At 44.3% G+C, this 228,082-nt stretch overlaps 2 protein-coding genes, 2 long non-coding RNA genes and 1 other non-coding gene across 10 annotated transcripts; 4 read left to right on the top strand and 1 right to left on the bottom strand.

Annotated features, from left to right (window-relative positions):
- The first annotated feature begins 22,293 nt into the window (after nt 1–22,293).
- Nucleotides 22,294–29,254, top strand: LOC137320998 (uncharacterized). The gene is made up of 3 exons (XR_010962691.1): nt 22,294–22,342; nt 22,558–22,796; nt 24,803–29,254. It is a non-coding gene; the product is annotated as an uncharacterized lncRNA (long non-coding RNA).
- A 54,526-nt stretch (nt 29,255–83,780) lies between these two features.
- Nucleotides 83,781–146,107, bottom strand: st8sia5 (ST8 alpha-N-acetyl-neuraminide alpha-2,8-sialyltransferase 5). Of its 3 annotated transcripts, XM_067983093.1 has the most exons (8): nt 145,097–146,107; nt 126,966–127,073; nt 113,049–113,141; nt 108,962–109,048; nt 104,466–104,610; nt 95,467–95,579; nt 90,179–90,271; nt 83,781–84,311 (listed from the first exon to the last, which is right to left on the bottom strand). In XM_067983093.1, the coding sequence occupies exons 1-8, from the start codon at nt 145,219–145,221 to the stop codon at nt 83,849–83,851; spliced, it is 1,227 nt and encodes a 408-aa protein (XP_067839194.1). In that variant the 5' UTR covers nt 145,222–146,107; the 3' UTR covers nt 83,781–83,848. The 3 variants fall into 3 exon arrangements, with proteins under 3 accessions (XP_067839194.1, XP_067839202.1, XP_067839212.1); XM_067983101.1 differs by lacking the exon at nt 126,966–127,073; XM_067983111.1 differs by lacking the exons at nt 113,049–113,141; nt 126,966–127,073.
- LOC137321016 (uncharacterized) lies at nt 145,779–166,337 on the top strand. Its single transcript, XR_010962696.1, has 3 exons — nt 145,779–145,824; nt 159,869–159,921; nt 166,004–166,337. It is a non-coding gene; the product is annotated as an uncharacterized lncRNA (long non-coding RNA).
- A 2,030-nt stretch (nt 166,338–168,367) lies between these two features.
- On the top strand, nt 168,368–211,895 carry LOC137321031 (elongation factor 2-like). 4 transcript variants are annotated; one of them, XM_067983165.1, is made up of 16 exons: nt 168,368–168,472; nt 178,348–178,562; nt 179,583–179,764; nt 181,532–181,743; nt 182,312–182,490; nt 183,211–183,316; nt 188,111–188,224; nt 189,919–190,057; nt 195,038–195,233; nt 197,160–197,418; nt 198,823–198,930; nt 202,226–202,579; nt 203,801–203,983; nt 206,699–206,831; nt 208,355–208,559; nt 211,460–211,562. In XM_067983165.1, the coding sequence occupies exons 1-16, from the start codon at nt 168,470–168,472 to the stop codon at nt 211,470–211,472; spliced, it is 2,601 nt and encodes an 866-aa protein (XP_067839266.1). In that variant the 5' UTR covers nt 168,368–168,469; the 3' UTR covers nt 211,473–211,562. The 4 variants fall into 4 exon arrangements, with proteins under 4 accessions (XP_067839266.1, XP_067839276.1, XP_067839282.1 ...); XM_067983175.1 differs by having other exon boundaries at nt 208,355–208,577; nt 211,460–211,549; XM_067983191.1 differs by lacking the exon at nt 168,368–168,472 and adding an exon at nt 179,229–179,475 and having other exon boundaries at nt 178,503–178,562.
- LOC137331401 (small nucleolar RNA SNORA5) lies at nt 202,718–202,853 on the top strand. Its single transcript, XR_010965463.1, has one exon. It is a non-coding gene; the product is annotated as a small nucleolar RNA SNORA5 (small nucleolar RNA).
- Nucleotides 211,896–228,082: the final 16,187 nt, after the last annotated feature.

Genomic DNA, 228,082 nt, shown 5'->3' on the forward strand with positions numbered 1-228,082 from the left:
ATTGATAGTTCCCCCATGGCATTGCTCGTAGGTAGTCAAAGAAAGTCAGCATGGATTAGTGAAGGTTCAATCTAATAAAACATTTTGAGGAGGTCACTAACACGGCGTCAGGGAGTGTCTATGGCTGTTGTCCATATGGACTTTCAGAAGACATTTGATGAGATTCCACACAGGAGATCATCAGCAAAAATGCATGGAATTGGAGGTAACCTTCTGATATGGGTTGGTAATTGGTTGGGAGATAGGAGTCAGAAATTAGGGATAAAGGGTATATTCTCTGATTGGTGGATGTGTTGAGTGTTGTTCCGTACTGGGGCCTCAGCTTTTCACTATATTTTTCAATGACTTTAATGAAGGAATAGAGAGCCATAAATCCAAGTTTGCTCACAATACTAAGTTAGGTGTCATAGTAAGTGATATAGATGGGAGCGGAAAGTTGCAAAGGGACATTGATAGATTAAGTGAGTGGGCAAAACTGTTAGATGGAGTTCAATGTGAGGAAATGCAAAGTCATCCACTTAAGACCTGAGAAAGATAGATCAGAATATTTTCTAAATGGTGAGAAACCAGGTACTGGTGGACAGGTCTAAAAAATAATTTAAAAAGCTAATGGAATGTTAGCCTTTATCTCAAGGAGGTTGGAAGTTATACGACAGTTGCATCGAGCTCTGGTTAGACCGCATCTGGAGTATTATGTTCATCCCGGGCAGCACACCTCAGGAGGGATATATTGGTCTTGGAAGGGGTGCAGAGCAGATTTGCCAGAATGATACCAGGGCTAAAAGGGTTAAATTCTGAGCACATGTTGCATAGACTAGTATTATGTTCCCTTGAGTATAGAAGATTAAGGGGTGATCTAATTGAGGTGTTCATGATTAAAGGATATGATAGAGTGGATAGAAACAATTTCCTCTGGTGAGGGTGTCTGGTTATTGAGGGATATGGTGGCTAGATGGAGTTAAGATACAGATCAGCCATCATCTAATTAAATGGTGGAACGGGCAGAATGCCCTGCTCCTGTTGCTGCAAATGTATACAACTATTTAACATCATTGATAGAAGGCAATCAATCCCATCACTGCCCATCACCTGCGCACTCTGTTCTCTAGGTCGTAACCACATGGAAATCTGTTATTGCATTCTAGCACATCAAGTCATTGTAACCTAAATGAAGCCCAAGGGTTTGCCAAACACTGTTTCATCAAGGTGAGGCCCTTTTAACTGGATGGGTCAAACCGTGACATCACAGGGCAAGTTTCACCCTCACACTGCGCATCACAGTGAGATCAGACATCACAATAGGTTTGTAAACTGGGTAAATTTGAGGCAGGAGGCTGCACAACCAGTTTAAGTGAAGGAAAGGGAGCTGCACTGACTGTAACTAACTGGCTGAATTATTGAGGAGTGAATGAAGTCAGGTGGAAGATCTGAATATGTTTACTTTGTGAAAGGAACACAATCGATGAAAACATGAACCAACAGATTAGGCAGAAGGTTGCGGATATTGTAAGGTTTGTCTTTACCTGTTTATCTTGTATCATAATTTGTGATAGTTATTACAAGCAATATGAACAGTTTAATAGACCCAGTAATAGTGATGCACAGTCGGGTGGAATAGATGGATTTGTTGTCACTAGTAGATCTTCCATGGCATTTCTCATGGGTTTTCTGGAGCCTCGTTACTGATGGTTACTCAGCTCCACTCTCAGGACACTCCCTGTTGTCCCTCACTGACCAGCTGCTGCCAAACCTTGAGTTTGGTGCTCATTTCCTGTCAACGGTTATAAATGTTTACTGGGCCTCACTCTAAAGGCAGACATTTACCCCGTGTTACTTGCAGGTACATAATATAGCTTAACGGAACTGGTTCATCTCCCGTGGTCTTTCTCTCAGACAAGGACTTGTTGAAAAGCCTCAACTCCAACAATATGTATGGCCCAGCAGGAATTAGGTTCAGCTCCATCTCAGGTCCCCCCCAGCATCAGTCAGTCCTGGTCAATGGTATCCGGCACCACCGATGACCTGGAACGCCCAACCCTACTGCATTCCAAACCCAAGAAACACAAATGCTGTTTCAGAAGGACATTGGAGCATTGAAATCATCCTTCACCAAGAGAAGGGAGCACGGAGAAGGCAAACAATCCCATCACTGCCCATCGCCCGCGCACCCTATTCTCTAGATCGTAACCACATGGAAATCTGTTATTGCATTCTAGCGCATCAGGTCATTGTAACCTAAATGAAGCCCAAGGGTCTGCCAAACACTGTTTATCAAGGTGAGGTGCTCCTTTAACTGGATGGGGCAAACCGCGACATCACAGGGCAAGTTTCACCCTCATACTGCGCATCACAGTGAGATCAGACATCACAATAGGTTTGTAAACTGGAGTTGATGCCATGGAAGATCTACTAGTGACAACAAATCCATCTATTCCACCCGACTGTGCATCACTATTACTGGGTCTGGGATTGGCTGAACAACCAGTTTAAGTGAAGGAAAGGGAGCTGCACTGATTGTAAATAACTGGCTGATCTATCCAGGAGTGAATGTGGTTGGGTAATGTCACTCGGCTATCTGAACCATTTACAGGCAGAAGCATGCAGAACCAGTTAACTTTGTGCACTCCTAACTGTTGAGTTCATTTAAAACAAATAATCTCATATGAAAGTTTTCCCCCACATGTTTACTTTGTGAAGGGAACACAATTGATGATAACATGAACCAACAGATTAGACAGAAGATTGCAGACATTGAAAGGTTTGTCTTTACCTGTTTATCTTGGATCATAATTTGTGAAAGTCATAACGAGCAATTTGAACAGTTTAACACACCCAATAATATTGATACGCAGTCGGGTGGAATAGTTCATTTTGTTGACACGAGGTAGTCTGGGGCCTGGACCCTGGTTACTGATGGTTACTGAGTCCAATCTCAGGTTCCTCACTGTTGTCCCTTACTGATCAACTGCATGCTAGTCCTTAAGTTTGGTGTTCACTCGCTGTTGCTGTAAATGTATAGAACTACTTAACATCATTGATAGTTCTCCCATGGCATTGCTCGTAGGTAGTCAAAGAAAGTCAGCATGGATTAGTGAAGGTTTAATCTAATAAAACATTTTGAGGAGGTCACTAACACGGCGGACAGGGAGTGTCTATGGCTGTTGTCCATATGGACTTCCAGAAGGCATTTGATGAGGTTCCACACAGGAGATCATTAGCAAAAATGCATGGAATTGGAGGTAACCTTCTGATATGGGTTGGTAATTGGTTGGGAGATAGGAGACAGAAAGTAGGGATAAAGGGAATATTCTCTGATTGGTGGATGTGTTGAGTGTTGTTCCGTACTGGGGCCTCAGGTTTTTACTATATTTTTCAATGACTTAGATTAAGGAATAGAGAGCCATAAATCCAAGTTTGCTCACAATACTAAGTTAGGTGTCATAGTAAGTGATATAGATGGGAGCGGAAAGTTGCAAAGGGACATTGATAGATTAAGTGAGTGGGCAAAACTGTTAGATGGAGTTCAATGTGAGGAAATGCAAAGTCATCCACTTAAGACCTGAGAAAGATAGATAAGAATATTTTCCAAATGGTGAGAAACCAGGTACTGGTGGACAGGTCTAAAAAATAATTTAAAAAGCTAATGGAATGTTAGCCTTTATCTCAAGGAGGTTGGAAGTTATACTACAGTTGTCTCGAGCTCTGGTTAGACCGCATCTGGAGTATTATGTTCATCCCGGGCAGCACACCTCAGGAGGGATATATTGGTCTTAGAGGGGGTGCAGAGCAGATAGAAACAATTTCCTCTGGTGAGGATGTCCAGTTATTAAGGGATATGGTGGGTAGATGGAGTTAAGATACAGATCAGCCATCATCTAATCAAATGGTGGAACGGGCAGAATGCCCTACTACTGTTGCTGCAAATGTATACAACTACTTAACATCATTGATAGAAGGCAAACAATCACATCACTGCCCATCGCCTGCGCACTCGAGCCCATTGCCTGCGCACCCTGTTCTCTAGGTCGTAACCACATGGAAATCTGTTATTGCATTCTAGCACATCAAATCTTTGTAACCTAAATGAAGCCCAAGGCTTTGCCAAACACTGTTTCATCAAGGTGAGGCCCTTTTAAATGGACGGGTCAAACCGTGACATCACAGGGCAAGTTTCACCCTCACACTGCGCATCACAGTGAGATCAGACATCACAATAGGTTTGTAAACTGGGTAAATTTGAGGCAGGAGGCTGCACAACCTGTTTAAGTGAGGGAAAGGGAGCTGCACTGACTATAACTAACTGGCTTATCTATTGAGGAGTGAATGAAGTCGGGTTATAAATGTTTACTGGACGTCACTCTAAAGGCAAACATTTACCCCCTGCTACCTGCAGGTACATAATAGCCAGCTCCGCCGCTCCACTGGCAACAACCCAGCATCAGTCAGTCCTGGTCAATGGTATCCGGCACCACCGATGACCTGGAGCGCCCAGCCCTACTGCATTCCAAACCCAAGAAACACAAATGCTGTTTCAGATGGACATTGGAGCATTGATATCGATGAAAACATGAACCAACAGATTAGGCAGAAGGTTGCGGATATTGAAAGGTTTGTCTTTACCTGTTTATCTTGTATCATAATTTGTGATAGTTATTACAAGCAATATGAACAGTTTAATAGACCCAGTAATAGTGATGCATAGTCGGGTGGAATAGTTGGATTTGTTGTCACTAGTAGATCTTCCATGGCATTTCTCATGGGTTTTCTGGAGCCTCGTTACTGATGGTTACTCAGCTCCACTCTCAGGACACTCCCTGTTGTCCCTCACTGACCAGCTGCTGCCAGACCTTGAGTTGGGTGCTCATTTCCTGTCCCGTAAATGTATACAACTACTTAACATCATTGGTAGATCTCCCATGGCTATGCTCAGGATAGTCAGTTGGAGGGCCAGGGTTATAAATGTTCACTGGACCACGGTTATAAATGTTTACTGGACGTCACTCTAAAGGCAAACATTTACCCCCTGCTACCTGCAGGTACATAATAGTCAGCTCCGCCGCTCCACTGGCAACAACCCAGCATCAGTCAGTCCTGGTCAATGGTATCCTGGAGCGCCCAGCCCTACTGCATTCCAAACCCAAGAAACACAAATGCTGTTTCAGAAGGACATTGGAGCGTTGAAATCATCCTTCACCAAGAGAAGGGAGCACGGAGAAGGCAAACAATCCCATCACTGCCCATCGCCCGCGCACCCTGTCCTCGAGATCGTAACCACATGGAAATCTGTTATTGCATTCTTGCACATCAAGTCATTGTAACCTAAATGAAGCCCAAGGGTTTGCCAAACACTGTTTATCAAGATGAGGCGCCCCTTTAACTGGATGAGGCAAACCGTGACATCACAGGGAAGCCTCAACCTCACAACAGGCATCACAGTGAGATCAGACATCACAATAGGTTTGTAAACTGGATACCAGTTTCAGTGAAGGAAAGGGAGCTTCACTGACCTTAACTAACTGGCTGATCTATTTAGGAGTGAATGTGGTCGGGTGGAAGATCTGAACATGTTCTACAATCGATGAAAACATGAACCAACAGATTAGACAGAAGATTGCAGACATTGAAAGGTTTGTCTTTACCTGTTTATCTTGTATCATAATTTGTGAAAGTCATAACGAGCAATTTGAACAGTTTAACACACCCAATAATATTGAGACGCAGTCGGGTGGAATAGTTCATTTTGTTGACACTAGGTAGTCTGGTGCCTGGACTCTGGTTACTGATGGTTACTGAGTCCAATCTCACGTTCCTCACTGTTGTCCCTTACTGATCAACTGCATGCTAGTCCTTAAGTTTGGTGTTCACTCGCTGTTGCTGTAAATGTATAGAACTACTTAACATCATTGATAGTTCTCCCATGGCATTGCTCGTAGGTAGTCAAAGAAAGTCAGCATGGATTAGTGAAGGTTTAATCTAATAAAACATTTTGAGGAGGTCACTAACACGGCGGACAGGGAGTGTCTATGGCTGTTGTCCATATGGACTTCCAGAAGGCATTTGATGAGGTTCCACACAGGAGATCATTAGCAAAAATGCATGGAATTGGAGGTAAACTTCTGATATGGGTTGGTAATTGGTTGGGAGATAGGAGACAGAAAGTAGGGATAAAGGGAATGTTCTCTGATTGGTGGATGTGACGAGTGGTGTTCTGTACTGGGGCCTCAGGTTTTCACTATATTTTTCAATGACTTAGATGAAGGAATAGAGAGCCATAAATCCAAGTTTGCTCACAATACTAAGTTAGGTGTCATAGTTGGTGTAGATGGGAGCTGAAAGTTGCAAAGGGACATTGATAGATTAAGTGAGTGGGCAAAACTGTGGCAGATGGAGTTCAATGTGAGGAAATGCAAAGTGATCCACTTTAGACCTGAGAAAGATAGATAAGAATATTTTCTAAATGGTGAGAAACCAGGTACTGGTGGACAGGTTTAAAAAATAATTTAAAAAGCTAATGGAATGTTAGCCTTTAACTCAAGGAGGTTGAAAGTTATACTACAGTTGTATCGAGCTCTGGTTGGACCGCATCTGGAGTATTACGTTCAGTCCTGAGCAGCACATCTCAGGAGGGATATATTGGTCTTGGAGGGGGTGCAGAGCAGATTTGCCAGAATGATACCAGGGCTAAAAGGGTTAATTTCTGAGCACATGTTGCATAGACTAGTATTGTGTTCCCTTGAGTATAGAAGATTAAGGGGTGATCTAATTGAGGTGTTTATGATTAAAGGATATGATAGAGTGGATAGAAATAATTTCCTCTGGTGAGGGTGTCCGGTTATTAAGGGATATGGTGGGTAGATGGAGTTAAGATACAGATCAGCCATCATCTAATTAAATGGTGGAACGGGCAGAATGCCCTACTCCTGTTGCTGCAAATGTATACAACTACTTAACATCATTGATAGAAGGCAAACAATCCCATCACTGCCCATCGCCTGCGCACCCTGTTCTCTAGGTCGCAACCACATGGAAATCTGTTATTGCATTCGAGCACATCAAGTCATTGTAACCTAAATGAAGCCCATGGGTTTGCCAAACACTATTTATCAAGATGAGGCGCCCCTTTAACTCATTTACCTGAGGAAGGAGAGAATCTCCGAAAGCTTGTGAATTTAAAATAAAATTGCTGGACTATAACTTGGTGTTGTAAAATTGTTTACAATTGTCAACCCCAGTCCATCACCGGCATCTCCACATCTTAACTGGATGAGGCAAACTGTGACATCACAGGGAAGCCTCAACCTCACAACAGGCATCACAGTGAGATCAGACATCACAATAGGTTTGTAAACTGGATACCAGTTTAAGTGAAGGAAAGGGAGCTTCACTGACCTTAACTAACTGGCTGATCTATCTAGGAATGAATGTGGTCGGGTAGAAGATCTGAACATGTTCTACAATCGATGAAAACATGAACCAACAGATTAGACAGAAGATTGCAGACATTGAAAGGTTTGTCTTTACCTGTTTATCTTGTATCATAATTTGTGAAAGTCATAACGAGCAATTTGAACAGTTTAACACACCCAATAATATTGAGACGCAGTTGGGTGGAATAGTTCATTTTGTTGACACTAGGTAGTCTGGTGCCTGGACCCTGGTTACTGATGGTTACTGAGTCCAATCTCAGGTTCCTCACTGTTGTCCCTTACTGATCAACTGCATGCTAGTCCTTAAGTTTGGTGTTCACTCGCTGTTGCTTTAAATGTATAGAACTACTTAACATCATTGATAGTTCTCCCATGGCATTGCTCGTAGGTATTCAAAGAAAGTCAGCATGGATTAGTGAAGGTTTAATCTAATAAAACATTTTGAGGAGGTCACTAACACGGCGGACAGGGAGTGTCTATGGCTGTTGTCCATATGGACTTCCAGAAGGCATTTAATGAGGTTCCACACAGGAGATCATTAGCAAAAATGCTTGGAATTGGAGGTAAACATTTGATATGGGTTGGTAATTGGTTGGGAGATAGGAGACAGAGAGTAGGGATAAAGGGAATGTTCTCTGATTGGTGGATGTGACGAGTGGTGTTCTGTACTGAGGCCTCAGCTTTTCACTATATTTTTCAATGACTTAGATGAAGGAATAGAGAGCCATAAATCCAAGTTTGCTCACAATACTAAGTTAGGTGTCATAGTTGGTGTAGATGGGAGCTCAAAGTTACAAAGGGACATTGATAGATTAAGTGAGTGGGCAAAACTGTGGCAGATGGAGTTCAATGTGAGGAAATGCAAAGTCATCCACTTAAGACCTGAGAAAGATAGATAAGAATATTTTCTAAATGGTGAGAAACCAGGTACTGGTGGACAGGTCTAAAAAATAATTTAAAAAGCTAATGGAATGTTAGCCTTTATCTCAAGGAGGTTGAAAGTTATACTACAGTTGTATCGAGCTCTGGTTAGACCGCATCTGGAGTATTACGTTCATCCTGGGCAGCACACCTCAGGAGGGATATATTGGTCTTGGAGGGGGTGCAGAGCAGATTTGCCAGAATGATACCAGGGCTAAAAGGGTTAAGTTATGAGGACATGTTGTATGGACTAGTATTATGTTCCCTTGAGTATAGAAGATTAAGGGGTGATCTAATTGAGGTGTTTATGGTGATTAAAGGATATGATAGAGTAGATAGAAACAATTTTCTCTGATGAGGGAGTCCAGAACAAGGGGTCGAACCTTAAAGATAGAGCTCGGCGGTCCAGGGCTGATGTCAGGAAGTACTTCTTTACACAAAGGGTAGTGGAATGTTAGGAACTCCCTCATCCAAAAAGCTGTTGAGGCTAGGTCAATCAAAAATTTCAAATATTAGAGTGAAAGACTTATGTTAGATAGGTTATTAAGGGATATGTTGGGTAGATGGAGTTAAGATAGAGATCCTCTACTCCAGTTGCTATGTTCCTAAGTTTATCAAGGGATATGGATCAAAGGCAGGTAAATGGAGTTGAGATACAGATCAGCAATCATCTAATTAAATGGTGGATTAAATTAATATAGGCAAACAATCCCATCACTGCCCATCGCCCGTGCACCCTGTTCTCTAGATCGTAACCACATGGAAATTTGTTATTGCATTCCAGCACATCAAGTCATTGTAACCTAAATGAAGCCCAAGGGTTTTCCAAACACTGTTTATCAAGGTGAGGTGCCCCTTTAACTGGATGGGGCAAACCGTGACATCACAGGGAAGCCTCACCCTCACACCACGCATCACAGTGAGATCAGACATCACAATCGGTTTGTAAACTGGGTAAATTTGAGGCGGGAGGCTGCACAACCAGTTTAAGTGAAGGAAAGGGAGCTGCACTGACTGTAACTAACTGGCTGATCTATCTAGGAGTGAATGTGGTCGGGTAGAAGATCTGAACACGTTTACTTTGTGAAGGGAACACAAACAATGAAAACATGAACCAACAGATTAGACTGAAGATTGCAGACATTGAAATATCATAATTTGTGAAAGTCATAACGAGCAATTTGAACAGTTTAACACACCCAATAATATTGATACGCATTCGGCTGGAATAGTTCATTTTGTTGACACTAGGTAGTCTGGGGCCTGGACCCTGGTTACTGATGGTTACTGAGTCCAATCTCAGGTTCCTCACTGTTGTCCCTTACTGATCAACTGCTGTTAGTCCTTAAGTTTAAGTAAATGTATACAACTACTTAACATCATTGATAGTTCTCTCATGGTATTGCTTCGGTCGTCAAATAAAGTCAGCATGGCTTTGTGAAGGGTAGGGTCATGTCTGACTAATCTAGTAAAACATCTTGAGGAGATCACCATCATGATGGATGTTGTCTATATGGACTTCCAGTAGGCACTTTATAAAATTCACACAGGAGATATTAGTAAAATCGAGAGTGCATGGAATTGGAGGTAACCTTGTGACATGGATTTGTAATTGTTTGGGAGATAGGAGACATAGAATATTGATAAAGTGAATGTTCTTGGATGGGCAGGATGTGATAAGTGGTGTTCATACAATCGTAGAATTGCAGAATGATATAGCACAGAAGGAGGCCATTCGGCCCATTGTGCCTATGCCGGCTCTTTGAAAGAGCTAACCAATTAGTCCCATTCCCCATGGCCCTGCAAATTTTTCCCCTTCAAGTAATTATCCAATTACCATTCTAGTAAATCTCCTCTGCACCCTTTCTAAGGCATTGACATCCTTCCCAAAGTGTGGTGCCCAGAATTGGACACAATACTTCAGCTGGGGCCTGACCAGTAATTTTAACCCCCAAGATGGGTGGGGTGGGTAGTAGAAATTGTTGAATTCTTCAGTGTGACTCCATCCCGGCTTCAATGCGCCCAGTTTCGGGTTTAACCCAGGCACATTCGGATGCGCACGTGCAACAGAAACACAAAAGTCCCATCTCCACTTCAAGCCGGCGGGCCGATACTTAAAGGGGCCTTGTACCTCATAGCGATAGTTGAGGCACTTAATTTTTTGAATATTAGAAATGTAAAACAAATTGGGTATATCGGACATAATTTCAAAATTTGCAGATGACATGAAACTTGGAAATCAGAGAGGAGGGAGGGTGGGAGAGAGTGATCACGGGCCATGGAAGAAATTGGGGGAACTTGGAAATGTAGTAATCAGTGATGGTGGACCCCCACGCCCCTGATGGTGGACCCCCCCCACCCCCCGATCTTCTCCAAGGTCCACCCGATGATGTCCATGTCCCCCCAACTCCCTCCCCCCGATTTCTTCCATGGCCCGTGATCACTCTCTCCCACCCTCCCTCCTCTCTGATTTGCGGCACAAATAATTACCTTCAGTTGAGTTACGATCACACAATGTGACGCACTCATTTGACTTTGGGTTCCCCACGCGATTATCTATGCAAGGGCTGGGTTGCCGGCTCCATGCTAAAATCCTGCCCTAAGTCTGTTTATAAAGCCCCAAGATCCCATATGCTTTTTTAACAGCCTTCTCAACTTGTCCTGCCACCTTCAAAGATTTGCGTACATACACCCCCAGGTCTCTCTGTTCCTGCACCCCCTTTAAAATGGCACTATTTAGTTTATATTTTCTCTCCTCATTCTCCCCAACAAAATGCATCACTTCAAATTTCTTACGTTAAATTGCATCTGCCATGGGACTTCCCATTTCACCAGTCTGTCTATGGCCTCCTGAAGTCTGTTACTATCTTTCTCGCTGTTTACTACACTTTCAAATTTTGTGACATCAGCAAATTTTGAAATTATGCCCTATACACCTAAGTCCAGGTCATTAATATATATTAATTTCCCCAGTACTGGGGCCTCAGCTTTTCACTATATTTATCAATGACAACCGTATATCCAAGTTTGCTGACGACACTAAGTTAGGTGGCAGAGTAAGTAGTGTCGATGGGAGCAGAAAGGTACTGCCATCTAATGCACTCTGATAGTGCCAGTGATCCTGGTTCACCTCATGGCATTGCAGCCATTCTGGACCTTCTCCCTGATTCTGAAGAAGGTGTCAATTGTCCAACTCCAGGTGGCACCAGACTGTGTGGCCAGTAACGTTACAAGAAAAGAAACAAGTCGATAAGATTTTCACCCAGTATATTTACAGGTTAAATGGTTTACTATATGGGGGGAGCTATAAAATGGCTGTAGTTGTCCTTGTTACAATCCAGTATTTTTGTGTGTAATTTCTTGTTCTGCTACAGGTACATGGTTGGTGTAATTTCTTCTTCTGCCACAGGTACATGGTTGGTATCAGGATGAGCGAGAGAAAATGGGGGGTTTTAGCAAGTGGATCTAAAACAAGAGAGAACACATCCTGAACTAAGTGCAACTAAAATTCTCCATATGTGTCCCATCCATTTCTCAGTGCCAACTCTACATCTTTTAATTTGTTTTTTAATTGATGGCCAGGCACCGACTCTACTCCAACTCCAGGCTCAGTTCGGATTGGCCTCGTTAGGGCCCAGTCCATCTCCGACCGATGTTGGTGAGAGGTCCATCTTGGGACTGAACAGGAAAGTCTCAAGGGGGGACGCTCTGGTTGTTGCCTCGATGGTTTAGAATGGGACGGGTTAGTTCAGGCCACTCGCCAAACAGACCCTGCCATCCCAATCCATACCATCAGGTAAAGCCCCAGTACCAACTTGTACTGAAGCCTCCCAGGACAAAGAGGAAGAGTCCTCTGCTGGAACCAACTGCTGTGAGAAGTCCATGCCAGAGCCAACCCAGCCCTGGAAGATTTGTCTCCGGTTGGCACCAGCTTATTTGGGGGCACCACCCTCAGAGGACTCGACCCCACTCAGGGTCACGTATGCTGCAGGTGAGTTCCACTTTGGTAAGGGCAATCGCAGATCTCCATTCACATTTTATAGATCTGTGTCTGTCCCCCGCCACTGTGGATCCACCTCCAGCTGCTCAGGAGTGTGATGGAATATTCTTCACTTGCCTGGATGAGTGCAGCTCCAACAACACTCAAGAAGCTCAACACCATCCAGGACAAAGCAGCCCGCTTGATTGGCACCCCATCCACTCCCTTCACCACCAGCGCACTGCGGCTGCAGTGTGTACCATCCACAGGATGCACTGCAGCAACTCGCCAAGGCTTCTTCAACAGCACCTCCCAAACCCGCGACCTCTACCACCTGGAAGGACAACGGCAGCAGGCACATGGGAACAACACCACCTGCACGTTCCCCTCCAAGTCACACACCATCCCGACTTGGAAATATATCGCCGTTCCTTCATCGTCCTGGGTCAAAATCCTGGAACTCCCTTCCTAACAGCACTGTGGGAGAACCTTCACCACACGGACTGCAGCGGTTCAAGAAGGTGGCTCACCACCACCTTCTCAAGGGCAATTAGGGATGGGCAATAAATGCTGGCCTTGCCAGCGACACTCATATCCCATGAACGAATTTAAAAAAAAGTCCCCGTTCATTTTTTACAGGTCTGTGACTGCCCCCCGTCACTGTGGATCCAGCTCCAGCTGCTCCCTTCAACTACCGAGGGGCGTCCAGACATCAGCCCCTGTCACTTGGGGGAGCTGTCACTGGGGCTCACGCTCGCGGGTTTGACTCGACCAACAGTTGTAGTCATGAGCTTCAGTCGTGAAAGCATCAGAAGGAAGGTTATCACCCAGGAAACTAGTGCTGTTCCACCCACCAGAATCTAAATGGTGGGTCATGTAGGATCTGGCGGACCTTCCTCTGTTCGGTGGGAACCATCCCAACTGGATTTCCCATCTTCAGAACCCCAGTTGGGAGCCTGAGTCAGACGGCGACCAAAAGTCGCTGAGGCTTTTTCATGTATTCAACACAAGGGTGACCTAGAGTCTGAAACTGTCAGTTTCGGAAGTCCCTGCACCTGAAGGGTTGAGTCTTTACTTGGGGTCTTGCAGAAGCCTCAGGCACCCACCTTTGAAGGATTCATCCTACCAATCTCCATGCAGTTTGGGCGGTCTTGATCAGTACCTTCTGTTGTGGCAAATGTAGTCAGCATCCAGAATGGCATCACCACCCTGCTTTCACACCTTTCAGTTCGCAGATCCAGCTGGCGAACTTCAGTTGTGAAAGCATCAGAAGGAAAGTTACTGCCCAGAAAACTAGTCCTGTTCCACCCAGCAGAACCCATGTAACATGTGGGATCTGGTGGACATTCCTGCAGGGTTTGGTGCACATCCGTATTCCCTGCAGCCAAATCCAATGGATCGCCAGCTTTTCTTATCAGCAGGCTAATGCCTCGCAGGTGAGTTGAGGGAACAATCCCTGCCACAGAATGAGGACCACCTTCAGAGACCATCACTGCAGCAGTAGGCTGTGTGGGTGTCCTCAATGTGGGAGCAGGGTCTATCATCCAGTGGATCTGGCATCACCACTTAACTTGGCTGCGCACCTTAGGGTGTTTTCAGGAACTGCAGCAGCACTAGAGCAGATATCATTTTGTGCTGAGGAATTCTTTGGCGAGCAAGTGGTGAGCAACTGCAGGGCTATAAGCATGTCCAGCAGAACCTTTAGGCATTCCCAGATTGGCACCCAAGGGAACACTGTCTCAGTTTTTAGCTTACCCCACCAGCGACAGCAGCCATTTCAAGGCTTTAGCTGGACTGCAATGCCCTTGTACCATGCCAGCCTGTCATCACAGATTAGGACCTGGATTACAGGGAGCTTGCAACAAGTAACCTTTGACAACTTGTCTAGCTCCACCTCCTTAAGCAATGATCCGGCCTTGATAGCCTACCACAGAACTGGATGGGTGCGTCATTCCCAATACTTCCATGTGGAAGTGGATCACTCTGGACTCTTGGGCCCAGGATACCAGAAGTAGTGAGTATCCAATGCATTTGCAGATTGAGCCTCTGTGTATTCACAACCTGGTTTGGTTTGACCATCAGAGGACCCATCAACTAGTGGGCATACTGGCAGGATCGGAATCCCAGTTGGGAGCCTAAGACAGATGGCGACCAAAAGTCGCTGAGGCCTTTTCATGTATTCACCACAAGGGAGACCTAGATTCTGAAACTGTCAGTTCCGGAAGACCCTGCACCTTAAGGGTTGAGTCTTTACTTGGGTTCTGACAGAGGCCTCAGGTACCAACCATTGCAGGATTCAACCTACCAATCTCCATGCAGTTTGGGCGGTCTTGATAAGTACCTTTGTTATGGCAAACGCAAACAGCATCCAGAAGGGCACCACTGCCCTGCTTCACACCTTTCAGTTCACAGATCCAGCTGGCGAACTTCAGTCGTGAAAGCGTCAGAAGGAAGGTTACCGCCCAGGAAACCAGTCCTGTCCCACTCAGCAGAACCCATGTGACGTGGGATCTGGCGGACATTCCTGCAGGTTATGGCGCACATCTGTATTCCCAGCCACCAAATCCACTGGGTGGCCAGCTTTTCTTATCAGCAGGACCACCTTCAGAGCCATTTCAAGGCTTTAGGCGGTCTGTAATCTCCTTGCAACATGCCAGCCTGTCATTGCAGATTAGGACCTGGATTGCAGGGTGCTCGCAACAAGTAACCTTCGACACCCTGTGCAGCTCCACCTTCTCAAGCATTGATCCTGCCTTGATAGCCTACTATAGAACTGAATGGGTGGGCCATTTCCAGTACTTCCATATGGAAGTGGATCACTCTGGACTCTTGGGCCCAGGAGACCAGAAGTAGTGAGTATCCTCTGCATTTGTAGATTGAGCCTCCACATTTTCACAATGTGGTTTAGTTTGACCATCAGAGGAACCATCAACTAGTGGGCAGACTGGTAGGTGACATCCGTGTCTTTTACCATTCACACTGAGAGCGAGTGAGTTATTCTCACAGTCAGCTTCGCCCTCCAGAAGGCTCAACTGTTGGGGATATTTCTCCAGTTGAGCCTTGTTCCAACGGTAATGTTTCCACAGGCCTCCTTTGTCACAGCTTCTGAACTACTTAGTTAGTCCTGGGAGCACAGTGTTCTCCAGGGGTTGATGTTACAGCCACAAGGCTCTTCTACTAATGCTTTGACATATGGGTGTGGGGGCCCACAGTCAGGATGAATGGGCTTCTAGGCCAGTGGACATGGATGACGTCACTTGGTATTTCAACAGGCTTGAGGTGTGAACGGTACAATAGGACATTATCCACTTTCAGACTTGGTGCGGGCTAAGTAAGTGTGTCTCCAGATAGACAACATGCCAGTATGTCTACAAACATGATGGGACCCACTCCCGGGTCCCTCTGTCAAGATGACACGTTGCTTTCCATTGGTGCTTGAATGACGGAGTGACACTCTTGTTGCCACATTTGGCCGGAGTGGACCACACAACAGTCGGCACACTCAGCTGCTCTGTAGTCCACCCTGATGAGTGGATGATCCACACTGAGGTAGTCCAAAATATCCTCAGGACTTGGCGGGGAGGGTGGGGGGGCGGTGTGGTTACCAAATTGATCGACTTGCTTGCATCAGCGAATAATGACTAATCTGTTCGAGTACCTCAGGCAGTCAGGGTGGAGGCTGAGACAGTTTTTCATTCTTTTGTTTCTAGATCCTGTTGCTCGGGTTTGCCTGATCTCCAGGATGCTACAGAAACTTGCAGCAGAAGATGGTTCTGGTTAACCTTTACTAGCCTCACGAACCGTGCTTCTCAGAAACCCCAGTGTTGAATTCTACCAATCTGACTTCAGGAGCCCACGGGAGAACACCAAGTCATTTGAAGAGTAAAGACCACCCTATTCTTTTTAGGGAATCTTTATTTTTCGACTTCCTCCACACACTGCTCGATACTGTCCAACTGGTACTCAGGGTGAGAAGGGAACAAATTCCGCCTCACAGGACAAACAGGACAAAGTGAGTGTTATTTACGGGCGCTAGATCCAAACAGTAAGCTGAACCATCAGGATCTGGATTTGGATCCTGCCAGCTTCTGCTTGATGGCCTGGCTGTTGAGGTGGAATCCCTACTAGATTAGGATATACCAGCAGTGTGATGCCAACTGTGGTAGACATATTACTTGTGTCACAAAAACATCTTCAACATGGAGTCACCCTCATATCTCCACCAGACATCACTGTTCAGATTGGCATGCATGGGTAATGCTCACTTTATCATGTCTGTCCTGGTCATTTAAGTCTCAGTTCCCATACAAGTACCTCCATCCTCCTTGTCCTCAGTACTACTTAGTTAGCCCCCAGCAGTGTGAGCAGAATGTCTGAAGATCAGACTCCTTGTAAGCTACTCCTATGTATGCTCCTCTTCATTCTTCAAGTAACATGGCATTTTCCACCCACCTGGTTGACTCTTGGACCTTATGGGGGACTGTTTGCTATGTTTCTTTTCTTCGATCTGGGTTGCCTTTGGGTGTCAACATACTGAGTTCTGGAATGTGCTAAAAGTTAACACTGTACAGAAGCCAGGCAGGTTGGGGAAAAACATGTGGGCGTGCCCTCCAAAATTAGGACATCTAAAAAAAAATGTCTTTAAAAGGAGGTCATGCCTTAAGAGATTTTCCCCAGATAAATTGTACCCGATGCTTCCCGATGATTAGGTCCAAATTCTGCCCCATTCTGCCCATCAATGTTTCATCCAATCACTGCTGGCTCAGTAACTCAGTACCAGTGATTTTTTTTATTCGTTCATGGAATGTGGGCATCGCTGCAAGGCCAGCATTTATTGCCCATCCCTAATTGCCCTTGAGAAGGTGATGATAAGTCACCTTGAACCGCTGCAGTTCGTGTGGTGAAGGTTCTCCAACAGTGCTGTTAGGTAGGGAGTTCCAGGATTTAGACCCAGCGATGATGAAGGAACGGCGATATACCTCCAAGTCGGGATGGTGTGTGACTTGGACGGGAACGTGCAGGTGGTGTTGTTCCCATGTGCCTGCTTCCCTTGTCCTTCTAGGTGGTCGAGCTCGCGGGTTTGGGAGGTGCTCTCGAAGAAGCCATGGCGACTTGCTGCAGTGCATCCTGTGGATGGTACATACTGTAGCCACAGTGTGCCGGTGGTGAAGGGGGTGAATGTTTAGGGTGGTAGATGGGGTACCAATCAAACGGGCTGCTTTGTCCTGGATGGTGTCAAGCTTCTTGAGTGTTGTTGGAGCTGCACTCATCCAGGCAAGTGGAGAGTATTCCATCACACCCCTGACTTGTGCCTTGTAGATGGTGGAAAGGCTTTGGGGAGTCAGGAGATGAGTCACATGCCGCAGAATACCCAGCCTCTGACCTGCTCTTGTAACCACAGTGTTTATGTGGCTGGTCCAGTTAAGTTTCTGGTCAATGGTGACCCCCAGGATGTTGGTGGTGGGGGATTCGGCGATGGTAATGCCGTTGAATGTCAAGGGGAGGTAGTTAGACTCTCTCTTGTTGGAGATGGTAATTGTCTGGCACTTGACTGGCACGAATGTTACTTGCCACTTATCAGCCCAAGCCTGGATGTTGTCCGGGTCTTGCTGCATGCAGGCTTGGACTGCTTCATTATCTGAGGGGTTGCAAATGGAACTGAACACTGTGCAATCATCAGTGAACATCCCCATTTCTGACCTTATGATGGAGGGAAGGTCAATGATGAAGCAGCTGAAGATGGTTGGGCCTAGGACACTGCCCTGAGGAACTCCTGCAGCATTGTCCTGGGGCTGAGATGATTGGTTGCCAACAACCACTACCATCTTCTTTGTGCCAGGTGTGAATCCAGCCACTGGAGAGTTTTCCCCCTGATTCCCATTGACTTCAATTTTACTAGGACTCCTTGATGCCACATTTGGTCAAATGCTGCCTTGATGTCAAAGGCAGTCACTCTCACCTCACCTCTGCAATTCAGCTCTTTTGTCCATGTTTGGACCAAGGCTGTAATGAGGTCTGGAGCCGAGTGGTCCTGGCAGAACCCAAACTGAGCATTGGTGAGCAGGTTATTGGTGAGTAAGTGCCACTTGATGGCACTGTCAATGACACCTTCCAAAATTTTGCTGATGATTGAGAATAGACCGATAGGGCGGTAATTGATCTGGGCAATTTTCCACATTGTCGGGTAGATGCCAGTGTTGTAGCTGTACTGGAACAGTTTGGCTAGAGGCGCGGCCAGCTCTGGAGCACAAGTCTTCAGCACTACAGCTGGGATGTTGTCGGGGCCCATAGACTTTGTTGTATCCAGTGCACTCAGCTGTTTCTTGATATCACGTGGAGTGAATCAAATTGGCTGAAGAGTGGCTTCTGTGATGGTGGGGATATCGGGAGGAGGCCGAGATGGATCATCTACTCAGCACTTCTGGCTGAAAATGGTTCCAAACACTTCAGCCTTGTCTTTTGCACTCACGTGCTGGACTCTGCTATCATTGAGTTTGGGGATGTTCAGAGAGCCTACTCCTCCCGTTAGTTGTTTCATTGTCCACCACCATTCATGACTGGATGTGGCAGGACTGCAGAGCTTTGATCTGATCCGTTGGTTGTGGAATCGCTTTGCTCTCTGTAGCATGTTGCTTCCACTGTTTAGCATGCATGTAGTCCTGAGTTGTAGCTTCACCAGGTTGACACCTCATTTTTAGGTATGCCCGGTGCTGCTCCTGGCATGCTCTTCTACACTCCTCATTGAACCAGGGTTGATCCCCTGGCTTGTTGGTAATGGTAGAGTGAGGAATATGCCGGGCCATGAGGTTACAGATTGTGCTGGAATACAATTCTGCTGCTGCTGATGGCCCACAGCGCCTCATGGATGCCCAGTTTTGAGCTGCTAGATCTGTTCTGAATCTATCCCATTTAGCACGGTGGTAGTGCCACACAACACGTTGGACGGTATCCTCAGTGCGAAGATGGGATTTTGTCTCCACGAGGACTGTGCGGTGGTCACTCCTACCAATACTGTCATGGACAGATGCATCTGCGACAGGTAGATTGGTGAGGACGAGGTCAAGGAGGTTTTTCCCTCATGTTGGTTCGCTCACCACCCGCCACAGGCCCAGTCTGGCAGCTATGTCCTTCAGGATTCAGCCAGCTAAGTTAATAGTGGTGCTACCAAGCCACTCTTGGTAATGGACATTGAAGTCCCCCACCCAGAGTACATTTTGTGCCCTTGCTACTCTTAGTGCTTCCTCCAAGTGGTGCTCAACATGGAGGAGGACTGATTCATCAGCTGAGGTAGGGCGGTAGGTGGTAATCAGCAGAAGGCTTGGGATTAGATTGCAGTGAATTAAAGAAATGGGATCAGATCCCAGTGAATTAAAGGATGTTTCAGTTGGCACTTTTTTTTTAAAAAAAAGATTGGGACAGTTTTTGTTCAGCAGTACAGCACAGAAGTGGGAACTCTGGACAACCCACCAACCGGTTTCAAGTCATCGCCGAATGTCCGGGTAGTAGCTGCTGGTACCGAGCTTGAGACCAGGCTGCAAGGCCATGTGTTCAGATGGTGTCTGCAGAGTGGGGGTGGAAAAGCAATCGCACTGTATTCCAACGACTTAAATGTGAGAAGTTTAACATCTGGAAATAAACATGGAGGGAAAATTGACTAACTGTGTTTTCTGATTTGTGCATAGATCATAGTAAGGAACAGAAAGGGGACGAGATGTGTCCTCCGATGGGGATTACAGAATGGAGATTGTCCCTGGACTCAGCTACTGACTGGGTGAACTCTCTGAGTCACACACCAGGGAGGGCCCAGAGACAATCCCCAGTCTGCACATACAAACGTACAAAAAGAAAGGCATGTAAAGACTATCAGGCCCATCCACCTCATCCCCTGCAATAGGCAGTACGATCCTGCATGCTGCCATCCCACCTCCTAGTAATGCTTTCTCTTAGAGCAGACAAAGAAATGTAGCCAATTCAGGAAAAACTCTGAGCAATTCCTCTCCCACTCCCTGAGGCTCCAGGAGAGACACATCACAATCTAAACTAATCACTAACTCCCTACAACTATCAATGTTCTCTCAGGAACTTGTCAAGTTCCCTTTTAACAGACTGCAGTGAATCCACATTCACCACAGGTTGCATACGTTTGTTCCAGAGGGTGAAGACTCTGTGACAAGTCATACTATCAGGTATCCATAGACACAGCCTCCTGTCCTACCATCCCTTCCATTTCAAATAACCACATTGCATCCAATACCTTCATCATTTTAAAGACATCCATCATATCCCCTCTCAGCCTGCACTTCACCAAAATAAATAACCCCAACTCTCACAGCCTGTCCACATAATTGAGAGCTCGAAGATTTGGGATCATCCTGTTACTCCTTCTGCATTCTCTCCAATGCCTCAATTTCCCTCGTGCTGGGTCCAAAACTAGTCACAATACTCCGAGTGTGGATTTCCCAAAGCCTTATGTAGCTTAAAAATTGTATTCATCATTTGCCCTCAGTGATCATACCAATACAACAACAACCTGCATTTATGTAACACTTTTCACGTAGTAAGAAGGATTTTTCCTTTCTGCCTCTTTTTTCTCTCTCTCTTAATCCAATCTTTCTTTCCCTCACTTTATTTCTCTTTCTGTACCTGACTTGACATTGAATTCACCCACTATAATGTACACTTCCATTTAAGTCTTTGTGCTGTTAATTTCACAATTGTTTGAGGAGATGAACAGTTGCTTGCCCTGTTCACCCAGATGCCCTGTTTCCCTCGCTGCGACATTACCAGCTCACACTTTCAGCAACTTGCCACGCAAAAAAATAAAAACCTAAACGTGCAAAGGCAAGTCTAACTAATGGCAGATTCCGTTAGATTCATCCATACAGCAAAAGCAGGCCCCGCTATATAAATGCAACTTCTTGTTGTTTCTTCTCTCTCCTCTTATGTTGTCTGCATGGCTGTCATAAGTGTTTTTTTTTTACTGGTGTACACAGTATGGAGAATTTTCTGCATCTCTGCTAGTGGCACAGAATCTTAGTAGGCAGAATTCAAGAAGTCAGGCCCAATTACAAGATTACAGAGCAGATGCAGCAATGTGGATAAACACCTTTAAAAGTAAGATCTAGATGGACTCTCCCAATGACCTTGTGGCTAAAGATATTACATAGGATTCTCAAAAAACACTTTTATGCTGCCAATTGTTTAGTTTGGAGTCCAGTTGATCAGTGTCTGGAGCCAGCTTTCTGCATTCTGCTCGCCTTATCACAGTGATTGAAGAATTGTTTATAGGTCTAAGTTCTGGTATCAGATTAAAAGAGCCACTGGCATACTGTGTCAGCAACGTGTACTATCTCCAGGATGCACTGGAGCTACTCACCAGGGTTTCTTCAGCAGTATGACCCATGACCTCTACCACTGAGAAGGACAAAGCTAGCAGACCCATGCAAACACCTGTGGAAAACTATAAGCTTTGCCTTACTAAATTGACTTTCTAATACACTTAAACCATAAAGCTGACCATATTAATGTAGAAATATTGAACCATTATAGAAGCAAAGCATGATGGAATAAGTTGACCATGTTAGCTAACCAGCTGAATTTAATGAGAAGCTTGGAGTGTACACTTTCCCAGCAAAGACACTTTCCCAGCAAAGACACACAGAAGGGCTATTGTCTTTGCTTATGAGATAACTGTCTAACTAACAGAAATTAATGACCACATAACCTTGAGACCAAGACAGTCTCTACTGATAAGGGAGCTGTGTTGCTAAAGCAACGTACCTTTCCCAGATCCTGTGAGAGGCCACCGAGGGGGATGGGGGCCTGGGGGTTGGGTCCCTATGTTTGATTGACTAAAACACTTGAACCAATGAGATTGTACATGCACGCCTATATTCAATGATAGACAAACATTACTAAAGTAAGTGTATAAAAAGAAAGCTAAATCCTATGTCTTTCGAAGTCGTAGCCTCAACCTTTGATTTGAGGTGGACTTCCCTTGTATACAAGCTTCTTGGTAATAAATTCTTACTTGTCTGAAAATAAGTGTTTTGGAGTTAATGCATTGTGTATAATAGGTAATTACGTTTTCGACAGTTTCTTGGAGGTTCCACCGAGATCGCTTGTGATCTCCGGTCAGTACGGACACAGTTGTCTGTGCAAGCCCAGACACACAGCGATTGAAAGGTGTATGCATTAACTGACGTGACTAATTCTTCTTTTTGCCTTTAGGAATTGGAAGGCGATCATAGGAGAAATGTGTTTCGTATAGACAAGGAAAGAAAAAGGGGACAGAGTGTGACGCGCGACAGATTACTCAATATTGTCAGCTGCGGTGTCGTAGTAACGGGCTGAGAGAGAGCAATAACGGAGTAGATCTGTGAATACCGGTGATACTAGGAGTGAAGTTGAGGTTGCTGTATGGGACCGATAGACTGTCACCTCCTAGTGGAGAGGCGCCAGGAAAAGAGGTAACCAGTTACAGACTTTTAAAAAAATTTTTAGTGTAAAGTTATAATTTGGATAAGCGCAAACTAGATGTTGCGTAATTCGGAAAAGTGCGAAATTTGCACGTCTGTAGTGGCGACAAACGCAGACTGGTGTGGATGTCGTGGATTCGGAAAAAGTGCAAAATTCTGGTTTACCTGAATTAAGTGTTTAGGTGAAGGAGCACTTTTAAAAAAAAATCTTGCGTAAGTCAGCTGATTCAACTAAGTGCAGACGTTTCTCTCACGCACCTAGTCTGAGCTGGTTAAGGTGGATGTAGAGAACACATGACGTCTTGTCCAATCAGCTGAATTATCAAGTATAGAATTGTGATAGTTAAGATAGGCCTTGATTGTTGTGTAATTACAATGTGGAGGATTGTATAAACTATAAGCAGAATCCCTCCAAAGGGAACACCTGCTGCTTACATGTACAGAAACTTTGGAAAAGAAACAACTGACGAGTTGATAGTTTGGTCCAAATGGACCAGAACTAAGAAATATCCCTTTCCCAAAGACGGTACATTTAATATGGATAGAATTAAGTGACTAGAAAAAATGTTTAAAAGACTAAGTCAGCTGGAACAGCTCGGAAAGTTGGTCACAATCATACCCACTAAAAGTATGTAAAAAAAATGAATTGGAAAGCTATAGTTGTGTATGACGAGCAAATTATAAAACTTACGAAGACTAACTATAAACTAAAATGTACGATGGGAGATGTTGTTTCCCGGTATGAATTTTTAAAAAAAATTTTATGTGAAAATTACATTGACGTAAAAGCTGAGAACGCTGCGTGAATCTGATATCCGACTCCGTCAGTTTGTTAGAAAAGTTTAACCTTTCCAAGGACACCGACATCTGTTTTCAATTCACCAAGACAAAATGAGGTTTAATTGTAAAGAAAGATAAAGTGCAGATTTAAAGAATTACAAGTTACAATTGCAGGATCTCTAGTTATAAATTAAACTGATCTTCGAAGCATTTTGTGCTATTGTGATTGATTAAACACTATGATTAAAATAAATCTCAAAAATAGTGTGAAAAAGATAAAGTGAAAGCAATCCACAAATGTGAGAAGTGAAAAAAAATTCAGTCAAAGCTGTGTGAAAGTTAATGTTAACCCCTTCCATCCCAAGAAGCCAGACTGTCATGCCAAGCAGTTCTAACAGATAGAAATGACCCAGTCGGTTGAGAACTGTCTGAGGCTTGCCCAGAACACAGGTTGAATATGAGGTAACAATTGGTATACTATAAAACCACAAAGCCTGGACATAATATGTTTCTGAAATTAAAGTTGACCCAATTACTCGGAAATGCCAAAGGCACCCAGACAATGCTACAGTGAAAAAAAAATTGATAAGAAAGGAATGTAAAACAAATCGTATCAAAAGAAAGCATAGGTTAGACAATTGGAAGTCCATTACTTGAGCTATGTACTGACACAGGGTACTAAACGCCTATCAGTTTTACCCCGCCACAGTATGATAAGGAACTTCGACAAGTTCGGGGGCTATTCACGAATAATAGATACAATACAAATCTGACCAACGAGGGGAGACCTTCCCTGACAAATTATATAACTCGCATTGAGTATGCTAAGAAAGTTCAACAATTATATCAACACCTCCTAACTCAAGTGTTAAAACAAAGCGAGACATGGAATGGAGGTGGACATCGTAAAAGAGATAGATTTGTACATCTTGAAAACACAGAGATTAGGACTTGGAGTTAGAAATTCCAGTCTGCAGTCCTACGTACATCTGTATGTGGGAGAGACAGTGTTTATTTCAGACAGGCTGCGTGCTCCAGAGAGAATGAGAGAGAGAGGGACTAGGCAAATTCTCTCTCCTGTTTTATTTTCTGGATTTTGTTTCGGGTAAAAGGATTATTCCTTTGGATAAATAAATAATAAATGATGATTTGACAAATTAACCCCTTGGGCTCTCAAGAAGAGCCGCAATGAATTTTCTGTGTTTCTTTTAAAACAGGTGACCCTGGTTTTTGGGACCACGTGAGTGTTGATGGTGCAGGATTACCAAGAGTAGTTCTTTGACATAAAATGGCTTTACAAAGTTACGGTGCAACCTTTGTTGGAGAAATTTGGTGCAGGAAACGATCCAGTGGTGTTAAAAATTTAAGACTTTAGCTGCAGACATCAGCAGATACCAAATGTCACAGCGTGGTGATATCAACCTAATTCTCTTCTTTTGAAAACATTTTGATTTGTTTTGTTTTAACCCATTTATTGTCTTCCGAGACAGAGTGCTCGAGGTGGGAAGATATGGGAGTTACATCCAAAAGTAATTACAAGTACTTCTGTCTCTACTATAAAACCACAAAGCCTGGACATAATATGTTTCTGAAATTGGAATTGATAAGAAAAATTTATATGAGTTGCTATTCAAGCACTCGAGGAAAAAAATTTACTTGTAATTTAAGGGGATGATCAAATTATATTTTAAAATAAAAGAAGTCCAGTCTAAATGGTTCCTATTGAATGCTGTGTATCAAGAATTATTTTCGGGAGGGAAGAAAATTTTACATTGACAAGTCCTGTCAGTCCAACAATACTGCTCTCAAGTTGGGATAATTGTGAAATGATAGAAGTGACTTGGGCACAATGTAGTGGGATATTTTGGGAAATGAAAAGCGGTTCAAGAAGAAATTACGTAAAATAAACACATTTTGGGATATTGGAGTTGACTGTAAATATTGTATCGGACAGTAACATTGATTTGGCAACATTAGATCAAAAGGTCAGAGATTTAGGGTCTTGCATTAAAGATATATTTAAAAATAAATGAAAACACAGATAAGGAATTGTCTGAGGATCAAATGCTGACCATACATTTGCAAAGGATAGCTACAGTGCTAGAAACAAATGCCCAAACCATTAATAAATTAATAAAAGAGGAATATAACGTATCTTAGCAGGCGGCTGCTAATGACATCTGCAGTACATATGGTAACTGGATTGTGGAACAGACACGAGAGAACCTAGCCCAGATACAGGCAGGGGAAGTACCCTTATGAATAACGAATCAACAAACTGAGGGTGAACCTGACCTGTGGGCATGATGGAGGTGGTACCTCCAACCGGCTGTTACCAAACAAGAACATCACCCCTTGCCAATTCAGGGCAATGGTGCGCGTGTACCCCACTCAAGTGGAGTGTAAACCTGACGGAGGAGGGCTCCTAGGGTTGGTACTAGTAATACTAGTGATAGCACCCGAAACCCAGGGACGAGAGGTGTAACAAGTACAGAATATTGGGGTAATGAAGGATGGAATGCACATATCCCATCACAATATGTTACCATATGCTGGAAAACAAAAAAATTTTAAAGGGAATTTGGCTGAAACAAAATTAAAGGGATGTGTTACTAGACATGCTGTCATTGTATGTCCACATAGTGTTGGACACAGCCCAGAACACAGTGTGGGTTTAACAATACCGGTACCATGGAAGCCCTAAAGGCGGATCTAAAACCCACTCAAGTGGCATATGCCGGAGAGGGCGAATATTGTGTTACAACTAATTTGAAAACGTTTAAATATGCCAATCTAACTTGTGATATTTTAAGTCCAGAATTCTACTCCATTCCTGAAGTCCCGGTTTGGATTGGACCCGAGGAACTGGTAGAGATACACCGGCATAACCTCACCACCTTACAAGTTTCTGAGGATGTCAAAAAAGGACTTAAAAGAATATCAGGACACATTTGGGTATCTGACACTCCTGTTGCCTAAATACTTGAAAGCATTGCGAATGGAGATACGCCTCTCCCAGAAGGTTTATTATAACCTACAACAGGACAATAAAAACATTAAGCAGGACATTGACCAAATTAAAGTCACCACTTGGTGGGATGACCTCTGGAATTTGGGACTGAATATACAGATCCATCCTTGGATTAGATTAATGTCACATGTATTAGTCGTAGTGCAGTTTGTTGTAATGTCCTTCTTGATTTTCATTGCATGTAATAAATGTAAGCAGAGGATGAAGGGTTTGGCAAAGATAGTAAAACAGAGCCTGGGTGAGAATGTCCCCATTGTCTCTGTGATTTCAACTAAGAAAACATCTTAATGGTATCGGGAGTAGCACCCGCTGGGGTAAGGTGCATGTAAAAGGGGAGACAATCATAGTTTGATAGGATTATCAGATGGTCTGCCTCTCTTCCACCCGGACTGGTGGCCAACACGAAGGGAACCTGGTTAAGATGAGGTACAGCATCTAACGGGATATTGTAGGGATAAAATTTGGAATAAGGGATATAAAGGGGTGGGTCCCAATCTCGAGTTCAAAGGTCAGGCCTAGTAGTTGATCAATTAACCCATAAATCCCCATACAAGGACCCTGGCGGTGGCGTACCAGAAAAAAAAAACTGACTGATTAATTAAACTGTTATAAGAGACTGTTGCAGCATGGCATGTCCTAAACTTTTAAATCATATGAGAATAATTGGCTCGGCATGCCTGATCGTGTGGGTGGAAACTGGCATAAAACCTGCTACAACCCCTGCTGCAAGCAGACTCAATCGTGTTTCAAGGGAACTGCATGTCAATACTTTTTTATACATGTCATATATGTATGCAAAGCGTCAAGGTATCTCTGGTTGCTAGGTGTGCTCACATATCCCAATTCAATCCAAGGGAGGCATTCCACTCAGACCAGTCCCCCTAACTTCCCAAGAAATAGCAGAGTGGGTAATAAATCAAATTGAAATTAATGGGAACAGAATGCGAGATAGTGGCTGGATGAGTGCGAGAACAAATAAGACAATGTTTGTGAGAAAGCAATGGAAGGAGTACACAGTCACAACAAAATGTGAAACCAGATTTCGGGGGTGGTACCAACCTAATTACGATCAGACCCATAAACCTCCTTTTTTAATCCTTACAAGTACACCAAGAACTAATGGAGCAATATGTTTGAATAAGAATTCAGTAGGGGGTGATGTAATGGGATGGAGTAATTGCACTCAGTATATAAATATGACAGTAACCAGCATCAGTAGTACCATCAGATGGAAGCCTTGCACAGGTGGCCAAATTTACATAGATAGAATAAACATAAAGAATTCCCCTGCAGTTACTGCATATAATGAAACCTACTTTATTTGTGGCCACAAGGCATACCCATGGTTGCCTCAAAGATGGACCGGATCATGTTACTTGGGATATGTGATCCCATATGTCCAACACTCATCATCCCTGCCTCAATATCCTGCTGGGCAACGAGTAAAGAGGGTAATTACTGAGGCTGACCGATTCTGGGCCATTGCTTTCCCTAGGTGGGGAGTGAGCATGGCCACCAGAGAAATTATTAAATTAGCCAATATCTGGGAAATAGTTGCTAATGATACGGCAGAAGCCTTAAAGGAAATAAGCGCAGAAATGATAGCCATTCGTACGGTCACCTTACAAAACCGTATGGCCCTTGATTACCTATTGGCAGAGAAAGGAGGAACATGCGCACTAATTGGATCTGAATGTTGTACCTACATACCTGATAGTTCAGAGAATATTACTAATTTGGCCAATCACATCCAAAGGGAAGTTGAGAAATTCAAGCAGCCCCCTTCATTCACTCTTTGGGGCTGGGCAACAGGATGGCTGGGTTCTATTGGGACTTCTCTAGTTCAGGGACTAGTCATATTTGTTGTTATAATTCTTATAGCCTGTTGCTTTGTCAAATGCTGCTGTGTTATGATGTCCAATCTGGGTACACATAAAGCGCCCACAAATTTGATGGTACAAGTAGGGGTGACACAGGATGAGGCGACACAGGAGGAGTTTGAACGTCTGGGTGGAATAATGCCTTATTAAAATGTTGTCCTTTTATATATATATATATATATATATATATATATAGGACAACAGGTGGGAATGTGGAAAACTATAAGCTTTGCCTTACTAAATTGACTTTCTAATACACTTAAACCATAAAGCTGACCATATTAATGTAGAAATATTGAACCATTATAGAAGCAAAGCATGATGGAATAAGTTGACCATGTTAGCTAACCAGCTGAATTTAATGAGAAGCTTGGAGTGTACACTTTCCCAGCAAAGACACTTTCCCAGCAAAGACACACAGAAGGGCTATTGTCTTTGCTTATGAGATAACTGTCTAACTAACAGAAATTAATGACCACATAACCTTGAGACCAAGACAGTCTCTACTGATAAGGGAGCTGTGTTGCTAAAGCAACGTAGCTTTCCCAGATCCTGTGAGAGGCCACCGAGGGGGATGGGGGCCTGGGGGTTGGGTCCCTATTTTTGATTGACTAAAACACTTGAACCAATGAGATTGTACATGTACGCCTATATTCAATGATAGACAAACATTACTAAAGTAAGTGTATAAAAAGAAAGCTAAATCCTTTGTCTTTCGAAGTCGTAGCCTCAACCTTTGATTTGAGGTGGACTTGTATACAAGCTTCTTGGTAATAAATTCTTACTTGTCTGAAAATAAGTGTTTTGGAGTTAATGCATTGTGTATAATAGGTAATTAAGTTTTCGACACACCACCAACTCCAAGTTGCCCTCCAAGTCACACACCATCCTGATATAGATATATAACACCATTCTTTCATCATGGCAGGGCCAAAATCCTCGAACTCCTTACCTAGCAGCATTGTGGGAGCACCTTCACCACACGGACTGCAGCAACTCAAGAAGAAGACCCACTACCACCTTCTCAGGGCCAACTAGGAATGAGTAATAAATGCTGGCCTTTCCAGCACCGCCCACATCCCAAGAATGAATTAAAAAAAGATACCGGGAGTTGGCTCACAGATGCTAGTGTTACAATATAAAGTGGCATAAGCAGTGCACACTACAAGATCCTGAGTTTGCTTCCACAGCAAGAGAAGCAACAAGAATGATCCTAACATCAATTTGCATTTATATAACATTTATATAACGCAGCAAAATGTCCCAGGGTACTTCGGAGAAGTATAAGCAAAAATAGCACCGAGCCAAAGAAGGAGCTATTAGGATGGGTGACCAAGATTTTGGTCAAAGAGGAGACTTTTAAGGAGGGTCTTAAAGGAGGCAAGGGAGGTGGAGGGTTTTGGGGAGGGAATTCCTGAAAGTTGTACCTTAGTGGTTGAGGCATAGCTGCCAAAGATGGGGCAAAGGCAATAGGGTTGAACAGGAAACCAAAGTCAGAAGAATGTAAGGTTGGGTGGGAGGGTGTGGGGGGCTGGGGGGGTCGTAGGGCTGCATGAAGTTATAAAGATAGGAGATGGAGTAGATCAGGGAGGGATTTAAACATAAGGATGAGAATTTTAAATTTGAGAACTTGGAGGACCAGGAGCCAATGCATAATGAGGATAAATGGGCTCTTGATCAGCCGAGCATACAATATTTATGCACGTGAAGTTAATGGAACATCAACATATACCATTCTAATTACTTTGAAAAGAACACATCAGCAGTTATCCTTTGATGCATTATATGTTATTCTCCTACCATTTTCTTTGCCTGCCAATCTCCTCTCCTGTCCTAAAAGCATGGTGGAGTACAGCTTTACCGATGACAGCTCTCCTCCGGTACATTGCCTTTTATGATATGTTTAATATCCTTTTGTAATTCAGCAGCAGAATGAAATGGAAGAGTCAGCAAAAAGTTAGAAGGAATTATAAATAAGTGCTGAATTGAATTTAAAACAACAAATTAGCCATTTGGGGTTATTCACAAATAGCTACATTTGCACAATGTGGAGCACTTCATGTGGAAATGCATCTGAATTCATTTTTTTTTTACAAGTTCCAGAGACAGACCTGAAAACTATTGGTCAATAAATATAACATCTTACAGGGAAAAATATGGCTGAGAAATCTTGAAATGACTCTATGTGAATCTGAACAGAATAATCTCAAGGCCCAAGCATTAATAAAAGCATAACGTATTAAACAGCAGTCAAGAGTGAACTCATGAAAGGGAGGTGAAGTTTAACTAAACCACAGAAGATTGTTGACATGATGGACATACGGAATGCAGCTGATACATACTTGGATTTTCAGAGAGCATTTAACAAGGTTTCACATTGTTATATTTAGGATGTATTAAAAATCTTATGTTTGTGCACATTTCCTGTCTATGAAACTTTAATTCCTGTGTGAACTTTTTACCATCATAAATTCCTATGTCCACATTGCCGATGTACCACTTGCCATGCTGTAATTATATCCTCTCACCAGTGGTAGTACTGTAGCACTTTGGATTTACATCAGCAAGCTCCTCCTGTACTGCAGAGAAATATCTTATTATAAATCTCAGGTCTGCATGCTCATGTCCAATTATCCCTTTCTAAATCCACTTTACCTGAAGACTACACTTGATCTTGACTCCCCCTTTGTAACATCATGGGATAGTGATTCTTCAAGTTGTTGTTGTTCTATGTTATAATCTTTGTATCTGAAACCTCGTGTTCCAGCTTTTTGATTAACACTTAAGCAATCAGAAACTAAAGCAATCAATTAAATACTTAGAAATCAAAAATCAACCTCCTTTCACTCAATCTAACAGTTCTTTGCTTACAGAGCAGCAAAAGAGGCAAGTCAAAGTCCTAATGTAACTCATAGCTAACCTGAGACATCTTTTCTTTGCAACTTTTATACCTTCCTGACCTACTGATCTCTTGGGTTTGTCTTACATCCCTTGCACCTTCCTGACTTTCTGGTCCCTCTTCTCAATTCTTATTAGCAATCTCACTTCCTTTATCCTAAAATAAGGAAATAAGGTCCAGCCAGTTTTGGCAATTGGATGGTTTTGCCAGGTGTGCACCAGCATGAAGTAAGGGGAGGATCAAACGATAGAAAAGAGTTGAGATCTTTCACACAGTGGGAAGCTTACAAGCAATCTAGTCTTCCCCATCCTAAAATATCCTTAAAGGGGCAATAGGGAGGGGGCCGAGCAGTAGCCATCAACGGTCTTCAGAGTTGCAGGGGAGCTGGGAGAAACATTCCAGCAGCTCCCGACTCCACATTCAGGTAAGTATATTTTACAAAACTTAGCTCTTTGGTGGCGTCCTCCAGCAGTCCCTATAAGTACTGTTGGTTATGCCACATGTAGACTACGTTTCACTGAATGCAGCGGCTGCATTCAGAGTAAACCAATTTGGTAAAGGCGTTAGGCTCCTTATTTACAAATGCAAAGGGCTTATCGCCTGTTTCAGGCAAGCACCCTGGATGCCTTTTTTGATGCTTATATCAATATGGCGGGCACACACTTCCCAGCTCCCCTGCAACTCCTACCATATTGATCGCCCTGCACAACTATGCCACAGCAGAAGGTCTGGACCCTGACATACCGGAGGGGGAGCCAATTGAAACAGAAGATCCTGGACTGCGGGACCCGGAGCCATGGGACGTGACACATCTGCAGGAGGGTCAGGGTGGTCAGAGCACGGTTTGGGCTGCACGCTTTACCCAATGATCATTCCCACAGATTCGCAACAAGAAGGAGGGTCAGACACGGCTCTCTTTAACTTCAAAGACTTTCCATTACAAAAAAATGTCTCATATGTTTAGTAAACATTAACTAGAAATTTTAACAACTAACTGCAAATGTATCCTGAAAATGTTTAACTATATTTAGACATTTAAACAAATTATTCCAGGAATTCCAATAAACCTCAAACAGACCCTGAGAAAAATAGTTTAATTACAAAGAGCTTTATAGCAATGTTAAACTCTTTGAACTACTTTAAAATTTGACCTACTATTTACAATGATAAACCTTTAATGAACATAATTCAACATTAGGAACTGTTGGAAACCTGAAACTTATGTAAACTTTAACAATTGTTTCAACTTTGCCAAACTTGAAATTTAAATAAAGATTTAACCTCTTTGTATCAAAAAGGTTTTACGTAGGAGCTATAACAGTTATAAATCTAAGTAGTCATCGAACATGACATGACAGTGACATTCACAATCTTCCAGCCAGACAGCTTCCTCCGAAAACACCCCACAGAAAAAATAGGAAAAAGAGGAGGTCGTAGAGACAGGAATTATATTTCCCTTTACTCCCTCCAGGCACCGCGCTTGGCCCCAGTGCTTAGTCGAGCCCTCCGGCCGACTGCTCCCCTGCACCATGTCCCAGTAAACTCAGTGTTAACTGTATCCCCTTAATAAATCCTGATGTTTCTCATCAGTGTGTTAGGCAAGTATTAATGGCATCAGGCGATAAGTATAAAAGAGAGAACAAAACAAATTGTCTTAAAGTTACATAGACAATTTGCCCACCCTGCTTGTCAGCGTTTAAAGATCCTGCTTAAAAGATGCAGGTGTAGTTCATGAGGAATATACGAGGCTCATAGAAGAGATTAGTGAGAACTGTGAATAAAGGCTTGGAAGCAACTGAAGACCAGGCTGCAGTATTCTAGCTTCCACCACCTGGCTATCCAATTTATTACGCTCAGGACCAGAGGCCTGGGGCGTAATGGGAGGATGCCAGGCCGTGGGTCTGTGTTCAGTCCATGCTGATGACCCAATGCTCCTGGACCAGGGCTGCTACTTGCTGCGTCCCAGGAGGGAGATCCTGAGCTGCCTTGTGCAGCCTGTCGTGTACAGTTGGCTCCATGCCTGCTGTTGGGAGGCCAGAACCCCGTGGTAACCTTCTAGTCGGTGGCATCCTCCAGTTTCAGAAAGTCTCTCTGGTCCCTAAAACTGGTGCTGGAGAGGTGACATAGTCTTGAGGTGCTCGCTTGCCCTGGTGGAATGTGTCCACGCTGGTATCCGATGAGAAGAGCCGAGTGACACCGACTCTGTTTGAGGGTGGCCTGAAGGTGGGGAAGAGGGTGGACTCCCAGGCAAGAAGGTAGGTGTGAGGCTCCGGCTTTCCTTTGCCCACTCATGTGCCAGTTCAATGAGAACAAGTTGCACGACAAAGCCAGGACCCACATTCTCCAGCTCCTCTGGAAGCTGCTCCCCTGCCCTCTCCCCCATCCTTGACCCCTCCTTCACCTCCCCCTTGTGCCCATCCTCCTGGACAGCAACTGCCGTTTGGCACCTTGAATGACCTGTAGGAAGAAAAAAAGAGGGTTAGAGTAATTGCCTTTGCCACTTCCGAGATGCCCCATGGGGTGGATGGGGAGAGGGAGACTGGGCCCCTGTACTGGAGCATTGAGAGATAGAAAGCAGACAGGTGACAGGTGCTCATCTGGCTCTGGACTCTCCCACCCCCCACCTTGGCCCCCACCGTGGCCACAATGGTGAGACAACACACTAGCTCCACCATCTTCTCCACATGGGGGTTCCGATAGCACAGGTTTGGACCCACCACCTGTCCTTGACCTCTCCCAGGTATTTTGCACCATCTTGCCCTGCAAAGATAAAAAGAGAGAAACATTAGGCTTGCAGTCATTTGAATATGTGGAACAAGTGAAGGTGTAACTGATCTGCAACTTTCTCGGGACTTCTGCCTCATGGACTTGAGTGTGGTGCCCACGGTGGCTGAGGAAGAAAGGGAGAGCACGGTGAGTGTCTTACCTTCCCTGCTCTGCTCAGGTCATTGAGTTTCTTATGACACTGCTCCACCATCCTGGGGACTATGGATGTGACACTCAGTGCCTCTGCCACTTCAGTCCACGGCCGCCTCCTGGCCACATGTGAGGGCTGGGATGTGGGGGAGCTGAGGAGCCAATCCAGCCTTTCTGGCAGCCTTTTCTTAGGATTCAGCAACACTCATCTGTGAGAAGGGAAAGAGTGAGACAATGGAGACTCTCTAATGAGCAATTTAAATGAACTCATGAAAAATCTTTAAGACAGAGAACTGTCTACAAATTACCTTGCATTTCCCAGCCTCACTCTGAAGAATTTCCCCCCACCCCCAACTTTTAGGGTGCTCCAACTTAACACTTTGAGGCCCCATTGGTTATGTTCAAATTATATTCAAATCACACTAGCCATTTACACTGATTTACATTCACTTTTATGTACTGGCATATGCTAATGAGATTGGCAGGAAATTTTGGCGTAACTTGGGCAGAATGGGTGCAGGAATGGCTACAGTTTCGAGTGCAGCTTCAGGGTTATGATCCCACAGGAAATTCCAGGCCGATTTTTAAAAATGCATCTCACTCCTCACTACCACCTCCAGAGTCCTGTTCCAAAGGTCAATCACCCATCACCATCTTAGAAAAATAAAACTTCTAAACATCCAATCTCACTTCCTGCTTTCTCAATTTAAATAGATGGCTCCTAGTTCTACCCGGCCCCATCACCTAAAACAATCTATCTCATCATTGTCTGTGTGCTGGTTTGGTTGTGTTTCTGGAGTTTTGTTTTTATTCATTCTCGGAATGTGGGCATCGCTGGCAAGGCTGGTATTTATTGCCTATCCATAGTTGCCCTGAGAAAGTGGAGGTGGGCCTCCTTTATGAACTGCCACAGTCTGTATTCTTTGATACAACTGAGTGGCTTGCTAGGCCACTTCAGAGGGCAGTTAAGAGTCAACCACATGGTGTGACACTGGAGTCATATATAGGCCAGATCAGGTAAGGATGGCAGGTTTCCCTCCCTGAAAGCCATTAATGAACCAGTTGGATTATTACCATAATCTGGCAGCTTCATGGTCACTTTTACTGGCACCAGCTTTTTACTTCCAGACTTTTATAAACTGAATTCAAATTCCCAAAATATCGTGGTGGGATTTGTACTGCACATTCTCTGGATTGTTAGCCCAGTAACATAACCACTACACTACCACATACAACATACCATAAGTACCCTGGGGTAGTGATATCAGCCATGTCAATTCTGATCACATGGTACAACATCTAGTACTCAGAAATAGTTTCTTGCAAAATATCACCCTGATGCTGTCAAACTACTCTGGAGTCAGTTGTTTCATATCAATTTATTTTAATGCATTTCGTCTGGATTCGCAAGTCAAAGTTCAACTGATTTTTGCAACTAAACCAGAAATGTGATTTTTTTAATGTATGTTTGTGACTGTGATGAATTGATATTAACCATTAATTCAGTTTAATTTCCAGTCAAAGACTTTTTAATATTTTATATATAATATTAACACTGAAATTTACACTATAGAAAGAGAAATCCAGAAGTTAAATCTCAATTGCACCTCTATTACTGCAGAAGGACATAACTCCTGGTTTATGATTGTTAAGTTCAGGTGGACAAAGGGCCAAGCTTTGTTCCACAAATGTAAAATTTGCACGAACAGAAGCCACTTTGAACAAATATCAAGAGCGAAACTGCAAGACCTACGAGACTGAAGCATATACCTCTGCTAAAAAGGTGTATGATTTGGGAACCAAGTGATCAGATGAGTAGGTATCTTAGCAACAAATCAGGAAGCAACCATGAATAATAATCAATTATGTTGGAAAGTTAACTTGTCAAGAAAGATCTTCAATTGATGTTAAAACCATGCAGGAGTATCCCATGCCCAAGGATACCTGAACATAAATTGTGACCGGCCAGTGATAAAGCAATGTTCCTCAGGTAGTGTTAATATAAACAGAGCTTTCAAATAAAACTTTTATAACAGTTATGAGTTTTGCTCCAGCCTAGCCCAACAACATTAAGCTTGCATGCCAAAGATGCCTGTTGGGGTTATGAGTAATAGAACAAGTGCACAGCAGAACATTTCAGAACTTCATATTTGATCAACACATCACAGCATAGTTAGCACATCAGAGGGAAATGAGCAGTAATAATTGAGATCTAAGGATGCAACAAGAATATGATACATAAATGTCAAGGCTTTCTATTTGATTAGCATACCACTCATCCAGCTGCCTGGTGATTAATGCCACAGCTTTGTGATGTCTTTCAACCAATTTATTTTAGCACACTGTTCTTGGTTTGCTTTTGTACTATGAAAAGGGTGCCACTACTAATTGTTGGTAGAGAGAGAATTGAAGGCCTAACCTCCATCTCACGGCCTGATGAAGGGTCCCAGTCTACGTGGCCTGAAATCTTTTAAAATACGCCACTGTCTAATCATCAGCTGAATAAAAGCTGACAAGAATTTTTAAAAATTAACTATTCTTAAAGATGTTTTTATTATGTTACCATACAGAGCGCTGAGAACAGCTGAGAGGAGCCGAGCCGAGCGGAGGGAGCGTCCGATAAAAGGCGGGATTTCAGAGCGCTGAGAACAGCTGAGAGGAGCCGAGCCGAGCCGAGCGCAGCTGCGACCGAGTTCGAAGTGACGTCAGGAATCAGATCGGGACGCGACACAGGGGAGGCACCTGATTGGTGAGTAGGTTCAGGTGAGTATTTCTACTTATCTACAGTAACTAAAGTAAAAAGAAAGGGAAGGTCTGCAGGTCTTATAGGAAGTAGCGTTTATTTTTTAGTGAATCAAGGTCCCTAGTGTAGTTAACATTCTCTAAATTGAGAACAATTTAAAGGAGTAAACACCTTAAAGGGAGTGGTAAGTAGTTTTTCTTTCCTTTTTTTTCTCTTGACATTGTAGTTGTTGTTAAGCTAACTTAAGGGTTAAGTCATGGCAGGAGATCCCACAGCCGTGTCATGTTCCTCTTGTGGGATGTGGGAATTCAGGGATCCTTCCTGTATCCCTGATTCCTTCACCTGCGGGAAGTGTGTCCAGCTGCAGCTACTGTTTGACCGCTTGATGGCTCTGGAGCTGCGGATGGACTCACTTTGGAGCATCCGCGATGCTGAGAAAGTCGTGGATAGCACGTTCAGTGAGTTGGTCACACCGCAGATAAAAATTACTGAGGGAGATAGTGAATGGGTGACCAACAGACAGAGGAAGAGTAGGAAGGCAGTGCAGGGGTCCCCTGCGGTCATCTCCCTCCAAAACAGGTATACCGTTTTGGATACTGTTGGGGGAGATGGCTCACCAGGGGAAGGTGGCAGTGGCCAGGTTCATGGCACCGTGGCTGGCTCTGCTGCACAGGAGGGCAGGAAAAAGAGTGGCAGAGCTATAGTGATAGGGGACACAATTGTAAGGGGAATAGACAGGCGATTCTGCGGACGCAACCGAGACTCCAGGATGGTATGTTGCCTCCCTGGTGCAAGGGTCAAGGATGTCTCGGAGCGGCTGCAGGACATTCTGGAGGGGGAGGGTGAACAGCCAGTTGTCGTGGTGCATATAGGCACCAACGATATAGGTAAAAAACAGGATGAGGTCCTACAAGCTGAATTTAGGGAGTTAGGAGTTAAAGTAAAGAGTAGGACCTCAAGGGTAGTAATCTCAGGATTGCTACCAGTGCCACGGGCTAGTCAGAGTAGAAATGACAGGATAGCTAGGATGAATACGTGGCTTGAGAGATGGTGCAAGAGGGAGGGATTCAAATTCCTGGGACATTGGAACCGGTTCTGGGGGAGGTGGGACCAGTACAAATTGGACGGTCTGCATCTGGGCAGGACTGGAACCAATGTCCTAGGGGGAGTGTTTGCTAGTGCTGTTGGGGAGGGTTTAAACTAATACGGCAGGGGGATGGGAACCGATGCAGGAAGTCAGTGGGAAATAAAGTGGTGACAGAAACAAAAGGCAGTAAGGGAGAGTGTACAGAACATGACCGGACAGATGGTCTGAGAAAGCAGGGCAAAGACCAAGGGAAGTCTAGATTAAACTGCATTTATTTCAATGCAAGAAGTCTGATGGGCAAGGCAGATGAACTCAGGGCATGGATGGGTACATGGGACTGGGATGTTATAGCTATTACTGAAACATGGATAAGGGAGGGGCAGGACTGGCAGGGTACAGATGCTATAGGAAAGATAGAGCAGGAGGTAAGAGAGGAGGGGGAGTTGCGTTCTTGATTAGGGAGAACATCACGGCAGTAGTGAGAGGGGATATATCCGAGGGTTCGCCCACTGAGTCTATATGGGTAGAACTGAAAAATAAGAAGGGAGAGATCACTTTGATAGGATTGTACTACAGACCCCCAAATAGTCAACGGGAAATTGAGGAGCAAATATGTAAGGAGATTACAGACAGCTGCAAGAAAAATAGGGTGGTAATAGTAGGGGACTTTAACTTTCCCAACATTGACTGGGACAGCCATAGCATTAGGGGCTTGGATGGAGAGAAATTTGTTGAGTGTATTCAGGAGGAATTTCTCATTCAGTATGTGGATGGCCTGACTAGAGAGGGGGCAAAACTTGACCTCCTCTTGGGAAATAAGGAAGGGCAGGTGACAGAAGTGTTGGTGAGGGATCACTTTGGGACAAGTGATCATAATTCCATTAGTTTTAAGATAGCTATGGAGAAGGATAGGTCTGGCCCAAAAGTTAAAATTCTAAATTGGGGAAAGGCCAATTTTGATGGTATTAGACAGGAACTTTCAGAAGTTGATTGGGAGAGTCTGTTGGCAGGCAAAGGGACGTCTGGTAAGTGGGAGGCTTTCAAAAGTGTGTTAACCAGGGTTCAGGGTAAGCACATTCCTTATAAAGTGAAGGGCAAGGCTGGTAGAAGTAGGGAACCTTGGATGACTTGGGAGATTGAGGCCCTAGTCAAAAAGAAGAAGGAGGCATATGACATGCATAGACAGCTGGGATCAAGTGGATCCCTTGAAGAGTATAGAGATTGCCGGAGTAGAGTTAAGAGGGAAATCAGGAGGGCAAAGAGGGGACATGAGATTGCTTTGGCAGATAAGGCAAAGGAGAATCCAAAGAGCTTCTACAAATACATAAAGGGCAAAAGAGTAACTAGGGAGAGAGTAGGGCCTCTTAAGGATCAACAAGGTCATCTATGTGCGGAACCACAAGAGATGGGTGAGATCCTGAATGAATATTTCACATTGGTATTTACGGTTGAGAAAGGCATGGATGTTAGGGAACTTGGGGAAATAAATAGTGATGTCTTGAGGAGTGTACATATTACAGAGAGGGAGGTGCTGGAATTTCTTAACGCGCATCAAGGTAGATAAATCTCCGGGACCTGATGAAATGTATCCCAGGACGTTATGGGAGGTTAGGGAGGAAATTGCGGGTCCCCTAGCAGAGATATTTGAATCATCCACCGCTGCAGGTGAGGTGCCTGAAGATTGGAGGGTAGCAAATGTTGTGCCTTTGTTTAAGAAGGGCGGCAGGGAAAAGCCTGGGAACTACAGACCGGTGAGCCTGACATCTGTAGTGGGTAAGTTGTTAGAGGGTATTCTGAGGGACTGGATCTACAGGCATTTGGAGAGGCAGGGACTAATTAGGAACAGTCAGCATGGTTTTGTGAGAGGAAAATCATGTCTCACGAATTTGATTGAATTTTTTGAAGGGGTAACCAAGAAGATAGATGAGGGCTGTGCAGTAGACATGGTCTACATGGACTTCAGCAAAGCCTTTGACAAGGTACCGCATGGTAGGTTGTTACATAAGGTTAAATCTCATGGGATCCAAGGTGAGGTAGCCAATTGGATACAAAATTGGCTTGACGACAGAAGACAGAGGGTGGTTGTAGAGGGTTGTTTTTCAAACTGGATGCCTGTGTCCAGCGGTGTGCCTCAGGGATCGGTGCTGGGTCCGCTGTTATTTGTTATTTATATTAATGATTTGGATGAGAATTTAGGAGGCATGGTTAGTAAGTTTGCAGTTGACACCAAGATTGGTGGCATTGTGGACAGTGAAGAAGGTTATCTCGGATTGCAACGGGATCTTGATAAATTGGGCCAGTGAGCCGATGAATGGCAGATGGAGTTTAATTTAGATAAATGTGAGGTGATGCATTTTGGTAGATCGAATCGGGCCAGGACCTACTCCGTTAATGGTAGGGCGTTGGGGAGAGTTATAGAACAAAGAGATCTAGGAGTACAGGTTCATAGCTCCTTGAAAGTGGAGTCACAGGTGGATAGGGTGGTGAACAAGGCATTCGGCATGCTTGGTTTCATTGATCAGAACATTGAATGCTTGAGTTCTGATGTCTTGTAGAAGTTGTACAGGGCATTGGTGAGGCCACACTTGGAGTACTGTGTACAGTTCTGGTCACCCTATTATAGAAAGGATATTATTAAACTAGAAAGAGTGCAGAAAAGATTTACTAGGATGCTACCGGGACTTGATGGTTTGACTTATAGGGAGAGGTTAGACAGACTGGGACTTTTTTCCCTGGAGAGTAGGAGGTTAAGGGGTGATCTTATAGAAGTCTATAAAATAATGAGGGGCATAGATAAGGTCGATAGTCAAAATCTTTTCCCAAAGGTAGGGGAGTCTATAACGAGGGGGCATAGATTTAAGGTGAGAGGGGAGAGATACAAATGGGTTCAGAGGGGCAATTTTTTCACTCAAAGGGTGGTGAGTGTCTGGAACGAGCTGCCAGAGGCAGTAGTAGAGGCGGGTACAATTTTGTCTTTTAAAAAGCATTTGGACAGTTACATGGGTAAGATGGGTATAGAGTGATATGGGTCAAGTGCAGGCAATTGGGACTAGCTTAGTGGTATAAACTGGGCGACATGGACATGTTGGGCCGAAGGGCCTGTTTCCATGTTGTAACTTCTATGATTCTATGTGGATTCTATGATTCAAATCTGACCCTGCTTGGACCAGTATTGGATCAACAATGAGCACATCTGACATTGTTCAGCTTTATGGGAATGTACAAGTCAGCTGAAAAGAGCAGAAAACAATAAAGCTCAAGCTCATAAAAACATAGGAACAGGAGTAGGCCATTCATCCCCTCAAACCTACTCCACCATTCAATTAGATCATGGCTGATCTGTACCTCAAGTCCATTTACCTGCCTTAGCTCCATATCCCTTGATACCCTTACCTAACAAAAATCTATCGATCTCAGTCTTGAAAGCTCCAATTGCCCCAGCATCCATAGCCTTTTGGCGCAGAGAATTCCAGATTACTACTGCCCTTTGTGTGAAAAAGTATTTCCTGATTTTGCTCCTAAATGGCCTAGCTGTAATTTTAAGATTACATCCTCTCGTTCTTGATTTCCCTCATCAGTTTCTCAGTATATTAGCAACAAGTTACAAACCTTAAATTTATCCCAATTATTTAACTTGCTTTTCAAGTTTCACTTATATTGTGCCTGTGGTAAATGGATAGCTGTTTCTATTGATAGTTTAGTGCACACAAAGACATATTACAGTTCTACTCTGATTTAAAATAATCCCATCCTCAACAACTGATGGTTTCTGTGCTGACTAAATGCTGACTCTGTCGGTCAAGGTGCTTTATCAAAGTGCAAGTGATTTTATGGTCTAGGACATTGTTGCCAAACTGTAATCATCCCCATTATACTTCATCACACTCCAGTAGCATGTAAAGTGTGGAAATACTTTACACATCATAGTAATTACTGCTTAAAATTTCTACTTAAAGCTGACTACTCATCATATTATTATGAGCCTGCTACTCAATGTCAGATTCGATCTGGCCTAAAAATTGCAATTGGTGCACGATTCAAGAGTCGAGTGTCGGTTACTACAAGTCTCTGAGGAATTTTCTCTTGCTGGCTTAACCATGAACGTCCTCGGACTTTCAGCTGCTGCGCCACCGCAACTTTGTCGGGAGTGTGTCGGAAACCCCTTTTACAACAATGTTACTGTGGCCAATATTGCTGTTTTCAGTCTCTGGACAAAACTGTGGAAATTCTCTTCCAGAGTAGGCCAGCCAATGAGAAGGGAGCAGCAATAAATCAACTCTGAGCTGCAATTAAGATGATGCTCTCTAGATATCTCACCCCTGTGTCAATCACAGTATTGCCCATGCTCATGAACAACACACAGAGAACCAATTCTAATTCTACTCATGAGCTGACCTAGCAGAATTGGGTAAAGTCAGCTAGCTACTCTTGCTCTTTGAAGTGCTGCAAGAGTGCATTAATCCCAGTTCCATTTTAACTGGGATCATTGATTTGGCCGCAAAATATTTCAGAACTTGTTTTGAAAGTTTCGTGCTGATGAAGGAGAGGATGCTGTCCCTGGCATCATTCCCATTTTGGGCTCACAATGTTAGCGTTAGTCACTCCTAGGTCACATTTAACATGGATTAAGTGCAGAGAGATCTTTCTACTCTCCCTTAGCAAAGTGCTTTAACCCCACCCTATCAAGTGGATTTCTTACACTACTTGCACAAATGTGACACTTTCGAACACTAGCCTTTCTCATGGTGTCTCTCAATAAAGCCACTGTTTTAATGGTGCAAATGTGACAGACGGCTAGCAACCGTGAGCTGGCTCCAAGCCTTCAAGATACTAAATCTGGCTGTTTTATCCCAACAGCTGACTCATAGATGCAATCTTCTTTAAATCCATTAGTTTTCTCCAACAATTGAGAGAGCCCCATTTTATACTGCAAATGCCGAGAACTGGCTCACAGTCATTGATCTCCTGGAAACTAAACTAAAACAGCGTCAATATAGAATCACAGAAAATTTACAGCACAGACAGAGGCCATTCGGCCCATTGTGTCTATGTCGGCTGCAAAAGAGCTATCCAGCCTAATCCAACTTTCCAGCTCTTGGTCCATAGCCTTGTAGGTCACGGCACTTTAGGTGCACATCCAGGTACTTTTTAAATGAGTTGAGGGTTTCTGCCTCTACCATCCTTTCAGGCAGTGAGTTCCAGTCCCCTACCACCCTCTGGGTGAAAAAGATTTTCCTCAGCTCCCCTATAATCCTTTAATTCTATGCCCCCTGGTTATTGACCTCTCTGCTAAGGGAAGTAGGTCCTTTCTATCAAGTCTATCCAGGCCCCTTATAATTTTGTACATCTCAATTAAATCACCCCTCAGCCTCCTCTGTTCCAAAGAGAACAACTCCAGCCTATCCAATCTTTCCTCACAGCTAAAATTCTCCAGTCCTGGCAACATCCTCGTAAATCTCCTCTGTATGCTCTCTAGTGCAATTGCATCCTTCCTGTAATGTGGTGACCAGAAGTGTACACAGTACTCAAGCTGTGGCCCAACTAGTGTTTTATACAGTTCCAGCATAACCTCCCTGCTCTTATATTCTATGCCTTGGCTAATAAAGGAAAGTTTTCCATATGCCTTCTTAACCACCTTATCTACCTGTCCTGCTACCTTCAGGGATCCGTGGACATGCACTCTAAGGTCCCTCACTTCCTCTACACCTCTCAGTATCCTCCCATTTATTGTGTAATCCCTTGCCTTGTTTTCCCTCCCCAAATGTATTATCTCACACTTCTCCGGATTGAATTCCATTTGCCATTTTTCTGCCCACCTGACCAGTCCATTGATATCTTCCAGCAGTCTACAGTTTTCCTCCTCACCATCAGCCACATGGCCAATTTTTGTATCATCTGCAAACTTCTTAATCATGCCCCTTACATTCAAGCCCAAATCATTAATATATATCTCAAAAAGTAAGGGACCTAGTACTGAGCCCTGCGCAACCCCACTGGAAACAGCCTTCCAGTCACAAAAACACGTGTCAACCATTACACTTTGCTTCCTACCACTGAGCCAATTTTGGATCCAACTTGCCACTCTTCCTTGGATCCCACGTACATTTTTGACCAGTCTGCCAGGTGGGACCTTGTCAAAAGCCTTGCTAAAATCCACGTAGACTACATCAAATGCACTATCCTCATCAACCCTCCTTGTTACCTCCTCAAAAAATTCAATCAAGTTAGACACGACCTTCCCTTAACAAATCGATGCTGACTGTCCTTGATTACTCTGTGCCTTTCTAAGTGACGGTTTATCTTGTCCCTCAGAATTGATTCTAATAATTTGCCCACCCCAAGGTTAGACTGACTGGCCTGTAATTACTTGGTCTATTCCTCGCTCCCTTTTTAAACAACGGTACAATGGTAGCAGTCATCCAATCCTTCGGCACCACGGCTGTATCCGGGGAGGATTGGAAAATGATGGTCAGAGCCTCGGCTATTTCCTCCCTTGCTTCTTTTAACAGCCTGGGATACATTTCATCCAGCCCTGGTGATTTATCTACTTTCGAAGATGCTAACCTCTTTAATACTTCCTCTCTCACTAAGTTTATCCCATCCAATATTTCACACTCCTCCTCCTTAACTACAATGTCTGCATCGTCCCTCTCTTTTGTGAAGACCGACGCAAAGTATTCATTAAGAACCATACCAACATCTTCCGCCTCCACACATAGTTTACCTTTTTGGTCTCTAATAGATCCTGCTCTTTCCTTGGTTATCCTCTTGCTCTTAATGTATTTATAAAACATCTTTAGCATTTTCCTTGATTTTGCTTGCCAATATTTTTTCATGCCCTCTCTTTGCTTTCCTAATTTCCTTTCTAATTTCATCTCTGCACTTTTTATCCACCTCTAGGCTTTCTGTAGTATTGACTTCTCGGTGTCTGACATAAGCTTTCCTTTTCTGCCTTATCTTACCCTGATGTGGAGATGCCGGTGATGGACTGGGGTTGACAATTGTAAACAATTTTACAACACCAAGTTATAGTCCAGCAATTTTATTTTAAATTCACAAGCTTTCGGAGGCTTCCTCCTTCCTCAGGAACATTTACCTGAGGAAGGAGGAAGCCTCCGAAAGCTTGTGAATTTAAAATAAAATTGCTGGACTATAACTTGGTGTTGTAAAATTGTTTACAATTGTCAACCCCAGTCCATCACCGGCATCTCCACATTATGCTAAAACTAACTGAATTATGATCACTACCACCAAAATGCTCTCCCACTGATACGCCTTCCAATTGCCCAGCTTCATTTCCTAAAACTAAATCCAGAACTGCCCCCTCTCTTGTTGGGCTTGCTACGTACTGGCTAAAAAAGTTCTCCTGAATGCAATTTAAGAATTTTGCGCAAAAACAAAATACTACAGATGCTGGAAAGGTAATTGAATTGAAACATTGACATCGATATTAACACCCTTACGATGGGAAGGAGAGGGTCATGGGGGTGAGGGTTAAAGAGTTAAAAACAGGGAATGCGTCCCATCCCGCCGCGCATGCGTCCACCACCTTTTTTACAGTGGTGGATATCGCAGCGTCAGAGTGGCTCTCCCCCATCTCACCCAATCGCCGACCTCTCACCCCCCTCCCAATCGCTTGCCGACCTATCTCCCCGCTCCTGATTGCGGCCTCTCTCCCTCCTTCCTCCCCCAAGGGTCCCCGGCTACGGCCTCCTGCCGCTGGTGTTTGCTCCCAGCCACCAGCCAGGCTATACATTTGGCCGGCGGCTGGGCGGGAAAGGGAACTTAAAGATGTTAATAAGGTCCTGCCATTGGGTTCGGCAGGTCCTCCGTGTCCCCGAACTTGCCGGGTTCTTCAGCCGTTTTTAGCCTCCCCTGCACCCTCCCCGTCTCCCAGTAAATGACCTGCTGAGTTTTTTCAGCATTTTCTGTTTTTATTTCAATATAAAAGCAACTTGATATTGTCAAATCGGTACCAAATTAGAGGCAGCTTCACGTTGTAGTGGCTGAAGACTGTGCAAACTCGCAGAATCCTCATAGTCAGCAGAAAGAAAAGATTTTTACCTCATTAGTCAGGGCTGGCTTTGAACGTAGGTCCTATAGATTATCAAACAGCAAGGTAGCCCATTGAAGCACCTCGTCTTTCAGAACATTACTCTCTATAAATTGTATTCATCCTTATCTGCTAATTGCAGATTCCTACTGCCTATTTTAACATGTTTCAGTATATTGACTTAGAAAATCAGGCAAAGCAATTTTGAAGAATATATCAGATATAAATTGCATTTAATTATCACATTGCTGCTAACTACACCGAAAGGCATAATTATTGGGTGGTGTGAAAATAAAAGAGAGAAGATCCATGGTCATGAATGAAAATCAAGTGACTTCTAATCACAATTGATCCCAAGTTGTCTATTAATCGCACAGATTTGATTCCCACTGTGTTGGTGACTATGGTGATGTGTCTTTTCATAAATTAATAATAGGGCCAAATGCAAATCATTTGAATAGCTTTGTTGTAAATCTGAATTGGTGGATGAAGTGGGTGGTCTTCATCTGTCTTTGTGTTGCACGATTTGGAAGAAAACAAGTCTGTCTTGTTTACTTTTGCTTCAGTCAAGAACAGGCTTCTGCTACATAGGAACATAGGAACAGGAGTAGGCCATTCAGCCCCTCGTGCCTGCTCTGCCATTTGATAAGATCATGGCTGATCTGTGATCTAACTCCATATACCCGCCTTTGGCCCATATCCCTTAATACCTTTGGTTGCCAAAAAGCTATCTATCTCAGATTTAAATTTAGCAATTGAGCTAGTATCAATTGCCGTTTGTGGAAGAGAGTTCCAAACTTCTACCACCCTTTGTGTGTAGAAATGTTTTCTAATCTCACTCCTGAAAGGTCTGGCTCTAATTTTTAGACTGTGCCCCCTACTCCTAGAATCCCCAGCTACAGCTCCCTGAAGTGTAAAGTCAATGGCCTAGGATTTCCTGAAAACTTGCACCGAAACAGCGGTGTAAGTATGCTGTAATGCCGATTTTTAGCATGAAAGATCAAGGAAATTCGGCATGAATCACTTAGGCCAGAGTTTCCTCAATTGTTTGCGCCGATTCAGTGAAACCTCTGCTGAAACCCTCTGCCGCTTGTTAACATAGCTCAGCCCCCCATGCAAAAGAGCAGAGAACTCATGTTTCCTGCATTTATGTCCGTTCTGAACAGGTGTAAATTTATGTCTAAAATCCAAGCAGTGACAGAACGGAGCATTGAAGGGAAAGCCCGGAAAGACCATTTAAAACAGCACTGGGGGAATCTGAATGGTGACATTATGGGACAGGCCCGACGAGAGCAATTAAACACAGCGCAAGGGGATTTTGAGCGGTGACAGAGCGAACAATCATGGGAAAGGCCTGGAGGGAGCATTTAAAACAGCATGGAGAGCATCCGACTGGTAACAGAGAGGAGAATCATGGGAAATGCCCGGAGGGAGCATTTACAACAGCACAGAGAGAATCTGAGTGTTGACAGAGTGGAGAATCATGGGAAAGGCCCAGCGGGAGTATTTAAAACAGTGCAGGGGGAATCCGAGTGGTGACAGAGAGGAGAATCATGGGAAAGGCAAAGAGAGACAATTTAAACACAGCACAGGGGGAATCCAAGTGATGTCAGAACGGAAACAAACGGGGCGAAGTATTTGAGAAAGGGACATCATAGTTAACACAGAGGGAGGAGCAGCAGAGCCCGAGGAATAAAAGCTTAATATTGAATTATTTATTCACACTTTAATATTTAACTATATAGTAGATTAAGGAGCTACTTAACTTAAAATAAATAATACATAAGGGTCAAGGGCAAAAACCAAACTATCAGCTTTAAGTAAATAGGCGGCATAGGCTAAATATACTAAACTGAGCAGTAGAAGTAACTAATAGAAATCAAATTAAATCCATCTAATAATCATTATTTAGTGCTAAAGGCAAATGTGCAATAAATAACTGCGGTACAATGAATATGGCATATGGGCAGGGTGGGGGCAGCTACCTAAATAAGAGTTATGTACACAAATGCACATAGCATAAGAAATAAAACAAATGAGTTTGAAGCACAAATTCAGCTTAAAGGATATGATGTAGTAGATATTACAGAGATCTGGCTACAAGCTGGGCATGATTGGGAGCCAAATATTCCAGGCTATAGGATCGTCAGAAAGGACAGGGAAATTGGGCGAGGAGGATTAGCAATATTGATAAAAGACACAACTACAGCAGTGGAAAGTAAGGATTTCGGTAAGGATGAACAGGAACATAGGAACATAGGTACAGGAGTAGGCCACTTAGCCCCTTGAGCTTGTTCCACCATTCAGTGAGATCATGGCTGATCTGTGACCTAATTCCACATACCCGCCTTAGCCCCATATCCCTTAATACCTTTGGTTAACAAAAATCTATCAATATCAGATTTAAAATTAACAATTGAGCTAGCATCAACAGTCATTTGCGGAAGAGAGTTCCAAACTTCTACCACCCTTTGCTTTTCCTAATTTCACGTCAGGAAGTCCTGGCTCTGATTTTTAGGCTATGTCCCCGAGTCCTAGACTCCCCAACCAGCGGAAATAGTTTCTCTCTATCTACCCTATCAGTTTCCCTTAATATCTTGAAAACTTCGATCAAATCACCCCTTAATCTTCTAAATTCCAGGGAATACAACCCTCATTTGTGTAATCTCACCTCATAATTTAATCCTTGGAGTCCAGGTATCATTCTAGTAAATCTACGCTGCACTGCCTCCAAGACCAATATATCCAGAGGGTGGTTGGAGTCTGGAACTCACTGCCTGAAAGGGTTGTGGAGGCAGGAACCCTCACAACATTCAAGAAGCATTTGGATGAGCACTTGAAATGCCATAGCATACAAGGCTACGGACCAAATGCTGGAATATGGGATTAGAGTAGACAGGGCTTGATGGCCGGCGCGGACACGATGGGCCGAGGGGCCTCTATCCGTGCTGTATAACTCTCTGACTCTATCCTTCCTAAGGTGCGTTGCCCAGAACTGAACACAGTAGGTGTGGTCTACCTAACAAAGGCTTTGTACAGCTGTAGCATAACTTCTACCCCCTTGTATTCTAGTCCTCTAGATTTAAAGGCCAGCATTCCATTAGCCTTTTTGATTATTTTCTGTACCTGTCCATGACATTTTAATGATCTATGTACATGGACCCCTAAGTCTCTTTGGACCTCCACTCTTTCAAGCTTTTCACCATTTAGAAAGTACTCTGATCTATCCTTTTTGGGTCCAATGTGGATGACCTCACACTTGTCTACATTGAAATCCATTTGCCACAGTTTCGTCCATTCACTTGTTAGCGTGGATTTTGGACTGTTATTTAAGCCTTTAATTAAGGTTAGTCTAATCTACACAAAGCGCATTTCAGTGTGGTTTTAGGGTAAATACCACTGTCATGTACCCATTAGTCACTTCATCGTTGCCTTTAATTCAACAGTCCAAAATCCACGCTAACACACTTAATCTATTAATGTCTCTCTGTAATTTTATGCTTCCATCTACACTGCTTACAATGCTGGCTATCTTTGTATCATCGGCAAACTTGGATATGTAGCTCTCTATCCTGTCATCTAAGTCATTAATAAATACAGTGAATAGTTGAGGCCCCAACACAGATCCCTGTGGGGCACCACTAGTCACATCCTGCCAGTTTGAGCACCTGCCCATTATCCCTACTCTCTGTGTCCTGCCACTCAGCCAATTTCCTAACCAGATCAAAAATTTGCCCTCAATTCCATGAGCTTCAACTTTAGCTAACAGTCTCTTATGAGGGATTATATCAAATGCTTTCTGGAAGTCCATATAAATAACATCCATAGACATTCCTCAGTCCACTACTTTAATCACCTCTTCAAAAAATTCAATCAGGTTCATCACGCATGACCTACCCTTTACAAATCCATGCTGACTCTTTCTGATTAGCAGAAAATTTTCAAGGTGTTCAGTCATTCTATCCTTAATTATAACTTCTAGTAATTTCCCAACAATAGATGTTAGGCTAACTGGTCTATAATTTCGTGGTTTGCCTCTCTTACCTTTCTTAAATAGCGAAGTGACAAATGCAATTTTCCAATCTAAAGGAACGGTTCCTGTATCAAAAGAACTTTAAATGATTATAATTAGGGCATCTGCAATGTTCTCACCTACTTCCTTTAAAACCCTGGGATGGAAACCATCTGGTCCTGGGGATTTGTCACTCTTTAGAGCCATTAGTTTCTTCATTACTGTTAATTTGCTTATGTTAATTATGGTGAGTCCCCATCCCTGATTCAAAATTAATTTCCTTGGGGTGTCCAGCATGCTATCCTCTTCCTCAACTGTAAATACTGATGCAAAGTCATTATTTAACATGTCCACCATTTCTTCATTTTCATTTACAATATCACCATCATCAGTTTTTAAGGGGCCCACATTGTTCTTGATCACACTCTTTTTCATAATATAATTGCAAAAAATTTTTGTGTTGATTTTGATATCCCTAGCAAGTTTCTTATCATAGTCCATTTTTGTAGCTTTTATTGTCATATTTGTCACCCTTTGCTGTTCTTTGTATCTCTCCCAGTTGCTAGGATCTGTGCTATTTTTTGCATTTTTGTATGCTTTTTCTTTTAGTTTTATGTTGTCCCTTACCTCTTTTGTCATCCATGGCTGTATTTTTTGGCAAGTAGAGCTCTTGCCTCTTAGGGGTATAAACTGGTTCTCAATCACGTTAAATTCTTTTTTGAACACCTCCCACTGACCTTGTGTCGTTTTACCCATTAACAGATTTGCCCAGTTTACTGTGGACAGTCACTGTCTCATCTCATTGAAGTCGGCTTTACCTAAATTTAACATCTTAGTAGTTGATACGAGTTTTTCACTTTCAAATACAATGTTGAACTCAATCATATTATGATCGCTATTAGATAAAGATTCACGCACCGTTAGCCTGTTAACTAAATTTGGCTCATTATTCATTATTAAATCTAATATGGCCTGCCCCCTTGTTGGTTCTAGGACACATTGCTGCAGAAAGCTGTCCTGAACATACTCAAGAAACTCACTACCTTTCTGACATGAGCTCGTCTACTTATTCCAATCAATATGAAAGTTAAAATCCCCCATTAAAACCAATCTGCCTTTGCTACATGCTTGTCTAATCTCTGCATTTATACATTTTGCCACTTTGCAGCTGCCACCAGGGGGCCTATACACAACCCCCACAACAGTCTTAAATCCTTTTCTATTTTTTAATTCTATGCATAAAGTCTCCACTGCCTGCTTACCTCTTGTTACAGCCTCTCTTATCATTGAAGTAATTTCATCCTTAATCACTAAGGCAACTCCTCCCTCTCTACCAGTTTCCCTATCCTTCCTATAGACATTGTAACCTGGTATATTCAGTTCCCAGTCCTGACCATCTTGCAGCCATCTTTCAGTAATGGCTACCATGTTGTACCCAGTGCAGTGGAAAGAGTATGGATATAATTAAGGAACAGTAAAGGATACAAATGTCTGGTGGGAGTTGTCTATGGAACTCCTGATGGTAGTGATGTAGTGGGGGAAGGTATAAATAGGGAGATCAGGGATGCATGTAGCAGAAACAATGTGGTTACTATGGGAGATTTTAATTTTCACTTAGACTGGAAGAAACAGAATAGTTCAAGTAGTAAAGGCAATGAATTTCTGGAATACATGTAGGGTTTTCTGGAATAGCTTTTAGAACCGACAAGGGATAAGGCCATACTAGATTTACTGATGAGTAACAAATCAAAATTACTTAATAATCTGAATGTAAGCGAACATCATGCAAAGAGTGACCTTAATATGATTGAATTTGATGTTAGGTTTGAGAGGAAGAAGCAAGAGTCACAAACCAAGGTTTTCAATTTAGCAGACTTTGAGGGGGATGAGAAATAAATTGACCAGAGTAAACTGGGCTAAATTTAATGGGTAAACCTGCAGACAAACATTGGGAAGCTTTCAAATAATTTCTTGGTAAAATACAAAACCAGTATGTACGCCTATAAGCCAAAAGTTCCACTTGTGCAGTTAAGTAACCATAGTCAACAAGCTAGATAAAGGACAGTACCAAGCTAAAAGAAAAGTCCTTACATGATGCCCCCACAGCAGGACATCAATAACCCAGTAACACATTAGAGCGCCTAAACCAGGTCATAGAATCATAGAATCTTACAGCACGAAAGGTGACCATCCAGCCCATCGTGTCTCTGCCGGCTCTTTTAAAGAGCTGACCAATTTAGTCCCACACCCCAGCTTTTTCCCCATAACCGTGTAAATTAGACCTCTTCAAGTACATGTCATAGAATCATAGAATCATAGAAGTTACAACATGGAAACAGGCCCTTCGGCCCAACATGTCCATGTCGCCCAGTTTATACCACTAAGCTAGTCCCAATTGCCTGCACTTGGCCCATATCCCTCGATACCCATCTTACCCATGTAACTGTCCAAATGCTTTTTAAAAGACAAAATTGTACCCGCCTCTACTACTGCCTCTGACAGCTCGTTCCAGACACTCACCACCCTTTGAGTGAAAAAATTGCCCCTCTGGACCCTTTTGTATCTCTCCCCTCTCACCTTAAATCTGTGCCCCCTCGTTATAGACTCCCCTACCTTTGGGAAAAGATTTTGACTATCGACCTTATCTATGCCCCTCATTATTTTATAGACTTCTATAAGATCACCCCTTAACCTCCTACTCTCCAGGGAAAAAAGTCCCAGTCTGTCTAACCTCTCCCTGTAAGTCAAACCATCAAGTCCTGGTAGCATCCTAGTAAATCTTTTCTGCACTCTTTCTAGTTTAATAATATCCTTTCTATAATAGGGTGACCAGAACTGTACACAGTACTCCAAGTGTGCCCTCACCAATGCCCTGTACAACTTCAACAAGACATCCCAACTCCTGCATTCAATGTTCTGACCAATGAAACCAAGCATGCTGAATGCCTTCTTCACCACCCTATCCACCTGTGACTCCACTTTCAAGGAGCTATGAATCTGTACTCCCAGATCTCTTTGTTCTATAACTCTCCCCAACGCCCTACCATTAACGGAGTAGGTCCTGGCCCGATTCGATCTACCAAAATGCATCACCTCACATTTATCTAAATTAAACTCCATCTGCCATTCATCGGCCCACTGGCCCAATTTATCAAGATCCCGTTGCAATCCTAGATAACCTTCTTCACTGTCCACAATGCCACCAATCTTGGTGTCATCTGCAAACTTACTAACCATGCCTCCTAAATTCTCATCCAAATCATTAATATAAATAACAAATAACAGCGGACCCAGCACCGATCCCTGAGGCACACCGCTGGACACAGGCATCCAGTTTGAAAAACAACCCTCTACAACCACCCTCTGTCTTCTGTCGTCAAGCCAATTTTGTATCCAATTGGCTACCTCACCTTGGATCCCATGAGATTTAACCTTATGTAACAACCTACCATGCGGTACCATGTCAAAGGCTTTGCTGAAGTCCATGTAGACCATGTCTACTGCACAGCCCTCATCTATCTTCTTGGTTACCCCTTCAAAAAATTCAATCAAATTTGTGAGACATGATTTTCCTCTCACAAAACCATGCTGACTGTTCCTAATTAGTCCCTGCCTCTCCAAATGCCTGTAGATCCAGTCCCTCAGAATACCCTCCAACAACTTACTCACTACAGATGTCAGGCTCACCGGTCTGTAGTTCCCAGGCTTTTCCCTGCCGCCCTTCTTAAACAAAGGCACAACATTTGCTACCCTCCAATCTTCAGGCACCTCACCTGCAGCGGTGGATGATTCAAATATCTCTGATAGGGGACCCGCAATTTCCTCCCTAACCTCCTAACTCCCTAAATTCAGCTTGTAGGACCTCATCCTGTTTTTTACCTATATCGTTGGTGCCTATATGCACCACGACAACTGGCTGTTCACCCTCCCCCTCCAGAATGTCCTGCAGCCGCTCCGAGACATCCTTGACCCTTGCACCAGGGAGGCAACATACCATCCTGGAGTCTCGGTTGCGTCCACAGAAACGCCTGTCTATTCCCCTTACAATCGAGTCCCCTATCACTATAGCTCTGCCACTCTTTTTCCTGCCCTCCTGTGCAGCAGAGCCAGCCACGGTGCCATGAACCTGGCCACTGCCACCTTCCCCTGGTGAGCCATCTCCCCCAACAGTATCCAAAACGGTATACCTGTTTTGGAGGGAGATGACCGCAGGGGACCCCTGCACTGCCTTCCTACTCTTCCTCTGTCTGTTGGTCACCCATTCACTATCTCCCTCAGTAATTTTTATCTACGGTGTGACCAACTCACTGAACGTGCTATCCACGACTTTCTCAGCATCGCGGATGCTCCAAAGTGAATCCATCCGCAGCTCCAGAGCCGTCAAGCGGTCAAACAATAGCTGCAGCTGGACACACTTCCCGCAGGTGAAGGAATCAGGGATACAGGAAGGAGCCCTGAATTCCCACATCCCACAAGAGGAACATGACACGGCCCTGGGATCTCCTGCCATGACTTAACCCTTAAATTAGCTTAAGAACAACTACAATGTCAAGAGAAAAAAAAAGGAAAGAAAAACTACTTACCACTCCCTTTAAGGAGTTTACTCCTTTAAATTGTTCTCAATTTAGAGAATGTTAACTACACTAGGGACCTTGATTCACTAAAAAATAAACGCTACTTCCTATAAGACCTGCAGACCTTCCCTTTCTTTTTACTTTAGTTACTGTCGATAAGTAGAAATACTCACCTGAACCTACTCACCAATCAGGTGCCTCCCCTGTGTCGCGTCCCGATCTGATTCCTGACGTCACTTCGAACTCGGTCGCAGCTCCGCTCGGCTCGGCTCGGCTCCTCTCAGCGCTCTGAAATCCCACCTTTTATCGGACGCTTCCTCCGCTTGGCTCCTCTCAGCTGTTCTCAGCGCTCTGAAATCCCGCCTTTTATCGGACGCTCCCTCCGCTCGGCTCGGCTCCTCTCAGCTGTTCTCAGCGCTCTGAAATCCCACCTTTTATCGGACGCTCCCTCCGCTCGGCTCAGCTCCTCTCAGCTGTTCTCAACGCTCTGAAATCCCGCCTTTTATCGGACGCTCCCTCCGCTCGGCTCGGCTCCTCTCAGCTGTTCTCAGCGCTCTGAAATCCCGCCTTTTATCGGACGCTCCCTCCGCTCGGCTCGGCTCCTCTCAGCCTTTTGAAAGTTCCTATGGAATCTGCTTCCACCACCCTGTCAGGTCATGTGTTCCAGATCTTGACAACCCCCAGGGGAAAAGATTTCTCCTCATTTCCCCTCTAGTTGTTTTGCCAATTATTTAAAATCCATGACCTCTGGTTACCAACCCACTTGCCAGAGGAAACAGTTTCTCCCTATTTGCTCTATCATAACCCCTCACAATTTTGAATACCTCTATTAGGTCTCCCCTTAACTTTCTCTGCTCTAAGGAGTACAATCCCAGCTTCTCTATTCTCTCCTCATAACTGAAGTCCCTCATCCCTGGTATCATCCTGGTAAACCTCCTTTGCACCCTCTCCAGGGCCTTGATATCCTTCTTAAAGTGTGGTACCCAGAATTCTACACAATATTCCAGCTGAGGCCTAACCAATGATTTGTAAAGGTTTAGCATGACTTCCGTGCTTTTTATTCAATGACCCTATTTACAAAGCCAAGTATCCCATACGCTTTCCTAACTGCCTTATCAACTTGCCCTGCTGTCTTCAAAGATTGGTTAGCTAGATTATACTGGTACTTGAAGGTGGGGCAGGCCTGACTCGTCTGAGTCTCAACCTGTAGAAATACAGGGGCCTGTCAGTGCGAACAGCACGGTGTGCGGATACACAGTGTGAACTGAGAGTTTGGTACGTGTGGGAGTTCGGGGAAGTGGGGGAAGGAGGTGCTGCTTTGCCTTGCTTTTCCTAACTTTTTCCCCAGAGCGGCAGTGAACCTGAGAGTAGAAGACTGAGATTGGGGAATAAAAAGCAGCAGCAGACCTGCAACAAGAGACAACTACTATGCGACGTCACAGGTGAGGCAGGAGAGTCCGAGAGGTGAGCACAGTATAAAAGGAGAGACCTAGAGCGAGAGGAGAGTCGGAGAGTCTAAGGCAAGTCATGGCAGCAGACCTCGCACCCGTGATATGCTCCTCCTGCACTATGTGGGAAGTCATGGACACTACCAGTGTCCCTGGCGACCATGTGTGCAGGAAGTGTGTCCAGCTGCAGCTACTGGCTAACCGTCTTTCGGAGCTGGAGGAGCGGGTGGACTCACTGTGGAGCATCCGCGATGCTGAGACTATCGTGGATAGCACGTTCAGTGAGGTGGTTACGCCGCAGGTAAAGATTACGCAGGCAGAAAGGAAATGGGTGACCGCCAGGCAGAGTAAAAGGACTAGGCAGGTAGAGCAGGAGTCCCCTGGGGCCATCGCCCTCTCAAACAGATATTCTGCTTTAGATACTGTTGGGGGAGATGGCTTATCAGGGGAATGCAGCAAGAGCCAGGTTCAGGGCACCACGGGTGGCTCTGCTGCACAGGAAGGAGGAAGAAGAGTGGCAGGGCTATAGTGATAGGGGATTCAATTGTAAGCGGAACAGATAGGCGTTTCTGCGGCCGCAAACGTGACTCCAGGATGGTATGTTGCCTCCCTGGTGCTGGGGTCAAGGATGTCACGGAGCGCCTGCAGGGCATTCTGGAGGGGGAGGGTGTACAGCCAGTAGTCGTGGTCCATATTGGTACCAACGACATAGGTAAAAAAAGGGATGAGGTCGCGCAAGGCGAATTTAAGGAGTTAGGAGATAAATTAAAAAGCACGACTTCAAAGGTAGTGATCTCAGGATTACTACCGGTGCCACGTGCTAGTGAGTATAGGAACAGGAGAATAGACAGGATGAATGCGTGGCTGCAGGGATGGTGCAGGAGGGAGGGATTTAGATTCCTGGGACATTGGGACCGGTTCTGGGGAAGGTGGGACCTGTACAAGCGTGACGGGTTACACCCGAGCAGGACCGGGACCAATGTCCTCGCGGGGGTGTTTGCTAGTGCTGTTGGGGAAGGTTTAAACTAGAGTGGCAGGGGGATGGGAACCTGAGCGGGGAGTCAGAAGGGAATAAAATTGAGAGCAGCAAGAGAGGGGAAGACCCAGGGGAAATCTACAATACAAATAGTACAAACAGTTGTTCAGGAACAAGTGAAAGGGAAAAGCGTAGAGCAGCGGAAAGAAAGTGTACTTTAGGCACGACAGAAAAAATAAAAACTAGAAGGCATAAGGCAATTAACCCAGCATCAAAGCTGCATTGGAGGGGAGGAGGGGTTGGGAACCTGAGCAGGGAGACAGAGGAAAGTGTGTCAGGAAGGGACAGAAGGTATGGAGTAAAAGGTAAAGTGTTAAAAAAGGAAAAAGCAGGAACTAAGTGTCACAAAACATATTTGAAAGTTCTTTATCTGAATGCACGTAGCATTCGTAACAAAATGAACGAGTTAACGGCACAAATAACTACGTATGGGTATGATCTTGTGGCCATTACAGAAACATGGCTGCAGGGTGACAACGACTGGGAATTAAATATGCCAGGGTATTTAACAATCAGCAAGGACAGGCAGGAAGGAAGGGGAGGTGGGGTGGCTATGTTAATAAGGGAAGGAATCACTGTAATACAGAGAAAAGTTATTGGGACAAAGGATCAGGATAATGAAACAGTTTGGGTAGAGATAAGGAATAATAAGGGGAAAAAAACACTAATGGGCATAGTATATAGGCCTCCTAATAGTTGCAACTCTGCTGGAAGAAGTATTAATCAGGAAATAGTCGGGGCATGTAATAAGGGAACAGCTATAATTATGGGGGATTTTAACTATCATATTAACTGGACAAATCAAATTGGGCAGGGCAGCCTTGAGGAAGAGTTTATTGAGTGTATTAGGGATGGATTTCTTGAGCAGTATGTAACTGATCCTACAAGGTGGCAAGCAACCTTGGACCTGGTCCTGTGTAATGAGCCAGGATTAATTAATAATGTCCTAGTTAAGGGTCCCCTTGGAATGAGTGACCATAACATGGTTACATTCCATATCCAATTAGAGGGTGAGAAGGTTGGTTCTCAAACAAGCGTACTGAGCTTGAATAAAGGAGACTATGATGGTATGAGAGCGGAATTGATTAAAGTGGACTGGGAAAATAAATTAAAGGGTAAGACGGTACATGAGCAGTGGTGTTCATTCAAGGAATTATTTTACAACTTTCAAAAAAAAAAAATTCCACTGAGGAAAAAAGGGTGTAAAAGAAATGACAGCCATCCGTGGCTAAGTAAAGAAATTAAGGACAGTATCCAACTAAAAACAAGGACATATAAGGTAGCCAAACTTAGTGGGAGGATAGAAGATTGGGAAGTCTTCGAAAGACAGCAAAAAGTAACTAAAGGATTGATTAAGAAAGGGAAGATAGATTATGAAAATAAATTAGCAAAAAATATAAAAACAGATAGCAAGAGTTTCGATAGTTATATAAAAAGAAAAAGGGTGGCGAAGGCAAACATAGGTCCCTTAGAGGATGAGACCGGGAAATTAATGGTGGGAAACATGGAAATGGCAAAAATGCTGAACAAATATTTTGTTTCAGTCTTTACGGTAGAGGACACTAAGAATATCCCAACACTGGACAAACAGGGGGCTCCAGTGGGGGAGGAGCTAAATACGATTAAAATCACTAAGGAATTGGTACTCAGTAAAATAATGGGACTCAAGGCGGATAAATCCCCTGGACCTGATGACTTACATCCGAGGGTCTTGAGGGAAGTGGCAGTAGGGATTGTGGATGCTTTGGTAATAATTTTCCAAAATTCTCTGGACTCAGCAAAGGAGGTCCCGGCAGATTGGAAAACTGTTAATGTTACACCCTTATTTAAAAAGGGTAGTAGGCAGAAGGCTGGAAATTATAGACCAGTTAGCCTAACATCTGTGGTGGGTAAAATTTTGGAATCTATTATTAAGGAGACAGTAGCGGAACATTTGGATAAACATAATTTAATAGGACAAAGTCAGCATGGCTTTACGAAGGGGAAGTCATGTCTGACAAATTTGCTTGAGTTCTTTGAGGACATAACGTAAAGGGGAACCAGTGGACGTAGTGTATTTAGACTTCCAGAAGGCATTCGACAAGGTGCCACATAAAAGATTATTGCTCAAGATAAAGAATCACTGGATTGGGGGTAATATTCTGGCATGGGTGGAGGATTGGTTATCGAACAGGAAGCAGAGAGTTGGGATAAATGTTTCATTCTCGGACTGGCAACCAGTGGCCAGTGGTGTTCCGCAGGGGTCAGTGCTGGGTCCCCGACTCTTTACAATCTATATTAACGATTTGGAGGAGGGGACCGAGTGTAACGTATCAAAGTTTGCAGATGATACAAAGATGGGAGGGAAAGTGGAGAGTGAGGAGGACATAAAAAACCTACAGGGGGATATAGACAGGCTGGGTGAGTGGGCGGAGATTTGGCAGATGCAATACAATATTGAAAAATGTGAGGTTATGCACTTTGGCAGGAAAAATCAGAGAGCAAGTTATTATCTTAAAGGCGAGAAAGTGGAAAGTACTGCAGTACAAAGGGATCTGGGGGTCCTAGTGCAAGAAAATCAAAAAGTTAGTATGCAGGTGCAGCAGGTGATCAAGAAGGCCAACGGAATGTTGGTTTTATTGCTAGGGGGATAGAATATAAAAACAGGGAGGTATTGCTGCAGTTATATAAGGTATTGGTGAGACCGCACCTGGAATACTGCATACAGTTTTGGTCTCCATACTTAAGAAAAGACATACTTGCTCTCAAGGCAGTACAAAGAAGGTTCACTTGGTTAATCCCGGGGATGAGGGGGCGGACATATGAGGAGAGGTTGAGTAGATTGGGATTCTACTCATTGGAGTTCAGAAGAATGAGAGGCGATCTTATTGAAACATATAAGATTGTGAAGGGGCTTGATCGGGTGGATGCGGTAAGGATGTTCCCAAGGATGGGTGAAACTAGAACTAGGGGGCATAATCTTAGAATAAGGGGCTGCTCTTTCAAAACTGAGATGAGGAGAAACTTCTTCACTCAGAGGGTAGTAGGTCTGTGGAATTTGCTGCCCCAGGAAGCTGTGGAAGCTACATCATTAAATAAATTTAAAACAGAAATAGACAGTTTCCTAGAAGTAAAGGGAATTAGGGGTTACGGGGAACGGGCAGGAAATTTGGACATGAATTTAGATTTGAGATTAGGATCAGATCAGCCATGATCTTATTGAATGGCGGAGCAGGCTCGAGGGGCCGATTGGCCTACTCCTGCTTCTTATGTTCTTATGTAATATCAGACACCGAACCCTACATCCACCTCTGTAATCGATGTGTGTCATGCTTGATAATGCAGCCAAGGTGCATGTCTTGTGCTTGGAGTCTGGGAACTGAATGTGTGTAAAGCTCATTAAATGCAACAATTTCATTTAATGCGAGGGCCCCCGATAATGTGATCCAGAAGCAGGCACCACACCTGATAAGCTAAACACCTGTTTAAACCAAGTACTGTTGGTTCACTTAGTAGGGTCCTGGTTCTTAAAGGGGCATGGTATTTTTGGTTGTATTTACATAGAATTAGTTAGAATTACATAGAATGTACGGCACAGAAACAGGCCATTTGAGCCAACTAGTCCATGCCGGTGTTTATGCTCCACACAAGCCTCCTCCCACCCCATCAGCATAACCTTCCATTCCTTTGTCCCTCGTGTGTTTATCTAGCTTCCCCAATAAATGCATCTATGCTCATCACCTTAACTACTCCTTGTGGTATAGTGAGTTCCAGATTCTAACCACTCTCTGGGTAAAGAAGTTTCTCCTGAATTCCCTAATGGATTTATTAGTGGCTATCTTATATTGATGGCCCCTAGTTTTGGTCTCCCCCACAAGTGGAAACATCTTCTCTACTTGGAAGTAAGTTTGTTTCTGCACAGTTTTGGTGTTGTAGTACAAGAGAAGTTATTTGAATTAGTTGTACACTTCCTGATAGATACCTAAAGTTGTACTGCTTCCCTCGTCACTTACTGTACAGCTATAGTTCTTAGAATCATAGAATCATAGAAGTTTACAACATGGAAACAGGCCCTTCGGCCCAACATGTCCATGTCGCCCAGTTTATACCACTAAGCTAGTCCCAGTTGCCTGCACTTGGCCCATATCCCTCTATACCCATCTTACCCATGTAACTGTCCAAATGCTTTTTAAAAGACAAAATTGTACCCGCCTCTACTACTGCCTCTGGCAGCTCGTTCCAGACACTCACCACCCTTTGAGTGAAAAAATTGCCCCTCTGGACCCTTTTGTATCTCTCCCCTCTCACCTTAAATCTATGCCCCCTCGTTATAGACTCCACTACCTTTGGGAAAAGATTTTGACTATCTACCTTATCTATGCCCCTCATTATTTTATAGACCTCTATAAGATCACCCCTTAACCTCCTACTCTCCAGGGAAAAAAGTCTCAGTCTATCCAACCTCTCCCTATAAGTCAAACCATCAAGTCCCGGTAGCATCCTAGTAAATCTTTTCTGCACTCTTTCTAGTTTAATAATATCCTTTCTATAATAGGGTGACCAGAACTGTACACAGTATTCCAAGTGTGGCCTTACTAATGTCTTGTACAACTTCAACAAGACATCCCAACTCCTGTATTCAATGTTCTGACCAATGAAACCAAGCATGCCGAATGCCTTCTTCACCACCCTATCCACCTGTGACTCCACTTTCAAGGAGCTATGAACCTGTACTCCGAGATCTCTTTGTTCTATAACTCTCCCCAACGCCCTACCATTAACGGAGTAGGTCCTGGCCCGATTCGATCTACCAAAATGCATCACCTCACATTTATCTAAATTAAACTCCATCTGCCATTCATCGGCCCACTGGCCCAATTTATCAAGATCCCGTTGCAATCCTAGATAACCTTCTTCACTGTCCACAATGCCACCAATCTTGGTGTCATCTGCAAACTTACTAACCATGCCTCCTAAATTCTCATCCAAATCATTAATATAAATAACAAATAACAGCGGACCCAGCACCGATCCCTGAGGCACACCGCTGGTCACAGGCCTCCAGTTTGAAAAACAGCCCTCTACAACGACCCTCTGTCTTCTGCCGTCAATCCAATTCTGTATCCAATTGGCTACCTCACCTTGGATCCCGTGAGATTTAACCTTATGTAACAACCTACCATGCGGTACCTTGTCAAAGGCTTTGCTAAAGTCCATGTAGACCACGTCTACTGCACAGCCCTCATCTATCTTCTTGGTTACCCCTTCAAAAAACTCAATCAAATTTGTGAGACATGATTTTCCTCTCACAAAACCATACTGACTATTCCTAATCAGTCCCTTCCTCTCCAAATGCCCGTAGATCCTGTCTCTCAGAATACCCTCCAACAACTTACCCACTACAGATGTCAGGCTCACCGGTCTGTAGTTCCCAGGCTTTTCCCTGCCGCCCTTCTTAAACAAAGGCACAACATTTGCTACCCTCCAATCTTCAGGCACCTCACCTGTAGCTGTCGATTATTCAAATATCTCTGCTAGGGGACCCGCTATTTCCTCTCTAACCTCCCATAACGTCCTGGGATACATTTCATCAGGTCCCGGAGATTTATCTACCTTGATGCGCGTTAAGACTTCCAGCACCTCCCTCTCTGTAATATGTACACTCCTCAAGACATCACTATTTATTTCCCCAAGTTCCCTCACATCCATGCCTTTCTCAACCGTAAATACCGATGCGAAGTATTCATTTAGGATCTCACCCATCTCTTGTGGTTCCGCACTTGTTAGACAGTTCTATCCCTTCCAGGTTTGGGCATATCTCACTACATGCATTTTCTGAAAGAGGAGTTTGCAGATCAGAGGAGGCACAAAGGTCAGTTGAGATTGCACCTTACATGCTCCTTGCAGATACACCATTACTCTGACATTCGTATATACAGGGCCAGGATTTCTTATCTCGACTTGTCTTAAGAACCAGGGCAGCAGGGACTTCAATTTCTGAAGGAGGCCTCACCGAACTCTGCACACTCCTGCAGTCAGACTTGGGACAGTTCCAATTTGGTGATATCTCTGTCAGTGGCTGTCCAGATTACAGGATCTTTGAACTTTTATTCGATAGGCTCCTTACAAGCAAGTATGGGAGATCTCAAGTACATCTTCCAGCTTTCAGTTCAGAATTGTATCAAGCAGATAACTGGCACATTGTTTGGCAGGGATTTCATTCTATTTCCTGTGCTAAGTTGCCAGTGGTAAGAAAGGCCAAATGCTGCACTATTATGAATAGAAAAGACCACCATCCATTGTTGAACAGATGGTCTGCGACCAAAGGAACAGAATTATGCACATCAATCTCCCTCCCATCTCTTGTCATTTGTTGATTCTGTAGCAGCCAACTATGCCAGCCTTATTTGAAGGGTCAGGAACAGTCTAAGGATGGCTTTTGGGGGACCAAGAATGGGCTGTGCAGCCAGCCTTAAAATACTGGTGAGATATCCACTAACGAGTGCTGGAGATATAGAATGCTGCCCACAAATCCATCAAGGTAATAGTGGAACAAACCTCAAGTAGTGAAACTGCTTACCACAGTCAGGGGGACTGCTACAGTATAACCTGTCCAAGAATTATTATTGGCTGCTGTGTCCTCCACATCTTTCCCCAGCAAAGGCCGCTAATGATGGAATAGCCAGGAGAAGAAAGGCAGCAAGAAGCTGGCAAAGAAGATGAATCTGAGAATGAGAATTGGTTGCTGAATGAATTGCAGAGATCAGGCAATGTAATAGGCAAATATTTCAATGATAGCCTTAGCCCACCAATGCACAACAGTCCTCCCCACATGCACTCAGTCCTCATCCACATACAGATTTACCTCCATTGGGCCCAGCTGTACTTAGTAACTATTAATCCAAGCTCATTTCTCTCAGCAGCCTCAATGGGCCTCAGGACAGAAGAATTGTCAGGACACATTGTCTTCTTGATCATTGACAAATTTATTAACCCTTCAGTGCAAAGTGGTCAAATTTGCAGATGGTACTCAACTAGAAAGGACAGTGGAATCAGAAGAGGCAGCTCTGGAATTACAAAATGAGTTGGATAAGATGTGCAAGTGGGCAGATGAAATTTAATACAGACAAATGTAAAGTGCTACAGATAGGAAGGAAAAATAAACAACATCAATGGTCATGAAATAGCTAAGAATGAAGCTAAAAGTCTAAGTAGGCTCAATGTTAAACATGCCTAACCAATGCAAAACAACAATCAATGAAGCCAATAAGATATTGAACTATATAGCCAAAATAGTATATTTAGTATAATATAAGTTAGAGGAGATAAATGATACTCAGGATTGACCTTGACAATCTGTAAAGAATTTATTATTTTTCTGGAAGATTTTTTAACAAATTATTAAACAAAGTTTCAGTACAGTGTGTATGGTGTGACAGGATGATCTGATGTGATAAATATTAAAGTGTTGCACAGGTCCTGCTTTCTGCCCTCCAATATTGTCTCCTCCTCAACTCCTTGGGTACCGTTGTACAGGCACTGGTCAGCCTCCAGTTCCTCGTCCAAGTGGTCATTCTTATTGTGTGAACCTAGACAGTGAGTGTCAGCAGGCTATTTGATTGTAAGGACCTAATCATGTCTTCACCTGACATAAAAAAAACACACTCCAACCAAAATCACTGGATAGGGATCAGAAGCATGAACCCTGGCTAATTTTTCCCCTTTCTAGCACAGGTGTCTCAGCTGAGATCAGTTAACTGAACCCAGATCAGGGATTGAATCTGGAACTTTACGATTTGCATGGTTTAATAATACAACAGCTGGTGGCTTTGCCTGTAAGTACAACATGGAAACAGGCCATTTGGACCAATGGGTCCTTGTTGGTGTTTATCTTCCACACAAGCAGTAGTCCTAATCCCATGTGCCCGCCCTGTCCCCATATTCCTTTATCATTCGGAGATCTGAGAAAGCCTACCTTTTTAAGTTCCAAGTCTGTGAGAGCCATTACCGTGTCTCTTCAGTTGGAAGTATTGTCCCCTTCAACCCCTCCTGCTGGTCTATCCCCACGTTTAAATTCAACAAATGTTAAAAGAAATGTCCCTTACTGGTTAAAATTCTACCTTCCCGCCATTGTTGTTTCAGTTGGCTAAAATGAGAGGCAGTACTCAAAATGCAGTCTGACCATTATATGTGTGAGTGCCTTGCTTTCATCGAAAGATTGTGGAACAAGGAAATTTAGGCTAAAACTGGTGAATAGTCCAATGCCAGTAAGAGCTTCTTCATGTAGAGTGATCAACAGTTGGATTGGTCTTCTGAGTAGTGTAGTGAAGGGGAAAACCTTAGGTTCATTCAAGATTCAGTTAAATGATGGGAGCTTTTTTTTTCCTGAGTGGATGAGCTAAGATAGGTTGAATGGCTTCTCTCATCTGTATTTATCTTGTGATGAAGAAGTTGTCCCTTAAACTACTGCACCACCAGTCAGCTTGCTGGTTACCCAACCCCACTTCCCCCAGCAGAGGGCAGTACGAATATATGCCAGAAACCTCAGAGCATGAAAAGCCCAGCCAACTCATTAACAAGGTTAAACAAATAATAAAGAAAAACAAAGGAAAAGGCTGGCTGTGAGAGGAAAATGGAAAATAACTAAACACAAAAGAATAAATACAAAAGAAGCTAAAAAAAACAAATGGGAAGAACAGGAATAAATAACTATTTTTCCCAATTATCCCCTAACTTCTCCTGAAAGTGCAAAATCATTACTGGGCAACGGTCTACAGGCACTTGCAGTGCTATTTGTCTGATTAGGCTCCTGTGAAGCGACTTGGGATGTTCTATTATGTTAAAGGCGCTATATGAATGCAAGTTGTTGCTGTATGGTATCTCACCCAAGTAGACATTTTCATGTATCGAGTCCTGAAAGTGAGTGTCAGTAGACCTCTTGACTGTGGGGACATCATTACTGAGCACAATCTTGTTCTTACCTGACATTCACTTTCCAGCTGAGATCAGCAAACTCGACTCGACATAGACCAAGGATTAAACCTAGGACCGCCCTGGTTTAAGGAACTCAGTACATACCATGAAATACATAGATTTCCACAGAGCCATCAGGGAGAGCTGAAAAGGCAAAATATTAAAACAATGCAACATAGGCGAAGAAAACTAAAGAAAAGTATTATGAAAGAGAACAACAAAGACATTAGCAATGAAGGGATTGGGACTGGGATGGGCATTGGGACCGGGATTGGCAATGCAGATATCTTGAGGTGTGAAATAATGTTCAGTACACAAAAGTCACGTGACAGGCTGATTTTAGCTGAGAAAACTGAACTGTCACATAGTAGGACTGATTCTTCTGTTATAAACTGTGTTATGCTGCACTGTTTACTAGAATTGTCAAGGAATTTTACTGGTGACTTTTGGTAAAAGCTACTTAGTCAATTACTTTGACTGTCAGATGTATAAACAGGCTGTAAAAGCTTTTAATCGTAACTGAGAAATGTTCTGAAAGTTTGTGTATAGTTAGAAAAATTCTAGTTAATTGCAGACTAATTGCATTGCTGTATGTTGCTGATGGAATAATTTATTAAGGTTATTCCACAACAGCATAATTGCTTATATGATGTAGGGCCTTTACACTGTAGAAGTTACAACATGGAAACAGGCCCTTCGGCCCAACATGTCCATGTCGCCCAGTTTATACCACTAAGCTAGTCCCATTAATAAATGATACAGATGTCTGAAACTAACGAACCACTAAGATTTTTGTGCTAGGATATATAAACCACAATATAGTAAATCCTGTATATTCAATCCAGCAGAGAAAGAGAGAGTTGCTGGAAATTTAATGCTGTGTTGCTGTCTGTTTGAGCAAGCAACTAAAGGATGAAGTTATTCTGTTCTTAACACTCAGTAGGAAAAACCTAATTCTTCCTTCAGCACAAAGTGAACAAAGGGATTTTTATCACTATCAGACTACACTCAGTTATTATTATGACATTCATAGTAAAATGACCATAGACTAGGATAAAGATTGCACAATGAAAATGATTGAATGCTTGACCTTTATTAAAGGGTGGCCAATAACAAAGTGTTCACATTTTGCAGTGTAGCAAAGTTCATATTCTTTCAATTACTTTATGTTACTTGTTTACATTTTACACTGAAAAGCAGATTTTTTTTTTGTTTTAAATTTGTTATAAAGTGAGATTTAATTAAAAACCAAAAGCCGTGGTGAGCAAGTTGGTGAAAATGACTTACTACAACCTACAAATAAAATACATCGGCTCTGAACGTCCACAGGGGGCACATCCTGCCATAAACATCAAGGTACACCTGCCCTGGACCTCTGACACTGACCCCCACCAAAATTCGTGAGGTCAGTGGGAGGTCCACTCATTAGTATCTGAATGGTGAGTGTCCCTGCTACTGGGGGAAGATCTGGAGCATCTGCCCCAAAGAACACCGGGCTGGGAGGGCTGCCGGGACCTACGCCCTCCAGAGACAGAAGATTGCAGCCTCCAAAGGACCCACACTGGGTAAGAGGGCTGCTTTACAATGTTTTTCTTTGGGATCTGAACCAACATTCTAGCCTGGACCCCCAGGTGGACTCCACTTCCTCCAGTAGTTGGCGAAGTACATCTGGTCCCACCTGGCGTATCACTGGCAATCCTACGCCAGGTGAGTGCAAAAGACAAGGCTGAAGCGTTTGCAACCATCTTCAGCCAGAAGTGCCGAGTGGACGATCCATCTCGGCCTCCTCCCGATATCCCCACCATCACAGTCAGTCTTCAGCCAATTCGATTCACTCCACGTGATATCAAGAAACGGCTGAGTGCACTGGATACAGCAAAGGCTATGGGCCCCGACAACATCCCGGCTGTAGTGCTGAAGACTTGTGCTCCAGAACTAGCTGCGCCTCTAGCCAAGCTGTTCCAGTACAGCTACAACACTGGCATCTACCCGACAATGTGGAAAATTGCTCAGGTATGTCCTGTCCACAAAAAGCAGGACAAATCCAATCCGGCCAATTACTGCCCCATCAGTCTACTCTCAATCATCAGCAAAGTGATGGAAGGTGTCGTCGACAGTGCTATCAAGCGGCACTTACTCATCAATAACCTGCTCACCGATGCTCAGTTTGGGTTCCGCCAGGACCACTCAGCTCCAGACTTCATTACAGCCTTGGTCCAAACATGGACAAAAGAGCCGAATTCCAGAGGTGAGGTGAGAGTGACTGCCCTTGACATCAAGGCAGCATTTGACCGAGTGTGGCACCAAGGAGCCCTAGTAAAATTGAAGTCAATGGGAATCAGGGGGAAAACTCTCCAGTGGCTGGAGTCATACCGAGTACAAAGGAAGATGGTAATGGTTGTTGGAGGCCAATCATCTCAGCCCCAGGGCATTGCTGCAGGAGTTCCTCAGGGCAGTGTCCGAGGCCCAACCATCTTCAGCTGCTTCATCAATGACCTTCCCTCCATCATAAGATCAGAAATGGGGATGTTCGCTGATGATTGCACAGTGTTCAGTTCCATTCGCAACCCCTCAAATAATGAAGCAGTCCTAGCCCGCATGCAGCAAGATCTGGACAACATCCAGGATTGGGCTCATAAGTGGCAAGTAACATTCGCGCCAGACAAGTGCCAGGCAATGACCATCTCCAACAATGTGGAGATGCCGGTGATGGACTTGGGTGGACAAATGTAAGGAATCTTACAACACCAGGTTATAGTCCAACAGTTTTATTTGAAAATCACAAGCTTTCGGAGATTATCTCCTTCGTTAGGTGAGTGAGTGAAAGGTTCTCAAATCACATATCTTATATTAGGCTGGGACACAATCACACCAATCAAAGGTGTCGTTGGTGTTCAGACAGGTTAGCCACGGAAAACAGTACATCCCAGTATACTGAATACACAATGGGTCAGATTACACAGACAAAGAGAGAAAGAGCCCCGAAACGCAGAGAGAGAGAGAGAGAGAATGTCCAGTTGTATTAAAAACAGATAACTTTTTTTTCCTGCTGGTGGGGTTACGTGTAGCATGACATGAACCCAAGATCCCGGTTGAGGCCGTCCTCATGGGTGCGGAACTTGGCTATCAATTTCTGCTCGACGATTTTGCGTCGTCGTGTGTCTCGAAGGCCGCCTTGGAGAACGCTTACCCGAAGATCGGTGGCTGAATGTCCTTGACTGCTAAAGTGTTCCCCGACTGGGAGGGAACCCTCCTGTCTGGCGATTGTTGCGCGGTGTCCGTTCATCCGTTGTCGCAGTGTCTGCATGGTCTCGCCAATGTACCATGCTCCGGGGCATCCTTTCCTGCAACGTATGAGGTAGACAACGTTGGCCGAGTCACAGGAGTATGAACCATGTACCTGGTGGGAGGTGTCCTCTCGTGTGATGGTGGTATCTGTGTCGATGATCTGGCATGTCTTGCAGAGGTTGCCGTGGCAGGGTTGTGTGGTGTCGTGGACGCTGTTCTCCTGAAAGCTAGGTAATTTGCTGCGAACGATGGTCTGTTTGAGGTTGGTGGCTGTTTGAAGGCGAGTAGTGGAGGCGTGGGGATGGCCTTAGTGAGGTGTTCGTCATCATCGATGACATGATGAAGGCTGCGGAGAACGGCATAGTTTCTCCGCTCCGGGGAAGTACTGGACGACGAAGGGTACTCTTTTGGTTGCGTCCCGTGTTTGTCTTCTGAGGAGGTCTATGCGATTCTTCGCTGTGGCCCGTCGGAACTGTCGATCGACAAGTCGAGCGTCATATCCCGTTCTTATGAGGGCATCTTTCAGCGTCTGTAGGTGTCCATCGCGTTCCTCCTCGTCTGAGCAGATCCTGTGTATTCGTAGGGCCTGTCCATAGGGGATGGCCTCTTTGACGTGGTTAGGGTGGAAGCTGGAAAAGTGGAGCATCGTGAGGTTGTCCGTGGGCTTGCGGTAGAGTGAGGTGCTGAGGTGCCCGTCTTTGATGGAGATTTGTGTGTCCAAGAAAGAAACCGATTCTGAGGAGTAGTCCATGGTGAGTTTGATGGTGGGATGGAACTTGTTGATGTTATCATGTAGTCTCTTCAGTGATTCTTCGCCGTGGGTCCATAGGAAGAAAATGTCGTCGATGTATCTGGTGTATAGTGTTGGTTGGAGGTCCTGTGCAGTGAAGAAGTCGTGCTCGAACTTGTGCATGAAAATGTTGGCGTATTGGGGTGCGAATTTGGTCCCCATGGCTGTTCCGTGTGTTTGGGTAAAGAACTGGTTATCGAAGGTGAAGACATTGTGATCCAGGATGAAGCGAATGAGTTGTAGGATGGCGTCTGGAGATTGGCTGTTGTTGGTGTTGAGTATTGATGCTGTCGCAGCGATGCAGTCATCGTGTGGGATACTGGTGTAGAGTGCCGAGACGTCCATCGTGGTGAGAAGTGTTCCTGGTTCAACTGGTCCGTGGGTGCTGAGTTTTTGTAGGAAGTCTGTAGTGTTGCGACAGAAGCTGGGGGTTCCCTGTACGATGGGTTTCAGGATGCCCTCGACGTATCCAGAGAGGTTCTCACACAGGGTTCCGTTGCCTGATATGATAGGACGTCTGGGTGTGTTGGCTTTGTGTATCTTTGGGAGGCAGTAGAAGTCTCCCACGCGGGGAGTACGTGGGATGAGAGCACGTAGGATGCTTTGAAGGTCTGGATCGAAGGTCTTGGTCAGTTTGTTGAGCTGGTTGGTGTGTTCTTTGGTCGGATCTGCGGGTAACCGTCTATAGTGTTCCTGGTTGTCCAGTTGTCGGTATGCTTCTTTGCAATAGTCCGTTCTGTTCTGTATGACGATGGCTCCTCCTTTGTCCGCTGGTTTGATGACAATGTTGCGGTTGGTCTTGAGAGCGTCGATGGCGTTGCGTTGTGCTCGGGTGACATTCTGGACTGTCTTGTGAGTGCGGCTGATGAATCTGGCGTTGACGCATCTCCTGACAGCTTGAGCATACATGTCAAGCTTAGGGCAACGACCCACCGGAGGAGACCAGTTTGACTCTTTCTTCTTCGGTTGCTGTACCGCGGATCCCTCTGTCTGCTGTTCCGGATCGTTGATTGTCTCATTGGGTTCGCTGCTGAAATCTTGGGATTTGTGGAAGAATTCCCGGAGTCTCATTCTCCTGATGAATTCCTCTGTGTCCGCCGCGAGACCGATGGGGTCCATTTTGGTGGTGGGGCAGAAATTGAGCCCTCGGCTGAGAACTCCGATTTCGTCTGGTTGAAGGGTGTGGTCGGACAAATTGACGATAGACTTCCCTGTGGTTGCAACCGTGGTACCGGGGGAGGCTTGGTTGATGCTGGTGGTGATGCCGAGTTTCTCAAGCTCAGTCCCAGTCGGGGAACACTCCTCCCAGTCGGGGAACACTTTAGCAGTCAAGGACATTCAGCCACCGATCTTCGGGTAAGCATTCTCCAAGGCGGCCTTCAAGACACACGACAATGCAAAATCGTTGAGCAGAAATTGATAGCCAAGTTCCGCACCCATGAGGACGGCCTCAACCGGGATCTTGGGTTCATGTCACGCTACACGTAACCCCACCAGCAGGAAAAAAAAGTTATCTGTTTTTAATACAACTGGACATTCTCTCTCTCTCTCTCTCTGCGTTTCGGGGCTCTTTCTCTCTTTGTCTGTGCAATCTGACCCATTGTGTATTCAGTATACTGGGATGTACTGTTTTCCGTGGCTAACCTGTCTGAACACCAACGACACCTTTGATTGGTGTGATCGTGTCCCAGCCTAATATAAGGTATGCGATTTGAAAACTTTTCACTCACTCACCTGACGAAGGAGATAATCTCCGAAAGCTTGTGATTTTCAAATAAAACTGTTGGACTATAACCTGGTGTTGTAAGATTCCTTACATCTCCAACAAGAGAGAGTCTAACCACCTCCCCTTGACATTCAACGGCATTACCATCGCCAAATCCCCCACCATCAACATCCTGGGGGTCACCATTGACCAGAAACTTAACTGGACCAGCCATATAAATACTGTGGCTACAAGAACAGGTCAGAGGCTGGGTATTCTGCGGCAAGTGACTCACCTCCTGACTCCCCAAAGCCTTTCCACCATCTGCAAGGCACAAGTCAGGAGTGTGGTGGAATACTCTCCACTTGCCTGGATGAGTGCAGCTCCAACAACACTCAAGAAGCTCGACATCATTCAGGATAAAGCAGCCCGCATGATTGGCACCTCATCCACCACCCTAAATATTCACTCACTTCACCACCGCCGCACAGTGGCTGCAGTGTGTACCATCCACAGGATGCACTGCAGTAACTCGCCAAGGCTTCTTCGACAGCACCTCCCAAACCCGCGACCTCTACCACCTAGAAGGACAAGAGCAGCAGGTACATGGGAACAACACCACCTGCACGTTCCCCTCCAAGTCACACACCATCCCGACTTGGAAATATATCGCCATTCCTTCATCGTCGCTGGGTCAAAATCCTGGAACTCCCTTCCTAACAGCACTGTGGGAGAACCTTCACCACACAGACTGCAGCGGTTCAAGGCGGCGGCTCACCACCACCTTCTCAAGGGCAATTAGGGATGGGCAATAAATGCCAGCCTCGCCAGTGACACCCACATCCCATGAACGAATAAAAAAAAAGGTCTCTTTGAGGGCTAGAGACATGGGTCCACCTGATGGGGGGAGACTCCGTCCCTGGCCCAGCCCACCCTTACGCCGATGGCGTTGTTTGGAGTGGACAGAGGCTCCACTCCCACAAGACCAATTGGCTACTCCAATGTTAGTTTGGGAGCCACTTGTCCTGCTCACCCCTCCAAAACTGTCATACATGGTACATTCCGTTTGGAACATGGGAATATATAGGACCAGAAAAGACCACTGGAGTCAATTTGTTAGATCCCTTATCATGCATGGCAAACAGGCAGGCTGCAACTTACATCAGAAATGGTTGTCATACTAAAGCCATAATAGGGCTTTACACAGTAAATCCTTCCAACACATTCTTGCTTCAAGATGCATGTCCAGTTACTGATGCATAGGATGTGGTGCAAGGTGGACGCATGCCTATCACTGTGTTTGCATCTTAAACTTACAACATCTAAAGACCACTCTACTTGCAGGGCTAGATGGCACGTAACTAGAGGGAGCAGACCCAAAATTAAGGCCCAGAAATGTCTCTTGATGTGCAAAATCCCTTTGATGAATTGCCCCTGAACATCCTTACTTGTGCGAGCACTGAGGGAATAGGAGAAGGTAAAACTGGAGGCTTCCCTGAAGCTCATAGCTAGTACTGTCTCCCTTCGTAATCTGTGACACAGATACAAAACAGAAACATTATAAACAGTACCTTGCAATGCAAGCTTTCATTTGAAGGCATCTTTTGGAGTCAGCACTAACTCCTAAGTTATTTTTAGCTTGGTAGAAAAGGCTGCCAGCACTGTTAGTGGCACAGAACAGCCCATGACCTCACAGCACCCTGCATCACTCTCACCAACCTTTGCCAGCACCAGCACAGCTGCACACAACCTGGTGAATGCAGATGGTTAGCTGTCCAAGCCAAGCAATAGTACACACATAAGCCCAGTGCATAGAACGCTGGCCTCTGAGTCAGAAGGTTGTGGGTTCAAGTCCCACTCCAGAGACTGGAGTACAAAATTTAGGCTGACACTCCAGTGCAGTGCTATAAAGCACTATGGGACCTCCTGAGGTCATGAAAGGTGCTATATAAATGCAAGTCTTATTTATTTTAAGAAGTAATTGGTGATGTCAGAGGAAGTGCAGGAACTTGTGAAAGAATGCAGCAGATTGTTTTTCTTTCCAGGCACTTCCTGTGAGCAGAGAAGCCCAGAGAAATTGACAAACTGAAGAAGGTTCATGTTGCTCTGTCAAAAGAACTCTACTGAGAAGGGAAGAAAAACAACAGCTGTTCTAAAAATGTTGGCTCAGTTTCACAAACCAACAAGGTATAGAGTTGAATCTGACGCTGATAACAGAGAACCTAGAAGTTTGTGCTGTGAACTATGAAGAGAGGCTAGGGGTAGCTGTTACTGGAAAACATTGGGAGGGGGGAGGGAAGATACATGATTTGAGTTTTTTTAAATCATGAAGAGGGAGGAGTGGAATGGTGGGGTGTGTACATACGGTATTGTTCATATGCTGAGTTCCATTGGTCGAGACCTGGAAAGAGGTCACCCATCAATACAACGGACTACAAACCATGTACGGAAAGACCAGAGACAGGGAAAGGCAAGAAAATACAAATATGCCTCATAAGAAGCAGTATCCTCTTTAGAAATACAATCACGAAAGTGCCTGTGGGTGAATGTGCTTTCACCCCCCCAAAATGTATCACTTTCCAGAATGCTGGTTAAGTTTTATAGATGTTGGAAACCTTCCAGTCCAAGTGGGAATTCTTCAGCTGCACACCTAGACAGCAGGGGGAGACTTTCCCCAGAACATATCATCACTGTGCCCCCATCTAAAAACAGGTGCACTTGCAACCTGTCTTCCCGGTGTTAAAAATTGAAAGTAAAGTTGTATTTTGTACCTTTTTTTTGGTTTGTTTTGACTTGAATTAATTTGCCGCCTTGTTTTGGTGTATTTTTTTGCTAGTAATTGAAGGAACACTGTTAAGTTCACGTGAAGGTACGGCATTGGCGAGCAATAAATATGCAGCAGGTTTTCAGGCAACACTTTGTGACATGCAGTCTATTTCCCTTCAGATATTTGGGCCAAAAAAACCTCTATAGAAGAATCTGAAAACTGGAGGCTTCTGTGTCCTGCTGGTCTCAGTATGTTGCTGCTCCCACTTTTGAAACTGCTGGTTTGGCCCTTTAAGGTATTGCAACCAGTTAGATGGTGGAGCAGCTCTGGGTTTCACCCCAGAGACGAGCTCCCAATAGCAAGCGTGAATAGAGTGGTACCCAGCCACAGGCATCCCGCACTAATCCCACAGGCTATAACTTTAACCTGCTCTTCTGAAGCCGAGAAGGACACCTCTCGGAAACCAACATTTTTTTAAAATATGTGGATCGGGCTCCCTGATAGATAGGTGGTGAAATTGTGCAGAATGCTGCAGATGCAGACCTTGTCAGAACTACATAACAGGACCTCCTCATCTGTCCAAACAGCAGAATCTCTGCTTCAGTTTGCTAATGGTATGTTCCACTGTGGGGATGCCAATGGATGAATCCCACTGGTGGTTTTAACTGCCCACCCACGCAGTTTCCACTAAGCAGGGTTAAAATCGACCCTACACAGTGAGCATATTTGTTTCTGCAGTTCACCTTGTTGTGGGCATTGAGCGAAGCTGCAATCTCCAACTGCTTGCAGTGTCATGGGAGCACAGTGGTCCTGGAGCCATTTCATTACTACCAATTTAGGATTAGTTTTATATTGTGGACCCAAACTCGTTTTATATGATCCTTAAAGCCAAAGAGGAAACTTTCATCCCATTAGTGTGGAGTGCATTCAAACTCAGGGTCACAGAGATGAAAGCATTGTATACTAACCCACCATGTTGTGTAGTTTTTTTGCCTCCCCATCTTGTTGAACTTGTTGCCAAGAGAAAGTTTTGCCCACATAATAACTGTTATGCACTTTAAAAGTAAGTCATTGTTTGTGAAGTGCTTTGGGACAGCCTAAGGCGATAAGGTGCTTTATAAATACAAGTTCTTCTTACTAGGAGTCTGCTCAATTGTGAAAGGAAAGGACTATCTATACCAGCTGTTACACAGTATGTAGAATGAAAACTGCATCTTTCAAGTCACAGTGTCAACTCCTCAATATGATAAACAGATAAAAAAACTTGATTTAAATATCAGATTTGTTTATTGCATCATTTCATTTTATATATTAAATATAATATTCTCCACTGAATTAAAAAGAGAGACTCACCATCAGTATCCTTTTTAAAAAAATATCCATTTCCAAGGACTATTAACTTTAAAGGGTCAGTGTTTGCAGAATAAACAAGTGAACAAACAAGATGACATAAATCATGCTGTGTACACTTGGAACCGACCATGGTTGGAAGCAGTTAAACTATCAGCATATTTGGTGATAGGTCAGCGAGGGCGGGCATGCTCCCTCCCTGCAACCATTCCCCAAAATAAAAAAAAACAGAATAAAAAAGAACACTGTGAGTCAGAGGCAGCCAGGAAACAACATTTTGTGTAGAATTCCCCCTGACGTGGCATCGTAAAAGTTTTGTTCTATTTGCATTAAGAATTGGAGTAAAAGGCTGTGACCCAATAATGTCATCACAGGAATAAAAATAGAAAATGCTAGAAATACTCAGCAGGTCAGGCAGCATCTGTGGAGAAACAGAAAATCCTGGAAATACTCAGCTTTAGAAATACTCAAATACTTATTTTAATGTCATTGCAGGACCGCTCTAACCTACACTGACTTGTCATTGATTGGGAATGAGCCTCAAAGCAAGCACAACTCTCTGCCAAAGCCTCTCACATCACAGTCTGTATTAAACAGTTGGAAATGAGTAAGCTGGCATGTCCTATGAATGTTCTTCCGCCAAACTGATATCCGTTGCACTGCTGATGAGAAATGTGTGATGGCAACTGCTGGAAGATGTTACCTGGATGCCAATGCTGGGAACATATGCTGATATATTCAAAGTTTGGTGCTCACCAGGATTGGGTTGCAGAGAAGCAACCAGCTGCTGCTGAAGCTCCGCAGCTCTCTGGTGGAAGCAGCATTCAGCGGGACGTGGTGTTTGTCCTTACTGCGGTCAGCAGGATAGTGGCAGTGCAGTCATTCTCTTTATGATGAGTTGTGCAGTTTACTATGGCATCCTTGAGGAGCTCCGGGTACCAGTTATCACCGAGAGAGGGCTCAAACCGAGACCTGTCAGTTATCTAATGACTATCTCCTTGGGTGACAAGGAAGGGGGAAGGAGGGTAATGGGTCTCTTTGGGGCTGAGGTGACACACCTGGTGATGGGAGTTTGATAATCTGATATATTTGAGCCAGGCAAATCTACAGTATTCCAGGACATTATGGATTTACCAGTCTGGTTTACTAGTGGAGCCTGGTGGAGTAGATCCGTCACTGGTGGGTGGGATACTTAACCCCAAATAAATCTGCAAGCCAATGCACCAACACGTAGGGTGGATGAGCAGCAGAACATTTAGTTGTGTTCTGTGCTTGTAGCCTGTGTGGTTTTAGTGATTCAACTCCAGCAATACACATTATGCACACTTGGCGGTTCCTAACCCTTGTCTCTGCCAACCTGCGCCTAAGCTCACTGAATTTAAGTGGAGTGTGTCCTTATGTGAAGACAGTGTGCATTCCATATAAAGCACAAGAAACTCTCCAGGTGTAGATTTCTAATTGGCTTGATTTGGCGGCTCAAACAAGGTGATCAGTTTCTGTACATGTCACATACCTGGCTGACTAAAAATCAAATGTAAAATAAATAGTTTTGGGGAGATATGTTCTTTCTCTATCCTTTTCTTTCAATAATTCTCTCTCCCTCTTTTCAGGATCTAATAGGTCACGTAACAACTGCAGCCAGGAGGGCGGGAACTCGCTACCAGGTTTCCAATTCGTGCCAGAGGACTGGAGGATTGTAAATGTTACACCCCTGTTCAAAAAAGGGGAGAGGGATTAACCTGGCAATTACAGGCCGGTCAACCTAACGTCGGTGGTGGGGAAACTTTTAGAGACAATAATCCGGGACAAAATTGTTTTGCACTTGGAGAAGTATGGGCTAATAAATGAAAGTCAGCACGGATTTGTTAAAGGAAAATCATGTTTGACTAACTTAGAATCATAGAATCACAGAAAATTTACAGCACTGAGGGAGGCCATTCGGCCCATCGCGTCCGTGCCGGCCGAAAATGAGCCACCCAGCCCAATCCCACTTTCCAGCACTTGGTCTGTAGCCCTGTAGGTTATGGCTCTTCAGGTGCATATCCAGGTACTTTTCAAATGAGTTGAGGGTTTCTGCCTCTACCACCCTTTCAGGCAGTGAGTTCCAGACCCCCACCACCCTCAGCTCCTCTCTAATCCTTCTACCAATCACTTTAAATCTATGCCTCCTAGTTATTGGCCTCTAAGCGAAGGGAAATAGGTCCTTCCTATCCACTCTATCTAGACCCCTCATAATTTTGTACACCTCAATGAAATCACCCATTAGCCTCCTCTGTTCCAAAGAGAACAACCCTAGCCTATCCAATCTTTCCTCATAGCTAAAATTCTCCAGGCCTAGCAACATCCTCATAAATCTTCTCTGTAGCCTCTCTAGTGCAATTACATCGTTCCTGTAATGAACTGTGCACAGTACTCAAGCTGTGGCCTAACCAGTGTTTTATACAGTTCCAGCATAACCTCCATGCTCTTATATTCTATGCCTTGGCTAATAAAGGAAAGTATTCCATATGCCTTTTTAACCACCTTATCTACCTGTCCTGCTACCTTCAGGAATCTGTGGATATGCACTCCAAGATTCCTCCCATTTATTGCGTACTCCCTTGTCTTGTTTGCCCTCCCCAAATGCATTACCTCACACTTTTCCAGATTGAATTCCATTTGCCATTTCTTTGCCCACCTGATCAGTCCATTGACATCTTCCAGCAGTCTACAGCTTTCCTCCTCACTATCAACCACACGGTCAATTTTTGTATCATCTGCAAACTTCTTAATCATGCCCCCTACATTTAAGTCCAAATCATTAATATATATCACAAAAAGCAAGGGACCTAGTACTGAGCCCTACGGAACCCCACAGGAAATAGCCTTCCAGTCACAAAAACACCCGTCGACCATTACCCTTTGGTTCCCGCTACTGAGCCGATTTTGGATCCAACTTGCCACTCTCTCTTGGATCCCGTGGGCGTGTACTTTTCTGATCAGTCTGCCATGTGGGACCTTGTCAAAAGCCTTGCTAACATCCATGTAGACTACATCAAATGCACTACCCTCATCGACCCTCCTTGTTACCTCCTCAAAAAAATTCAATCAAGTTAGTCAGACCCGATCTTCCTTTAACAAATCCATGCTGACTGTCCTTGATTACTCCGTGCCTTTCTAAGTGATGGTTTATCCTGTCCCTCAGAATTGATTAAAATAATTTGCTCACCACCGAAGTTAAACTGACTGGCCTGTAATTACTCAGTCTATCCCTTGCTCCTTTTTTAAACAATGGCACAACGTTAGCAGTCCTCCAATCCTCCAGCACCATGCCTGTATCCAGTGAGGATTGGAAAATGATGGTCAGAGCCTCTGCTATTTCCTCCCTTGCTTTTTTTTAAACAGCCTGGGATACATTTCATCCGGCCCTGGTGATTTATCTACTTTCAAAGGTGCTAATCCCCTTAATACTTCCTCTCTCACTAAGTTTATCCCATCCAATATTTCACACTCCTCCTCTTTAACTACAATGTCTACATCGTCCCTCTCTTTTGTGAAGACGGACGCAAAGCATTAAGAACCACTCTCACATCTTCTGCCTCCACACATAGGTTACCTTTTTGGTCTCTAATAGGCCCTACTCTTTCCTTAGTTATCCTTTTGCTCTTAATGTACTTATAAAACATTTTGGGGTTTTCCTTAATTTTACTTGCCAATATTTTTTCATGCCCTCTCTTTGCTTTCCTAATTTCCTTTTTGATTTCACCCCTGCACTTTTTATACTCCTCTAGGCTTTCTGCAGTACTGAATTCTCGGTGTCTGACATAGGCTTTCCTTTTCTGCCTTATCTTCCCTGTATGCTCCTTGACATCCAGGGGGCTCTAGATTTGGCAGCCCCATCCTTTTTCGTTGTGGGAACATGTTTACCCTGAACCCCTTGAATCTTCCCCTTGAATGCCTCCCACTGCTCTGACATTGATTTACCAATTTCCAGTCCACTTTTGCTAAATCACTTCTCAGCTTAGTAAAATTGGCCTTTCCCCAATTGAGAACTTTAACTCCTGTTCCGTCTTTGTCCGTTTTCATAACTAAGCTAAAACTAACTGAATTATGATCACTACCACCAAAATGCTCTCCCACTGATACTCCTTCCACCTGCCAGCCTCATTTCCGAAAACTAAATCCAGAACTGCCCCCTCTCTTGTTGGGCTTGCTACGTACAGGTTAAAAAAGTTCTCCTGAATGCAATTTAAGAATTTTGCGCCCTCTATACCCTTCACACTATTTATGTCCCAGTTAATATTAGGGTAATTAAAATTAAAGGGTAATTATTATTGCCCTAATATTTTTGCACTTCTCAGAAATTTGCCTACATATTTGCTCTTCTATCTCCCCCTGACTGTTTGGGGGTCTATAGTATACTCCCAGCAGTGTGACTGCCCCTTTTTTTGTTCCTTAGTTCAATCCATATGGCCTCATTTGATGATTCTTCTAACATTTCATCCCTCCTCAGAGCTGTATTTGTTTCTTTAACCAAAACTACCACCCTCCCTCCTTTTTTATCCCCTTCTTTATCTCGACTGAAAACCCTGTAACCAGGAACGTTGAGCTGCCATTCCTGCCCCTCTTTAAGTCATGATTCTGTTATAGCTAAGATATTACTCAACTTGATTAAGTTCTTTAATGAAGTAACGGAGAGGGTTGATGAGGGTAGCGTGGTTGATGTTGTGTATATGGACTTTCAAAAGGCATTTGATAAAGTACCACATAATAGACTTGTTACCAAAATTAAAGCTCACTGGATTAAAGGGACAGTGGTCGCGTGGATACAAAATTTGCCAAGGGACAGGTAGCAAGGAGTGGTGGTGAACAGTTGTTTTCAGACTGGATGGAAGTATAGAGTGGTGTTCCCCAGGGGTCAGTATTAGGACCACTGCTTTTTTGATATATATTAATGACCTGGACTTGGGTATACAGGGTATAATTTCAAAGTTTGCAGATGACACAAAACTCGGAAATATAATGAACAATGTGGAGGATAGTAATAGACTTCAGGAGGACATAGATAGACGGGTGAAACGGGCATACACATGGCAGCTGAAATTTAATGCAGAGAAGTGTGAAGTAATACATTTTGATCGGAAGAATGAGGAGAGGCAATATAAACTAAATGGTACAATTTTAAAGGGAGTGCAGGAACAGAGAGACTTGGGTGGGTATGTAGAAATTTTGAAGGTGGCAGGGCAAGTTGAGAAGGCTGTTAAAAAAGCATATGGGATCCTGGGCTTTATAAATAGAGGCTTAGAGTATAAAAGCAAGAAGTGATGCTAAACCTTTATAAAACACTGGTTAGGCCTCAGCTGGAGTTTTGTGTTCAATTCTGGGCACCGCACTTTAGGAAGGATGTCAATGCCTTAGAGAGGGTGTAGAAGAGATTTACTAGAATGGTACCAGGGATGAGGGACTTCAGTTGTCTGGAGAGACTGGAGAAGCTGGGGTTGTTCTCCTCAGAACAGAGAAGGTTATGCAGAGATTTGATAGAGGTGTTCAAAATCATGAATGGTTTTGATAGAGTACAGAGGTGACATGAGGAAACCTTTTTTTTTAATATAGCGAGTTGCTATGCACTGCCTAATTGGAAAGCTCTTTCAAAGAGCCGGCACAGGCACGATGGGCAGAATGACCTCCTCCTGTGCTGTACCACACTATGATATCACCATTATATTTTGTAACTGTTTACCCTTAAAAAGGGGTCCTGATGGTGAAACTGCTCTTTAAGAGTAACACTGAATTCAACAAATACTTTTTTAAAATCAGTGACAGTGAGTTAATTTACAACACTCACACAAAGTACACAAATGTGAACAACACACAAGAAAAATAAAGAGCTTTACATCTTTTAACTGATAATTTAAAAATAAATTTGTGCTTTACAGGACAGAATCTGAATAAAGGATGGAGTTATCTGATTGCATTGCCATTTTAAGATGTGGCTTATCCTGACTGTATGAAAGTCACTGCAGCCAGTGGCACTTCCAGCCAACTTTGAGCACTTTTCTCTTAGGGAGCATCTCAGAAATTCTACCTTTGACCCCCGATATATTAGTCAAAAGTATTTTTTAAAAATGTTCCTGACTGTTCTAAATATCCAGCTATAAATACATTGAAGTGCTTGAAAAAAAATTCCAGGATTGTGGGTTAGCTGCATAACTAATGTACAAGGGCATATGTGCTTCTTTGCCCAACCATTGACCTCTACAGCACCTGTGATCTGATCTCACTCTATTCATAATGCTCATCCCTCAGAGGCCATTCTAACATCCTGTTGCGATGTGATTAAGGGAGCTGATTCACTCTACCATAATTGTCCTTAACCTGTGGCCCTGAAATAAAATTCTAATTGCTGTCCAAGTACTATAATGGCTCAATGAACAGAATAAAAAAGATCCTTAGTATGTAGCTTGACACCATCCTGCCAGTAACAATGAATGGCATTGCTAAGTAAGAGTACTAAACCAACTTCTTCTAATCACAACATATTCCGGAAATGTCCAGCTGAATTTTAGAGTGTCAGTCAGAACAAACTGGGGTCAGATGAAATATTTCAGTCTTTTAGCACTATTGAACCCAGCACAGAAACTTCACTGTAGTCTGCAATGAATAGGATGAATGAACTTCATAACACTTTTGAAACAAGCTCTGAATGTGCACAATGCGTTTAAGTGGGCCACTGCTGTACAAAATTAACTCCTAGCTTGGACTCTGCTCAATGCACTCAATCTCCCAAGGAAGGCAATCAACCACAGATAAACAGCCAAGATAAAACTCTCCCCAATCCCCCCCCCTACAAGGGCAATCAAACAAAACTTCAGGGAAAGAACCAAACCCTGAAACCCACACTTAGAACTCTGACCATTGCATTAGTTTCTTAAAGTTACTTCCTGCCCCCAGTAAAGTCAATGGAACAAGTCTGTTAAAGATTTACATATCCTTGCATTAATCACCTGTGCCCAGTTACCTTAATATGATAGGGACAATTATTGAATTTTAATAGATGGAAAATTGTGGGAGCATGCCCACAAATTCTCAATACACATTCCAAGCAGGGGAAGCACCTTACCAGATTTCGTAAAATTGGCCCTTATATTTCGATCATCAGAAACCAACATATTTTGATTATCTCCAGCTGTACTCACCTATATAACTCTCAATCCATTTCCTAACCAGATTATGCTAATGAAGACAATGGGCTCCTCTGAAAGAAGAACATTCTTCCTTTGGTTTGGGGACAGTGAGAGCTGATTTATGGCAGGCTGGTAAAGAAGAGCTAAGTGCAATTGTTTACACTTGGGCGGAAAGCTGAGGAACTAAGCGATTTGAGTCTTTAAAACCCAAAAAAGAATTCACAATTAATTATACTAAATTTTGGAAGGTTTTTCTTGAGCTCATAAAAAAACCAAGTGGCTGGAAAAACACTCTGGCAAAACAATGACCATCCCATAAAACCTTGAGTCACCCTTTGACCAAGTATCATCAAGGGAAGAGTCAAAGTATTATTGGAGACATGATCTTTGTATATCCACTCACAGTGATAGCATAACTAGTCTACTTATTGCATACTTATCTACCCATTAATGTGGTTTGAAAGGATGGTCCATTCAATGAAGATCCAAAATGTGCACTAAGTAAAATTCGGTCTATCTAATCAGAATTTATAGGCATGTCCACCTCAGTGGTAGAAGCCCACTGAACATCAGCTACAAATCTTTGTGTGGACCTGAAGAATCCCCTTACTGTGCATGTGCAGAAAGTTGAAGATCTCAGTAGTCATCTTGTGGAAACCAGGCCGAGGTTTGACGTTGTCATAGTAATGGTGGGTGATATAAAACCCTGAGGGGTCCATGGAAAAGGCCCAGAAACCATAGAGATGGACCTCTTCGCACAGCTCCATGGCAGCTGTCACCAGCATTAGGCCACTACTCAGTCGTTTGGCTCTGAGCCCTTGTCTCATCCAGAAACGGGAGACGTTCTCAAGATATCGAGGATGGAAGAAGAACATGGATTGCTGGGACTCAAAATCGTCAAGGACGTACTTGACCCTGAATGAAACGTCTGTGTTGCGGGTATTGTAGAAAGCTGGCATAACCACAGATGCATTTTCATAGGCCTGTAGGACCTCATAGAATGGCCGCCTCCACTTCTCCAGTTTTTGGAATCTAAAAGCAAAAACGATGAGTCTTGAGAATTATTTTTAAGTGTTGTGATTTTTATGTCAGTGCTAAGCAATGAAAACATCTCTAAATATTTTTGTTCCCAACATCAGTATCGCCGACTCCCAGCGTCAGTGTCGCCTACCCCCAGCGCCAGTGTCGCCTACTCCCAGCCCCAGCATCGCCTACTCCCAGCCCCAGCATCGCCTACTCCCAGCCCCAGCGTCGCCTACTCCCAGCCCCAGCGTCGCCTACTCCCAGCGTCAGTGTCGCCTACTCCCAGCGCCAGCGTCGCCTACTCCCAGCGCCAGCGTCGCCTACTCCCAGCGCCAGCGTCGCCTACTCCCAGCGCCAGCGTCGCCTACTCCCAGCGCCAGCGTCGCCAACTCCCAGCGCCAGCGTCGCCAACTCCCTGCGTCAGCGTCGCCTACTCCCTGCGTCAGCGTCGCCTACTCCCAGCGCCAGCGTCGCCTACTCCCAGCGCCAGCGTCGCCTACTCCCTGCGCCAGCGTCGCCTACTCCCAGCCCCAGCGTCGCCGACTCCCAGCCCCAGTGTCGCCGACTCCCAGCCCCAGTGTCGCCGACTCCCAGCCCCAGTGTCGCCGACTCCCAGCCCCAGTGTCGCCTACTCCCAGCCCCAGTGTCGCCTACTCCCAGCCCCAGTGTCGCCGACTCCCAGCCCCAGTGTCGCATACTCCCAGCCCCAGTGTCGCCTACTCCCAGCCCCAGTGTCGCCTACTCCCAGCCCCAGTGTCGCCTAATCCCAGCCCCAGTGTCGCCTACTCCCAGCCCCAGTGTCGCCTACTCCCAGCGCCAGCGTCGCCTACTCCCAGCGTCAGCATCGCCTACTCCCAGCCCCAGCATCGCCTACTCCCAGCGTCAGTATCGCCTACTCCCAGCGCCAGCATCGCCTACTCCCAGCGCCAGCTTCGCCTACTCCCTGCGCCAGCGTCGCCTACTCCCAGCGCCAGCGTCGCCTACTCCCAGCCCCAGCGTCGCCTACTCCCAGCGTCAGTATCGCCTACTCCCAGCGCCAGCATCGCCTACTCCCAGCGCCAGCTTCGCCTACTCCCAGCGCCAGCTTCGCCTACTCCCTGCGTCAGTGTCGCCTACTCCCAGCGCCAGCGTCGCCTACTCCCAGCGCCAGCGTCGCCTACTCCCAGCGCCAGCGTCGCCTACTCCCAGCGCCAGTGTCGCCGACTCCCAGCGCCAGTGTCGCCGACTCCCAGCGCCAGCGTCGCCTACTCCCAGCGCCAGCGTCGCCGACTCCCAGCGCCAGTGTCGCCGACTCCCAGCGCCAGCGTCGCCTACTCCCAGCGTCAGCGTCGCCTACTCCCAGCGTCAGTGTCGCCTACTCCCAGCCCCAGCGTCGCCTACTCCCAGCGTCAGTGTCGCCTACTCCCAGCGTCAGTGTCGCCTACTCCCAGCGTCAGTATCGCCTACTCCCAGCCCCAGCATCGCCTACTCCCAGCGTCAGTATCGCCTACTCCCAGCGCCAGCATCGCCTACTCCCAGCGCCAGCATCGCCTACTCCCAGCGCCAGCTTCGCCTACTCCCTGCGCCAGCGTCGCCTACTCCCAGCGCCAGCGTCGCCTACTCCCAGCCCCAGCGTCGCCTACTCCCAGCCCCAGCGTCGCCTACTCCCAGCGCCAGCATCGCCTACTCCCAGCGCCAGCTTCGCCTACTCCCAGCGCCAGTGTCGCCTACTCCCAGCGTCAGTGTCGCCTACTCCCAGCGCCAGCGTCGCCTACTCCCAGCCCCAGCGTCGCCTACTCCCAGCGTCAGTATCGCCTACTCCCAGCGCCAGCATCGCCTACTCCCAGCGCCAGCTTCGCCTACTCCCAGCGCCAGTGTCGCCTACTCCCTGCGTCAGTGTCGCCTACTCCCAGCGCCAGTGTCGCCGACTCCCAGCGCCAGTGTCGCCTACTCCCAGCGTCAGTGTCGCCTACTCCCAGCGCCAGTGTCGCCGACTCCCAGCGCCAGTGTCGCCGACTCCCAGCGCCAGCGTCGCCTACTCCCAGCGTCAGTGTCGCCTACTCCCAGCGTCAGTGTCGCCTACTCCCAGCCCCAGCGTCGCCTACTCCCAGCGTCAGTGTCGCCTACTCCCAGCGTCAGTGTCGCCTACTCCCAGCCCCAGCGTCGCCTACTCCCAGCGTCAGTGTCGCCTACTCCCAGCGTCAGTGTCGCCTACTCCCAGCGTCAGTGTCGCCAACTCCCTGCGTCAGTGTCGCCTACTCCCAGCGCCAGTGTCGCCGACTCCCTGCGCCAGCTTCGCCTACTCCCAGCGCCAGCTTCGCCTACTCCCTGCGCCAGCGTCGCCGACTCCCTGCGCCAGTGTCGCCTACTCCCAGCCCCAGTGTCGCCGACTCCCAGCCCCAGTGTCGCCGACTCCCAGCGCCAGTGTCGCCGACTCCCAGCGCCAGTGTCGCCGACTCCCAGCGCCAGTGTCGCCCGCTCCCAGCGCCAGTGTCGCCCGCTCCCAGCGCCAGTGTCGCCCGCTCCCAGCGCCAGTGTCGCCCGCTCCCAGCGCCAGTGTCGCCCGCTCCCAGCGCCAGTGTCGCCCGCTCCCAGCGTCAGTGTCGCCCGCTCCCAGCGTCAGTATCGCCCGCTCCCAGCGTCAGTATCGCCCGCTCCCAGCGTCAGTATCGCCCGCTCCCAGCGTCAGTATCGCCCGCTCCCAGCGTCAGTATCGCCCGCTCCCAGCGCCAGTATCGCCCGCTCCCAGCGCCAGTATCGCCCGCTCCCAGCGCCAGTATCGCCCGCTCCCAGCGCCAGTATCGCCCGCTCCCAGCGCCAGTATCGCCCGCTCCCAGCGCCAGTATCGCCCGCTCCCAGCGCCAGTATCGCCCGCTCCCAGCGCCAGTATCGCCCGCTCCCAGCGTCAGTATCGCCCGCTCCCTGCGTCAGTATCGTCCGCTCCCAGCGTCAGTATCGCCTCCTCCCTGCGTCAGTATCGCCTCCTCCCTGCGTCAGTATCGCCTCCTCCCTGCGTCAGTATCGCCTACTCCCTGCGTCAGTATCGCCTACTCCCTGCGTCAGTATCGCCTACTCCCAGCGCCAGTATCGCCTACTCCCTGCGTCAGTATCGCCTACTCCCTGCGTCAGTATCGCCTACTCCCAGCGCCAGTATCGCCTACTCCCAGCGCCAGTATCGCCTACTCCCAGCGTCAGTATCTCGTACTCCCAGCATCAATATCGCCTATAAGTTGATTGGGAGAGTCTGTTGGCAGGCAAAGGGACGTCTGGTAAGTGGAAGGCTTTCAAAAGTGTGTTAACCAGGGTTCAAGGTAAGCACATTCCTTATAAAGTGAAGGGCAAGGCTGGTAGAAGTAGGGAACCTTGGATGACTCGGGAGATTGAGGCCCTTGTCAGAAAGAAGAAGGAGGCATATGACATGCATAGGCAACTGGGATCAAGTGGATCCCTTGAAGAGTATCGTGATTGCCGGAGTAGAGTTAAGAGAGAAATCAGGAGGGCAAAAAGGGAACATGAGATTGCTTTGGCAGATAAGGCAAAGGTGAATCCAAAGAGCTTCTACAAATACATAAAGGGCAAAAGAGTAACTAGGGAGAGAGTAGGGCCTCTTAAGGATCAACAAGGTCATCTATGTGCGGAACCACAAGAGATGGGTGAGATCCTAAATGAATATTTCGCATCAGTATTTACGGTTGAGAAAGGCATGGATGTTAGGGAACTTGGGGAAATAAATTGTGATGTCTTGAGGGGTGTACATATTACAGAGAGGGAGGTGCTGGAAGTCTTAACGCGCATCAAGGTAGATAAATCTCCGGGACCTGATGAAATGTATCCCAGGACGTTATGGGAGGTTAGGGAGGAAATAGCGGGTCCCCTAGCAGAGATATTTGAATCATCGACAGCTACAGGTGAGGTGCCTGAAGATTGGAGGGTAGCAAATGTTGTGCCTTTGTTTAAGAAGGGCGGCAGGGAAAAGCCTGGGAACTACAGACCGGTGAGCCTGACATCTGTAGTGGGTAAGTTGTTAGAGGGTATTCTGAGAGACAGGATCTACGGGCATTTGGAGAGGCAGGGACTGATTAGGAACAGTCAACATGGTTTTGTGAGTGGAAAATCATGTCTCACAAATTTGATTGAGTTTTTTGAAGGGGTAACCAAGAAGATAGATGAGGGCTGTGCAGTAGACATGGTCTACATGGACTTTAGCAAAGCCTTTGACAAGGTACCGCATGGTAGGTTGTTACATAAGGTTAGATCTCACGGGATCCAAGGTGAAGTAGCCAATTGGATACAAAATTGGATTGACGGCAGAAGACAGAGAGTGGTTGTAGAGGGTTGTTTTTCAAACTGGAGGCCTGTGACCAGCGGTGTGCCTCAGGGATCGGTGCTGGGTCCGCTGTTATTTGTTATTTATATTAATGATTTGGATGAGAATTTAGGAGGCATGGTTAGTAAGTTTGCAGATGACACCAAGATTGGTGGCATTGTGGACAGTGAAGAAGGTTATCTAGGATTGCAACGGGATCTTGATAAATTGGGCCAGTGGGCCGATGAATGGCAGATGGAGATTAATTTAGATAAATGTGAGGTGATGCATTTTGGTAGATCAAATTGGGCCAGGACCTACTCCGTTAATGGTAGGGCGTTGGGGAGAGTTATAGAACAAAGAGATCTAGGAGTACAGGTTCATAGCTCCTTGAAAGTGGAATCACAGGTGGATAGGGTGGTGAAGAAGACATTCAGCATGCTTGGTTTCATTGGTCAGAACATTGAATACCGGAGTTGGGATGTCTTGTTGAAGTTGTACAGGGCATTGGTGAGGCCACACTTGGAGTACTGTGTACAGTTCTGGTCACCCTATTATAGAAAGGATATTATTAAACTAGAAAGAGTGCAGAAAAGATTTTCTAGGATGCTACCGGGACTTGATGGTTTGACTTATCGGGAGAGGTTGGATAGACTGGGACTTTTTTCCCTGGAGAGTAGGAGGTTAAGGGGTGATCTTATAGAAGTCTATAAAATAATGAGGGACATAGATAAGGTAGATAGTCAAAATCTTTTCCCAAAGGTAGGGGAGTCTATAACGAGGGGGCAGAGATTTAAGGTGAGAGGGGAGAGATACAAAAGGGTTCAGAGGGGCAATTTTTTCACTCAAAGGGTGGTGAGTGTCTGGAACGAGCTCCAGAGGCAGTAGTAGAGGCGGGTACAATTTTGTCTTTTAAAAAGCATTTGGACAGTTACATGGGTAAGATGGGTATAGAGGGTTATGGGCCAAGTGCAGGCAACTGGGACTAGCTTAGTGGTATAAACTGGGCGACATGGACATGTTGGGCTGAAGGGCCTGTTTCCATGTTGTAAACTTCTATGATTCTATACTCCCAGCATCAATATCGCGTACTCCCAGCATCAATATCGCGTACTCCCAGCATCAATATCGCGTACTCCCAGCATCAATATCGCGTACTCCCAGCATCAATATCGCGTACTCCCAGCATCAATATCGCGTACTCCCAGCATCAATATCGCGTACTCCCAGCATCAATATCGCGTACTCCCAGGTCAGGTGCATCAAACGCAAGATACAAGGTAAAATCCCTCTACACTGGAACCAATTTTCACGGCCTCCGCTCGATAGGAACAGGACAGTAGCAGGCTGAAAATGGCAGTGCAACACTTACCGTCCCATTTCCACTCCCGGTATGGCCGCCAGCATTTTCAACAGAGCAGCCCAGGCGCCCGCCTGTTTCAGTTAAAAGCCTATTTGTAATGTGCAAATTGGGCTCATATGCTGGTTGTAGGGCTCCAATGCAATTTTGAGATACCAACAGGTGGAGCGTGTACCGTCCTTAAATGCCAATTACTGAATTTTAATGGATGGATAAAGTGAGTAAACCCACCTCTCAGTTACAATGCTTGGATTTATTGTCACAATATCGGTCTTCAGTCCAACGTCCATGGTATATTTGTCAGAGATTGGTGGCAAATTACACCTAACAAAAGAGCCAACAACAAAGTTAATTCTGACACTCTGTTTGTGATGGAAACTTCTACTCAGATATTCAGTGGCTTACGTTGCTGTGAAGTTTGCTGAACACCGTTAAACTGAATACTAAAGAGGCACTGCCGCCCTGTAATGTTGACACAAGTTTCTCTACACTGTCAATGCATGATAAGGTGACACCAGTGCATCGCAGTGACATAATTTGCCCTGTAATTACCCTGTGTATAAACTATTTGATTAGATTCCAGCCTCCCATCAATTTCCCTGCCAGTGCCTGTGGAACCATATCCTTGCACAAGTCATTGCTTTCAGGAGAGGAGAGTAGAAAATTGAAGGAGAAAATTAAAAGGGGCAGAGGTTACCAGTTAAGTCTTCAGTGTTGCTTGCAATTATATCATTTATGTTATCAGTCATGGTGCTATGAAAAAAAATCTGTTAACTACTAAGCAGCTCCATTGACAAAAGAAACGTGCAGCTGAACCATGCAGGCCACAAGGTTCTAAGTTCAATTCCCAGTCTGTGCCTAGGTATTTGATCTCAGCCAGGGTGACAGTAAATGCCATAATTGGACTCAGTGTCTTTGGTGAGGAAGGGGAAGATCAGCCAGGACTTGTGATAGCTATCGAGTGACACCTGCTGGAAAGTGCATGTGTGGACGTGGGGTGAGGCAGAATGAGGCTGTTAGGTATAATAATTTCCATGGTTAAATAGGCTGCCAATACTCAGTGTCTGGGAAAACTTGCCAGTGGGTGTTTGGCACCTGCAAACCAGGCTAGCAAATATAGATAAAGGGATCTAACTTGAGAAAAGAAAGTACGGGGAGCTAGGAAGGCCTTCATAGTCCTGAAAAATGAGTGGCATCTTGGTTGCTCTGTATCCTTTGAATGGCAATAATAAGCAGCCTGAACTACACACAGTACTTCAGAAAGGGTCTGAGAGACAACTTACACAGCAAAATATAACCTCTATTGATTTGTTCTTTATACACCTGCTAACTTAGAGTGGATATCACAAATATATGTATAGCTGAGGGAGGCCAATCAGCTCCTCCTTAGGTCCCCTCATAACAGCAACCGACTGCCTCCAGAGTTTTTGCCTCCACTATCTTACCCAGAAAATCATTCCAGGTATTGAGCGCTTTTTTAGTGAAGATAAACATCCTGACATCAGTCCTGAACTTGTCTTTTACTAAGTCCCATTGCGCTACAATTATGGGTGAACTTGCAATGGTGCACCAGATTAATCTTTTCTATTTTGAGCTTGACTCAACTGGTAGCACTCTTGCTTCAGAGTTCAGTTGGTAGCACTCTTGCCTCTGGGGCAAAAAGTTGTTGGCTCAAACTGCACAGTGAACTTGTAAATATAATTCAGGTTAACACATCCATGCCGTACATAGGCAGTGCTACATTGTCAGAGGTGACATCGTTCAGATGAGACCTCAAACCAAAGACCCTGTTCAGGTGAATGTAAAAGATCCCATAGAACTATTTTAAGAACTTTTTGCTATGTTAAAGATGCTATACAAATGCAAGTTGTTTATGTTGACTTCTTTTGAAGCGATCGCAGTGGACATCATAAGCTAAGAGAGCATTGAGGGAGTGCAGGAGGGTGAAGCCGAATTCCTTCCCAAAGTTCAGGGTTAGTACCTTCATGTTCTTGTTTTAGAAACATAAAAACAGGAATAGGCCATTCAGTCCCCTGGACCTGTTCTGTCATTCAATTAGCTTATGGCTGATCTGTACCTCAGCTCTACTTATTTGCCTTTGTTCCATATCTCTTGATGCCGTATGCCTTTCCACATGAGCAGTAGTCCTAATTCCATGTGTGCACTCTGTTTCCACGTCCCTTTATTCCCCTCTCCTTCAACCACCTGTCTAATTTATTCTTAAACATTGACATGTTTTTGCTTCATTCACTATCTCTGGTATTTCATTCCACAGCCTCACAACTCTCTGAATAAAAAAGGTTTCTCCTGCTCTCTGTTCTAAATTTTAGTCTTACATCTTTATCTCTTTGTTCTGGACCCTCTCAAATCACTGGAAACAGTCTGGGGTAGATTTTAATCCCCTCCACCCAGCAGAAACATGGCAGTCGCAGAGATAAAATCGAGGTGCTCGGCTTACCACCTCGTTCCCACACTGCCGCCATTTTTCCCAGGATTTACTAAGAGGAACGTCCATGGCGCACGCTGCGCACAGTAGGCCCTTAAAATTGCATTGGGGTCCTATGTACATCATAGGATTTGCATATATTAATGAGGCTCCCACCTGATTCAGATAGATGTCTGGGCCGCCCTACAGAAAACCCCAGGGAAATTTCATCTTTAATTACAGATTTAAAAATTTTCCCTACCACAGATTTCAAACTAATTAGCCTGAAATTACCCCAGTTAGCCCCATTTCCCTTTTCGAAAAAGGGTATTACTTTGGCCACACTCCAATCTCGGCACACATCCATCAATAGAACTCTGAAATATAGGGGGTAATTTTAACCTCCCAAGATGGGCGGGAGAGGGTCGGGGAGTTAAATTGTCAAAAATATGAAATCCGACCCCAACCGCGAACGCGCCTACTTCCTCGGTTTAACCTCAGCAGTTTGGGGGGCAGCCGAATAATCCGCTCTGGAGAGCCGGGTCAGTGATTTTAATATGTTAATGAGGCTGCATTCCTCAGATTTTGACAACCATTTAAATTTAACAGCTGCTGGCCGGCAGCTAAAGGAAGGCGAGAACTGCCAAGTTCTAAAACGTGTACAACTTTTATATTCCTTAACCTTGTGCCAATCCTCACAACTTAGCGAATCAAGATAACATTTTAACCAATCTACCCTGCATACAGTTGAAGTACATGCATTATCTAACACCGTACAATTAAAGGAATCCGCGAATAATACATTCATCACAGGATTAAAACTCCTTGTGACCAGTATAATCTGTTCAGGCTCATCATTATCTTCATCCTCTTCCTCAGAACTACTTACTTCATGCATCATTTCAAAGACCCTATGTCTTCGCTCTGGACAATTTGCCTCATAATGATACTTAGAGTCACATCTAAAGCGTCTGCTAACTTTTCCTTGGGTATTCCTGGGATTCATTTGCCCGTTATTACTGTCCCAATTTTGTCTTCTGTTGACATAACTGGATTTGCTGTACCTGCTTTCATCACCAATCTGGCTGTCTTTAATCCTTTGGTTATATATTATATTATATCTGGTATCTTAAAAATTTTGAAACCTGATCTGGTGCTTGCATTTAGTATTTGGAACATTTCGAAACCTGGTAACCATCGAATCTTCTATTCTTTGTGTCACAGCAGAAGGCCTCATTTATTCCATGAAGGCTGAAGGGAATGATTGTTTCCCCAGGAATTTTTTTTAAGGCTGCAGACATTTGATCCAACAGAGTCTCCTTTTCCCAGAACTGGACGCCAGTTAGGACCAGTTGCCTATCCATATGAGACACCTTGGCACAATCTAGTAATTTAAACGCTAGAACCGATCCAGGATCCAGAGATTGCCAATTTGAACTTCGTCACCCTTTTATACAATTTGTTAAAGTCTATGATGTACTCTTCCATTGAATGACCACCTGTTTTCCGAAATCTATCAAATGCTGACCAGGCCTCATAGGCACTTAACAGATCATCTTTCTTGTAGATTTGATCCAGAAATTCTATTAGAAAGATAATTCCTTCATCATTATCCACAAGATCTGCATCCATCTCAGAGAATACCTTACTTCTGATTTTACTTCGTTCAGGAAGCGACAACACCAATGCCATGCCTTGTTTTCTCTTTGGCAGAGTAGTAACCCATGTCCACATATCAACCTCATTCTTCCACTGGTCATACGGTTCAACCTCCGAGAACATCGGAGGGAAATCGTACCTCGACGAATTAAACTTGCTTTCTGCCATTTTCCACATTGGCCACAAGCCTTCAAGTTTTTCTTCTTTATGTCCAAAAAAAATCATAGTTTCCAACCTCTACCTTTAGGCAACCATCCTCTGCAACCATGTTATAAATTGCATAGCCAGGTGGTGAAGGATAGAATACTACAGCCTGGTCTTCAGTTACTTCCAGGTCTTTATTCACACAGCTCAACATTACACACCCTCCCATAAATAGATACAAGAGAGCCCCCAATTGATACCCACCACCTGAATACAATTAACACTAATTGATATAAATCACTGATACATTAACAATGGTGCCTGCATTGTCATAGCCACAATGGGAGAGTTAATGTACGAGAGGGATAAGTTTCAAATAGCCTTTTCTCATCCATGGCTTTTCTTATGTGTCAATGTCTCCAAGGGAGCAGGAGAGTAAAAGGGGAGAAATTGGCAAAAATCAAATAAACTTTACTAAAAAGATAAAACTACCCCTTAAAAAAATGTAACAGTTCTACTGGCAGCCAGTATAGTGATTGTCATAGCAGGCTGCTTTGGACCGCCTCAGGAAATAACCCTGGCCAGATGATAAGAATCTGTAGGAACAGGAAACAGCCATTAGGCCCAATAAACCTACCCCTACCTACTCACCTTTTCAACATATCACTCAATCCTTTCGCTCTCCAGAAATGCATCTTATTGCCTCTTAAGCTCATTTATACTGTCTGCTTCAATGCCCTATTCGAGTAACTTGTTCCACTAGTCTATTATCCTTTGGGTGAAAAAGTTCCACTTATCTTCCCTTTTTTTGTCAATTTCCTAATCTTTAAAAGTTGTGTGAACCTTTCACCACAGTCAACAAATTGCTTCGATCATCTTTTGTCAATTCCCTTCCTAATTTTGAAAACTTTCACTGGGCCACCCAACCTCCTTAGCCTCTCCTCATAACTTAGAGAAACTCCCCGATATAGTGTCCATGGTCTAGGAATTCTGCGGGGCTTCTCTCGATCTCCTGCCGTAACTTCAACAGGAGACCAATGGAGCCCCTGGGAAAACAACACAAATGGTCATTTTCAGCCATTCGCGCCGTTTCTGCTGGGATTCCTCCAATCTTCCACCAATGTTATGGCAGGAGATTAGGAGAACAGCTGCAGAATTTCAGGGCCATAATCTCTGTGGATGTAATGAATATTTAAAAAAAAAATTCCAACAACATTTCTTTTCTGGAAAGCATTCCTGTAAGATGTGTCTGTTCAGCTGTAGCACAATGAAAGACTCTGCTCCGTCTTACCTGAATACGAAATCTGTAGAGTCAATCTCATTCCCGCACCTGCTGTTCTTCAGGATTCCTCCATTCCCAACCACTGCACATTTCTTAAACTGGGAGCGTGAATATGGCATTTCCTATGAAGTGGAAAACCCAGAAAACAACCATAAATAATAAGGATTGGGCGGCATTGGTTGTTGTCAAGACAGTATAAAGCTAGAGATAAAATCCAGCCCCGATAAAGGGGATCAAAGTCTCATTTATCCCCTACATGCATAGATACAAGCAGACACACATACATACATATATGTGCATTTATATCTGTATACTTGTATGTATGTATGTCTTTTCTGTGTGTGTGTAGATCTATTTTTTGTGAGCATATGTGTATAATGTATGAATACATATATATAAATTTACAATACACACACATATATATATATGTGTGTGGGTGTACATGCATTATATATACACATAAATATTTACATATTCATACATAATAAATCATATTCCTAAAAAAAATTAGATAAATATACACACAAAACCATACAGAGATTTATAATGGGGAATAAGGAAATGGCAGAGAAATTAAACAAATACTTTGTGTCTGTCTTCATGGAAGAAGACACAAAAAAACTCCCAGAAATATGAGAGAACTAAGGGCCTAGTGAGAATGAGGAACTGAAAGAAATTAGTATTAGTTAAAAAAAATAGTACTAGAGAAATTAATGGGACTGAAAGTCGATAAATCCCAAGGACCTGGTGATCTACATCCCAGGGTTTTGAAAGAGGTGGCTATAGAGATAGTGGATGCATTGGTTGTCATCTTCCAAAATTCTATAGATTCTGGAACGGTTCCTGCAGATTGGCGGGTAGCAAATGTAACCCCACTATTTAAGAAAGGAGGGAGAGAGAAAACAGGGAACTACAGACCTGTTAGCCTGACATCGGTAGTAGGGAAACTGCTAGAATCTATTATAAAGGATGTGATAACAAGACACTTAGAAAATAATAATAGGATTTGGCAGAGTCAACATGGATTTATGAAAGGGAAATCATGTTCGACAAACCTACTGGAGTTTTTTGAGGATATAACTAGTAGAATAGATAAGGGGGAACCAGTGGATGTAGTATATTTGGATTTTCAGGCTTTCGATAAGGTCCCACACAGGACGTTGATGAACAATGTGAGAGCACATGGAATTGGGGGTAATACACTGGCATAGATTGAGAATTGGTTAACAGGCAGAAAACATAGAGTAGGAATAAACGGGTCTTTTTCAGGTTGGCAGACTGTGACTAGTGGGGTACCGCAGGGATTGGTGCTTGGACCCCAGCTAGTCACAATCTATATCAATGATTTGGATGAGGGGACCAAATGTAATGTTTCCAAGTTTGCTGATGACACAAAACTAGGTGGGAATGTGAGTTGTGAGGAGGATGCAAAGAGGCTTCAAGGGGATATAGATAGGCTAAGTGAGTGGGCAAGAACATGGCAGATGGAATATAATGTGGAAAAATGTTAAGTTATCCACTTTGGTAGGAAAAACAGAAATGCAGGGTATTTTTTAAATGGTGAGAGATCGGGAAATGTTGATGTTCAAAGGGACCTGGAAGTCCTTGTAAATGAGTCACTGAAAGCTAACATGCAGGTGCAGCAAGCAATTAGGAAGGCAAATGGTATGTTGGCCTTTATTACAAGAGGATTTGAGTACAGCAGTAAAGATGTCTTACTGCAATTATATAGGGCCCTGGTGAGACCGCACCTGGAGTACTGTGTACAATTTTGGTCTCCTTACCTAAGAAAGGATATACATGCCATAGAGGGAGTGCAACAAAGGTTCACCAGACTGATTCCTGGAATGGCAGGATTGTCGTACGAGGAGAGATTGAGTAGACTAGGCCTGTATTCTCCAGAGTTTAGGTGATCTCATTGAAACATACAACATTTTTACAGGGCTCGACAGGGTAGATGCAGAGAGGATGTTTCCCCTGGCTGGGAGTCTAGAACCAAGGGTCTCAGTCTCAGAATAAGGGGTAGGCCATTTAGGGCCGAGATGAGGAGAAATTTCTTTACTCAGAGGGTGGTGAATCTTTGGAATTCTCTACCCCTGAGGGCTGTGGAGGCTCAGTCATCGAGTACATTCAAAACAGAGATTGATAGATTTCTAGATATTAAAGGCATCACGGGATATGGGGATGGTGCAGGAAAATAGTGTTGAGGTAGAAGATCAGCCACGATCTTGTTGAATGGCAGAGCAGGCGCGAGGGGCCAGATGGCCTACTCCTGCTCCTATTTCTTATGTTCTTAGATACGTTTCGTGCTAATGGGCACACGGTTTTAGCCCATCTTCATTTGGACGAAATCTCTATAGAATATATTTCCTATTGGCAAAGTTCAGGTAGGAATAGTTAACATGCTTGTACTGTATTCCTTTGTGTGCTATACTGAGGCAAATGTTAACACGATTATTTTAAATGGGGTAATGCCTGCCTAAAGACTGTACACAGGAGGAAAGCAGTACAAGTGTGTTAAGTGCTGATATCTTAAATTTTCCAATCATACAATACATCCTTATAATTCCCTCTCAACGTTATGCAGCGGTTTCACTCTTACTTAGTAATATTGGTAAGCTCTGCTTCCATTAATCTAACATTGACTCTTGCAATATGTACAGATACTGGGCTAGATTTTTCACCTGCCCCTTCCCTGACGATTTTTTTGATGGATCTGGGGTGGTCTTAGATTTGGAGGAGGAAGAGGAATTTTTATGGAGGAAAGAAAGGTAGAGGCAAATGCATCTGAGGTGTTACGTGCCTGCTGATAGGAAAATAGGAACATAGGAACAGCAGTAGGCCATTCAGCCCCTCGAGCCCACTCCGCCATTTGATAAGATCATGGCTGATCTGTGATCTAACTCCATATATGTGCCTTTCGCCCATATCCCTTAATACCTTTGGTTGGCAAAAAGCTATCTATCTCACATTTAAATTTAGCAATTGAGCTAACACCAATTGCCGTTTGCGGAAGAGAGTTCCAAACTTCTACCACCCTTTGTGTGTAGAAATGTTTTCTAATCTCACTCCTGAAAGGTCTGGCTCCAAGTTTTAGACTGTGCCCCCTCCTCCTAGAATCCCCAACCAGCGGAAATAGTTTCTCTCTATCCACCCTATCTGTTCCCCTTAATATCTTATAAACTTCGATCAGTTCACCCCTTAACCTTCGAAACTCCAGAGAATACAACCCCAATTTGTGTAATCTCTCCTCGTAACTTAACCCTTGAAGTCCGGGTATCATTCTAGTAAACCTACGCTGCACTCCCTCCAAGGTCAGTATGTCCTTCCGAAGGTGCGATGCCAAGAACTGCTCACAGTACTCCAGGTGCGGTCTAACCAGGGTTTTGTATAGTTGCAGCATAACTTCTGCCCCCTTGTACTCTAGTCTTCTAGATATAAAGGCCAGCATTCCATTAGCCTTATTGATTATTTTCTGCACCTGTCATGACACTTCAATGATCTATGTACCTGAACCCCTAAGTCTCTTTGGACATCCACTGTTTTTAACTTTTTACCATTCAGAAAGTACCCTGTTCTATCCTTTTTTGGTCCAAAGTGGATGACCTCACATTGAATTCCATTTGCCACAGTTTTGCCCATTCACCTAATCTATCAATATCCCTTTGTAATTTTATGTTTTCATCTACATTGCTTACAATGCCACCAATCTTTGTGTCATCGGCAAACTTAGATATGAGACTTTCTATGCCTTCATCTAAGTCGTTAATAAATATTGTGAATAATTGAGGCCTCAAGACAGATCCCTGCGGGACTCCACTAGTCACATCCTGCCAATGTGAGTACCTTCCCATTATCCCTACTCTCTGTCGCCTTTCGCTCAGCCAACTTCCTAACCAAGTCCGTACTTTTCCCTCAATTCCATGGGATTCTATCTTAGCTAACAGTCTCTTATGTGGGACCTTATCAAATGCCTTCTGGAAGTCCATATAAATAACATCCATTGACATTCCCCTGTCCACTACTTTAGTCACCTCTTCAAAAAATTCAATCAGGTTTGTCAGGCACGACCTACCTTTCACAAATTCATGCTGGCTCTCTCTGATTAACTGAAAATCTTCGAGGTGTTCAGTCACCCTATCCTTAATTATAGACTCCAGCATTTTCCCCACAACAGTTGTTAGGCTAACTGGTCTATAATTCCCTGGTTTCCCTCTCTCTCTCCTTTCTTAAAAAGCAGAGTGACATGTGCAATTTTCCAATCTAGAGGGATGGTTCCTGAATCTAGAGAACCTTGAAAGATTGTAGTTCGGGCATCTGCAATGTACTCACCTACTTCCTTTAAAACCCTGGGTTGGAAACCATCTGGTCCTGGGGATTTGTCACTCTTTAGTGCTATTATTTCCTTCATTACTGTTGCTTTACTTATGTTAATTTTATCGAGTCCCTGTCCCCGATTCAATATTAGTTTTCTTGGGATTTCCGGCATGCTATCCTCTTTCTCTACTGTAAATACTGACGCAAAGTAATTATTCAACATGTCCGCCATTTCCCCATTGTCAAAGACAATATCTCCACTTTCAGTTTTTAAGGTGCCAACACTGCTCCTGACCACCCTCTTTTTCCTAATATAACTATAAAAGTTCTTCGTATTGGTTTTGATATCCCTTGCAAGTTTCTTTTCATACTCTCTTTTTGTAGTTTTGTGACCCTTTGTTGATCTTTGTATCTTTCCCATTCGCCAGGATCTGTGCCATTTTTTGCCTTTTTGCATGCCCTTTCCATATGTCTTATACTGTCCCTTACCTCTTTAGTTGTCCATGGCTGTTTTTTTTTGGCAAGTAGAGTTCTTGCCCCTCAGGGGTATAAACCGGTTCTGTATCACATTAAAGCTTTCTTCAAACATTTCCCACTGATCATCAGTCGTTTTACCCATTAACAGATTTGCCCAGTTTACTGTGGACAGTCTCTGTCTCATCCCATTGAAGTCGGCCTTACCCAAGTCTAGAATCTTAGCAGCTGATTCACTTTTTTCCCTTTCAAACACTATCTTGAACTCGATCATGTTATGATCGCTATTGGATAGATGTTCACACACAGTTAAGCTGTTAACTAAATCTGGTTCATTACTCATTACTAAATCTAGTATGGCTTGCCCCCTTAATGCCTCTCGGACATAACTGCTGTAGAAAACTATCCCGGACACACTCAAGAAATTCACTACCTTTCTGACAATTGCTAGTCAGCTTTTCCCAATCTATCTGAAGGTTAAAGTCCCCCATTTAAGACCACTATGCCTTTCTTACACGCTTGTCTAATCTCTGCATTTATACAATCTAGCACTTCAGAGCTGCTGCCAGGGGTCCTATAATAAACTCCCACTATAGTCTTAGATCCTTTCCTATTTCTCAATTCAACCCTTAAGGTCTCTGTTTGCTGCTTACCTCTCGTTATATCCTCCTTTATCATTGAAGTGATTTAATCCCTAATCACTAAGTCTACTCCTCCCCCTCTTCCATTTTCCCTATCTCTCCTGTAGACCGTTTAACCTGGCATATTTAGTTCCCAATCCTGACCATCCTGCAGCCATGTCTCAGTAATAGCTATCATGTCATACCCTCCAATTTGAATTTGTGCCTGTAGTTCATTTAATTTATTCCTTATACTCCGCGCATTTGTATATAGAACTCTTAGTTAGGCCACACTTCCTAGCCTGTCCTTCAGCTTTGAAGCTGGGTTAATTGCTTTACACCTTCTAGTTTTCATTTTATCTGTAGTGCCTAAAGTACACTTTCTTCCTGCTGCTCTACGCTTTTCCCTTTCACTTGTTCTTGAACAACTATTTGTACTATTTGTATTGTAAATTTCCCCTGGGTCCTCCCCTCTCTTGCTGCTTTCAACTTTACTCTCTTCTGACTCCGCGCTCAGGTTCCCATCCCCCTGTCACTCTAGTTTAAACCCTCCCCAACAGAAGTAGCAAAACCCCCTGCAAGGATATTAGTCCCGGATCTGTTGAGGTGCAACCCGTCCGGCTTGTACAGGTCCCGCCTTCCCCAGAATCGGTCCCAATTCCTCAGGAATCTAAATCTCTCCCTCCTGCACCAACCCTCCAGCCACGCATTCATCTGGTCTATTCTCCTATTCCTATACTCACTAGCACGTGGCACTGGGAGTAATCCTGAGATTACTACCCTTGAGGTCCTGCTTTTTAAACTTATTTCCTAACTCCTTATATTCTGCTTGCAGGACCTCATCCCTCTTTTTACCTATGTCATTGGTACCGATATGTACCACGACCTCTGGCTGTTCACCCTCCCCCTTCAGAATGTCTTGCAGCCGCTCAGTGACATCCATGACCCTGGCACCAGGGAGGCAACATTCCATCCTGGAATCACGTTTGCTGATCCCCATCCCTGAAGCCACATGTTTAGATCTAGGCACACCTATCTGAGTATGTATGATGACACCTTGTTCCATTACCTACACATCACCAGGGATATTGGCACCAAGTTATGCTGTCTTCTCAAACATAGCCTATAGGCCAGTTTCATCAAAGGGACAACTCTGCTCATGGCTGCAAAGCATTACATTTCTGGTCTACTGGATCCTAACAACTGGTGACATTTACTAGTTCCATCCATCTGCTGTGCACCAATGCATCAAAAAACTGACAGAAGCCTTTCATCACTTTCCCCCTAGAAGGGAAGAAACGCAAGCGGACACAACACTTTTACTAAGTAGCAGTTTTCCCAAAAGTATAGGGCCTCATTGATGGCACACATATGAACCCATGGCTTTTTTGAATAGGAAAAGTTTCCATTAATGTGCAGGTGATTGCAGAGCACAAGAACCAAATCATGCAAGTGAATGTACAATAGTATAGGAACAACTACAGTGCTTTCATTTTGCAGTAGCCTTCTATGGCTGCTAGGGGAAACAAGGATACTCACTGCAGCCTTGTCTACTGACCCCCTTGAGAAACCCATAAACAGACATGGAGCACAGATATAATGAAGCTCATGCCTCCATACAAGTTCTGGTGGAATATTCCTGGTTTACTGAATCAAAGATTTCACTGTTTGGCCAGATCAGTGGAGGAGAGGGGACGTGCTCTACAGCCCTGAAAAGGTTCCAAAACCATCTTTCGTCACTCCTTATTACACAATTTTGCCATTCAGAGAGGAGTAACCCTGGAACCAGAGGACCAGTTATTGCAGCTTCAATTCTTGGTGGTGGAGAAGGAAGAAGAAATGGCTGAAGACGACATGTAGCCCAGGAGATTCGTATAATTATTGATTGACAGGACTTTCACCTACGTTTGTAACTTGGTCCCTGCATGAACAGTCTTATCTTATTCAGCACAACACAGTGGCCCTATGGACATCTTGCCCTATATTATAATTAACTCTACCTCAAAAACCAAACATGCCCATTAACCCTTCATCTCTGCTACCTTAATATGTCTCTTCTCAAAAGAACACGCAAAATACGTTGAAATAAACTGCAACCAATTTATTTCCCCATTAGTGCTCTGTATTTGCTAATATGATTTATTTCCCCAGTGCTTCCCCTTGATGACAATGTATGGTGTACATCCTCCACCTTAATGACAAATGTATGGTGCACATTCTCCACCTTGATGACAATGTCTGGTGTATGTACTCTTTCTAAGTGCCTTAATGGAAGGAGTAAGTGTTGGTGTCAACCTGTTGCTCATGGGATTGCAATATCCATGTCTCTCGTTGTGTTGGCCCTACAACCACTACCGGCAATCTGACCCACAATGATTGGCTCTTATTCCTAATTCTTCTAGTATTCATGTATATATGCACCTTATTGTAGGCAAATCACCAAAACCTGCTGGTTTACAACTGAGGATCCTAAAGAAAGCTAGGGAAAAAACAGCAGAGGCTCTAAATATAATTTCCCAAAGTTTTGTGGAAAGGAAAATTGTGCTAGTATTGTACACTCTTGTGGGAACACAGCAACCCGATGCATTTACAGCCAGATTGCTAAACTAACCCTTAGATATCAATTCAGAAGACAGTAGTTCTATGATTTTTTGTTAAAACTTTTTTTTAATTGAATTCAAAGTTTACACATGTCCTTGAATTATTGTAAATTATATGGAAATTGCAGATACATACATTGAAGATCTTACATAGATTTGTACATTTTGGTTGCAGTGTATATTGAGAATTGAATAGGATAGGGGACTTGTGTTGAACGGGGCTATGGATCAACAGGCCTCTGGGCACAGCATATGTATGGCTTGGGCAGTGAGCAGTTTCTGGTAATGCTGATATGGGCAATGGGGAGTTAGAATCTGCTCAGTCCTTCTGCAGAGGTTTGGAGAGATGGTGAGGAGGGCAGGATTTGAGTGGGGCTGCAGAAAGAGGGTTCTTCCTTCATGGTGTTTCCCCAACACCTTGTGCAATCTGTACATCAGTGGCTCAGATTGTCTCACAGCTGCTTTGTTCACATTTATTGTGGATGTGTCAGGTTGCCCAATACCTGAGGGATGTACCTTCTCACCGCTAGAAATAAGAACTGAACTAGTTTTCAAGATGCCCTTTGAGAGCATGCAAAACATACTCCATGCTGCTAGGCCAACTCCCAACAATTCTCTTTCAAGTGAAAGTAATCAAAGAACATTAAAAAAAATAGGAGCAGGAAACAGCAATTAAATCCATTCCATTTTCACAGATGAATCCAACCCACTCATCTTCCCACTGTATCCCTCCCATTGCCATCACTCCAGAAACACATCCAGTTCTTTTTTGAGCCCATTTCTACTGTTCACTTCAATAGCCTTCCCTGGTAAATTACATTAAGTTTCTTACCTTTGTGCAAAAGTTCCAATTGACTTTCATTCTTACTTCCAACTTCCCAATTAATGACCCCTTGCGTCCCCAGAATTCACAATAATAACGTGCATTTCTGCATATAGCTGGAAATGGCTCTTAACCACTGAGCCCTCAATATAGCGCCCTGCCCGTTCATCTTACCTTTGGAAACAGATTGAATACTTCAGCATCGATGAAGAGGAAGCCACTGCTGTCCACTTCATACTTCAGTTTGATGCCCTCGGGGGTGTTCTTCTGCGTCGTAAATAAAAATGCAGGAGCATTGCAGCATCGAGTCAAATGAGACCTGAGTAAAAAGAAGGGATGATGGAAGCACAACAAGTTGAGTGGTTTAGGAGCTCATACGGGCAGCTTGGAAACAAACATGACTCAAAGGGGAGATTGATATATAGTGGAAGGTCAGCAACAGGCAGGTATGAAGATAGATGGGGAGATTTTCTTAGGTCTGCACCCAGGTGCACTGGATCATCTGGATGCAGCGAATATCGGGATATCGGGCAGGTCGGAGCATACACCTGTAAAGGAACCCATCTGATTTTTCTTCTATTTAAATTAATGGAAGGAAATTCGGGCAGGTTTCAATATAGATTTGTGCTCTGACCCACCTGATTTTCAGATATTCACTGGAAATTGTTTCCAGGACAATCTCCCCGAGTAACTCTGAAATATGCATATGTTGCCAGGAACAGGCAGACACTAAGGGCCAAACAAGAGGCCAATCTACAATAAGGTTTATATACATGAAAACTAGAAGAACACTCGAAGAATTAGGAATAAGATGCTTGAACTGGAGGTTATTGTGGCAGTAGAGAATTAAACAACAACAATAACGTGATTTATATCATAGAATCATAGAAAGTTACAGCACAGAAAGAGGCCGGCCGAGAAAGAACTATCCAGCTTAATCCCACTTTCCAGCACTTGGTCCGTAGCCCTGTAGGTTGCAGCACTTCAAGTGCTCATCCAAGTACTTTTTAAATAAGTTGAAGGTTTCTGCATCTACATACCTCTACATAGTGCCTTTAACGTAGTAAAACACCCTAAGGCGTAATCAGTCAATAAACTTGACACAGAGCCAAAGAATGAGACATTAGGACAAGTGGCCAAAAGCTTGGTCAAAGAAATAGGTATTAAGGAGCGTCTTAAAGGAGGAGGGAGAGGTGGAGGAGTTTAGGGAGGGAATTCTAGAGCTTAGGGCCTAGGCAGCTGAAGGCACGTGTGGTAGGGATATCAGAAACATGGCTGGTAATGAATACAACATATCGATTAATGAAAGTGGAAAATCAGGTAGGCTCCCACTCTTGAATACTAACTAATGACTTCTGCTGCACTTTCGTTGATGAAGGACAAACACAGGACTGGGTTTGGCCATGTTACCCTTCACTGATAATTATCCTGTCCACATTCACTATCTAGGTTTGTATATGAACAATGGCTACTTGAGGTGAGGTACAGGAGGGCTGCTCATGCTATTAGAACCATACCCCAGGAAGAGGAAGCATTCGGTACGCATTCAGGAAAGGAGAGAAGAAAACTAGAGGGGAAATATAAGGATTGATTCAAGCTCAGGCTATATTCACCAATTATCCAGTTGAGAATCATAGAATCATAGAAGTTTACAACATGGAAACAGGCCCTTCGGCCCAACATGTCCATGTCGCCCAGTTTATACCACTAAGCTAGTCCCAATTGCCTGCACTTGGCCCATATCCCTCTATACCCATCTTACCCATGTAACTGTCCAAATGCTTTTTAAAAGACAAAATTGTACCCGCCTCTACTACTGCCTCTGGCAGCTCGTTCCAGACACTCACCACCCTTTGAGTGAAAAAATTGCCCCTCTGGACACTTTTGTATCTCTCCCCTCTCACCTTAAATCTATGTCCCCTCGTTATAGACTCCCCTACCTTTGGGAAAAGATTTTGACTATCTACCTTATCTATGTCCCTCATTATTTTATAGACTTCTATAAGATCACCCCTTAACCTCCTACTCTCCAGGGAAAAAAGTCCCAGTCTATCTAACCTCTCCCTATAAGTCAAACCATCAAGTCCCAGTAGCATCCTAGTAAATCTTTTCTGCACTCTTTCTAGTTTAATAATATCCTTTCTATAATAGGGTGACCAGAACTGTACACAGTATTCCAAGTGTGGCCTTACTAATGTCTTGTACAACTTCATCAAGACATCCCAACTCCTGTATTCAATGTTCTGACCAATGAAACTGAATGCTGAGCACCAGAACCATAATCAAGCCATGACCACATTTCATCTACAGACATCCCAGAAAATGAGTAAATTCTGTACATACCAAGTGGTTTTGTTTTCAATATTTTCTCTCGTTGATAGAGCTCTAACGCATGGCCACACAGAGCAGCAAGACTCAAGATCCAATTACCCACATTGTTAAGTTCCTAAACTCAGCCTCATTATGTGGAGGTTCCGAGCAGAGGCTAGGAAAAGTAGAGGGGACGTCATCCTTGGGCCACCCTTACCCACCTCCCAGCAAACAGGTTCAAACGGGCATTGTGAAAGATAGAAGAGCCTGTCACTAGCCTGCTCCCACTGATGGGAGTGGCACCTGGTGACTCTATTGGGAAATAAGAGAAAAGGTAGCTTTAAAAAGCAGAGGAAGCCATTCCCTAACCAGTAAATGCGAAAGAACTAGAAAAGTCCAAACAAAACAAGACAGGTCTTCAGTCCACTGAGGGCTGATTTTAATTCCTGGCGGGAACGGACGGCAATCCCACGTGGGAGTGTAAGTTGGAGGCCTGGCAGGTTTTAACTGTTGGGCCTCATTTGAATCCTGCTCCTCCGGGGCCCCACTAAGTTTTTTAAAAACTTGCCTTGGTGTGCCTCACTGTTTTTCCGTTAGGTTCACCTGGCAAGGTGGCTGTGGCAGGTGCCTCATTCAGGATCGAGTTAAAATGCCGTTGGGGTCCCATGTATGTCAAGGATTTGCATTTATTAATAAGGCTCCTACTCCATTTTAACTGCTCCTCCGCTCCATTCCCACTCAGAGGTGAGGGTTTAAATCATCCTTTTGGTCTCGTGCCCCAAATGAGCTACATTCAGAGTTAGATAATAGAGCCCCAGATTTAGACTCAGTCCACATGGAATGGATATTTGAGTTAGATAGGTTAGGAAAAACCAGGGGACAAAAGTATAAGTTACAAAAGTAACAAACTAGGAGATACTTCTTTTTGAATAAGTTGCCAGCATATGAAAGTGAGTGCAGATTGGCTGCAAGCATTCTAAAGGAAGCTAGTCAGGTTTCTGCGAATGACAAATATCTCTACAAAGGGATGATAGGTGGGTCATTGGGGGTTCGTGTCACCAGTCGCAGTGATCTCCTGGAGCTTGCTTTATTGCTTTAGGGACGGAGAGGAATTATTCAGAGTTTTTTCCCAATTTGGCCTAAAGTTTTTTGCCTCTCTCAGGAGATTGTGTGATGCTTGGGAAGCGGGGAGTGTGTGTATGTGTGAGTTACACCATGCTGGGATAGGACAGGTTCAATGGACCAACTGGTCTTTTCCTGTTCTCTTTCATATGCTCATATGTTCTGCCTTGAGTAGCAATAAAAAAAAAGGATAAATCCATCCAGAACCCTGTTAGGGTGCATTTACTGAAGGATTAGATCATGTAAATGACCACCCAGCTATGTATTAGTGGTGTGACAGAAAGAAGAGGCTCCAAATTCCCTTGAACAGTAATTAGAGGCAGGTGTAATGACTGAATTCCGTTTGATATTATCTCCCCCAACAAATAATTATCCTGCTCGTAAATACCAGCTCCTCCATCACCAAAACTGCCTGCCCTGTTTTGAAATATCTGCTCTTCTATTCGCACTGAAGCTTGTTTCACTTTCAAATACTCAAAATTTAATCAGTATGCAGCATGCTGGTTAAATCAGATGATTCAAGTTGCAAAGATACTAAGAAATTAGAAGAATGTGGCAAACATGGGCTTCTTCTTAATCAGCAGTGATGACTTAATCAGTAGTGCCCTTCATGGTAGCTTATCATTACACAGACATTAACATCCACACTGTAACTATTATTCCTTTACATCTGTTGTCATTTGTACTGTATCTAGCATGCATGAATTGTTATCTTTTTCTTGGTGTATCCTGTAACTTAAGTTCTGGTAGGGCTAAGTTCTTTGTCACTGGGGCTTTCTCTTCATTTGCCCATTTATTTTTCTTTTTGTGACATTTTACTCCTTCCATCCTAGGTGGTCTATTTGACCCTACCTCTTAACCTCTCCAGGATCTGTCTTTACTGTTCCCTTTCTCTCTCTCCCTTGCTTTCAGTCCCTTCCTCCTGTATCTTTTATTTCTTCATGCCTCCTTTGCTTGTAGTCATTCTCACTCTTCCTTTCCCATCTCTCAAACTCTTCCCACTCTCTTCCTTCTCCAAAATTCTTTCCCTCCCCTCCTTTTATTTATACTTTTACTCTATTTTTCTACCTGTTCCCCTTGCATTCTTTTTCCTTCCCTCCTCTCTTTTTGCCCATCTCTGCTTCTCTCCCTTCTTCCTCTCCCTCCTCTTTTTCTTTATCTCCTTACCTTTTTCCCCCCACCCCCTGCCCTCTCTTTCGCTCCCCTTTCTCACCTGCCCTGCCTTCTCATCCACTTACTTGAAAATATTGGCCGCAGTATTGTTCCTTTCCCATTTGCACGACTGCAGGGTCTTCCATCTGTCGAACAGTTCAGACTGCTTTACCCTGCAAAGGAACAATGTCATGCAAAGAGCTATGTCAAATTCATGTATGAAAAGCTACTTTAATTGTCAGGACCTTTTATGTTAATAAAATTTAAAGCATTTGAGGCATGTGGCACAAATTCATGTTCCTCATTACTGTGAAACCAACATTCATCAAAGTGAGTCTTTTCTATCTAATCGGCAGCAGGGTATTAATCAGAAACTCAGCCTGAAGTGTTTTTTTGGATTTAATTTCAATTTATCCCTGAAGATTGTCGACAGATCCAAGCAAATGACTGTCTCCCTAGCCTAGATGATCTTCTGCCCACACATCAAACAAGCACCAATATTACAGTAATAAACGTACTCGAACAACAGGAGTAGTTTTAGTAATAGAACAATAACTATACAGAACACACTAAAGTACAATTAGAATTACAAATACCCAATTTTAAACACTTACATTCTGCTCACCCTTTCATCCTTATTTTTCCTGCCCTTCTCTATTTCCCAATCAAATATATTCTTTCTTTGCTAACTTTTTTCTCCCTAAATCTTTTGAGGTGATTTTCCTCAACCCTTTCTGGTTGGAATGGTGTAGGAAATTTTATCAGCGAAGAAACTTGCATGGAAGCTGTTTCCGGCACTTGTGCGACTTTAATCAGCTTCACCCGAGTTTCCTCATTCTTCTGGAGCCATTCCACCATGCACCCTTTACATGCAGTGACCTGTCAGCCAGTGGTGCTGTATCATAGAATCATACAGCACAGAAGGAGGCCATTCGGCCCATCATGTCTGTGCCGGCTCTTTGAAAGAGCTATCCAATTAGTCCCACTCCCTGCTTCCACCACCCTTTCAGGTAGTGCATTCCAGATCATAACAAATCACTGCATTAAAAAAAATTCTCCTAATTTGCCCCCTGGATTTTTTGCCAATTATCTGAAATGTGTGTCATCTGAATACCGACCCTCCTGCCAATGGAAACAGTTTCTCCCGTCAAAATTTTGAACAGCTCTATCAAATCCCCACTTAGGCCACTTTGCTCTAAGGAGAACAATCCCTAGTCATAGAATCACAGAAAGCTACAGCACAGAAGGAGGCCATTTGGCCCATCGTGTCTGTGCCGGCCGAAAAGGAGCTATCCATCTTAATCCCAATTTCCAGCACTTGGTCCGTAGCCCTGTAGGTTAAGGCACTTCAAGTGCACATTCAAGTACCTTTAAAATGAGTTGAGTATTTCTGCTTCTACCACCCTCTCAGGCAGTGAGTTCCAGACCCCCACCGCCCTCTGTCTCCTCTGTTCCAATGAAAACAACCCTATCCAATCTTTCCTCAAAGCTAAAATTCTCGAGTCCTGGCAACATCCTTGTAAATCTCCTCTGTACCATCTCTAGTGTAATCACACCTTTCCTGTAATGTGGTGATCAGAACTGTATGTAGTACTCTAGCTGTGACCTAACTAGTGTTTTATACATTTCTAGCATAACCTCCCTGCTCTTATATTCTATGCCTCGGCTAATAAAGGAAAGTATTCCATATGCCTTTTTAACCACTTTATCTACCTGTCCTGCTGCCTTCAGGGATCTGTGGACATGCACTCCAAGGTCCCTCTGTTCCCCTACACCTCTCAGTATCCTCCCATTTATTGTGTATTCCCTTGCTTTGTTTGCCCTCCCCAAATGCATTACCTCACACTTCTCTGGATTGAATTCCATTTGCCACTTTTCTGCCCCCTGACCAGTCCATTGATATCTTCCTGCAGTCTACAGCTTTCTTCCTCACTATCAACCACACAGCCAATTTTTGTATCATCTGCAAACTTCTTAATCATGCCCCTTACATTTAAGTCTAAATCATTTATAAATACCACAAAAAGGGACCTAGTACTGAACCCTGTGGAACCCCACTGGAAACAGCCTTCCAGTCACAAAAACACCGTCAACCATTTGCTTCTTGCCACTAAGCCAATTTTGGATGCAACTTGCCACTTTCCCTTGGATCCCATGGGCTTTTACTTTTCTGACCAGTCTGCCATTTAGGACTTGTCAAAAGCCTTGCTAAAATCCATGTAGACTACATCAAACACACTACCCTCATCGACACTCCTCGTTACCTCCTCAGAAAATTCCATCAAGTTAGTCAGACGCAGCGTTCCCTTAACAAATCCAAGCTGACTGTCCTTGATTAATCCGTGCCTTTCTAAATGACGATTAATACTGTCCCTCAGAATAGTCTCCACATAACAGAAGTTCTCATCCCTTGTATCATTCTGGTAAATCTCCTCTGCACCCTCTCAAAGGCCTTAACATCCTTCCTAAAGTGTGGTGCCCAGAATTGGACACAATACTCTAACCAGTGATTTATAAAAGTTTAGCATAACTTCCTTGCTTTTGTACTCTATGCCCATTTATAAAGCCAAGGATCCCGTATGTTTTTTTAAACATCCTTTTCAACTTAGCTGTAGATGAGAAAGTCCTGGATTTACCCCGCTATTGCTGTCAAGGCAAGGTCACCTGTTTGTATGAGATACAGCAGCTGCCAGGATCGGCTGATGCTGGTGGAAGTGAGAAGTTTCTGACAGAGAAATCTGCAGATCAGATTGAAGGTAGCAAACAGTTTCAAAGTTTTTTTTTTGCATTCTGCCTACAGTCACCAGCTTCTGACTGCTTTACAGAGTGTCAGACTGCCAGCAACATTTTCAGACACCCCCCCACCCCCTATCCAAAGTCAGGGCTTCTCAGTAGCTGGATGCTATTCCCTATGAGCATATCCTTATATGTCACCATGGATGGGCAGCAGCACCAAAGAATGGAGCAAAGGAGACTCAGGCAGCTTTAGTGCAAGAGGCATCATAGCATATCTCATCGCTGAAGTCTTCACTTCTGTGGAACAAAGTCTACCGTTGATACCTCAGCCTGCTTCCTTCTACCCCCACCCCTTGCAAATAAAGGAAGTTCCCTCAAACCACTATCCATCCTACCACATGACAACACAACAGCTCTCTTTGCCCCTACATGAATGTGCCAATCATCATCGTATCAGTGAAGACATGAAGACATAAGTGCACCCTTTCATGTATGACTAATCCATCAGGAATAAAGTTAGTGCATGTTCTATTTTACTACATGAATTCAACAGTGCACACAATAAACCTACTCTTTTTACACACCATGCTTCCCCTAGGTACCTACACATGCCCTTTTTACCTATTGTTGTACTTCCAGGTGTCACCTGAGGTCCAGGATCGCAGAAGGTGGTTAGCTGTTCATGCTCTACAAAAGGCTCATGGGACTGAGGTGGCCCTCATCTTACGGCAGCTTGGTGTCATTCCACTGAGGCGAGGCTAATTAGCCTATAATTTACTTTCTAGTCCCTTTCTTGAACAAGGGTGTAACATCTGCCACCATCCTGTTCTTTGGCACAATTCCTGTTGCCAAATATTTTCAGAGAAAATTATGGTTATTGCCTCTGCTCTCCACTTTCCAACCACCTTCAACATTTTAGGAACAAGCATTCTGGACCTGGTGACTTTTCTACTTTTGATTTAGTTAACATTTTAAAGTGTCCTTTTCAATATTTATCTCCAGTAGTGTCTTCTCGGGTACTGACACCTTCCAACGATCACATTCCTCTAAAAAAAAACTGATGCAACATGCTTATTAAGCATCTCTGGTATTTCCTCTCTCTGCTTTTCCCTCGCTTTTAAGTACAAGATGGCCCTCTTTTTCTATAAGTGATCCCATGGTGCTGCTGTCCATTTTTTTTTGATTATCCTTTTACTTCTTATGTGTTTATAAAGCCCTTCTGTTTGTCTTTATAGTGATAGTCAGTCTTTCGTACTCCCTTTCAGCTTTTCTAATCTCTCTTGTTGCTCCAATTCCTATATCTTTCACAATTCTCAAATTTTTTCTACATATTGTCACTTCCCCCATATTTATCGTATGCCTTTTTAAAATCGTATTTTCATTCTAGCCTCTCTATTTAGCCACAGAGCCTCTGCCTTTGAAGTCACAGTGACTTACATCGAAAGTATCTTCACCTCCATGATCTCATTTCGTAGCTTCCAGCATGTCGAGGAATTATACTCGAACGGGCCTTCATGCAACTCAAAGTATCTGCAGAAAATAAAAATTGCATTTTTGAAAACAAATTCACACACCACTGTTTCATCGACTCTAACAGTGCTATCCACTTCTTCAGAAATCGTGGAACAAGCAATTATGAATGGTTTTCTTCTCTGCATAATACTTAAACTGAGCACAAGAATTGGCAGAACAACATTTGCACACTATGTTAGAACTCCAAGATACTGTGCTCTTGGAGTGGAACAATAGGGTTTGCCAGTAGGATTCCCCATGAGGTGAGTTCCCAACCTTAGAGAACTGTGCCTCTGCAGAGACATGATGAGTTCAAGGCAGGTGCTTCCCCATAGGGAGATTGAGAAATGTCAACGAGTGAGTAACCTGTGGGTGGCTCTCACACAGATTCTGGTACCCAGCTGTACAGCATCACTGGCAAAGGCTTGAAACATGTTCTGTTCAGTTGGGAATAGTGTAGGGGGTGGGACTCTGGGAATGAAATAAATAAATTAACCCCAATCCCCAAAATAGTTCTTTAAGGAAATCGACAGGCCACTTTTAAGGAAAGATGAAATCTTTGGGGGTGGGGTGTCTAATTCCCTCTCTCTTTCATATTTCTCCCTCATCATCATCCTAGTTGTTCATTTCAACATTTTCCCTTTCCCTCCTTTGCCATGTTTTTGTTAGCTCTTTTGATTGCTGTAATGTATACACATTTGTCCCGATTGTGTCCTGTGCTTATTATTATTAGTTTTCCAGCTTATATTGGCCAACAGGAAAAGACCCCAAAAATGTAAGTAAATAATTATTTTTCTAGGATGAGGAGGAACAAGAGGAGCACGATTTGGACTCGGGAATCGGAAGTACAATTTCAAAATTTGCGGACGATGCCAAATTGGGGGGTATAGTTAATACTGAAGAGGACTGCCACAAAATACAGGAAGACATCAATAAACTTGCAGAACGGGCATGTAATTGGCAAATGAATTTCAATATAGATCAGTATGAGGTATTATGTTTTGGTAAGAAGAATAAGGGGGCCACATACTGCTTGGATAATAAGAGTCTAAATGGGGTACAGGAGCTGAGGGTATAAATACAAAAATCACTAAAAGTAGCAATGCAGGTTAATAAGGCCATAAAAAAAAGCAAACAAAGCACTGGGGTTCATTTCCAGAGGGATAGAATTAAAAAGCAAGGAAGTTATGTTAGAATTGTATAGAACCTTGATTAGACCATACTTGGAGCACTGTGCACATTTCTGGTCTCTGTATTATAAAAAGGATTTAGAGGCATTGGAGAAGGTGCAAAAAAGATTTACTAGGATGATACCAGAACCGAGAGGTTATACCTATCAGAAAAGATTGAACAGGCTGGGGCTCTTTTCTCTAGAAAAGAGAAGACTGAGGGGTGACCTGATAGAGGTCTTTAAGATTATGAACGGGTTTGATTGGGTAGACATAGAGAAGATGTTTCCACTTGCGGGGGAGACCAGAACTAGGGGCCATAAATATAAGATTTTTAAAACATTTTTTTATTCGTTCACGGGATGTGGGCGTCGCTGGCAAGGCCAGCATTTATTGCCCATCCATAATTGCCCTCGAGAAGGTGGTGGTGAGCCGCCTTCTTGAACCGCTGCAGTCCGTGTGGTGACGGTTCTCCCACAGTGCTGTTAGGAAGGGAGTTCCAGGATTTTGACCCAGCGACAATGAAGGAACGGCGATATATTTCCAAGTCGGGATGGTGTGTGACTTGGAGGGGAATGTGCAGGTGGTGTTGTTCCCATGCGCCTGCTGCTCTTGTCCTTCTAGGTGGTAGAGGTCGCGGGTTTGGGAGGTGCTGTCGAAGAAGCCTTGGCGAGTTGCTGCAGTGCATCCTGTGGATGGTGCACACTGCAGCCACAGTGCGGCGGTGGTGAAGGGAGTGAATGTTTAGGGTGGTGGATGGGGTGCCAATCAAGCGGGCTGCTTTATCTTGGATGGTGTCGAGCTTCTTGAGTGTTGTTGGAGCTGCACTCATCCAGGCAAGTGGAGAGTATTCCATCACACTCCTGACTTGTGCCTTGTAGATGGTGGAAAGGCTTTGGGGAGTCAGGAGGTGAGTCACTCGCTGCAGAATACCCAGCCTCTGACCTGCTCTCGTAGCCACAGTATTTATATGGCTGATCCAGTTAAGTTTCTGGTCAATGGTGACCCCCAGGATGTTGATGGTGGGGGATTCGGCGATGGTAATGCCGTTGAATGTCAAAGGGAGGTGGTTAGACTCTCTCTTGTTGGAGATGGTCATTGCCTGGCACTTATCTGGCGCGAATGTTACTTGCCACTTATCAGCCCAAGCCTGGATGTTGTCCAGGTCTTGCTGCATGCAGGCTCGGACTGCTTCATTATCTGAGGGGTTGCGAATGGAACTGAACACTGTGCAGTCATCAGCGAACATCCCCATTTCTGACCTTATGATGGAGGGAAGGTCATTGATGAAGCAGCTGAAGATGGTTGGGCCTAGGACACTGCCCTGAAGAACTCCTGCAGCAATGCCCTGGGGCTGAGATGATTGGCCTCCAACAACCACTACCATCTTCCTTTGTGCTAGGTATGAGTCCAGCCACTGGAGAGTTTTCCCCCTGATTCCCATTGACTTTAATTTTACTGGGGCTCCTTGGTGCCACACTCGGTCAAATGCTGCCTTGATGTCAAGGGCAGTCACTCTCACCTCACCTCTGGAATTCAGCTCTTTTGTCCATGTTTGGACTAAGGCTGTAATGAGGTCTGGAGCCGAGTGGTCCTGGCGGAACCCAAACTGAGCATCGGTGAGCAGGTTATTGGTGAGTAAGTGCCGCTTGATAGCGCTGTCGACGACACCTTCCATCACTTTGCTGATGATTGAGAGTAGACTGATGGGGCGGTAATTGGCCGGATTGGATTTGTCCTGCTTTTTGTGGACAGGACATACCTGGGCAATTTTCCACATTGTCGGGTAGATGCCAGTGTTGTAGCTGTACTGGAACAGCTTGGCTAGAGGCGCAGCTCGTTCTGGAGCACAAGTCTTCAGCACTACAGCTGGGATGTTGTTGGGGCCCATAGCCTTTGCTGTATCCAGTGCACTCAGCTGTTTCTTGATATCACGTGGAGTGAATCGAATTGGCCGAAGACTGGCTTCTGTGATGGTGGGGATATCGGGAGGAGGCTGAGATGGATCTAATAAATAGATAGTCACTAATAAATCCAATAGGGAATTCAGGAGAAATGTCTTTACCCAGAGAGTGGTTAGAATGTGGAACTTGCTATCACAAGGAGTAGTTGAGGCAACTAGCATAGATGCATTTAAGGGGAAGCTAGATAATCACATGAGGGAGAAAGGAATAGAAGGATATGTTGATAGGGTTAGATGAAGACGGGTGGGAGGAGGTTTGTGTGGAGCATAAACACCAGCATGGATCTGTTGGGCCGAATGGCCTGTTTCTGTGCTATACATTCTATGTAATTCTATGTAAAGAGTACTTCGCCAGGCTCCACAGTATATTGTGGGCTGCTGCTGCCCCGAGTTCCACCCTCCTTAATCGCCCTCCCCCTCCATCCCCTGCACACCTGGACCTACCTGCCTGCTGGCCAGATCAGTCTCCAGGTGATGCAATTTTGCGCCGGCCTAAAGCCGTTGAGCTGGAGTAGGATGCCCATTCAGAGCATGCAGCTCACTGGCAACACGGTAATGAGGTCTAGCCCTCAAAATGGACTGGGCCTCCCACTGGCAGGAATGCGCAGGCATTGCACTCGCTACTTGCCCATTCCATGCCTGGAGTTAAAATCTACCCGACATCTCCTGCCTCTGCTCCAGCAGTTAGTGAGTCACGCTGGCCCTCACTTCAGACCTCCCAACAACTTAACATTCCACTATCACTTGAAGTGTATCAGGACTTGATCCATCAACACACAGGTGATAAACTGAGCATCTGCCAACAGAATCATCGGCCTTTTGTACTTACAAGGCCATAGGTCGGGGTATCACATGACATCTGTCCTGCCTTGGGAAAGGTCATTTAAAGGTTGGTCTGATTGCTCTGGCAGCAAAGTACCAGACCCCAGTGCTTAAGGCTGTGAGTCTGAATCCTAACTATGACAGATAATTAGACTTGTCTGTCCTCATTATGAGAGCTTTACTGATCTTGGTTTAGCCACAAGATTAGGTATAGTGTGACAGCAGAGTATTCATAACAACATAAAAAAAATAGAGAATGAGAAAAGACCATTTGGCTCAACAACTTTGTTCCTTCCACAAATCATATATAACTTGTTCTATTATTTTCTCCGGAAAGAGTTTTATTGGTTGATTCTTTTTTTAAATGTTGGTTCATCTTCTTGAGTATTCTACTCTATATAGAAGCAATGGAGGATCAGAGTAACTGGACACCTCCTCGAGCCTAATATTACAAGGTCATAAGAAGTGAAGAGTATGCCTGTTTGAATTAGAATCCGGTACATGTCTCTAGTTGCAGATGATTCACCAGGATCTTTTCCAGGTTTTTGTCAGATTCTCAATACACTAAACTTGATGACAGGTCTTTCCTATGGGCTTAGTTGCATCGCTGACAATATTTCTAAGAAAAGCCACTTGCATGACTGATGTGGAAAATGGGAATGTCACAGATTAAATGGGAAGCTCTAATCTGAGGCTTGGGTTCAAGCAGGTTGGCTCTATTTTTAAGAATACAACATAGATGCATTTAAGGGGAAGTTAGATAAACATGACTGAGAAAGGAATAAAAGGTTATGCTGATAGGGTTAGATGAAGAGGAGTAGGAGGAGGCTCGTGTGGAGCATAAACATCGGCATGGACCTGTTGGGCTGAATGAATGTACAGCACAGAAATAAGCCAATGTAATTCTATGTAATGTCAGTTTCCTTATCAATGAGATTTGATTAATTAAATTCATTCATTCATTCATTCATTTAATCAATTTGTTTAATTATAATGACAAGTTGATTTTTCACCTATTTACCTCCCATTAATGGTTTGCTAACCAGTTCTGTGCCGTCAAAATATTTGTCAAAAACTTAGAATATTTTAAAAATCTTGCATTTCCCAACGTACATAGTCATGAAGCCAGCAAAACTATAAGAACGTAAGAAAGCAGTGAATGAAATGAGGCCATTCAGCCCACCAACCCCACTCCTTCCACCGACCAAGTACAATTATTCCTGTCATGGACTCTATCCCACCCAGTATCAATACTTTCTGATCGCCTGAGCCACAGACAACCTACAGACCCAACTCCTGAACATACAACTGCCCTGTGCAAACTTGAAGTCCTGTTTAACCCTGAGCTGAGCTTTGTAGCCTAAAAGGCACAGAGGTCAACCATGATGCTTTTACTATTACCCCAGGTAGGATCAGCTAACTCATCACAAACCGAGATTGTACTTGGGATCTTCCTAGTCCATACAGCTCAGTTTCACATCGAGTGATGCACTTATTGAGTCACCAGGGAGGCAATAATATCATCAGTGTCACTGTTTATTCTGTATGACCCTTGTGTCCTCAAAGTAAACAACTGTTCCATATGACTAAACAGCAGTATACTGGCTCAGATTTCTTCTGTGTGTTTGCAACCTCAGCGGAGGCCACCTGACTCATGCTGTCTTTTGTCATTGATGTGCCATACAGATAGTTGGCTCACAGGAGAAAGAGGGGGGAAATTCCAGCAAGAATGCCAAATTCAGGACAAAAGAGCTACAGGCAGATAACAGAGCAAGACTGAATGGCTCTCCGTGTAACACATATAGCAGAGATACAAAAGCAGAGAAAACCAGTCTTAAAGCAAAATTATTCCATAGAGGGAGACACTATATTGGAGCCTTTAACCCATCTCAGTTATTTCTCAATTAACAATTTTGTATTGCAGTTTGGCTCAGTTAGTAGCACTCTTGCCTGTGGGTTTAAGCCTCACATAGGACTTGAGTTGATAATCTAGTGTTGTACTCTGGGAGTGTGTGAGGTGTTAAACCAAGGTGCTTTCTGCCTGTTATTGTGACAAAAATTGAGTATTTGATTACACAGTTTAAATGTCTTCTCTGTATATTATGCTACATAGCTTAAAAAAAAGTTATTTTAAAAGAGATACCACCCTCAAAATGGCATCTACCATTTCTTGCTGAGAAATTGGCTATATTTCTCTGGTCCTTCCTAAATCATATCAGTCAACTTGACGATTACTAAAAGACATAAGCTCTGAAATTGTTAGGGAAAGTCTTTTGGTGGCAGATCTAGGGGTGGGCTGGAATTTCCACCCACTCCATGGGCTCTATTTTCGCACCCGCGATCGGGTGCGTTCGTGGCGGGGGGGCTGTGAAAATCCGGGATTCCCGGGGCGGGTCCGGAGCCCGGCTCCAACCCACCCACTTCCGGGTTCCCCAGTGACGCGCTCACATGCGCACGCAGCCCCCGCATGTGGGACTCCCGCCGGCTTTGCCACTTAAAGTACTTGAACAGGTACTTCAGGTTGTTTACAGACCTGATATTTTAGGAGGGATCGGATTTTGCAATTAACTGAGACTGTTTCCCGTACTGGGGGAAACGCTCCCAGTTGAAATGGACGTGTTGCAGCCACCAGCCTGTGGCAGCTGCAAAGGTCCATTTGACAGGTGGGGGGGGGGGTGACCCTCACTCATTGCAGGCGTCCACTCTGTCACTTTGGACAAAGTTTGGCCTCCACCACCCTCCTCCTAACAATCAAATGGAGTCACAGGTGGATAGGGTGGTGAAGAAGGCATTCAGCATGCTTGGTTTCATTGGTCAGAACATTGAATACAGGAGTTGGGATGTCTTATTGAAGTTGTACAAGACATTAGTAAGGCCACACTTGGAATACTGTGTACAGTTCTGGTCACCCTATTATAGAAAGGATATTATTAAACTGGAAAGAGTGCAGAAAAGATTTACTAGGATGCTAGCGGGACTTGATGGTTTGACTTATAGGGAGAGGTTGGATAGACTGAGACTTTTTTCCCTGGAGAGTAGGAGGTTAAGGGGTGATCTTATAGAAGTCTATAAAATAATGAGGGGCATAGATAAGGTAGATAGTCAAAATCTTTTCCCAAAGGTAGGGGAGTCTATAACGAGAGGGCATAGATTTAAGGTGAGAGGGGAGAGATACAAAAGGGTCCAGAGGAGCAATTTTTTCACTCAAAGGGTGGTGAGTGTCTGGAACGAGCTGCCAGAGGCAGTAGTAGAGGCGGGTACAATTTTGTCTTTTAAAAAGCATTTGGACAGTTACATGGGTAAGATGGGTATAGAGGGTTATGGGCCAAGTGCAGGCAATTGGGACTAGCTTAGTGGTATAAACTGGGTGACATGGACATGTTGGGCCGAAGGGCCTGTTTCCATGTTGTTAACTTCTATGATTCTAAACGCATAAACTTGCACACTTACCCCGGTGACCAGACACATTTACCTACCTTGCGGACCCCCTCAAATGTACATCTTCCGGATGGGGGCCGCCGTAGCTGCAGTCATGACCTCCTCGGAGGACGAACAGCATCACCAGCCTCGCCAGCCAAGCCATCCACCTCTGACATGTGGAACTCCACAACACAGTGCTGTGACACATCCACCAGCACAGCCGGAGGGAGGGCAACCGCAGAGAGAGATGCGTCGCAGAGGGCACTACCCTCGCCACAAGGTCTATAGACCGAGGCTCAGCTTCCATGGACATGTAGTCATGGACATCTGCAGCCTCCTTCATGCCGAGCTGCTCCCAGCTGGCCTGAGCACTATCTTCTTACCTGTCGCTGTCAAAGTCACCGCTGCCCTCAACAACTTCTCCTCCGCATCCTTCCAGGGTGCCACCAGGGACATCGCCGACGTCTCTCAGTCGTCTGCACAAAAGAGCCCTGCAAATACACCTACACCCACTCTGCAGTGACACAATGGGTGGCATGAGTTTTGGGTCTTCATAGTGATCCTCAGGAAAGGGCATTATTGCACAAACCAGACAAGATTCGCAAAGACGTGGCAGTAGTAGTGACAATATAATATGTAATGTGAGTTGATCAGAAATCAAATATAGGTAAACACCATGACAAACCCTCAAACACCCTTCATGCTCACGACACATTTGCCTTATGCTTCCTACTGCACATATGCGATGCATGCCCTGTGGCTGCAGCACAGGTAGTGGCAGGTTGAGTGAGGCTGACTGTGAAAGAGATGCATCAGAGGGTGAGTATGAGATAGAGCCATGAGATTGTATGAGGATTGGGTTGAGTGGTAGTGGTGGGATGAGTACTGGCGAGGTGAGTAAGTGCAGGTAAGATGAGGATGAGCTTTGAGTGGGCGTGAGGGGTGATGTGATAGAATAGTGTTGGCAGTGCAGAAGAAGATGTGGGGTGGGGGCAATGATGTGGCAGACGGAGTGTAGGGGAATGAGTAAGTGTACTTACTTCGGCTGACCTACTTAGGTCATTGAAGCGCCTCCTGCACTGTATGCAGGTGCGCGATATGTTGGTGGTGCAGGTGACCTCCTCTGCCACCTCGAGCCAGGCCTTCTTGGTGGCAGACGCAGGCTGCTTCCTCCCGCCCACCGGGGGTAAGATCTCTGTCCTCCCCCTCCCCCTCACCCCATCCAATGATACCTGGAATGAGGCATCATTAAACCAGGGAGCAGCCTTCTCCCTGGGCTGCTCCATGCTGTAATTTTTCCTATTTTCTGCAGCATCAGACAGTGGAGGACTGCCCCTTTAAATAGGGCTCCTCCAGCTGACAGACCTTGCTGCGCATATGCAGTCCGCCCGCCGCGCAGCTTACCAGCGGGAAACCTGGAAGCACAGGTAAGTGGCTCCAATTAGCCTGTAATTGCGTGCGGAGCACACTGATTTCACCGGGCGCGTTACCCACGCGCCCAGTCGACCCCCCGCTGAGAACCCGCCGCCCTGCTAATATCGAGCCCCATGACTTCACCCAAATCCCAGGGACAGAGAATTTGCATAATGTGGGTGGGTGCCCATGAAATATTTGGCATTACTGGGGCGCTGGCCTCAGCGGGGAGGTGGAGGGCTGGCTCTGCAGGCCCAAGGTCTAAAAAAAATTTCAACGATGTCATTTCATAGTTGCGATTGATTGCCTCAGTAAAGAAAACGGGCCCCATTTCCACCAGGATCAGGTCCTTGCATGCTAGTGCACCTGCAGATGTCTATAGAATTGGGGGCAACTGAGGCGGAACCCGTGGGATTTCCAGAGGATGACATTGGGCTGGATTTTGCAGTGAGCGGTGAACAAACGGCGCTTGCTGCTCGTTAGACTTGCACTTGCCCATAGACTTTCTATGAGCTTTTGCACGGCAAATTCCTCTAAATTAGAGAGCCAAAAAGCACGGAGCCCTCTACAGGGCATCTGTGACCTGTGTGAACAGGACATACAACCCTACTCTACCACTTATACACTTATTAGGTCGCAATGTGATTAATGAATGATTTAAACAGTTCACACAAGCATGAAGCAAATCATGTAATACATACAACCTTAAAAACCAAGGATTTCAGCATCAAGGCAATTAGAGTTAGTAGCTCAAGTTTCTTCTTCTTCTTGTTGGACGTCCTTCCTCTAGGCGATGCTCCATCAAGTTTCTCTGACTGCTGCTCCTCCAACTGCAGTAAAGAAACTGCTACAATGTCCCATCTTTGTATAATTTTTGGCAGTTAGGGTGTGAGCCAAGTTAAGAGAGGTCCCATTTTTGGCCACTCTCCCACTGTTGCATTAATGATGGATGGTTGGCAGTACCACTCAAAACCATGTTAACCCAGATTTAACTTTCACAGGTGAGCTAGCATCAACTGCCGTCTGCGGAAGAGCGTTCCAAACGTTTCCCACCCTTTGCGTGTAGAAGCATTTCCCAACTTCACTCCTGCACGTCCTGGCTCTAAATGTTAGGTTATGTCCCCTAATCCTAGTATTCAAGTATAGGAGACCTCCAATAACAGTTACAAATGTATCGGCAGCCAGAAGCAATAATCCAGCCACTATCCTGTAAATCCTGCATGGTCCCTTTAGATAGCGCTGTGGAGGGTCCTCCAGGCACTCTAAAACATGTTCAGTTGGTCGTGGTTAAGACTGTGCGTTGAGTTGAGCGTTAAGAGTCAAAATGGTGTCTATCACTTTAAATTAACATTGCACACTGATTGCATCCATTTTTTCCTTACTTTACATGCTCCCGACGTTCGGTATTTGCACATATGCTAACTCCTATATCAAGATGGCGTCCGGCGCACAACACGCTGGAAACGTGCGTGCGCAGCCAAGACACCATCTTGGATGTTTCAAAGGCCGCGTAGCGCTGCAGCAACGGGCGCTACACGACCCAATTTAGTGCCCACAATGTTCAAGGGGTTTTAACCCCTTCCCTACAGGAGGCGGATGCAAGAAGTGCTTGTTCTATTTTCAACAACAGTGGGTAGAGACCCAGTGTAACCAGTCCTGCCCCAGTTTCCTTCCCCACCTGGAATACCCAGATTACACTGGTTTTGCATCAGCAGGGCCCAGTAATTTTGACGTTATAGCATTTGAGGAAAAACAATGACCCAAGCACTAGGAGCTCATAACTGGACAATGCAATCTATTGAAGAAACCATAGCTTAGGCAACCCTCATCAACTTGCCCCTCCAGGTGTCTTCGACAGGCCTTTGCATATGTATTAATGCAGCTGGCCACCCATCACAAAGAGTGGATGATGTATAAAAATATTTCTGATATTCTAGTTAATTACAGTATTAACCTAGCTGCAACAGACATGGAGGCGAAACATGAGCTCTGCAGGTAAGAATATCGACGTACTACTGAATAAAACCACAATCATTAAGGATTAAAATTCTAATGAACGCTATGAGCCCGAAACATCGACTGTCTGTTTGCTGCATAGATACTAATTGAACTGCTGCGCGTTTCCTGTTTTTATTTCAGATTTCCAGCATTTGCAATATTTTGCTTTTTATTGTGATTAGGGTGCTACTAAACCACAAAGAAGAAGCCACTATCTATTACTTGAAAAGTCTACATACAAAGAAACTCAACTGATTAGTATGCCCATTTAACTTTTTCATGAACTGCTTCAAAGCTACTGCATTATTTGAGCTGACTTCAGTATCTATATTTAAAAGCTACTTTAAAAGCCTATTCATGAATATATCTGCTTTGTAATTCAGTCTGGTAAGACTGATAGTAATCATCCTCAGAGATGGTGTCGGTTTGTAATGGGAATCCTACATATAAAGCTAGAGACATGGAATGGCTCTATTATTTGTCCAGGGCATACTCTCCCAGATTACTGTGTGCATTTGGTCACTCTTTAGCTCGCAGGAAAAAACAGTGCTGGCCTATGGGAACTGACTTTTGTGTAAACTGGTGAGTGTTCAAATCATAACAGTCCTGTCTGCCTTTCAGATGGATGTTAACAAGCTGCGATGAGAAGACAGTGGGAAAGATTAAATCAAATGGGTCGAAGGGTCTTCTTCATCCAAACCTAACAAACACAGTAGGTCTGGTAGCATATGAAAGTGAGAAGATAGGTTAATCTTCAGTTCTGATGAAGATTCATATCCCATATGTAATCTTTCAGGTGCAGACTGACCTGCTGTGCATTTTGTGTCTATGTTTTGGAGTTCAGCATTTCTGGTCTTTCCTTTTATCTCAACTTTAATTGCAAGCAAGAAAATACATAAGATTAAACATGGCTTCACACAAATGTTCTCACAGCTTATATCAAACTGGGCTCAAATCCTAACATTTGCAGGTACTGAAACTAAGTTTCTGATGTACTCAAAATTGAGGGTCCACACTCTGGTTTACATGGAATGACCTGGTGGCTTCACAATGCAGATGATCTTTCCTTACGATGTGCCTTGCTTTTGAAGTGGACAGTCCAGTTTGTCAGTGGACTATCCAGAATGGAACGATAAAAGTCCTATGGTAAAGTATGAGCACCAAAGACCAAGGTATGGACTGAAGGCCCAATGAAATGTGTCTGCTTTCAGAGCATCCATTTATCAGGCGTTGAAGTAAGGCGTGGGTACCAAAAATACTTCCTCAGTTGATTTTATATCCTGAAAATAATCAAGCTTTGAAAAGAAAAAGTGATGGTTGACTTTTATCAACACAATTACAGTCAAATATTTATAGAAGCTATAAATACTACACACTTGTCCTTCAGGACATTATGGGAACTCAATACCACTCACTACTTCCCTTCTTGCAGTATAGCAGCAGGTGTTACATGCAAAGCACTGGGACTGAAGGCACGTGACAGTGAGATAAACAAGAGCTGCTCTTATTTATAGTCAGTGCCCTACTCGGGCATTCTCATTGTGGCACATCTCACCGGATTTATACACAGAGGAAGGTGTACAATCACATAATGAATGCTATCATTTTTTTTTAAAGACTTTCTTTTTATGTAATTTTTCATTATAATTTATTTCATATTTTTAAGTTTGCCTGGTCTTCACAACCTTTGCTAGCATGAGGGCAGGTATAAGGCCTTTTCCAATTTCCCCATTGGCCAACTGCTAGATGGCTCCAGCGCAGGTCAGGTACAACCTCTTTACTCTGACTTTTCCTGACCTTGCAGAGAGGTGCCATAACTTAGGCCTGAGGTCATCAATGATGAAAGGTCATTGACCTAAAGCGTTAACTCTGTTTCTCTCTCCATAGCTGCTGCCTGACCTGCTGAGCGTTTCCAACATTTTCGCTTTATATTTTAGGCCAGGGATCCCTCCACTTGGGTCTGATCAATTGCAGGGATTGAATGAAATATCATGCCGAAGGAAAAATTATTCAGTAATTTGGTTGAGGGTGAAACCGATTAAGGTATTTTCCTCCCACCACTGCCTTACCATATGCAGGCCAAAGGCTTTTCCATTCCCAGACCACTGCCAATGGCGCTCTATAGCTGGCTACCCCCGCTTGAAAACATAATCTGGATGCTGGAGCAAGGGGAGAAAGACAGGCACAGTAATGCCAGGCCATGCAAATATTTGGCAAACATTTGAGTCTTAATAAATTAAAGACTAGTTTGTCAAGAACATTTAGCCATTTCAAGCATACAGTGAGGCATCATGCACTCCTAGATCAAGTGCAGGATGTCCAAATGCAAAGCAAATTCCCTCTACTCTGCCTCAACAATGTTCTTGAGCCTTAGCCTCAGAAGAGAGCCCTCTGTACACATTCCCATGTACTGCAACAGTGTGACATTTACCATTTTCAATATCAGTTAGACCATGGCTTCTCTGTGTGTGATTTCTTAGATAGTCCTCCTGTAAGGGGCCCCTGCGATATGAGCCTAAAAACAAAAAAATGGGTTGATACAATCCAAACTTATTTCAGATGCAACCAGAGGAGACCTGCAACCATTGTAAACTATATCTGAACTCAGCCCCGAGCTGAAAGGTTAATCCACTGTGCTACACAATCCTCTTTAGTTTAATTTTAACTCCCTGAACATCTATTTTTCATCTTTCCTTTCTGTTGTTCACCTTCCATGCCAACTGCCTGCTAAGAGGTGATCTAAGTTGAGACATCCTCTAATTTTTCTATCCTTCCCTGTAGGGAGAGTGCCCAACAACAGCAGCAACCTGGATGAATTAAGATGTTGTGAAGTGGGGAATCAAAAGATGTAAACAAATCTCTCTCCCACTCCACGACACTAAAGCAATTGAGCACCAACAAGCTACTCAACTTAAATCAATCTGACCATCTATCCTTTTGCAAGACTGCATGTAACCTTTAAGTTGGAATATAACCCCATAAGAGTTCCACTTGTCATCTTGAATGGTTGCAGAAACAGCACCTCAAAGGGTTCACATTAATCGGTTTAGAAAGTACCTGCTGTCCAATTCACTGTCAGTCTTCTGTCCTCCATCGTCCATGAAATTAAAGATCCCTGCCACATTATCCAACTCTTCCGTATTCTGCCGTTTATAGTGCAGTCCACTGACAAGAAAATCATGCAGTTGATATTCAGTAGTTTTACATTTATAGTTTACAGAACTCAATTTTTAAAAATTGTATAGTTACATTTTGTACTGTTTTCAGCCAGTTTGTCCTGAGCATTTTTCCACATGATCGTTTGCTTTACCTGAAATATATATGTAACCTTGGTTGTAGCATGAGCCACAAGGGGGAAAAAATAAAATGTGGTTTAATCTACTTCCCACTGTGAAAAACCTAAAGTGCTAACATCTGCTCAGCAAACTCTGAAACCCAAACAATTAAACAACAAATTCCCAAACCCAAGCCAACCAAACACCTACCCCCTAGAGGAACATCTTACTCTCTTGGTTTCTACTGGAAGGTTCTGCACTCAGAGATGCTTCCCAGCATCACTAGGGATCTGAGGTGGTGAGTGCCACTTCATGGATCCCTACAACCCTCCAAGAACTTTGCATTCCTCCAATTCTGGTCTTGTGCATCTCCCCCTTACTTTGCCCCACCATTGGCAGCCGTGCCTTCAGCCGTTTAGGTGCTAAGCTCTAGAATTCCCTCCCTAAACCACTCTGCCTCTCTCATCCTTTAAGACGCTCCTTAAAACCCATGTCTTTGACCAAGCTTTTGGTCACCTGTCCTAATGTCTCCTTTTTTGGCTTGGTGTAATATTTTGTCTGATTACGCTCCTGTGAAGTGGCATGGGACGTTTTACTATTACAAAAGCATTATATCAATGCAAGATGCACAACAGGCCAGAGTTCAGGGAATGCAGAGTTCTCAGAGGGTTGTAAGGCTGGAGCAGGTTACAGAGATAGAGAGGGGTGAGACCATGGAAGCATTTGAACATAAGAATGAGAATTTTTAAATCCAGGCATTGGTGGTCCGGGAGCAAATCTAGGTCAGCAATTATATGGGTAATGGCTAAACGGGACTTGATGCGAGTTAAGATACGGGCAGCAGAGTTTTGGATAAGCTCGAGTTTATGGCAGATGGAAGATGGGAGGCCAGCCAGAAGAGCATCAGAACAGTCAAGTCTGGAGGTAAAAATGCATGGGTGAGGGTTTCAGCAGCAGAGGGGTTAAGGCAGGGAAGGAAACAAGAGCTATTACGCAGGTGGAAGCAGGCGGTATTTGTGATGGAGAGGATAGGGGGTTGGAAGCTCAGCTCAGGGTCAAATGGGACGCAAAGGTTGCGAACAGTCTGGTTCAACCCGAGATAGCGGTCAGGGAGGGAGATGGAATCAGTGGCTAAGGAACTGAGCTTGTGGTGGGGGCCGAAGACAATGGTTTCGGTCTTCCCAATGTTTAATTGAAGCAAATTTTGGCTTATCCAGGACTGGATGTTGGACAAAGGTAGTGGAGGCATCGAGGGAGGTGGTGGTGAGGTAGAGCTCGGTGTCATCAGCGTACATGTGGAACCCAACATTGCATCTTCAGATGATGTCGCCAGGGGGCAGCATATAGATGCAAAATAGGAGGGGCCAAGGATAGACCCTTGGGGGTCTCCGGAGGTAACGGTGTAGGTGAGGCTCTTAGGAGGCGGGTCGGTCACTAAACTTCCCCAATATTAACTGGGATACTCAGAGTGTAAAAGGCTTAGAGGGTACAAAATTCTTAACGTGCATCCAGGAGAGCTTTTTGAGCCAGCATGTAGAAAGTCCTACAAGAGAGGGGGCGGTACTGGACCTAATTCTAGGGAATGTGGCCGGCCAAGTGGAAGAAGTGCTAGTAGGTGAGCACTTTGGTGACAGTGACCATAATTCGGTGAGATTTAAGGTGGTCATGGAAAAGGACAGGGAGGGGCCGGAAATAAAGGTTCTAAATTGGGGGAAGGCCGATTTTAATAGGATAAGGCAGGATCTGGCCAAAATGGACTGGGATCAGCTGCTTGTAGGAAAATCCGCATCGGAGCAATGGGAGTCTTTCAGAAGGGAGATTGAGACCATACAATGGCAACATGTTCCCGTAAAGGTCAAGGGTGGTTCCAAGAACTCCAGGGAACCTTGGATGTCAGGGGATATACGAGAATGGATTAGGAAAAAAAGGAGGGCTTTTGGCAGATACAAAAGGCTAAAGACGGAGGAAGCCCTAGAGGAGTACAAAAAGTGCAGGAGGATACTTAAAAAAGAAATTAGGAGATCAAGGAGGGGCCATGAAATAACACTGGCGAGCAAAATAAAGGAAAATCCTAAGATGTTTTATAAGTATATTAAGGGTAAGAGGATGACTAGGGAAAAAATAGGGCCCATTAGGGACAAAAATGGCAATCTGTGTGTGGAGCCGGCAGATGTAGGAGGGGTTCTAAATGAATTTTTTGCATCTGTTTTCACTATGGAGAAGGACGATGTAGACATAGAAATACGGCAGGGGGACTGTGATATACTCGAACATATTAACATCGAGCGGGAGGAGGTATTGGCGGTTTTAGCAGGCCTAAAAATGGATAAATCCCCAAGCCCGGACGAAATGTATCCCAGGCTACTGTGTGAGGCAAAGGAGGAGATTGCGGGGGCTCTGACACATATATTCAGAACCTCTCTGGCCACAGGGGATGTGCCAGAGGACTGGAGAACCGCTAATGTAATACCATTATTCAAGAAGGGGAGTAGGGAAAAACCGGGGAACTACAGGCCAGTGAGCCTAACATCAGTGGTAGGAAAATTATTGGAAAAAATTCTGAAGGACAAAATTAGTCTCCACTTGGAGAAGCAAGGATTAATCAGGGATAGTCAACATGGCTTTGTCAAGGGAAGATCATGTCTGACTAATTTGATTGAATTTTTTGAGGGGGTGACTAGGCGTGTGGATGAGGGTAACGCAGTGGATGTGGTATACATGGATTTCAGTAAGGCCTTCGATAAAGTCCCCCACAGGAGACTGGTCAAGAAGGTACGAGCCCATGGAATCCAGGGTGCCTTGGCACTTTGGATACAAAACTGGCTTAGTGGCAGAAGGCAGAGGGTGATGGTCGAAGGTTGTTTTTGTGACTGGAAGCCTGTGGCCAGTGGGGTACCACAGGGATCGGTGCTGGGTCCCTTGCTGTTTGTGGTCTACATTAATGACTTGGATATGAATGTAAAAGGTATGATCAGTAAGTTCGCTGATGATACAAAGATTGGTCGGGTGGTAAATAGCGAGGAGGATAGCCTCAGTCTGCAGGACGATATAGATGGGTTGGTCAGATGGGCGGAACAGTGGCAAATGGAATTTAACCCGGAAAAGTGCGAGGTGATGCACTTTGGAGGGACTAACAAGGCAAGGGAATACACAATGAATGGGAGGACCCTAGGCAAGACAGAGGGTCAGAGGGATCTTGGTGTGCAAGTTCACAGATCCCTGAAGGCGGCGGAACAGGTAGATAAGGTGGTAAAGAAGGCATATGGGATACTTGCCTTTATTAGCCGAGGCATAGAATATAAGAGCAAGGAGGTTATGATGGAGCTGTATAAAACACTGGTTAGGCCACAGCTGGAGTACTGTGTGCAGTTCTGGTCGCCACACTACAGGAAGGATGTGATCGCTTTGGAGAGGGTGCAGAGGAGATTCACCAGGATGTTACCAGGGCTGGAGCGCTTCAGCTATGAAGAGAGACTGGGAAGATTGGGTTTGTTTTCCTTGGAGCAGAGGAGGCTGAGGGGGGACATGATTGAGGTGTACAAAATTATGAGGGGCACAGATAGGATGGATACTAAGGAGCTTTTTCCCTTCGTTGAGGGTTCTATAACAAGGGGACATAGATTCAAGGTAAAAGGCGGGAGGTTTAGAGGGGATTTGAGAAAGAACTTTTTCACCCAGAGGGTGGTTGGAGTCTGGAACTCACTGCCTGAAAGGGTTGTGGAGGCAGGAACCCTCACAACATTCAAGAAGCATTTGGATGAGCACTTGAAATGCCATAGCATACAAGGCTACGGACCAAATGCTGGAATATGGGATTAGAGTAGACAGGGCTGATGGCCGGCGCGGACACGATGGGCCGAAGGGCCTCTATCCATGCTGTATAACTCTATAAAATATTTTAAGGCGGCTGCCTGCCTCCATTTTAAGTAAAGTTTTATTTTTAACAGCTCACCAAGCTTCTCTGTTTACTCCCAGCAATGGAATCCCCGGGATCGGCCAACCCTCCCCCTACCCCAGGATGGGACCCTTGCGATCGGTCGAGCCGTTTCCCGCAATGTCCCCACCCACCCCCGCGATGTCAGACTTACCTCCGATCCACTCCCCGGCTGCTTTCCAGCCTGACAGTCAGCCAGCCTGTTTCAGGCAGTGCTATAAACGTCTGTGATTCTATAGTTCCTTCCTGAATGCTTTTAGGAATTTTAAAACGTGCAGCTGAAATCCATTTAACTATGCTGATCACTGGGTATTAAGTATAGCTGCACTATCATTTTTACAGCAGTGCGAGGGTTCAGCACCGTTATACCGTCACCCTGCTCACACCACTCTCTAATCAGGGCAAGCTGAACTCTGCACATGCAAACTTAAAAACGTGTGAAGTCAGCTATTTTCTGCATGAGAAACTTAAATGTGTTGTAGCAGACCATCTGCGATCCATTTAAACTTTCCTTTTAAAGTTTAAAAAGTTGTTCTCACAGCCCACACAAAATCCTAAACTATACTTCTCTTCTGTTGCTGGAACATGCAAACTTTCCCTGTTGCACAAGGTGCAACTGCATCAGAAAGAATTTGGCCAGTTGGGTATATTCACCGCAGGACATACTCCTGGACCAATTTTGCTGGCACTTTCATTTGCCCATAAGGTCAGCGGGGACATCACAGTGATCCAATGTCTCTTAGGAGATGGAAAGGAATGTGCTCACTCTTAAAGGTCAGACTGAATAAACGGCAAGTGGGATCCAAGAGCTCTTTTTAAAAGAACGCAAGGGTCCATTAAATCTTTTCAATGGTCATTCACCTAAACATCTTTTTATCCTCTTATAATTACTGGTAATTTACAAAAAATAAGTTAAGGCAGATGCTCTGTTTGGAATCACATCCACACACTGCTTTTCAAAATGGTTTCTGTTAAAGGGGAAGTACATTCAACTGAATTCCCCCCCACCCTAATCCTTAATGTTATACCTATGCACATGCCATGTCGCTTAATCATCCTCAAACCAATCACTAAAGAATAAATGGATCTGATTGTAGCATAGTCTTATAGACCATAGACCAGGAGTAAGAGTTCTCAATTGGGGAAAGGCCAATTTTACTAAGCTGAGATGTGATTTCGCAAAAGTGGACTGGAAACAGCTACTTGAAGGTAAATCAGTGTCAGAGCAGTGGGAGGCATTCAAGAAGAAGATAATGAAGGTTCAGAGCAAATATGTTCCCACAAAGAAATAGGGTGGGAATGCCAAATCTGGAGGCCCCTGGATTTCAAGGAGCATACAGGGTAGGATAAGGCAAAAAAGGAAAGCTTATGTCAGATACCAAGAGCTCAATACCACAGAAAGCCTAGAGTATAGAAAGTGCACGGGTGAAATTAAAAAGGAAATTAGGAAAGCAAAGAGAGGGCATGAAAAAATATTGGCAAGTAAAATCAAGGATGTTTTATAAATACATAAAGAGCAAGAGGATAACTAAGGAAAGAGTAGGGCCTATTAGAGACCAAAAAGGTAACTTATGTGTGGAGGCGGAAGAAGTGGGTATGGTTCTTAATGAATACTTTGCGTCTGTCTTCACAAAAGAGAGGGACGATGCAGAAATTGTAGTTAAGGAGAAGAAGTGTGAAATATTGAATGGGATAAACATAGTGAGAGAGGAAATAATAAGGGGATTAGCATCCTTGAAAGTAGATAAATCGCCAGGCCCAGATGAAATGTATTCCAGGTTGTTAACAGAAGCAAAGGAGGAAATAGCAGAGGCTATGACCATCATTTTCCAATCCACTCTGGCTACAAGCGTGGTGCCGGAGGACTGCTAACATTGTACCGTTGTTTAAAAAGGAAGAAAGGTTAGACCAAGTTATTACAGGCTAGTCAGCCTAACTTCGGTGATGGGCAAATTATTGGAAACAATTCTGAGGGACAGTATTATGTGTCATTTAGAAAGGCACAGATTAATCAAGGACAGTCAGCATGGATTTGTTAAGGGAAGGTCATATCTGACTAACTTGATTGAATTTATTGAGGCGGTAACAAGGAGGGTCAATGAGGGTAGCACATTTGATGTAGTGTACATGGATTTTAGCAAGGCTTTTGACAAGGTCCCACATGGCAGACTGGTCAGAAAAGTATAAACCCATGGGATCCAAGGGAAAGTGGCAAATTGGATCCAGAATTGGCTCAGTGGCAGGAAGCAAAGGATAATGGTCGACGGGTGTTTTTGTGACTGGAAGGCTGTTTCCAGTGGGATTTTGCAGGGCTCAGTACAAGGTCCTTTGCTTTTTGTGGTATATTTCAATGATTTAGACTTAAATGTAGGGGACATGATTAAGAGGTTTGCAGATGATACAAAAGTTGACCGTGTGGTTGATAGTGAGGAAGAAAGCTGAAGATAGCAGGAAGAAATCAATGGACTGATCAGGTGGGCAGAAAAGTGGCAAATTGAATTCAATCCAGAGAAGCGTGAGGTAATGCATTTGTGGAGGGCAAACAAGGCAAGGGAGTACACAATAAATAGGGGGATATTGAAAGGTACAGAGAAACAAAGGGTCCTTGAAGTGCATGTCCACAGAACCCTGAAGGTAGCAGCTCAGGTAGATAAGGTGGTTTAAAAGGCATACGGGATACTTTCCTTTATTAGCCGAGGCATAGAATATAACAGCAGGGAGGTTATGCTAGAACTGTATAAAACATTGTACAGATCTGGTCACCACATTACAGGAAAGATGTGATTGCACTAGAGAGGGTACAGAGGAGATTTACGAGGATGTTGCCAGGACTAGATATAATTTTAATTGAGGAAAGATTGGATAGGCCGGGTTTTTTTAAAATTCATTCATGGGATGTGGGCGTCGCTGGCAAGACCAGCATTTATTGCCCTTGAGAAGGTAGTGGTGAGCCTCCATCTTGAACCGCTGCAGTCCATGTGGTGACGGTTCTCCCATAGCACTGTTAGGTGGGGAATTCCAGGATTTTGACCCAGAATCTTTTCTATGGAACAGGGAAGGCTGATGGGAGATTTAATTGAGGTGTATAAAATTATGAGGGGCCTAGATAGAGTGGATAGGAAGAACATATTCCCCATAGCAGAAAGGTCAATAAACAGGCGGCATAGATTTAAAGTAATTGGTAGAAGGATTAGAGAGGAGTTGAGGAGAAATTTTTCACCCAGAGGATGGTGGGGGTCTGGAACTCACTGCCTGAAAGGGTGGTAGAGGCAGAAGCACTCATCACATTTAAAAAGCACTTGGATATATACTTGAAGTGCTGTAACCTACAAGGCTACAGACCAAGAGCTGGAAAGTGGGATTAGGCTGGATAGCTCTTTTTTGGCCGGCACAGACATGATGGGCCGAATGGCCTCCTTCTGTGCCATAAATTTCTATGATTCTATGTCTCATTTTTGACAGCTGGCCCATCCTCAATGGGCTGAGTGTATAATATACAATTCCAGGAGGTGGTGGTAATGGCCTTAAACAAAACACCTATTTTGTTGCACTCTAGATGGTTGTTGCGGCCTTTAAGTCTGTGGTGTCATTTATTTCAAACGTTGAAACAAAATAGGTGATGAATTGGATGATATCATTACTTACCATGCAGCCTTCTCACCCCTGGGATTCCGGCCCAGACTGGTGGGATGAAAATCTCCTCCTGTTAGCTGTAAAGACCCTTTGTAAAATGAGTTTGGCCAGCATCAACCCAGTTCCTGGTTGGTGTCTGCCTCGTGCACAGAATTGTTTCTAAATCAACATTAAGTAGTAGTTCCTTGCAATCTTACTCAGGAAGGCCAAAACAGTGGTTGGTGTGGTATATAGAAAATATTATACTGCTACAGTAAAGGACTCCTCTGAGCTTGGGGTTAAGATATGTTGTTGATGCAGAGTAGACTCAATAACTGGCCTGCGAAAGCTTGATGCTGAGATTCCATAACTGAAATGGACAAATGTTCCATTCCCTTGCACTAATATCCTTCACCTTGATTAGCACAAAAGAAATGATAGTATCCTGCCAAATGTAAATATGCACAAAAGAGGCTTACTGCCGACAATCAAAATAAATCATTGAGGTGGCAGCTTAACTAGTTTAAGCTCTTAACCGCATTTTTGCTGCAAATCCATCCAAATAGAATGTGGAGAGGATTATAAAGTGTAACATGTCTGGTCAGACCCTCATACCCATCAGAACGGAGAATACCAGCTGTGTTCTCTTCCACCCTGTACCTGTTACACTTTCACACAGATGCAGCCACTCTGATTTCCAACACACATTATATAAATATACACTGCAAGATTTTTGATCTGTGATCAAAGAGGAGGTGTGTTAAACTGCTTTTGTTGTCTAGTGCTAAATCAGCTTAACCCTTTCACCCATTGATCACGCCAAAATAATTCAAACGGTCTGCTTCCAGGGAACACAGGAACAGGAGTAGGCCATTCAGCTCCTCGAGCCTGTTCCTGCCATTCAATTAGACCAGAGCTGATCTGTACCTCAACTCCATTTATCCGTCTTTGCTCCATATCCCTTGATACCCTTACCTAACAAAGATATGTCGATCTCAGTCTTGAAAATTTCAATTGACCCAGCATCCACAGTCTATTGGGGAAGAGTTCCAGATTTCCACTACCTTTTGTGTGAAAAAGTGCTTCCTCATTTCACTCCTGAATGGCCTAGCTCTAATTTTAAACATTATGCCCCCTTGTTCTGGATGTCACCACCAGAGGAAATAGTTTCTCTGTATCTACCCTATCAAACCCCTTTATCACCTCGATTAGATCACCCCGATTAGATCACCCCTCAACTGTCTAAATTCAGGGTGATACAAACCAAGTTTATGTAACCTATCTTCAAAATTTAACCCTTTAAACCCTGATATAATTCTGGTGAATCTGCACTGTATCCCCTCCAAGGCCAATATATCCTCACTGCATCCTTGCACAGTATCTTCTGATTGGCACCTAAAAATAATCCGCCCACACCAACGTTGCTGTAGAACAGTTTGACAACATTTGTCAGCTGCCCTATGGTACCTCACCCAAGTGCCCAGATAGTGAGCTTTGCATCTATTCAACTATGGAGGCATCATAGCTGAGCCAAATGCTGTTCTCACCTGATTCACGTCCACTTTCCAATAGGAGCTACAAGTATGATCAAGTTCAGGAACCCCGATTGATTTTCCCCTCCCTAGGCCAGGGAGACAGAGACCAAATGTATTGCTCACAGTGTCACCCTGACCGAGATTGCTAACTCACCACATAAGAAACCGTAGTACCACACAATGAATAAACAGACTTATCAGTCCAAACTAGGCACACAATAACCCAAATACCAACCCAACGACAATGCAACTCAAGAGCAAAGCAGACATGAGTCAGTTATGTGTGTCTCACTCATGTGCAATAAATTCTATATTCAGTACATTTCCACCAAGTATTCCTTTATTTTAAAAAAACTTTTGTGAGACCTAAGGGCATGGTAACATAGCGGTCATGTCACTAGACTCATAATCCAGAGCACGGGAGTGGGACTAATTGGATAGCTCTTTCAGTGGGGAAACTTTTAGAGACAATAATCCGGGACAAAATTAATTAGCGCTTGGAAAAGAATGGGCTAATAGATGAAAGACTGCACGAATTTGTTAAAGGAAAATCGTGTTTGACTAACTTGATTGAGTTCTTTGATGAAGTAACGGAGAGGGTTGATAAGGGTAGTGTGGTTGATGTTGTGTATATGGACTTTCAAAGGGCATTTGATGAAGTACCACCTAATAGTGTTGTTAGCAAAATTAAACCCATGGGATTAAAGGGACAGTGGCAGCGTGGATACAAAATTGACTAAGGGACGGAAAGAAGAGAGTAATGGTGAACGGTTGTTTTTCAGACTGGAGGGAAGGATAGAGTGGTGTTCCCCAGAGGTCAGTATTAGGACCACTGCTCATTTTGATATATATTAATGACCTGGAATTGGGTATAGAGGGAATAATTTCATAGTTTGCAGATGACACAAAACTCAGAAATGTAGTAAACAATGTGGAGGATAGTAACAGACTAGTGAAATGGGCAGACACATGGCAGATGAAATTTAATGCAGAGGAATGTGAAGTGATGCATTTTGGTAGGAAGAATGAGGAGAGGCAATATAAATTATAAAGTACAATTTTAAAGGGGGTGCAAGGACAGACCTGGGGGGTACACATACACAAATCATTGACAGTGGCAAGACAAGTTGAGAAGGCTGTTAAAAAAGCATATGGGATCCAGGGCTTTATTAATAGAGGCATTGGGTATAAAAGCAAGGAAGTTATACTAAACCTTTATAAAACACTGGTTAGACCTCAGTTGGAGTATTGTGTTCAATTCTGGGCACCAAGGCCTTAGAGAAGGTGCAGAAGAGATTTGCTAAAATGGTGCCACGGATGAGGGACGCCAGTCATGTAGAGAGACTGGAGAAGCTGGGGTTGTTCTCCTTAGAACAGAGGAGGTTAAGGGGAGATTTGATAGAGGTGTTCAAAATCATGAACGGTTTTGACAGAGTAAATAAATAAGGAGAAACTGTTTCCAGTGGCAGAAGGGTCAGTAATCAGAGGACACACATTTAAGGTGATCATCAAAAGAGCCAGAGGCGACATGAGGAAACATTTTTTTACACAGCGAGTTGTCAAGCTCTGGAATGCACTGCCTGAAAGGGTGGTGGAAGCAGATTCAATAGTGACTTTCAAAAGAGAGTTGGACAAATACTTGATGGGAAAAAATTTACAGAGCTATGGGGAAAGAGCGGGGGGATGGGACTAATGGGATAGCTCTTTCAAAGAGCCGGCACAGGCACGATGGGCCGAATGGCCGCCTTCTGTGCTGTAACATACTATGATACCTGGACTAAAAGTCCAGAGAATATGAGTTCAAATCTCACCAAGCAGTTTTGAGAATTTGTTGTGCCTTGAGGATTTCCTCAAGCGATGGGTCGGGTGCTTCTTGCATCCGCCTCCTTTCCAAGTGACAGCAAAAACAGATTCTAGATTTCTCTCCAGTGCACCTAAAGTGCCATACGCTTGCATCCCGCATCTTGCAATGCTTTAAGCCAGTGAAACCAAAATGGGAAGGACTAGTTTCCTTACAGTAGCTTGTCACTAAGCTAATTTTCTGCCCCCATCCCTAGTGGACACCCCAGCTATGCCCATATTGGTGCAGGCACCCTACAACTTTATTTAAATTGCCCAACCCTGGCAATTCCAACAGCATTAGGCTCTTCAATTGATGATGCAGCTGAAGTCCTGCTCTGTCACTGTTATAGAGCAGCAATGCAGATTTTTGGCCCCTTGCTGTCTGGGCTCTCACATAAAGACTAGCATCTGATGGAGGCCTGTGGAACTGTACTACAGCATGAATCAGAGCCTTCGAGAAAAGAAAAGAAAGCTCGTCACGGATTCTGATGATCACAAGCAGGCTCCATTCTACAGATATTTAACCTCTTTAATTCCTTGCATGTTTTGTGGTATTTGGACTATGTTAACCATAGACTGAGAAAGTTTTTTTTAGGTGTAATTGATGGGGGGATATCATAATCAAATATAGTTACTTTATTCCAAATAATGAGGTTTCAATGCTTAACCCAGGACTCCATTGCCTGGAGATCAGACGCACAATCAACATGAAAATGATTAATTGGTCATTAATCTTATTACTGTTTTTGGTATCTTGCTATGCACAAAATGGCTGTCATGTTTAGCTACATAACAACAGTAACTCCATTTCAGTTACTCTATCAACCTTGGCTCAGTAGTAGCACTCTTGCCCCTGAGTCAAAAGGTTGTGGGTTCAAGCCCCACTCCAGAGACTTGAGCATGTAATCTAGGCTAACACTTCAGTGTGGTGCTCAGGAGTAATACTGTTGGCCAGGGGATGCAGAAACTACTGAGTTTATTTCGAACTGCTGACACACAGGCAAAAGCAACTCTTGAACTGAAGTAACCTGAGTTCAGTCGCCGGCCTGAGCTGGCTGGAACCGGTTTGAATTAGCTAAGTTTCATGAAAGACAAAGGAGATGTGATAAGGCACAAGTCCTTATTTAGAAAAGGAGTAATGAGGTAATACTACCTAAGTCCTTGGGACAGAGCCAATGAGGAGAAGACACGGACTAGGCGAGCAAGCCTAAACCAATGAGAGAAAGAAACAGCAGAGCTTGAAGAGATAAGATTCAGAATAAGAATGAAGAATCTCGGGCGTGGAGCCAGGGAAGACTCCGGAGACCAACCATCGCGGAAGTGGAAGAACCTACGTCAGGGACGTAGAAATGATGGGGAAAGAGAGAGAGAACGGAACGCCTGACCAGCGTCAGCTCTCCTTTTCGGGTATTAGTCTTTATATTCTGTGACCACTCAGGGAGTGTCAGAGAAACCTAGTGGGTGTGCGTTTAGATCCTAGTTTGGGTATAAAACTGTATAACCTGGTTCAAACTGCATGTCTATATCTAATCAGACGTATAAGCTATATGTATATGATCTAACGACGTGAATAAAGCAAATTGACTCTTCTCCTCTTTGTACGAAGTCAATAACCGTAACCGGTGACCTCCGGTCAACAATGCATTGTTAGAGGTGCTGTCTTTCAGATGAGACGTTAAACTCAGGCTCCATCTGCCCTCTCAGGTAGGTGTAAAAAATCCTATATTTAAAGAAGAGCAGGGTATTTCTCCTGATGTGCTGGCCAACATTTGTCCCTCAACCAATTTCATTAGAAAAAAAAAGATTATTCTGTGACTTATCTCATTGCTGTTTGTGGGGCCTTACTGTGTGGTTGGCTGCTGAATTTCAAGTCTGAACTTCAAAGAGGATGGAAGATATATCAGACCCCAACTAGCAGTGGTTCTTAAGTGTTGCTCTTCTCATTAGGCTGTTGATTGAGCTGAAGCTAGGGGGAACACTCCATGAATGTACAAGTTCACTTAAAGACTGTACATCATAGATACCTGAACTAAAACAGTTTTATTACTTCAGAAATCATCTGTAACAGATTCAGTGAGTTAACTATATCTATATCACATGAAATCTATAGTGTTGATCTTTTGCTATTGTTTAATTCTACTTTTCATAAAATGGATTTATTGTTTATAGCACTTGCTCTGACAGAGTGTTTAATTTTCTGTTATCGAAGAACTAGGGGGAGACTGGAGTGCTCAAGAGTTTTCCAATGAGCAATTTACAGTAACAAGGGTTTCTGTTCAAACCTCTAGGCAACACTACATCACCACATATTGTCTGTATCAAGTCAACCTTCAACCCATGGAGAGGGCTTGCCTACAGGAGTGGTCCTCGTCATTAAGCACAAGAGAAATATCTGATGGGAGCTCTAACAACATAACTTCTCCGTCGACACTGCTGCGTGGATCTTCCAAGGCATATCACAAAAATAGAAATTACTGGTAAGATGAAATAAATTAAACTACAGCCTGTTAAAAAGAATAATAAGTTTAGCAGTGTGTTTAAGGCAGTAATTCAATGTTAGGGATCTGGCGAAATTAATATGTCTACTCAGTGTCAGTCACACATTGAAGCATTCGCAATCTTGGGCAGCCTGCCCATAATCCCAGATGAGAATGCCTTACATTGAGCCTCCATGTACTCTACATTTTCAAATGAACACTATGGATGAAAGTTATTTTTCTTAAAGAAATCACTTTTAGTTTCTCTGCTGAGGCCAAATGTAGCATTCCCCCCACCCAATGATGATCTGGCTGAGATCAGCTAACCAAGCATAGTGCATTGTTGTATCTTGGGACCTACCTGGTCTATATGGTTCAGTGAATGAACACACCATATGATGCAATACTACACCACACAGACCAGAATGTTCCCAGAGTTCAATCCCGAGTATGTAGTGAGTTAGCAGATTCAGGTACAGTTACAGCTGGGACGTCACAATTGGCTCAGCACTCTTGGGCTAGGAAGGGAAAATTGGCGAGCATTACTGTGCTTGATCACATTTCCAATAGCCTCTACTGGAAAAGTCCAAGTGCATGGCATCAGATGAGGACAGGATTAGGTTAGTTGTGTTGCTCCCCCACGCTCATACAGCTGGTCAACACTCACTGACTAGGCTAACATATGATTGAGTTGTTTGAATGAGGTACCAGAGGGCTGCTGCACCGATGGGACTATACACAGGATAAGTCAGCACCTTCAGGAAAGGAGAAGCAAATTGGTGGGAAAAAAGGAGTGCATAATGTAGACTGCCTAGTGTAGTACTGATGGAATGTTGCATTATGGGAGGTGCCATCTTTTGGATGAGAAGCTAAGCTGACGCCTCATCTACCAATTCAGGTGGATATGAAAGATCCCATTCAAAAAAGAGCAGAGTTCTGGTCAATATCCCTCCTTCAACCAACACCAGCAAATAAAGATTAACTGGTCATTCATCTCATTTGTCGTCTGTGGAACCTTGCTGTTCGTAAATTGGCTGCCACACATGCCTACATTATAACTGTTATTCTTTCTTTAAAAATTTATGGATACAGCTTCAATAATGGAAATTGCTTCTTTGTATAAAAATCAGTTTAAAAAATATGTTTGTATGTAAAAACGTATTTGTATGTCAAATGTAATTCATTGGCTGTGAAACGTTTTGGGATGCCCTGAGATGCGATGTAAGTGCAAATTCTTTCTACTTTCTCTTTTACACCAGCCATAAGAGTACAAGACACTGCTTTAAACATCTTAAGGGTCCAACTTGTGGCACACTTGTGAAAGGCAGCACTCAAGTTAATTTTGGAGTTAACCCTGTGAAATAAAGATACTGCACTTTTGTTGGAGCTCACTGGAAATGACAGAAACAGTGAAATAAATCAAATGAGCAGGTGTTTTTAATAAAATGGATATGGTTTTTATTCCATTTTAGGAAAAGAAAAAAAACATTGTGAGCAAAACAATCGACTGATGGAGACAATGTTGTAGAGCATTCAGTGGGGATGTGCAGGAGGAGATGAAACTCCCCCCAGGAATATTGTGCACCCCATGAAGTGTGTAGTACTCGAGAGGTGTGGTAGCAGATGGGAGTGAGAACTGTACAGTTTTTACCCTGTTTGCACTCTACCCGTCCTCATCACTCCCCCCGTACAAATTCACAAAGGTCTTAAAGGAGCATCGTCTTCACAAAAAATGTCCTTTTCCGAATCGCACTGAAACACATCGTCCCATTACTTGTGTGTGATGTAATGTCATGAAACAAATTTTTTAAAAATGAAATAAAAACAGAAAATGTTGCAAATGCACGACATGACAGTCAGCATCTGAAATAGAAAGATAGTTTAACATTTTGGCTGTGACCCTTCATCTGAAGATTGGATTTTCCAAACATATTTGAATGAAAATAGCACCCCTTTAAACTCTCTATGCAATCATGAGTCACAGAACCCAGAAGGTCTCAGCTTCAGTCTTGGTGTGTATTGAATTAGCCAGGGCAACAGTTCAACTTACAGCAAAACTACAACTTCTCCAGTAATGAAGCAGCCAATGCCAGCCTACAACAGGACCTGGCTAACATCCAGGCTTGGGCTGACAAATGGCAGGTAACATGCGTGCTACTTAAGTGCCAGGTAATGACCATTTCAAACAAGAGAAAAAGTCCAGCCATCTCCCCTTGACTTTCAATAACACCACCATCGCCAAGTCCTCCACTATCACCTCCTTGGAGCACCGCTGAACAGAAGCTGAACTGGACCGACCAAATCAACACTGTGGATGCGAGCAGGGCAGAGGCTGGTTACTCTGCAACGAGTGGCTGAGCTTGTGACCCTTCAAAAGCCTAACCCCCCCATCTACAAGACTCAACTCGTGAGTGCGATTGAATACTCATCACTTGCCTACATGGATGCAGCCACAAAAACACTCAAGAACTTCGATACCAAGCAGGGCAAAGTGGTTCGCTTGATCCCATTCCATCATCGGTGCACTGTGACTGCAATATGTACAGTCCACAGGATGCACTGTAGCAACTCACCTGGATTATTTTGACATTGTCAGCCATGGTTCAGTGGTAGCACTCTCGCCTGAGTCAGAAGGTTGTAGGTTCAAGTCCCACTCCAAAGATTTGAGCACAAAATCTAGGCTGTCACTCCAGTGCAGTACTGAGGGAGCGCTGCACTGTTGGAGGTGTCGTCTTTCAGATGAGATGTTAAACCAAGGCTCCCTCTGCCCTCTCAGGTGGACGTAAAAGATCCCATGACACTATTTTGAAGAAGAGCAAGGACATTCTCCCCAGCGTCCTGGCCAATGTTTATCCCTCAACCAACATCACTAAAACAGATTATCTGGTCATTATCACATTGCTGTTTGTGGAATCTTACTGTGCCAAAATTAGCTGCTGTATTTCCTACGTTACAGCATTACAAAGTTCTCAATTTGCTACAGTTGTACAGGGCACATCTAGAATACTGTGTGCAGTTTTGGTCTCCTTATTTAAGAAAGGACATAATTGCTTTAGAGGCGGTTCAGAGAAGGTTTACTCGACTGATTCCTGGGATGAGGAGGTTATCTTATGAGGATAGGTTGGACAAGTTGGGCCTGTATACATTGGAGTTTAGAAGAATGAGAGGTTATCTTGCTCAAACATATAAGATCCTGAGGGAACTAGAAGGGGTAGATGCTGAGAGGATGTTTCCCCTTGTGGGGGAGACTAGAACTAGGGGACACAGTTTAAAAATAAGGGGTCTCCCATTTAAGACGGAGATGAGGAGAAATTTTTTCTCTCAGAGGGTCGTGAGTCTGTGGAACTCCCCTCCCCAAAGAGCGGTGGAGGTAGGGTCATTGAATATTTTTAAGGCTGAATTAGATAGATTCCTGATTAACAAGGGAATCAAAGGTTAGAGTAGGTAGACGGGAAAGTAGGGTTGAGGTCACAATCAGATTAGCAATGATCTTATCAAATCGCAGAGCAGGCTCGAGCGGCCGAATGGCCTACTCCTGCTCTTAATTCGTATGTTTGTATGTATGTTCTTCATTGGCTGTAAAGCGCTTTGGGATGTCCCGAGGTCATGAAAGATGCTATATAAATGCAAGTTCTCTCTTTCCCCACGAACTCTACCACTGAAAAGGACAAGGAAATATATCGCTGTTCCTTCATCGTCGCTGGGTCAAAATCCTGGAACTCCCTTCCTAACAGCACTGTGGGAGAACCATCACCACACGGACTGCAGCGGTTCAAGAAGGCGGCTCACCACCACCTTCTCAAGGGCAATTAGGGATGGGCAATAAATGCCGGCCTCGCCAGCGACGCCCACATCCCATGAACGAATAAAAAAAAGAGCAGCAATGTCTTGGGAATACCATCACTTCCAAGTTCCCCTCCAAGTCATGCACTACCTTAACTTGGATATCTATTGCTGTCCTTTTATTGTTGGCCAGACAATATCCTGGAATTCCCTACCTAGTACCATCATGCGAGACCCATCACCACAAGGACTGCAGAGGTTCAAAATGAAAGCCCACCACCACCTTCTCAGGGCAACTTGGAATGGGCAATAAATGCAACCTTGCCAGCATTGCCCAAATCCAGAGAACAAATTTAAAAATTGGCCCTCAGCCAATGTTTGCAGTATTGACTACTAACCATTGACCCCTTGCTGGGAAATGTGCACCCATGAGCACTGGATAAAAGCAGAATTGGGCTTAACTGTGACGCTGACCATTGTTAAAAGCCTGCGAACAATCTCGGTCTCAGATCACATATGAGAGTGGCCATTTGGGGGGCGGGATTCACGAGTTCTACTGGCACTCCTGTACTCACTGTCTTTGGGAGAAGAGTGAGAATGTAAGATGGAAAAATGAAACACTGTATAATTAGGAGCTGCTGTTCCTTCCAGTGCTGTACACATGCAAAGCATTATTAATTGTCAACTATTTAAAAGAGGGCAGGCTGACCTTTAACACAGGTTGTCTTACCTTTTTATGTAGTTCTTGCCGTAAAGGATCTGCTGCAGCAGGGTGACTATTGCAAAAGAACAAATAAATATGAAAAACAGGGCTCTGTTTCCCAACAGATCTCTTCCCGAAGGATCTGAATACATTCTTCCAACATTCAGGCGACCCTCTCGGAGGACCGGTGGCTGAGTGTCGGGGGGTCTCTGGTCTTATTTCAAGCCCCCTCCCAGGGAGGTCTCCGACCTGCAGCAGTCACTTACATCTACTGCAGCAACGGGAAACGAAACCGAGGCGCCGGTTTGCCTTGAATTAAGACCATCAATCGCCAAACTCTTTGATTCTGTCCATTCAACCCTGAAATCTGTTGTCACAGATGACTGGAACCGCAATCTTCTTAAAGCTTGTCCCTAAAAAAGTTCCACCATATATTTTTTGCATAAAGTAAAATTGCAAAATATATTTTCTTCTTTTAGCAAAGTCCAGCAGCAAAGCAGCACCAAACCAAGAAATAAATGGTCCCGGGATAAGGTAATCGAGATGGGTTTAAATGTAAAGAAATTGAGCGTGGCGCTGCCAGGACAGAGACTGGCCGCTCGGAAACATTTCCTTTTAAACGTGCTTGTCTGGTGACGATCGCAGAAGAGGCGGAACAGCGGAATCCAAAGCAGCTTCTCCCGGTACTACCGACACTGAAAGGGTCTCACTGAAGGACGGCTGGTCCTGCGGCTCCAGATCCACGATTTGCCCAGGTTCGCTCCTCCAGCCGCTTCCCCGCGTTGCAATGACAAGCAGACATGTTTAAATTGTTTTTTTTATTATTATACGTCGATCTTAATACTTAAAAATATGTTTTTTTCCAAAATAATAATTAAAACACACACGAGTGCATTTTTTTTAACATGCAGGAATCAAGCCGGATTCAAGGTGCAATGTTTCCCAATGTTTCTTCACCTCGTCTCATATCACTCCCTTTCTCCCACTCTCTCTCCCTGGTTTGCTTGTCTCCGTTTCTGCTTCCCTATCTCTCTCGCCCCCGCCTTCTGCCACCTTCTCCCACTCTCAGAATAATAAACAAGGTCACTAGCGCATCTCGCCAAGGACAGACAGACGGCTCCTCCAGTTTCCCGCCCGCCCATTCTTTAAGCACACGTGTATTCCATCCGATCAAGGATGATTTTACAAATTAAGAGATTTTTCTAATTGGTTCCATCGAATATGCCTCTAGATACACGATGAGGTAATTATCTTTTAATGAAAAAACAAAATGCCTTAATCCAAGAATTAAGTAAAAGCAACGATTGTACGGTAAGGTAGCAATGTTTACAAGGCACTATCATAAATTAACAATTTGAATTATGCAGCGAATATGATTGCATTAAATATGTATGAATATGCTATAGTGCATCATAGACTAGAAATTACTGTTACTGATATTAGTGCACTCCACATTATACGTTCCTATGCATTTTCCTATTCGTTACTTCAGTGGAAATATTAATTGGGCCAGCATTTGCTGGAGTGAGGCATCTCGCCACCTGCTCCAGCGAAGGGTTTTTTCCTCACCCTCCAGTTCAAAATTTTTTTGCATGGCAAATTGCTGGAAGTGCAAGTTGATAACGGGCAACGCTGGAAGTGCCAAGACAATGGCCCATCTGGGACCTTGGTGAAGGACAGGACCAACAATCTACCTCCTTAACCAATTAAATTTAAGGATAAAGAAAGAAACAGGAACAACAGAGAAGGAAATACAGTGAATTAGAGTCAAATTAGATACAGAAAGAGAAAGGAAGAGGGGGAAAGAAACATTGGATTAAGAGAGAGAGAAAAAAGAGACAGAAAGGAAAAGTAAGAAAAAAAATTAAATTTTAAATTTTAAAAACCTCTAGGAACAATTTACTACCTACAGGAATGAAACGCCACAGTTTCAATTGTTCCCTTTCTGGGCCTCCGAGGTTGAGTGGAATTGCAGGAATGCAAATCTCGTCATTGAAAGGGTGCTTACGTTGTTAAATACCAGCCCTAACTTTCTGCATCGAGTTTAATTTGTTTTTCTGCGGCAGCAATTTCTTGAAACTCATCGGGGGGTTGAGGGCGAGCTCTGGTTTTTGCGAGACTAACGGCGGAGAGGCGCAAATCATCCAGCAATTTGTGGCGATTTGCAACTCACATCGTATCTCTTCCTCGCCACAAGTTGCTGTTTTTTTTTACACACTAATAGCGGTGTGTGCATTTAACTCTCCATTATTTTATCAGCAAATTCTGGACCAGTAGGCCAGATATTGCTGCAATGACAGATCTCACGTCGAATGACGTTAATTGGACTTTTTAGCTTGCCATTGACATCACGCTATATTCACGCCACAAATTGCTGAAACGTCGATTTGTGTTTCTGTTAAGTGCCTTAACTTCTCTCTCTTGTATTACAGTATTAGTGAGGGTGACTTTCATTTATTTTCTTCTCTTTACCACTGTGCACCTTGGCAGCAACTGAGATGGCGAGTTCACCAGTTCCTGTCTGGCCCGCTCCACCAATGGAACTCAGAAACCAGATTGGTGGTGGTGGGATAAGAACAGCCAAAAAATTACTCTCCTTCAGATTCATCATTTTATCCCCTGGATTCTACTCAAAGCCTCCCAACAGAAGTATGGCTCAGAACAGAGGAGATCATCAGTGCTGTCCAACAGGAGTCACTAAAAGACAACTAGTGGTGCGAACACGGGCTGATTCTTCCCCCCCCCCCCCCCCCCACAGCCCAGGGGAGCGGAGGTCAAGTGTAGCATCCTAAAAGAAGTTAGAACATAAAAACTTTTAAGAACAGATAAAGCCTATATTGCTCCAACAAGGCCATCGCTGTTTACTTCAACCTCACCTACCCACCTTCTCACCATCTCTTCATTGATTTATCCCTCCAGAAATTCATACAATTGCCTCTTGAAGCCATTTATATTGTACACATTAATGTCCTTCCCTGATAATGTAGTCTGATAACTCTATTTTCCCTTCTTACACCCGACTTTTAATTTTTGATTTATATTCTCTAATATTTAAACCCTTTACCTGGATATATCTTTGTTTCCACCATCTGCTCATCACAGTGTGTGAGTGTACTTTTAATATGTTTTTGTTTCCACTGTCCTGTTGCTAACAAGAGCAGTTTGTTCCTTTAAATGTGTGTTCATCACAATTGAGCACTCGCATCTTTACTACATTTTGGTTTGGCTCTCTTGGCACTATTCATCTCAAACATGTGAACAGTTTTTTTTATTATTGGGTTCTCAAGTAAGTACATTCAAATGTTATGAAGCTATTATATACATATAGGGGTGCATTCATAGATGTAATTTATAAAGCTGTTATATATTGCTACACTACAGGAAAGACGGTGCCTGCCAATAATGACCTATCAAAAGTAAATCTAACATTTCTATTCAAGCACAATGCATGTACAGTTGTATGGTTTGCAACGTATCAATCAGATGTTGCACATGGGGAAACAGTGCAGTTCTCTGCATAGGAGGATTCCCTACTTATTCAAGCTGTGGTTTGGGTGCCTACACAGCTTGTAGCTCATTCCATGACAGTCATTTCGACACTATGCCTGACCAATTTGTGTACTCAACAAGTGCATGTGAAGAAGTACATTTCTTCATAATCATGGGATGAGATTAGTTTGTGGTGCTCAAGTCCATACGAGTACAGCAAAACATAGCTAAAACAATTGTAGCCATTACGGGTGGTACCGAACCCCTACCCAGGGAATGTGCTGGGATATCTATAATGATCTTCCTCCTCAATGCTATAGAGGCCACTACAACAACAGCTTGCATTTATGTAGCATCTTTATCATACTGGAATATTACAGACATGAAACCAGAACTATAGAAGAATCATGGAATCATACAGCACAAAAGGTAGCCACTTGGCCTATGTGAAAGAACTATCAAATTAGTCCCACCCCCCTGCTCTTTCCGCATAGCTCTGCAAATTTTTCCCTTTAGTGGGTGATGGATTAGAGAAGATGTCTGAAGATTTGGCCAAAGCGACAATTTTTGAGGAGACTTTGAAAGTACTTCAGTGTGAGAGCACTTCAATGCAGTACAGAAGGAGTGCTGCACCGTCGGAAATGCCATCTTTTGGGTGAGATGTTAAACCAAAGCTCTCCCGGTAACTTGGCCAATACTTATCCCTCAACCAACATCACTTACACAGATTATGTGGTCACTATTTCATTGCTGTTTGTGGGATCTTCAGTTTTAAAAATCTGGAAATCAGTAAATCTAGTATCAGTGAAAGTGACCATGAAGCTGTCAGATTGTGGTAAAAACTCTGGAGTATAAAACGATCTGCAGATTCGTTAGCGCTCATTTTGTGCGACCATTCAAAACGAATTTCACTCTCTTAGTGTCTGAAAATCAGCAAGATATGAGGGGTTAACAAAAGCCGGAAAGCAGCAATTCATTTCATTGACCATTTTGTGAATGCATGGCTTCCCCCCTCTTTCATGCTGAGGGGCAGGTACTGGCTGTCTGAAGTTGTTAGGAGATGAATTCTTTCTCTCTGATCTAAGGCAAACCCGAAATCAGCCTCTGAAAACCAATTAGCCGCTGCAAAATGAGGGAAAGCCGTATGCCTACAGGCAACAGGAAATGTCACTGACAAGGACATTTAAACCCAGGAGACATCCACACAGAAAGAGGGAGTGGTGGAGAAAAGGAGGAGACAGAGAGAGGGCAATTAAGTACGACAGGGAGAAAAACTGCATACACGGAAGCCGCCACCATTTGATGCTGACATCAGCGTTTTGGGGGTACAATCAGACTGTCAGCATTTGTTGATGCAAATCGTTGCAACTGGCCCCCCCTCTGAACTCCCGTCCATTCCTCCCAAAGTCCAGTGGCCAATGCACTATACTCCCAATCCTAATGGCCCACATTGTCACCTGTGAATGCTGGAGATAGGAACTCTCATGAGAATGGGTGTTCCTGCCTCCATTATATAGAGGCGGCAATTCGGACTATTACTGCTGGGAACACATGAAGAGGTGGAGCTGAGCATGTCCGGTGCATTAATTACTGGACTTCGGAGGAGGAGGGAGGAGAAAGCAAAGGGGTGGAGAGAAGGTAAGGGCTATATATGATTTATATACCCCAACAGAGACAGAGAAAAAAAAGGAAGAGGGAGACGGAATGACGAAAGCAAATGTGAGTAGTTAAAATAAAAAGCTCGATCAGTAAAAGTGACCTTGAAGCTGTTGGATTGTCGTAAAAACCTTTAGGGAAGGAAACCTGCTGTCTTTACCTGGTCTGGCCTATATGTGACTCCAGTCCCATACCACATGGTTGACTCTGAACTGCCCTCTGAAGTGGCCTAGCAACCCACTCAGTTGTATCAAACTGCTACAAAGAATGCGATAGTTCGAGAAGAAGGCCCACCACCACCTTCACAGGGAAGGGCAATAAATGCCGGCCTTGCCAGCGATGCCCACATCCTGGGAATGCATTAAAAAAAGTGCCATTGGAATCTGTCGTCCAGCCGAGAGGACAGATGGTGCCTCATTTTAATGTCTCATCTAAAAAATGACACCTCCAACAGTACTGTATTGATTAGCCTAGATTATGTGCTCAGGCCTCTGGAGTGGGACTGGAATCCATAACTCTGACTCAGAGATGAGAATGCTACCACTGAGCCAAGGCTGACATTTGGATTTCCCCTTCAGGCTTTCATTGATGTATTTATGTTTTTTATTTCTCCATACAATTGAAGAAATGTTGGCTATACTACTGCTTAAGGCACACTGCTCATGTAACTACTTGTTTTCACATGTCGGGGCTATTATTTTAAGAGCTGTGTCAGATATTTTTGAAGCTGTTGGTCAGCTTTTGCTAGTTTTCTAGTTTGGCATGCATGAGATAGAAAGGAGGAGAAAGATAGCCAGAAAGAGAGAAACACAGACAGAGAAAATGAAATGGAGGAAGAGACAGTTGTGCAGATTCGTTCAGATATGGCTGTGAGGAGGGATGATATGTTAGAAGGATCATCAAATGAGGCCATATGGATTGAGCTAAAGAACAAAAAAAGGGCAATCACACTTCTGGGAGTGTACTATAGACCCTCAGTCAGAGGGAGATAGAAGAGCAAATATGTAGGCTAATTTCTGAGAAGTCCAACAATAGGGCAGTAATAGTAGGGCATTTTAACTATACTATTAACTGGGATACAATCAGTGCAAAAGGTATAGAGGGCACAAAATTCTTAAATTGCATTCAGGAGAACATTTTTAGCCAGTACTTAGCAAGCCCAACAAGAGTGGGGGCAGTTCTGGATTTAGTTTTAGGGAATGAAGCTGGGCAGATGGAAGGAGTATCATTGCGAGAGCATTTTGGTGGTAGTGATCATAATTCAGTTAGATTTAGCATAGTTATGGAAAAGGACAAAGACAGAACAGGTGTAAAAGTTCTAAATTTGGGAACGGACAATTTTACTAAGCTGAGAAGTGATTTAGCAAAAGTGGACTGGAAACAGCTACTTGAAGGTAAATCAGTTACAGAGCAGTGGGAGGCATTCAAGGGGTTCAGGGTAAACATGTTCCCACAAGAAAAAGGGTGGGACTGCCAAATCTAGAGTCCCCTGGATGTCAAGGAGCATACAGGATAAGATAAGGCAGAAAAGGGAAGCTTATGTCAGACACCGACAGCTCAATACTGCAGAAAGCCTAGAGGAGTATAGAAAGTGCAGGGGTGAAATTAAAAAGGAAATTAGGAAAGCAAAGAGAGGGCATGAAAAAATATTGACAAGTAAAATTAAGGAAGACCCAAAAATGTTTTATAAATACATAGAGCAAGAGGGTAACTAAGGAAAGAGTAGGGCCTATTAGAGACCAAAAAAGTAACCTATGTGTGGAGGCAGAAGATGTGGGTATGGTTCTTAATAAATACTTTGCATCTGTCTTTACAAAAGAGGGGGGCGATGCAGAGATTGTAGTTAAGGAGGAGGAGTGTGAAATATTGGATGGGATAAACATGGTGAGAGAGGAAGTATTAAGGGGTTTAGCAACTTTGAAAATAGATAAATCACGAGGCCCAGATGAAATGTATCCCAGGCTGTTAAGAGAAGCAAGGGTGGAAATAGCAGAGCCTCTGACCATTCATTTTCCAATCCTCCCTGGATACAGGCGTGGTGCCGGAGGATTGGAGGACTGCTAACGTTGTACCGTTGTTTAGAAAGGAAGAAGAGGATAGACCTAGTAATTACAAGCCAGTCAGTCTAACCTCGGTGGTGGGCAAAACATTGGAGTCAATTCTGAGAGACAGTATAAACTGTCATTTAGAAATCCACGGAGTAATCAAGGACAGTCAACATGGATTTGTTAAGGGAAGGCTGGAGGCCTGTGACCAGTGGTGTGCCTCAGGGATCGGTGCTGGGTCCGCTGTTATTTGTTATTTATATTAATGATTTGGATGAGAATTTAGGAGGCATGGTTAGTAAGTTTGCAGATGACACCAAGATTGGTGGCATTGTGGACAGTGAAGAAGGTTATCTAGGATTGCAACGGGATCTTGATAGATTGGGCCAGTGGGCCGATGAATGGCAGATGGAGTTTAATTTAGATAAATGTGAGGTGATGCATTTTGGTAGATCGAATCGGGCCAGGACCTACTCCGTTAATGGTAGGGCGTTGGGGAGAGTTACAGAACAAAGAGATCCAGGAGTACAGGTTCATAGCTCCTTGAAAGTGGAGTCACAGGTGGATAGGGTGGTGAAGAAGGCATTCAGCATGCTTGGTTTCATTGGTCAGAACATTGAATACAGGAGTTGGGATGTCTTGTTGAAGTTGTACAAGACATTAGTAAGGCCACACTTGGGATACTGTGTACAGTTCTGGTCACCCTCTTATAGAAAGGATATTATTAAACTAGAAAGAGTGCAGAAAAGATTTACTAGGATGCTACCGGGACTTGATGGTTTGACTTATAGGGAGAGGTTGGATAGACTGAGACTTTTTTCCCTGGAGAGTAGGAGGTTTAGGGGTGATCTTATAGAAGTCTATAAAATAATGAGGGGCATAGATAAGGTAGATAGTCAAAATCTTTTCCCAAAGGTAGGGGAGTCTATAACGAGGGGGCATAGATTTAAGGTGAGAGGGGAGAGATACAAAAGGGTCCAGAGGGGCAATTTTTTCACTCAAAGTGTGGTGAGTGTCTGGAACGAGCTGCCAGAGGCAGTAGTAGAGGCGGGTACAATTTTGTCTTTTAAAAAGCATTAGGACAGTTACATGGGTAAGATGGGTATAGAGGGATATGGGCCAAGTGCAGGAAATTGGGACTAGCTTAGTGGTATAAACTGGGCGACATGGACATGTTGGGCCGAAGGGCCTGTTTCCATGTTGTAAACTTCTATGATTCTATGATTCTAAGGTCGTATCTGACTAACTTGATTGAATTTTTTGAGGAGGTAACAAGGAGGGTTGATGAGGGTAATGCATTTGATGTAGAGTACATGGATTTTAGCAAGGCTTTTGACAAGGTCCCACATGCCAGACTGGTCAAAAAAGTAAAAGCCCATGGGATCCAGGGGAAAGTGGCAAGTTGGATCCAAAATTGGCTCAGTGGCAGGAAACAAAGGGTAATGGTTGACGGGTGTTTTTGCGACTGGAAGGCTGTTTCCAGTGGGGTCCCGCAAGGATCAGTACTAGGTCCCTTGCCTTTTGTGGTATATATTAATGATTTGGACATGAAGTTTGCAGATGATACAAAAATTGGCTGTGTGGTTGATAGTGAGGAGGAAAGCTGTAGACTGTAGGAAGATATCAATGGACTGGTCAGGTGGGCAGAAAAGTGGCAAATGGAATTCAATCCAGAGAAGTGTGAGGTAATGCATTTGGGGAGGGCAAAGGAGTACATAATCAATGGGAGGATACTGAGATGTGTAGAGGAACAAAGGGACTTTGGAGTACATGTCCACAGATCCCTGAAGGTAGCAGGACAGGTAGATAAGGTGGTTAAAAAGGCATGCGGGATACTTTCCTTTATCAGCTGAGGAACAGAATGTAAGAGCAGGGAGGTTATGCTAGAACTGTAGCATAAGAACACAGCTCGAGTACTGCGTACAGTTCTGGTCACCACATTACAGGAAAGATGTGATTGCACTAGAGAGGGTACAGAGATTTACGAGGGTGTTGCCAGGACTGGAGAATTTTAGTTATGAGAAAAGATTGGATAGGTTGGAGTTGTTTTCTTTGGAACAAAGGAGGCTGAGGGGAGATTAAATTGAGGTATATAAAATTATGACGGGACTGGATAGAGTGGATAGGGAGGACCAATTCCTTTAGCAGAGGGGTCAGTGACTTTGGGGCATAGATTTAAATTATTTGGTAAAAGGATTAGAGGGGAGCTGAGGAGAATTTTTTTCACCCAGAGGATGGTGGGGGTCTGGAACTCACTGCCTGAAAGGGTGGTAGAGGGAGAAACCCTCATCACATTTAAAAAGTACTTGGATGTGCACTTGAAGTGCTGTAACCTACAGGGCTACGGACCAAATGCTGGAAAGTGGGATTAAACTGGATAGCTCTTTTTTGGCCAGCACAGACACAATGTGCCGAATGGCCTCCTTCTGTGCTGCAACTTTCTATGATTCTATGACAGATTGAGAGAGAATGATGAAAGCAAATGTGTGTAGTTAATCTTCACTCAATGTTTGAAGAAAATAAGTTAATATTCTCGTAACTTTTACTCAGCCTACACCAATACTATAGTGTGTAGCACAAATACAAGAAACCTGAGTGGCAGACACAAACATCATTGTTTCAAATTAAACGCTATGTTGAAGTAACCATTACATTATCGCTAATGATGGATGAATTTTAGACAAGGTTATGACACACACTTAACTTTCATACTCGGCACAGTCCTCTACCCCGAGCAAGTTTGAATTGAGGGGGCATAGTCGCAGGATAAGTGGTCAACCATTTAAGACTGAGATAAGGAGGAATTTCTTCAGAGGATTGTGAATCTTTGGAATTCTCTATCCCGGAAGGCTGTGGATGCTGAGTTGTTGAATATATTCAATGCTGAGATAGATAGATTTTTGGATTCTAGGGGAATCAAGGGATATGGGGATCGGGCGGGAAGGTGGAGTTGAGGTCGAAGATCAGCCATGATCTGATTGAATGGCAGAGCAGGTTCGAGGGGCTGTATGGCCTACTCCTGCTCCTATTTCTTATGTTCTTATGAGTGCAGAATACACAGTTGTATTAAAGCAGTTTATTAGCACAAAGCACACCAAACAAGTTGTTGAGGTATAGAATCATAGAAACGTTACAGCACGGAAGGAGGCTGTTCGGCCCATCGAGTCCGTGCCGGTTCTATGCAAAAGCAATCCAGCTAGTCCCTATCCCCGTAGCCCTGCAAATTTTTTCCTTTCAAGTACTTATCTAGTTCCCTTTTGAAGGCCATGATTGAATCTGCCTCCACCACCCCCTCGGGCAGTGAATACCAGATCCTAACCACTCGCTGTGTAAAAATGTTTTTCCTCATGTCACCTTTGGTTCTTTTGCCAATCACGTTAAATCTATATCTTCTGGTTCTTGACCCTTCCGCCAGTGGGAACAGTTTCTCTCTATCTACTCTATCTAGACATAAGAACATAAGAAATAGGAGCAGGAGTAGGCCAATCGGCCCCTCGAGCCTGCTCCGCCATTCAATAAGATCATGGCTGATCTGATCCTAACCTCGAATCTAAATTCATGTCCAATTTCCTGCCCGCTCCCCGTAACCCCTAATTCCCTTTACTTCTAGGAAACTGTCTATTTCTGTTTTAAATTTATTTAATGATGTAGCTTCCACAGCTTCCTGGGGCAGCGAATTCCACAGACCTACTACCCTCTGAGTGAAGAAGTTTCTCCTCATCTCAGTTTTGAAAGAGCAGCCCCTTATTCTAAGATTATGCCCCCTAGTTCTAGTTTCACCCATCCTTGGGAACATCCTTACCGCATCCACCCGATCAAGCCCCTTCACAATCTTATATGTTTCAATAAGATCGCCTCTCATTCTTCTGAACTCCAATGAGTAGAGTCCCAATCTACTCAACCTCTCCTCATATGTCCGCCCCCTCATCCCCGGGATTAACCACGTGAACCTTCTTTGTACTGCCTCGAGAGCAAGTATGTCTTTTCTTAAGTATGGAGACCAAAACTGTATGTAGTATTCCAGGTGCGGTCTCACCAATACCTTATATAACTGCAGCAATACCTCCCTGTTTTTATATTCTATCCCCCTAGCAATAAAAGCCAACATTCCATTGGCCTACTTGATCACCTGCTGCACCTGCATACTAACTTTTTGATTTTCTTGCACTAGGACCCCCAGATCCCTTTGTACTGCAGTACTTTCTAGTTTCTCGCCATTAAGATAATAACTTGCTGTCTGATTTTTCCTGCCAAAGTGCATAACCTCACATTTTCCAATATTGTATTGCATCTGCCAAATCTCCGCCCACTCACCCAGCCTGTCTATATCCCACTGTAGGTTTTTTATGTCCTCCTCACTCTCCACTTTCCCTCCCATCTTTGTATCATCTGCCAACTTTGATATGTTACACTCGGTCCACTCCTCCAAATTGTTAATATAGATTGTAAAGAGATGGGGACCCAGCACCGACCCCTGCGGAACACCACTGGCTACTGGTTGCCAGTCCGAGAATGAACCATTTATCCCAACTCTCTGCTTCCTGTTAGATAACCAATCCTGCACCTATGCCAGAATATTACCCCCAATCCAGTGATTCTTTATCTTGAGCAATAATCTTTTATGTGGCACCTTGTCGAATGCCTTCTGGAAGTCTAAATACACTACGTCCACTGGTTCCCCTTTATCCACCCTGCACGTTATGTCATCAAAGAACTCAAGCAAATTTGTCAGACATGACTTCCCCTTCATAAAGCCATGCTGACTTTGTCCTATTAAATTATGTTTATCCAAATGTTCCGCTACTGTCTCCTTAATAATAGACTCCAAAATTTTACGCACCACAGATGTTAGGCTAACTGGTCTATAATTTCCAGCCTTCTGCCTACTACCCTTTTTAAATAAGGGTGTTACATTAGCAGTTTTCCAATCTGCCGGGACCTTTGCCGAGTCCAGAGAATTTTGGAAAATTATTACCAAAGCATCCACAATCCCTACTGCCACTTCCCTCAAGACCCTAGGATGTAAGCCATCAGGTCCAGGGGATTTATCCGCCTTAAGTCCCATTAATTTACTGAGTACCAATTCCTTAGTGATTTTAATCGTATTTAGCTCCTCCCCCACTAGAGCCCCCTGTTTGTCCAGTGTTGGGATATTCTTAGTGTCCTCTCCCGTAAAGACTGAAACAAAATATTTGTTCAGCATTTTTGCCATCTCCATGTTTCCCACCATTAATTTCCCGGTCTCATCCTCGAAGGGACCTACGTTTGCCTTAGCCACCCTTTTTCTTTTTATATAACTGTAGAAACTCTTGCTATCTGTTTTTATATTTTTTGCTAATTTATTTTCATAATCTATCTTCCCTTTTTTAATCAATCCTTCAGTTACTTTTTGCTGTCTTTTGAAGACTTCCCAATCTTCTATCCTCCCACTAAGTTTGGCTACCTTATATGTCCTTGTTTTTAGTCGGATACTATCCTTAATTTCTTACCCTTCATGATTTTGAATACCTCTATCAAATCTCCTCGCAACTGTCTCTGAACCAAGATGAACAACCTCAGCTTCTTCAGTCTATCCATGTAACTGAAGTCCTTCATCCCTGGAATCATTCTAGTAAATCTCTTCTGCACCCTTTCTAAGGCCTTCATATCTTTCCTAAAGTGCAGTACCCAGAACTGCACACAATACTCCAATTGTGGCCAAATCAGTGTTTTATAAAGGTTCATCATGACTTCCATACTTTTGTACTCTACGCCTCTATTTATAAAGCCCAGGATCCCGTATGCTTTTCTAACCGCTTTCTCAACCTGCCCTGCCACCTTTAACGATTTGTGCACATATACCCCCAGATCTCTCTGTTCCTGTACCCCTTTTACAATTGTGCCCTCTGGTTAATATTGCCTCTCCTCATTATTCCTACCGAAATGTCTCACTTCACATTTTTCTGCGTTAGATTTCATCTGCCATGTGTCCGGCCATGCCACCAGCCTGTCTATATCCTCTTGAAGTCTATCACTATCCTCCTCACCTGTTTACTACCCTTCCAAGTTTTGTGTCATTTGCAAACTTTGATATTGTGCCCTGTACACCCAAGTCCAAGTCATTAATCTATATATCAAGAAAAGCAGTGGTCCCAGCACCGACCCCTGGGGAACACCACTGTACACCTTCCTCCAGTCCGAAAAACAACCGTTCACCACTACTCTGTTTCCTGTCCTTTAGTCAATTCTGTATCCATGTTACTACTGCCCCCTTTATTCCATGAGCCGCAATCTTGATGATAAGCCTATTATGCGGCACTTTATCAAACGTCTTTTGAAAGTCCATATACATCACATCAACCGCATTGCCCTCATCTACACTCTCTGTTACCTCATCAAAAAACTATCAGGTTAGTTAAACACGATTTGCCTTTAACAAATCCGTTCTGGCTTTCCCTAATCAATCCACACTTGTCCAAGTGACTGTTAATTCTAAGAACATAAGAAATAGGAGCAGGAGTAGGCCAATCGGCCCCTCGAGCCTGCTCCGCCATTCAATAAGATCATGGCTGATCTGATCTTAACCTCAAATCTAAATTCATGTCCAATTTCCTGCCCGCTCCCCGTAACCCCTAATTCCCTTTACTTCTAGGAAACTGTCTATTTCTGTTTTAAATTTATTTAATGCTTCCACAGAAAATTTATTTAATGCTTCCACAGCTTCCACAGCTTCCTCGGGCAGCAAATTCCACAGACCTACTACCCTCTGAGTGAAGAAGTTTCTCCTCATCTCAGTTTTGAAAGAGCAGCCCCTTATTCTAAGATTATGCCCCCTAGTTCTAGTTTCACCCATCCTTACCGCATCCACCCGATCAAGCCCCTTCACATGTTTCAATAAGATCGCCTCTCATTCTTCTGAACTCCAATGAGTAGAGTCCCAATCTACTCAACCTCTCCTCATATGTCCGCCCCCTCATCCCCGGGATTAACCACGTGAACCTTCTTTGTACTGCCTCGAGAGCAAGTATGTCTTTTCTTAAGTATGGAGAACAAAACTGTATGCAGTATTCCAGGTGCGGTCTCACCAATACCTTATATAACTGCAACAATACCTCCCTGTTTTTATATTCTATCCCCCGAGCAATAAAAGCCAACATTCCATTGGCCTTCTTGATCACCTGCTGCACCTGCATACTAACTTTTTGATTTTCTTGCACTAGGACCCCCAGATCCCTTTGTACTGCAATACTTTCCAGTTTCTCGCCATTAAGATAATAACTTGCTCTCTAAAATTCTGTCCCGAGTTCTCTTACACAACATATTACTGCATGTTTGCTTCGTATACAGAGCTATATATGACTTAACATGACATCAGTACTCAGGCTTAAGGCAGAAGCCTGAAGCCTAGTTGTGGTATAATCATTTAATAAAAAGTGGGCTGTTACAAATTTGGCTCTACTGTAAATACCTTCTCAGGTTCAGTGGTGTCACTTGCTGCTGTAAGTGGATCTCACACCCTACATACCAGAGTAGGCTCACACTGCCCAATATCTACTTATACAATACGTAAACTAGAGGTGTAACAATAGTACTCCTTATGAACTGAATGAGATATTCATATTTTTCACAGGTCCCCTCACCTGCGTTTCCAATCTTTTTGAAGGTGGACCGAGAAAACACCTGGTAAGAACGAGTAAGTTGGGGTAAATGGGCAGTGAAAGTTCTCCATTTTGGGAGCGGGCTGCATCCCAGCTCCAACCTGCTGACTTCCAGGTTTGAGCCAGACGTCTGGGTTCGCTCCGCTTCTGAAATCCGGAAGTCCCGTCGGCACTTGAAGCAGGCGGGACGATATTTAAAGGGCCAATTGAGGTACTTAAAGAGTTTAAATATGTGTGGTTTGAACTAGCATGTCATTTTAACTGCTTCTGAACATGTCTCCCATGGCCTGTGAAAGACACCATGGAAATGGAGGCGATTTACAGCCGGCACCTATTTGGACCTTTAAACCAGTGATTGACATGTGAAGAAAAGGTGAGTTTTTGCAGCAGGGCAATCAGTTCTCTCAGACAAACCTTTGGCTGGGAGTTGTTCGTGTTTAGTCTGAGCTTTCTTGGTTCACACTCGGAATTCTCGTATTCACACATATTTACCTGCATTTTAGACCCCTCAAACTGACATCAGGATGGTGGGGGGGGGGGGGGGGCGCAATGGATTTATTCCTCGGTAGTGGGAAAACTTTTAGAAACAAAATTATGTCCTGGATTAAACAGTCACTTGGGACAAATGTGGATTAATTAAAGGAAGCCAGCACGGATTTGTTAAAGGCAAATCATATTTAACCAACTTGATTGAGTTTTTTGATGAGGTAACAGACAGGGTTGATGAGGTCAATACGGTTGATGTGGTGTATATGGACTTCGAAAAGGCGTTTGATAAAGTGCCACATAATAGTCTTGTCATCAAAGTTGAAGCCCATGGAGTAAAGGGGGCAGTGGCAACATGGATACGAAATTGGCTAAGTAATAGGAAACAGAGAGTAGTGGTGAATGGTTGTTTTTCAGGCTGGAGGGAGGTATACAGTGGTGTCCTAGGACCATTGCTTTTTTGATGTATATTAATGACTTGGACTTGGGTGTAAAGGGCACAATTTCAAAATTTGCAGATGACACAAAACCTGGAAGGGTAGTGAACAGTGAGGAGGATAGTGATAGACTTCAAGAGGACATAAGCTGGTGGAATGGGTGGACACGTGGCAGATGAAATTCAATGCATCTGCCATCAACAGGAGGAGGAGGAGGAGGAAGGGGATGATGGGCAACCCATCAGCAGAGCAGCGGCATGCCTGGCTGCTCGTGATGCCAGGCAGTCACTCATATTTGATAGATTCTCATAAAGAGATCTGCATAGTGAAAATAGTCAAGTACTCAGACCACCTGCAACCACCACCATCATCAGCATTCCCTCCCCTCTCTGTTTGCACAAAACAGTCCTACAACCAAATATATACCCATTGTAAACGCGCCCAATAGCTGGCATCAAGTCTTGCCGTTCATGATAACACACTTGCAAGGACGCTTTCACGAAATGGACTCAAGAATGGACAAGCCATGGCAGTGATGGTGACAAATATGACATTTATTGTGACTGTAACAAAAAACAAAGAGAAATGAGAAATATGACATTCTGTCACACACCCTTGTGCATACCCTTGGTGATCACAAAACCTTCGCCTTCCTCTTCCTACTACTTCTACGTGGTGCATCCCTTGTGGCTTCAGTAGAGGTAGCGGCAGGTTGCTCAGGTCCCTGCCCTGACTACTGAGATGCTCTCGGCCTATGACCTCTGGGTTTTTGAGCCCTTGAGGGCCCCGCCAAAGACTATTCCACCTGCACCTGTGCAGGGGCAGACTCAGCCATCGGGAATGGAGGCAGCATTGCGGGTACTGATTGGGGGGGGGGGGGGGGGGGAGGGCAACAGGTAAGACGTGGGAACGCTATGAGTGGAGTCCCCACTTCCATGTCCCCTTTCGCCATCCTCCCTCTCCAGGGCCACGGCCTCATCACTCCTTCCATTCTGCTGGACAACAGCTTGGAGGACATCTGTGATAGCGGCCTCCTCCCGAAATCCCCACCATCACAGATGCCAGTCTTCAGCCAATTCGATTCATTCCACATGATACCAAGAAACGGCTGAGTGCACTGGATACAACAAAGGCTATGGGCCCCGACAGCATCCCGGCTGTAGTGCTGAAGACTTGTGCTCCAGAACTAGCTGCACCTCTAGCCAAACTGTTCCAGTACAGCTACAACACTGGCATCTACCTGACAATGTGGAAAATTGCCCAGGCATGTCCTGTCCACAAAAAACAGGACAAATCCAATCCGGCCAATCATCAGTCTACTCACAATCATCAGCAAAGTGATGGAAGGTGTCGTCGACAGTGCTATCAAGCGGCACTTCCTCACTAATAACCTGTTCACCGATGCTCAGTATGGGTTCCGCCAGGACCACTCAGCTCCAGACTACATTACAGCCTTGGTCCAAATGCGGACAAAAGAGCTGAATTCCAGGTGTGAGGTGAGAGTGACTGCCCTTGACATCAAGGCAGCATTTGGCAGAGTGTGGTACCAAGGAGCCCTAGTAAAATTGAAATCAATGGGAATCAGGGGGAAAACTCTCCAGTGGCTGGAGTCATACCTAGCACAAAGGAAGATGGTAGTACTTGTTGGAGGCCAATCATCTCAGCCCCAGGACATTGCTGCAGGAGTTCCTCAGGGCAGTGTCCTTGGCCCAACCATCTTCAGCTGCTTCATCAATGTCCTTCCCTCCATCATAAAGTCAGAAATGGGGATGTTTGCTGATGATTGCACAGTGTTCAGTTCCATTTGCAACCCCTCAGATAATGAAGCATCCTGTGCCCGCATGCAGCAAGACCTGGACAACATTCAGGCTTGGGCTGATAAGTGGCAAGTAACATTCGTACCAGACAAGTGCCAGGCAATGACCATCTCCAACAAGAGAGAGTCTAACCATCTCCCCTTGACATTCAACAGCATTACTATCGCCGAATCCCCCACCTTCAACATCCTGGGGTTCACTATTGATCAGAAACTGTGGCTACAAGAGCAGGTCAGAGGCTGGGTATTCTATGGCGAGTGACTCACCTCCTGACTCCCCAAAGTCTTTCCACCATCTACAAGGCACAAGTCAGGAGTGTGATGGAATACTCTCCACTTGCCTGGATGAGTGCAGCTCCAACAACACTCAAGAAGCTCGACACCATCCAGGACAAAGCAGCCCGCTTGATTGGTACCCCATCCACCACCCTAAACATTCACTCCCTTCACTACCGGCGCAAAGTGGCTGCAGTGTGTACCATCCACAGGATGCACTGCAGCAACTCGCCAAAGCTTCTTCGACAGCATCTCCCAAACCCGCGACTTCTACCCCCGAGAAGGACAAGGGCAGCAGGTCTATGGGAACAACACCACCTGCACATTCCCCTCCAAGTCACACACCATCCCGACTTGGAAATATATCGCCGTTCCTTCATCGTCATTGGGTCAAAATCCTGGAACTCCTTACCTAATGGCACTGTGGGAGAACCTTCACCAAATGGACTACAGCAGTTCAAGGCGGCAGCTCACCACCACCTTCTCAAGGGCAATTTGGAATGGGCAATAAATGCTGGCCTTGCCAGCGACACCCACATCCCATGAACGAATAAAAAAAATGCCTTGTAGGGCCACTACTAAAATATCGGTCTACCTGTTTAAGGCGGCAGAATGTTGATCACAGAGTCCGCACGGCCGTTGTCAGGGCCTGAATGGACTCATTTGTGAGCCACGCTTGTAGCTCAACAGAGACTGCCATTCTCTCCATTGCAGACATTCCCGCACTTACCTGCGCCACCATTCCACTAATACTGGAGGTGGACTTCTCCATCCTCTCTGCTATTGTAGACAGCGTGCATGGCACGTCTTCCAGTATGTTGCAAAGATGCATTTCTACCTCGATCATTCTCCTTCTCAAGGATGGCCACCGGGGTTTAGTGTCTGTGTTCAGCTGAGCAGAACTTGGAGAGGAGTGTGCCCACCAACACGGACTCTCCACAGCTGCCCCTGCCACCAGTGTCTGCTCGTGCTCACTTGTGTATGGTAAATCACCAAGTGACAACTCAACCAACTGTCTAATAGGACCCACCGAGGTGTGAATATCTGCACTGATACATGGCTCGCTATGATGCAACAATGTGCCCTCAGAAGCATGGTGCTCCTCTGAGGAATTGCCCTCGCCCAGGTCGTCTGCTGCTTCAGCAATTCTTGATGGTCCTGGAAGAGAACATACAGCAATATTAAGAATCATTGCAGAAGTGATATGGCAATGAGCTCCTTGAGATGTGCAATAGGTCAGTCATTGAGAACATCAATTCATGATGTGTGTGAAGGATGTTAAAGTTCTGTCACCAGCCGTTTGTGGGGTGCCTGTCTCAGCATCTCCAACAGCCAGGCATTCCAGCATCCGGCTGAGCTCCAAGACCACCTCCTCCGCCTCTGTGAAGGCCACTATTTGTGGTGACCCCCCCCTCCAGTCCGACTCCTCTCACTTGCATTTTGCACTCTCTTCTCCTACAAGTGGTTAAAGTACAGATGTGTGAGAGTGAGGGTGACGGGGTCACCCAATGGATGCAATGCTCTGGGGTCAGGTTGACAATGAAACTGATGCATCAGGGTGAGTGTCAGACAGATTTATCACATTGCATCAGGATTGGGGTGCTGGCCTCGTCCTCTGCTACTCCATATTTGCTGATTTATCCTTTCTCCCTCAAATCCATGGTTGCAGTGGCCCTTTAAATAATCTAGGTCCCAGCACGTCATTCGGGTGCGCAGTATGCCCGCGGCTCAGCTTAGAGGCAGGATACCCGGAAGTCACATAAAGGGCCTTCAACTGAGTCACGATCGCTCAAGAAAACGCACCAAAATCTTTCCAGGTTTCCCATGCGCGTATTGACCCTCCTGCAGAGATCCCGCCGGTATGTTAAAATTTACCCCAAAGTGACTGAATGGAGTTCAATGTGGAGTAGTGTGAGGTCATCAACTTTGGATCTGAGAAAGAAAAAATGGAATATTTTCTTAATGGTGAGAGACTGGGAGCTGTGGGGGAGAAAAGGAATTTAGATGTCCATATACACAAATTACTAAGTGCTAGTGCACAGGTACAAAAAGTAATCAAAAACACTAATGGAATGTTGGCCTTTATCTCAAGGGGTTGGAATTCAAAAGTGAGGAAGTGATGCTACAGTTGTACAGAGCCTTAATCTTAAAATTAGAACTAGGCCATGTGGGAGTGAAATCAGGAAGCACTTTTTCACACAAAGGGTAGTGGACATCTGGAACTCTCTCCCCCAAAAGGCTATGGATGCTGGATCAATTGGAATCTTCAAGACTGAGATTGCTAGATTTTTGTTAGGTAAGGATATCAAGGAAAATGGAATAAAGGTGGGTAAATGAAGTTGAAGTACCGATCTAATTCAATGGCGGAACGAGCTCGAGGGGCTGAATGGATTAAAAGACGGCTACAAAACAGAAAACAGAGGGTAGGAGTTGAGGGAAGTTTCTTAAACTGGCAGAAAGTGGGAAGTGGTGTCCGACGAGGATATGTGCTAGGATCACTGTTATTCAACATATGCACAAATGATTTGGACTTAGGAAGTGGAGGTGTGATGTCAAAATTTGCAGATAATACCAAATGAAGGGGTATGTGGAGGACTCCACCAGAATACAGGAAGACATAAACAGGCTTGTAGGTGGATAAATAGCAAATGAAATTCACTATAGCGTAGTGTGAGGTGATTCATTTTGGTGGAGGAATAAAGATGCCACTTATTCCTTGGAAGGTAAGAAACTAAATGGGGTAGAGGAGCAAAGAGATCTAAGAATACAGATACACAAATCTCTAAAAGTAGCAATACAAGTTGATAAGGCCATAAAAAGTGCAAACTGAAGGGCAGGAGTGAAAACCCCTTGGACACTGCATTCAAAACCTTTTGGGCATTCGGACATTATGAATTTAAAATGCAGTGGCAATAATGTGCAGAAGCTTCAAAAAGCTTCGAACAGCAAAAACAACTGATAAAAACGAAGCTTCAAGAAACAAGCTTTTGGTTTATAAAACAACTGATAAGAACGAAATGGATAAACAGTGCTGAGACAGTTAGAAATCCTTGGGGAAGACAACTAAAACTACTACACCTGGTTTCACACAGGCAAGTGGCTACAGAAGGTTTCACACGGTGGAAAGGCTTCAGCTGAGTTCACACATTTTTGAATGGTCCAGCCAACTGTCCATCATTAATGCAACAGTGGGTGAGTGACCAAAGTGGGACTTCTCTTAACTTTTACTCACACCCTAACTGGCAAAAACCATATAAAAAAGAGGACATGGTCGCAAGACGAGCACTGCAGTCGGAAGAACCTTAAGAAGCTTCACTTAGAGGAAGATTGTCCAATAACAAGAAGAAACTTCAAGAGCTATGAGGGAGCTGATCACTGTTCTGCCTTGATGCTAAAATTCTTGGTTTTACGGTTGTATGTATTGCTTGATGCTTGTGTAAATTATTTAAATCATTAAATAATCACTTTGATTAATGAACCTACCGCGTACGTGTGACTTTCTTTGATTGACCATTGTCCAGGTTCACAAATCACTGGACTGTCTGTACTGGGGTTCATTTCTAGAGGAATAGAATGCAAAAGCAGGGAGGTAATGTTAAATTTATACAGAACCTTGGTTAGACCATACTTGGAGTACGGTGTGCAGTTCTGGTCTCCATACTACAAAAAGGATATTGAAGTACTGGAGAAAGAGCAGAAAAGATTTACAAGATTGTTACCATAATTGAGAGGAAAGATTAAGCAGCCTGGGGCTCTTTTCTTTGGAAAAGAGATGACTAACAGGAGACCTTAGTGTAATGGTTATGTTAGTGGACTAGGAATCCAGAGGCCTGGACTAATAGTCCACATCCACAGTAAATTAAAATCCCACCATGCCAGTTTGAGAATTTGAATTCAGTTTATCTGGAAATAAAAAGCTAATATCAATACAAGTGACCATGAAACTGTCAGATTGTCATAAAAACCCAACTGGTTCACTGATGTCCTTACCCAGTCTGGCCTATATGTGACTCCAGTCCCACACCAATGTGATTGACTCTTAGCTGCCTTCTGAAGTGGTCTGCAAGTCACTCAGTTATATCAAACCACTCAGCGGTTGACAAAGACCCTGCACCATCTTCTTAGAACAACTTTGGATGGGCAATAAACGCTGGACTTGCCTGTGACATCCGTGTCCTGAAAATGAATGCATTAAAAAAGAAACCTGACAGAGGTCTTTAAAATTATGAAGATAGAGTGGATGTAGAGAAACTGTTTCCACTTGTGGGTCAGTGCAGAACTGGGGGGGCAAAAATATAAGATAGCCATTAACAGCTGAATAAAGAATTTAGGTAGAATTTCTTTAGAGTGGTGAGAATCTGGAACTCACTGCCACATGGAGTGGTTGAAGCAGACAGCATTGATACATTTAAGGAGAGGCTAGATGCACACATGAGGGAGAAAGGAATAGAGGCGCGTGGGAATAGGTAATTGGGGTAAGAGGAGGCATGTATGGAGTATAAACACCAGTACGCGCCAGGCCCCTTTCTGTATTGTAGATTCTATATAATATATTTCAGCTACTAACTGCCTACCCATTGAGGGAGGTTCCTTTTTATTGTTTCTGCATCTTCAAAAGTCTACTTTCTTTGCTAAAAATGAGTGGAGAAAACATACACCATGACTTTTCATTGAGGAATAATGTTGTAGCTCCCTCTGATGGCAAGTAAAAATACAGCAGAGAATGACAAACCATAACCTGTGCTGTAACAATCACACATCTTGTTTGAACATCCTCATTAACTGGGAGCCCATTTAAGATATATGAGCATCTCTTTATGATACTGTCTGATATACGAAGAATTTTTTAAAATTCGTTCATGGGATGTGGGCGTCGCTGGCGAGGCCAGCATTTATTGCCCATCCCTAATTGTCCTTGAGAAGGTGGTACAGTCATTTGTATTGCTGTCTCATTAATAGGTAAAATATATAATACCTTCACATAATTGTGGCAGAGACTATTGTATCTTTTATGGGAAACTTGGCTAAACATTTGAAACAGAGGAAGATGCAGGGCTATGGGAAGAGCGTGGGGCAACGCGATTAGTCTTAGATTGTTCTAGTGCCGAGCAGGCACAGATATGATAAATCAAATGGCCTCCTTCTGTGCTGTAAACTTCTATGGTTCACTAAAATATTCTGAAATTCCATGACCTCTGATACAGCAAAGACAATTCCAAAAATCACTAAATTATGAGGAGAGGTAGACAGAATGGAACTAGTTCTTATTGGAGAAAATATGATTGAAATTGGCACGTCAGATAACCATTTATAAACAAGTGTAATCAAAACGTTATAGGAACCAGGACAACCACAACACAGACCAAGCTCAAACTGGGCCAACATGCTGCGCACGCTCAATACGAAGTCGACGTGAACGTGCGCGGGCACGTGTGGCCGTCCCTACGTCATGACGCAGCGTGCCCAGGACATGCGCTGCCTCTTTCGCCGGCCCTCCATCGGAGAGGCGAATCTCATTGCCGTCCGTCTGAGGTGCAATCCACTCGGCATCCGCAAACATGGTAAGTGGTTACCGGCGGTCACATCGCGGAGAGATAGAGCAGCGTCCCGCCTACCGTTACCGACCGACATTTCCTGTTCACTAACCAGGAGTTAATGGATATAATTAGAAACAGGTGGGGGTGTTATTTATGTAATGGAGGGGAGGCGGTATTAAGGCCTTAGGCTGCGGTGGCGCAAACTCTTGCTAACGGTTTTATATTTAAAAAAAATGTCAGTCTCGGGATTAAATACAGATTGAAGATTTTAAACGGAGTGGGACGTTTAAAAAAAAACTCCTGCTGTTTCCTGATTGTTTAAAGCTTGTTACTGTCGCCTACCTTAAAGTTATATCACCGCGGATTGTTTATTTTGAAAGTGCGCATTAAGTTGGCGGTTGAGCTGCTGATATTTTTCTTCCCAATTTAAAAACCGGTAAATTGTCACCACCCCCTTGCCCTGCCCCAACCAATCATTAGACGCGCTTCTTTCAGCTGCTGATTGGCTATTAATGACGACATTGGATTGTGTAACGTCTGGTTGGCTGTTTCGATTGTCAATCAATCTGTTTTCTTTTTTGGAAATAAAACTCGAGATGCAATGAATGTTTTTTTTAAATAAACAGATTATCATTTTTTTTCCCTTGTATTTTGATAATTGTATAAAAGTTATTTTTTTTTCAAAAGTTAAAGGAAGACTGCAGCTCTGTTGGCAGGTGTGAAATGCCCGGATGTTGGGACTGCAATCTTGTCTGATTTACTGCAGTGATCCCTGCTCGTTCCGTTAAATACTCTTTCAGTGCAATGTCAAGACAAAGGATTTTTAAAAAAAATATATAAATTTAGATACCTGAAATGAATGAACGTACCTGTGGAAAAAAATGAGCGAGACAGATGCCATTTGGCAAAAGTTATGATAAAGTGGCTGCCTAGAAAAAACTTTATGGATGGTTGAATTTTATTTTTTTTGCCCACGTTTGGGGGGAAAAATGGGATTTGAGCAATATCTGAGCTTTGGACAAGTTGAGAGATCGGGACCTGGTCCTATGTCCTTGTTTGGTGTTGTCACCAGGACATCAGTCTTGCGATCCAAAGATAATCTTTTCAGCTGCTCGACGATCTTATTAGAGTTTTCTGAGGATGTAACTTGCAGGGTAGATAAAGGGGAACCAGTGGATGTAGTATATTTGGATTTTCAAAAGGCATTCGATAACGTGCAACATAAAAGGCTCATGGGGCTAGGAGGAAATAAATTAGCATGGATAGAGGATTGGTTAAAGGACAGAAAACAGAGTAGGGATGAACAGGTCATTCTCAGGTTGGCAGGCTGTAACTAAAAGGGTGCTGCAAGCCTCAGCTATTTACAATCTATATTAATGACTTAGATGAAGGGACCAAGTGTAATGTATCCAAGTTTCCTGATGATACAAAGCTAGGTGGGAAAGTAAGCTGTGAGGAGGACACAGAGTCTCCAAAGGGATATAGACAGGTTAAGTGAGTGGGCAAGAAGGTGGCAGATGGAATATAATGTGGGGAAATGTGAGGTTATTCACTTTGGTAGGAAGAATAGAAAAACATTTTTTTTAAATGGTAAGAAACTATTAAATGTTGGTGTGCAGAGAGACTTGGGTGTCCTTGTACAAGAATCATAGAAGTTTACAACATGGAAACAGGCCCTTCGGCCCAACATGTCCATGTCGCCCAGTTTATACCACTAAGCTAGTCCCAATTTCCTGCACTTGGCCCATATCCCTCTATACCCATCTTACCCATGTAACTGTCCTAATGCTTTTTAAAAGACAAAATTGTACCCGCCTCTACTACTGCCTCTGGCAGCTCGTTCCAGACACTCACCACCCTTTGAGTGAAAAAATTGCTCCTCTGGACACTTTTGTATCTCTCCCCTCTCACCTTAAATCTATGCCCCCTCGTTATAGACTCCCCTACCTTTGGGAAAAGATTTTGACTATCTACCTTATCTATGCCCCTCATTATTTTATAGACTTCTATAAGATCACCCCTAAACCTCCTACTCTCCAGGGAAAAAAGTCTCAGCCTATCCAACCTCTCCCTATAAGTCAAACCATCAAGTCCCGGTAGCATCCTAGTAAATCTTTTCTGCACTCTTTCTAGTTTAATAATATCCTTTCTATAATAGGGTGACCAGAACTGTACACAGTATTCCAAGTGTGGCCTAACTAATGTCTTGTACAACTTCAACAAGACATCCCAACTCCTGTATTCAATGTTCTGACCAATGAAACCAAGCATGCCGAATGCCTTCTTCACCACCCTATCCACCTGTGACTCCACTTTCAAGGAGCTATGAACCTGTACTCCGAGATCTCTTTGTTCTATAACTCTCCTCAACGCCCTACCATTAACGGAGTAGGTCCTGGCCCGATTTGATCTACCAAAATGCATCACCTCACATTTATCTAAATTAAACTCCATCTGCCATTCATCGGCCCACTGGCCCAATTTATCAAGATCCCGTTGCAATCCTAGATAACCTTCTTCACTGTCCACAACGCCACCAATCTTGGTGTCATCTGCAAACTTACTAACCATGCCTCCTAAATTCTCATCCAAATCATTAATATAAATAACAAATAACAGCAGACCCAGCACCGATCCCTGAGGCACACCGCTGGTCACAGGCCTCCAGTTTGAAAAACAACCCTCTACAACCACCCTCTGTCTTCTGCCGTCAGTCCAATTTTGTATCCAATTGGCTACCTCACCTTGGATCCCGTGAGATCTAACCTTATGTAACAACCTACCATGCGGTACCTTATCAAAGGCTTTGCTAAAGTCCATGTAGACCACATCTACTGCACAGCCCTCATCTATCATCTTGGTTACCCCTTCAAAAAACTCAAATCAAATTTGTGAGACATGATTTTCCTCTCACAAAACCAAAAAGAAACACAAAAAGTTAGCATGCAGGTCAGCAGGCAATTAGGAAAGCAAATGGCATGTTGGCCTTTATTGCAAGGGGATTGGAGAGCAAAGGCTCGATTTTTCGGACATCTGAGCGGGTGCGTTCGTGGCGGGGGGCTCCGAAAATTGGGGGTTCCCGGGGCGGATCCGGAGCCCGGCTCCAACCCGCCCACTTCCGGGTTCCCCAGTGACGCGCGCGCAGCCCCCGCATGCAGGACTCCCGCCGGCAATTAAAGCTGGTGGGATCCCACTTAAATCAATTAATTGGATACTTGAGGTCGTTAGCAGACCTGATTTGTAGGATATTTTAGGAGTGGTGGGATTTTCATCTAAACTGAGTGTTTCCCGTACTGGGGGAAACACTCCCAGTTGAAATGGACATGTTGCAGCCTCCAGCCTGTGGCAGCTGCAAAGGCCCATTTGACAGGTGGGGGTTGAGACCCTCACTCATTGCAGGAGGCCACTCTGTCACTTTGGACAAAGTTTAGCCTGCACCACCCTCCTCTAACACTAAAATCCACCAACTTGCAACCTCAACCCCAGTGTGCAGACACATTTACCTACCTTGCGGACCCCCTCAAACGTACATCTTTCGGATGGGGGCTGCCGTAGCTGCAGTCATGACCTCCTCGGAGGACGAACAGGATCACCAGCCACGCCGTCCACCTCTGACACGTGGAGCTCCACAACACAGTGCTGTGACACATCCACCTGCACAGCAGGAGGGAGGGCTACTGCAGAGAGCGATGCGTCTCAGAAGGCACTACCCTCGCCACAGGGTCTACAGACTGAGGCTCAGCTTCCTGGACTTCTCTGAGCAGTAGTGCACACGGAGGCTCAGAGTTACTTGACATGTAGTCGTGGACATCTGCAGCCTCCTTCATGCCGAGCTGCTCCCGGCTGGCCCAAGCACCATCTTACCTGTCGCTGTCAAAGTCACCACTGCCCTCAACAACTTCTCCTCCACACCCTTCCAGTGTGCCACTGGGGACATCGCCGGTGTCTCTCAGCCGCCTGCACAAAAGAGCCCTGCAAATACACCTACACCCACTCTGCAGTGACACAATGGGCGGCATCAGTTGTGGGTCTTCATGGTGATCCTCAGGAAAGGGCATTATTGCACAAACCAGACAAGATTTGCAAAGATGTGGCAGTAGTGGTGACAATATAATATGTAATATATTTGATTTCTGATCAACTCACAAGTAAAAACCATGACAAGCCCTCAAACACCCTTGTGCATCCCCTTCATGCTCACGAAACGTTTGCCTTATGCTTCCTACTGCACATATGTGATGCATGCCCTGTGGCTGCAGCACAGGTAGTGGCAGGTTGGGTGAGGCTGACCGTGAAAGAGATGCATGAGAGGATGAGGATGAGATAGAGCCATGAGATTGTATGAGGATTGGGTTGAGTGGTAGTGGTGGGATGAATACTGGCGAGGTGAGTAAGTGCAGGTAAGATGAGGATGAGGTTTGAGTGGGTGTGAGGGGTGATGTGACAGAGTAGTGTTGGCAGTGCAGAAGGAGATGTGGGGTGGGGGCAGTGATGTGGCAGACGGAGTGTAGGGGAATGAGTAAGTGTACTCACTTCGGCTGACCTACTTAGGTCATTGAAGCGCCTCCTGCACTGTATGCAGGTGCGTGATATGTTGGTGGTGCTGGTGACCACCTCTGCCACCTCGAGCCAGGCCTTCCTGGTGGCAAAGGCAGGCCACTTCCTCCTGTCTGCCGGGGAGAAGATCTCTGTCCTCCCCCTCCTCCTCACCCCATCCAGTAGGACCTCGAGTGAGGCATTATTAAACCTGGGAGCAGCCTTCCCACTGGGCTGCTCCATGCTGTAATTTTGGCTCCTTTCTGCAGCGTCAGTGGAGGACTGCCCCTTTAAATAGGACTCCTCCAGCTGACAGCCTATGATGCGGGTGTGCAGTCCGCCCGCTGCGCAGCTTTCCAGTGCGAAACCCAGAAGCCAAGGTAAGTGCCTTCAATTAGGCTGCGATCGTGTGCGAAGCACCCCGAATTCACTGGGCGCGTTACCCACGCGCCCAGTCGACACCCCCCCCCCCCCCCCACTGCCAATCCGCCTCCCTCCTAATATCGAGCCCCAAGAGTAAGGAAGTCTTACTACAGTTGTACAGGGCTTTAGTGAGACCTCACCTGGAGTACTGTGTACAGTTTTGGTCTCCTTATCTAAGGAAGTATATACTTAACTCGGAGGCGGTACAACGAAGGTTCACTTGATTAATTCCTGGGATGAGAGGGTTGTCCTATGAGGAGAAGTTGAGTAGAATGGGCTTATTCTCTCTGGAGTTTCGATGAATGAGAGGTGATCTCATTGAAACATATAAGATTATTAGGGGGCTTGACAGGGTAGATGCTAAAAAATTGTTTCCGCTGGCTAGAGTATCTAGAACTAGGGGGCATAGTCGCAGGATATGGGGTTGGCCATTCAAGACTGAGATGAGGAATTTCTTCACGTAGAGGGTTGTGAATCTTCGGAATTCTCTACCCCAGAGGGCTTGGATGCTGAGTAATTGAATATATTCAAGGCTGAGATGGATAGATTTTTGGACTCTAGGGGAATGAAGGGAAATGGGGGTCGGGCAGGAAAGTGGAGTTGGGGTTGAAGATCAGCCACGATCTGATTGAATGGTGGAGCAGGCTCGAGGGGCCGTATCTCCTACTCCTATTTCTTGTGTTCTTATATTCTCTCCTGAATGGCCTGGCTCTGATTTTAAGGCTATGTCCCCATGTCCTAGACTCCCCACCAGCAGAAAAAGTTTCTCTCTATCTACCCTATCAATTCCTTCAAAATCCTAAAAACCACCATCACATCATCCATGAACCTTCCATATTCCAGGGAATACAAGCCTAGTTTATGTAATCTCGCCTCATAATTTAACTCTTGGAGCCCTGGTAACATTCTGGTGAATCTGCACTGCACTCCTTCCAAGGCCAATATATCCTTTTGAAGGTGCCGTGCCCAGAACTGTACACAGTACTCCAGATGTGATCTAACCAGGGCTTTGGGTAGTTGTAGCAAAACTTCCCCTTTATATTCTAACTCTCTAGATATAATGCCTAACATTCCATTAGCCTTTTTGATTATTTTTTGTATCACATTTTAGTGATTTGTGTACGTGGATCCCTAAATCTATTTGGACCACCACTGTCCCTAGCTTTTCACAATTTAAAAAATACTCACATCTGTTCTTTTTTTGATCCAAAATGGATGACCTCACATCTACCTGCGTTGAAATCCATCTGCCACAGTTTTGCCCACTCACTTAATCTATCAATGTCTCTTTGTAATTTTATGTTCCTGTCTACACTACTTACTATGCCACAAATCTTTGTGTTATCAGCAAACTTGAATATATAACTCTCTAATGTGTTATCTAAGTCATTAATAATTATAGTGAATAGTTGAGGCCCCAGCACAGATCCTTGTGGGACACCACTAGTCACTTGCTTCCAGTTCGAGTACATACCCATTATCCCTACTCTCTTGGACTTCTACCGCCTAACCAACTGACAAATTAATTATGTGAAAGAACAATTTCAAATTATATTTGATACGAACAAGGATAAAATATTACACATAAGGATAAAAATATGACACATATACTCTAATAGTGCCAAAATAGCAAAGGATGAGACTGTCTGAGAGGGAGAGAGAGATGTAAGGATCTTGGTAGATTCGATGCTCAACATGTTTCAACTACTGCAGAGCAGCAATCAATAAATCCAATAGAATGCTGAACTATATAGCCAAAACACTAATTTGCAATAATGACTTGCGTTTATATAGTATCATTGGTTTGGAAAAACGTCCCCCGGCACTTCAAGGAGGTGTAATCAGACAGAAATGGACACCGAGAGACAGAAGGAGATATTAGATGGGGGGACTAAAAACTTGGTCAAAAAGGTGCGTTTTAAGGAGGATCTTAATGGAGTAGAGAGAGGTGGAAGGGTGTGGAGAGGGAATTCCAGAGCATGGACCTAGATGGCTGAAGGCACGGCCTCCAGTGGTGGGGTGAAGGGAGGAATGGATGAACAGGAGGCCAGAGTCACAGCATTCTCGAGGTGGGGGTTGTAAGGCTGGAGGGAGTTAGAGATGGGAAAGGGTGATGCCATACAGGGGTCTAAGCACAGGGATGAGAATTTTAAATTGGAGGATCAGTGTAGGTTAGCAAGGATAGGAGTAATGGATGAGTAGGACTTTGGACAGGGCAGAGTACAGGGCTGCAGAGGTTTTTGATGAGCTGAAGCTCACTGAGCGAGGAGGACGGGAGGCTGACCAGAATAAGAGATTCAGCACCAGATGGGTGGAAGCAGGCAATGTTATGTTTGGTCTTTGTGATGGAGAGGATTTGGGGTCGATCCGCTTAAGGTCGAATAGAATGCCATGGCTGTAAACAGTCTGGTTCAACCTGAGACTGTGACTGGGAAGGGGGATGGAATCAGTGGTAAGGGTACAGAGTCTGTGGTGGGGGCTGAAGATGATGGCTTTGTCTTACCAATGTTTAACTGGAGGAAATTATGGCTCATCCAAGACTGGATGTCTGGCAGCACACAGGCGGTTGGGTGGACTAAAGAGGTGGGGTAGAGCTGGATATTGTCAGTATATGCGTGGAACCTGGGCTATTTCTGAGGATGATGTTACTAAGGGGCAGCATGTAGACGGGGAAGGGGCCAAGGACAGATTTTGGGGGATTCCAGACATGATGGTACAAGGGTACGAAGAGACCGCATTGGAAATGCTCTGGCTACAATTTGGTAGGTAAAAGTTGAACCAAGTGATGGCAGTCCCACTGAGCTGGACAACGGAGGAGAGACGTTGGAGAAGGATGGTATGGTCAACCGTGTTGAAGAAAACAAGAAGGAAAATGTACCACGGTCACAGTCTCAGGATGTCGTTTGCAGCTTTGATTAAAGTCATTTCAGTGTTATGGCATGGATGAAATCCTGATCGGAGAGATTCAAACATGGAGTTGCAGGAAAGATGGGCATGGATTTGGGAGGCAACAACATGTTCAAGGACCTTGGAAATGAAAGGGAGGTTAGAGATGGAGTGGTAGTTTGCAAGGACTATGGGGTCAAGGGTGGGTTTTTTGAGGATGGGAGTGATGGCGGCTGTTTTGAAAGGGAAGGGAAGGATGCAGTACCTGAGGTCAAGCTAGCATGGGAGTCAGGAAGGGACATTGGGTCGTCTGCAGTTTAGTGGGAATGGGATCAAAGCGCAGCAGGTGGGTCTCATGGACAAGATGAGCTCGGAGAACTTGAGGGGAGAAAGGAGAAAAACTAGAGAAGGATCAGGGCTAGGGCACAGGAGAGGCTGAAGGGGTTTGGCTTGGTTGGGAAGGTGGAGGGGGCAACAGCAGACAGGCAGCTGAATGGATGGTCTCAATCTTAATGATGAAGAAAAGAACTAGAATTTATATAGCACATTTCACAGCTTTGGGATGACCCAATGTGTTTTACATCCAATCAAGTACTTTTGAGTATGGTCACTATTGTAATATAGGGAAATGTGGCAGCCAATTTGTGTACAGCAAGATCCCATAAACAACAATGAGATAAATGACCACATAATCTGTTTTCAGTGATGTTGATTGAGAGATAATTATTGGCCTGGTCACCGGGAGAACTCCCTTGCTCTTCATTAAAGTGCCATGGGATCTTTTAAGTCCACCTGAGAGAGCAGACAGGACTTCGATTTAACTGAAAGACAGCACCTCCAGCAGTGGAGCACTCCTTCGGTACTTTACTGAGGTGTCCACCTTGATTATATTCTCAAGTCTCTGGAGTGAGGCTTGAACCCACAATCTTCGGAGAGTGCTACCGCTGAGCCAAGACTGACACCTAGAACACAGAGAAATCCATGTGCATGTGAACCGGTCTTGTTCAAATCGATACTTTATCTAGTTCTGGTCACTAGCATATAAAGCAGACATTTAAGTGTTGAAGGCAGTTTGGAGAAGAACCACAAGTCAAGTGAAGAAAGACTGGAGAAACTTGCACTTTCTGGCCTTGAAAGAAGGAAACTGAGAGGTGATCTTATAGAGGTATACAAGATAGTAAATGGAATGGAAAAAAGTAAATCTGAAATACATTCAAACTAAATTGTGACAGTATAAGAGGACACAAGTTCAAATTAGTAAACGGCAAATTTAGGACTGATGTCAGGAAAGTTCTTCATATAAAAGAATGATCAACATGTGGAATGGACTTCTGGGAAGAGTAGTAGAGACAAATCTCTGGAAATGTCAGAGAAAAATAAGATGCTGCAGTGGAGTGTTGAGTCCTGGATGTCTAAACTAAGATGTGCCAAATGGCCTTCCATGGTTGAATTTATTTTGAACTTAAGTGAATTCTGAACAAGTTCAAAGAAATAAAAATAGATTTCAGAGGCAAGAATAGTTAATTTATCACTTGTCACTTGGACTAACCTTCCTTTTCTTGGATATTGCTAGTAAGTTATTAGTGAATTCTGTTGGTAGTTGCATCCATAAAAAAATTAAACTTTTTTTATTTTTAAAAAAAGTGACAACCAAAGGAATGTTGTTGAGCATTGATGTTTGAGTTTAAACTAAGCATTCCAGGCTACCTGAAGGCAGAATCTGTTTCCCTGGCAGTCTGATGGGGGCATTTAGTTGAAACTTTGTTATGCTTTTCTTTTAAAGTCATTCTTGCAAAATCTTCTGGTAATAAAATGGTTTTCTTTAAACAAATGTATAAATGTCTTTAAATGCTGCTGTGAAATATTTAGGAAATATGACTTGTATTATGGTAACAAAGGGTGCTTACTAAATCTGTGAAAAATCTGCCTCGTTGGAAGACATTTCTATCCTACTCTTGTTTTATGTAAGGTTTGTTTGTCTAGAAAAGTTAACTTGGATCACAAAGCCATTTTTAAAAAATTCTTGAGCACTAATGTTCCATTTTCTTGTATAGGTGAACTTCACAGTGGATCAGATACGTGCGATTATGGACAGAAAATCTAACATTAGGAATATGTCTGTGATTGCCCATGTCGATCATGGCAAATCCACTTTAACTGATTCCTTAGTGAGCAAAGCAGGAATCATTGCTTCAGCCCGTGCAGGAGAAACGAGGTTTACAGACACCCGCAAAGATGAACAAGAAAGGTGTATCACTATCAAGTCTACGTAAGTGTCAGTGTGGCAGCACTACTCTCAAATCAAGGGAAGGAGTAACTTTATTATCAGGGGAGGGGTGTAACCTGTGGAAGAAAAGAAACTAATCTATCCTGTGAGACTAAGAATAAATGACTTCTGTACAAATGTAGAGTCATAGGATGTTACAGTATAGAAACAGGTTATTTGGCCCATCAAGTCCGCATCGATGTTCTCTCTATATGCACCATTTAGTCAACAATTGTACACTGAGTGTATGAAACAAGCAACTGAAATTAGCCATTTACCCAGGGTGCTTCAGAAATCTTGTCATTGCAGCTATTTATGCAAGCTTCAGAGTTTAAACCGATGGACTACAGTCTACTAATTCAGTCATTTTTTTCTGCTAAAAATTTAATTACCCAGTAATTTGAAATAAGCAATTTAAATAACACAGCAAAGTAGAAATTTAGTGCTTTAAAAAACTTTGAATTTTCAAATAAAGTGACTTTGAATTAAGAGGAGAATTAACAGTAGTACAGCCACCTAAAATAAAGCTTTATATAACTCAACTGTGGCTGGTAAATTCTGATCAACTGAAATGAATGCTTTTTGCACTGGATTCAGGAGCTGGCATGGGGAGTTTGTGATTTGTGCATGAATGCAGTTGATTTGTTTGTCCTTTTTCTTTTTATGAAGTCACTCTCTTTTCCTGGCCAAGAGGGCAGACTGATGACCCACTTGGTGCCTGGCTACTGGGAGATATGGAAGAGTTTCCCAAGGTGACTGTGTATCCTATTTCTCCATCCCAGCAGTGGCATGGTTAAGATCGAAGTTTCGTGGGGAATTGTGGCCATAATGTGAAGTCTATTTAAGAACCTGACGTTGAGCTGATTGTTTAACACCTCACCTCTCAGTGGAAATGTTTCCCATTAAATATTCCCAGGTGCTTTTGCTGTTTCATCTTTGCATATAGAGACAATCATAAGTACTTCAGAACCAGTTCCAATTTTAAAAATCAGGTACAATTATTTTTTTGCTTTTTTCTTGCAGGGCTATCTCTATGTATTACGAGCTCTCAGAAAATGACTTGGCTTTCATCAAACAATGCAAGGATGGTGGTGGCTTCCTTATCAACTTGATTGATTCACCAGGGCATGTTGACTTTTCATCTGAAGTAACAGCTGCTCTCCGAGTCACTGACGGTGCTCTTGTTGTGGTAGATTGTGTCTCAGGTAAAATGAGAGTTTGAGACATAGAAACATAGAAAATAGGAGCAGGAGTAGGCCATTCGGCCCTTCGAGCCTGCTCCATCATTCAGTATGATCATAGCTGATCCTCTATCTCAATACCATATTCCCGCTCTCTTCCCCATATCCCATGATGCCTTCTGTGTCTAGCAATCTATCTATCTCCTTCTTAAATATATTCAGTGACTTGGCCTCCACAGCTTTCTCTGGTAGAGAATTCCATAGGTTCACCACCCTCTGAATGAAGAAATTTCTCCTCATCTCAGTCCTAAATGTCCTACCCCGTATCCTGAGACTGTGACCCCTCGTTCTAGGACCCCCCCCCCCCCCCCCCCCAGCCAGGGGAAACATCCTCCCTGCATCCAGTCTGTCTAGCCCTGTCAGAATTTTATACGTTTCAATGAGATCCCCTCTCATTCTTCTAAACTCTAGTGGATACAGGCCTAATCGACCCAATCTCTCCTCATATGACAGTCCTGCCATCCCAGGAACCAGTCTGGTGAACCTTTGCTGCACTCCCTCTATGGCAAGTATATCCTTTCTTAGGTTAGGAGACCAAAACTGCACACAATACTCCAGGTGTGGTCTCACCAAGGCCCTTTATAACTGCAGTAAGACATCTTTGCTCCTGTACTCAAATCCTCTTGCAATGAAGGCCAACATAGCATTTGCCTTCCTAACTGCTTGCTGCACCTGCATGTTTGCTTCCATTGACTGTTGTACAAGGACACCCAGGTCCCTTTGTACATCAACATTTCCCAATCTATCACTATTTAAATAATACTCTGCCTTTCTGTTTTTCCTTCCGAAGTGGATAACTTCACATTTATCCACGTTATACTGCATCTGCTAAGTATTTGCCCACTCACTCAACTTGCCTAAATCGCCTTAAAGCCTCTTTGCATCCTCCTCACAACTCACAATCCCACCTAGTTTTGTGTTGTCAGCAAACTTGGAAATATTACATTTGGTTCCCTCATCCAAATCATTGATATATATTGTGAATAGCTGGGGCCCAAACACTGATCCCTGCAGTATCCCACTAGTCACTGCCTGTCACCCTGAAAAAGACCCATTTATTCCTGCTCTGTTTCCTGTTGACCAATTTTCAATCCATGCCAGTATATTACCCCCAATCCCACTTGCTTTAATTTTGCACACTATCCTCTTATGCGGGACTTTATCAAAGGCACCTGAAAATCCAAATACACCACATCCGCTGGTTCTCCCTTATCTATTCTACCAGTTACATCCTCCATTTGTTTTTACTTTTCATCAAGTGGAGTAAAACTTACCGTCGATGATCATCCAGCCGTCAACTAATTTCTGAGTGGGTACAGTTGGTGAATGTTTGCAGAGTTCAACTTATCGGCCAATTTCAGCATTTTAATTGTTAAGTGTATTTCTTCCCTACTTTGAAATTCCACTGCAGAGTATTGTTTAAAATGGTGGTAATATATTTATTCTTGGGGGCAGAAGGTATCAGTACTGATTACTCCGACTGTGCCCAACTATTATATAACTGCTTGGAAGGAGGAAAACAAAATAGCTGAGAAACGTTGATATCTAATTAGTCCTTATGTACTAAACTGAGTTTTCCATCATATTAAGCATGTTAAAAAAAAAAAAGTGAAACATTTAAATATCATGCAGCACAACTTGTGTAACAAAACCCCAAAATGATGAAGAAAGATTTTTTTTGAAAGAGGTGGGGGGGTCTGTTGAGTAATTGGATTGGACTTTATTTTTCAGGGGTGTGTGTACAGACTGAAACTGTATTGCGTCAGGCCATCGCAGAGCGGATTAAGCCTGTGCTGATGATGAATAAGATGGACCGTGCCCTCCTGGAGCTGCAGCTTGATCCTGAAGCCCTTTTCCAAACTTTCCAGCGTATTGTGGAAAATGTTAACGTCATCATCTCCACATATGGTGAAGGCGAGACAGGGGTTATGAGCAATATTATGGTGAGCTATAGGTTTCCGGCAGTGTGCGAAACGTGTATTGTACAAAATCAGGATTGCTGGCAGTTTTCAAAACCTTTAGCAGTCACTGTGTTGTACATTGAGTTGCAGTTCTTGCAATGGTCACTTGTGCATCAAGCCCTAAAATATATTCATCCTTTGATGGCAAATGCTATTTCCAAGTTGCTAAAGTCAGGACTCCACAATGTGAATCAGAGATCAAGTCAAAATAGATTCTTGTAAAGAGCATAAATCATGGGGAAAGGACATTTGGCCTATCAAACTTGCACTTTCCACAGAGTACGAACTACCACTACACAATCGTGGATTCTCCTAGTTTGAGATTTTAATTATGGCATGTAGCAGCTTTAAGAGTTAATGTGAGTATAGTTTCAGCTGGCTTATTTCAGTTTGTATTTTGAGAACTGGCTGCTTCATCCGTCCTCACATTATTTAGATTATTTTATACACTGCAATTTTAAAAGTTTTTAAAATATAATTCAGTAAAAACATAATTTTTAAATATCTCTAGCTGTGTGATTCAGAAAACATTCCTTGTCTGATTCCCTAGATTGATCCCATCATTGGTACAGTTGGGTTTGGGTCTGGTCTGCATGGCTGGGCTTTCACACTGAAGCAGTTTGCTGAGATGTATATTACCAAGTTTGCCAAAGGAGAAAAGGCTCAACTGTCTGCAACAGATCGTGCCAAGAAAGTAGAAGACATGATGAAGAAACTGTGGGGGGATAGGTAAGTGCATAAGAAAAGAAAATTGCTCAGTTTTTGTTCTATATCGTGTCTCTGCAGGAGGTATTCACCACCATGTAGTTGCTTTCAGCTTTATCCTACGTAGTTTCTGTTGAGAGATAGTTGTGCTAAAAATGTTGACGTCTCAAGTAAAGTGCTATGTACAGCAACTTGCACGTATGTAGTGCTTTTAACATGAATGTCCCAAAATGCCCTCCTAGGCTTTAAGAGCCAGATTGCCAGAGTTCGGGACCCTCAGTACCACATGCTTGCTGTAGAGGAGTTCAGGGTAGGGTGTGGGGAAATAAGTGTTTCCTGCCTGTTTAGTTATTGTTGTGTTGAATGAACAGTGTGCCATTATTTGAAGTAACTTATTTTTGTAAATAATTGCCTCAAAACAACTGAGCTTGTTGAAGATCTTGTAGTGAATTTAGTAGTGTAATTCTTGTAATTCTGTCAGGTATGATTCACCAACAGAGATTGACTAGGCAGCAGTAACAGTATAATCTGACATTCAGAAAATGTTACAATGAGTTGAGCAGGAATGTCCCATGGCATTTAGTTGTACATGAAATTGAGTAGACAGAAATTAGTTATTTTATTTGCAATATCCATCATTTTCTATGTCATAGAGAGTGGGCGGGAGGGGGGGCTAAAGGTAACTGTCCATTGTCAACTGCTGTAGTTTGCTCAGATGCCTGTGCTGTTTCCTTTCTCTCCTAGATTCTTTGACCCCGCTACAGGCAAATTCAGCAAGAGTCCAACAAATGCCGAAGGAAAGAAACTGCCCCGTACTTTCTGTCAACTCGTCCTGGATCCTATCTTCAAGGTGGAGTGTTTCTTGGTTTTATGCAAATAGAATCATTTTTATAGTTGTAATCTACTCTAGGGATTTGGATGACATCACAAACTTTATATTGATTTTATTCAGTTCTAACAATTTCAAGAATGAACCCAAGATTCCATATAAAATGAAAATTGTTGTGATATAAGCCCAATTTGTTTTGCCTCTGAAACAAATTCACTGCTTTACCAGCTAATCTAAGCTGAGGCAACACTGGGCATTGCAGTGCCTCCAGGCCAAGAAGGAGAAAAATGGGTCAGAACTCTCATTCCTGATTAATGCCTAGTGACCCCTAAAGGACGTGTGTTGAATGGAAAGGGTCAGGTTTGACAGCCCCCTCTCTGCAATAAAGGAGCCCACTGAAACTTACTTTTCAGCCTGTAGCATGAACTTTGGCCACTTGGGTGAGGCACCAAAGGGTTGCAGCCTCCTGTTGTACTGTACTCTGGCATGAAATCAAAGGGATAACTAGTAAGGTGGTGCATCAGAGTGGTACAAGGCATGATAGTCTACGTGATGAGTTACTGTGAGGAGACTGAGCAGTGGCCGGGTGCTTTGCCGGGTGGATGGGAAAATCTGAAGAATCAACTTTTGCATCTCGTGGTAACTGGCATAAGAGTGACATTAGCAGAAGCATCTCACTTTTCTAATTTGAGACCTTCTCTTCTTTCACAATATCACTGTCATTCAACTACTTAATACAATCAAGGTGATGTGTTGTCCAGGTGCATCTGTTATCTTAAAAGTGCCAGCCTGGGCATAGTGGGGTAGCACTCTGGCCTCTGAGTCAAAAAATCATTGTTTCAAGCGTCTCTTCAGAACTTGAGCACACAATGTTGGCTGACACTCCAGTGCAGTACTGAGGGAAGAATGCACTGTTGGAGGTGACTCCATTTGGGTCAGCTGTTACATTGAGATCCCATCTGCACTCTCAGATGGACGTAAAAGATTCCATGGCACAATCACTCTCTTTCTCTCTATCTCGTGCTCTCTCTAATGAAAACACCTTGATTCTGTGGTACTGAAATTCAGAATATAATGGATAAGTCACTGTTTTCCAGGAGGAGGCAGTTGAGAAATTGGATAGATTAAAAATAGATAGAGAAGAAACTTAAAATGTTGGCAGCGCTCAAAGTAGAAAAGTCATGTGGATGGGATGCATCCTAGGTTGCTGAGGAAGTAAGGATGGAAATTGTGGAGGCTCGAGCCACAATCTTCCAATCCTCCTTTAGATAAAGGAGTGGTGCCAGAGGACTGGAGGATTGCAAATATTATACCCCTGTAATTGCTGGGTTTATCCCTCTTCCCTTGTTCAAAAAAGGGGAGAGGGATAAACCCAGCAATTACAGGCCAGTCAGCCTAACGTTGGTGGTGGGAAAACTTTTAGGGACAATAATCTGGGAGAAAATTAATTGGCACTTGGAAAAATATGGGTTAATAAATGAAAGCCAGCACGGATTTGTTAACGGCAAATTGTGTTTGATTAACTTGACTTGAGTTCTTTGAAGTAACGGAGAGGGTTGATGAGGATAGTGGGATTGATGTGTATATGGACTTTCAAAAGGTGTTTGATAAAGTAATACGTAATAAACTTATTAGCAAAATTGAAGCCCATGGGATTAAAGGGGCAGTGGCTGTGTGGATATGAAATTGGCAAAGGGACAGAAAACAGAGTAGTGGTGAACGGTTGTTTTTCAGACTGGAGGGAAATACAGTGGTGTCCCCCAAGGGTCGGTATTAGGACCACTGATCTTTTTGATATATATTAATGACCTGGACTTGGGGATAATTTCAAAGTTTTCAGATGACAGAAGACTCGGAAATATAGTAAACAGTGAGGAGGATAGTAACAGGCTTCAGGAGGACAAGGACAGGCTGGTGAAATGGGCAGACACATGGCAGATGAAATTTAACGTGGAGAAGTATGAACTGATTCATTTTGGTAGGAAGGATAAGGAGAGATAATATAAACTAAATGGTACAATTTTAAAGGCGGTGCAGGAACAGAGAGACTTGAGGGTGTACGAACACAAATCTTTGAAGCTGGCAGGACAAGTTAAGGCTGTTAAAAAGGCATATGGGATTCTTGGATTTATAAACACAGGCATAGAGTACAAAAGCAAGAAGTTGTGCTAAACCTTTATAAAACATTGGTTAGGCCCCAGCTGGAGTATTGGGCAGCATTTTAGCACCCGCTATTGGGTGCGTTCCTGGCGGGGGGGCCCCGAAAATCGTGAAATCCCGGAGCGGGACCGGAGCCCGCCTCGAACCCGTGCACTTCCGGGTTCCCCGCTGACGCACCGGCGTGCGCGCGCAGCCCCCGCTGGTGGGAATCCCGCAGGCAATTAAAGCCAGCGGGATGCCAATTGAAAGCATTTATTTAGGTATTTCAGGTCATTAACTGACCTAATTAAGGGATTATGTGAGGAGGGGTGGGATTTTAGAGCAAACTGGGACTGTTTCCCACACTGGGGGAAACACTCCCAGTTCAAATGGACCTGTTGCAGCCATCAGCCTGTGGCAGCTGCAAAGGTCCATTTGACAGGTGGAGGGGGAGACCCTCACTCATTGCAGGAGGCCACTCTGTCACTTGGGACAAAGTTTGGCCTCCACCACCCTCCTCCTGACAATCAAAGTCACCAACTTGCACACTTACCCAGGTGTCCAGACACATGTACCTACCTTGCGGACCCCCTCAGATGTACATCTTCCGGATGGGGGCCGCCGTAGCTGCAGTCATGACCTCCTCGGAGGGCGAACAGCATCACCATCCACGCCGTCCATCTCTGACACGTGGAGCTCCACAACAGAGTGCTGTGACACATCCACCTGCACAGCAGGAGGGAGGGCAACCGCAGAGAGAGATGCGTCGCAGAGGGCACTATCCTCGCCACAGGGTCCACAGACCGAGGCTCAGCTTCCTGGACCTCTCTGAGCAGCAGTGCACACAGAGGCTCAGAGTTACTCGACATGTAGTCGTGGACATCTGCAGCCTCCTTCATGCCGAGCTGCTCCCGGCTGGCCCGAGCACCATCTTCTTACCTGTCGCTGTCAAAGTCACCACTGCCCTCAACAACCTCTCCTCCGCATCCTTCCAGGGTGCAACCGGGGACATCGCCGACGTCTCTCAGCCGTCTGCAGAAAAGAGCCCTGCAAATACACCTACACCCACTCTGCAGTGACACAATGGGTGGCATCAGTTGTGGGTCTTCATAGTGATCCTCAGGAAAGGGCATTATTGCACAGACCAGACAAGATTCGCGAAGAAATGGCAGTAGTGGTGCCAATATAATATGTGATGTGAGTTGGTCAGAAATTAAATATAAGTAACAACCATGACAAACCCTCAAACACCCTTGTGCATCCCCTTCATACTCACGACACGTTTGCCTTACGCTGCCTACTGCACATATGTGATGTATGCCCTGTGGCTGCAGCACAGGTAGTGGCAGGTTGAGTGAGGCTGGCCATGAAAGAGATGCATGAGAGGGTGAGTACGAGATAGAGCCATGAGATTGTATGAGGATTGGCGAGGTGAGTAGGTGCAGGTACGATGAGGATGAGGGTTGAGTGGGTATGAGGGGTGATGCGACAGAGTAGTGTTGGCAGTGCAGAAGGAGATGTGGGTTGGGGGCGGTGATGTGGCAGACGGAGTGTAGGGGAATGAGTAAGTGTACTCACTTTGGCTGACCTACTTGGGTCATTGGAGCGCCTCCTGCACTGTATGCAGGTGGGCGATATGTTGGTGGTGCAGGTGACCTCCTCTGCCACCTCGAGCCAGGCCTTCCTGGTGGCAGAGGCAGGCCGCTTCCTCCCGCCTGCCGGGGGGAAGATCTCTGTCCTCCCCCTCCTCCTCACCCCATGTATTGATACCTGGAGTGAGGCATCATTAAACTGGGAGCAGCCTTCCCCCTGGGCTGCTCCATGCTGTGATTTTTTCTGTTTGTTGCAGCATCAGTCAGTGGAGGACTGCCCCTTTAAATAGAGCTCCTCCAGCTGACAGATCTTACTGCGCATGCGCAGTCCGCCCGACGCGCAGATCAGTGGTGGGGAACCCGGAGGAGCAGGTAAGTGGATCCAATTAGTGGATTGTATGCTACAATCGCGCGGGGAGCTGACTAATTTCACCGGGCGGGTTACCCACGCGCCCGATAGCCCCCCCGCCGAGAACCCGCAGCCCTGCTAACATCGGGCCCATTGTGTCCAATTCTGGGCACCACACTTTAGGAAGGATGTCCAGGACTTGGAGAGAGTGCAGAGGCGGTTTACTAGAATGGTACCAGGGATGCGGGACTACAGTTATGTGGAGAGACTAGAGAAGCTGGGATTGTTCTCCTTTTAGAGTGGAAAAGGTTAAGAGGAGATTTGATAAAGGAGTTCAAAATCATGAAGGGTTTTGATGGAGTATATGAGGCAAAACTGTTTCCAGTGGCAAATGGGTTGGTAACCAGAGGACACAGATTTAAGGTAATTGGCAAAAGAACCAGAGGCGAAATCAGGGGAAATAAATTTACACAGCAAGTTGTTATGATCTGGAATGCAATGCCTGAAAGGACGGTGGAAGCAGATTAAGTAGTAACTTGCAAAAGTGAATTAGATAAATACTGGAAGGGGGGAAATTTACAGGGCTATGAGGAAAGAGCAGGGGAGTGGGACTAATTGGATAGCTCTTTCAAAAGCCAGCACAGGCACGATGGGCCGAAAGGCCTCCTCCTTTGCTGTACCATTCTATGACTCTTCCATTGCTATCTGTTGCATCTATATTTCATTTGTCCATAGATCTTTGATGCCATCATGAATTTCAAGAAGGAGGAGACTGCAAAATTGATTGAGAAGCTGGATATCAAGCTGGACTCTGAAGATAAAGAGAAGGAAGGCAAACCTTTGCTAAAGGTAATCTCCATAATATCGTCTATCTCCGGCCCTGCCTCAGCCCATCTGCTGCTGAAACCCTCATCCATGCTTTTGGTACTTCCAGACTCAATTATTCCAATGCTCTACTAGTTGGCCTCCCATCTACCACCCTCCTTAAACTTTTTTTTTATTTGTTCATGGGATGTGGGCGTCGCTGGCGAGGCCGGCATTTATTGTCCATCCCTAATTGCCCTTGAGAAGGTGGTGGTGAGCTGCCTTCTTGAACCGCTGCAGTCCGTGTGGTGAAGGTTCTCCCACAATGCTGTTAGGAAGGGAGTTCCAGGATTTTAACCCAGCGACGATGAAGGAACGGCGTTATATTTCCAAGTCGGGATGGTGTGTGACTTGGAGGGAAACGTGCAGGTGGTGTTAATCCCATGTGCCTGCTGCCCTTGTCCTTTTAGGTGATAGAGGTGCTGTCGAAGAAGCCTTGGCAAGTTGCTGCAGTGCATCCTGTGGATGGTACATACTGCAGCCACAGTGCGCCAGTGGTGAAGGGAGTGAATGTTTAGGGTGGTGGATGGGGTGCCAGTCAAGCGGGCTGCTTTGTCCTGGATGGTGTTGAGCTTCTTGAGTGTTGTTGGAGCTGCACTCATCCAGGCAAGTGGAGAGTATTCCATCACGCAACTGACTTGTGCCTTGTAGATGGTGGAAAGGCTTTGGGGAGTCAGGAGGTGAGTCACTCGCCGCAGAATACCCAGCCTCTGACCTGCTTTTGTAGCCACAGTATTTATGTGGCTGGTCCAGTTAAGTTTCTGGTCAATGGTGACCCCCAGGATGTTAATGGTGGGGGATTCGGCAATGGTAATGCCGTTGAATGTCAAGGGGAGGTGGTTAGGCTCTCTCTTGTTGGAGATGGTCGTTGCCTGACACTTGTCTAGCGCAAATGTTACTTGCCACTTATGAGCCCAAGCCTGGATGTTGTCCAGGTCTTGCTGTATGCGGGCTCGGACTGCTTCATTATCTGAGGGGTTGCGAATGGAACTGAACACTGTGCAATCATCAGCGAACGTCCCCATTTCTGACCTTATGTTGGAGGGAAGGTCATTGATGAAGCAGCTGAAGATGGTTGGGCCTAGCAGCAATGTCCTGGGGCTGAGATGATTGACCTCCAACTTAACCTCATCCAAAACTTTGCTGCCTTTATCCTAACGCACACTAAGTCCCATTCATCCATCACCCCTGTGCTCATTGACCTACGTCTGCTCCCTGTCCAGCAATGCCTTGATTTTAAAGTACTCATCCTCGCAATCCCTATCCATGTAACCTACTCCACCTCTACAATCCTCTGAGAATTCAGCCTTCCTCCAACTCTGACCTTTTGTGCATCCCCCACTTCCTTCGCGCCACCATTGGCGGCCATGCCTTCAGCCGTGTAGGCCCTAATTCTGGAATTCGTCCCTGAACCGCTCCATCTCTCCCCTCCATAATTTCAGTTTGAGTAGTTGAATCCTAGATGTGAAGACAACAGATAAGTTAACATCTTGGGTGTTAACCTGTCATCGGAACTGATTTGTTCTCTCCGCTAATGTTGACTGATCTCCTGCATGTTTCCAGTATTTTTTGTTTTTGTTTGATTTCTGGCATCTTTAGTTTTTTTGCTTTATTTTTTAATCGTGGATGTGTTTTGGGGGGGGGAAAAGTGAAGTTAAATATTGTTTTTGGTTACCCAGGCTGTGATGCGCCGTTGGTTGCCCGCAGGAGAAGCCCTTCTGCAGATGATTACCATCCATTTACCTTCACCAGTCACAGCTCAGAGATATCGTTGTGAGCTCCTCTATGAAGGACCACCTGATGATGAAGCTGCTATGGGTAAGCAGTGCCCCAAAAGTTTGCTATAAAATAAATCTTTGTGTAAAAGATTGAAAGGCGTTGAAGTAGATAAGCATTCCAACTAACACCCTTTTTGTTCTCCTACCTCAATTTTATTTTTTTGTTTAAGCAACAAGATCAGTTACTTTGGAAAGGCTATTGAGCTGGACAATTTCTACTAAAGGCTGTTAGGCTTATTTGTCCCCTAGCTTTGTGAGTAATTAATACCCTTTGTCCTTTGTAGCATATGTCTTTTTTAATATAAGGACGCTGAATCCCTTTAAGTCTGAGGAATGGGTTGTATTTTTATGCACAATGTAAAGACTAACTACTGAGATTGATTTATAGCCTTCAACCCTTCAATCAGACAAAGAAAGCAGTTCCACCCCCTCTCCCATGTAAAGGCCAACTTTAAAATTAAAAGCACCATCAGCATTCTCTGAAAACCTTGAGCATATTTCCTGGTTATAGAACCTGCCAGGAGCAAGAAGATTCTGAGTGGGTGTAAAAACAAAAGAATATCATCATATAGATTAAAGGAAAACAATTCCGGAAATTAATAGAACTGGGTGATACAGTGAGGTAATCATAATAGTCTGCAATCCAAAAGTTAGTTCATTGTGTCAAACACTTAACACAGATGTGATAAAGCCACTATGCAAGAGTTTTGAATTTTCTTTTACCTCACCTAGGATTGATAAAATGAGCAGAAAGAATCGTACAGTTTAACGTAACAATGTGAGGTGGTACACTTTGGATGCAAAAATGGCAATGTGGTCTAAATGGGGAAGCCCTGGAGGAGAAGGTGAATAAAGGGATTGAAGAGTCCATTTACATATGTACATTAAAAGTTTTCTTGCTAGTTTCAAAAAAAATAATCAAAAAGTTGATGGGATGCTGGCCTCATCACAAAGTTTAGAATATAAAAGTAAGGAAGTACTACTGTAGTTTATTCAGAGCGCTAATAAGACCTCATTTGGAGTAGTGTTCAGTTTTGGGCACCCTATCTTCGAATCAATATGATGGCCTTGGATAAAGTCCAGTGACCAGTCATCAGATTGTACCTGAGATGAAGAGACTTCTCTATGATGAGAGACTGGGTCAGTTTTGGGTTATATTCCCTGGAGATGACATTATGATTGATCTGACTGAGATATTTGAAAAGAAACTGGAGGGGTTTGGCAGGGTAGAAAAGGAATCGCTCTCTCTTCTAATGGTACAATTAAGGCAAAGGGGAATCATCTTAAAATTTCAACTAAAGCCAATTAAAATGAAATTCAGACAACCTTCCTTCACATAAAGTGTTGTCAGAATATGGAATGCCCATCAGTTATGCTGTTTAAAAGGAGGAAGTTACTTGGAAGTAAAGATATTAAGAGATATGGAGGTAGGTCAGGAAATTGGGATTAAAAAGACTGAGTCACCATGGCTAACATAATGGCAAAGCAAGCTCAATTGGATAAATGGCCTATTCCTGTTCCTAGGTTTCCCATGTTTGAAATTGATCTTGCTTGATGGTGAATGTTGTCTTATTCTTCTGCCATAAGGCCCAGCGATGAAAAGTATTTGATGGATTTTCAACCTTTCCTAGTAGGCAGTGCCCATAAATTTAGCAGAAGATGGCCCTTCATTTCACTTTTCTTTTTTTTTTAATCTGTACTTATGCCACATACCGTTTCTTGATGGTGAACAGTGAGTCTGCACCTGGGACATTGGCGTTGCTGTTTTTAGATGTGTGAGTAGTAGTCTTGGGTGATGGGTTTTTCTGCCCTTCACTGTGCAAGTACCCAGCCTCCTTTCTGCACTTCAGGCAAGCTGTTCCAGTACAGCTAGAACACTGCATCTACCCGACAAAGTGGAAAATTGCCCAGGTATGTCCTGTCCACAAAAAGCAGGACAAATCCAATCCGACTAATTGCCGCCCCATCAGTCTATTCTTAATCATCAGCAAAGTGATGGAAGGTGTCATCGACAGGGTTATCAGGCAGCACTTACCAATAACCTGCTCACTGATGCTTAGTTTGGGTTCCGCCAGAACCACTCAGCTTCAGGCCTCATTACAGCCTTGGTCCAAACATGGACAAAAGAGCTGAATTCCAGAGATGAGGAGAGTGATTGCCCTTGACATCAAGGCAGCATTTAACCGATTGTGGCATCAAGGAGCCCTAGTAAAATTGAAGTCAATGGGAATCCGGGGGAAAACTCTCCATTGGCTGGACTCATACCTAGCAAAAAAGATGGTAATGGTTGTTGGAGGCCAATCATCTCAGCCCCAGGACATTGCTGCAGGAGTTCCTCAGGGCAGTATCCTAGACCCAACCATCTTCAGCTGCTTCATCGATGACCTTCCCTCCATCATAAGGTCAGAAATGGGGATGTTTGCTGATGATTGCACAGTGTTCAGTTCCATTCGCAACCCTTCAGATAACGAAGCAGTCCGTGCCCTCATGCAGCAAGACCTGGGCAACATCCAGGCTTGGGCTGATGTCTGGCGCGAATGTTACTTGCCACATAAGTGCCAGGCAATGACCATCTCCAACGAGAGAAAGTCTAACCACCTCCCCATGACATTCAATGGCACTAACATCGCCAAAACCCCCACCATCAACATCTGGGGGGAAGGGGGGGATCATCATCGACCAGAAACTTAACTGAATCAGCCACATAAATACTGTGGCTACAAGAGCAGGTCAAAGGCTGGGTATTCTGTGGCAAGTGACTCACCTCCTGACTCCCCAAAGCCTTTCCACCATCTACAAGGCACAAGTCAGGAGTGTGATGGAATACTCTCCACTTGCCTGGATGAGTGCAGCTCCAACAACACTCAAGAAGCTCCACACCATCCAGGACATAGCCCGCTTGATTGGCACCCCATCCACCACCTTAAACATTCACTCCCTTCACCACCAGTGCACAGTGGCTGCAGTGTGTACCATCCACAAGATGCACTGCAGCAACTCGCCAGGGCTTCTTCGACAGCACCTCCCGAACCCGCGACCTCTGCCACCTAGAAGGACAAGGACAGCAGGCGCATGGGAACACCTGCACCTCCCCCTTCAAGTCGCACACCATCCCGACTTGGAAATATATCGACGTTCCTTCATAGTCGCTTGGTCAAAATCCTGGAACTCTCTACCTAACAGCACTGTGGGAGTACCTTCATCATGTGGACTGCAACGGTTCAAGAAGGCAGTTCACCAGCACCTTCTTAAGGGCAATTAGGGATAGGCAATAAATGATGGCCTTGCCAGCGAGGCCCACACCCCATGAATGAATTTTTTAACACACTTAGCTGCTGGCAGCATTGGTGACAAATGTAGGTGAATGGCCAAGGTTTATAGTGGAGGCTGTCACTGAGGTTTAAAAGTGTAGTGTAGAGATTGAGTTCTGGAAATAATTAATAGGTGGCACCATACGAGATTTAAAAATATGTTAAAATGAAGGGAAAGTAAGGAGAGGTATGGGGCGTTTATGGTCTTTAGATTGAATGAGTGGGAATAGGAGATTGTGTCTATTTCAAAAGCTGCTAGAATGGTGTATTTGACGAGAGGAGAAAAATTCAGGGAGTGGTGAAGAAAGTATCAACTAAAAGGGAGATGAAAAAAGTTGCAAATGGATGTTGGAGGCTAAATGTGATCAGCTGACTGACTTTGTTTATATATCCAGGAGTACGAGCAAGGTGTTAAAAGATCATCTTCAGATATGGGACAGTTCAGACCGTGGGCTTGGCCCTTCTTTGGAGAATTATTGAAAATTGAGGTTGAAAGAGAAATCCAAATTTTGTGGAATCAACTTCAGTAATAACGATTTGGAGTAGTGGTCAAAAGTGTCAGTTCATGAAGGTCTATGTGTGCAGCCATCAGTGGCCGAGTGGTAATTAATGGCCTCTTGTGAGATTTCAATTCTTTTAAAGACATGATTTTCATTGCCCCATTAGTGGTTGTGAAGGTGAGCAAGATGTAGTGTTCAGCCATTGAGTTGCAAGAAGAATGAAGGCTGTAAGCACTGAGCACGTAGAAAGTTGTTGACCATAGAATTTGAATCTTCGGCAAAAGATTGGATAGTGTTGGAATGTTGTGTGGCGATCATTTAGGGACCGTGATAAAGGGACAGAGCCTGACGATGCCTGTGCTAATGGAAGGTATGTCCGAGGATGAGCCATCAACCTACAATGTAGGTAATTTGAGAGGAAACTGGATAGCCATGACCCAATAATTCTGTTGGAAGACCATATCATGGTAACTTGTTTCATTCCTATAGTGCACCTGGTGTGGTACCGAGCCATGCAGAACAAAACAATAACAAAAACAACTTGCATTTATATAGTGCCTTTTAATGTAGAAAAACATCGCAAAGTGCTTCACAGAAACATAATCAGACAAAAATGGACACCAAGCCCAGAAGGAGATACTAGAAGGTGTGATTTAAAGAAGACTACAGATTCACTCTCTGGTCTGTCCCAAGATAGCTGATCTCAGCCAGGGCAGGATTTGGACCAATGCAGTTGGTTTCAGGATCCCTGGACTAACGATGGGAAAAACTGAGAGTGTTCCCACTCCTGATTGCTATCCAGTAACTTCTTGCTAGAATGTGCAAAAATATGGACAATTGTGCTCAGCTTTGATGACCGCAATGGTCAGATAAGCTGTCAACGTTTGCTAACCAGCCTCAGAATAAGAAATGACCATTTGTTAAAAATATTGAAGAGCTGTTAATATCTCTGGAACCATGCCCAAGATGAACTGATGTCTTCATGATTAGTGGAACAGGGTTCTGTATGCTGGTGATCGTGGAGTTGGTCAGATTTTCAAATTAATGGACAATTTGGTGCTCTGCTTTTGTCATACTCTTTGACAAATATTGCAGTAGGGGAGAGAACTAATAATAAATCAGGGGAACTAGAAAGACAGATCAAAGGAAAAGTTTTAAAGTATTTTTCTTCATGGCCTAGTCTCAGACAAAGCCTATTGTTTCCTACAGGTATTAAGAACTGTGACCCCAAGGCTCCACTGATGATGTACATCTCTAAAATGGTACCCACAACAGACAAGGGGCGCTTTTATGCCTTTGGCCGTGTATTTTCTGGCGTTGTATCGACCGGTCAGAAAGTGCGCATCATGGGACCCAACTACACACCAGGCAAGAAGGAAGACCTTTATCTGAAACCTATTCAGAGGTTTGTGATTACATAGAGGATATGGGGTGGTTAAGTTAAAACCCTACTACCACGTGTCATATAGATCAGGTACTAGTGTATTGAGATAAAATGACCGTTCATTCCGAATCATGGAACCGGATAGAAACTGGTCCATTTGAAACAGAAGACCACAGACCATTAGTATGACCCAAGTTATAGACATTTCACTGAAACCATTGTATATCTTGTGTGTTTAAATTGCATAAGCAGTGTAACCTTGATCTACGAATCATAATTTGTAATGATCACTCACTTATTACAGTCAAGGACTTTTGCATGGTAAGAGAGGTTGGAGGTGGGGTGGTAGTTTGCTAGGACAGAGGGATCAAGGGAAGGTTTTTTGAGGGCAAGAGTGTTGACTGTTCAAAGGGAGGGGGACAGTGCTTGAGGAGAGGGAACCACTTGTAGTATCAGCCAGCATAGGGACCACGAAGGGAAACTAGGTGCTCAGTATAGTTGGAATGGGGTTGAGGGAGCAGAAAGTGGGCTTGACGGACAAGATACATACATACGATCAATGACTGACAGCAAAAAACCACTAGTCCATCCAGCCTGTCCCACACAATTGTGATACCTTGTGCATCACAATATATATACTCTCTACCCCAGCCCAAACCATGTGATCCCAAGAGATGAGGGCATGGGAACAAAATAAGAACACTAATTTTTATAGTGCTAACTTTATGAGCATCACATCGAGCAATGGTGGTGAGTACTGAGTGGTGCTCCTCAGTAATGCAGAACACTTCTTGAAACACAGGATTGCTACTTTCTGCTAGAGATCGTTTGGGCTACTCCATACAGATCATAATGGGCTTTGAGAGCGCCATTTATGTATTGCTGCAGAATGAAGCCACAGTATGAATGTAATTTGCTAAAATCTTCATTTGAAGACCGTACCCTTGGAATCTGAACATTGTATGCCCAAACCTCGTGTCAATGCAGTTCTTCTGTTAACTAAATCCAGGGCTCTTACAATTCTGTGGCACTTCAAGGCCAGTTTCTGTGGCAAGAAATGTAGAATCTTCCTGACCACTGAAGGAAGAGAGGTAAAATTCAACTTTGGCAGGGTTGCAAAAAGTGGATCGGCTGCCTGATTTTCCTTTCCATTGAAGTCGATAGAAAGAAATAACGGGCGGCTGATCTGATACCGCCCGTTTTGTATTCCTGCTGAAGTTGAATTTTATCCTCAGTCTTGTCTGAATAAAGGCTTTGGGGCAGTAAACACTAAATCACATTGAGTGGCCAATAGCTGGCAGTCAGAAGGATTCTGTTCCAACAAGGACCTGGTCCCCATTGTCAATTTTATTTTTTTTAAAAACAGGGTCACCAACTCTTTATTCATGGCACTTGTTTATTTTGGATCATGGGGGATCTGATGTCTGCCCCCAGAATATTGGATGGGGTTTTAATGTTGTAAACACAGGACGCTCACCCACAAAAATGTTTTTTTTTGTGTTCCAAAATAAGCAAGCATCAATGTAAAAGCACTTTCTATTGCCCTTTTTGTAAAGATCCTGTTTCTTCTGTTGGGCTGCCGCTCAGTATGCATGTTGGCTGTTCTTACATTTGTCAATTGTATTGATTACAAGTACAGTCCCAGCCATGGTGCCCAAAGCAGAGGGGTGGGGGGAAATGGGAAATTCTAGAAGGGAAAGTCCATGGTAGGAGAGAATTTCTGCGGCAGCAAAATCATACAAGCCTTCGGCTCTGACTATATATGATCTGATCGCTTATCAATGATGCCTGTATCAGATCTGTATATGAATTATACGGGCTATTATGAAAGTATAAAGTATTTAATATTCATATAAAAGGTTGCGCAATAGACTTTTTTTTTCTTTGTGCTAGTTTAAATAGTGATGTAGAAATATCTGAATGCTAAGCTGAATTATTTGACTGCAGAACCATTCTGATGATGGGCCGTTATGTTGAGCCAATTGAGGATGTCCCATGCGGTAACATCGTAGGTCTGGTCGGTGTTGATCAATTTCTTGTAAAGACCGGTACCATCACCACCTATGATCAGGCTCACAATATGAGAGTGATGAAGTTCAGTGTTAGCCCTGTCGTACGAGTTGCTGTTGAGGCCAAGAACCCAGCTGACCTGCCCAAGTTGGTGGAAGGTCTGAAACGTTTGGCGAAATCTGATCCTATGGTTCAGGTAGGATTGTTTCTCTACCAATCAAACTAGCAAAACTGGCTTGTTCTCACACTTTAAGCCTAGAATTGAAAAACATCGGACCATTTGCATTTGGCTCCTATGGAATATGTACAGGATGATTAATAGCACTGGCCCAGTGTCTAAATCTTGTAAAATGCTGTCTTTTTGCTGTACGATACAAAGCCACATAGAAGAACTTGCCAAGTAAAAGAAGAACAGTTGATAATGGATTTTACAGTCTGAATAGAAAATCTTGGGAGCTATAAAATCCAAAAGGTATTAATATTTTCACAGTTTCTGACCCTTAAATTTAGCGCTATGTCTTGAGGACTGGATTTTGTGCAGTAATTATCCAGTGTGAAGGCTGTTGCACATTCAGGAGAGTCAGATGAGGATTATAAACTATTCAAACTTCACTCGCAATTTCAGATGAATTACAAACTGTTGAATGTACAGTTCTGCACTTTTTTGGCACTGATGTAATAATAACTTAAATGTTTAGATTTCAAGTACATCTTCTGACAACTGATCCTCCCCCCACCACATTCTTTCTCAAATGGGTGTGAGACTCACTTGTTAGCTTAAAATTACACTGCAAACACCCAATTCTAAACTTCATTACAGTTTACTCTAACAATCCCCTCATTTTTAATCTCAAATTTTTGAAAAACTTAAATGAGAACAGTGACTGCTTTGAAAAAAGTAGTTCAGGAAACTACAATATATGTTATAACTGTCAGAGTTCAGTTAGGTCTGAGATTCCTCCTGAAGTACTCTGGAATTTTCAGAGCTTGTTATTAGATAATTGAGAACCAACGTGGTATTTCAGTATCTCAAATACTGTGAATCTCAGCACAGATCGAATATTGTTTACAATTTAGTCTCATTTAACAATGAAGTATGCAGAAACTTGCATCTTGGTTGACTATACTTCCAATTAGGAAGAATGGGGAGAAAGCAACATTGAAAGAATGAGGAAATGAAGAAGAAAGTTGGGGTCAGGGGTAAATTGTTTACAGGCTACCTTCCTGGGCAGAAATTATGAATGTGTTGAACAGGTTTGGTGTGTAAGAGAAGTGTCCCCTAAATGTTTTACCAAGGAAGCAGCCTATTTGTAACAAGATTTTTGTATAGAAAATAGCTGAAATATGTTGGATTACAGTTTTGCAACAGGTACATCATGGAGTGTAAATTTGTTTCCTGATATCCAAAAAAAATGCACTGGGCCAGATGCCAAATATTTTCGGGGGGAGGGGGAGAGAGAGAGAGAGAGAGAGAGAAGGGCCACTTGTGCATCTCTTAGTGGATTAGAACAGCTTAGATCAGGGAACAAGTTCCCTGACTGTGGAGGGGGTTGATGTAAAGGATTTGAATTTCTATAACTGACTCTGATAAATCTTGTAGTGCATCATTGAAGAGTCTGGTGAACACATTGTTGCTGGTGCTGGTGAGCTGCATTTGGAAATCTGTTTGAAGGATCTGGAAGAAGACCATGCCTGCATCCCCCTCAAGGTACCTATCAAAGTGATACACATCTACATATTTAGAATCATAGAAAAGTTACAGCACGGAGTCCACGAGTCCACGCTGACTCTATGCAAGAGCAATCCAGCTAGTCCCACTCCCCCGCCCTATTGCCGTAGCCCTGCAAATTTTTTCCTTTCAAGTACTTATCCATTTCCCTTTTGAAGGCCATGATTGAATCTGCCTCCGCCACCCCTTTGGGCAGTGCATTCCAGATCCGAACCACTCGCTGTATTAAAAAAAAGTTTTTCCTCGTCACCTTTGGTTCTTCTGCCAATCACCTTAAATCCATGTCCTCCGGTTCTTGACCCTTCCTTCAATGGGAACGGTTTCTCTCTATCCACTCTGTCTGTCTAGACCCTTCATGATTTTGAATACCTCTATCAAATCTCCTTGCGTCCATCTTTGTTCCAAGGAGAACAACCCCAGCTTCTCCAGTCTATCCACGTAACTAAAGTCCCTCATCCCTGGAACCATTCTAGTAAATCTCTTCTGCACCCTCTCTAAGGCCTTCACATCTTTCCTAAAGTGCAGTGCCCAGAACTGGACACAATACTCCAGTTGTGGCCGAACCAGTATTTTATAAAGGTTCATCATGACTTCCATAATTTTGTACTCTGTGCCTCTATTTATAGAATTGTGCCCTCCAGTTTATATTGCCTCTCCTCGTTCTTCCTACCAAATGTATCGCTTTACATTTTTCTGTGTTAAATTTCATCTGCCATGTATCTGCCCATGCCATCTGTCTGTATCCTCTTGAAATCTATCACTACCCTCCTCACTGTTTACTACTCTTCCAAGTTTTGTGTCATCTCCAAATTTTGAAATTGTGCCCTGTACACCCAAGTTCAAGTCATTAATATATATCAAGAAAAGCAGTGGTCCCAGCACCGACTCCTGAGGAACACCACTGTACACCTCACTCCAGTCTGAAAAACAACCATTCACCACTACTTTGTTTCCTGTCCCTTAGCCAATTCTGTATCCATGTTGCTACTGCCGCCTTTATTCCATGGGCAGCAATCTTGATGATAAGCCTACCATGCGGTACTATATCAAACGCCTTTTGAAAGTCCATATACATGACATCAACTGCATTGCCCTCATTTACCCTCTCTGTTACCTCATCAAAAAACTCTATTAAGTTAGGTAAACAAGAATTGCCTTTAACAAATCCGTGCTGGCTTTCCCTAATCAATCCATACTCATCCAAGTGACTGTTAATTCTGTTCCGGATTATTGTTTCTAAAAGTTTCCCCACCACTGAGGTTAAACTGACTGGCCTATAGTTGCTGAGTTTATCCGTACACCCTTTTTTTGAACAAGGGTGTAACATTTACAATTCTCTAGTCCTCTGCCACCACCCCTGTATCTACAGATGTTTGGAAGGTTATGGCCAGTACCTCTGCAATTTCCACCCTTCTCTCAGCAACCTAGGATGCATCCCATCCGGACCAGGTGACTTATCTACTTTACAGCTAGCCTTTCAAGTACCTATTCTTTATCAATTTTTAGCCCATCCACATATCTCAACTATATCTTCCTTTTACTGAGCCTCTTCTTTGATAAAGACAGATGCAAAGTACTCATTTAGTACCTCGGCCATCCCCTCTGCCTCCTTACGTTTACTATTTTCATGGCTGTAGAAGACTTTTGGATTCCCTTTTATGTTGACTGACAGTCTATTCTCATACTCTCTCTTTGTCCCTCTTATTTCCTTTTTCATTTCCCCTCTGAACTTTCTATATTCAGTCTGGTTCTCACTTGTATTATCAACCTGACATCTGTCATACGTCCCTTTTTTCCGTTTTATCTTGCTCTCTGTTACACCCTTGTTCTTTTGTCATCCCAGGAAGCTCTGGCTTTAGTTGCCGTACCTTTCTGCCTCGTGGGAATGTGCCTAGACTGTACTCGAACCATCTCCTCTTTAAAGGCTGTTCAATTACAGTTTTGCCTGCCAATCTTTGATTCCAATTTACCCAGGCCAGATCTGTTCTCCTCCCATTGAAATTGGCCCTCCTGCAATTGAGTATTTTTACTTTAGAGTGGTCCGTGTCCTTTTCCACAGTTATTCTAAATCTTATGATACTATGATCGCTGCTCCCTAAATGCTCCCCCATTGACACTTGGCCCGCCTCATTCCCGAGAACCAGGTCCAGCAATGCCACCTTCCTCGTTGGGCCGGAACTTTCTTGACCAGAACGCTTATCCTGAACACATTTCAAAAATTCCTCCTTCTCTTTGCCCCTTGTTATTGTTATCCCAGTCTATATTAGGATAGTTGAAGTCCCCAGTTATCACTACTCTATAGCTTTTGCAGCTCTCTGTAATTTCCCTGCAAATTTGCTGCTCTATATCCTTCCCACTAGTTGGTGGCCTATAGAATACACCCAGTAGTGTAATGGCACCTCTTTTATTTCTTAACTCTAACCAAATAGATTCTGTCCTTGACCCCTCCAGGACATCCTCTCTCTCCAGTCCTGCAATATTCTCCTCAATCACAGGTTACAGATGGTTGGGGTATGCTCTTTGAGGGAAAACAATTGAAGAAAATCTGTTATAAAAATAGATAACCGTGTGTTGTGGGTGTGGGGGGGGGGGCCCTGTATATAGATCTGTTTGAATTTTATGTAAAATCCAACATGTGTCCTGATCACAACTTATCTCTGTATGCCTCTCGTTTTAAATTGTCACATTAAGATCTCTTTGCAGTGTAACGGTGACATTCAGGACCAAAAAAGTCATAGGATATTGCAGTCTAATAATTCCACACATGCTAATACCATATTTCTACCATGTTGCTATGGGTAATGCTGAAATATTTCCACACTTTTTCAGTATCTGCACAAGTAGGAGATCATCCCAAGCCTGTGCTTGTTAACCTAATAGCTTGTTTCAAGAAGCAATGGTAAGTGTTTGGCGGCAGGTTACCCCTTCAACCAATATGAGGAGAAATCGGAAAAAAGGCTTTAATGGGATTATTATCTTTGCAAAAAGGTAATTTCTCTGTTTTGAATTGAATGTTGACAAATCTCACTGAGTACGGGCTTGAGTGAATAATCAATTATCCAGAGGCTTTAGTATTTTTGGGTGGGGTGAGAGTGCATTTTAACTGTTATCTTTTCTCTGCGCTTCAGGCTTGTAAACACAAGTTGGTTGGACTGTCAAACAGAGAAGTTACTGATTTACATTTCTATTGCAGAATGTTAACTGTTGAATGAAGATTATTTATCTGTTAACTTCCTGTGGTGTATTCTGACCTTTTAATTTTCTCTCTTAACAGAAATCTGACCCAGTTGTGTCTTACCGTGAGACAGTAAGTGAAGAGTCAAGCCAGCTCTGTCTGTCCAAGTCTCCAAACAAGCACAATAGGCTGTACATGAAGGCCCGCCCTTTCCCAGATGGCCTGGCGGAGGACATCGACAAGGGGGATGTATCCGCTCGACAGGAGTTGAAGCAGCGCGCCAGGTACCTTGCTGAGAACTATGAGTGGGACGTTTCAGAGGCGCGCAAGATCTGGTGCTTTGGACCTGATGGCACAGGCCCCAATATCCTGGTTGACGTTACCAAGGGAGTTCAGTACCTGAATGAAATAAAGGACAGTGTTGTGGCAGGTTTCCAGTGGGCAACCAAGGAAGTAAGTTCTAGAAGTGCAAGGTACTGTAATGGAGAACATAAACTAAAACTAGAGTTAGGGTTACAATTTATTTTAACACTTGATAGTGAGAAACTGAGGAAATTGAAGGGGGTACTGGGTGGGTTAAAATTATGACCATGCAGTCGTGTACACTTCTGTGTATTCTCTGTGATAGTCTACACTCTGAAATGGCTGCTGATAGTGAACATGTAGCTCATGGGCCTCTGTGCTCTGACTTGTGAACATGGAGGATAATAAGGTGCTACAAACAAAATATTAGATTTTTAAAATAAATTTGCTAAATCTGGATCTAGCTTGTCAATCTTCTAATAATTTAACTTGGCGGGAGAACTCTTCACGTTTCACTCAGTAAAACGGAAGCTTTCTGACTTATTTCTGGCATTTTTTGGGATGGTTCTAATTTCATAAACCAATGTCGGGTTACCTTGATGCAAGTTAGTGTCACTAAAATTTCAGTAAAGTGTAATATCAGTGTATTATATTTTCACACTATGCCCAGTTGAGTTGTGAAAATGCCCATTTGTATACATATTATGTAGATTTCAATTCTTAGCTTTCTCAGCAGGGGTTATTGTTTGAGACACAAAAAAACTGATTATACCCACTGACTATAGAATTGTTTGGAAAGAGAAATAGAAACAAAAATTTACAGCACAGAAGGAGGCCATTCGGCCCATCGTGTTTTAATTTTCTCTCTCAACAGAAATCTGAAATAAATTTTGACGGTTTAAAAAGAATCTTTAACCAACTATAATGGATTATAAATTACCAAAAGTACCCAGCAGTACAGTTGTAGATTCTTTCCTCTGAGCTTGAGTTGGAGAGCTTTTTTCGTTGTTTCTGGTAAACTATGGCATGCAGTATGTATTGTATTTGAAATAAACATCAAGCTCCTGAGTGGTGGTGAGTGTCTGGAACGAGCTGCCAGAGGCAGTAGTAGAGGCGGGTACAATTTTGTCTTTTAAAAAGCATTTGGACAGTTACATGGGTAAGATGGGTATAGAGGGATATGGGCCAAGTGCAGGAAATTGGGACTAGCTTAGTGGTATAAACTGGGCGACATGGACATGTTGGGCCGAAGGGCCTGTTTCCATGTTGTAACTTCTATGATTCTATGAGTGGCTAGATGATTAGAGTCCTGCAGTGGGAGTCTCTGGTCCTCCTGCGTATTTTTCTCGCATAACATGAACTGTTTTCTAGGGCGTTCTGTGTGATGAAAATATGCGTGCTTCACGATTCGACATCCATGACGTGACGTTGCATGCTGACGCCATCCACCGTGGTGGTGGCCAGATTATCCCAACAGCCAGGAGAGTCCTGTATGCCTGTGTACTAACTGCACAACCAAGACTTATGGAGCCCATCTACCTAGTAGAGATCCAGGTACATCTCAACTAATTCCGTATAGTTGCATATGCCTTTTTGGATACATTGAGATAGTAGACAACCTGAAACCATGCTTTGTTTTACAGAATAGATGACAAATACACCACTGCTTTTTAAAATTCAGTATCTTGTGAGAGCTTTTCATTTACTTGATTGCGACTAAATCCTGGGAATTAAACTCTTGAGTCTTCCTCAATATATCACTTCTCGGAATGAGGGCAGATCTGCTTGTGAAACCCCTTTTTTAACCCCACAGTAATCGTGGTATCTATACCTCTCCCACTATTAAATCAATTGCGGTGTTTGGAAGTAGAAATTCCACAGAATAGCAAACTTAAGGCATGAAATACAATGCAACAAGGTATCATCAATTACAATACTTGTTCATCTATTCAAATTGATTAATAGTGCACACTCCACTAAGTAGCAGACTTAATAGAATGCAAGATATTCTGTTTAATTCCTTTAAGTGATTGAGCTAGTATGGACAGAATTGTCTTGTGATTTTGTCAATATTGTTGCTCTACAAGATTAGTGGATTTTTAAAAAATTCATTCATGGGATGTGGGTGTCGCTGGCAAGGCCAGTATTTATTACCCATCCCTAATTGCCCTGAGAAGGTGGTGGTGAGCCGACGTGTTGAACCGCTGCAGTCCATGTGATTTTTATTGTAGCGGGATTGTACAACTGAGTGGCTTGCTTAGGCCATTTCAGAGGGCAATTAAGAATCAACCACATTGCTGTGGGTCTGGAGTCACATAGGCCAGACTGGGTGAGGACAGCAGGTTTCCTTCCCTAAAAGACATCGGTGAACCAGATGGGTTTTTACGACAATCCAGAAATTTCATGCTCACCATTACTGATACTAACGTTTTTATTCTAGATTTTATTTAATTAACTGAATTTAAATTCCCCAGCTGCCATGGTGGGATTTAAACTCATGTCTCCGGGTTAATAGTCCAGGCCTTTGGATTATTAGTCCAGTAACATAACCACTATGAATTGACTTTCAGAAGCTCTGATCTCAATTTTTGTGGTTGTAACCTGCTTAGACAGCTGAAAATTTGATGGGGATTAAAAATATTTGTCTAGCTTCAAGTTTTTTGTACTTATTTTCCTCTTTTTCCACCCTCCCCGCCCCCCGCCCCACCAAAATAGAAAACCTGAAACATGGTTAAAACCATTTAACACAGAGGGTTGTGGGGCTGTGGGGAAATGCATTACCAGCATTAGTGATTGAAGCAGAGGCCTGTGTTAACATCTAATAGGTTAGATATGTGATTGAAGGAAAGGGCAATAAAGGGATATAAGAACAGTGGATGTATGGCATTAAAATTTGCTCGTGTGGAGGGTGACCACTAACACTGACTGACTGGGCTGAACAGCCTGTTTCCTTGTTGTAATTTCTATGTATGTAATGTTATTCTATACCTGAAAAGGTGGTCACCTTTTACAAACTCTACATGCATTACTGTACTATAACAAACCAATAGTTTTGAGTGGCTTTGATTATTGAACCCTTCTACCTCCTCTTCAGTGTGGTGTTTCCTCGGTGATCAAGATTGGAAACTGAGTGCTTTAGGTGCTCTCTACATTCTGTGGTGAAGCAATTTCATAGAATTATAGAAAGGTTACAGCACAGAAGGAGGCCATTTGGCCCATCACATCCGCGCCAGCTCTATGCAAAAGCAATCCAGCTAGTCCCACTCCCCCACCCTTTCCCTGTAGCCCTGCAATTTTTTTCCTTTCAAGTACTTGTCCAGGCCATGATTGAATCTGCCTCCACCACCCCCTCGGGCAGTGCATTCCAGATCCTAACCACTCGCTGTGTTTTTAAAAAAAAAGTTTTTCCTCGTGTCACCTTTGGTTCTTTTGCCATTCACTTTAAATCTATGTCCTCTGGTCCTTGACTCTTCCGCCAGTGGGAACAGTTTCTCTCTATCTACTCCTGTCCAGACCCTTCATGATTTTGAATACCCCTCTCAAATCTCGCAATTATCTCTGTTCCAAGGAGAACAACCCCAGCTTCTCCAGTCTACCCACGTAAGTCCCTCATCCCTGGAATCATTCTAGTAACTCTCTTCTGCACCCTCTCTAAGGCCTTCACGTCTTTCCTGAAGTGTGGTGCCCAGCATTGGGCACAATACTCCAGTTGTGGATGAACCAGTATTTTATAAAGGTTCATCACGACTTCCATACTTTTGTACTCTATGCCTCTATTTATAAAGCCCAGGATCCCGTATGCTTTTTTAACCGCTTTCTCAACCTGCCCTGCCACCTTCGACAATTTGTGCACATATACCCTCAGATGTCTCTGTTCCTGTACCCCTTTTAGAATTGTGCCCTCCAGTTTATATCGTCACTCCTCATTCTTCCTACTGAAATTTATCACTTTGCATTTTTCTGCGTTAAATTTCATCTGCCACGTGTCCGCCCATGCCACCAGCCTGTCTGTGTCCTCTTGAAGTCTATCGCTATCCTCCTCACTGCTTATTACCCTTCCAAGTTTTGTGTCCTCTGCAAATTTTGAAATTTTGCCCTGTACACCCAAGTCCAAGTGGGTGTACAGGGCACAGTTTGGGTCACTAGGGTGCTGTGCTACTATCTTGCTTAAATAACATTTAAGAAAACGTTTTATTCAGAGCGCTGTACTAGTTGTTGAAATTTTATGCCTTTTAAATATTGTATTGTAATTGAGTCCCTTTTCCACAGTGCCCAGAACAAGTAGTTGGAGGCATCTATGGTGTATTGAATAGAAAACGTGGTCACGTGTTTGAGGAATCGCAGGTAGCTGGAACACCTATATTTATTGTCAAGGCTTTCCTCCCTGTAAATGAATCTTTTGGTAAGTATTTTTATCTTTGATTTTTAGGGAAATGCTTATTTATAATCAATGCCAATTGGATTTGAGAGCTGGTGGGAGTTTCTCCTCCTCTTCCGCCCCCTTCCAGCAAAATAAATGGAGCATGTCTGAAAATTGCCAACTGAGATGCGAACTGACAAAGTTCCTAGATATAAAAGTATCTGGCCAGTGTAAAGCCATTGCTAATGGGCCAAATTGTTTTCTGGGATGTATCTTGAGGGCATTTTCAAGACTCTGATCGATAGATTTTTGTTGGGTAAGGGTTTCACAGGATTTGGAGCAAAGGTGGGTAAATAGGGTTGAGGTACAGATCAGCCGTCATCTAATTGAATGGCAAGCTTGAGGGGCTGAATGGCCTACTCCTGTTTCTATCTTCCTCTAATTGCAGAGAAAATAATGTGCACCTCCTGGCATACTGATGTACAGCTTACAAAAACCAGTAAGATTAATATGCGAGACATCAAGGGTTAAATTAGATAACCCCTGAAATTGGGCGCTGGGGTCACGGTGTGCAATTAACCCGTGCCCAGTTGTTGTGATGCAGGTAATAACGTGAGATTCATGCTGCCTGATAATCTGCATGATTGCTGCGTGCAGCCAGCGCTACCTGCACTATTGAATGGCACATGTGCCAGCAGGGGCCCGATATGGGGCGTGGCCAGCACTACTTAAAAGCAGCCTGCCCCTCTTAAAGGGGAGGTGCACTGTCAATTCAGTTGGTGGTGGGGGGAAAAAATGTAATGGCTGGACCTGCGAGAAAGCGTGCACCAAGGTTCTCTGATGACGCACTAGAGGCCTTGGTGGACGAGGTGAACGCACGGAGGACCATCCTGTATCTGCAGAGTGGCAGGAGACCCTCCAGATACCATCTGCAGAGAAAGTGACGCTGGAAGTGAATGCCAGGAACGTTGCACCACACAAGGTCAAGGTGAGTGAATTCAAGTGTCAAGTGGCACATCCTGCCAACTGCTCCACACACGATATTCCCCCGTCACCCACCCACCAACAAACGCTTTCCATCCAAACGCAACGCTGCACTTTGGATGCTGCATCTCACTCTCACATAGTACCACTCTTGCAAGCCACACACCCACAACTCACAGGTCACACAAACTGGCAACTATTCAACCATGACAGCCACATCACCAAACACCTTGCAGGACACTCACTGACTCACTTCCGTCTGTCTTGCAGGAGAAGGTGGCGCATAACAGCCGGCATCAGCAAAGACCTGGGGGAGGATAGGCACACATACACATCCTCACCCCCATGGAGGAAACAGTGCTGGGGATCATTGGGAGGGCCGCCGCTGCAGCCATGGCCACTGGCAGCGCTGGAGGTCTCGACGATGAGGGTCTCTGCATATCTAATGCTCCTTCTCATTTCCCACATCCCCCTCATCCCACAATCTTTTCTGACTTACGTGCTGCAGATGGTGTCAGCACACCCATCTTACTTTCTCCATCCTGCTCCACAACTCAACCCGTTACCCTTTGTCATTGCAGGTACTCAAGAATCGGAGCCGGCACCGTCCGAGGTGGAGGAGGAGATAGACCGTGATAATGAAGTCACACCGTCACTTGATCTGACACTCGCAACCACCAGCTCAGATTCTGACACTACGTGTAATATAGAGGCTAGGTTCGAGGAGGGATCTGCACGTGGTGAGACACGGGCACAGGAGCCGAGGCGGGAGAACGGATACCACAGGTGACAGCTCGCCGGAGGGTGAGGTCGCACACTAGTTCTGCTGCAGAGGAGTCAGATGATGACTTTGATGGGTCAGGCTACAGAAGAAGGTTGATGATTGTACACAGCTAAATGCTTGGTGCACTGGACAGCCTGCCAGAAAGCCTGCGTGCAGTATCACGGGGCATGGACGAGTCCAGCACCAACTTGGTACAGGGTTTTACGCAGAGCTTGGAGCCCATCCTTTCCCACGTGGAACGGGCGGTCACCTCCGAACCCACCATGATGCAGCGTCTGACGACGGATGTCACTGTTTCCATTGCAGCACAAACATCTGCCATCCAAGCTCAAACTGCTGCCTCTGGAGACTACTACTAGCGTAGCTCTGTGTTCCACCTTGGAACGGGGCTTCCAGGGCGTCACAGTAGTCCAGCAATCTGTTCTCCAGCAGATCACCATGATTATTGAGGCGCCACCCCGGAAGAGTGGCAGTGGCGCCATAGCAGTTGAAACTGCTGTCTTCTTTCAGGATGACCGCATTCCTGCTCCCACCCCTGCCACTCTGCCATTGCCTGTGCCGTTGCCTGTCAGCCAGCCAGGCCAGACTGCTGCAGCCCAGGCCGAGATGGTGCAATCTGAAGCCGGGCCCTCCCGGCCCAGAGCTGCTCCTAGTCGTCCTCCACGGCTATCTGCATGCTCAGTCGAAGGCCAGCAGCTTTCCACCACCCATGCTCCAGCCGCTGGGGATGCACCTCGTAGGAGCACTAGGAAAGGAAAAGGCACACGAGCAACAGGCACTAAAGGAATGCACAAGGGTAAATAGTGTAATGTTGTATACATGATTTCATGTGTTAGTTTATAAATTTATATTTGAAGTCACAGTTGGTGGTGGTTTTTATTTATGCGATGAACTGCGGGAGGAAGCAATGTGTAATCATAAGGAGGACGATTGGATGGTCATGTGGGAGAGGAGGTGGGGAGTGTAGGACTGTTGGTGACTCAGGAGGTGTCGTTGAGGTTACTGATATCGCTCATTAATAAGATGAGCACACAGAGTCCTGGCAGACAGGGCCTGTGCACCTTGTTCCTTCTTTGCCTCTTCCTCCATCTCCTTTTCCTCTGGCTCAGGGTCTTGCCGGATAGGTGGTGGCAAGAGCTATCTACTCATAAGGGCAAGGTTGTGCAGCATGCGGCATACAATGACAAATCTTAACACCTGCTCAGCTGAGTACTGCAGGGCTCCTCCAGAGCGGTCCAGGCAGCGGAAGTGTTGCTTTAGGATGCCTATGGTGTGCTTGATAATGTTTCGTTTGGCCGCATGGCTCTCATTGTAGGCCTGCTCTGCACGTGTGCGTGCGTTCCTGTCCGGAATCATGAGCCACCTCATGAGGGATAGCCCTTGTCATCCATTAGCCATCCTTTGACTGCCGTGCCAGTTGAAAGATAGGTGGGACATTGGACTGCCGCAGAATGAAGGAATCGTGACAGCTGCCAGGGAAGCAGGCACTGACCAGCATGATGCACTTGCGTGTGGTTGCACACCAGCTGTACACTGAATAGAAGAAATGGGAGAAGGAGTAGGGCATATGGCCCCTCGAGTCTGCCCTGCCATTCAGTAAGACCATGGCTGATCTTCAACCTCAACTCCACTTTCCTGCCGGATTCCTATATCCCCTAATTCCCCTGCGGTGCAAAAATCTATCGATCGCAGCCTTGAATATACTCAACGACTGAGCATCCACTCTGGGGTAGAGAATTTCAAAGATTCACAACCCTCTGTGTGAAGAAATTCCTTCTCATCTCAGTCTTAATTGGCCGACCCCTTATCCTGCGACTATGCTCTCCAGCCAGGGGAAACAACCTTTCGGCCTCTACCCTGTCAAGCTCCCTCAGAATTTTATATGTTTCAATGAGATCACCCCTCATTCTTCTAAACTCCAGAATGTATAGGCCAGAGAGGGAGTGGAACCCCTTTCTGTTCATGAAGATGGCCAAGTCGAGATGTGGAGCATGCATGGCAATATGCGTGCAGTCACTGTTACCCATGGGGAAGCCAGCAATGCAAGCAAACCCTCCTGCTCACTCATTCTGCTTCTCTCTGACAAGAGGGAATGTTGTGAATCTGTTGCGCAGCTCGTACAATGCCTCAGTGAGTGCCCTTATGCAGCAGTGCACTGCAAACTGAGATGTTGCACATATCGCCAGCAGAGACCTGAAAGATCCAGAGCCGTAAAAGTTCAGCGCCATAGTTACCTTCACAGCCACAGGCAATGTTGTCCTTCCCCTGCTCTGAGGCTGCAACTGTGGCTGCTGCAGTTGACAAATCTCTGTCACGACCTCTTTCGTGACCTGCAGCAGTCAGATGCACTGATCTTCGCTCAGGTTGAGATAAGAGAATTGGTCCCTCTGGGCCCTCATCGGATATGGCCTCCTGCTCAGTGCCCTCCGCCGCCGCCTCCTCCTCCTCCTGGTTGTGATACTGAGCCATACGTACCAGAAAGGTCCGAAGTTTGGACCCAGTTAGCTGGTTTGAGCTGAGACAGTATTGGTGGTGGGGGTGGGAGTTAGATAACTGGATCCTGATTAGGTGACCCTTGCCAGAAAGTTTGTGTGTTTGGACATCAAGTGAGGAAGTGATCAGTCTCTGCTATTAAACCCCACCCTTGCACGTGATCAAATAACCAGTGAATACTAGGCTCAATCATAGAATGACCACTTGAGTAAGGATCTAGAAGGTGGTTTGTACCTGTGGAACCAATACCCTAGCATTAGTGAGGAGAAAACTGAGGAAGATGGGGGTGGTGATTTTTCTGAAAATAAGGGGTGTTACAGTACGTTCATATATTATGTAATTAAATGATAGAGGTGATTAGCTCATTTCAAGCTGTACAAGGGGATTTTTTTTTGTCATTTCTAACCAGGTTTTACAGCTGACTTGAGGTCCAACACCGGTGGCCAGGCCTTCCCTCAGTGTGTCTTCGATCACTGGCAGATCCTACCTGGAGACCCCTTTGAAACAACCTCACGCCCTTGCCAGGTCATAGCAGAGACCCGCAAACGCAAGGGCTTGAAGGAGGGTGTCCCAGCCCTGGACAATTTCTTGGACAAATTGTAAAAACATTGTCCACATCTTGTATTTGTCTTGCCTATATTAGCACTTAATCTTAAAAGCATTACCCACCAAGGAGAACAGAAATGCAACCCAGGTTTTAATAAAAGAAAAAAGTAAATATCCAAGAGGGACTATTCAATATGGAACATATTTAACATCTGTAGCTTAAAAGTTCACCATAAAAACAAAAAAAATGTAAAAAAGATTAACCAAAAAGAGCACAATAAAACAGCCTGTTAAAACCATTTGTTGTGTGTTGGTGATTTATGTTCCTCGCACCACTGCACTTTTGATGCTTTGATAGTTCATGTTCCCACTTGTTTGATAAGGACGCTGATTCAATCACTTGCAGGTCAAAATCGGACAGACCAGTTACAGAATAAAGTTTCCTGAACTCTGTCTTAGTTCTGACTGCTGAAGACTGCCCATAATGCATCTGTGTGGCATTTACACTTCATGCATCACCTTCACTTTGGCTTCTAAGTCAGACTGCCAATTTAGTGTCAAGCATGGACAATGCTGTGCAGGGAACTCTTGCCTACTTTGAGACTTGAAACCTTAATGGCTAGCAGTGATAAGGGGACTCAGCAACAGAACAGATTGAATTCCCAAAAGTGACAGGACAGTTTGCTATACCCTATTGAGGGAACATTGAAAACGTTTTTTATTTTTATATATAAGTCTAGCATTGCCCATAATGCATCAGGTTATCCAGTTGCAAACACATCTCTCCATTTCTCTCCCTCACAATAAAGCACAGGAATCGGGCAAGTATGGGTAAACAACCATTTATATTCAGTCACAAAGGTTGCTTCAACAGCAATGATGTCAGCTACAATATCAAATCAGTAAATACAAAAAAACCTACACTTAGCAGACCTGGATTACATAACTAAAGCATGCAAACCAGATTAAGGGTCCTCAACCAATTTTATAAAAAAGCTTTAAATATTGATATTTTTTCTCTAGTTCCTTCTATGCTACTTTCATGGTTAGAGATGTAACATACCAGGGGCCTGTTTTTTGTGCCCCCTGCTCTACCACTGTGCAGGTGTAGTAATACGTGAGGCACTTTTGTGGGCTGGGCTGTGCTGTAGCTGGATTTGGCTGGTAGGACTATTAACATGGAATGCTTTGCCACAGGGAACGGCTCAGGCAAAGACAATTGCATCTTTTAAGGCAAAATTGGATATAGGGCTCTTGAGAAACTGAGGCAGTGGGATTAGTTTTGGATTGCTCCAGCAAAGACTCAGCACAGGCACAGTGGGCCAAATAGCATCCTCTGCTGTAAGAAAGGAATGGATGCTGATTATAAGGCGGAGGGACATTGCAGAGGTAGAATGATGAAAGGGCGAGCCAATGTAGGCCAGCAAGGACAGGTGATGTAAGCAGGGCTTAGTGTGGAGCAGGAGGTGGCATAGTTTTAGGTACGTTGGATTTTGTAGAGGGTAGAATCTGGCATGGATGGCATTGGTGAAATTGAGTCTCGAGGTGACAACGGTCTAGATAAAAGTTTAGCCAGTAGTTGGCATAAACTAGGAGTAGGTGGAAGTAAACAGTCTTGGTGGTGTACAAGAAGAAAAGGAGATTGAAGATCAGCTCTGGGTTAAATAGAATGTTGAGGTTGCACACAGCCTGATTTAACCTGAATGGGTAGCCGGGGAAGGCAATGGAGTCTAGTGCCAAGGGAGCAGACATTTTGGTGGAGGCTGAAAACAATTTCTTTGGTTTTCCTTATGTTCGATTGGAGGAAATTTTGGTTCATCCACAACATAATGACTGACAACACAGAAGCAGTCATGTGGTCAAGAAAAGTGGTAAAGAACTGAGTTGTCAGCATACATATAGAACCCGACCCTGTGACTAAAGATGAAGTTACCAAGGGGCAGCATCTAAATAAGGAAAAAGGGGGAGGCCAATGATGGAACCCTGGGGAATTGCAAGGCTGAGAGCAGATGCCATTGCTAGAGGTGTGCTGCCTGTGTTGGGGCAGGTAGGAATGAAACTAAGCAAGGGCAATCACATGGAATTAAACCACAGCGGCGTGGCAGCGGAGGAAGATGGCATTCTTTATGTAAAACATCATGTTTCTAATCTATATTCACAACTTGATTTCAGTACCAAATATAAACTGGTCAAAATCATAGATGATTCTAAACTGAGGTGGGTGGGTGGAGAATGGAAATTGAGGAGGCAGCCTCAATTGACAAAATTACAAGCTGGATAAAATCATAAATTGGCAAATCAATGGCAGATTAAATTCAATGCAGGCAAGTACAAAGTACTACACATTGTAAAGAAAAATTAATTATTAATTACTATAGATGATGTAGAAAAATCCAAAAGTAGGAAGGGATCTGTGTGTGATAGTACATTTAGTACTTGACAAATCACTGTGATACAACAAACAATGAACAGAAATTTTATATAGAATCATTAAAGTTTACAGCCTTTGAGGTCATTTGGCCCACCTTGTCTTTGGTAGAGTCATTCAAAACTAATTCCACAGCCCCACTCCTTCATAGCTATGTATCTTCCTCTGCTTCAACTATCACTTTTCCCTTAAAAAATGCAATTGTCTCTGCCTTAACCACTCGCTGTGGGAAACCATTCCATGGTCCAACCATTCTCTGCATAAAGAAAATTCACTTAATCTCTCCTCACTCGCAGTGACAATTTTAACTTGATGACCCCTCATCATTGACAACCCAATCAGAGGAAATAGTCTCTCTCTATTCACCCTATTAAAATCCTTCATAGTTTTACAACCTTGATTAAATCTTCTTAGTATTCTTTGCTCCAGTGGAAATAATCCCAGTATTTCATGTCTCTCCTCATAACTATTAATTTCTCAAGCTGGTACCATCCTGGTGTGTCCACATTGTACACTCTCTTTGGCTTTAGAATCCTTCCTAAATGGGCTACCCAAAACTGCACAGCTATGGCCTAACTATTGCCTTATACAAATGTATTATCTCTTTGCTCTTGTGCCCTGTGACCTTCTTTACAAAATCCAAATGCTACTGGCCTTTTTAAGGCTTTATCTGTCTGCACTTTCAAGGAATTGTGTATTTCAGTTCTTAAATCCCTCTGTTCATCCACACCTTTCAGCATCTTTCCATTTGAGTGTATAATCCCAATTTTTTGTTTTGCTTCCCAAGGTGTATTATCTCATACTTCTCCACAGTAAATTGCATCTACTTTCTGGCCTTTTTGCTAACCAGCCTATGTCCTCCTGAAATCTTTTACAATCTGTCTCACCATTTGCCAACACCCAGTTTTGATCCCATTCTCTGTAACATCTCCAAAACATCTATATTTTGTATAAAATATATATCTATATATATCAAGAACAGAAATAAACATGATCCACATAATGCACTTCCAATCCAAGCATCAACCCTGACACTTTGTTGCCAGATCAGTTGGGTATAAAGTTTCTAAAAATGTACAATACCCTGGTCAATACACTCCTTCAGTACGATGTTCAGCTTTGATCACCAAGACATAAGAAAAATATTTTTAATCCATAGAGGCAGTGAGGAAAAGAACCACATGCTGATGCCTGATATCAAAGGCTTGAGTTAACGAGAGAAGACTGCAGAAACTGGGATTCTTTGATCCTGAAAGAAGGCAACTGAAAGTGAGCCTTATAGAAGCATGATACAGTAGTTGTCCAATAATAGATAAGATAATTGCAGAACACTCATCAAGGAAAGCCAAGACCCTAGAACAAGGAAGCAGAGACTAAAATTGGTATAAGATACCAGAATTTCTTCACACAGAGTGATGCGACAATTGGTATGGTCTTCCAGGTAAGAGAATACAAAAACCTTATATCCATTCAAGGTGGTCAGATGGCATGCAGGGAGAATGTCATTTAAAAAAAAAATCCAAATGGAAAAGTTAAAGTGGGCTAAACAACTTTCCTCAAGGGCATTTATCTTGTGATTTTTTTTCTCAGCTCTTCCAGTAAGGAAGCACTCGGTCACTACACGGCAATTGCCCACAGTAGCATAATTGAAAACAGGAGTTCAGCTTGTGATAGACATACACCTGTGCCCCATCACTTTTTCCTGAGAGTGACATCCATTAGTTAGAAGGATGAGCCTTAACGAAAAGGATGGTGTACTACAAATTAAGCTTCAAGATAGTTCTTGGGCTGGCAGCTCCTTAATGAGCTTTCCTTTGCAACTCTATCCATTAACATCCTTTGTCCTTTTCTCCCCAATCTCCTCTCCTCCACTGCTTAACATCCCCTGTCTCTAGGTGCATTATATCCCAAATATAAGTTCAAGCTACAAGTTTAAAGCTACCTATACATAACACACTCCCTAATTCCTGATCCTGCTTGTTCTGTGTTTTCAATGTGCTTTTTTCAACAGCTGGAACTCTGCTCAAATTTGATATCCCAGACTCCTAGAGTTCTTTGCCATCAGGACTATGCTGCTGTCCTGGACTACACCGCAAGACTCAGCTGCTGTGACTCTGCTACTCAGTCGTTTCAAATTTTACAGCAACTTGTTCTAGCCTACAGAACCCATCCTCACCTGCTGTTGGTACCCACCCAGCTTCAGGACCGTACTTCAATGCACTTCTAGCTTCTCATCTTTACTCTGCTACTGTGCTGGGTCTTGGACAGAAATCCAATTCTCCACTGGCTTATGGACTTTATTGTCACCTCCATAGTCACCACCACTTTCTACAGAGACTATTCTATAATGTACCACCTCTATTATAGTAACTGGTCTGCTCTTGTGTCCTTATTTCTGCTCCTGGAAATTTTTCACTTTGCTGAGCTAGGTCTGATCTGTTCTTGCTGGTTCCCATCCTGCTCTAGATTCTGCACCATTGCTGCTCAATAATCTTTACCTTACTGCTTTCTACTTGCTTCCCATGGCCACTGACTTCACCCATCCTTCAGAACTCCTCCGTCACCCTTTGCTGTACTGGGTTGGAGAAGTTCTTCAAATCCTACTGCTCTCCCGATCTTGTATATTCCTCACCTCTCTACATTTGTTCCTCAAACTAGCTCCCTCATCTGCACTGATTCTGTGCGTTTACCTTTCACCGTCCCCTGGAAACCTCAGCTGTCAGTCCTTGGGTTTCACATTGCTCCTCACTCCTCCACTTGTATACTGGATTTGTTGGTGTGCATTGCTAACACTGAGGTCACCACTTACTTCTGCTGGACCCCTGGTTCAATCTCTGCTGACTCATGGTCGACTTGACACCTCCTCAATGTTCAAGCTGACTCCACCCTGCCTACAAGTCAACTTCATCTCACCACAGGATCCCAGACATTAAGTTTGGAATCTTTCATATTGTTTCCTTCCTATCCTCTGTTTACAACCAGGATATGTCTCTCCTAATCTTTGCCATGTAACCTAAATGCTCTCTGTGTCCATTAACATGCACATTTTGGCTGCCGCTCTAGATCCAAGCTTCTATCTCTTTTTTTCCCTCTTGGCCCCTTCTCTCCTGGCTTCTCCCCTTCCTGTCACCCAGCCATTTTTCATTTCTCCCCTCTCAGGTACTTTGCCCCCACCAATCTACCCCAATCCATCACTCTGCCTCCCTACTCCCCTGCCACTATCCCAGGCTTGAATCCCCCTTGGATAAATTCCACAGCTATCCTCTGTGAATCTCTCGCCATTCTCCGAGGGGCCCATCAATGCACCCATCTTTGCCTCTGTACAAGCAACAACCCCAACTACCACATCCTCCTCTCTTGCCAACCTTCCCACCCAACACAGCCATTAGGAGCTAATCTTCTTCCCATCTGTTCACTCGACCAACCACCGTTCCCTTGGACTCTGCCAGTGGATCAACAGTCACTGCCGCTCTATGCATTTTGCTCCATAATTTCTGTTCACCCACCAACAAGGCCCTTGCCATCTACAACGATGTTATGACATTATGGTCTTTGAAGGAAACTTAGCTCACGGCAACCTTGCCCCTTACTGAAGCCTCCCCACCTGGCTATACTTTCCACCACCTGTTTTTCCCGAACCGCTGCGGTGGCAGTGTGACCTTTATTACCAAAACACACTTTGGTCTTCCTCATACTCCTTTGGCATCATCTTCTCCTTCAAGAAGCTCACCTTGTTCCATCCCTCTCATTTCCTTTAAAATCCTCGTTCACTAATATCCCCCAAGCCCCACCCAAATTTCTCACTGATATCTTCCCTTGGAGCGGCGGAAGTGGATCTAGAGGAGCACCGGAGACAGCAGATGGAGCGAAATAAAAGCCCAGGCTCGAAGGCCTACACTCACTGGGAGTGGCGGGAATTCCAGAGACAGTGGGAATCAAGAGAAAAAAACAAGTGATGTCACAGGACAGCAGGTAGGTGATTGGCTGGTAAGTTTTACAGCTTTTTTTCCTCTGAGTTAGGGAATTGGGTAAAACTAAATTAAAAACTGGGACTGTAAAACTGGTGTTAGTTTATTAAATTTAATAACTTAAATTAGTTTATTAACTAGACTAATAAAACTATAAAACAGGGGAAGGAGCTGATTGGCTGGTAGCTGGTGAGTTTCTTTTTCTGTTGAGTTTTTTTTAAGGCTCAATTTACTTTGTTAAGTTTAGTAACAACCAAATAAATCGAGGAATAGCAGGACAGTTCACACCCGTCGAAAGCACGGCCTGTGCCATGTGGGAACTCCAGGACGCTTCCCGTGACCTGGACAACCACAGGTAAACATAGGAAACATAGGAACATAGGAACGGAGTAGGCCATTCAGCCCCTCGTGCCTGTTCCACCATTTGATAAGATCATGGCTGATCTGTGATCTAACTCCATATACCTGCCTTTGGCCCATATCCCTTAATACCTTTGGTTGCCAAAAAGCTATCTATCTCAGATTTAAATTTAGCAATTGAGCTAGTATCAATTGCCGTTTGTGGAAGAGTTCCAAACTTCTACCACCCTTTGCAAGAAGTGTCATCAGCTGGAGGAGCTCGAGCTCCAGATTTTGGACCTTGAGCAGCAGCTGACGTCACTGCAGTGCATCCGCGAGACTGAGAGTTACGTGGATAGCACGTTTCAGGAGGTGGTCACCCCGCAGCTTAAGAGCATGCAGGCAGAGAGGGACTGGGTGACCGCCAGACAGACAAGGAGGACCAGGTAGGTAGTGCAGGAGTCCCCGAGTGCATCTCACTCTCTAACCAGTATTCAGCTCTGAATACTGGTGAGGGAGAGGGTTCCTCTGGGGAGTGCAGCCAGAGCCATGACCATAGCACCATGGATGGCTCAGCTGTACAGGGGGGGGGCAGAAGAAAGGTCAGGAGAGCAATTGTAATAGGGGATTCAATAGTTAGGGGAGCAGACCGGTGTTTCTGCGGCTGCTGACGTGATTCCAGGTTGGTATGTTGCCTCCCTGGTGCCAGGGTCAAGAATGTCACTGCGTGGCTGCAGAACATTCTGAGGGGGAGGGGGGGGAACGGTGAACAGCCAGAGGTCGTGGTCCATATCGGTACCAACGACATAGGTAGAAAGAGAGATGAGGTCCTGCAGGCAGATTTTAAGGAAAGAGATTAAGAAGCAGGACCTCAAAGGTAGTAATCTCCGGATTAATCCCGGTGCCATGTGCTAGTGGGAAGGAGATAGAGGAGAAAATTTTCAGGGAAATTACAGAGAGGAGCAAAAACCATAGAGTATAGAGTGGTGTTAACTGGGGACTTCAACTAATATAGACTGGGATAACAATAATAACATAAGGGGCTAAGAGGGGGAGGAATTTTTGAAATGTGTTCAGGATAATTTTCTTAAACAGTACGTTTCCAGCCCAATGAGGAAGGAGGCATTGCTGGACTTGATTCTAGGGAATGAGGTGGGCCAAGTGGAGCAAGTGTCAATGGGGGAGCATTTAGGGAGCAGCGATCATAGTATCATAAGGTTTAGAATAGCTATAGAAAAGGACACGGACCACTCTAGGGCCAATTTCAATGGGATGAGAACAGATCTGGCCCGGGTAAATTGGAATCAAAGATTGGCAGGCAAAACTGTAATTGAACAGTGAGCAGCCTTTAAGGAGGAGATGGTTCGGGTACAGTCTAGGCACATTCCCACGAGGGGGAAAGGTAGGGCAACTAAAGCCAGAGCTCACTGGATGACAAAAGAGATAGAAAGATGGAACTGAAAAAAGGGATGTATGACAGATGTCAGGTTGATAACACAAGTGAGAACCAGGCAGAATATAGAAAGTTCAGAGGGGAAATGAAAAAGGAAATAAGAGGGGCAAAGAGAGAGTATGAGAATAGACTGGTGGCCAACATAAAAGGGAATCCAAGAATCTTCTACAGGCATGTAAACAGTGAACAGGTAGTAAGAGGATGGGTGGGGCCGATTAGGGACCATAGAAGAGATCTACTCATGGAGGCAGAGGGGATGGCCGAGGTACTAAATGAGTACTTTACATCTGTCTTTACCAAGGAAGAAGATGCTGCCAGAGTCAGGTTGAAGGAAGTTATAGTTGAGATACTGGATGGGTTAAAAATTGATAAAGAGGTACTTGAAAGGCTGGCTGTACTTAAAGTAGATAAGTCACCCGGTCCGGATGTGATGCATCCTAGGTTGCTAAGGGAAGTAAGGGTGGAAATTGCGGAGGTACTGGCCACAATCTTCCAAACGTCCATAGATACGGGGGTGGTGCCAGAGGACTGGAGAATTACAGATTCTTGTTTTGTTCAATTTTTGTTCAAAAAGGGTGTACGGATAAACCCAGCAACTATAGGCCAGTCAGTTTAACCTCAGTTGTGGAGAAACTTTTAGAAACGATAATCCGGGACAGAATTAACAGTCACTTGGATGAGTGTGGATTGATTAGGGAAAGCCAGCACGGATTTGTTAAAGGCAAATCGTGTTTAACTAACCTGATAGAGTTTTTTGATGAGGTAACAGAGAGGGTAGATGAGGGCAATGCAGTTGATGTCATGTATATGGACTTTCAAAAGTCGTTTGATAAAGTGCCGCACGGTAGGCTTATCATCAAGATTGGGGCCCATGGAATAAAGGAGGCAGTAGCAACATGAATACGGAATTGGCTAAGGGACAGGAAACAGAGAGTAGTGGTGAACGGTTGTTTTTCGGACTGGAGGGAGGTGTACAGTGGTGTTCCCCAGGGGTCAGTGCTGGGACCACTGCTTTTCTTGATATATATTAATGACTTGGACTTGGGTGTACAGGGCACAACTTCAAAATTTGCAAATGACACAAAACTTTGAAGTGTAGTAAACAGTGTGGAGGATAGTGATAGACTTCAAGAGGCTATAGACAGGCTGGTGGCATGGGAAAACATGTGGCAGATGAAATTTAACGCAGAAAAATACGGTGATGCATTTCGGTAGGAGGAACGAGGAGAGGCAATATAAACTAGAGGGCACAACTCTAAAAGGGGTATACGAACAGAGAGATCTGGGGGTATATGTGCACAAATCGTTGAAGGTAGCAGGGCAGGTTGAGAAAGCGGTTAAAAAAGTGAATGGGATCCTGGGCTTTATAAATAGAGGCATAGAGTACAAAAGTATGGAAGTCATGATGAACCTTTAGAAAATACTGGTTCAACCACAACTGAAGTATTGTGTCCAGTTCTGAGCACCGCACTTTAGGAAAGATGTGAAGGCCTTAGAGAGGGTGCAGAAGAGAGTTACTAGAATGATTCCAGGGATGAGGGACTTTAGTTACGTGGATAGACTGGAGAAGCTGGGGTTGTTCTCCTTGGAGCAGAGAAGGTTGCCAGGAGATTTGATAGAGGTATTCAAAATCATGAAAGGTCTAGACAGAGTAGATAGAGAGATACTGTTCCCATTGGCGCAAGTGTCAAGAACCAGAGGACATAGATTTAAGGTGATTGGCAAAAGAACCAAGAGTGACATGAGGAAAAACCTTTTTTACACAGCGAGTGGTTAGGATCTGGTATTCACTGCCTGAGGGGGGTGGTGGAGGCAGATTCAATCATGGCTTTCAAAAATTGAACTGGATAAGTACTTGAAAGGAAAAAATTTGCAGGGCTACGGGGATAGGGCGGGGTAGTGGGACTAGCTGGATTGCTCTTGCATAGTGTCAGCGCCGACTCGATGGGCCGAATAGCCTCCTTCCGTGATGTAACCTTTCAATGATTCTACTTTCCTCCCTCAGCCTCTGCACTTGAGCGACTCTTCATCTTCGGTAATTTCAGTCTCCATCACAACTGACCTCGCCCTTTCGCAGATTCACTATCCTTCTGTCCTCCCTTAACCTATCCCTTCGTATAAACTCCTACCCATATTCATGGCCAATCCTTGATCTCGCTTGGCCTCTCTACTCCTATCATCTCGATCACAGACAAGGCCATCTCTGACCACTTTCTTGTATCTCTCAACATTCACGTCTCCTAATCCCTTCCAAACCCACTTTCTTCTGCATCTGACCCAGGAAAAAACTCTCCACGTCACTTACAACTACACTTTCAAACTCCCAGCCGTCTAGCCTTTGCTCCTCCGTTTGCCACACATGCAGTTGTTGATTTGCTCAACCATTCCCTCACCCCCACCTTTGAGGCCCTTGTCCCTAGTATAACCCTCACTCTCCCCCACCCTGGTCATTTTCCAATATTTCCCCCTCTTCACCACCTCAGGATTTGAACATATCTGGCACAAAACTGGTTTGGATATTCATCACCAGATCTGGCTAGACCACATCAATCACTAATTGGGCCTTGCTCTCAAGTACCAACCATGTCCTTAAACTCCTTTTTCTGGCCCCCTCCACCCTCACCTCCAACAAGTGCGAGGAACTCATGGACTTCTTTGTCACTAAGATTAAGACCATCTGTTCAATTGCCTCTGCTGCATTCCCCCTCAGCCTCTAAGCCACTAAGCCAAACCTACCCCAAGGTTCTTCCATGCCCTAGCTCTGTACCCACATCTTTCTCTAGTTTCTTTCCTATCTCCCCTCATGCTGTCTCAAAGCTCATTGTGTCTATGAATCCCACTCCCTGATCTCTTGACCCTATTCCCACTAACCTGCTGACACCCACCTGCACGTTCCCCTCCAAGTCGCACACCATCCCAACTTAGAAATATATCGCCGTTCCTTCATCGTCGCTGGGTCAAAATCCTGGAACTTCCTTCCTAACAGCACTGTGGGAGAACCTTCACCACACGGTCTGCAGCGGTTCAAGAAGGTGGCTCACCACTACTTTATCAAGCGCAATTAGGGATGGGCAATAAATGCTGGTCTCGCCAGCGACGCCCACATCCCATGAACAAATAAAAAGAAAACACATCCCTTCCTGGTCCCCATATTAGCTATGATGTGGAGATGCCGGTGATGGACTGGGGTGGACAAATGAAAGGAATCTTACAACACCAGGTTATAGTCCAACAGTTGTATTTGAAAATCACGAGCTTTCGGAGCTTACCTCCTTCGTCAGGTGTAGCTGACATTGTAAAATGGTCCCCTCTGTCCTTGCAAACTAGCACCCCATTTCCAAGCTCCCTATCCTCTCCAAAGTCTTTGAATGTTGTCATCTCCCGAGTCCGTGCCTATTTTCCCCACAACTCCAAATTTGAATCTCTCCAAATCTTTGTGGTATCCCCCTGTCACAGCACTGAAACGGCCCTAATCAAAGTCCCAAATGACATCCTCTATGATTGTGACCATGGTGTATGAACCCTCTTTGCCCTTCCCGACCTATCTGATGCCTTTGACACATTCGACTACACCACCGTCCTCCAATGCCTCTCCTCCGTTGTCTAGCTCAGCGGGATTGCCTTTGCTTGGTTTCACTCTTTCATATCCAATCGTAGCCAAAACATCTCCAGCAATGGCGTCTCCTCTCGCCCCCACAAGAGGTACTGAAAATCTGGAACACTCTCCCCTGTAGGTACTGAGTCAATTGAAATTTTCACGACAGATCAAGAAATTTGTTAGAAAAGCATATCAAGGGATATGAAGCAGAAGCAGGTAAATGGAGTTAAGGTACAGATCAGCCATGATCTAATTGAATGGCAGAACAGGCTTGAGGGTCTGTATGGCCTACTCCTGTTACTATCCCCCTATGTTTTATCCTTGGTCCCTGTTTTGTTCTCATCTACGTGCTGCCCCTTGGCAACATTATCTGAAGTCATGTGGTCAGGATCCACTAGTATACCGATGACGCCCACATCTACCCCTCCACCATTTCTCTCGACCCAGCCACTGCTTGTGTGACATCCAGTCCTGGATAAGATCTAATTTCCTCCAGTTAAATATTGGGAAAACCAAACAACAATATAGCACCTTTAACATAGTAAAACGTCCCAAGGCACTTCACAGGAGTGTTATCAGACAAAATTTGACACCGAGCCACATAAGGAGATATTAGGACAGATGACCAAAAGCTTGGTCAAAGAGGTAGGTTTTAAGGAGCGTCTTAAAGGAGAAGAGGCAGAGAGGTTTAGGGAGGGAATTCCAGAACTTAGGACCTAGGCAGCTGAAGGCATGGCTATCAATGGTGGAGCGATGAAAATCGGGGATGCACAAAAGGCCAGAATCGGAGGAGTGCAGAGATCTCGGAGGAAATTACAGAGATAGGGAGGGGCGAGGCCATGGAGGGATTTCAAAACAAGGATGAGAATTTTAAAATCGAGGCATTGCCGGACTGGATTCCAATGTAGGTCATCGAGAATTGTTTTTTTTTATTCGTTCATGGGATGTGGGCATCACTGGCGAGGCCGGCATTTATTGCCCATCCCTAATTGCCCTTGAGAAGGTGGTGGTGAGCTGCCTTCCTGAACCGCTGCACTCCGGGTGGTGAAGGTTCTCCCGCAGTGCTGTTAGGGAGGGAGTTCCAGGATTTTGACCCAGCGACGATTAAGGAACGGCGATATATTCCAAGTCGGGATGGTGATGTGACTTCGAGGGGAACGTGCAGGTGGTGTTGTTCCCATGTGCCTGCTGCTCTTGTCCTTCTAGGTGGAAGAGGTCGCGGGTTTGGGAGGTGATGTCGAAGAAGCCTTGGCGAGTTGCTGCAGTGCATCCTGTGGATGGTACACACTGCAGCCACAGTGTGCCGGTGGTGAAGGGAGTGAATGTTTAGGGTGGTAGATGGGGTGCCAATCAAGCGGGCTGCTTTGTCCTGGATAGTGTCGAGCTTCTTGAGTGTTGTTGGAGCTGCACTCATCCAGGCAAGTGGAGAGTATTCCATCACACTCCTGACTTGTGCCTTGTAGATGGTGGAAAGGCTTTGGGGAGTCAGGAGGTGAGTCACTCGCCGCAGAATACCCAGCCTCTGACCTGCTCTTGTAGCCACAGTATTTATGTGCTTGGCCCAGTTAAGTTTCTGGTCAATGGTGACCCCCAGGATGTTGATGGTGGCCGATTCGGCGATGGTAATGCCATTGAATGTCAAGGGGAGGTGGTTAAACTCTCTCTTGTTGGAGATGGTCATTGCCTGGCACTTGTCTGGCGCGAATGTTACTTGCACTTATGAGCCCAACCTGGATGTTGGCCAGGTCTTGCTGCATGCGGGCTCAGACTGCTTCATTATTTGAGGGGTTGCGAATGGAACTGAACATTGTGCAATCATCAGCAAACATCCTTATGATGGAGGGAAGGTCATTGATGAAGCAGTTGAAGATGGTTGGGCCTAGGACACTGCCCTGAGGAACTCTTGTAGCAATGCCCTGGTGCTGAGATGATTGGCCTCCAACAACCACTACCATCTTCCTTTGTGCTAGGTATGACTCCAGCCACTGGAGAGTTTTCCCCCCGATTCCCATTGACTTCAATTTTACTAGGGCTCCTTGGTGCAACACTCGGTCAAATGCCGCCTTGATGTCAAGGGCACTCACTCTCACCTCACCTCTGGAATTCAGCTCTTTTGTCCATGTTTGGACCAAGGCTGTAATGAGGTCTGGAGCAGAGTGGTCCTGGCAGAACCTAAACTGAGCATCGATGAGCAGGTTATTGGTGAGTAAGTGCCGCTTGATAGCACTGTCGACGACACCTTCCATCACTTTGCTGATGATTGAGAGTAGACTGATGGGGCAGTAATTGGCTGGATTGGATTTGTCCTGCTTTTTGTGGACAGGACATACCTGGGCAATTTTCCACATTGTCAGGTAGATGCCAGTGTTGTAGCTGTACTGGAACAGTTTGGCTAGAGGCGCAGCTAGTTCTGGAGCACAAGTCTTCACCACTACAGCCGGGATGTTGTCGGGGCCCATAGCCTTTGCTGTATCCAGTGCACTCAGCCGTATCTTGATATCACGTGGAGTGAATCGAATTGGCTGAAGACTGGCTTCTGTCATGGTGGGGATATTGGGAGGAGGCCAAAATGGATCATCCACTCGGCACTTCTGGCTGAAGCTGGTTGCAAACGCTTCAGTCTTGTCTTTTGCACTCACGTGCTGGACTCCACCATCATTGAGGATGGGGATGTTTGCAGAGCCTCCGCTTCCTGTTAGTTGTTTAATTGTCCACCACCATTCACGACTGGATGTGGCAGGACTGCAGAGCTTTGATCTGATCCGTTGGTTGTGGAATCGCTTAGCTCTGTCTATACATGTTGCTTCCGCTGTTTAGCATGCATGTAGTCCTGTGTTGTAGCTTCACCAGGTTGGCACCTCATTTTTAGGTACGCCTGGTGCTGCTCCTGGCATGCTCTTCTACACTCCTCATTGAACCAGGGTTGATCCCCTGGCTTGTTGGTAATGGTAGAGTGAGGAATATGCCGGGCCATGAGGTTACAGATTGTGCTGGAATACAATTCTGCTGCTGCTGATGGCCCACAGCGCCTCATGGATGCTCAGTTTTGAGCTGTTAGATCTGTTCTGAATCTATCCCATTTCGCACGGTGGTAGTGCCACACAACACATTGGATGGTGTCCTCAGTGCGAAGACGGGACTTCGTCTCCACGAGGACTGTGCGGTGGTCACTCCTACCAATACTGTCATGGACAGATGCATTTGCGACAGGTAGATTGGTGAGGACGAGGTCAAGGAGGTTTTTCCTTCGTGTTGGTTCGCTCACCACCTGTCGCAGGCCCAGTCTGGCAGCTATGTCCTTCAGGACTCGGCCAGCTCGGTCAGTAGTAGTGCTACCGAGCCACTCTTGGTGATGGACATTGAAGTCCCCCACCCAGAGTACATTCTGTGCCCTTGCTACCCTCAGTGCTTCCTCCAAGTGGTGCGCAACATGGAGGAGGACTGGTTCATCAGCTGAGAGAGGACAGTAGGTGGTAATCAGCAGGAGGTTTCCTTGCCCATGTTTGACCTGATGCCATGAGATTTCATGGGGTCCAGAGTCAATGTTGAGGACTCCCAGGGCCACTCCCTCCTGACTGTATATCACTGTACCGCCACCTCTGGTGGGTCTCTCCTGCCGGTGGGACAGGACATACCCAAGGATGGTGATGGAAGAGTCTGGGACATTGGCTGAAAGATATGATTCTGAGTATGGCTATGTCAGGCTGTTGCTTGACTAATCTGTGGGACAGCTCTCCCAATTTTGGCACAAGTCCCCAGATGTTAGTGAGGAGGACTTTTCAGGGTCGACTGGGCTTGGTTTGCCTTTGTCGTGTCCGGTGCCTAGTGGTCCGTCTGGTTTTATTCTTATTGTGACTTTTTTAAGCGAGATTTTTACAACTGAGTGGCTTGCTCGGCCATTTCAGAGGGCAATTAAGAATCAAATAACATTGCTGTGGGTCTGGAGTCACATATAGGCCAGACCGGGTAAGGACGGCAGTTTCCTTCCCTAAAGGACATTAGTGAACCAGATGGGTTTTTACTACAATCCGGTAGTTTCATGGCCACCATTACTGATACTAGTATTTTAATTCCAGATTTTATTTAATTAATTGAATTTAATTAATTAATTGAATTTAAATTCCCCGTCTGCCGTGGCGGGATTTGAACTCATGACTCTGGATTATTAGTCCAGGCCTCTGGATTACTAGTTCAGTAACATAATCACTATTCTACCGTACCCCTAAAACAAAACTAGCCTTCTGTCCTCGTAAGAAACTCTGTACTCTCATCAATTCCACGCCCGCCCCCAGTTCTCGTCTCAGATTGAACCAGAATGTTCACATCCTCAGCATCTATTTGACCGAGTTTAGTTTCCGACCCCATAGCAAAGGCCGCCTACTTCCACCTCTAACATCGCCGATCTCCACCTCGGCTCACCTCATCCGCTACCGAAATGCTTATCCGTGTCTTTATCACCTCCAGACTTGACTATTCCAATGCTTTCGTGGCTGGCCTCCATTAACTTAAACTTCAGCTCATCCAAAACTCTGCAATCGGTATCCTATCCCACTTATCACCCCTGTGCTTGCTGACTTACATTGGCTCCCAATCCCCCAACACCTCAAATTTAAAATTCTTATCCTCAACCTTTCCTATCTCTAACCTTCTCCAGCTGCAAAAACCCTTTGAGAACTCTTCGTTCCAACTCTGTCCATCAG

The sequence above is a fragment of the Heptranchias perlo genome, chromosome 1 (genome assembly GCF_035084215.1).
Source record: "Heptranchias perlo isolate sHepPer1 chromosome 1, sHepPer1.hap1, whole genome shotgun sequence".
NCBI classification, from domain to species: domain Eukaryota; kingdom Metazoa; phylum Chordata; class Chondrichthyes; order Hexanchiformes; family Hexanchidae; genus Heptranchias; species Heptranchias perlo.

Excerpts from the sequence above, each read along its gene's own strand:
- st8sia5 (XM_067983093.1), bottom strand. The coding sequence starts at position 145,221 with ATGTATTCAGATCCTTCGGGAAGAGATCTGTTGGGAAACAGAGCCCTG. Across the intron at positions 127,074-145,096 it reads GGCAAGAACTACATAAAAAG|TGGACTGCACTATAAACGGC; the intron begins GTAAGACAACCT and ends TTTTCTTGTCAG. Across the intron at positions 109,049-113,048 it reads GAGGTGAAGATACTTTCGAT|GGTAAAGCAGTCTGAACTGT; the intron begins GTAAGTCACTGT and ends GTTCCTTTGCAG.
- LOC137321031 (XM_067983165.1), top strand. Across the intron at positions 188,225-189,918 it reads AAGGCAAACCTTTGCTAAAG|GCTGTGATGCGCCGTTGGTT; the intron begins GTAATCTCCATA and ends TTGGTTACCCAG. Across the intron at positions 190,058-195,037 it reads TGATGATGAAGCTGCTATGG|GTATTAAGAACTGTGACCCC; the intron begins GTAAGCAGTGCC and ends TGTTTCCTACAG.